The sequence below is a fragment of the Somniosus microcephalus genome, chromosome 25 (genome assembly GCF_052327205.1).
Source record: "Somniosus microcephalus isolate GS21.2 chromosome 25, FLI_Smic_1.0, whole genome shotgun sequence".
In the NCBI taxonomy this organism is placed as follows: domain Eukaryota; kingdom Metazoa; phylum Chordata; class Chondrichthyes; order Squaliformes; family Somniosidae; genus Somniosus; species Somniosus microcephalus.
This window is the reverse complement of record NC_141011.1, coordinates 58,519,139-58,807,496: the sequence shown is the minus strand read 5'-3', so window position 1 is coordinate 58,807,496 and position 288,358 is coordinate 58,519,139. Positions and strand designations below refer to the sequence as shown.

General features: G+C 46.5%; 2 protein-coding genes across 3 annotated transcripts; one reads left to right on the top strand and one right to left on the bottom strand.

Annotated features, from left to right (window-relative positions):
* Positions 1-20,882: 20,882 nt before the first annotated feature.
* Positions 20,883-25,920, top strand: ubxn10 (UBX domain protein 10). The gene has a single exon (XM_085967546.1). The coding sequence runs from the start codon at positions 20,894-20,896 to the stop codon at positions 21,707-21,709; it is 816 nt and encodes a 271-aa protein (XP_085823672.1). The 5' UTR covers positions 20,883-20,893; the 3' UTR covers positions 21,710-25,920.
* A 28,723-nt stretch (positions 25,921-54,643) lies between these two features.
* LOC147100929 (ATP-dependent RNA helicase DDX19B-like) lies at positions 54,644-177,000 on the bottom strand. Of its 2 annotated transcripts, XM_085967543.1 has the most exons (12): positions 176,846-176,992; positions 172,773-172,824; positions 162,848-162,973; positions 122,531-122,666; positions 99,733-99,825; positions 99,523-99,625; positions 95,618-95,732; positions 85,166-85,343; positions 84,469-84,706; positions 80,610-80,772; positions 61,049-61,240; positions 54,644-57,369 (listed from the first exon to the last, which is right to left on the bottom strand). In XM_085967543.1, the coding sequence occupies exons 1-12, from the start codon at positions 176,900-176,902 to the stop codon at positions 57,308-57,310; spliced, it is 1,515 nt and encodes a 504-aa protein (XP_085823669.1). In that variant the 5' UTR covers positions 176,903-176,992; the 3' UTR covers positions 54,644-57,307. The 2 variants fall into 2 exon arrangements, with proteins under 2 accessions (XP_085823669.1, XP_085823671.1); XM_085967545.1 differs by lacking the exon at positions 61,049-61,240 and having other exon boundaries at positions 176,846-177,000.
* Positions 177,001-288,358: the final 111,358 nt, after the last annotated feature.

The window sequence follows — 288,358 nt, the reverse complement described above, 5'->3', positions numbered from 1 at the left end:
GAACAGAGAAATTGTGTAACCTTAGCGGCACACTATGTTACAGCTTGCCATAAACAGAGGGACAACCATTAAATCTAAGAAAAGAGTATATACAAATTATATGAATGTATATTTATACACTTAGGGATATATCTGTTTATACACTGTATGGATAGACCTGCGTTCATGTGTTCAACCATAAATGTTTTTCGATGCTTTGGCAACATAAGATGTACCTTGTCATGCCAATAAAGCGATTTGAATTGAATTGAATTGAAAAAATTGAGAGGGAGCCCGAGAGAGAGAGAGAGAGATGGAGCCCGAGAGAGAGAGAGAGAGATGGAGCCCGAGAGAGAGAGAGAGAGGGAGCCCGAGAGAGAGAGAGGGAGCACGAGAGAGAGAGAGAGGGAGCCCGAGAGAGAGAGAGAGGGAGCCCGAGAGAGAGAGGGAGCCCGAGAGAGAGAGAGAGAGGGAGCCTGAGAGAGAGAGAGAGAGAGAGCCCGAGAGAGAGAGAGAGAGGGAGCCCGAGAGAGAGAGGGAGCCCGAGAGAGAGAGAGAGAGGGAGCCCGAGAGAGAGCGAGAGAGAGAGCCCGAGAGAGAGGGAGCCCAAGAGAGAGAGAGAGAGGGAGCCCGAGAGAGAGAGAGAGAGAGGGAGCCTGAGAGACAGAGGGGGAGCCCGAGAGAGAGAGAGAGGGAGCCCGAGAGAGAGGGAGCCCGAGAGACAGAGAGAGGGAGCCCGAGAGAGAGAGAGCGGGAGCCCGAGAGAGAGGGAGCCCGAGAGAGAGGAAGCCCGAGAGAGAGAGAGAAGGAGCCCGAGAGAGAGAGAGAGAGAGGGACCCCAAGAGAGAGAGAGAGAGGGAGCCCGAGAGAGAGAGAGAGGGAGCCCGAGAGAGAGAGGGAGCCCGAGAGAGAGAGAGGGAGCCTGAGAGAGAGAGAGGGGGAGCCCAAGAGAGAGAGAGAGAGGGAGCCCGAGAGAGAGAGGGAGCCCGAGAGAGAGCGAGAGAGGGAGCCCGAGAGAGAGAGAGAGAGGGAGCCCGAGAGAGAGAGAGAGAGAGAGAGAGGGAGCCCGAGAGAGAGGGAGCCCGAGAGAGAGAGAGAGAGAGAGCCCGAGAGAGGGAGAGAGGGAGCCCGAGAGAGGGAGCCCGAGAGAGGGAGAGAGGGAGCCCGAGAGAGGGAGCCCGAGAGAGAGGGAGCCCGAGAGAGAGAGGGAGCGAGTGAGCCCGAGAGAGAGGGAGCCTGAGAGAGAGTGCGAGAGAGCGAGCCCGAGAGAGAGAGCGAGAGAGCGAGCCCGAGAGAGCGAGCGAGAGAGCGAGCCCGAGAGAGAGAGCGAGCCCGAGAGAGAGCGAGAGAGCGAGCCTGAGAGAGAGCGAGAGAGCGAGCCCGAGAGAGAGCGAGCCCGAGAGGCAGCCCCCGAGAGGCAGCCCCCGAGAGGCAGCCCCCGAGAGGGAGAGAGGCAGCCACCGAGAGGGAGAGCGAGCGAACCCGAGAGGGCGAGCGAGCAAACCCGAGAGAGAGCGAGCGAGCGAGCCCGAGAGAGAGCGCGAGCGAGCGAGCCCGAGAGAGAGAGAGTGAGCGAGTGAGCCCGAGAGAGAGAGAGAGTGAGCGAGCGAGCCCGAGAGAGAGAGCGAGCGAGAGAGAGAGAGAGCGAGCGAGCCCGAGAGAGAGAGAGAGAGAGAGAGCGAGCGAGCCCAAGAGAGAGAGAGAGAGAGAGAGAGAGAGAGCGAGCCCGAGAGAGAGAGAGCGAGCGAGTCCGAGAGAGAGAGAGAGCGAGCGAGCCCGAGAGAGAGAGAGAGAGAGAGCGAGCGAGCCCGAGAGAGAGAGAGCGAGCGAGCCCGAGAGAGAGAGAGAGAGAGAGAGAGAGTGAGTGAGCCCGAGAGAGAGAGAGAGAGCGAGCAAGCCCAAGAGAGAGAGAGAGCAAGAGAGAGCGAGCGAGAGAGAGAGAGAGAGAGCGAGCGAGCCCGAGAGAGAGAGAGAGCGAGCCCGAGAGAGAGAGAGAGAGCGAGCGAGCCCGAGAGAGAGAGAGAGAGAGAGCGAGCGAGCCCGAGAGAGAGAGCGAGCGAACCCGAGAGAGAGAGAGCGAGCGAGCCCGAGAGAGAGAGAGAGAGAGAGTGAGCGAGCCCGAGAGAGAGAGAGAGAGAGCGAGCGAGCCCGAGAGAGAGAGAGAGCGAGAGAGAGCCCGAGAGAGAGAGAGCGAGCGAGCCCGAGAGAGAGAGAGAGAGCGAGCCCGAGAGAGAGAGAGAGCGAGCGAGCCCGAGAGAGAGAGAGAGAGAGAGAGCGAGCGAGCCCGAGAGAGAGAGAGAGAGAGCGAGCGAGCGAGCCCGAGAGAGAGAGAGCGAGTGAGCCTGAGAGAGAGAGAGAGAGCGAGTGAGCCAGCGAGCGAGCCCAAGAGAGAGAGAGAGAGAGAGCGAGCGAGCCCGAGAGAGAGAGAGAGAGAGAGAGCGAGCGAGCGAGCCCGAGAGAGAGAGAGAGAGCGAGCGAGCCTGAGAGAGAGAGAGAGAGCAAGCGAGCCCGAGAGAGAGAGAGAGAGCGAGCGAGCCCGAGAGAGAGAGAGCGAGCGAGCCCGAGAGAGAGAGAGAGCGAGCGAGCCCGAGAGAGAGAGAGCGCGAGCGAGCCCGAGAGAGAGAGCGAGCCCGAGAGAGAGAGAGAGAGCGAGCAAGCCCGAGAGAGAGAGAGAGCCCGGGGAGAGGCCGTGGCCACGAGAGAGCCCGCGGGGGGACAGTGAGGGGACTGGGACTGAAAGAGTGAGCCCGGGGCCCCGACGCTGCGGCTGCTGAGGGTTTGGAGCGGCAGTGAGGGCCGAGACTCGGCGCCGCAGCCTGAGGCCCCGACAAAATAATTCGCTCACTCCGGTGTAATTAAAACTACTTTTCATATTCTTGGTTGATGTTTATTACATCTGTTTGCAAAAGCAGGTTTTAAAATAAGAGAAGCCAGGTAAAGCACTGAATGCAAGATTGTCCAGGGAAACTATTGATGTTGAGAAGTTGAAATTTGGGTCAAGGAAATGGCAGTGTTATTTAAAGGCTAATTCACTTCTGCCTTTACTAAAGAAGGAGATGGAAAGTTGCCCACATTAGACATCAGTCTTCCAGGAGAATCGAAAGAGGAACAAGATAATAAGCAAATAGTAATGGTGTTATGTCTTCTAGCGCTCGTAGTGCTTTGTAAAGACGACTCTGGACTCGGTAGTTTGTAATTATAGCTACTGTTTTATTTGTGTTGTAATGGCTGCCTGCAGCATGGTGCGGGGTGATATATTCCAGTCCTGTGCGGCGCCTGCGCACTACTTTCCCAGCATCGTAGTGCTGCTACACTTGATTTGAGTGTTAGTACACTTGTACAATGTAGTCCCAACATAACTATGTAACAAATGGATTCTATCTATCGCCTCTTGATTCTCCTGCATTTCTGATGTCTCATTTACATATAAAGTTATAAAATGGATAGATCCTCTTAAAATAGACAAAGCACCTGGTCTGGACAAGCACCCACAAAGGGTAAAGGAGTTGGTGGCGGAAATTACTGACGAAATCTTCGTAAGTTTGAGATATTTCCGAGATTTGGAACGTCGTTAAAGCATTGAAAAGACTGTAGAGGGATAATCCTGAATGTAGACCAGCAAATTTAACACCAGTAGTAGGGAGAGTCATTGAAACGATTTGAAGCTGAATGCTTTGAAAAACATAACTTGTTAAAGAACAGTCAGTGTGGATTTAGGAACAGGTCTTTTTTCAAAAATATTACTTGATGTAGAAGCAAAAGTGTTGTGGAGCATGTGTGACTATAAGGTGTATACTCAGTTTTAATTTCTAATGACCTGTGTATGCTAGTTTTTGAATTGCTGAAAACACTGGTATACATTTGACATGCAATCATTGGAATTGGTTTTGAAATCTGAGTTCTTTGTTCCCTCCTGGTATCCCTAGCCTTCTTTTGGAATAACTCTCTGGCCTTGCGGGTTGTGTTCAATGTGTTTGTGGGGCCCGTGCTCAATGATTCGTGCTACTGAATCAGGTTTTTGCAGTGTTCAAAATTTGTTTCTGGAGGACTTTTTTTAGACCAAGTGCTTGCAAGCTGTTGGGTTTGAGTTGCAGTTAAATTACTTTTTTTATGTTATCATCTCATCTTGAATTTCTTCCCTGCAGCCAAAGTTCAGCTGCTAACTATTGCCCCGCAGTGATAACCCCAAGGTTTTATGTCAAAGGCCAGTTGCAGGACTTGACTTTTGCAGTGCATGCCAGCTCTGTGTCCAACTTTCATCCTGTAGGCCACTGCCAACTCCTGCTCTCAACCTTTACCCTGCAGCCAGCTCCTGCTACTGACCTTTCCTCTGCAGGCCAAAGTACTTTACAGTGGGGTACCAGAGAACATGAGCAGAAAGAGGGAGGGAATTAGGAAAGGTGGCCAAAAGCAAAGCCAAGGCAATGGATCTTGAAGATGGTGAGAGAGGGGGCACGGTGACAGAGTTTGGAAGCAAATGCAGGCATATGATGGCATAAGGCTGTGCCAGTGATGGGGGAGACACACAGCAGGTCAGAATTGACATTTTCAGAAAAGCAGCATAATCAGATTTTACATGCTATGGACATGTATGCAAGTCCTTTTTGTTATAGGTAGATTAGTTACATGAATAGCTTGGTTGAAGGTACCGTATGTAAAATTTCCTTGTTTTGATATGATTCCAAAATAAGAATACAAATATTGAAAACCAGTGGGTGGGAGCTGGAGTTCAATTTGAATAAGTGCAAATGAATTGGCATGGGAATGTGTATGTTAAAGAAGGGAATATGTGTTAAATGGAGCATGCTGATCTGGTAAGAATTCTGGAAAAACAGTGGATAAATCCATGAATCTGTCTGCTTGGTCCCGTTTAAGAAGGCTAATAAGATGCTGGGTTGCATTCAGGAATAAAGTACAAATGAAATGATGGTGTTTCTGTATATACATAGATACATAGAAGATAGGAGCAGGAGTAGGCCATTCGGCCCTTCGTGCCTGCTCCGCCATTCGATGAGATCATGGCTGATCCTTTAATTCAGTATCCCGTCCCCGCCTTCTCTCCGTAACCCTTAACCCCTTTTGCCCGTAGAAATATATCTAATTCCCTCTTAAATATATTTAATGAGCTGGCGTACACTGCCCTCTGTGGCAATGAGTTCCACAGGTTCACCACTCTCTGAGTGAAGAAATTCCCCCTCATCTCTGTCCTAAATGGTTTAGCCCTTATCCTTAAATTATGTCCTCTAGTTCTGTTCTCACCCGCCAAGGGAAACATTCCTTCTGCATCCAGTCTGTCTAGACCTGTCAGAATTTTATACACTTCTATGAGGTCCCCTCTCAATCTTCTAAACTCCAGTGTGTACATCCCTAAACTACATAGTCTCTCCTCATAGGTCATTCCCGCCATTCCTGGTATCAGCCTGGTGAATCGCCGCTGCACCCCCTCCATGGCAAGAACATCCTTCCTCAGATGAGGCGACCAAAACTGTACACAGTACTCGAGGTGTGGTCTCACCAGTGCCCTGTACAGCTGCAGCAAGGTATCCCTGTTCCTGTATTCTAACCCTTTTGCTATGAAGGCCAGCATACCGTTTGCCTTCTTGACCGCCTGTTGCACCTGCATGCTCGCCTTCAGTGACTGGTGTACAAGAACACCCAGGTCTCTCTGTACTTCCCCCTCTCCCAATCTATTGCCATTTAAATAATAATTTGCCCTCCCGTTCCTGCACCCAAGGTGGATAACTTCGCACTTGTCCACATTATAGTGCATCTGCCATTTATCCGCCCAATCGCCCAGTCTGTCCAAATCGCTCTGGAGCTTCCTGGTCTCTTCCTCTGAGCCCACCCCCCCTCCTAGTTTAGTGTCGTCTGCAAATTTGGAAATGCTGCATCCGACTCCCTGATCCAGGTCATTAATGTAAATTGTGAACAGCTGGGGGCCCAGGACAGATCCCTGTGGTACCCCACTTGTTACTGCCTGCCATTCAGAAAATGAGCCGTTTATTCCAACTCTCTGTTTTCTATCTGACAGCCAGTTCCCTATCCACGCCAAAACTTTCCCCTTTATCCCATGAGCCTCAATTTTCCATGCTAATCTTTTATGTGGGACCTTATCGAAGGCCTTTTGGAAGTCCAGGTACACCACATCTACTGGCTCTCCCCCATCTATTCTACCAGTTACTCCCTCAAAAAATTCCAATAGATTAGTCAAGCACGATTTACCCTTTGTAAATCCATGTTGACTCTGTCCTATCCTGTCCCCATTTGCTAAGTGCTCCGCTATTTCATCCTTAATGATGGACTCCAGCATTTTGCCCACAACTGATGTAAGGCTTACAGGTCTGTAATTACCTGCTTTTTCCCTACCCCCCTTTTTGAATAGTGGGGTAACGTTAGCTACCCTCCAATCCATCGGCACTGTTCCCGAGTCTAATGAATTCTGAAAAATCATCCTTAGTGCATCCGCTATCTCTAGGGCCACCTCCTTCAGTACCCTAGGATGCATGTTATCAGGCCCTGGGGATTTGTCCACCTTCAATCCCTTTAGCTTCCTTAACACCATATCCTTAGAGATATTGATTTGCGTCAGTTCCTCCTTTGCCAATGTCCCTATTTTTCCCGATATCCCAGGGAGGTTTTTTGTGTCTTCCTTCGTAAAGACTGACCCAAAGTATGCATTTAGTTGATCTGCCATTTCCTTATTTCCCATTATATATTCCCCCGTATCTGACTGCAATGGACCAACTTTGGTTTTCACCAGTCTTTTCCTTTTGATATATTTATAAAAGCTTTTGGAGTTAGTTTTTATATTTTCCGCCAGCTTGTTTTCGTAAGCTATTTTGCCCCTCTTGATCATGCCCTTTGCCCTCCTTTGCTCTATCTTAAACTGTTCCCAATCTTCCGCTCTGGCGCTTTTTTTGGCTATTTTATACGCCCTATCTTTGGATTTTATGCTGTCTCTAATTTCCCCTGTTATCCACGGTTGAGTCACCTTTTTAGATTTCCTTTTATGCCAGATTGGTATAAACAATTTTTGCAATTTTGTCATTCTATCTTTAAATGTTTGCCATTGTTTATCTACCTCCAGTCCTCCCAGGAACGTTGTCCAATCAGACCTACTCAGTTCCCGTCTCATGGCATCATAATTCCCCTTGTTTAAATTCAGGACCTTAGTCTCTGAGTCAATTTCTTCGCTCTCCATTTCGAGTGAGAAATCGATCATGTTATGATCGCTCTGACCCAAGGGTCCCCGTACAACAAGATTACTGATTAGTCCCTTCTCATTGCACAGTACCCAGTCCAATATAGCCTGTTCCCGAGTTGGTTCCTCGACATATTGATCCAGATAACCATCCCTTAAACACTCAAGGAATTCCTCCTCCTCATTATTTTTACTGATTAGGCTAGTCCAATCTATATGTAAGTTAAAGTCACCTATGATGACAGCTGTGCTCTTATTGCACGCTTCTCTAATTTCCCTCGTGATGCCCTCCCTAACCTCTATTTTACTATTTGGAGGCCTATATACCACTCCTATTAATGTTTTTCGCCCCTCGCTATTTCTTAGCTCCACCCATATAGATTCTGTATTAACTGAGTTAATATCCTTCTTTTCAATTGCATTTATCCCCTCTTTTACTAGCAATGCTACCCCTCCTCCCTTTCTTTTTTGTCGATCCTTCCTAAATACTGAATACCCCTGTATGTTAAGCTCCCAGCCCTGCTCACCCTGCAACCATGTTTCCGTAATCCCAATTAGATCATAATTATTAACCTCTATTTCCACAGCTAATTCATCTACCTTGTTCCTGATGCTTCTCGCATTAAGGTATAAAACCCTCAGGCTTTTTTTATGCTCACATTTTTTATGAATTAGTTTGGCCCTTTGTTTTTTGTTCCTCACCCTTTTACCATTTATTTCTGTCTGCCTTTCACTTTCCTCTATTTCACTACATAGGTTTCTAGCCCCCTGCCATACTAGTTTAAATGCTCCCGAACTGCTTTATCAAAAATTACCCCGAGAACATCAGTTCCATCTCTGCACAGGTGTAGACCGTCCCTTTTGTATAGGTCACACCTACCACAAAACTGGTTCCAATGCCTCAAAAATTTAAAACCCTCCCTCTTACACCACTGGTGCTGATACATACATATGGTGCTGATCAAGCATGATCTGGAATGCTGCTCACCTAATCATAATGAGGGTTGGGCAGGAAAGTGGAGTTGCGGTCGAAGATTAGCCATGATCTTATTGAATGGTGGAGTGGGCTCCAGGGGCTGAATGGCCTATTCCTGCTCCTAATTCTTATGTTCTTATAGTGCAGAATATTATCACCCTGGTGCAAGGGGTGAGAAATCAAGCCTATTTTGGGATTCCAGAACCTAAGTTATGATAGTGAAGGAAAGCTGGAGTTTTATTTTGAAACAAAGTGACTTAATTGAAGTTTTCAATTTGGAAAGGAATCAATATAGTTGACTCAGGCAAACTGTTGACTGTCTGCAGGATTCAAATACCAGAGGATACAAGTCTACAGATTAGAAAGGAGTAAGAGAAGTGGGCAGAACTGTTGTGTATGTACCTTTAAGAGAATAACTGGTCTCAGACTGCAGTACCGGCAGTGACCACCCCTGTATAAAAGGCGCTAGAGAGCCTCTGTTGGTTAGTTTCGTTTATGCCTTTCACCAGTAAAGATCGTTTTGTTTTCTCTCCTGCTAGTCTGTGTCTCAATCACTCACAGACTTAACACTGGCGACGAGTTAGAAACGAGCTTACCTGCAACTCAGCAACAGCTCCGACGACGTTGTTGAAGGTCGGAGCCAGAAGAAAGAAAAAAAAAAAATAGGCCATTGAAACTCAAGAAACGGGCATCGACCGTCAATCATCGAGTTCAAAACTTGCAGGAGAGACTGTCCAGAGCCAGGCTGGGTTCCTCGGTCCGTGGTTTCCCAGCTAGTCGGGCTGGTGGCAGGTAGTGCTCTGATCCTTCCTGGGCTGCAGCGGGCTGAAGCTCGATCGGGTGGCCTTTCAACGGGGCCGGGCAGCGAGTCGGGAAGCAAGGAGAGAGAGAGAGAGGGTGGAGCATACAGGGCGCGGCCGGTGTTTCAAAGCTGGGCAGCGTTCGGACCTCAGAAGAGGGAGGGAAGTGTCCCAGAGGGTCCGCTCCACGACGGGAAGATAATAAAAGAAAATGAATTAATATTTAACGTGCAGGAAACCGTGGAAAGCAGCGCTAACAAGAGCGGGGAAGAAGACAAAGCGCGGGAGGCGCCATTTTGTTAAATCAGGGAAGAAGGCAAAGCGCGGGAGACGCCATTTTAGATTTGCAAGATGCCGAAGACTGGCTGTATCACTGCTTTTGATAATACATTAGAGGACTGGACCACGTATGTGGAAAGAGTCGAGGTATATTTCGAGGCAAATGAAATAGCGGAGGGGAAAAAGGCATCAATATTGCTAAACGTAATGGGCGCTAGAACGTACGGCCTATTGCGGGATCTGATTACTCCAGCCAAACCGAAGGCGAAGAGTTTTAACGAAATTGTTGCTGTTCTACAGGAGCACTTAAACCCTGCACCGCTGTTGATAGCAGAAAGATTTAAATTCCACAGGAGAACTCAGCACAAAGATGAGAGCAATGCTGAGTATCTTACGGAACTACGCAAGCTATCAAAGCACTGCCAGTTCGGTGCAGGACTGGCAGATACCCTACGGGACAAATTTGTCTGTGGACTCCTGAGTGAAGGAACACAGAAGAAGTTACTCGCAGAAAAAGAGCTGACACTAGATAAGGCTTTCAGCGTGGCAGTATCGTATGAAGCAGCAGCCAGGGGAGCTGCAGAAATTCAACAAAAACCACAGGAATACGGCACCCATGAAATGACACGGGGATTTGCAAAATGTTATCGCTGCGGCAGAACTAACCATGACCAGAAGGACTGCTGGTCCAAAGACAAAATATGCAGACAATGCAGGAAGATTGGACACATTGCACGAGTTTGTAGGTCTGAGAAGAAGACCAGCGACAACAAAAAGGCTACTAAGGAACCGTACAAGAAAGTACAAAAGATGACGGACAGTAGTTCCGAAGACCAGATGAGTGATAGTGAATCCGAGAACAGGAGATTAAGCTGTCTCAAACTTCACAATGTAATCGCAAAAGAGGATCACCGAACCATTTGGGCCACCCTCAAGATAGCAGGGTCCCAAGTTAAAATGGAATTGGATACAGGATCAGCGCTAACCGTCATGAATCGATGAGACTATGAGCGGCTATTTTCACACATACCCTTGAGAGAGACATCCATCGTCTTGACGACGTATACGGGGCAAAAAGTATACCCCAGAGGAAAAGTAAGGGTGCCTGTCGAATACAATGGCAAGAAAATACGGAAATTGTATCTCTACATACTGCCAAATGGTGGACCACCGTTATTGGGACGGGAATGGATCAGGAAGATAAACTTAGATTGGCATTCCATTCATGCAATGACGGTGGACGGTAAAAAAGATGAAGACGTCACTCCTGGACGATTGTCAACAATCTTAGCTAACGCCAAAGAGGTATTTCAACAAGAACTGGGCACGTTTAAAGGCGTAACCGCCTCGTTAAAAATAGAAGAGAATGCAGTTCCCAAGTTTTTCAAAGCGAGACCGGTACCATATGCAATTCGTCCAGCCATCGAGGCAGAGCTGGAGAATCTGGAGAAGGCGGGCGTGTTGTCTAAGGTCGACTGGAGCGAGTGGGCGACACCCATCGTTCCTGTCATGAAGAAAACGTTAAGCAATAAGTCCGGAGAGCCAAGGAAGATTCACATCTGTGGGGATTTCAAGGTGATGGTGAACCCTGCCCTTCACACAGTACAATATCCTCTTCCAAGGATAGAAGACATCTTCGCCTAACTGTCTGGAGGGAAGCGTTTTACAAAAATTGACCTAGCACAAGCATATTTGCAGATGGAGGTTGAAGAGTCCTCTAGGAAGTATCTCACGATAAACACTCACAAAGGTCTTTACCAGTATCATCGATTGGTATTCGGAGTAGCATCGGCTCCGGCGATATGGCAAAGAGCGATGGAACAAGTCCTGCAAGGGATTCCAGGGACTCAGTGTTACTTGGACGACATCCTTGTAAAAGGTGAAGATGACAGTGAACACCTTAACAACCTAGAACAGGTGCTCACTAGACTACGGGAACATGGGCTGCGAGCCAACCGCCCCAAGTGCGAATTTTTTAAGAAACAGATATCATATTGTGGCCACGTGATTGATGAAGAGGGGTTACATAAGTCCCCTGACAAAATTGAAGCGGTTGTTAAGGCCTCAGCGCCTGAAAATGTGTCGCAACTGAGGTCATTCCTCGGGTTGGTGAATTACTATCATAAGTTTTTGCCGAATTTGTCAACAATTCTGCATCCACTGAACGCCCTGCTACGAATGGGGGTAGCATGGAAATGGAGCGATGATTGTAAACGTGCTTTTCAGAAGAGTAAGGACTTAATCACTTCGAAGGAAGTATTGGCTCACTGCAACCCAGCACTGCCAATCAGGCTGGCGTGTGATGCGTCTCCCTACGGCATTGGGGCGGTACTGTCACGTAAATTCCTTGATGGTTTGGAGAGGCCGATAGCTTTTGCGTCACGCTCATTAACTTCTGCCGAGCGTAAATATGCCCAGATTGACAGAGAGGCCCTCAGCCTAGTGTGGGGGGTGAAGAAGTTCAATCACTATCTGCACGGTCAAAAATTTACTCTACTAACCGATCATCAACCTCTTGTCTCCATTTTCAACCCTCAGAAGGGCGTACCGATAATGACAGCACAACGGCTGCAGAGATGGTCCCTTTTCCTAGGGGCACACCAATATGACATCGAGTACAGGGGAACTAAACAGCATGGAAATGCTGATGGATTGTCACGTCTACCGTTGCCGACGGTGGAAGAAGAAGACCTTGCAGTGGATCCAATGGAGTTATTCCACTCGACCATAGTCGAATGTCTCCCTGTGACGAATGCAAACATAGAAAAGGAAACACGGAATGACCCGACACTATCACGGGTCTATGATTTAACGGTGAAGGGATGGCCAGCACATGGCGAACCACTGCTGCCAGCATTTTCGCCAAGAAGAGAACAGCTGTCAGTGTGCAGAGGAACCTTGATGTGTGGATCCAGAGTAGTAATTCCACCTAAGTTGACGGATAGAGTGCTCAATGAGCTTCATGAGGGTCATCTGGGTGGGGTAAAAATGAAGAGCTTAGCCAGAGCGTTTGTGTGGTGGCCGGGAATCAATAGAGAAATCGAAGAGATGACCAAGAGCTGTGCAGGATGCCAGAAGGTCCAAAACGCCCCACCACAAGCTCCTCTGCATCCATGGGAGTGGCCCTCATCTCCATGGCAAAGGGTGCACATTGATTTTGCTGGTCCCTTCATGGACTCGATGTTTTTAATTGCGGTGGATGCACATTCAAAGTGGCCAGAGGTAATAAAAATGTCCTCAACCACCACGGAAAAAACTATCGCAGTTTTACGAACCATATTCGCCAGGAATGGGCTGCCTGAACAGATTTGCTCTGACAATGGACCACAGTTTGTGTCTGAAGAGTTCCGGAGGTTCTTAAAGAACAATGGTGTTAAGCATTACACATCTGCCCCATATCATCCAGCCACTAATGGATTGGCCGAGAGGTTTGTCCAAACATTCAAGAAGGCTATCAAGGCAATGTGTAATGAAGATATACCCCTACAACACAAGGTGGACAACTTCTTGTTTGCCTACCGGAATGCGACACATGCGGTTACCAACCAAACTCCAGCCATGATGTTCTTCAATTGAAGACTACGATGCCGCTTGGATTTGGTTCAGCCAAACGTCTGAAGAGATGTGGAGAACAGGCAGTTTCAGAATATGAATGAAAGGCCGACCAGGAGTTTTAAGGTAGGTCAACCAGTTTTGGCCCGGGACTACCGCACTGAGAAATGGCAGCCAGGAACGATTTGTACACGACAAGGACCTCTCATGTATACCGTGGACGTTGGGGAGAACATTGTAAGACGCCATGCTGACCAGATTCTAGAGTCACTGGAAAACGTCAACTCCACACCACGATCTGATACACCTGGTAATGAAATCGACGTTCCAATTGCAGCTACCGCAGAACCGGTAATATTGGAAGCAGATGAACCAAACAACGACATTGATTCTGACTCAACATTGCCAGAAGAACCTGATACTCCAAAGAGGCGTTATCCAGACAGAATCAGGAAGCCTCCTCAAAGACTGAACTTATAATTGCTTAAACTTAACCAATGTATCTAGCAACAGTAATTGTGATTGTAATTCGTTATCATTAGTTGTTAAATGAATGTTATGTACTGTTTATCTAAAAGGGGAGGAATTGTTGTGTATGTACCTTTAAGAGAATAACTGGTCTCAGACTGCAGTACCGGCAGTGACCACCCCTGTATAAAAGGCACTAGAGAGCCTCTGTTGGTTAGTTTTGTTTATGCCTTTCACCAGTAAAGATCGTTTTGTTTTCTCTCCTGCTAGTCCGTGTCTCAATCATTCACAGACTTAACAAGAACTTTCTTACACAAGAGGTAACAGACTTGCAGAATAAGTTATTAGGGAAGCCTATTAAAGCAGACAACATGAATGTGTTCAAGGGGCATGTGCTGAGGAGGATTCAAGAGCTATGACAAGAAGGTGGGGAGTTAGGGTTGAGAATCAGAAAGGGACAGATTGATTGGACTTTTCCTGGTTCGAAAAGTTCTTCAGATATTACCCTTTCATATACTGCTATTCTTTGAAATAACCTCAACAAAATCATGATCAATAATACTGCTGTGTGTTAGGGATGGTGCTGCAGCTGTAATGGTGGAGATTTGGGCTGTCATTTAGATGGCCTGACATTGAACCTGAGTTTTGTTTATATTCAAACTTGCCAACATTGTATAGGAGTCGTTTGCCATCCAGTTTGTAGCTGCACTGTAAAACAGAGCACCGTCCACTCTGAACTGGGAGTGGCAAAGGGAAGAATAAGCAGGAGATCTAGCCTGACTTACTAAAGCATATCTTTTATTGACCACTGAGAAGTGGCATGAGTGACCACCATGGATAAATCTACAACCCTTAGCCATCCCTCTGTTTATCAACTTGAGGTGGGAGGAAGGTAGCAGAAAGGTCATCAAATAGTAAATTAAATGATGCGCACTGTAATATATTACAGCATTAAGCAAGATGTCCTCTGGGAACATAAAAGAATGTTCAGTAAGCATTTCCAGGATTTAGGCCGTTTTGTTTGGCGTTTAGAACAATGGGACGAGGTGAATAAATAGCTCAGGTTTGTACCAACATGCAACTTGGATTTGTATTGTAAACAGTATGAAATTAGTAAATGTTTGTACAGAAAGCCAGTCGAGCAGAAGGCTCCAGTGTGATGAATGGAGTCACTGGAGCTGGTCATGCAGAAATAACACTTCAGTTGGTGGCTGTTTTTAATAAACCATCCTCTGATCAAACAAGCAAAGGAGGTGGGTTCATATGTTTTTTCATTGAGTAACGGTCATTGTTGAAACAATATTCCATGAGCTACACGCTTATCAGAAAACTGCAGTATTCGATTAGAAACATTTCTTGGGGTTCTCTCATTGGATACTATGGGAGGAAAAGAGAGCATTGTGTTGATTCCTTGTTTTTACGCAGTTTACTATTGTGCTGGAGGCTGGGGGTGGGGAGGAAAATGCTGGTATAATTCTTCATGTCGCTGATTTATGCAGCACAAACTACAGTTCGCCAAATACTAGTGAGGAAATGAAATATGTGGTAACGTTGAAAAAAATTTGCAGCAACATTATTGAAGTTCATTATAAAATATTCTTAAGGACTTTGGTGACATTTGAATTTTTTTTACTCGTTGATTGGATGTGGATGTTGGTGGCTAGGTCAGCATTTATTGCTCATCCCTAATTGGCCTTGAGAAGGTGGTGGTGAGCCGCCTACTTGAACCGTGCAGTCCGTGAAGTGAAGGTACTCCCACAGTGCTGTTGGGGGAGGGAGTTCCAGGATTTTGACCCAGTGATGATGAAGGAACGGTGATATATTTCCAAGTCAGGATGGTGTGTGACTTGGAGGGGAACTTGCAGGTGGTGGTGTTCCCATGCGCCTGCTGCCCTTGTCCTAGGTGGTAGAGGTCACGGATTTGGGAGGTGCTGTCGAAGAAGCTTTGGCGAGTTGCTGCAGTGCATCTTGTAGATGGTACACGCTGCAGCCACGGTGTGCCGGTGATGGAGGGCGTGAATGTTTAAGGTGGTGGATGGGGTGCTAATCAAGCGGGCTGCTTTGTCCTGGATGGTGTCGAGCTTCATGTGTTAGAGCTGCACTCATCCAGGCAACTGGAGAGTATTCCATCACACTCCTGACTTGTGCTTTGTAGATAGTAGAAAGGCTTTGGGGAGTCGGGAGGTGAGACACTTGCTACAGAATACCCAGCCTCTGACCTGCTCTTGTAGCCACAGTATTTATGTGGCTGGTCCAGTTAAGTTTTTGGTCAATGGTGACCCCCAGGGTGTTGATGGTGGGGGATTTGGTGATGGTAATCCTGTTGAATATCAAGGGGAGGTGGTTGGACTCTCTTGTTGGAGATGGTCATTGCCTGGCACTTGTGTGGAGTGAATGTTACTTGACACTTATCAGCCCAAGCCTGAGTGTTGTCCAGGTCTTGCTGCATGCTGGCATGGACTGTTTCATTATCTGAGGAGTTGCGAATGGACCTGAACACTGTGCAATCATCAGCGAACATCCCCACTTCTGACCTTCTGATGGGAGGGTCATTGATGAAGTAGCTGAAGATGGTTGGGCCTAGGACACTGCCCTGAGGAACTCCTGCAGCGATGTCCCGGGGATTGAGATGATTGCCCTCCAACAACCACTTTTCTTTGTGCTAGGTATGACTCCAGCCAGTGGAGAGTTTTTCTCCTGATTACCATTGACTTCAATTTTACTAGGGCTCCTTGATGCCACACTCGGTCAAATGCTATTTTGATGTCAAGGGCAGTCACTCTCTCCTCCCCTCTGGAATTCAGCTCTTTTGTCCATGTTTGGACCAGGGCTGTAATGAGGTCTGGAGCCAGATGGCCCTGGCGGAACCCAAACTGGTCATCAGTGAGCAGGTTATTGGTGAGTAAGTGCCACTTGATGGCACTGTCTGACACCTTTCATCACTTTGCTGCTGATTGAGAGTAGACTCAATTGGCCAGATTGGGTTTGTCCTGCTTTTTGTGGACAGGACATACCTGGGCAATTTTCCACATTGTCGGATAGATGCCAGTGTTGTAGCTGTACTGGAACAGCTTGGCTAGAGGTGTGGCTAGTTCTGGAGCACAAGTCTTCAGCACGACAGCCGGGATGTTGTTGGGCCCACAGCCTTTGCTGCATCCGGTATGCTCAGCTGTTTCTTGATATCATGTGGAGTGAATCGAATTGGCTGAAGACTGGCTTCTGTGGTGGTGGGGACCTCAGGAGGAGGCCGAGATGGATCATCCACTCGGCACTTCTGGCTGAAGATGGCTGCGAACGCTTAAGCCATGTCTTTTGCACTCATGTGCTGGGCTCCGCCATCATTGAGGGTGGGGGTGTTCATGGAGCCTCCTCCTGCTGCTAGTTTAATTTCCCACCACCCTTCATGACTGGATGTGGCAGCACTGCAGAGCTTTGATCTGATCTGTTGGTTGTGGGATCACTTGGCTCTTGTGACTGGACCTCACTGTCATTCACGTTAAAACTATAATATGGCAGATTGGGAACTAAACTTATTAGGAAATTCTCTGAAGAATATAAGGATACATTGGAGTGGTTTCAGAGAAGAGCAGCAACAATGATGATTACAGGCCTTCAGGCTCAAGGTTACGGGAAAAACTCACCGAGCTGAACTCCTTTTCATTTAGAGAAAATCATTTTTGGGATAGGGTTACACAGCCAGGTCTTCAGTGTAGAAAGGCATGGAAAATGCAAGCAAAGATTTATCATCAATGGTAAACAGCTAGTCAGGCTTGAATAATAATGGAGATATAGGGGCGGGGGGGTGTTCAGAAATTTTGTTCGACTCTTGTGTGACAAAAAATTGCAAAACGTGCACTCGGGAGATTAAATAAGTGGAGTAGAGTCCATGTTGGGGTAGATTGTACATGATCTGTGGAAGGAGTGGGATTGTCGGGCTCAATCATTTTCTTATAAGAAATTACAGAACAAGCAAAAGCATTTCTGACATCCTCGCAATGCATATTGGAGCACAGGTTAGATTACCTGCTTTGGGCAATGAAGCATCTGTAATGTTGCACCAAACTCTCGCTGATTAGTTTATGTCCTCCTTAGTGACCTGAAGCAGGATTGGGTAGCAAGAATAATCCCAAAAATGTGCCTGTTTTATCTGTCAGGATCACCTTCTGTCAAACTAGTGCCAGTATAATAGTAAACCCTTAATTAAATGCCTGCCTTTGTGTTTATTATTGTATAGCCAAAATTTTGACGTTTGTCTATTATACCCAATTTCCCCCAAAAAGTAAAAATTAATTCCTCAGTTTTGTAATTTACTTTTTTTCTTGTTTATTGACAAAGAAACTTCAGTCAGTCCAGTCTTCATCTGGACCAGAATTTTCATTTACTGCACTTCCTTATCCTTAGTGCTTGTCTTCAGTGTTTTTGCCATTATTGTCCAAGTTTCTCTTAATTTATTACAGTTGGGACTTGCACCTACATGCTGACTGCTGCCTTATCAGATCTGCATTATGTCACATGTATCCATAGTTCAGCTCACGGGCTTGACACAGGGCCAAGATTTTGTTTGTGTTGGGCTAATTTGCACTAATGCTTTATAGTGGGACATCAAGAATATTTAACAAAATCAGACTAGTCCGCACCTGCAGAGAGAAAAGAAAAGTTCATGTTTGGGTGTAATCCTTCATCAGAACGGAAACATATTAATCTCTTCTTCCCACCCCAGTGGTGGCGGTATTATTTTGAAACTTGTTTGTTTTAGAGGGATTATGAACAGATAACTAATCAGTGTGGCACATCATTGAGAAATAGCAAGGGCATTTTAATATTGTGCCTGTTAAAGTCACCTTGAGCACAGTGTAGCAGTAGTGTTGCACTGTCGATTTATATATGTTCTAAAAATCTATAGCGGGCCGAGTCAGACAGTGTCTTCACCTGTCCTTGGCTCAAAGAGTCCTGAACAGGATCCAGCCATTTCCGATGTGATTATTTTCCAGGGAATTGTGCGTTTTTTGAGGGCATGAGTATGGGAACCTAAATTATGTCACGAGCAATTGTTTCTTTCACCTGTTCTTCAGTTCTTCTGATGCCCAGTGCCAGTAAACAAAGTTAATGTGCTACTGAATGCTCCTGAAACTAAGTAAAGTGTATAACAAGATACCAAATATGTAAGTGTATGTAAAACAGTGGAAAAAATATATCCAGAACACAGTTAAACTAGTTTTTATCTGTTTCCTCAACCCTGGGTTTGATTCCAGCCTGTACTGATGAGATGACTTTGGGTGAAGAATACAGTGAAGCCCCAAATGATGACCTGAAACTGAGGCCAAATGCTAGTGGGCACAAACCTTCAGCATAAATTCCCCAAAACCTGGTTCTAATTGACATAAAAGCCATTAATGGACTGATGCTTGTTTAGGTCATATTCTGGGAGGTTGGGATTCATTGCCTTGCTCCCAGTATTTACCAAACCTACTCTCCTTATTCCAGAATTGTAGATCCACAGTAAATGACGTATATGATTCTGCTGCTAGGGTAAGGAAATCATGCCATAGCGTAAACACCAGGAGCTGGCTCATAGACACAGGTATCCCAGCATTATACTGAAACAAATAGCAGTATAAATGCGACTAAAGTGGAATCTGAGAAAAGCCTGGGAGTATGTGGCATGGAAGTTTGAATTTGGGATAAAAGCCTTGCCACATGAGCTTTACCAAATGCCACAGCTCACCTAGAAATAGTCAATGTTGATATTGGGTGCATAAAGGGAATAATAATCTAGCAGGGAATCCCTGCTTTACTGCTGGACTATCAGCTTGGCTCAGTTGGGATCACTTGACTCTGGATCAGAAGGTTGTTGGTTGTAGCCCACACTGGCTGACACTCAAATGCAATAACAACTTGCATTTATATAGCACCTTTAACGTAGTAAAACGTCCCAAGGCACTTCACAAACTTTGACACCGAGCCACACGAGATATATGGGCAGATGAAAGAGGTCGGTTTTAAGGAGCGTTTTAAAGGAGAAAAGAGAGGTAGAGAGGCGGAGAAGTTTAGGAAGGGAATTCTAGAGCTTAGGTCCTCAGCAGTTGAAGGCATAGCTGCCAGTGATGCTGCGATTAAAATCGGGGATGCACAAGAGCGCAGAGATTTCGGAGGGTTGTAGGGCTGGCGGAGGTTACAGAGATGGAGAGGGGCGAGGCCATGGAGGGATTTGAAAACAAGGCTGAGAATTTTTAAATCGAGGCGTTGCTCAACTGGGAGCCAATGTAGGTCAGTGAGCACAGGGGTGATGGGCGAACATGACTTGGTGCAAGTTAGGATATGGGCAGCCGAGTTTTGGATGAGCTTAAATTTATGGAGGGTGGAAGATGGGAGGCCGACCAGAAGTGCATTGGAATAGTCCAGTCTAGAGGTAACAAAGGCAAGGATGAGGATTTCAGCAGCAGATCAGGGGGCGGAATCGGGCGATGTTACAGAGGTGGAAGTAGGCAGTCTTAGTGATGGCATGGATATGCGGCCGGAAGCTCATCTCTGGGTCAAATATGACACCAAGATTGCAAACAGTCTGGTTCAGTTTCCATACTGAAGAAGTGCTTCATGGCTAGAGATACTGTCCTTGAAATCTGACATTAAGGACTTCATTTCAACCATTTGTCGAACATTTATGGTGCAGAATGGCTGCTGCGTTTTGCCTAAATAACAGAAGTCAGTGTATTCTAACCATAATTACATTTGCGTGAAGTGCTTTGCAATCACAGGATCATACAATAGTACAGCACAGAAGGAGGCCATTCGGCCCATCGCATCTGCGCCACTCTTTCAAAAAACAATGCAGTTAGTCCCACTCCCCTGCTCTTTTTCTCCTTCAAGTATTTATCCAATTTCATTTTGAAGGCTAATATTGAAACTGTCTCCACCGCCCTATCAGGCACGCATTCCAAATCCTAACCACTCGCTGCGTAAAAAAGTTTTTCCTCGTGTCGCCTCTGGTTCTTTTGCCAATCACCTTAAACCTGTGCCCTCTGGTTATCGACCCTTCAACCATTGGAAACAGTTTCTCTTTATTTACTCTATCTAAACCCTTCATGATTTTGAACACCTCTATCAAATCTCCTTTTGGGCTTCTCTGCTCCAAGGAGAACAACCCCAGCTTCTCTAGTCTATCCACGTAACTATATTCCCTCATCCCTGGAAGCATTCTAGTAAATCTCTGTACCCTCTCCAAGGCCTTCACGTTCTTCCTAAAGTGCGGTGCCCAGAATTGGACACAATACTCCAGCTGGGGCCGAACTAGTGTTTTATACAGGTTTAGCAATAACTTCCTTGCTTTTGTACTCTTCACCTCTGTTTATAAAGTCCAGGATCCCATATGCTTTATTAACTGCTTTGTTAATCTGCCTTGCCACCTTCAAAGATTTGTGCACAAACACCCCCAGGTCTCTCTCTTCTTTCACCCCCTTAAAATTGTACCATTTTATAGGTATTGCCTCACATTCTTCCTACCAAAATGTATCTCCTCACACTTTTCTGCCTTGAATTTCATCTGCCATGTGTCCATTTCAATGTTTCAATATGATAAAACATTAAATAGTTGCAAGTACTATAATTAATCTGTTTTTTTTATAGTTATGAAAGAACGAAATGACAGCTGCAGAACCAACTAGTCGGCCACCCTCAGGGTCCAAAAGCATTTCTTCTTTTGATCCTCCTGTACACTCCATTATAGAACCTAACACGAGCACCATGAATATGCCAAGGCCTAAATCTGCCAAAGGTCGTAGTCGCCCTAACTCTGCTTATATTCACAATCCAGAGACTTGTTCATATCCCATTCCAGTTCCATCTGCTTTCAGTGACCCAGGCAGCAGTCCTCCATCTTCACCTTCTGTGTTGGATCCACCCACCAGGATCACGCGAGTGACTAAGGAGGATGTTCCACAACTTCTCCATCAAATTCCATCTCGGCCATCTTCATCCTTAAATAGGTACAGAGTTCTACCATCCATTGGGAGGAGAGAATCCAGTGATCGTGGAATAAAGACGATAGCACAACAAACTAATGAACTTAATCTGCAAGCTGACCTTGAAGAAAAATTCAAATCACACAGGGAAAAGAAGCCGTCGCTCTATAAATCCAGCACTGTGACCTCAAAAACACAGGTGTTCCAGAGTCGAGCAGCCTTTCTACCTGATGAGCCTTCTGAATCTGAGGCAAGATTGCGACTTGCTGTGAGGTATCCATCGGGCCAGAGATTTGAGCACTGCTTTAGGCCTACAGACACACTACAAACAATCCTGTCCGTGGCGGAATGGAAGAGTAACGCCAACTATACTAATTCTGTGGTTGAAACCATGGATGTGCCGAGAAGAAGCTTTAATGACCTGTCAAAGACACTGGAGGAATGTGGAATTCAAAATAAATCAGTTCTTTGTATATTACAAGATGAGGGTGATTAGTACTTAGTGTGTTAGAGACTGTATCCCTTTTTCTATTGTGAAATGAAAAAGGATGTCAAAAATATGATCCACTCCACATTTTTTCAAAATTCTAGTTTAATTACTAAAGATTCCTGAGCATGATCCTAAATGAAGGGGCAAGCTAGATGACATAAATGACCTTTTCTTACATTTTAAAGATGTAGATGGTTAAGAGTTACACAGTGAAAGGGACAACAGTTCAAAATCAAATCAAATCAACTTTTATTGTCATTGTTAGTGCACAAGTGCAGTACAACGAAATGTAGGCTTGCGGCTCCCGAGAGTGTACAATTTGGATTAGGACGCTTAACATTTCAACATACATTTGTACATATAAGCATAAATATGACCATAATAAAGTGCATCGGCAGATGTGCAGGCTTTAGTGATTATTTGTGGAGTTCAGTAGGATGACAGCCCTGGGAAAGAAGCTGTTCCTAAATCTGGTCGTACGGGTGCGAATGCATCTGTAGCGTCTTCCAGATGGTAGGAGGGCGAACAGACTGTGGCTGGGGTGGGTAGGGTCTTTGATGATGGACCGTGCCCTCCGTAGGCAGCGTTTCTGATATATATGTTCTATGGTCGGTAGCCGGGTGCTGTAATCTGGATTGTAATCTGAATCTTTTCTGAGCACTTGTCTTTAGGTACAATGGGTGTAGAGCAATTATGCACCCATTGAGACAGTGAAGAAATTCCAATAGAAGAACAACTCATGGATAGTTTACAAGTTCCCCAAATGCTGAATAAGAATTTAATGGGGAGCTTTAGTGTAGGTCAAGTATGATGAATAACATATGTTTACTCTTCCCTTTATGTAAAATAATAAGAATTGCTAGACTCTGGAGCAGCCATACATTTGTGTATTTTAGTGGAAAGTACATGCTAGGCAAAGGACCAAGATGTGGTGGTGGGTGTACTGGTCATGCCTTTGTACTTCACACAAGAGGCTATGCTGCAAGACTTATTACAACTTTCATATTCATTACTTGCCATTCAATATTCACTACTTCACTGATAAATATTCCTTTTATGCTCCTGTTAACTATCAAGATATTTAAGATGATAGCAACCTTCTGCAGCCTTCCGGACTCAATATCGAGTTCAACAATTTCAGATCATAACCTCGGCCCCTATTACATTTTTTCTTGTAATATTTTCACTCCTTTCCCCCCCCCCCCTTTCCTTTTGTTTCTCTCTCACACCTGGCAGCTATCTCTTGCCCTGCCAGTACACTTCACACCTAATCCCAGCCTATTACCATCTCGTCTAGCTTCGAATACCTTTTATTGTCTCTTTTACTGCTTTTGTTTCTTTTACTTCTTTTGTCCGATCGCAGCCCTGCCTTCGATCTATTTTCTTTTCTTTCCAGTTTTGAAGAAGGGTTCGACCCGAAACGTCAACTCAAATTTCTCTCCACGGATGTTGCCTGACCTGCTGAGTTTTTCCAGCATTTTCTGTTGTTATTTAAGATGTCCCCTTTGATATCAGCAACCTCAATATTACCTTAGAAACTTTGATTCACAGTAGTCAATTTTCTGTCCAATGTCACTGTTGGATACTTTTAGTAATATGACTACTTATGACAGATCTGTAACCTTTTCTTATTCGATTGTTAGAAGATAAACAGTGAGACATCAAGCAATTTTCAGCTGTTAAAAGCTCATTAAATATATTGAAAGCTGCAGGAGATGTTCTTTTTAAGAGCAACTCTTTTTGCTTAATGTGAGTGGTTGTTGAATTCAGGCACAGATTCTTTACTGTAAGTGCAATTAAAGGAGCAGTTCCAAATAGTCATTGTAACTGTTCATTAGGTTGACTGCTCAAAACCAATTCATCAGAGCTCGTAGGCAAAAACTATCTACCATTTAAAAAAAAAAGGCTAGTTTGGAAATAATAAATAGAATAGTTATCAGATGCTGAGTTTTTCCAGCATTTTCTGTTGTTATTTCGGATTTCCAACATCTGCAGTATTTTGCTATCGTTTTAGTTATCAGATACAGTCTGCTACAGTGATCAGAAACAGAATTGTAGCTGTTTTTAAAGTGATTTCTTCATGTAAAAAGAGTTTCCATTTACAGTCATTTTTATAGATAGATGTGCAAATTGGGTGGAAGTCCTGTTCATTTAAATTGGGTACCTGTTATTTGAGAGAAGCTTGTTAGCTTCCTACTTAAGGCAAGTGGTTTACTCAACGTGAATAGGGTAGATTGTGCATTCGAAATCTGAATTGATCATTTCTCTGATGGAGTAAATGAGAATAAGGTTTCACAAATGGCACTGTGCCCACAGTATAATGCTGACCACACCCTGGGCTCACCTGATCATACAGTAGACAAAAAGAAAATGTGCAAATTCTGAAAATATTAAATAAGTGGAAATGCACTGTAGGTCAGTATCTTAAAGAGAAAGATGTGTTAACCTATTGTGTAGGACTTCTTGCCTACGGGTTCCACCAGAAATGTTATCCTGTCTTTCTCTTTCAAATTGCTGACTGACCTGTGCATCTTAAGCATTTTCTGTTTTTATTCCTGATCATGCAGATTCTTCAGGAACTGGTGACCATCTGGAAAAAAAATACTATTCTGAAATATTGTCACCATATGTAAATAAAATGTTTTGAAGAGTCTATGTTATTGATGTGTCCGTTCTGAAAAAAGTTGCTGTGTCTTTGTAAAAGGGATACTTTCTCTTCAGCATTTGGGTCTCATATTCACCCCCATCAAATATTCACCTAGATTTCAATTTAAACTTTACAGAAGGTCTGGTAGTGGCCTGTCTGTAGCCATTTTGAAGAAGTTACCAGTCTATTGTGGATATAGTTCAAATGTTAATCCAGTATTTTCCATTACTTTACCCATTTTGAACCACCTCAATTTCACAGCAAGGATATTAATATCAATGTTGATTTGCAAATATTTCAAACAGAAAATGAGCAAATTGAATACTTAATTTGTTAAACTTCTCGTAGCAATTTGTAGTCCATTACTGTTGAGAGTAGGTGGGAAATATGATTTTATTAACATTCTTCTTTGAATAAAGTGAACAGTTAACAGTGCATTTGGTTTAGATGCAGTAAAAATGTCAGCTTAATACACAGGTACAAGCTTTTTTTTAAGTTAAACCATTACTTTGCGCCAGTAGAGTCTACTTTTAATTTGAAGTTTATTGCTTCTGTTGATCTTGTGCTATTCTATTGGAATTTCTTAATTTGTACTATTGGCTAATTCCAAATTTTTTGAGCAAGCAAATAACTGAATTAAGAGGAGAAATTCTGTGTATCTAGCCTTTTGAAATATTTACTTTCAGCCTCAGACTATGCCTTAAATTTAAATAATGAAAAATGTTAAAGGCCTTTCCCTGCGACTTTAATGTTTTGTATAACCATATCACAGTGCACAGTCAAAGCCCAATCTGATCATATCGTTGGTGCCGGATGAAATAATGATTTAAAAATGTGTGATTTCATCAGCTGCAGCAAGAGACTGTAACAGAAAAGGCTGTTTAAACTTTGGGGTAGACCAACTTGTTTCCTCTCGCCCTGCCCCCCCTCCCCCGCCCCCCCAACCCCATCACTAAAGTGCCACCATTGATAAGTAGGAAGATTTTCATTTAATGCAACTGTCTGCCTCTGCCTCATAGTTTTAAGTTTTTTCTTTGACCTCGTCAATATGTAGATGGACAAATGAGTATTTCATAATTTTAAGCTATAATAGTGTATTGTAGCAATGGCTAGATTCCTAACTAAAGGACTGAGGTCGAGCCAGTCTATCAAACAAACGATGTTTAATACTAATCAACAGAATTTAAAATGAAAACACAGGAGAACTACATTACAGGTCTGTACTCTTTGCTGGCTCCACGAGGACTGGCTAGGGCGGCTCCCCAGCCTGACGTCATCACGTTTTCCCGCCGCTGGAGGATCACGTGATCAACGTGATGACTGTGATGAAATATGTCATTCATCAGACTCTGTAGTTAACTGTATATATTGTATTGCCTGCTCCGGTGTTTGTACCTTGTATTGTGTATAGGGCACCGCCCCCTTTGTGTGTCGGCTCCGCCCATACCTGGCCCTACTTAAGACAAGTCCAGGCTTGTCCTGCAGTAGAACAGCAGCACGCCAGGTGAAGCTAGGTGCAGCCACCGGCATCTTTTCTTTGCTAATAAAAGCCTTGTTTTATTCTGCTAAACTTCGAGTCTTGAAGTTATTGAGGCACGTCAATTTTATTAGCAAAGTTTTTAACGATGGATCAACTTTTGAAACCGGAACGCTTGGATTTGGACCCGCATGCTTCGGATGCATCGGCACGGTTTGGACACTGGTTCCAGTGCTTGGAATTCTTTATGGCCAACTCTGAAGCCGTCACAGCCTCTACAGCCACCGGAGATGTGAAACTCGGGATCCTACAGAATCGGGTAAGCCACCGGGTTTTTCCACTCATACAAGACGCCGCCAGCTACCTGGATGCCTGCAACATCCTAAAGGCCCACTATCAGCGGCCTACCAACGAAGTGTACGCCAGGCACCTGCTTGCTACCTGCACACAGCGACCCGGAGAGTCGCTAGAGGACTTTCTAGTCACCCTAAAAGTGCTTGGCAAAGACTGCAAATGCAAAGACGTGAAAGCCACGGTATACACAGACGAGCCGATTCGGGATGCCTTTATCGCAGGCCTTAGCTCTAATTATATCCGGCAGAGACTGCTAGAGAAAACGGGCCTAGATCTGACACAGGCTGTGGACACAGCGCGATCGTTGGATGTGGCTCAGAAGAACTCTGACTCCTACTCGTCAGGCCGCGCGGCCCACGCCGCCTCTGTTTCCCAGCCCGGTAGCCCAACACCATCGGGGCCCTGCTCTCCCCCCAGAAGCCCTACGACCGCCGCGATGCATCGAGGCCCCAAATGCTACTTCTGCGGGCAGCCGAAGCACACCAGGAACCTGTGCCCGGCGAAAGGCACCACCTGCTTTAAGTGCGGTAAGAAGGGGCACTTTGAGAAGGTGTGCAGAGGGAACCCCGCAGGCAAAACCGCCACCGCCGCGTGCACGCGTGGGAGCAGCCATCTTGGACGCCATCTTGTCCGACCTCGTGGGGTTCGCCATCTCACGAGCAGACAGCGTGGACGCCATCTTACCCGGCCTCGTGTGGCCCACCATCTTGTCCCGATCAGGGCCCTACAGTGGGCCAGTCCAGACCGCACCCACTATCCAAATCGATGGTGGACATTGAGGTAAACGGGTGCAAGGTTAAATGTTTAATTGACAGTGGGAGCACAGAGAGCTTCATTCACCCTGATCTGGTACAACGACTCTCTCTAATTATAGTCCCTACTCAGGGCAGAATCTCTATGGCCGACAAAACCCAGATATCGACTATTGCGGGTTACTGCCCCGTACGATTGTCCGTTAAAGACACTGTATATAATAATTTTAAACTGTTAATTATGAAAGATTTATGTGTGAGCGTGATCTTGGGCCTGGATTTTCAGTGCCACCACCAAAGCATCACGCTCAATTTCAGTGGGACCCAGCCGCCCCTCACAGTGTGCAGTCTGGCTACCCTGAAGGTAAAGTCGCCTTCGCTATTCGCGAACCTTACCCCTAACTGCCGGCCAATAGCGACCAAAAGCAGGAGGTACAGCTGGGAGGACAGGCGGTTTATCGCGACCGAGGTAGACAGGCTCCTGAAGGAGCGCATTATTGAACGCAGCAACAGCCCGTGGCGCGCCCAAGTGGTGGTGGCGAGGGGTAGCGAGAAGAAGCGGATGGTGATTGACTATAGTCAAACAGTCAACATCTATACCCAACTAGACGCCTACCCGCTACCCCGCATATCCGAGATGGTGAACCAAATCGCCCAATACCGGGTGTTCTCCACCATTGACCTCAAGTCAGCGTACCACCAGCTCCCTATCAGACCAGAGGACCGTTCGTACACCGCCTTCGAGGCAAACGGACGCCTCTACCAGTTCCTCAGAGTCCCCTTTGGGGTGACGAATGGGGTCTCGCTCTTTCAGAGGGAGATGGACCGCATGGTCGATGACCACCACTTGCAGGCAACCTTCCCCTATCTCAACAACGTCACCATCTGCGGCCACAACCAACAGGACCACGACTCAAACCTCGCGAGGTTTCTGAAAACCGCACAAAAACTCAACCTCACCTACAACGAGGACAAGTGCGTTTTCAACACCACGGCCTAGAAATTCAGTCTGGACACTTTTGGGGCGCTAAAGTCGGGCGCTCGCTAAAGTTAGCGCCCACCGGAAAGTGCAGGCCACCTCGCCGAAATTCAGTAGAGTTGGCCAAGAGTTTGGCCGAGCGCTGAAACTGACGTTGCAATGCTCTGTTCAGGCGCTAATCCGGCGATGCGGCCTGATAACGCCGAGGCCGGGCGCAGTGCAGGTGCGGTCATGTTTTGATTGACAGCAGACACCCTGACGCCGGCCTGCTCTTAAAGGGGGAAGGGTCGACTTTGACTGCTGCCACACCCTGCATACTGGAGCCCTGCAGCTAGGCCTCAACACTGCTGGTGGGCCAAAATAGCGCCAGGAGACATGGAGAGGGCCCGTGAACGAGCGCAGCGCTTCTCCGAGCATGCTCTGAGGGTGCTCATTAATGGTGTGGAGGACAAAAGACAGATCTTGTGCCCGGACAGTGGCAACAAGGCTCCCAGGAGCGAGTACAGGAAAGCCTGGAGGAGAATCGCCCGCAGGGTGTCATCCACCTGCGATGTCCCCAGGAGTGCGGACCAATGCCGCAAGAAGTTCAACGACCTCACTCGGTTGGTGAAGGTGAGTACCCTTTCCAGTGTCCTCCTCATCCTTGCATGTGAACCTCACATTATGGGCAAAGGGACCTCAAAGGCCTAATGGGCAGCCCTCCTCCCGCAGCAATGGCACTGGCATGATCATCAATAGCACTTTCTGCACTTACCACACTGGCCAAGCTATTCCACCATGGGAGGCAGTGCACACAGCAACAGGGCACCACACTGGCCAAGCTATTCTACCATGGGAGGCAGTGCACACAGCAACAGGGCACCACACTGGCCAAGCTATTCCACCATGGGAGGCAGTGCACACAGCAACAGGGCACCACACTGTACTTAGAGTCCGTCCTTTCTCTTGCAGGCCAAGCTGGCAAGGAATTTGAGGAGCCAGACTGTCACCGGTGGAGGCCGTCCCCAGTACCAGGCGCTCACTGATCTGGAGGAGAGCGTGGCTGGACTCATGCGTTCTCGGGTGACTGGCCCTGTTGCGATCGGTGATGCGGACCCTGTACTGGAACCCACTGGTAAGGACATGACCGGTTGGACCTCTCTCGTTGTCCTAGCGCTTCAGATCTAGATCCTTTCCCACTGACCGACAAATGCGCATAATGCCACCACTCAGGCCTCCCTCGCTGACGCAGTGTCCTCACTCTAAAGCTACTCTTATGCCTTCCTGCTTTCAGCTGCTGAGGAGGAGGTGGTCCCTGAAGCTCCGAGTGCCAGGCCCTTGGAGGAGGAGGACGACGAGGACCAGGAGGAAGGCGGCACATCGGGGGAACCCTCAGCCGCGCCAGGGGATGGCAATGGAGGGGGGACGTCTGGCCTGCAGGAGAGCCAGGGGGAAGTGTTGCAGGGGAGGGCAGATCCTGTGGCCAGTGGGGTTGAGGCACGCGGGAAGGGTCCGGCAGCACGCCGGCCTGCTCCCCAGAGGGGGGAGGTGTTGCAGGGGAGGGCAGATCCTGGGCGCAGTGGGGTTGAGGCACGCGGGAAGGGTCCGGCAGCACGCCGGCCTGCTCCCCAGAGGGGGGAGGCGTTGCAGGGGAGGGCAGATCCTGGGCCCAGTGGGGTTGAGGCAGGCGGGAGGGTTCAGCCAGCTCGGCCGCCTTCTCCCCAGAGGGAGAGTCCTCCCTCCAGTCCGGAGAGGGTCCTCGCCCAGGAGGTGCGCCTCCTCGAAGAGATCTCAGCGGCCTCTGAGCGGCGCCACCAGGAGTTCATGGGGGTTGTGGACCAGATGCCTCAGGCCATTCAGTCCCTGGCTCAGAGTGTGGTCGCATTCGGGGAATCACAGGCCAGGGGGGTGGAACAACTCGCGGCAGCCCATGACAGGGGTGTTCAGCATCTCGCGGCAGTGCAGGACGCGACTCGCGAGATGAGTGGTGCCGTCCAGACACTGGCACAGCTGATGCGGCCACATACCAGGGCAGTTCGGGCACTCACTTCTGCCACACTCGCTGTGGCGCAGAGGCTTCGCCACGGCACCCGCCGCCCTGCTGCAGCACAGTGGTCTGGCCTCCACCAGATAGCCTGCTGCACTGCCAGGCCGGCCGAGTGCCAGTGTCTCTGGCGAACATCGCGCGCCTGCCATCAGCCAGCTTGCCCCCCTTGGTGCAGCCGACACTGCCACTCCCCCAGCCAAGGTGCGACGAGCTGCTGCTGGCACTGATGCTGGCCAGCGACAGCTGCAGCAGTCAGCAGCCGGCCCCTCCCGGGACGTGCGTCGTCTAGGCCGACCCCCAAGGGCATCTGCCGACACGCCTCGGGGCCCTCATGAGCCTTCCCCCAGCCTTGTCCCAGCCACAGGGCCCAGGTTGAGGCAGAGCAGCAGGTCGGGCAGGGGCCGGGGAAGGCTGTCTAAGGACTCGCCCTCTCGGCACACCCACTAGAGTGTGGTGAGAGCGGTTTTTTTGCATGGGGGGGCTTGTGTTTTGGGGGGGATTATTTTGGGAAGGCCGAAGATCAAGGCCTTGTTTGTTTTTATGGGGGTGTTTGTGTTGTGGAGGGGGGCCCTTATTTTTGTAAGGCCGATGTTGAAGGCCATTTGGATGGCCAAGTTTTGTAAGTCCTCCCCAGGTTTTGGGAGCAACAGATGTTTTTGACTGTTTTTTGGGGCTCTTGTCTGTTTTTCTGTTTCATGTGGGAAGGGCCCTGAGTTTGTGAAATAAAGCGTTTTATTTATTCAGCATGTCCAGGTGTCATGTTTCAAGTGGTTGTTGCGTTAACCGGCTGAGGGCTTGCGGAGCGGCTGCCTTCAGGTGCGTACATTTCCGCAGCCCATTCCCTGACAGGGGGCCTAGAAGTGTCGAGCAATAAGCCCCCGGCGGACGGCCCTTGGACCTTGTGGCTCCCTCCTGGGCTGGTACTCCTCCTCCTCCTCCTCCTCCTCCTCCTCCTCATGGTCCTCCTGCTCGTCCTCCTGAGGTGGTGGTGCAATGTCAGGTGGCAGTGCCTGAGTCCTGCGGATAGCCAGGTTGTGCAGCATGCAGCACACGACGACGAACTGGGAGACTCTATCCGGCAAGTACTGTAGAGAGCCGCCGGAACGATCCAGGCAGCGGAACCGTTGCTTGAGGACGCCTATCGTTTGCTCTATGATGTTCCTTGTGGCTTGATGGCTTTCGTTGTATGCCTCCTCCGCTGGGGTCCTGGGCGCGCGGAGCGGGGTCATGAGCCATGTACACAAAGGGTAGCCCTTGTCCCCAATAAGCCATCCCCTTGGTGGAGGCTGTGCCTCGAACATGTCAGCCACAGTAGTCTGGCGCAGGATGAATGCATCGTGGCTGCTTCCTGGGAAGCGGGCATTGACAGCTAGGATGCGCTGCCTGTGGTCACACACCAGCTGTACATTGAGGGAATGGTAGCCCTTCCGGTTGCGGTAATCCTCGGCATTGTGGATAGGTGCCCGCATAGCCACATGCGTGCAGTCAATGGCGCCCTGCACCATGGGGAAGCCCGCGAACCTGCCAAATCCGACTGCACGCTGCTCCTGCCTCTGTCGGGTCATGGGGAAGGAGATGAATTGGTGTCTCCTCGCGAAAAGTGCATCGGTGACCTGCCGGATGCAGCGATGCGCGGCAAACTGGGAGATGTTCGCTATGTCCCCAGCAGCAGCTTGGAAGGAGCCGCTTGCATAAAAGCTCAGAGCCACCGTGACCTTCACTTCCACCGAGAGAGACGTCCTGCACATCAGCTGTGGACGCAGATCTCTGTGAAGCAGCTGGCAGATCTCTGCAACCACCTCCCTTCTGAAGCGCAGCCTCTTAACACAATGCGCGGCAGTCATGGTGAGATAGGACACCTGCTGCCGGTATTGCCTGAGTGTGTAAGGCCTACGTTGCCGACGCCTGATGGCCCCTCTGCGTCTAGGCATGGCTGGCCCTCTCTCACAGCGTCTGCGAGCCCTTCGCACATAATGCTGCAACTCAGGGTTGCACCCCCATACAGCCCCCATAATGAAGTTGAAAACAGTGAAATCACAATGAGTCAAATGTCAAAGCACTGGCCAGAAGCCAAAAATACCTCTCCTATGTTGTCCCAAATCAGTTAGCTCTGTCCCTTGGTCTCTGTCCAGAAATCCAAAGCAGTAAAGTCATTGCAGCAAAATGGCTGGGCTTTATAGGTCAGTGTAAGTGCCCTTTAATTAGCACTCCCCGAGGCCCACAGGGCCTCTGTTGCGTTCCACTTCACAGTTCTTAGCAGCGCTACGCCAACATTGGGCGGGCACCACTAAATTTCCGGTTTGGGGCGCACAAACAGCGTTGCGCGACGATATGACGTCATAAGCTGCGCGCGCACCTGAGCAGGCGCAAACACTTTGCGCCGGCGCTAAATGTCAACTGAATTTGGGCGTCGGCGCGGATCGCGCTGCGCCCGGGCGCAAAGTGCCTAGCGCTGGAAGTAGACCCCTCTTATGGCGTTAACGGCTGGCGCTATCCACTGAATTTCTAGGCCCACGTGCCTTTGCATACTAGGCAGCGTGGTGGAGAATGGGGAAATCGGACCAGACCCCGACCGATTGCGCCCCCTACGGGAGCTGCCCCTGCCCAACACTCCCAAAGCCCTGAAAAGGTGCCTGGGGTTATTCTCATATTATGCCCAATGGGTCCCTAACTACTCCGGTAAAGCCCGTCCCCTCTTGAAAGCATCCTCTTTCCCGCTCTCTGCTGAGGCCCATGCTGCCTTCAAAAGCATTAAGCAGGATATTGAGCGGGCCACGCTACAGGCAGTGGACGAGAACACTCCCTTTCAAGTGGAAAGTGATGCGTCTGACTTTGCCTTGGCGGCCACCCTCAACCAGGCAGGGCGGCCTGTAGCTTTCTTCTCGAGGACCCTCCAGGGGCCCGAGATCAGACACTCCTCCGTGGAAAAGGAGGCCCAAGCCATCGTGGAGGCAGTGCGCCACTGGCGGCACTACCTAGCCGGCAAACGCTTCACCCTACTTACCGACCAGCGGTCGGTAGCGTTTATGTTCAATAATAAACAGAGGGGGAAGATTAAAAATGATAAGATTCTTAGGTGGTGGATCGAGCTCTCCACCTTCGAGTACGACATCATATACCGGCCGGGGGCCCTTAACGAATCCCCCGATGCCCTCTCACGAGGGATGTGTGCCAACGCCACCGGGGATCGGCTACAGACCCTCCACAATGACCTCTGCCACCCAGGGGTCACACGGCTGTTCCACTTCATAAAGTCCCGCAACTTACCCTCCTCGATTGAGGAAGTTCGGTCTCTGACCAGGAACTGCCGCACTTGCGCTGAGTGCAAGCCTCGGTTCTACCGCCCTGATCGAGCCCACCTAATCAAAGCTACACGGCCCTTTGAGCGGCTTAGCTTAGATTTCAAGGGCCCTCTCCCGTCCGTCGACCGCAATGTTTACTTCCTGAACATTGTGGACGAATACTCCCGTTTCCCATTCGCCTTCCCCTGCGCAGACATGACCAGCGCCACGGTCATTAAATGCCTCAGCAGCCTGTTCTGCCTGTTCGGTATGCCAAGCTATATCCACACGGATAGGGGGGCGGCCTTCATGAGTGAAGAGCTACACCAGTACATGCTGTCCAAGGGGATTGCCACGAGCCGTACCACCAGCTACAACCCCCGGGGTAACGGTCAGGTGGAGCGAGAGAACGGGACAGTATGGAGGGCAGTCACCCTAACTCTAAGGACCAAGGGCCTCCCTATCTCCCGCTGGCAGGAAGTCCTCCCAGATGTGCTCCACTCAGTACGGTCACTATTGTGTACCACCACTAATGCCACGCCTCACGAGCTAATGTTTGTGTTTCCCCGGAAATCCACCTCAGGCGTATCCATACCATCATGGCTCTCCACCCCAGGTCCGGTACTCCTGCGGAAGCATGTGAGGGGCCACAAGACGGACCCCCTCGTGGAGCCAGTGCACCTGCTCCACGCCAACCCACAATATGCGTATGTCCGGCACGCCGACGGATGGGAGGACACTGTGTCCATAAAAGACCTCGCCCCAGCCGGTAACAACAGCAACAATGACAACGACTTCAACAACAACAACAACAACCACAACAACTATTACCCACCCACTCCACCCACTAATTTTTCATCACCCCCGGAAGAACACCAGCCAACGGTACCCCCACCACCTACTCCCCCACCACCTACTCCGTCAACAACCCCGGTGGCGCCCCCGGCAGAGACCCAGGAGACCACCCGGGACACCCAGCCGGCACCCGCGGCACCGCAACCGTTACGTCGGTCACAGAGGACTATCACACCCCCGGACAGACTAAATCTGTAGAAGGGGTGAATGTGATGAAATATGTCATTCATCAGACTCTGTAGTTAACTGTATATATTGTATTGCCTGCTCCGGTGTTTGTACCTTGTATTGTGTATAGGGCACCGCCCCCTTTGTGTGTCGGCTCCGCCCATACCTGGCCCTACTTAAGACAAGTCCAGGCTTGTCCTGCAGTAGAACAGCAGCACGCCAGGTGAAGCTAGGTGCAGCCACCGGCATCTTTTCTTTGCTAATAAAAGCCTTGTTTTATTCTGCTAAACTTCGAGTCTTGAAGTTATTGAGGCACGTCAATGGCGTCATCGCGTTTGGTCTCATTCTTAAAGGGACCACACTATGTACATGCAATGATATGAACAAAGATACAGATTCATTCTGTAGCTAATAATTTGTTAAAGATAATTATGTACATTAGATCAGAGTCCCCCTGGAGGCTCCACCACATGCGCCCCCCCAGAATTGTCTTTAACAGTAAAAGTCAATCGACTAGGAGGTCTGACAAGCCTGTCAGAGCGACTCCTGTATTCTTGGAGTGGATGTTGTTGAACAGCGGACGGGCTGGCGGATGGAAGCCTTCGGTCTGGCGTGGATGCAGCGGGAGGTCGACCATGTCATGGTGGCTGTGCAGTCTCTACTGGCCGGTCAATGTCCAGGTGTGCCGGTTTGAGACGGTCAATGGATATGTGGTCGGGTTTACCACCGATGTCTACAGAGAAACTCTTGTCGCCTGTCTCCAGTACACGAAAAGGGCCTGTGTAAGGGGCCTTGAGCAGATCCCTATGGGCATCATGACGAATGAATACAAATTCAGCATTCTTTAGCTCCGCTGGTACGTGTGAAGATGGAAGGCCGTGATGCGAACTTGGGATAGGCGCAAAAGCCCTGGCTGTTTCCCGCTGGCTGCTGAGTTGTTCGGCTGCAGACCACGGCGCAGTTGGAAGTGGCAGGAAATCTCCCGGTACGCGGAGTGGCTGGCCATACACGAGCTCCACGGCGGACGATTGCAGGTCCTCTTTGGGGGCCGTGCGGAGACCCAACATGACCCACGGAAGCTTATCCACCCATCTGGCGCCTTGGAGGCTGGCCCTCAGCGATGCCTTTAACGATCTGTGGAAACGTTCACACAAACCGTTTGCTTGCGGGTGATAGGCCATGGTGCGGTGAAGCTTGGGGCCGAGACCCTGGGCCACAGCATTCCAGAGCTCGGAAGAGAAATGTGGACCGTGGTCTGAAGAAATGTCCGCCGAAACATGCGACCCACGAGGAGAGGAATGCTTTGGCGACGTCACCGGATGTAGTAGACGCCAGAGGAACTGCTTCTGGCCATCTAGTAGTACGATCGACCATGGTGAGGATGTGTGTGAACCCCTGCGATGGTGGAAGCGGCCCGACGAGATCCACGTTGACATGGTCGAATCGACATTCTGGTACTGCGAACGTGGCCAATGGAGCCTTAATGTGACGTTGCACCTTAGACGTTTGACAGACGAGGCAGGTGTTAGCCCAGTCGCGGATATCCTTACACATTCCTCTCCAGATGAACTTAGCCGACATTAATTTTTGAGATGCCTTCACGCCAGGATGCAAAAGACCATGTATGGCGTCAAAAACTTTGCGGCGCCAGGAACGATCGGGTGGGGATCTCCCATGGAGACATTGCAGAGTAACGAGGTGCCTGCAGCATGGAATTGCACATCAGTCGGTTGGAGGCTAGAGGTGTCGATGCGATACGCCTGTGTGTCAGGGTCGGATGCCTGATCGGTAGCCATGAGGGCATAATCGATGCCCAGCTGGACCGCCCGTACGGTCATGCGAGAAAGGCAATCAGCTACCAAGTTGTCCTTGCCAGCTATGTGTTGGACATCTGTCGTGAATTCTGAAATGAAAGTTAGCTGTCGCTGCTGTCGAGCCGACCACGGTTCGGCGGTCTTGGCCAAGGCGAAGATCAGTGGTTTGTGATCTACAAACGCAGTGAAGGGACGTCCTTCTAACAAAAAACGGAAATGGCGGATAGCCAGGAACAGCGCCAGCAACTCCCGGTCGCAAGTGCTGTATTTGCGTTCGTTGCGCCGGAGTTGGCGGCTGAAAAATGCCAGTGGTTGCCACGTCCCATTGACCCACTGTTCCTGCACAGTGCCTATGGCATAGTCGGAAGCATCGGTGGTAAGGGCAATGGTGGCACCTGGCAGCGTGTGCGCCAACATAGTTGCATTTGCTAGAGCGGTTTTTGTGTTGTCGAAAGCGTTGTCCATTTCGACAGACCAGGCTATTGTATCCTTTCTGGCCTTGCCTTTGAGGGCCTCGTAGAGGGGCTGCCTGAGTCGTGCTGCCTTGGGCACAAAGTGGTGGTAGAAATTCACCATGCCCAGGAATTCTTGAAGAGCCTTGGTGGACTGCGGCCTTGAGAATGCCATAATTGCTTCGACCTTTGACTGCAGCAGAATTGCGCCCTCCGAAGTAATGCGGTGGCCCAAGAAGTCAATCTGTTGTAGGCCGAACTGACACTTGGCCGGGTTGATTATGAGGCCATGTTGGCTGAGGCACCGAAAGAGGGTGCGGAGATGGCAGACGTGTTCCTCTTTGGTAGAGCTGGCTACCAGGATGTCGTCAAGGTAGACAAATAAAAAGGGAAGATCCCGCAGGACTGAGTCCATTAGTCGTTGAAAAGCCTGTGCAGCGTTCTTGAGCCCAAATGGCATCCATAGAAACTCGAACAGTCCAAAGGGAGTGATGACAGCCGTTTTCTGGACGTCCTACGGGTGTACGGGAATTTGGTGGTAGCCACGGACGAGGTTGACCTTGGAGAAGATTGAATTTCCTGCCAAATGGGCGGAGAAATCCTGTATATGCGGGATCGGGTACCGATCAGGAGTAGTGGCATCATTAAGGCGTCGGTAGTCCCCGCATGGCCGCCATCCACCGCCGGGCTTCGGGACGATGTGGAGAGGCGAGGACCAGGGACTATTTGACCGGCGAATAATCCCCAGCCGTTCCATCGTGGCAAACTCTGCCTTCGCAGCCGCGAGCTTGCCGGCTCCCAGGCGCCGAGCTCGCGCGTAAACCGGAGAGCCAGTCGTAGTAATGTGGTGTTCGACACCATGCTTAGTGGATGAGGTGGAGAAAGTGGGCTTGGTCAGCTCCGGGAATTCACCTAATAGGCGAGTGAACTCGCCTGGCGAGGACAACGTGCAGGAGACAGTGTGCGACATTGCGGAACTGCGGAAGCAAGGGATGGAGTGGAAGGTGGCCGCGTTGACCAATCGACGATTTCTTACATCCACCAAGAAGCTGTTGGCGCATAAGAAATCCGCGCCGAGGATGGCTTGCGAAACCTTGGCTGTAATAAATTCCCACTGAAACCGTTGCCCGCCGAAGCACACCTGGACACGCCGTTTGCCAAAGGAACGGATGGCCCCACCATTAGCTGCCACGAGGGAGAGGCCGTGCATCCCAGACTGAATATCGAGTGCTGAGGCAGGAAGGATGCTACACTGCGCCCCGGTGTCGCATAAAAAGCGCCGGCCTGAGAGGGAATCTGTAATGTAGAGGAGCTTCCCGGAATTTCCAATCGCCATCGCGGCCGCGGAACGTCCCTCAGACTCGGTCCTCCTTTTCTGGAGTTGCTGCTGGTGTTGATGTCGGTTTTTTTTTAAGCGCAAAACTGCAGGGTGGGCGGCAGCCTTTGGCTTTCGCGCCGAAATGGACGTGGTAAAAACACAAGCCATGGAATGGAGGCGTCGGGGCGGCGTTCGCGGGGGAGGGGTGCCTCGTGGTGGCGCAGTTTTGCTGCGTGACCGCATAAATCGTATCTGCTTCTGCAGCAAGTGCTGCGCAATCTGTGGCTTCCGATCTGGCGAGGGCAGCCTGAACCTGCTCGGGGAGTTGACTCAGGAATAACTCCCGAAAGAGGAAACATTGTGGTTCTGAGCCAAGGAGCGTGAGCATCTGGCTCATTAACTCAGATGGCTTGGAATCGCCAAGCCCAGGCAAAGCGAGTAGCCGGCCGGCACGCTCCGCCTTCGTGAGCCCAAAGACCTGTATTAACCGCGCCTTAAGAGTATTATACTTGCTGTCAACCGGGGGGTTTTCGAGCAGGCTGATGATTCGTGAGACCGTGGAGTTGTCGAGTGCGGAGACCACGTAAAGGTAACGGGTCTGATCCGCAACTATGTTTTGGAGATCGAATTGTGCTTCTGCTTGGACGAACCAGGAGGCCGCCTGTTGTTCCCAAAACTGTGGGAGCTTCAAAGCCACGGAGTTCGCTTTCGTGTTTCGTCGCGCTTCGCTTCTTCCGTGAAAATTGTTCACGAAAATTCGGGGTCACCACTGTAGGAATGGCTAGATTCCTAACTAAAGGACTGAGGTCGAGTCAGTCTATCAAACAAACGATGTTTAATACTAATCAACAGAGTTTAAAACGAAAACACAGGAGAACTACATTACAGGTCTGTACTCTTTGCTGGCTCCACGAGGACTGGCTAGGGCGGCTCCCCAGCATGACGTCATCACGTTTTCCCGCTGCTGGAGGATCACGTGATCAACGTGATGACATCATCGCGTTTGGTCTCATTCTTAAATGGACCGCGCTATGTGCATGCAATGATATGAACAAAGATACAGATTCATTCTGTAGCTAATAATTTGTTAAAGATAATTATGTACATTAGATCAGAGTCCCCCTGGTGGCTCCACCACAGTATACTTAAAGAGTGGCTTTTCTATTTTTTCAAAGGTGAAATCTTTATGAAATTTTTAAAGTTTTTTGTGTGAAGGAAAATATTACTATGTTTCTAATCTACTCGTCATACAATGCCAATATGGTTATATTATGACATTTTCACTGGCTTTGCATTTTGTTTACATTGCTTGTGCTACTTGTAACACCGGATAGACATAGTATACAACAGAACTAGGAAAATGCAACAAATGGTTGTACTTTGAACAATTCCATTTGTTGTGTTGATTTATGTGGAGTTTTTGTTCAAACCCATGACAGGTTTTTTTTTAAAATCCTTCACTTATTGGCATAGCGGATACCTTTTCCAAATGGAATCTTGCCTTTTTACTTCACAAGTTCAAAGACCAGTACTTCATTAAACTCTGCATGTCTTCTCATGATTGAACTAAAAGTTAAACTCCACTCTTAGGAGTTTCGCTGTCACTTTTCTTTTGTGTGCAGCCATTTTTAAAAGCTGTTGTATCATCTGCAAGCAAGTAGTGATGTCACCTGATAATTTCACTCCATTCAGAATACTGGTTCTGGATTTCATTACTGTAAGCACATATAAAATACTGAGTAACTGTACAGTGAAACCAATTTACATATCGCACTGAAATATAAACAAATATACTGGAAACACTCAATTCTATTTCGCTCTCCACAGATGCTAATGTTTCAAATCGATGACCTTTCGTCAGAACTGGAGAATGTTAGAGATGTAACAGGTTTTAAGCAAGTACAGAGGCAGAGAAAGGGGGGAGGGGTGGAAAAGAACAAAAGGGAAGGTCCGTGATAGGGTGGAAGGCAGGAGAGATTAAATGACAAATGGGATGATGGTGCAAAGCAAACGGGAGTGGTAATGGGACAAGTAAAGAAACAAAAGATGGGTCTAGAGGAGGTGTAAATGGCAACAGCACAACCATTACCAGCATCTGCTGTCTGGAAAAAATGGGAGCAGTGGTTATGATCACACTGCTTTAATTTCTCGCCTTGGGTAGCCAACACATAACTAAAGCTTTTCATGCCCTCTTTAGGCGTATGTATTTCTAGTACGACACTTCACACCTAATCTCAGCCTATTACCATCTCGTCTTGCTTCGAATACCTTTTATTGTCTCTTCTACTTCTTTTGTCTCTTTCACTTCTTTTGTCCGATCGCAGCCCTGCCTTTGATCTATTTTCTTTTCTTTCCAGTTTTGAAGAAGGGTTCGACCCGAAACGTCAACTCAAATTTCTCTCCATGGATGTTGCCTGACCTGCTGAGTTTTTCCAGCATTTTCTGTTGTTATTTTGTATTTCTAGTATTAGCTTCTACAACTGCACTTGTATGGACCAGTTTTGGCTTAAGACTTTAATGGATAATTTAACGAGGTAAGCGCAAGTCAGAGTTTGGGCTATAACACAATGAGGTAAATTTTACAATTTAGTACTCCCATTGCTGAGATTTATGCCATGGGACGTTTATCGGGAATTGGGGTGGAGGTCAGCACACTATCCACAGCCCACATGCTTTTGTGTCCATATGGACGGTCACAATCCCTCGATGAGCTCAACTCCTGTTAAACAAACCTTTGCCTTGGGAGTGCTAATTAGTAAAATTTATTCCAATCTTCTGGCTCCATCTCTGACTAGCATTTGCATTTAGAGAGACTTTGCTGACACCAAAGCCTCATGAAATTACCCTTTAATTTCTTAACTGTTGCAGCATTAATTCTAGGGTCTCTGCTGCAACTCATTCCTGATTGCTTTGCATTTAATTTCATTCTGATTTATTTGTATATTTGCTTAATATAGTTTATTTAATAAACCAAAAGGGATTCACTTATCTGAGCAATTGATATGGCGATAATCAAATTTTGTTGCAATATAACAGTCACTAGGAATTAAGAGTACACTTCAACTAACTGTAGGTGCCATTTACCAATTGGTACAGATCTTTTTCCCAGTGGTGTAATGATGTTTGTGGTTTAACTAGTCACCTAAAAATAAAATAAAAGCACACATGATTTGATTTTCTCTGTCTTGCCGTTAAAATTCACTGTTCAGGGACTGTGTATTACAACATACGGTAATATTGCAATTTCATTATTAGGATCTGTTTCAATGGATGTGATTTCGCCAGCGGAGGCAGAATCGCAGCGGGAGAGGAGGGTGGCGGGTACCACTCCCAGCTCCAGCCCGCTCTCTCCAAGTGATTTTACGTAGATTGGGCTTGTCAAGCCCACCCTGCGCATTTCCCAGCAAATTAAAAGGAAGCGGGTCTGATGATGTCATTTGATGATGCATCATCAGTCGGTTTCCTTAAAGGGGCCATGTCAACATTCATTTTGACAGTTGTGCTGTCAGTGTTTTGCAGTATTGAGGTGCTGCAAACATTGACGAGCACTGCACAAAGTTGGATGGATGCACCCAGGCTCTCGCATGGCTCCCTCCATATGCTTATGGAGGGAGTCACAGCACGCAGGGAAGTTCTCTTCCCTTCCCCTGGGCAGAAGAGACCTCCCCAGGACATCAACACAGCCTGGTTGCACATTCTTATTCCTCTTCTCCTTAGGCAGTCCCTCGGAACCGAGGATGACTTGCTTCCACACTAAAAATGAGTTCTCGGATGATTGATGAGTCCAATGCAGGACCTACAGTTTCTGTCATAGGTGGGGCAGACGGTGGTTGAAGGGGCGGGTGGGTGGGGTGCTTGGGTTGACATGTGCTCCTTCCGCTGTTTGCGCTTGGCTTCTGCTTGCTCCTGCCGAAGAGATTCGAGGTGTTCGGCACCTTCCCGGATGCTTCTCCTCCACCTTGTACGGTCTTGGGCCAGGGATTCCCAGGTATCGGAGGGGCTGTTGCACTTTTTCAAGGAGGCTTTGAGGCTGTCCTTGAAGTGTTTCCTCTGCCCACCAGGGGCTCTCCTGCCATGTCGGAGCTCCAAGTAGTGCGCTTCTCTTGGGTGTCTCATATCAGGCATACAGACGATGTGGCCCGTCCATCGGAGCTGATTGAGCATGGTCATTCGATGCTGGGGATGTTGGCCTGAGCAAGAACACTGATGCTGGTGCGCCTATGCTGCCAATGGATTTGCAGGATCTTGCGGAGGCAGCATTGGTGGTACCTCTCCAGTGCTTTGAGATGCCTGCTGTACATGGTCCATGTCTCTGAAGCATACAGGAGGGTGGATATCACTGTTGCTCTGTAGACCATGAGCTTGGTGCTGGGTTTGAGGTCCTGGTCTTCAAACACTCTCTTCCTCAGGTGACCAAAGGCTGCACTGGCACACTGAAGGCAGTGTTGGACTTCGTCATCGACGTCTGCCCTTGTTGACAGTAGGCTCCCGAGGTATGGAAAGTGGTCCACATAATCCAAGGCCTCGTCATGGATTTTGATAATTGGGGAGCAGTAGTGTGTGGCGGGGGCAGGTTGTTGAGGACCTTTGTCTTACGGATGTTTAGTGTAAGGCCCATGCTCTCGTACGCTTCGGTGAAGGTGTTGACAATGGTTTGGAGTTTGGCCTCAGAGTGTGCGCAGACGCAAGCGTCGTCTGCATACTGTAATTCGATGACAGAAGATGGGACAACCTTGGATCTGGACTGGAAGTGATGGAGGTTGAACAGTTTCCCATTTGTTCTGTAGATTAGCTCCACTCCAGCGGGGAGCTTACTGAGGGCGAGATGGAGCATTGCAGCCAGGAAGATCGAGAAGAGCGTTGGTGCGATGACACAGTCTTGCTTGATCCCAGTCCGTACATGCATTGGGTCTGTGGAGGATCTGTTGGTCAGGATCACAGCTTGCATGTTGTCGTGATGCAGGCAGGGGATAGTGACAAACTTTTGAGGGCAGCCGAATTTGCAGAGGACACTCCATAATCCCTCATAATTGACGATGTTGAATGATTCGTGAGGTCAAAGAAGGCCATGTACAGTGGTTGGTGCTGTTCCCTGCATTTCTCTTGTAGTTGACACACGGGAAGATCATGTCCATTGTGCCCCTTAGTGGGCGGAATCCGCATTGTAACTCTGGGAGGAGCTCTTCAGCCACTGGGCGAAGGCGATTTAGGAGGATTCTTGCGATGACTTTCCCTGTGGCAGACAGCAGGGAGACTCCTCTATAATTATCGCAATCGGACTTGTCACCTTTCTTGAAGATGGTCACGATTACAACATCAGAGATCCCCTGGCATGCTCTCCTCCTTTCAAATAAGAGAAATGAGTTCATGTATTCACGCCAATAGTGCTTCTCCACCATGTTTTAGTGCCTCGGCGGGGATTCCATCTGCTCCTGTTGTTCTTCAATTGTCAGATGGCCTTTTCAACCTCATGCCGGGCTGGGGTTGTGCTGAGGTGGTGGCAGGTTGCGTGCTGCGGGATGGAGTTGAGGACACTCGCATCGAAGGAGATCTTCGAAGTGCTCCTTCCAGCGGGCACTGACTGCCTCTCTGTCCTTGATGAGTACCTTTCCGTTCTTGGTCCACAGTGGGGTAGGACCTTGGGTGCTTGGGCCATAGGTGGTCTTGACTGCGCTAAAGAATCCATGCACGTCGTGATTTTCGGCTAGCTGCTGGATCTCCTTCGCTTTCTCCACCCACCATCTGTTCTTTAGGTCGCAAGTTTTTTGTTGTACCTTGGCCTTCAGGGCTCTGTAGAGTTGCTTTCTTGCTCTCGAGTTCTGTTGCTGTTTCCAGATCAGGAATGCCTTGCGCTTGCGGCTTATTAGCTCCTGGATCTCCTGGTCGTTCTCATCGAACCAGTCTTGGTGTTTCCTGATCAAGTGACCAAGTGTCTCGTCACAGGTGCTGATTATGGAGGCCTTGAGTGCAGACCAGGCGCTGTGGACACTTTGTTTCTCTGAATCACTGGGGGTCGTCAGGTTGGTTGTGAGGCGCAGGCTGAATAGGGCTGTCTTAGCGGGGTCTTTGAGTGCTCCAGCGTTGATTTTCCTGCGGCATTGCTTCTGTTGCCGCCGCTGTTTTGGGGCTACATTGATGGAGATGACAGAGCGGATTAGGCGGTGGTCTGTCCAGCAGTCGTCAGCTCCTGTCATGGCGTGGGTGGTGCAGATGTCCTTGTGGTCCCTCGCTCGGATGATGACATAGTCCAGCAGATGCCAGTGCTTAGAGCGAGGGTGTTGCCATGAAGCGTTGTACTTGTCTCTCTGACAGAACAAGGTGTTGGTTATGACAAGGCCATGTTCTAAGCATTTTGTCAGGAGCAGGTTACCATTGGAGTTGACTTTCCCTACCCACTCTCTGCTGATCACACCTCCCCAGAGGTCTGTGTCCTTTCCAACACTGGCGTTGAAGTCGCCAAGGAGGATCAGCTTGTCGCCCGTTGGGACTCGGGACAGGGATTGTTCGAGGCTGGAGTAGAATTCCTCTTTGGTCTCGTCTGTGGCTTCCAGTGTTGGGGCGTACGCACTGATGACCGTAGCGCACTGGTTCTGGGCTAGGGTGAGTCGAAGAGTCATGAGGCGCTCGTTTATACCACTAGGGGAGTCTCTGAGACGTGCAACCAGTTAATTTTTTATGGTGTATCCTACCCCATGGAGGCGGCGTTATTCTTCAGGTTTGCCTTTCCAGAAGAAGGTGTAGCCACCGCCTTGCTCCTTGAGCTGGCCTTCCCCTGCCTACCGGGTCTCACTTAGGGTGGCGATGTCAATGTCAAAATGTCTGAGCTCCTGGGCAACGATAGCAGTATGGCGTTCCGGTCTGTCACTGTTGGGGTTGTCGATGAGGGCCCTGATATTCCAGGTCCCGAACTTCATTATAAAGGGTGGAAGGTGCCTGTGCGTGAATTCTTTGAATCTGGGGTGGCCGTTGCACACCAGCTACCACAGAGCAAGGTCTTGGTCCAATGGCAAGGGGATCCAAGACGATTGGAGACCAGGCTCTGCTACATTGGCCTAGCACACACACACAAACATACTGCTACTGTCCTCCTCCCTCCTTCCCACAGGTCCTCTCTGCCTGGGTTTCATAGGTTGCAGTGTGGTCCTCCCGACCCCACTGCTGGTCCACGCTGCGCCGCTCCTGGGCCTCGACCTCGCTGCTGGGCTCGTCCTCGCTCCTGTACCTCGTCCTCGCTCCTGGATATCGACCTCGCTCCTGAACCTTGACCTTGCTGCTGGGCTTGTCCTCGCTCCTGGGCCTCGTCCTCGCTCCTGGGTCCCGACCTCGCTCCTGGGCCTCGACCTCGCTCCTGGGCCTCGACCTCGCTCCTGGCCTCGACCTTGCTCCTGGGTGCCATCCTTGCTCCTGGGTCCCGTCCTCGCTCCTGGGTCCCGTCCTCGCTCCTGGGTCTCGACCTTGCTCCTGGATCCCAACCTCCTTATAATGTGTCTCCTTCCAGTGAGTGTGTCCCGCAGTCTGTCTCCTTCCAGTGTGTCCCGCAGTTTGTCTCCTTCCAGTGTGTCCCGCAGTCTGTCTCCTTCCAGTGTGTCCCACAGTCTGTCTCCTTCCAGTGTGTCCCGCGGTGTCTCCTTCTAGTGAGTGTGTTAATATAGGACTGCTCTCTGACAGAAAAACCACCGAAATACGGCTCAGAACAAGGATTTTTTCAATAGATGGGAAACTATTCAACAAATTCTTTAAGTGAGTTTAATCTCTCTCTCTACACCCTCTCATTTTAGATTGGGGGAGGGTGTTCATTTGTATGTGAAATATAAATGGGTAACAATCTATCTAGCCTCTTGTTCTGAAAAAGACCATTATTGGATTTGTCAAAGATAAGCTCCATCATATCTGCATGGAGGATTCACTCGTGCAGTAAAACAAATACAGCAAATTAGAATACAATTTCCCAAGGTCAGTTTTCTTTAAGTGCAGCATATGAGCCAGCATATCAAATAGCAATAACCCTGAAAACACTGCAATCAACGTCACTGCCTGGGAAAGACAAAATTATGTTGGAATAAGCAATTTTGTTCCCTACCTACTGCAAGGGCAAATATTCCACTTCACGGTGACTCAAATATCACAGTATAAGGATGCTGTAATAAAGTAGACTATAGGTCTATTAAACTATCCTTGACTAGAGCAAATTACTAATCTTGGAGTGCATGTTAGTTAGATTACTCCTTACGATTTTCATGTACAATTACACGAGAATATTTACCTAAACATTAGTTGTACACAGCAATTCAGAGAATAAGGTCTCTTACATGTTTTTGTTGTCTTTGTGCTGCGGTTTCTATTTGTACCTTAGACACATAGAAAAATAGGAGTAGGCCATTCGGCCCTTCGCGCCTGCTCCGCCATTCAACATGATCTTGGCTGATCCTCCATCTCAATACCATATTCCCGCTCTCTCCCCATACCCCTTGATGCCTTTTGTGTCTAGAACTCTATCCATCTCCTTCTTAAATATATTCAGTGACTGGTCAGGAAGGTAAGAGCCCATGGGATCCAGGATGCCTTGGCACATTGGATTCAAAACTGGCTTAGTGGCAGGAGGCAGAGGGTGATGGTGGAAGGTTGTTTTTGTGACTGGAAGCCTGTGTCCAGTGGGGTACCGCAGGGATCGGTGCTGGGTCCTTTGCTGTTTGTGGTCTACATTAATGATTTGGGTGTGAATGTAAAAGGTATGATCAGTAAGTTTGCAGATGACACGAAAATTGGTGGGGTGGTAAATAGCAAGGAGGGAAGCCTCAGGCTACAGGACGATATAGATGGGTTGGTCAGATGGGCGGAACAGTGACAAATGGAATTTAACCCTGAAAAGTGTGAGGTGATGCATTTTGGATGGACTAGCAAGGCAAGGGAATACACAATGAATGGTAAGACCCTAGGAAAGACAAAGGATCAGAGGGACCTTGGTGTGCATGTACATAGATCCCTGAAGGCAGCAGAACAGGTGGATAAGGTGGTTAAAAAGGCATATGGGATACTTGCCTTCATTAGCCGAGGCATAGAATATAAGAGCAGGGAGGTTATGATGGAGCTGTACAAAAGGCTGGTAAGGCCACAGCTGGAGTACTGTGTGCAGTTCTGGTCGCCACACTATAGGAAGGATATGATTGCTTTGGAGAGGGTGCAGAGGAGATTTACCAGAATGTTACCTGGGCTGGAGCGCTTCAGCTATGAAGAAAGACTGGACAGGCTGGGGTTGTTTTCCTTGGAGCAGAGAAGGCTGAGGGGGGACCTGATTGAGGTGTACAAAATTATGAGGGGCATAGATAGGGTGGATAGAAAGGAACTTTTCCCCTTAGTAGAGGGGTCAATAACAAGGGGGCATAGATTCAAGGTAAGGGGCAGGAGGTTTAGAGGGGATTTGAGGAAAAGCTTTTTCACCCAGAGGGTGATTGGAATCTGGAACTCACTGCCTGAAAGGATGGTAGAGGCAGGAACCCTCACAACATTCAAGAAGCATTTGGATGAGCACTTGAAATGCCATAGCATACAAGGCTACGGACCAAATGCTGGAAAATGGGATTAGATTAGACAGGGCTTGATGGCTGGCATGGACGCGATGGGCCGAAGGGCCTCTTTCTGTGCTGTATAACTCTATGACTCTATGACTTGGCCTCCACAGCCTTCTGTGGTATTGAACTCCACAGTAGTTGACTCAGAGACTAGGGTCCTGAATTTAAATAAACGAATCTTTGATGGTATGAGGCGCGAGTTGGGTAGAATTGATTGGGGAATGTTACTCAAAGGGTTGATAGGGGATAGGCAATGGCAAACATTCAAAGATCGCATGGATGAACTACAGAATTTCTTCATCCCTGTTTGGCATAAAAATAAAACAAAAAAGGTGACTGAACTGTGGCTAACAAGGGAAATTAGGGATAGCATAAGATCCAAGGAGAGGACATATAAATTGGCCAGAAAAAGCAGTAAACCTGAGAATTGAGAGCAGTTTAGGATTCAGCAAAGGAGGACAAAGGGATTAATTAAGAGGGGGAAAATAGAGTACGAGTAAGCTTTCAGGGAACATAAAAACAGGCTGTAAAAGCTTTTATAGATATTGTAAAGAGAAAAAGATTGGTGAAGTCAAGCATAGGTCCCTTGCAGTCAGAATCAGGGGAATTTATAATAGGGAACAAAGAAATGGCTGACCAATTAAATACATACTTTGGTTCTGTCTTCACAAAGGAGGACACAAATAACCTCCCAGAGATGTCAGGGAACATAGGGTCTAATGGGAGGGAGGAACTGGATGAAATCAGTATTTGTAGGGAAATGGTGTTAGGGAAATTGACGGGATTGAATGCCAATAAATCCCAAGGGCCTGATAATCTACATCCTAGGGTACTTAAGGAAGTGGCCCTAGAAATAGTAGATGCATTGCTGGTCATCTTCCAAAATTCTATAGACTCTGGAACAGTTCCCATGGATTGGAGGGTAGCTAATGTTACCCAACTGTTCAAAAAAGGTGGTAGAGAGAAAACGGGTAATTACAGACTGGTAAGCCTGACATCGGTAGTGGGGAAAATGCTAGAATCCATTATAAAAGATGTAATAGCAGAGCACTTGGAAAACAGTGACAGGATCGGACAAAGTCAACATGGATTTACGAAAAGGTAAATTGTGCTTGACTAATCTACTGGAATTTTTTGAGGATGTAACTGGTAGAATAGATAAGGGAGAACCAGTGGATGTAGTGTATTTGGACTTTCAGAAGGCTTTCGATAAGGTCCCGCATAAGAGATTAGCGTGTAAAGTTAAGGCACATGGGATTGGGGGCAAGGTACTGACTTGGATAGAGAACTGGTTGGCAGACAGGAAGCTAAGAGTTGGAATAAACGGGTCTTTTTCCGAGTGGCAGGCAGTGACTAGTGGGGCACCGCAGGGATCGGTCCTAGGACCCCAGCTATTCACAATATATATTAATGATCTAGACGAGGGAACTAGATGTAATATCTCCAAGTTTGCAGATGACACAAAGCTGGGTGGGCGTGTGTGCTGTGAGGAGGATGCCGAGAAACTCCAGTATGATTTGGACAGGTTGGGTGATTGGGCAGATGCATGATAATGTGGATAAATGCGAGGTTATCCACTCTGGTGGCAAAAACAGGAAGGCAGATTATTATCTGAACGGCAATAGATTGGGAGAAGGGGAAGTGCAACGAGACCTGGGTGTCCTTGTGCACCAGTTGCTGAAGGTAAGCATGCAGGTGCAGCAGGCGGTTAAGAAGGCAAATGGTATGTTGGTCTTCGTAGCGAGAGGGTTTGAGTACAGGAACAAGGATGTCTTGCTGCAGTTGTACAGGGCCTTGGTGAGACCACATCTTGAGTATTGTGTGCAGTTTTGGTCACCTTATCTGAGGAAGGATGTTCTTGCCATGGAGGGAGTGCAGCAAAGATTCACCAGACTGATACCTGGGATGGCAGGAATGATGTATGAGGAGAGATTGGGTCGATTGGGCTTATACTCGCTGGAGTTTAGAAGAATGAGAGGGGATCTCATTGAAACTTATAAAATTCTAACAGGACTGGACAGACTAGATGCAGGAAGGATGTTCCCGATGGTCGGGGAGTCCAGAACCAGGGGTCACAGTCTATCAAATCAAATCAAATTAACTTTTATTGTCATTGTTAGTGCACAAGTGCAGTACAACGAAATGTAGGCTTGCGGCTCCCGAGAGTGTACATTTGGATTAAGACATTTAAACATTCAACATACATTTGGCTTGTAGTATACTAACATAAACATTACCATAATAAAGTGCATTGGCAAATGTGCAGGCTTTAGAGTTTATTTGTGGAGTTCAGTAGGATGACAGCCCTGGGAAAGAAGCTGTTCCTAAATCTGGTCATACGGGTGCGAATGCATCTGTAGCGTCTCCCAGACAGCAGGAGGGCGAACAGACTGTGGCTGGGGTGGGTAGGGTCTTTGATGATGGACCGTGACCTCCGTAGACAGCGTTTCTGGTACATGTGCTCTATGGTCGGTAGCCGGGTGCCGGTAATGCGTTGGACAGTTTTGACTACCCGCTGCAGGGCTTTCCGGTCATAGTAGCTACAGCTGCCATACCATACTGTGATACAGTTTGTCAGGATGCTCTCTATAGTGCAGCGGTAAAAGTTAGAGAGGATTAGGGGTGACAGGTTACATCCCTTCAGCCTCCTTAGGAAATATAGGCGCTGCTGGGCCTTCTTCACCAGAGAGGAGGTGTTGAGGGACCGGGAGAGGTCTTCCGTGATGTGGACTCCGAGGAACTTAAAGCTGTCCACCCTTTCCACCACAGCCCCATTGATGTGGATGGGGGTGTGACTTCCACCTTTGGACTTCCTGAAGTCCACAATGATTTCTTTGGTTTTCTTGATGTTAAGGGCCAGGTTGTTATCGGCGCACCACTTCACGAGATGCTGGACCTCCTCCCTGTAGGCTGACTCATCGTCTAAAGATAAGGGGTAAGTCATTTAGGACAGAGAGGAGGAATTTCTTCACCCATAGAGTGGTGAACCTGTGGAATTCTCTACCACAGAAGGCAGTTGAGGCCAAGTCATTAAATATATTCAAGGAGGAGTTAGATATATTTCTTAAGGCTAAAGGGATCAAGGGATATAGGGAGAAGGCAGGGACAGTGTACTGAGTTTGGATGATCAGCCATGATCTCATTGAATGGCGGAGTAGGCTCGAGGGGCCGAATGGGCTACTCCTGTCTTCTGTTTCCCCACCCTCTGAGTGAAGAAATTTCTTCTCATCTCAGTCCTAAATGTCCTACCCTGTATCCTGAGACTCCAACCCCTTGTTCTAGACCCCCCAGCCAGTGGAAACATCCGCCCTACATCCAGTCTGTCTAGCCCTGTCATAAAATTATACGTTTCAATGAGATCCCCTCATTCTTCTAGACTCTAGTGAATACAGGCCTAGTCGACTTTATCTCTCCTCATACGACAGTCCTGCCATCCCAGGAATCAGTCTGGTGAACCTTCGCTGCACTCCCTCTATGGCAAGTATACCCTTTCTTGGGTAAGGAGACCAAAACTGCACAGTACTCCAGGTGTGGTCTCACCAAGGCCCTGTACAACTGTAGTAAGACATCCTTGCTCCTATACTCAAATCCTCTTGCAATGAAGGCCAACATACCATTAGCCTTCCTAACTGCTTGCTGTGACTGGTGTACAAGGACACCCAGGTCCCTTTGTACATCAGCATGTCCCAATCTATCAACATTTAAATAGTACTCTACCTTTGTGTTTTGCCCACTCACTCAACTTGTCTAAGTCGCCTTGACACCTCTTTGCATCCTCCTCACAACTCAGAATCCCACCTAGTTTCATGTCGTCAGCAAACTTGGAAATATTACATTTGGTTCCCTCATCCAAATCATTGTCTCTTGCTTATTCCTCTCTTCTGCACTCTCCCTAACCCTTTTTGCTTCTTTTTGTCCTGCTTGTTTTTTTGCCTCTTTTGGGTGGGAGGTGATGGGTGCTGAGGTGTGGGTGGGAGGTGATGGGTGCTGTGGTGTGGGTGGGAGGTGATGGGTGCTGAGGTGTGGGTGGGAGGTGATGGGTGCTGTGGTGTGGGTGGGAGGTGATGGGTGCTGAGGTGTGGGTGGAAGGTGATGGGTGCTGAGGTGTGGGTGGGAGGTGATGGGTGCTGTGGTGTGGGTGGGAGGTGATGGGTGCTGAGGTGTGGGTCGGAGGTGATGGGTGCTGTGGTGTGGGTGGGAGGTGATGGGTGCTGAGGTGTGGGTGGGAGGTGATGGGTGCTGTGGTGTGGGTGGGAGGTGATGGGTGCGAGGTGATGGGTGCTGAGGTGTGGGTGGGAGGTGATGGGTGCTGTGGTGTGGGTGGGAGGTGATGGGTGCTGAGGTGTGGGTGGGAGGTGATGGGTGCTGAGGTGTGGGTGGGAGGTGATGGGTGCGAGGTGATGGGTGCTGAGGTGTGGGTGGGAGGTGATGGTTGCTGAGGTGTGGGTGGGAGGTGATGGGTGCTGAGGTGTGGGTGGGAGGTGATGGGTGCTGAGGTGTGGGTGGGAGGTGATGGGTGCTGAGGTGTGGGTGGGAGGTGATGGGTGCTGAGGTGTGGGTGGGAGGTGATGGGTGCTGAGGTGTGGGTGGGAGGTGATGGGTGCTGTGTGTGGGTGGGAGGTGATGGGTGCAGAGTCTATTTCCTTGGGGGCTTTGGGTAAATGTGGTCTTCAGTGGCTTCCTTTGCATCCTCTTCCATTACTTGTGCTAAGAACATAATGTAAGAAATAGGAGTCGTCGGCCATTTGGCCCCTCGAGCCTGCTCCGCCATTCAATAAGATCATGGCTGATCTTCAACCTCAACTCCAATTTCCTGCACTAGCCCCATATCCCTTGATTCCCTTAATATTCAAAAATCTATCGATCTCTGTCTTGAATATACTCAACGACTGAGCCTTCACAGCCCTCTGGGGTAGAGAATTCCAAAGATTCACCACCCTCTGAGTGAAGAAATTTCTCCTCATCTCAGTCCTAAATGGCCAACCCCTTATTCTGAGACTGTGACCCCTGGTTCTAGACTCCCCAGCCAGGGGAAACATCCTCCCTGCATCTACCCTGTCAAGCCCTGTAAGAATTTTGTATGTTTCAATGAGATCACCTCTCATTCTTCTAAACTTGAGAGAATATAGGCCTAGTCTACTCAATCTCTCCTCATAGGACAATCCCCCCATTCTCAGAAAATCAATCTGGCAAACCTTCGTTGCGCTCCCCCTAGGGTAAGTATATCCTTCTTTAGGCAAGGAGAACAAAACTGTACATAGTACTCCAGGTGTGGTCGCACCAGGGCCCTATATAATTGCAGTAAGAAGTCTTTACTCTTACACTCAAATCCTCTTGTAATAAAGGCCAACATACCATTTGCTTTCTTAAATGCTTGCTGTACCTGCATGTTAACTTTCAGTAATTCATGTACAAGGACACCCAGGTCCCTCTGAACACCAACATTTCTCAATCTCTCACCATTTAAAAAAACTCCACTTTTCTACTTTACCTACCAACGTGGATAACTTCACATTTCTCCACATTATATTCCATTTGCCATGTTTTTGTCCACTCACTTAGCTTGTCTATTTCCTCTTGAAGCCTCTTTGCATCCTCCTTACAACTTACATTCCCACCCAGCTTTGTATCGTCAGCAAACTTGGATATATTACATTTGGTCCCCTCATCCAAATCATTGATATAGATTGTGAATAGCTGAGGCCCAAGCACTGATCCTTGCGGGACCCCACTAGTTTAAGCCTGCCAACCCGAAAATGACCTGTTTATTCCTACTCTTTTCTGTTCCTTAACCAATCCTCAATCCATGCTGGTATATTACCCCCAATCTCATGAGCCCTAGTTTTGTTTAATAATCTCGTGTGGCACCTTATCAAATGCCTTCTGAAAATCCAAATACACCACATCCAATGGCTCCCCCTTATCTATTCCACTAGTTACCTCCTTGTCAGCTACCTTTTCACCTTCCCATTACACCCATCACTACTCCCCATTGAATTATAAGCTCAACATCGTATCTTCCCCTTGCTCTGCTATTACTCGCCTCATCCCTCGATTCCCTCCCCAAGCACATAGTGAGAGGCTAGAGGCACCCTCACCTCAACCAGTTCCCTTCCTCCCATCTTATAAAACTCTTCAGAGCCTTTGTTTTCAAAATTCAAGATGTTTTTTTAACAATCAGTGAAGAAAAACATTGTTTGCCTTTTCTCTGTGCTATTGTCAGATATTGACAAATTGAATCTGTCTTACAAATGTTAGCAATTAAAGCATCTACATTTTCTAATTCAACTTGTTTTTTTAAATTAACAAATTACCATGAAGAAAGACTCTCTCGCTTAAAATGCTTTCTGAAATGTATTCACAAAAAGAAAAGCTAGAACAGGTGTGTAATTGGTAGTCATTTTTTCCTCAAATACTTCGTTTAAAAAAGAACTTAAGCTTTATTCAAATAAACTTTGTTATGAAATTCATCCTCTAAATTTTCTACAAATAGTTTTCAAAAAACAATTTAGCAGAAACTGGTAGAAGCTAAAGGAAAATGTTCTAGCATCCTGGGAAATTAGGTAACCTGCACTCAGACAGCACAATCCAAATTCAGCCAATGCCACTGTTCTGGGAAAAATATCAAGTCCAAGCTTTTGGGAGACAGAGGCCTTCAAATAAGAGCTTTAATGAATGTATTAAAAGGAAAAAAAGGCTATTCAATGGATAAATTTGAACATGCCGTTGTGAAAGATGTATTTTTTTTAATTTTTAAAATTTGTCTCAATGGCAACTGAATTTTTTCAGAAAGCATTTTGAGCAAATTGTGAGGAAAAGGTAATACAAATGTTATCTAGTGGACAGAGCCTGTAATTACACAGTGAATATAGCCAGTTTACATGGGATATTCCCATTATAAATGCGGACATTGGAATTTATAATGGGAAAAAGTTGACATGAAATTCAGTGACATACGATTTTTAATAAGATACAGATTAGAAGAGACTGCTCATATGATCATACTAAGAGAGACTTATAGAATGGGTTATGAAATGATAAACAAAACTCAGGACATGGGACTACAAAGCAAATTCAACAAATAGTTGATGCTTTTTAGAGTAAGATACAAAACAATATAAAAATATACCATTACAGCACCCAATCTTACCCCACAGGAAAAATAATGGGTTCAAGTAAATTCAAGGAGCCTTTTTGAGCAGATAATGATCCATAAATTCATGACAATTAAAAAAAATTACAAAACAGTTGAGGTACTTACTCTTTATTCCAATTAGTACACAAGAATAATATGGAATCCAATCAGCAGCGACGTTAGTCATCTCTATTGTAAGGGCTGCCTACAGATCTTTTATAATTTGTAAAATTATAGGCAATTCAATCTCAATTTATCCATGACACTCAAAGCACTCATTCATTTCTGCAGTTTAAATATTTCCAATTACAATCCAATTCACAACCAAATAAAAATGCACTGCGTACAAATGCATACACCCTATAGTACAAAATTCAATACACACTAATTGAAGCTGCAGTCATTTCAAGATAAAGCTTTTATACAAATATTTGAAGAGAGGGCATTTTGTCAAATTCTCCTAAAATTTTAGGTACAACCTCAAATTAGCTTCAATTTTTACTTGGTAAAAGTTTAATTTGTTCCTGTATTTGAACAGAATTTCACAGCCAATATGTTGCATAAGAATAAGTAGTTCATTTTTTCAGGGTTTTTTTTCTTAGTTTTTTTTCCCCAACAGATTTGTAACAGTTCCAATGTGAGGAGTGATTGTTAAACAGTTTCCACTACTGCAAAGCTGCAACAGTCACCAATTGAAGACATTACTTGTGGAATATTAGCAGCAAGTCTTAACAGCGAGCCATAAATTGCAAATAATTGTTTGCCAAACCAGGAATTCCCTTTTTAAATAGAATCACTATGCTGTTCAAGATAGTTGTTCCTTAACACTAATTTAAAAAACGTTGTGCCAGTAAAGCTGGTATATTGCAATGGCAACTACCTCAAAGTAGCCAAAGAAGATGTGCAACATCCGAAGCGCATGAAGGTTCAAGGCAGGGGGCTCCATTCATAAGCACAAGAAATGACCCAATCTCTGGTGGCCATATGGCAAGTGGAAATATAAAAATACGCACTTCCCAATTCATGTTTAAGGAACAATACATTTTTACTTTTGTGAAATGGTTTAAAAATAGTTGGTCTGTGTATAAATATTTGATAGCAATGTTAATCTTTAGTAAATGGGGTACCTTATATAACTGGGAAACAATGCAATGGCGAGTTGACGTTCACAGACTACAGAAGTTTGACGAGATTGTTGAGCCACACCTCTTTAAATTTCAGTAGTTTCTGTAGCCACCTCCCTTGTACAGTAGAATACAATGCATGGCAAATATAGTTTCACAAGTCAATTAAAACCTTACCTAAGCATAAAATGTAGAAAGCTCATATTTAGCGCTCGGCTCGTTAAGAAAAAAGCATTTCACTGACTGGATTTCACTTGTTGTATTTGGTTATGTGACAAAGAAAAATTGAAATTGAATTAATGTAAGGGCACAGGTCTGCAAAAGCTATTTCCAGCTATAAAATTCTGTGAACAATTTCTGGCTTATACTCCTAAGAATCTACACAAGCATTTTCAGCATAAAATGGATACAGACCTAAGGACTGACTATGATGCATTTTATTTGTGCAGATATGTTAATTATACAAGTTGATATTCAGAGCCCATAATACAGAATGTTCATTCAGTGCAGCTATCCCCAAAATTACCTGTGCTAGCTCTTAAGAAACTGAGCAAAGCATTTTACATGCTGATCTAATACTACTTAGTTAAACAGCATTTTTATTCTAGATTTATGTTCAAATTCCTCACTGTTCAACATTAATTATTTTAGCCCAGCAATGCTGCTCTCTTCCCCAACCCCATGGAAACCTTAGGTGAAAATCAAACCAGATTCCCAGTTCATACGAAAACTTCTCAAATTAAATGTTATTTCTAATCACCATTTCTAATGCTAATTATAGGAGCTACTGTATTAAGCAATTAGTATTCCTTTTTATTTAAGGTACTGGGTTAACTGTTAGTGATTCGTTGATTTCCTAATGCTGTAAAGTGAGTTGTTACAGGGAGGTTTTGGAAAGGCTGATGTGTCAGAGAATGGGATGTTTACTTCAGTCTGTAATAACGGCTGAGACTAACAATGGCACACAAGATACCTTTACTCAGAAGTATGGACAGCACGAATAACCAGATTAAAAATAACTTTCCTAGTCCGGGAGGAAGCTAGCATGAATAAATCACCTGTGTGAAATAAACCAAATTAAGTAAACCATTAGGTAGTCACCACAACTACCATCGCTGAAGTGACAATAAAAGCCCAATACATTCTGTAATTCATATGTCAAATAATGAAGTGTAATTAAATTTGTTTCAGACCATGTACCTTGTTTCAATTAATTTGAGTAACCATTTCACTTCACAGCAGATTTACATCTATGTTCGTAACCCACAGTACTAAAAATGCAGTGCACCTAAATTGAAAGGGCCCATTTTTACAACTCCCACCTTTTTCTGTTTGGCAATTCAAATTTTGTTTTTATTTTTTGTTTATAAGGCTAACTAAGACAAACTTTATAAAGCATGTTGAATGTTTCAAGTGTAAACATTTTCCTGGCATTTTTATTCACTCCTTGAAGGAAAAAATACAAAATGTTACAGTCCAACTGCAAAGTTTTAAATGAGGTAAATTGAATGTAATTTGATTCTGTCAGTCTATTCGCAAAATTGGCTGCAGAATAACCCAATTGGATTCCAAGTCCAAAAGTCAAATTGCAGCTGGGCAGTGCATGTTGTCACAGGGTTGAGAAGGGCTCAAACTTGTTCAGCCTGTTGTACTTCAGTTAGTGATCTTCTCAATCTCATCAAGGTCATCTGTATCAAGCTTTTCGATCTTCTTGTCTGAAAGAAAAAGATTCCACTTAAAAGTAAATTCTTGTTAAGCATCCATCTGTCAATGCTGAAATGCAGACATTAAATCACAGGCCAAAGATTGAAGCTAGAACCTTTGCAGTATGAATGGGTCCAGCATGTGAATCATCTACCCACTGGTACATCAAGGAATTTTGAGTTATTAATTTTTAAACATACACCCACAAACCAACAATAACATTTAATAACTGAATACCATTTGGCATAGGGACAAACAAATTAGAGGTATAAGAAATAAGAGCAGGAGTAGGCCAGTTGGCCCTTCAAGCCTGCTCTGCCATTCAATAAAATGATGGCTGATCTTCTACCCCTGGCTGGGGAGTCTAGAACCACGGGTCACAGTCTCAGAATAAGGGGTCAGCCATTTAGGACTGAGATGAGGAGAAATTTCTTCACTCAGAGGGTGGTGAATCTTTGGAATTCTCTACACCAGAGGGCTGTGGAGGCTCAGTCGTTGAGTATATTCAAGACAGATCGATAGATTTTTGGATATTAAGGGAATCAAGGGATATGGGGATAGTGCAGGAAAGTGGAGATTAAGTAGATCAGCCATGATCTTATTGAATGGCGGAGCAGGCTCGAAGGGCCAAATGCCCTACTCTTGCTCCTATTTCTTATGTTCTTATGTACACCTACCTACCCAGGTGTGTTTCACATCTCAAAGTTGACTTGTCGATTATCCCCTAAAGGTGGTTTTATTTTTGCGGAATGCCACTGACAGTAGGCATGTGGCTCTGCCACCTCTGGATAGGTAATGGCATTGGAGACGCACATTTTTGAATTGCTATTGGTTTCCATTTACCTTTCAATGGCAAATTTCTTTTGAAGAGCAGTGGCAACGAACAGGAGGCAAAGGCGCCTGGAGATCACGGGTCTCTGTTTAGCTCTCCTGGGCTCACAAACAGCATTTTTAATCAAATAAAGTGCCTTTATTCTCCTTATTTATCTAAACCTTGCCTGGATGCTTTGGTGTGCATGGCATTTTACACCTTGTTGTAACAGCATCAAAGGATAAACTGGCTATATTTGCGATTAGCAGCAAACTAACTGAGCACAGACATCCACCAGTAGTTAGCTACCTTGCGAACTCTTTTCAAACAAGTAGAAGTCACACCTCTTACACAGAACAAGGATTAACAGCAGGAACAGAAGTGCAGCAGGAAACATGAATTCGGCAAAGAGCCACAGCAGAGGTTTCTGAGGCCTGCAGTCAGTTTGTGGGCCACATAATGTATAGCTGCTATACAGCATGTGCCAGAACAATTAATGCTCTAAAACTTAGATAATATGCAGACAGAATGCCACTACTGACTGGCAATTTTGCAGTGTTTCCTACTGAAGCTATACATCATACACTTCTGAATCCTCACTTTTCAAGCAAACACCTGCATTTCCAAACAGGCGATTTTTATATCTTCTAAAAGCTGTAAGTGATTGCTCTCTTGTCCTGCTTGGATCATTTTTGATTTGCACATTACCTATGCAGTTCTGATTTGCTGCTTTTTATGATTATGAACTCAGGAGGTATGATGTGATGTTGTTAAGTAAGTTGAATGATGAGCTGTTTTAATGTACAATATATTATTCTGCTTCTAAGGTGGAGCTGTATCTCTTCAAAGCCACTAAGTCTAATAGTTAATCAAGAGTTTAATTGTTCTTCTGGCTGCAAAGTAGAACCTAGGATGAAATGTACGGCTTTTTTTTTAGTAATGATCTACAGACATTACAACCTAGATTTCATGGTCACTGCTATTAACCCAATTGGAAAGCCTAGACCTTTGACTCTTGTGCTAATGAGGCATTTTCTGCTGATGGGGGAGTTTCTCCGTACATCCCCAATGATTGGCTTTCTTTTTCAAACAAAAAGATTGCTGGAAGAAATTTGAATGAGCCAACTGGCTGCAAGAAATTTTACTACTAAATGTGACGTAGAGAAGTGTGATGTGATGGGACAGGAAACGCCCACACATGTAGATAATAATTGGTGTGGATCATAGAGTCATAGAGTTTTACAGCACAGAAAGAGGCCCTTCGGCCCATCGTGTCTGCGCCACCCATCCATCCCTGTCCAGTCTAATCCCATTTTCCAGCATTTGGTCCATAGCCTTGTATGCAATGGCATTTCAAGTGCTCATCCAAATGCTTCTTGAATGCTGTGAGGGTTCCTGCCTCTACCACCCTTTCAGGCAGTGAGTTCCAGATTCCAACCACCCTCTGGGTGAAAAAGTTCCTCCTCAAATCCCCTCTAAATCTCCTGCCCCTTACCCTGAATCTATGCCCCCTTGTTATTGACCCCCCTACTAAGGGGAAAAGTTCCTCTTTATCTACCCTATCTATGCCCCTCATCATTTTGTACACCTGAATCAGGTCCCCCCTCAGCCTTCTTTGCTCCAAGGAAAACAACCCCAGCCTGTTTAGTCTTTCTTCATAGCGGAGGCGCTCCATCCCAGGTAACATCCTGGTGAATCTTCTCTGCACCCTCTCCAAAGCAATCACATCCTTCCTATAGTGAGGCGACCAGAACTGCACACAGTACTCCAGCTGCTGGCCTCACCAGCGTTTTGTACAGCTCCATCATAACCTCCCTGCTCTTATATTCTATGCCTCGGCTAATGAAGGCAAGTATCCCATATGCCTTTTTAACCACCTTATCTACCTGTTCCGCTGCCTTCAGAGATCTATGTACATGTACACCAAGGTCCCTCTGACCCTCTGTACTTCCTAGGGTCTTACCACTCATTGTGTATTCCCTTGCCTTATTTGTCCGTCCAAAATGCATCACCTCGCACTTTTCAGGGTTAAATTCCATTTGCCACTTTTTCGCCCATCTGACCAACCCGTTTATATCGTCCTGTAGCCTGCGGCTTTCCTCCTCGCAATTTACCACCCCACCAATTTTCGTGTCATCTGCGAACTTACTGATCATACCTTTTACATTCTCATCCAAATCATTTATGTAGATCACAAACAACAAGGGACCCAGCACCGATCCCTGAGGTACCCCACTGGACACAGGCTTCCAGTCACAAAAGCATCCTTCGACCATCACCCTCTGCCTCCTGCCACTCAGCCAGTTTAGGATCCAACGCGCCAAGGCACCCTGGATCCCATGGGCTCTTACCTTCTTGACCAGTCTCCTATGCGGGACTTTGTCAAAAGCTTTACTGAAGTCCATGTAAACCACATCCACAGCATTTCCCTCATCCACCCCCCTAGTCACCCCCTCGAAAAATTCAATCAGATTTGTCAGACATGATTTACCCTTTAAGCAGCTAAAATGTATATACAAACAAGCCGGTCTCTTTGGAGAACAAAACGTTTTACAAAAGGTATTGGTAGATCAGAAAACCTGCCAGTTTGGAGTGGGGAGGAACAGCATTTTTATATTATAATTTAATACATATCTGAAAAGTTCTCAGTCTAATACTGCAGTATACATTCTAGGATACTACCATGGAATTTGAATTGAATAGTTAGAACAATCCAAAGTTAGTCTACATAGTTAAGTTGGAATTTGTTCGGTTTAATAAGATAATTCACCACTAATTGCAGCTTAAGCTTTGTAAAATGTGACTCATCTTCCTCACTGCTACAATCACGATGTCAAAAGACTCTTAGTAACTGAACTTAAAAAGACTAAATGACATACTAAAATGATCCTGGATTCGGTTGAGGATGTTCATGCTGTATTTGCTGTCCACCATGTTAATAGCCAAGCCACGTTTGCCAAAACGACCTGTTCGTCCAATCCTGTGAAGATATGTCTCGCAGTCTGGATTACCATCCTTATCCACTGGAAGGTCAAAGTTTATGACAACGGAGACCTGCTCAACATCAATACCTGGTTTGAAATTAAGAAAATCACAACGTTTTACCAAACAGCCAATTTCTTATCTGGAGCTTACAAAAGAATTTTATAAAATGTAAGCAGGGTTTCCGCCAATGGTGATGGCGGCGAGGGGGGGAAACCAAAACCTTAGGAATACTTTGCTAAGTATATACTCGCATAAAGGCTGTTTCATATACAGGTAGACTACCCTTTATCCGAACTTCCGAAAACCGAAACCCTCTAAAAACCAAAGGTTTTTTCGTTCAGCGTAAGTCGTGCGCACGACCTCCCGCGGACCCCCGCCGGCCCCGACCCCCGCGACTTATGCTGAGCGGCAGCGTAAGTCGTGCGCACGACCCCCCGCCGGCCCCGACCGACCCCGACCGACCCCGACCGTAAGCCGGCGGGGATCGGGGTCGGCGCCGGCGGGGTCGGGGCCGGCGGGGGGTCGTGCGCACGACTTACACTGCGCGTCAGCGTAAGTCGTGCGCACGACCTCCCGCCGAACCCCCCGCCGACCCACCTTCCGAAATCCGAAATTCTCCGAAAACCGAAACACGGCTGGTCCCGAGGTTTTCGAATAAAGGATAGTCTACCTGTATATATCAAGTTGTGAAAGTCTGTAAACAACATTTATATCCTCCCTCCATTCTCTTCCCTTTTTGAAGGTGGCAACTCAGGCTGGGGCACTGTTCTATGTGCCCACCAGTATTGTGGCTACTCTTCATGCTCGAGTCTTGACAACAGGCTATTCAACTGAGAGTGTGTGTGTGTGTGTGTGTGTGTGTGTGTGTGTGTGTGTGTGTGTGTATATAGGTGAACGAATATGGGGAACATCACATCTAAGCCCATCTTCACCAGCTTCTATACAACAAATTGCATTTTATTGGTTCATGGGATGTGGGTGTTGCTGGCAAGGCCAGCATTTCCTGCCCATCCCTAATTGTCCTCGACAAGGTGGTGGTGTTCTGCCTTCTTGAACTGCTGCAGTCAGTGTGGTGAAGATGCTCCCACAATGCTGTTAGGTAGGGAGTTCCAGGATTTTGACCCAGCGACGATGAAGGATTGGTGATATATTTCCAAGTCAGGATGGTATGTGACTTGGAGGGGAACTTGGAGGTGGTGGTGTTCCCACACGCCTGCTGCCCTTGTCCTTCTAGGTGTAAGAGGTCGCGGGTTTGGGAGGTGCTGTCGAAGAAACCTTGGCGAGTTGCTGCAGTGCATCTTGTAGATGGTGCACACTGCAGCCACGGTACGCCGGTGGTGGCGGGAGTGAATGTTTAAGGTGGTGGATGGGGTGCCAATCAAGCGGGCTTTGTCCTGGTGTCGAGCTTCTTCAGTGTTGTTGGAGCTGCACTCATTCAGGCAAGTGGAGAGTATTCCATCACACTCCTTACTTGTGCCTTGTAGATGGTGGAAAGGGAGTCAGGTGAGATACTCGCCGCAGAATACCTAACCTCTGACCTGCTCTTGTTGCCACAGTATTTATGTGGCTGGTCCAGTTAAGTTTGTGGTCAATGATGACCCCCAGAATGTTGACGGTGGTGGATTCGGCAATGGTAATGCCGTTGAATGTCAAGGGGCTGTGGTTAGACTCTCGCTTGTTAGAGACAGTCATTGCCTAGCACTTGTGTGGTGAGCATGTTACCTGCCACTTATCAGCCCAAGCCTGAACGTCGTTCAGGTCTTGTTGCATGCAGGCATGGACTACTTCATTATCTGAGGATTTGTGAATGGCAGTCATCAGCAAACATCCCCATTTCTGACCTTATGTTGGAGGGAAGGTCATTGATGAAGCAGCTGAAGATGGTTGGGCCTAGGACACTGCCCTGAGGAACTCCTGCAGCGATATCCTGGGGCTGTGATGATTGACCTCCAACCACCATAACCATCTTCCTTTGTGCTAGGTATGACTCCAGCCAGTGGAGTTTTCCCCCGGATTCCCATTGACTTCAGTTTTACTAGGGCTCCTTGATGCCACACTTGGTCAAATGCTGCCTTGATGTCAAGGGCAGTCACTCTCACCTCATCTCTGGAATTCAGCTCCTTTGTCCATGTTTGGACCAAGGCTGTAATGAGGTCGGGAGCTGAGTGGTCTTGGCGGAACCCAAACTGGGCATCAGTGAGCAGGTTGGTTATTGGTAAGTGCCGCTTGATAGTACTGTCGATGACACCTTCCATCACTTTGCTGATGATTGAGAGTAGACTGATGGGGCGGTAATTGGCCGGATTGGATTTGTCCTCCTTTTTGTGGACAGGACATACTTGGGCAGTTTTCCACATTGTCGGATAGATGTCAGTGTTGTAGCTGTACTGGAACAGCTTGGCTTGAGGTGCGGCTAGCTCTGGAGCACAAGTCTTCAGCATGACAGCCGGGATGTTGTCGGGGCCCATAGCCTTTGCTGATATGATATCATGTAGATTGAATCGAATTGGCTGAGGACTGGCTTCTGTGATGGCGGGGACCTCAGGTGGAGGCAGATATGGATCATCCACTCGGCACTTCTGGCTGAAGATGGTTGCAAACACTTCAGCCTTGTCTTTTGCACTCACGTGCTGGGCTCCACCATCATTTGGGGATGGGGATATTCATGGAGCCGCCTCCTCCCGTTAGTTGTTTAATGGCCCACCATTCACGACTGGATGTGGCAGGACTGCAGAGCTTTGATCTGATCCGTTGATTGTGGGATCGCTTAGCCCTGTCTATAGCATGCTGCTTCCGCTTTTTAGCAAGGACGTAGTCCTGTGTTGCAACTTCCCCAGGTTGGCACCTCATTTTTAGGTACACCTGGTGCTGCTCCTAGCATGCTCTTCTACACTCCTTATTGAACCAAGGTTGGTCCCCTGGCTTGATGGTAATTGTAGAGTGAGGGATATGCCGGACCATGAGGTTACAGATTGTGGTGGAATACAATTCTGCTGTTGCTGATGGCCCACAGCGCCTCATGGATGCCCAGTTTTGAGCTGCTAGATCTGTTCTGAATCTATCCCATTTAGCCTGGTGGTAGTGCCATACAACATGATGGAGGGTGTCCTCAGTGTGAAGACGGGACTTCGTCTCCACAAGGACTGTGCAGTGGTCACTGCTACCAATGCGGTTATGGACTGATGCATCTGCGGCAGGTAGATTGGTGAGGATGAGGTCAAGTAGGTTTTTCCCTCATGTTGGTTCTCTGACCACCTGTTGCAGGCCCAGACTGGCAGCTATGTCCTTCAGGATATTGCCAGCTCGGTCAGTAGTGGTGCTATTGAGCCACTCTTGGTGATGGACATTGAAGTCCAGAGTACTTGCTACTCTCAGTGCTTCTTCCAAATGGTGTTCAACATGGAGGAGTACTGATTTATCAGCTGAGGGAGGATGGTAGGTGGTAATCAGCAGGTGGTTTCCTTGCCCATGCTTGACCTGAAGTCAATGTTGAGGTCTCTCAGGGCCACTCCTTCCTGACTGTATACCACTGTGCCACCACAGTGGGTCTGTCCTGCCGGTGGGATGGTAATGGAGGAGTTTGGGACATTGGCTGAAAGGTATGATTCTGTGAGTATGACTATGTCAGGCTGTTGCTTGACTAGTCTGAGAGACTCTCAATTTTGGCACAAGTCCCCAGATGTTGGTGAGGAGGACATTGCAGGGTCAACTGGGCTGGGTGTCCCGTTGTCGTGTCCGTAGCCGGTGCCGAGGTCGATACCGTCCAATTTTATTCTTATTATTGTGTTTCGTAGCGGTTTGTTACAACTGAGTCTGGAGTCACATATAGACCAGACCAGGTAAGATTTCCTTCCCTAAAGGACATTAGTGAACCAGATAGGTTTTTACAACAATCCGATAGTTTCATGATACTAGCTTTTTGTTCCAGATTTATTTAATTAAACTGAACTTAAATTCCCCAGCTGCCGTGGTGGGACTTGAACTCACTGGATCATTTGTCCAGGCCTCCGGATTACCAGTCCAATAACATTACCACTATGCTACCGTTCCCTTCAGTTTGTGTATATTTGTGTAGCACCTTTAATGTAGAAACCATTCCAAGCTGCTTTACAAAGATTAAGGAAATGGACACTGGGCCATGGAGAGATTAGGAAGGAGTGACTAAAGGCATGGTCAAAAAATGGGCTTAGGGCAGGAGTTTCATAGAGCAGGGCTGCGGGCTTAGCCACCAATGAGTCAGAGGATACGATGCAGGAGGGGATATAGAACTGAAATAGGTTGTGGTGAGGCTATGGAAGGAGTGAAAATGAGGTTGAAGATTCTAAATTTAGTACACTGAGGTATGGTGAACCAGTGCATGTTAGTGAGGATGGGGGGTACGCAGTGCAGAGTTGGTTATGCACAGCTGAGTTTTGGGCAATTTGAAATTTATGTACCTTGGAACTTAGGTGATCAACAAAGTGGACATTTGAAAAGTGGAGCCAAGGTGACAAAGGCGTGGATAAGAATTTTAGCAGCAGAGGGTCTGAGGCAGGTAAAGATGTGATGATGGAAATAAGTGCTCTTGGTAATGCATAGTATGTGGTGTTTGAAGCTCAGCTCAGGGTTTAAGAGGATGCCAAGGATTTACATGATCTAATTGAAACATAGAAGATAGGAGCAGGAGTAGGCCATTCGGCACCTCGAGCCTGCTCCGCCATTCAACGCGATCATGGCTGATCATCCAAATTCAGTATCCGGTTCCTGCTTTCTCTCCATATCTCTTGACCCCTTTAGCCTTAAGAAATATATCCAACTCCTTCTTGAATATATTTAATGAATTGGCCTCTACTGCCTTCTTTGGTAGAGAATACCACAGGTTCACCACTCTCTGGGTGAAGAAATTCCTCCTCATCTCTGTCCTAAATGGCTTACCCCTTATCCTTAGACTGTGACCCCTGGTTCTGGACTCCCTGACCATCGGGAACATCCTTCCAGCATCTAGTCTGTCTAGTCCTGTTAGAATTTTACAAGTTTCAATGAGATCCCCTCTCATTCTTCTAAACTCCAGCGAGTACAAGCCCAATCGACCCAATCTCTCCTCATACGTCATTCCTGCCATCCCAGGTATCAGCCTGGTGAATCTTCGCTGCACTCCTTCCATGGCAAGAAGATCCTTCCTCAGATAAGGTGACCAAACTGCACACAAGATGTGGTCTCACCAAGGCCCTGTACAACTGCAGCAAGACATCCTTGTTCCTGTACTCAAACCCTCTCGCTACAAAGGCCAACATAACATTTGCCTTCTTACCCGCCTGCTGCACCTGCATGCTTACCTTCAGCGACTGGTGCACAAGGACGCCCAGGTCTCGTTGCACTTCCCCTTCTCCCAATCTATTGCCATTTAGATAATAATCTGCCTTCCTGTTTTTGCCACCAAAGTGCATAACCTCGCATTTATCCACGTTATATTGCATCTGCCATGCTTCTGCCCAATCACCCAACCTGTCCAAATCATTCTGGAGTTTTTCGGCATCCTCCTCACAGCACACACGCCCACCCAGCTTTGTGTTGTCTGCAAACTTGGAGATATTACATCTAGTTCCCTCGTCCAGATCATTAATATATATTGCGAATAGCTGGGGTCCAAGAACCGATCCCTGCGGTACCCCACTAGTCACTGCCTGCCACTCGGAAAAGAGCCGTTTATTCCAACTCTTTGCATTCTGTCTGCCAACCAGTTCTCTATCCAAGTCAATACCTTGCCCCCAATCCCATGTGCCTTAATTTTACACGCTAATCTCTTATGCGGGACCTTATCGAAAGCTTATTGAAAATCCAAATACACCACATCCACTGGTTCTCCCTGATCTATTTTACCAGTTACATCCTCAAAAAATTCCAGTAGATTAGTCAAGCACGATTTACCTTTTGTAAATCCATGTTGATTTTGTCCGATCCGGTCACTTTTTTCCAAGTGCTCTGCTATTACATCCTTTATAATGGACTCTAGCATTTTCCCCACTACCGATGTCAGGCTTGCCGGTCTGTAATTCCCCGTTTTCTCTCTACCACCCTTTTTGAACAGTGGGATAACATTAGCTACCCTCCAATCCATGGGTACTGTTCCAGAGTCTATCGAATGTTGGAAGATGACCAGCAATGCATCTACTATTTCTAGGGCAACTTCCTTAAGTACCCTAGGATGTAGATTATCAGGCCCATGGGATTTATCGGCCTTCAATCCCATCAATTTCCCTAACACCATTTCCCTACAAATACTGATTTCTTTCAATTCCTCCCTTTCATCAGACCCTATGTTCCCCGACATCTCTGGGAGGTTATTTGTGTCCTTCTTTGTGAAGACAGAACCAAAATATGTATTTAGTTGGTCTGCCATTTCTTTGTTCCCCATTATAAATTCCCCTGATTCTGACTGCAAGGGACCTACATTTGACTTCACCAATCTTTTTCTCTTCACACATCTATAAAAGCTTTTACAGTCAGTTTTTATGTTCCCTGCAAGCTTACTCTCATATTCTATTTTCCCCCTCTTAATTAATCCCTTTGTCCTCCTTTGTTGGATCCTAAACTGCTCCCAATCCTCAGGTTTACTGCTTTTTCTGGCCAATTTATATGTCCTCTCCTTGGATCTTATGCTATCCCTAATTTCCCTTGTTAGCCACGGTTGAGTCACCTTTTTTGTTTATTTTTATGCCAAACTGGGATGAACAAATTCTGTAGCTCATCCATGCGATCTCTGAATGTTTGCCATTGCCCATCCACCGTCAACCCTTTGAGTGACATTCCCCAATCAATCCTACCCAACTCGCGCCTCATACCATCGTAGTCTCCTTTATTTAAATTCAGGACCCTAGTCTCTGAGTCAACTATTTCACTCTCCATCTCAATGAAGAATTCTATCATATTATGATTGCTCCGACCCAAGGGGTCTCGCACAACAAGATTGCTAATTAATCCTTTCTCATTACAAAATACCCAGTGTAAGATGGCCTGATTTCTAGTTGGTTCCTCGACATATTGGTCCAGGAAACCATCCCGTATACACTCCAGGAATTCCTCCTCCACAGTATTGTTACTAATTTGGTTAGCCCAATCTATATGTAGATTAAAGTCACCCATGATAACTGCTGTGCCCTTATTGCAGTCTTCTCTAATTTCCCGTTTAATGCCATCCCCGACCTCCGCATTACTGTTTGGAGGTCTATATACCACTCCCACTAATGTTTTCTGCCCCTTGGTATTTCTCAATTCTACCCATACAGATGCCACATCATCAGAGCTAATATCTTTCCTTTCAATTGTGTTAATCCCCTCTTTAACCAGCAATGCAACCCCACCTCCTTTTCGCCCATCTTTCCTGAATATTGAATACCCCTGGATGTTGAGTTCCCAGCCTTGGCCACCCTGGAGCCATGTTTCCGTAATCCCAATCATATCATATTCGTTTACCTCTATTTGCGCAGCTAATTCATCCACCTTATTACGAATGCTCCTCGCATTAAGACACAAAGCCTTCAGGCTTGTTTTTTTAACACTCTTAAATCTTTTAGAATTATTATTTAATGTGGCCATGTTTGATTTAAACCCTTGATTTCTCTGCCTGTCACTTTTGTTTTTCTCCTTCCTATCTTTTGCTTTTATTCTTGTTTCCCTTTCTTCTGTCCCCCTGCTCAGGTTCCCAACCCCCTGCCATTTTAGTTTAAAGCCTCCCCCAGAGCACTAGCAAACACTCCCCCTAGGACATCGGTCCCGGCCCTGCCCAGGTGCAAACCGTCCGGTTTGAACTGGTCCCACCTCCCACAGAACCGGTTCCAATGTCCCAGGAATTTGAATCCCTCCCCCTTGCACCATTCCTCTAGCCACGTATTCATCTGAAATATCCTTCTAGTTCTACTCTGACTAGCATGTGGCACTGGTAGCAATCCTGAGATTACTACCTTTGAGGTCCTTTTTAAAAAATTTACCTCGCAACTCCCTATATTCAGCTTTTAGGACCTCATCCCGGTTTTTACCTATATCGTTGTTACCTATATGCACCACGACAACTGGCTGTTCACCCTCCCCTTCCAAAATGTTCTGCAGCCGCTCTGAGACATCCTTGACCCTTGCACCAGGGAGGCAACACACCATCCTGGAGTCTCGTTTGCGGCCACAGAAACACCTATCTATTCCCCTTACAATAGAATCCCCTATTACTATAGCTCTCCCCCCTCTTTTTCCTCCTGTCCTGTGCAGCAGAGCCACCCCTGGTGCCAGGAAGTTGTCTGCTGCTGCCTTCCCCTGGTAAGCCATCCCCCCATCAGTATCCAAAGACCAGTCCTAGTGTGAGCAAGCACTGAGTGCGAGTCATCAAAGAGTGCTCTGAGTTTGGGTAAGTGTGAGAGTTCTTTAATTGTTATTTCTCTTTAAATCATTCTTGATAAGATTACTTAAGCAGTTTAAGTAAAGGGGAAAAGTTAAATATTTGGGATTCTGTTGGTTTAAGAAGAGTAAAACAAGGTTACACTGCATTAGGAGTAAATTGGCACAGCATGCAGTAGAAACCAGTTTTCTAACCAATCAGCAGGGGTGACTCATTTGGCTGTAAACAAACAAACAGTATAAAAAGACCAGTCCTAGTGCGAGCAAGCACTGAGTGCGAGTCATCAAAGAGTGCTCTGAGTTTGGGTAAGTGTGAGTTGGGGTGTTAGGTGCTCTTTTCAAACTTTAACTCTGTGGGTTGTAGTTAATAAGGCCTTTCTGATGCAGAGTGACTGTTGGTAAACCATTTAACTGGTGTAACTAGAGTGATTGATTTAATTTAAATCCAATTAATTAAAGGGGATACTAGCATCTAAAATCGGGCAGAGGGTGTCCATAACCAACAATAAAAAATTTAATTAATTACATAGAATGGAGCAGGTGATGTGTTACTGTTGCGAGATGTGGGAGCCGGTGAACCCCATTGAGACTCAGGGTGATTACGTCTGTGACAAGTGTCTGCTGCTACAGGAACTCCAGCTCCATGTTGATGAGCTGGAGTCTGAGCTTCAGACACTGCGACACATCAGGGAGGGGGAGAAGTACCTGGACTCTGTGTATCAGGAGGTGGTCGCACCTATGAAGTTAATTAATTCAGATGTAGCCCATGGTCAGGGACAGGACGGTGTGACTACGAGTGAGGCAGGTACGGGGATCCAGGAAGTAGATCTGGAGGAGCCGCAGCCCTTGCTCTTGTCCAACAGGTTCGAGGTTCTTACTCCCTGTGGGGGCAGGAGCAGGGACTGCAGGGAGGATGAGCAACCTGGCCACAGCACCGTGGAACGGGGGGCCATTCAAGAGGGGGGAGTAAATAGAAATGTTGTAGTGGTAGGGGATAGTATTATTAGGGGGATAGATAGAGTTCTCTGCAGCCGAGAGCGAGAGTCCCGAAGGCTGTGTTGCCTACCCGGTGCCAGGGTTAAGGACATCTCTTCTGGGCTGCAAAGAAACTTGCAGTGGGAGGGGGTGCATCCAGTTGTCGTGGTCCATGTTGGTACAAACGAAGTAGATAGGACAAGGAAGCCAGTTCTGTTAAAGGAGTATGAGCAGCTAGGGATCAAATTAAAAAACAGAACCTCAAGGGTAATAATCTCTGGATTATTACCTGAGCCACGAGCGAATTTGGCTAGGACAAATAAAATTAGAGATTTAAATGCGCGGCTCAAAGACTGGTGTGGGAGAAATGGGTTTTGCTTCCTGGGACACTGGCACCAGTACTGGGGCAGGAGGGAGCTGTTCCGTTGGGACGGGCTTCACTTGGCCAGTGCTGGGACTAGAGTCCTGGCGGATCATATAACTAGGGCTGTAGAGAGGGCTTTAAACTAACTAGTGGCGGGGGAGGTTCCTAAAGAGCAAATAATAATGACAACAGAGAAGGTCATAGACTTAGGTAGCAGTGGGGAAATTAAAAACCAGAGCGTTTCAGGAAGGGGCAGAAGGTATGGAGTAAAAGGTGATATACCTATCAATTCCTCCAATAAAAGGCGAAGAGTTACGAAGGTGACTAAAGGTTTTTATTGACTAAATAACAGAGCCCACTCTCGTGGGTGATCCGATCCAAGCAGGAGGAATACCAGTCAGTCGCTCACCTTTATACCTGGCCTGGTGGGTGGAGCCAAGGCGGAGTCGGCAGTGGTCATCCCAGGTATAGCAGTGTGGCAAGAGGCGACCTCGTACCGTGATACAATAGTGGTCAGTGATACAGTTATAACGAACAGTGGTGAACAGTGCTAACTACTAACAGTGATACGATAGTGAACGTGGTTTACCACATTCACCCCTTGTTTAGAATTAAGTCCGGCAGGGTGAAGTGTACTACCAATTCTGGTAGGTCAGTCTGTCCGGAGGCTTCGTAAGCCTCTCCGATCGCCGCAGCGGTGGTGTTGCCTTATCCGGTGCTGGTGCCTTATCCGGTGTTGATGCTGGTGTTTGCGTGGTCGGCGAGGGCTCGTGGGGTTCCGGCATGCCGTCTACCTGGGCTGGGGTTGGGGGGGGTGGTGGCGGTGTTTCCGGATCGGCTGAGGGTGCGAGGTCTCGTAGGGAGACAGTGTCCTCCCGCCCGTCTGGGTACGCCACGTAGGCGTACTGGGGGTTGGCGTGCAGGAGGTTCACCCTCTCGACCAGGGGGTCCGTTTTATGGGCCCTCACGTGTTTCCGCAGCCAGACCGGCCCTGGGGCGGTCAGCCAGGTTGGTAGAGTGGTTCCCGTAGTCGACTTCCTGGGGAAAACGAACATTCGTTCATGGGGGGTGGTGTTAGTGGCCGTGCAAAGTAATGACCGGATGGAGTGCAGCGCTGTCGGGAGGACTTCTTGCCAGCGGGAGGTTGGGAGGCCCTTAGACTTTAAGGCTAAGAGGACGGCCTTCCATACCGTCGCGTTCTCTCTTTCCACCTGACCGTTACCTCTGGGGTTGTAGCTGGTGGTCCTGCTTGCTGCAATACCTCTCTCTAGGAGGAATTGCCGGAGTTCCTCGCTCATGAAGGAGGAGCCCCGGTCGCTGTGTATATAGTTCGGGAACCCGAACAAGGCGAAGAGGGCATTCAGGCACTTAATGACCGTGCTACTGGTCATGTCGGGGCAGGGGAAGGCAAAGGGGAAACGGGAGTACTCATCAACGATGTTGAGGAAGTACACATTACGGTCAGAGGACGGGAGGGGCCCCTTAAAGTCGATGCTCAGGCGCTCGAAGGGGCGGGTGGCCTTGATCAGGCTTGCTCGGTCCGGCCTATAGAAGTGCGGTTTGCACTCCGCACAGGTCTGGCAGTTCCTGGTCATGGTCCTGACCTCCTCGATGGAGTAGGTCAGGTTGCGGGCCTTAATGAAATGGTAGAGTCTGGTGACTCCGGGGTGGCAGAGCTGGTCGTGGAGGGTCTGAAGCCTATCGATATGCGCGCTGGCGCATGTCATTCGTGAAAGGGCATCAGGGGATTCGTTCAGCTTGCCTGGCCGGTACAAGATCTCATAATCGTAGGTGGAGAGCTCGATTCTCCATCTCAAAATCTTGTCATTCTTGATTTTGCCCTTCAGCTTGTTATTAAACATGAAAGCCACCGAACGCTGGTCGGTGAGGAGGGTAAATCGTTTGCCTGCCAGGTAGTGCCTCCAGCGCCGTACTGCCTCCACGATCGCCTGGGCCTCTTTCTCGACCGACGAATGTCGGATCTCGGGGCCCTGTAGGGTCCTTGAGAAGAAGGCCACTGGCCTCCCCTCCTGGTTTAGGGTGGCGGCTAAGGCGAAGTCGGATGCGTCGCTCTCCACCTGGAAGGGGATGGACTCGTCCACTGCGTGCATCGTGGCCTTGGCTATGTCTCCCTTAATGAGGGAGAAGGCCGTGCACGCCTCCTCCGTGAGGGGGAAGGAAGTGGCTTTCAGGAGGGGTCTGGCTTTGTCCGCGTAATTGGGTACCCATTGGGCATAGTAGGCGAAAAGCCCCAGGGTTCTCCTAAGTGCTTTAGGGCAGTGGGGGAGGGGTAGCTCCATGAGGGGGCGCATTCTTTCTGGGTCGGGGCCGATGATTCCGTTCTCCACTACGCAGCCGAGGATGGCAAGGCGCGTGGTGTTAAACACGCATTTCTCCTTATTGTAGGTGAGGTTCAGCCGTTGGGCCGTACGGAGGAATTTCTCCAGATTCGCGTCATGTTCCTGCCGGTCGCGGCCGCAGATAGTGACGTTATCTAGGTAGGGGAATGTAGCCTGCAGTTCGTTCTGGTCAACCATCTGGTCCATCTCCCTTTGGAAGACCGAGACCCCATTAGTGACACCGAAGGGGACCCTAAGGAAGTGGTATAGGCGCCCATTCGCCTCGAAGGCGGTATACTGGCGGTCCTCAGGGTGGATAGGGAGTTGGTGGTAGGCCGACTTCAGGTCGATGGTCGAGAATACTTTATACTGTGCAATCTGATTGACCATGTCAGATATGCGGGGGAGGGGGTATGCGTCCAGCTGGGTATATCTGTTTATGGTCTGGCTGTAGTCGATGACCAGGCGGTTTTTATCGCCGGTCTTTACGACTACGACCTGGGCACGCCAGGGGCTGCTGCTCCCCTCGATAATGCCCTCTTTCAGGAGGCGCCGCACCTCAGAGCTAATGAAGGCTCTGTCCCCGGCGCTATACCGCCTGCTCTTGGTAGCGACGGGTTTGCAGTCAGGGGTAAGGTTAGCAAACAGAGAGGGTGGCGGGACCTTGAGGGTGGAGAGGCTGCAGGTGTTACGCGGTGGGCGGTTTAACGTTTGCTGGTTGTTGACTGTGAGTGGGGGGAGGGGTCCACCGTATGCTAGGGTTACGCTTTGGAGGTGGGATTGGAAGTCCAGCCCTAGTAGGACGGCAGCGCAGAGATGGGGGAGGACGAGGAGTTTAAAGTTTTTATACTCCGTGCCCTTAACCGACAGGGTCACGACACAGTAGCCGCTGATGTCCGTGGCATGGGACCTCGATGCCATCGAGATTCGGCTGCGCGTTGGTAGGACAGAGAGGGAGTAGTGGCTCACCGTGTCTGGGTGGATGAAGCTCTCCGTGCTTCCGCTGTCGAACAGGCAGGTCGTGGCGTGGCCGTTCACTTTGATGTCCATCATTGACTTGGACAGATGGTGCGGGCGGGCTTGGTCCAGGGTGACGGAAGCTAGTGTGTAGCTGAGCGAGTCGTTGTCATCTGCGGGCGAGGCGGTCGGGCGTGGTGAGTAAAATGGCGTCTCCCACGAGGTAGGGCAAAATGACGGAGAAGATGGCTGCCCCCGTAGCTCACATGAGGCACTATTGGGGTCGGTTGCCTTAATCAAAGATGGCCGCCCCCATGACTCATGTGTGGGGATGCTGGCCTCAGTTGCCCTAAACAAAGATGGCCGCCCCCATGACTCATGTGTGGGGATGCTGGCCTCAGTTGCCCTAAACGAAGATGGCCGCCCCCATAGTTCGCATGCGGCACTGCTGGCCTCTGAGGATCCGCTCCTGCAGGCCTTGGAGAAGTGGCCTTTCTTCAGGCAGGTTCTGCATATGGAGTTCTTGGCTGGGCAGCGCGACCTCGGGTGCTTCTCCTGGCCACAAAAAAAACAGCCGGCGGCCCGATCGCGGATGCCCGATGTCGGGGCCGGTGCCGGGGGTGGCGGGGCCGGTCGGGTCCGGGATGCCGACGCAGAGGTAGGTCCCGGGGGCGGTGCTGGGAAGGGTGCTGTGGTAGGGGTCGGGCCCGAGTCCCAGGGTCGCGAGCAGTACCTGGTGAATGCTTCCTGATCTTGGTGGGCCACTTCCAGGGAGATAGCGAGGGCTTCAGCTTTTTCCATGCTGAGGTCTTTAGCTTCCAGCAGTCTTTGCCGTGAGTACTCGGACCGTAGGCCTTTCAGGAATGCGTCGCGGATATTATCTTCAGTATTTTCGGCTGCCGACACCGATTTAAAGTCACAGTTCCTGGCGAGTGCATATAGCGCCTGTGAGAATTCGGCTACTGATTCTCCTGGCTGTTGCGGCCGTGATCTTAGGAGGTGCCTAGCGTACATGTAGTTTACCGGGGTCCGGTACTTCTGTTTCAGCAGGTTGATGGCGGTCTCGTAGGTAGTCATGTCCTCGATGAGAGTGTATACTCTCGGGCTCAGTTGCGCCTGCAGGACACTTAGTTTGGATGCCTGAGGGACGCTGGATTCTCTCAGGTATGATTCGAAGCAGACCAGCCAGTGTTTAAAGTCTGCGGCTGAGTTTGCTGCTCGTGGGTTCAGGTCCAGGTACGGCGGTCTGAGGGCTCGCAGCCAAGCTGGCTGGTGTGGCTGTGCTCCTGGGAGCTGCGCTGGTGGCTCCTCCGCCGGTTGTGACTCGTTGTCGGACATCATTAAATTTAGTCAATAAAATTGATATACCTATCAATTCCTCCAATAAAAGGCGAAGAGTTACGAAGGTGACTAAAGGTTTTTATTGACTAAATAACAGAGCCCACTCTCGTGGGTGATCCGATCCAAGCAGGAGGAATACCAGTCAGTCGCTCACCTTTATACCTGGCCTGGTGGGTGGAGCCAAGGCGGAGTCGGCAGTGGTCATCCCAGGTATAGCAGTGTGGCAAGAGGCGACCTCGTACCGTGATACAATAGTGGTCAGTGATACAGTTATAACGAACAGTGGTGAACAGTGCTAACTACTAACAGTGATACGATAGTGAACGTGGTTTACCACAAAAGGTAAAGTAATAAAAAGGGCAAAAGCAGGAACTAAGTGTCACAAAACATATTTGAAAGTTCTCTATCTGAATGCACATAGCATTCGTAACAAAATAGACGAGTTAATGGCACAAATAACTACATATGGGTATGATCTTGTGACCATTACAGAAACATGGCTGCAGGGTGACAATGCCTGGGAATTAAACATACCAGGTTATTTAACGATCAGGAAGGACAAGCAGGAAGGAAGGGGAGGTGGGGTGGCTATGTTAATAAAGGAAGGAATCACTGTAATACAGAGAAATGATATTGGGTCAAAAGATCAGGATAATGAAACAGTTTGGGTGGAGGTAAGGAATAATAAGGGGAAAAAAACACTAGTGGGCGTAGTTTATAGGCCTCCGAACAGTTGCAACTCTGTTGGACGGAGTATCAATCAGGAAATAGTTGAGGCTTGTAATAAGGGAACATCTATAATTATGGGGGATTTTAACTATCATATTAATTGGACAAATCAAATTGGGCAGGGCTGCCTTGAGGATGAGTTCATTGAGTGTATTAGGGATGGGTTTCTTGAGCAGTATGTAACTGAACCGACCAGGGGGCAAGCAACCATAGATCTGGTCCTGTGTAACGAGACAGGATTAATTAAAAATGTCCCAGTAAAGGATGCCCTTGGAATGAGTGACCATAACATGGTTGAATTCCATATTCAATTAGAGGGTGAGAAGGTTGGATCTCAAACAAGCGTGCTGAGCTTGAATAAAGGAGATTATGAAGGTATGAGAGCGGAATTGAGTAGAGTGGATTGGGAAAATAAATTAAAGGGTAAGACGATACATGATCAGTGGTGTACATTTAAGGAGTTATTTTACAACTTCCAAAAAATATATATTCCACTGAGAAGAAAAGGGTGTAAAAGAAAAGACAGCCATCCGTGGCTAAGTAAAGAAATTAAGGATAGTATTCGACTAAAAACAAGGGCATATAAGGTAGCCAAATCTAGTGGGAGGATAGAGGATTGGGAAAACTTTAAAAGACAGCAAAAAATAACAAAAAGATTGATTAAGCAAGGGAAGATAGATTATGAAAGTAAATTAGCAAAAAATATAAAAACAGATAGTAAGAGTTTTTATAGTTATATAAAAAGAAAAAGGGTGGCTAAAGTAAATGTTGGTCCCTTAGAGGATGAGACCGGGAAATTAATGGTGGGAAATATGGAGATGGCAAAAACACTGAATGAATATTTTGTATCAGTCTTTACAGTCGAGGACACGAAGAATATCCCAACACTGGACAAACAGGAGGCTATGGGGGGGGGGGGGGGAGGAGCTAAACACGATCAAAATCACTAAGGAAGTGGTACTCGGTAAAATAATGGGACTCAAGGCGGATAAATCACCTGGACCTGATGGCTTACATCCTAGGGTCTGGAGGGAAGTGGCGGTGGGGATTGTGGATGCATTGGTAATAATTTTCCAAAACTCCCTGGACTCAGCAAAGGTCCCGGCAGACTGGAAAACTGCTAAGGTAACACCCTTATTTAAAAAGGGCAGTAGACAGAAGGCTGGAAACTATAGACCGGTTAGCCTAACATCTGTGGTAGGTAAAATTTTGGAGTCCATTATTAAGGAGACAGTAACAGGACATTTGGATAATCATAATTTAATAGGACAAAGTCAGCATGGTTTTATGAAGGGGAAGTCATGTTTGACAAATTTGCTGGAGTTCTTTGAGGAAGTAACATATAGGGTGGATAAAGGGGAACCAGTGGACGTAGTGTATTTAGACTTCCAAAAGGCATTTGACAAGGTGCCACACAAAAGATTGCTAAAGATAAAAAATCACAGGATTGGGGGTAATATTCTGGCATGGATAGAGGATTGGCTGTCTAACAGAAGGCAGAGAGTTGGGATAAATGGTTCATTCTCAGACTAGCAATCAGTAACTAGTGGTGTTCCGCAGGGGTCAGTGCTGGGTCCCCAACACTTTACTATCTATATTAACGATTTGGAGGAGGGGACCGAGTGTAACATATCAAAGTTTGCAGATGATACTAAGATGGGAGGGAAAGTAGTGAGTGAGGAGGACATAAAAAACCTGCAAGGGGACATAGACAGGCTAACTAGGTGGGCAGAGATTTGGCAGATGGAATACAATACTAGAAAGTGTGAGGTTATGCACTTTGGCAGGAAAAAACGTAGAGCAAGTTATTATCTTAATGGCAAGGAACTGGAAAGTACTGAAGTACAAAGGGATCTGGGGGTCCTGGTGCACGAAACTCAAAAGGTTAGTATGCAGGTGCAGCAAGTGATTAAGAAGGCCAATGGAATGTTGGCTTTCATTGCTAGGGGGATAGAATATAAAAATAGGGAAGTATTGCTTCAGTTGTACAAGGTATTGGTGAGACCGCACCTGGAATACTGCATACAGTTTTGGTGTCCATACTTAAGAAAAGACATACTTGCTCTCGAGTCAGTACAAAGAAGGTTCACTCGGTTAATCCCGGGGATGAGGGGATGGACATATGAGCAGAGGTTGAGTAGATTGGGACTCTACTCATTGGAGTTCTCTTCAGAATGAGAGGCGATCTTATTGAAACATATAAGATTGTGAAGGGGTTGGATCGGGTGGATGCGGGGAGGATGTTCCTGATGATGGGTGAAACTAGAACTAGAGGGCATAGTCTTAGAATAAGGGGCTGCTCTTTCAAAACTGAGATGAGGAGGAACTACTTCACTCAGAGGGTGGTAGGTCCATGGAATATGCTGCTCCAAAAAGCTGTAGAAGCTACATCATTACATAAATTTAAAACAGAAATAGACAGTTTCCTAGAAGTAAAGGGAATTAAGGGTTACGGGGAGCGGGCAGGAATTTGGACGAGTCTAGGTTCGGATCGGACATGGCCCTGTGGGTAGCGGAGCGGGCCCAGGGGCCGTGTAGCCTGATCCTGCTCCTATTTCGTGTGTCTAATTCTGTTAGATTCAGGAGATGGTTCTGTGATAGTAGATTGGCAGTTAGGATCAGATCAGCCATGATCTTATTGAATGGCGGAGCAGGCTCGAGGGGCCGATTGGCCTACTCCTGCTCCTATTTCTTATGTTCTTATGTTCAAAGCGGTATATCTGTTTGAGAGGGGGATGGCCACAGAGGACCCCTGCCATACCTGCCTGCGCATACTACTGCCTGTTGGTCACCCATTCCCTTTCTGCCTGTCCAACCTTTGCCTGCGGTGTGACCAACTGATTAAACGTGCTATTCACTATGTCCTCAGCCTCGCGAATGGTCCAGTATGTATCCAATCGCTGCTCCAGCGCCGCAATGCGGTCTCTGCCAATAGCTGCAGCTGGACACATTTCCTGTACACATGGTTGTCAGGGACACAGGAAGTGTCCCCGAGTTCCCACATAGTGCAGGAGGAGCATACCACGGGGCTGAGCTGTCCTGCCATGACTTACCCTTTAATGAATTGAAATTAAACAAATCAATCCCGCCAATTACACTACAGATAAATGATATATTTAAGGGCCCTGGTTTACCAACAGTCCCCGCTACACCACAGAGACCTTAGAAGCTATAAACCACAGAGTTAAAATTTAAAAAAGAGAGAAATACTCACCAACCAATCACTTACCTGCTTTCTGGTGACGTCACACTTCGATTACTTTTTACTTCTCTCCCTCTCTGAGATTGGAGATTAGTACGCTCTGAGGCCTACCTGAGTCTCTGGGGCCTTTTATAGCCTCGCTGCTCGCGTTTCCCGCCGCCGCCACTCTGAGGCCTACCTGAGTCTCTGGGGCCTTTTATAGCCTCGCTGCTCATGTTCCCCGCACGAATGGAAGCCAGCCCGTCATTGAGGCTAACTTCCAGGTGGGGAACCCGCCCTTTACGTCGCATGCATGCTGTGGAATTGAAAGGGCCAACATGAGTAGTAAAGAAGTATTAGCTGGGAAAAACAAAGCTCCTGGAGCTAGAGTCCGATGTGGGAGTACGAGACAACTGGCAGCACTGTACAACCAAAACGTCACGACCATGTTTTCTTGTACATTCTCAACTTGTTGTTTTCCCTAGAACCAAGAACCTGGGTGTATGGAAGTTGCATAATGAAGTCTGTTTTTAATTAGGGACTCGCAGGGCTAAACTTGATCACACAAAAACAGGTGGGTTGGATTCGGGTCAGATGTTAAAATCTGAACCCCGACTGCAACCCACCTACTTCCAGGTTTACTGGAGGCGGGACAAAGGCCGGGGAGCTAACCCTCTCCCAGGAGGCAGGTTGGCAATTAAAATATTTTAATGAGGCTAGCAGCCTCTGATTTAGCCTGTTTTGCAGGTTTTACAGTCGACTGCCGGGTTTCCCACGCCTCAGGAAACCTGACAACTGAAGGGAGGAGAGGACAGCGCCTTCACAGCACTGCTTGTGAGCCAGATGGAGCAGGAATGCTACCCCGGGCCCCCAAGCTCTCCCCCCCCCAGTACAATGGCCCCCAGGGTCATGGATTTGATCGGACACCCCCGTCTCCCAGGTCGGGGATTGGACTTACCTGCTCATTGGGCCTGCTCCGGAGTCCTCCCCACCCGACTGGAAGCCAAGCCGGTCGGTCAGGCTGACTTGCGGGCGGGGAACCTGTCAATGACAAAAGACGCACGCGGTGGACCTAAAACTCTACAGCATGCAGGGAAACTCGGACTTCCAGGTTTCCCGTCGAAAACTCCGTCCCCTACCTACGTAACCTGTCCCTGTTAATATCCAGACCTCAAATTCTGTTTGACCAGCATTTCATAACTTGCCTCTTGCACAAACATTAGTTGTGACAAGTACTTTCTCTTTGCCATCCCGGAAACGCTGGATCACAGCAGCTCGCTGCTCCACCATCATCTCTCCACTCAGCAGTGCTACCTGATGGCCTTCTTTAGACAATTCTGCTGCCAGCCAACCTGCAGTCTTGCGAGTCTGGAAGTAAAATAGCAGGTTAAATAGTCAATTTACATATATCAAGAAAACTTTTAAATATTATGGACAGAAAAATAATATATTGCTAATGGATGCTTGTAATTAGAATGTCTATGCACGGGTGAGGTTTACAAACCTTAGCTGTGTTTAGGAAGAGCATAAGAACGTAAGAAATAGGAGGCGTAGGCTGATCTTCTACCTCATTTTAGATTGATGGGGCACTGGCACTAGTACTGGGGTAAGAGGGAGCTGTTCCTTTGGGACGGACTTCACTTGAACCATGCTGGCACTAGTGTTCTGGCGAATCGAATAACTAGGGCTGCAGAGAGGGCTTTAAACTAAATAGTGGGGGGAGGGCTCAGGTGAGCGGGAATTTAAAAAGTCAAGGAGAAGGCAATAGAGCAGGGTAGCGATGGGGGTAATGGTAACCAGAGTGTGACAGGAAGGGACAGAACATATAAAAATAAGAGTGCATCAGAAAGTGGGGTCAAAGCACGGAAAAATAGTAAAAAGACAAAATTAAAAGCTCTTTATCTGAATGCACGCAGCATTCGTAACAAAATAGATGAGTTGACGGCACAAATAGATATAAATGGGTATGATCCGATAGCCATTACAGAGACGGTGGTTGCAAGGTGACCAAGGCTTGGAACTGAATATTCCGGGGTATTTGACATTTTGGAAGAATGGACAGAAAGGAAAAGGAGGTGGGGTAGCTCTGTTAATGAAGGAGGAGGTCAGTGCAGTGGTGAGAAATGATCTTGTCTCAGAAGAGCAAGATGTAGAATCAGTTTGGGTGGAGATAAGAAATAATAGGGAAAGAAGTCACTGGTGGGAGTAGTCTATAGGCCCCCTAACAGTAGCTACACTGTTGGACAGAGTATAAATCAAGAAATAATGGAGGCTTGTAAGAAAGGTACAGCAATAATCATGGGCGATTTTAATCTTCATATTGATTGGACAAGTCAAATTGGCCAAGGTAGCCTCGAGGAAGAGTTCATAAGAGTGTATCCGGGATGGTTTCCTAGAACAATATGTTGTGGAGCCAACCAGGGAGCAGGCTATCTTAGATCTGGTACTGTGTAATTAGACAGGATTAATAAATGATCTCATAGTAAAGGATCCTCTAGGAAAGAGTGATCACAGCATGGTTGAATTTCAAATTCAATTGGAGGGTGAGAAAGTTGGGTCTCAAACCAGTGTCCTGATCTTAAATAAAGGCAATTACAAAGGTATGAAGGCAGAGTTGGCTAAAGTGGACTGGGAAAATAGATTAAAGGGTAAGATGGTTGATAAGCAATGGCAGACATTTAAGGAGATATTTCGTAACTCTCAACAAAAATATATTCCAGTGAGAAGGAAAGGCTTTAAGAGAAGGGAGAATCATCCGTGGCTAACTAAGGAAGTAAAGGATGGTATCAAATTGAAAACAAAGACATACAATGTTGCCAAGATTAGTGGAAGGCCAGAGGATTGGGAAATTTTTAAAAACCAGCAAAGGACGACTAAAAAAAAGAGAGAAGATGGCTTATTAGAGTAAACTAGCAAGAAATATAAAAACAGATAGTAAGAGCTTCTACAGGTATTTAAAAGGGAAGAGAGTAGCTAAAGTAAACGTTGGTCCCTTAGAGGATGAGACTGGTGAATTAATAATGGGGAACAGGGAAATGGCGGAGACTTTGAACAAATATTTTGTATCAGTCTTCACGGTAGAAGACACTAAAACCATCCCAATAACACATAATCAAGGGGCTATAGGGAGGGGGAACTTAAAACTATCACTATTGAAAAAGTACTCGGTAAAATAATGGGACTAAAGGTGGACAAGTCCCCTGGACCTGATGGCCTGCATCCTAGGGTCTTAAAAGAAGTGGCTGCAGAGATAGTGGATGCATTGGTTGCCATCTACCAAAATTCCCTGGATTCTAGAAAGGTCCCAGCAGATTGGAAAACCGCAAATGTAACGCCCCTATTTAAGAAGGGAGGGAGACAGAAAGCAGGCAGCTATCGACCAGTTAGCCTAACATCTGTCATTGGGAAAATGCTGGAGTCCATTATTAAGGAAGCAGTAGCAGGACATTTAGAAAATCATAATACAGTCAAGCAGAGTCAGCATGGTTTTATGAAAGGGAAATCATGTTTGACAAATTTGCTGGAGTTCTTTGAGGATGTAACGAGCAGGGTGGACAAAGGTGAGCCAGTGGATGTGGTGTATTTGAATTTCCAGAAGGCATTTGATAAGGTGCCACATAAAGGGTTACTGCACAAGATAAGAGCTCACGGGTTGGGGTAATATATTAGCATGGATAGAGAATTGGCTAACTAACAGAAAGCAGAGAGTCGGGATAAATGGGTCATTTTCCGGCTGGCAAATGGTAACTAGTGGGGTGCCACAGGGATCAGTGCTGGGGCCTCAACTATTTACAATCTATATTAATGACTTGGATGAAGGGACCGTGTGTAATGTAGCCAAATTTGCTGATGGTACAAAGATAGGTGGGGAAGCCAGTTGTGAAGAGGACACAAAGAATCTGCAAAGGAATATAGACAGACTAAGTGAGTGGGCAAACAGTTGGCAGATGGAGTATAATGTGGGAAAGTGTGAGGTTATCCACTTTGGTAAGAAAAATAAAAAAGCAAATTATTATTTAAATGGAGAGAGATTACAAAATGCTGCAGTACAGAAGGACCTGGGGGGGTCCTTGTGCATGAAACACAAGGTATTGGTGAGACCACACGTGGAGTACTGCGTACAGTTCTGGTCTCCTTATTTAAGGAGGGATATACTTGCATTGGAGGCAGTTCAGAGAAGGTTCACGAGGTTGATTCCTGAGATGAAGGGGTTGACTTATGAAGAAAGGTTGAGCAGGTTGGGCCTATACTCACTGGAGTTTAGAAGAATGAGAGGGGATCTTATTGAAACATATAACATGCTGAGGGGGCTCGACAAGGTAGATGCAGAGAAGATGTTTCCTCTCATGGGGGAATCTAGAACTAGGGGGCATAGTTTCAGAATAAGGGGTCGCCCATTTAAAACTGAGATGAGGAGGAATTTCTTCTGAGGGTCGTAAATCTGTGGCATTCTCTGCCCCAGAGAGCTTTGGAGGCTGGTTCATTGAATATATTTAAGGTGGAGAGTGACAGATTTTTGAACAAGAAGGGAGTGATGGGTTATGGGGAGCGGGCAGGGAAATGGAGCTGAGCCCAAGATCAGATCAGCCATGATCTCATTAAATGGAGCAGGCTCGAGGGGCAAAATGGCCGACTCCTGCTCCTATTTCTTATGTTCTTATCTCCACTTTCCTGTACTATCCCCATATCCCTTGATTCCCTTAATATTCAAAAATCTATCGATCTCTGTCTTGAATATATTCAACGACTGAGCCTCCACAGCCCTCTGGGGTAGAGAATTCCAAAGATTCACCACCCTCTGAGTGAAGAAATTTCTCCTCATCTCAGTCCTAAATGGCCGACCCCTTATTCTGAGACTGTGACCCCTGGTTCTAGACTCCCCAGCCAGGGGAAACATCCTCCCTGCATCTACCCTGTCAAGCCCTGTAAGAATTTTGTAAGTTTCAGTGAGATCACCTCTCATTCTTCTAAACACTAGAAAGTGGCTTGAGGACTGCTGCCCGCACCATGTTTATGGACAGGACTGGTAAGCAGGTTTAAGGATTAGAACTGCAGACTACTCACATGACAGAAGATCATGGCCTGTGCTATGGTAATTGCTCCATAGATGTTGCACAGAGCCTGGTATTTCTCTTCCTTGTTGTTACACAGCACATAATATTGCTTAATTGTATCCAAGGTTTCTTCCTCTCGCTTCAACTTGATAATGTTAGGGTCAGGAACAACCTTCTGGGCAAATTTCCACACAGACTCTTCAAATGTTGCTGAGAACAGTAGCATCTGACAGAGTTTAGGCAACATTCTGGAAATGGGAAAGCAAGAATTACTGCTCCAGCTCATTTCATTACTTATGTATTTGCATCAACCAATTCTCAAACACCACATTCACCTTTAGGACTAGCAATGATTAAGGAAATTAAAATCGCAATAACTGTAATGCATGAAAGAAAGTGGTTTGGACAATCTTAACCCAGTTCCTATTGAACATAATTCTACAACATAAACTCATTATAATTTGTCACTAATTTACAATCTCATTCAGAAAGGCCATGAAGAAGGTTGTTATGGGAATTAAAACAGTTGCATTGGCACAGTAAGCAGGCACTCAGAAGTGGAGGTTAAAGTAGGCTACCGGGGCAGTACAGAGTGGAAGTAATTGCAAGTCCACTCTTCCCCTCTTCATCGAATGACACTTGTTTTCCTGGAAAACTGCTCAAACCACACAGATAAATGCTTTCAATCCCATAATCTGATAGCCTACCTCTGAATTCTAATGCTCTGGTCTTGGTGTCCTTGAGTTGCAATCATGACATCAGCTTCATCTAGGACGAAAACTTTAATTTTCTTAGTATCTATGAATCTCAGCTTTGTGCACCAATCCATAACTGTCCCAGGTGTGCCAATAACAATTTGTTCTGAAATCCTCTGACCCTTCTCAACTGGAAACACAAAATATATTCAATTACACGATCCAAAATATACAAATTAGTAAACTGCATTCAGTTCAGTAACTACCCATCTATATTCAGATGGGACAGCAATATACTTCTGAAGGAAAACTATAATGAAAACATACAATATAAGAGTTACCTCAGTATTGCCTACTTCCAAAGATTAAAAATAAACTTAATTGTGGTTAATGTCTCAAATTTTAAATCCATAATCACCTATCAGATTCATTCTAAGAACTACAAAAATATTTTAATGACTTCTTGAATGTGGACATCGCTGGCAAGGGTCGCATTTATTGCCCGTCCCTAATTGCCCTTGAGAAGGCGACGATGGTCTCATTCTTGTTTATAGTGGTTTGATACAACGGAGTGGCTGGCTAGGTCCTTTCAGAGGGAAGTTAAGAGTCAACCATGTTGGTGTGGAACTGGAGTCACTTGTAGGCCAGACTGGATAAGGACAGCAGGTTTATTTTCCCTAAAGGACATTAGTGAACAAGTTTTTTTTTTTTAAATGACAATCCGACAGCTTCATGGTTACTTTGACTGATAACAGCTTCTTATTCCAGATTTATTTAGTTGGTTTTAAAAAAAAAAACTGAATTTAAATTCACCAACTGGATTATTAGTCCAGCCTCTGGATTACTAGCCCAGTAACATAACCACGACACTACCATACCCACATTGTAATTAAAAGATGCATGATAATACAGAAATTTGAATGTACCAACCTGCTTGCCCCATACAAAATGCGGCCTTTAAGTAGGAAATAGTTCTACACTTTTCAGGAGTTTGAATGTGTGTGTAAAATGTACTGTTCTTGTCATGAAGTGCCACCGAGCCATACAGATCAGTAAACCAGGTTTAATCACTGGTCTATGTTGATTTAGATGATCCTAGCCATAGCATAAGTTAAGGCACAGCAATTGCCCTCAGTAGCCACAGATTAACCAGTAAAGAGATGGTAAAAATTTCCACTAAACGTTGTTGGAAATATGCACGTGTGGACTCATTGGGGTCCATGTTGAATTAACTCACCACCACGATCACAGTTGAAGCTCATACATCCCATTTCAGAGAGGTACTGTAGCACTTTTTTTTATTTGTTCATGAGATGTGGGCATGTGTGGGGCTAGGTCAGCATTTATTGCTCATCCCTAATTGCCCTCGAGAAGGTGGTGGTGAGCCGCCATCTTGAACCGCTGCAGTGTGTTGAAAATGCTCCCACAGTGCTGTTAGGTAGGGAGTTCCAGGATTTTGACCCAGCGACGATGAAGGAATGGTAATATATATCCAAGACAGGATGGTGGGCAACTTGGAGGGGAGCTTGGAGGTGATGGTGTTCCCATGCGCCTGCTGCCCTTGTCCTTCTAGGTGGTAGAGGTCGCGGGCTTGGGAGGTGCTGTCGAAAAAGGCTTGGCGAGTTGCAGCAGTGCATCTTGTAGATGGTACACACTGCAGCCACGGTGCGCTGGTGATGGAGGGAGTGAATATTTACGGTGGTGGATGGGGTGCCGATCAAGCGGGCTGCTTTGTCCTTTATTGGAATATATTGGCCTTTATTGCAAGGGTTAGGGAAGGGAAGTCTCGCTACAACTGTACAGGGCGTTGGTGAGACCACACCTGGAGTACTGCGTACAGTTTTGGTCTCCTTATTTAAGGACGGATATACTTGCATTGGAGGCAATTCAGAGAAGGTTCACTAGGTTGATTCCTGAGTTGAAGAGGTTGTCATATGAGGAAAGGTTGAGCCTATACTCATTGGAGTTTAGAAGAATGAGAGGGGATCTTATTGAAACATATAAGATTCTGAGGGGGCTTGACAGGGTAGATGCAGGGAGGATGTTTCCCATGGTGGGGAATCTAGAACTAGGGGGCATAGTTTCAGAATAAAGGGACGTCCATTTAAAAACGGAGATGAGGAGGAATATCTTCTCTCAGAGGGTCGTGAATCTTGGAATTCTCTACCCTAGAGAGCTGTGTAGGCTGAGTCATTGAATATATTCAAGGTGGCGAGGGACAGATTTTTGAAAAACAGGGGAATCAAGGGTTATGGGGAGTGGGCAGGAAAATGGAGTTGAGGCCAAGATCAGATCAGCCATGATCTTATTGAATGGCGGAGTAGGCTCGAGGGGCCGAATGGCCTACTCCTGCTCCTATTTCTTAAAGTTCTTATGGACTGCAGCGGTTCAAGAAAGTGGCTCACCACCACCTTCTCAAGGGCAATTAGGGATGGGCAATAAATGCTGGCCTTGCCAGTGATGCCCACATCCCATAAACAAATAAAAAAAAAATGTCCTGGATGGTATCGAGCTTCTTGAGTGTTGTTGGAGCTGCACTCATCCAGGCGAGGGGTGAGTATTCCATCACTCCTGATTTGTGCATTGTAGATGGTGGAAAGGCTTTGGGGAGTCTGGAGGCAAGACACTACTCACCTAGGTAACTACTTTTAGGACAGTAGAAGGAAGAAAAGTCAGAGAACAACGAGTGCGAGTGAAAGAGGATGCACACAAGAGAGAGGGGAGTAGATTATTTCCGCTCATCATTGAATAGTGCCAAAAATGAGGAGTATAATGATATCAATACAATTACTGGGCAGGTGTTTAGAAGCTAAAAGGTAAAATATGAAATGCAGATAAGACATCCGTTAACAATATATGGGAGTAAGATTCAAAACATTTTTGATGAGTTATTCCGTTAATTATTATAACTGCCTACCACAGGGAATTTAGACAACATGCTTGGGGATCCTAAATGAGGCTATCTTTTCCTGATTAAAGTCACAATTTGTAAAAATGTTACTGTCTCTTCCAACAGTAGTTCAGTGAATAAATATGAGAGGTAATCTCACGAGTCTCTGCTGCTGGTATGGAGCATCCCTCTCAGTGAGCTAGTAAGAGAACTGGGACAATGGTGCTATAGTCCTATCTCCGAGAAGCGTCACATTTAGTGAGACTCTGCGCTAGCAGGGAAGACTGGAGAAATGATCTCAAGTGTGTAATGCGGTACTGGACCGCAGAGGCCAGGAAAATCCCAGGTTCGATCCTGGTCTTTGTTAATTTAGCAATCTTGGCCAGGGAGGTGCTTGGAGTACTACAACACCCTTGCATTAGGAAAGTATTATTTCTTGGCTTATGTTTGCAATTTCTTTGCTAAAAATGCAGAAGTTTACAGTATACTAAAACTTTCCACATCTGCCTGGATATTCATGAGCTGATTCTGCAAAAGTTCATTACGTTATTATCTATGTTTGGCTGATAGATACTGAGTAGCTGACAGCATGTAATGTATAACAGAGTTTCAATTTTCTCAGCTAATAAATTGCATACTATTGCTATTTAGAATATGCTTCTGCCACACAATTCAAACAGTGTCAGCCTTGGCTCAATGATAGCACTCTCGCCTCCGAATTAGAAGATCCTAGGTTCAAGCCCCATTCCACAGACTTCAACACCTAATCTAGGCTGAGACTTCAACGCAATAAACATAGAAACATAGAAGATAGGAGCAGGAGTAGGACATTCGGCCCCTCGAGCCTGCTCCGCTATTCAATGCGATCATGGCTGATCGTCCAATTTCAGTACCCGGTCCCTGCTTTCTCCCCATACCCCTTGATCCCTTTAGCCTTAAGAAATATATCCAACTCCTTCTTGAATATATTTAATGAATTGGCCTCTACTGCCTGCTGTGGTAGAGAATTCCACAGGTTCACCACTCTCTGGGTGAAGAAATTCCTCCTCATTTCTGTCCTAAATGGCCTACCCCTTATCCTTAGACTGTGACCCCTGGTTCTGGACTCCCCGACCATCTGGAACATCCTTCCTGCATCTAGTCTGTCTAGTCCTGTTAGAATTTTATAAGTTTCAATGAGATCCCCTCTCATTCTTCTAAACTCCTGCGAGTACAAGCCCAATCGTCCCAATCTCTCCTCATACGTCATTCCTGCCATCCCAGGTATCAGCCTGGTGAATCTTCGCTGAACTCCTTCCATGGCAAGAACATCCTTCCTCAGATAAGGCAACCAAAACTGCACACAATACTCAAGGTGTGGTCTCACCAAGGCCCTGTAAAACTGCAGCAAGACATCCTTGTTCCTGTACTCAAACCCTCTCGCCACGAAGGCCAACATACCATTTGCCTTCTTAACCGCCTGCTGCACCTGCATGCTTACCTTCAGCGACTGGTGCACAAGGAAACCCAGGTCTCGTTGCACTTCCCCTTCTCCCAATCTATTGCCATTCAGATAATAATCTGCCTTCCTGTTTTTGCCACCAAAGTGGATAACCTCACATTTATGCACGTTATATTGCATCTGCCATGCTTCTGCCCAATCACCCAACCTGTCCAAATTATCCTGGAATTTCTCGGCATCCTCCTCACAGCACACACGCCCACCCAGCTTTGTGTCGCCTGCAAATTTGGAGATATTACATCTAGTTCCCTTGTCTAGATCATTAATATATATAGTGAATAGCTGGGGTCCCAGGACCGATCCCTGCGGTGCCCCACTAGTCACTGCCTGCCACTCGGAAAAAGACCCGTTTATTCCAACTCTTTGCTTTCTGTCTGCCAACCAATTCTCTATCCAAGTCAATATCTTGCCCCCAATCCCATGTGCCTTAACTTTACACGCTAATCTCTTATGCAGGACCTTATCAAAAGCCTTCTGAAATACACCACATCCACTGGTTCTCCCTGATCTATTTTACCAGTTACATCCTCAAAAAATTCCAGTAGATTAGTCAAGCACGATTTACCTTTTGTAAATCCATGTTGACTTTGTCCGATCCTGTCACTGTTTTCCAAGTGTCTGCTATTACATCTTTTATAATGGATTCTAGCATTTTCCCCACTACCGATGTCAGGCTTACCGGTCTGTAATTCCCCGTTTTCTCTCTACCACCTTTTTTGAATAGTGGGGTAACATTAGCTACCCTCCAATCCATGGGTACTGTTCCAGATTCCATCGAATGTTAGAAGATGATCAGCAATGCATCTACTATTTCTAGGGCCACTTCCTTAAGTACCCTGGGATGTAGATTATCAGGCCCTGGGGATTTATCGGCCTTCAATCCCATCAATTTCCCTAACACAATTTCCCTACAAATACTGATTTCTATCAGTTCCTCCCTTTCATCAGACCCTATGTTCCCGACATCTCTGGGAGGTTATTTGTGTCCTCCTTTGTGAAGACAGAACCAAAATATGTATTTAATTGGTCTGCCATTTTTGTTCCCCATTATAAATTCCTCTGATTCTGACTGCAAGGGACCTACGCTTGACTTCACCAATCTTTTTCTCTTCACATATCTATAAAAGCTTTTACAGTCAGTTTTTATGTTCCTTGCAAGCTTACTCTCATATTCAATTTTCCCCTTCTTAATTAATCCCTTTGCCCTCCTTGTTGAATCCTAAACTGCTCCCAATCCTCAGGTTTACTGCTTTTTCTGGCCAATTTATATGTCCTCTCCTTGGATCTTATGCTATCCCTAATTTCCCTTGTTAGCCACGGCTGAGTCACCTTTTTTGTTTTATTTTTATGCCAAACTGGGATTTACTACAGAATTTGTTCATCCATGCGGTCTTTGAATGTTTGCCATTGCCTATCCACCGTCAACCCTTTGAGTGACATTCCCCAATCAATTCTACCCAACTCGCGCCTCAGACCATCCTAGTTTCCTTTATTTAAATTCAGGACCCTAGTCTCTGAGTCAACTACTTCATTCTCCATCTTAATGAAGAATTCGATCATATTATGATTGCTCCGACCAAAGTACTGTTGGAGGTGCAATCTTCCAGACAAGACGTTAACCTGAGTGCACATCTGCCCGCTCAGGTGGACAGAAAAGATCCCATGGCACTATATGAAGAGAGGGGGAGATCTCCCAGTGTCCTGGCCAACATTTATCCCTCCATTTAATTTAGTCAGGTCTGAAATCCTCTTGGATAGCAGGCAGTAGACAGACAGATTATCTGGTCATTTATCTCAATGCTGTTTTTGGAACCTTGCTGTGTCCAAATTCACTGTTGAGATTCCCAACATTACAACAGTGACTACACTTCAAAAGTACTTCATTAACTGCGAAGCGCTTTGGGGCATCCTGATGTGAAGAAAAGCACGATATAAACGCAAGTTATCACTTTCTTTATCAACCACAGGGAGAAACACTATTTTACTCCAAGACTGTGCTTATTACTAGCTAGACACACCCCAATGTACCAACCCCAAATAAAAACAAATAAAGCGTCAAAGCCAGAGATGTGGAAATAAATAGCTGCTGCAATTAAAACTGTCTAACATAACTACACTAACACATTTCAAACATAGTACACTTATTGAATAATTGCTGCAAATAAAAAAAAAGCTGGACTGAGCAGCAGCAAACTTAAACCCATCAGGACTGCTAGTCTGTCACTGCCTACTGTCGAAGAGGATTTCAGATCTGACTAAATTTGAATGGAGGTTTAATACATGGAGGTGAATCACTCAAAAGGATCACTTTAAAATTGTTTTAAAACCTTAAATTCATAAAATATTCATTATTTAATTTCTGAAAGGTTAGTGTGCCTTCATTGCAGCCTTGCAATACTTTTCCTGAAGTCCATCAATATCAGTCTTCTCTTCCCTCCTCTTCTCTTTAGGTCTCCTTGTTCCAAAGCACCATACCCCACCAGCAATGTGGTCAGTCTCTGGGCCTCTGCATCTCTACCAATGTCACATACCGGATGCTAAAGAGATGCTTAAGCATAGCCCAAAGCGAGTCTCCATCGCTCTGACAAGAGCCCACCTTCCCCCATATGTCAAATGAGTGTGGCATCATGAGCAAGCCCACACCTCACCTCTATTTTTAGAATAGATTGAAAATATGCTGTAGCAGCATTCATCTTTTCCATATTTTACTTGTTTTCAATCAGGTTTACAGAGGAACTTAAAAGGGAATAAAACAAGCAAAAATAGTATGGTGTATCAGAGACTGCAACTATTCAGGTATTCGTAGCATTATTTAAATAATGAAAGGCTTTTATATATTTTGTATTAAAACCGCCAAAATGCATAGGGCACTCAAATTCTAAAAGGACGTCATAATTTCTTAAATAAACCATCTTTAAACCTCATTTTACAACATTTATGAAAAATATAAGATGTAAAAAGAATGCTACATTGCACATTTAATCTGCCTTGTGTGTAGACATTTTTGTGTAGTTTTGTTGCAAGCTCCTCACCACTGTACACTTTCCTCCAGCAGAGAGCAGAATGGTTTAGGCTATAGGTTTCCAACAATCTTCCCTCAATGCTTCTCTATACTCAGCTGACAGGAGCCCTAATTCAAGCCAGTCACGGTCGCTGCAGCTCCCCACTTTCACCATATGAAATGCCACGCTTCCGTGCTGGACTCTGTCTCAGCATCTTTGCCAAGCAATAATAAAATTCACCGAACTAGAGCAGGTAAATCTGAGTGAAAGCGAACCCTGGAACTCAGTCGTTGATTAGAAGGAAAGTACTCCACTTGCACGATCCAGCCACCTCAGTTCTATTTTTAGAATAGATTGAAAATGCTGAACATCATTAGAGTGCAGAAAATGTGACTTTGTTGTCAATGATACTGAGTACAAGCTGTATTACGTTTAACAAACTAAATTGACAAGATAAATATTTTGGAGAGTTCACAGTCCTGAAGCTAATAATTTGGGAGCCATAGCACTTCACTTATAGAAAAGGTGTTTAAACTTATGTGTGATAGAGCGAAGCCCAAAGAACACTTTTATGCTTGCTGTACCTATGGAATTGGGATCTTTTCTGGACGGGAGAGGCAAAATTTCATTAACTCAATTACTTTTCACAAGTTGAGTCACAGACTATCAGATTCTGTACATATAACTCACAGCACCCGACCCTTACTCTCTGCCCGAAAAACCCCTCCAAACAGCAGTAAATCTCATTACAGCACTAAGATTTTCCCTCTGTGCTTCCCCATCTTCTGCTGCCCCCTCTCAGCATGCACATTAAAATTAAATCTCCTGCTACCTGAAGAGTCCTGCTGATGTATGGGGCAAAGTGCATATGGCAATAAGATAAAAGTTTATTCAGTGAGTATCTGAGCCCTACAGGCCAGAAAGCTCTAAAGTTTGATGCTTGGTCTGTGCTGAGTTAGCGCTAAGCTGGGAGAGCAATAGAGCTGCGCCATTGGCTTTAGTGCCCTCAGATTAGGAAAGAGAAGCAGCACAGGAGTTTCCTACATAGGAGGGCATTCAGCCCATCGTGTCTGCATCAGCTTTTTACAAGAGCAATCCAAAACTAATCTCACTGACCTGCGCTCTTACACAGACCGGTTTCACACTCTCCTAAAAATATTTTATCAATTTTTCCCTTAAAAAAAGCAATGTTCTCTGTTTCAATAACACCCATAGCAGTCCAGCACCCTTAGCTTTGATTGTTTATTATCCGTTTCTATTTTCACATTAAACTTAATTATGTTGTAATTAATATTTCCCAACTGTTATCCTACTCTATATAGTTATTTGTCTCCTTTCATTTCTCAGATCTAAATCAACCAATGCTTCCCTTGTTGGACTAGAAACATACTGATCTTGGAGGTAGTTTTGGATGCATTTAAAAAAAGCATTCCCCACTTTGACTGCATACATTACTTTTATCCCAGTCTATCTTGTGATCGTTAAAATCGTTCAGTGTTATTGTTTGGTTGTTCTTGCATATCTCTGATCTGCCATCATATCCTTCCCCTATCTTTTTTCACTGATTGCTGGCCTGTAATGCACACTCGATATTGTACTGTTTCCCTTCCTATTCTTGAACTCTATCCATGTGCATTGTGAATTAATGCAGTCCCTAGAACATTCTTACATTATACCGCTCTGATGGGATCCTTTATTAAAGGATAATACCTCCGACTGGTGCCGAGGAGAGGGGGAAAAATTGGTTAGGAAAAAAAGTTTCCCTTCTCTGACTGCTGCAAGGGTCAACTGTCAGACAGACTTGGAACTGGAATCAATTTTATTTTTGGAAGCAGGAGTAAATGTTTTGACGGGTTGAAAACTGGCTTTGATAGAAAAGGTTTTGTGCCAATCAAAAGCTCATGCTTTAAAGATTGTCTTTAAGTACTTTTATACATCAAAACCAGGAAGATGGCTGCCAAACAGTATAGTGGCCAACAGCCCCCAGAGTCTGACTGCACATGGATGAGTTTCATCCACCAGTTATTGGTGCATAAATGCTTACATCCAGTATTGCTTTTAGTAGATTTAATACTGACCAGGACTAAACATATAACTAAGCATTAAACTTGAGCTCATCCAAAACTCTGCTGCCCGTGTCCTAACTTGCATCAAGTCCCGTTCTCCCATCACCCGTACTCGCTGACTTACACTGGCTCCCATTCCAGCAAAGCCTCAAATTTAAAATTCTCCATGTTCAAATCTCTCCAGGGCCTCGCTCCTCCCTATCTCGTTAACTTCCTCCAGCCCTACAACCCTCGGAAAACTCTGCGTTCCTCCAATTCTGGCGCATCCCCGATCTCCTGCACCCCACCATTGGCTGCCGTGCCTTCAGCTGCCCGGGCCCCAAGCTCTGAAACTCCTTAAACCTCTTTGCCTCTCTCTCTAAGACTTGTGTGTCCCTTTAAATAAACACAAGTTCAAGTCATTCAGGGATTAATTGTTTGGTCAAATAATAAAGTGCTTGTCAGTTTCAGCTCCAGCTCAGAAGCAGCCAAGTTTAAGTAACTGGGTTTTTTATGTTCCTTAAAAAAGATTGTTGTGCATTTATAACTGCCTCATATGCATGCACTGACATATTTGTGATATAAATATATCTATCAATCATAAGTATAGAAGTTACAAGGTTATTTCATCTATACTTACAATAAACTAATCAAGCTTTGCTCCAGCAATTTATCACCTTATCTAATCCCTTCTGATTGGATAATTGCCATATCATCAGTCCCAGCCATTATTTTCTGGAATATTTTCAGCAGAGGATAAACAAATTAAATAGCTAAATATGTAAAGGAATTATCATCAAGATGCAGCTCTTTCAGAATATTCGATAGGGAACATTTGTTTATACATCTGGTTTAACGGCAAAAGAATGATCTCTATAATTATAACTTCCAGTACTTTTTATCTTTCATTTTTACAACATCGCTGAGACTTGTTGAATGATTAGAATGTAATCAATACATTCTCTTGGCTGCATATATAATCTCATTAAAATTACAGGCATCCATCAATGTTACAATATTACTCACGTCTGTTGCCTCGCACTGCATACGCTAGCTTGATATCAGGACAGCACTTTCCCATTTGTTCAATAACCTGTCCAGTCTGCAAAGCCAGTTCATAGGTTGGAGAAAGGCATAAACACTAGAGGAAAAAGTCAATATTTCAATATAAATTTATAACCTGGTGAAACGGATGTAACATTATGATAGCAAAGTGCTCAGTTACAATCTGTATATCCCAGCACTGGGTTCAAATTGCCTACAGAGACCCAGTTCAGCAACAGAACATAAGATATAGGAGCAGGAGTTGGCCATTCGGCCCCTCGAGCCTGCCCCGCCATTCAATATAATCATGGGTGATCTGATCTGATCTTGCCCTCAACGCCACTTTCCCGCCCGCTCCCCATAACCCTCGACTCCCCTGTTGCTCAAATATCTGCCTATCACCGCATTGAATATATGCAATGACCCAGCCTCCACAGCTCTCTGTGGGGTAGAAAATTCCACAGATTCATGACCCTCAGAAAAGAAATTCCTCCTCCTCTCCATTTTAAATGGGTGACGACTTATCCTGAAACTGTGCCCCCTAGTTCTAGACTCCCCCACGAGGGGAAACATCCTCTCTGCATCTACCCTGTCAAGCCCCCTCAGAATCTTACATGTTTCAATAAGATCACCTCTCATTCTTCTAAACTCCAATGAGTATAACTGGCCCAACCTTTCCTCATAAGACAACATTTTCATCTCAGGAATCAACCTAGTGAACCTTCTCTGAACTGCCTCCAATGCAAGTATATCCCTCCTTAAATAAGGAGACCAAAACTGCACGCAGTACTCCAGGGTGTGGTCTCACCAGCGCCCTGTACAGTTGTAGCAAGGCTTTCCTACTTTTATACTCCATCCCCTTTGCAATAAGGGCCAACATTCCATTTGCCTTCCTAATTACTTGCTGTACCTGCTGCTAACTTTTTGTGTTTCATGTACGAGGACCCCCAGATCCTTCTGTACTGCAGCATTATGTAATCTCTCCATTTAAATAATAATTTGCTATTTTATTTTTCCTACCAAAGTGGATAACCTCACATTTTCCCATCTTATACTCCATCTGCCAAATTTTTGCCCACTCACTTAACCTATCTATATCCCTTTGCAGACTCTTTGTGCCCTCCTCAACTTGCTTTCCCACCTATCTTTGTACCATCAGCAAATTTGGCTACAGTATACACAGTCCCTTCATCCAAGTCATTAATGTAGATTGCAAATAGTTGAGGCCCCAGCACTGATCCTTGTGGCACCCCACTAGATACAGTTTGCCAACCTGAAAATGACCCATTTATCCCGACTCTCTGTTTTCTGTTAGTTGGCCAACCCTCTATCCATGCTAAAATATTACCCACTACCACGTGAGCTCTTATCTTGTGTAGTAACCTTTTATGCGGCACCTTATCGAATACCTTCTGGAAATCCAAATACACTACATCTACTGGTTCCCCTTTATCCAACCTGCTCGTTACATCCTCAAAGAACTCTAGTAAATTTGTCAAACACGATTTCCCTTTCATACAGCCATGTTGCTGGATTGTATTATGATTTTCTAAATGTCCTGCTATTACTTCCTTACTAATGGATTCCAGCATTTTCCTAATTGACAGATGCTAGGCTAACTGGCCTATAGTTTCCTGCTTTTTGCCTCCCTCCTTTCATAGAAACATAGAAGATAGGAGCAGCAGTAGCCCATTCGGCCCCTTGAGCCTGCTCCGCCATTCAATGCGATCATGGCTGATCATCCAAATTCAGTACCCTGTCCCTGCTTTCTCCCCATATCCCTCGATCCCTTTAGCCTTAAGAAATATATCCAACTCCTTCTTGAATATATTTAATGAATTGGCCTCTACTGCCTTCTGTGGTAGAGAATTCTACAGGTTCACCACTCTCTGGGTGAAGAAATTCCTCCTCATTTCTGTCCTAAATGGCTTACCCCTTATCCTTAGACTGTGACCCCTGGTTCTGGACTCCCCGACCATCGGGAACATCCTTCCTGCATCTAGTCTGTCCAGTCCTGTCAGAATTTTATAAGTTTCAATGAGATCCCCTCTCATTCTTCTAAACTCCAGCGAGTATAAGCCCAATCTCTCCTCATACGTCATTCCTGCCATCCCAGGTATCAGCCTGGTGAATCTTCGCTGAACTCCCTCCATGGCAAGAACATCCTTTCTCAGATAAGGTGACCAAAACTGCAAACAATACTCAAGATGTGGTCTCACCAAGGCCCTGTACAACTGCAGCAAGACATCCTTGTTCCTATACTCAAACCCTCTCGCTACGAAGGCCAACGTACCATTTGCCTTCTTAACCGTCTGCTGCACCTGCATGCTTACCTTCAGCGACTGGTGCACAAGGAAACCCAGGTCTCACTGCACTTCCCCTTCTCCCAATCTATTGCCATTCAGATAATAATCTGCCTTCCTGTTTTTGACACCAAAGTGGATAACCTCGCATTTATCCACGTTATATTGCATCTGCCATGCTTCTGCCCAATCACCCAACCTGTCCAAATCATCCTGGAGTTTCTCAGCATCCTCCTCACAGCACACACGCCCACCCAGCTTTGTGTCGTCTGCAAACTTGGAGATAGTACATCTAGTTCCCTTCTCGAGATCATTAATATATATTGTGAATAGCTGGGGTCCAAGGACCGATCCCTGCGGTACCCCACTAGTCACTGCCTGCCACTCGGGGGAAAAAAAAACATTTATTCCAACTCTTTGCTTTCTGTCTGCCAACCAGTTCTCTATCCAAGTCAATACCTTGCCCCCAATCCCATGTGCCTTAACTTTACATGCTAATCTCTTAGGCGGGACCTTATCGAAAGCCTTTTGAAAGTCCAAATACACCACATCCACTGGTTCTCCCTTATCTATTTTACCAGTTACATCCTCAAAAAATTCCAGTAGATTAGTCAAGCACGATTTACCTTTTGTAAATCCATGTTGACTTTGTCTGATCCTGTCACTGTTTTCCAAGCTATTACATCTTTTATAATGGACTCTAGCATTTTCCCCACTACCGGTCAGTCTTGAATAGGGGCGTTACATTTGCGGTTTTCCAATCCGCTGGGACCTCTCCAGAATCCAGGGAATTTTGGTAGAATACAACCAATGCATCCACTATCTCTGCAGTCACTTTGTTTGAGACCCTGGGATGCAGGCCATCAGGTCCAGGGGGCTTATCCACCTTTAGTCCCATTAGTTTGCCTGGTACTTTTTCTTTAGTGATAGTCATTGTTTTAAGTTCCTCCCTCCCTATAGCCCCTTGATTATCAATTATTATTGGGATGCTTTTCTCTCTCTCTCCTCTGAGGGGTGACTCTACTGGTACACAATAGTGGGATAGGCCAATGCTTCCTCCAAATGAAGTGTACACTACTGGCATATAAAGCTGGGTTTTCTTTTGCAGCAGGAACAATTTCTATTACCAACCTCCATTCGATCACACTTGCGGAGCCATACTTAAACTGGTAATTCTCACAAGTCACCTAGATATGCCAGTTCACATTTACATGTTACCACATCAGTTGGAATGGGGGGATACACAGTAGCTGTTTCTAGCTGTGAAACAAATCTGCCAGAGGAGCGGTAGCAGTTAGTAAAATTGCCACGAATCACTCAAGCAGCAATGTAATGTTGAAAACTGAAGATCAATACTGATATTGAGGAAAGCTATTTTAATAGGTACTAAAATTGGATAACTGGCAATGAGACAGAGTAGCTAACTGCCTTGAAACATCGTGCCCAAGGTCAATTAAAAATCTGTTCTTTCTAAACCAAACTGTTACATTTCTAATTGTTGTTATTTTAAAAACATAAATCAAAGAATTTTTACAATGTTAGTTTCCCTTGAATTGGTTATTTTGCAAAATTGTAGCACTTTACCTGTGGGTGCCTTTGGGAGAGATCCACACGACTGAGCATAGCCAAGACAAAGGCAGCTGTCTTACCAGTACCTGACTGAGATTGTGCAATCAGATTCTGTGGGCTGGAAAGACAATTCAAACACAAGATGTTATAAATATATACAGTAACATTCTCCACATGACTAACTGCACATTTGGCCAATATATATATTAAGTGTAATAAACGTACGGTTCTGCAAGCATCATGGGCAATGCTGTCTCCTGGATCTTAGAAGGTCTGTTAAATCCCATTCCATACACACCTTGCAGAAGTTCTTTTTTCCTACAAATTAGGAGGAAAAATTCCAGTTTATTTACGAAATCTTTTCGATTGCTTTCTCTTACTTAAATTTGCTGATTAATACACAGGAATACCAAGGATGACTCACTCAATTTTCCTTCCTTTATGGGAAAATTATATCACTCCCCTTTCTCCACTCCCACCCAATGACCCGGATTAGTATAATAAAGTACAGCAGGTTTGTTTGCATAACCTCACTGGTAACTTTCATACCATGTTGGCATATCAGTGTGAAGACAATTTTTCTTCAATTTATTTCTAATTTGCAGTTTTAATGAGGATGACTTCAAGCATGTAGGATCGTTTATTCCTCAAAGTAGCGCATAAGCTGACTCTCTACTGATGCAATGGTAAAAGTATCTTGAAAATCCCTTCAGCAGCATCAAATTCAAGGCACAGAACTAATAACAAAAATGTGAAGATACCAAATTCAACTTTTGGTTAAACAGCTCTCAATCATGATACATGCTGCATCAATTGCTTTCTCCTCTTGGCTTGATAAATAGCACTCCAAATTTTATAAATCTAAAGATAAAGAATTGTTTATTAGGAAAGACTAAAGAAACTGGGGCTTAGGTTCAGAGGAGATCTTATAGGTGTTTAAAATTATAGAAATTCTTTCTTTCAAAATTATGAAACACTGATAAAATAAATAGGGAAAATTTCCAATGTTGGTGAGTTAGTAACTAGAGGGCATAAATTTTAGAACATTACAATATGAAGGTCGAGACCAAGAGGTTTTTTTAAATATATAACGCAGAGGGTTGTTAGGACATGGAATGCCCTACCAAAAGCTGAGGTGGAAGCAGAACCCACAATAGCTTTTAAAAGGGAAGTGGATAAATATTTGAAAAATAAACTTTAAAGGGTATGGGGAAAGAGTAAGGGAATCGGACCAAGTGGATTTCAGAGAGCTGGCACAACCATAATGGGGAAAATGGTCTCCTGTACTGTAAAATTCTATGATTCTAGATGATTAAATTATGAAAATGCAATACAAGAGAGCAACTGTAATATTTTCCTCTACATTGGGGAGACCAAACGCAGATTGGGTGACCGCTTTGCGGAATACCTCCGTTCAGTCTGCAAGCGTGACCCCGAGCTTCCAGTCACCCGTCACTTTAATTCTCCACTCCACTCCCACAGTGACCTCTCTGTCATCAGCCTCTTACACTGTTCCAACGAAGTTCAACATAGCTCGAGGAACAGCACCTCATCTTTCTATTAGGCACTTTACAGTCTTCTGGACTCAACATCGAGTTCAACAATTTCAGATCATAACCTCTGCCCCTATTTTTTCAAATGGCAGTTGTTGATGATTCTGCCATTCCCATTTACACCTCCTCTAGACCCATCTTTTGTTTCTTTACTAGTCCCATTACCATGGCCTTTTGCTTTGTACAATCATATCTTTTGTTATTTAATCACTTCTGCCTTCCGCCCTATCACGGACCTTCCCTTTTGTTCTTTCCTTCCCTCCACTTGCTTAAAATCTGTTACATCTCTAACTTTTTTGAGTTCTGACAAATGGTCATCGACCTGAAACGTTAACTCTGTTTCTCTTTTTCCACAGATGCTGCCTGACCTGCTGAGTGTTTCCAGCATTTTCTGTTTTTATTTCAGATTTCCAGCATCCGCAGTATTTTGCTTTTGCAATATTTTTCTACTTGTGCAATAACAGAAGAAGATTAATTAACAAAATCTCATCCAACAAAGATCAATTTTTAATTTCACAAGAATGTTGGGGGGGGGGGGGGGCGGAGAACACCTTGAAATCAAGTTAATTTGTAAAACCACAAGCTCCAATACTGCTGTAAACCTTTATTTATGAGTATTAAAAATCTCTTTCCTCACAGAATGACCTTCTCACAAAGTTTTAAAAAAGCAAAATGCACAAGATCAGTAACAGAAATAATGCTGAAACACGAGACTGTATTTCTCTATGCTGGAGAACGAAGCACAAGTTTATAAATGTAGACTGAAGCATCCATCCATTCATCTGGAGTGCGACCCCAATTACTCAAACGATCATTATCCACAAACATTTTTGCAGGGGTTAGTGCCGTGCCAGAAGAGCAGGATACAGTTAGTTCTTTACTCTGAAAGACCCAGTTTGGCCCAGTTGCATCTCTACTCTCTAAAGTACCATCTAAATCTAAACAAAATGTCTTGTCAGTTAAGTACCTGTAACTGAAAACATCCAGGAAGAGCAGGCCTGTCAAACTCTATTTATCAATGCTAATGGATCACCCATGTCATTGCCCATGGGAAGTCAGATGGTACATTCTCTTATAAGGCAGGGGTGTGGCACCATGTACTGCCCAATGTATTATTCTGCTGTTAAGGTGGAACTATATCCCTTACGTCCACAACATCTAATCGTTGAGTAAGCAGAGACTCAGGTCAGTTAAGAGTTTGGTTAGAGAACTTTGCAGAATGGAAAGTGTTCATAAATTTCTGGCCCCAGGTCAGTGAGGTCTCAAAAAGGCACAAACTTCTCTGTGTTCTTGTTGTTATGGTTCTATCTCTGTCTTTTTTTTGTTCAAGCGTGTTTGTTTTTCTGCTGTTGTGCTTGGGGGCTGGCAGGCTGGGGGGGAGAACCTGTGGATGGAGGCTGATCGGGACAGGAGGAGAAGAGGGTGCAGGGGAGTAGTAGATTAGGGACGGAAGGAAAGTTCAGGGTTGAAGAAAGCGACTGGGAGGAGTGGCGTAGGAGAGAGACTTAAAAAAAAAATGAAAAGCAGCACACAACATACTGGAAGAACTTTCAGCTTCAGCGTGTGCACATGCAACAGCATGCTCTGGGGTGGGGGAAACTCTCTTAGGCAGTCCCTCGGAACCAAGGATGACTTGCTTCTACATTAAAAATGAGTTTGCAGGTGACTGATGAGTCCAATGCGGGACCTACAGTCTCTGTCACAGGTGGGGCAGACGGTGGTTGAAGGGGCGAGTGGGTGGGGTGCTTGGGTTGATGTGCGCTCTCTGCGCTTGGCTTCCACTTGCTCCCGGCGAAGAGACGAGGTGTTCGGCGCCTTCCCGGAAGCTTTGCCTCCAGTTTGTGCGGTCTTGGGCCAGAGATTCCCAGGTGTCAGTGGGGATGTTACACTTTTTCCAAGGAGGCTTTGAGGGTGTCCGTCAAGCGTTTCCTCTGCCCACCTGGGGCTCTCTTGCCGTGTCGGAGCTCCGAGTAGAGTGCTTGTTTTGGGAGTCTCGTATCGGGCATGCGAACAATGTGACCCATCCATCGGAGCTGATCGAGCGTGGTCAAAGCTTCGATGCTGGGGATGTTAGCCTGAGCAAGAACACTGACGTTGGTGCACCTATCCTGCCAATGGATTTGCAGGATCTTGCGGAGGCAGCGTTGGTGGTACCTCTCCAGTGCTTTGAGGTCCCTGCTGTACATGGTCCATGTCTCTGAGGCATACAGCAGGGCGGGTATCACTGCTGCTATGTAGACCATGAGCTTAGTGCCGGGTTTGAGGCCCTGGTCTTCAAACACTCTCTTCCTCAGGCGACCGAAGGTTGCACTGGCACACTGAAGGCGGTGTTGGACTTCGTCGTCGATGTCTGCCCTTGTTGACAGTAGGCTCCCGAGGTATGGAAAGTGGTCCACATTGTCCAAGGTCTTGTCGTGGATTTTGATAATCGGGGGGGCAGTAGTGTGTGGCGGGGGCAGGTTGGTAGAGGACCTTTGTTTTACGGATGTTTAGTGTAAGGCCCGTGCTCTTGTACGCGTCGGTGAAAGGAAAAGAATAATGGTGGCAACTGGGAGAGTGATGGTGGGAGAAGAGAACGTTAAAAAACATGACAAGTAGTGGCAGACGAATCTGGCAAGAGGAGCTGGAGAAGTGGAAGGCAGAGGGGGGTCTAATGGGGTGGGAGGGAGCAGATCTTTCATGGGGAGGCAAAGGCAGCCTAGTAAAGGAGCCTTTTTTTTTTTAAATGGGCCAAAGAGGACACCCAGCAGAGTGGTTGGGGTAACAAAGGAGTGTGAACGATGATCGAGCGGCCAGAAGTGGAAGGAAAGAAAATGCAGCTAGAAGCTCAAGAAAAGATTCTGCAATAGAAGGCAGCAACAGTGAAGTTCCAGACTTCTGACAGAAGATCAGACCATTCAAAAGAGTAAGAAGTTTCATCAAATTTCAGATCATAAAAGAAATCTTCATGTTTTTATAACTATTTTTTGAGAAATGTAGCTTGCTGAAAAAGCCAGTCCAGCTGAATACACAACAGCATCTGAAGACTTGGCGAGAAACTGTCTGTTGTACGAGTCAAGGGGGCACCAATATGCTATATTTTTAATTGCAATGTTGCTCTGTCCTATGCAGGGTCCACGGAGTTCTAAGCATATTTACAACTGGGTGATAAATGGATTTGTATCTAGCAGCAAATAGTAGGGCTGCAGTGACATTTTCGGTTTCTAAATTGCTGCCTTTGGAATTATTTCCCGTTAGCTGTATATATAATTTTTAGGTTTATTATTAAATCAGGCAGATCACAAGTTTGTTACCTCGGAGACAGCAAAGGAGGGGCAGCCATATTGTCTTCAAAATCTTTGGTGACAACAGCACAATGTGGATATGACACTTTGTTGGTGTCCTGCATCCCAGCAGTTCAGCACGTCAGGATAGGGTTGCATGGATCAAACAGAAGTCCACATCCAAGTTATTAATGAAGGGACGCATTATCCCTTGCTGGGTTTCGGTGCTCCCACCTCCTAATTAACAGGGCCTATGGTGTGCAATACATCGTTAATGATGCATTAACTTTTCTTAAAACTTTTAAAAACTTGCCCTATATCACTGGAAAAGAAACCCGTCATCAACAGCTAAGGTGCCAGTTACAAGAATCCCACAGTTCAGGTGACAATCCTTACAATAGTCAATTGACATCACCACAGCCTTTCCTTTTTTGTAACTGACTTAGTTACTCATTTATGAATCCTCAATTGCAGTTCTCCTCACAAAATACTGTTCAATCATATTCATATCACTCACTTACAATTTTATATCAATATCCTACAAGGAGCAGATAATTTCTTGCATAAAAATAAATTTAATAGACCAGTTCCAAATTTTCACGGTGCTACCATGCCTAATACACAGGGTATGCAAACAGTGAAGTGATCTGCTGAACACGATCACTCCAGATTATCCATCAGGAGCTTGAATAGCATTTAAATGAGCGTCAACATCCCTTACTGCTGTTTATTAAAAAACAGAAAATCAATACACTGCATGAACAAATTAATCTAATTAAAGTAATGAGGGAATAGGAACAGGTTTCAAAGAAGGCTGCTTTTGTGTTTGCAATTCAAAGGCTCAGCATCAAAGCTAAACTCCACAGCTGTTTCCTTTGAAACCAATATTGTACAATAAACCATATGAGTTACACAGAATAAATACTTCAATACAGGGGGCATGATTAAGAAGTTTGTAGATGATACAAAAATTGGCTGTGTGGTTGATAGTGGGGAAGAAAGCTGTAGACTGGCGGAAGATATCAATGGACTGGTCAGGTGGGCAGAAAAGTGGCAAATGGAATTCAATCCGGAGAAGTGTGAAGTAATGCAGTTGTACAGGGCCTTGGTGAGACCACATCTTGAGTATTGTGTGCAGTTTTGGTCGCCTTATCTGAGGAAGGATGTTCTTGCCATGGAAGGAGTGCAGCGAAGATTCACCAGGCTGATACCTGGGATGGCAGGAATGACATATGAGGAGAGGTTGTGTCGATTGGGATTATACTCACTGGAGTTTAGAAGATTGAGAGGGGATCTCATCGAAACCTATAAAATTCTGTCAGGCCTGGACAGACTAGATGCAGGAAGGATGTTTATGATGGCCGGGGAGTCCAGAACCAGGGGTCATAGTTTAAGGATAAGGGGTACGCCATTTAGGACTGAAATGAGGAGGAATTTCTTCACCCAGAGAGTGGTGAACCTGTGGAATTCTCTGCCACAGAGGGCGGTGGAGGCCAGTTCATTAAATATATTCAAGAAGGAGTTGGATATATTTCTTAAGGCTAAAGGGATCAAGGGATATGGGGAGAAGGCAGGGACAGGGTACTGAATTTGGATGATCAGCCATGATCTAATTGAATGGCGGAGCAGGCTCGAAGGGCCTACTCCTGCTCCTATCTTCTATGTTTCTATGAATTTCTTCACCCAGAGAGTGGTGAACCTGTGGAATTCTCTACCACAGAAGGCAGTAGAGGCCAATCCATTAAATATATTCAAGAAGGAGTTCATATTTCTTAAGGCTAAAGGGATCAAGGGATATGGAGAAGAGGCAGGGACAGGGTACAGAATTTGGATGATCAGCCATGATCTCACTGAATGGCGGAGCAGGCTCGAGGGGCCGAATGGCCTACTCCTGCTCCTATCTTCTATGTTTCTATGGGGAGGGTTAACACAATAAATGGTAGGACAGTGAGAAGTGTAGAAGAAGAGGGACATTGGAGTGCATGTCCACAGATCCCTGAGGTAGCAGGACAGGTAGATAAGGCGGTTAAGAAGGCATACAGGATACTTTCTTCCATTAGCCGAGGCATAGAATATAAAAGCAGGGAGGTTATACTAGAACTGTATAAAACACTAGTAAGGCCACAGCTAGAGTATTGCATAACAGTTCTGGTCACCACATTACAGGAAGGATGTGATCACATTCGAGAGGGTACAGAGGAGATTTACAAGGATGTTACAAGGACTGGAGAATTTTAGCTATGAGAAAAGATTGGATAGGCTGGGGTTGTTTTCTTTGGAACAGCAGCAGTTGAGGGGAGATTTAATTGAGGTGTATAAAATATGAGGGCCTCAGATAGAGTGAATAGGAAGAATCTATTTCCCTTAGCAGAGAGGTCAAAAATTAGGGGGCATAGATTTAAAATATTGGTAGAAGGATTAGAGGGGAGTTGGAGAACTTTTTTCACCCAGAGGGTGGAGGAGGTCTGGAACTCACTGCCTGAAAGGGTGGTAGAGGCAGAAACCCTCACTGCATTTAAAATGTACTTGGATATGCACCTGAAATGCTGTAACCTACAAGGCTACGGAACAAGAGCTGGAAAGTGGGATTAGGCTGGATAGCACTTTTTCAGCCGGCACAGGCACGATGGGCCGAATGGCCTCCTCCTGTGCCGTAAATTTTTATGGTTCTATGTAATTTGCTCTTTGTGGGACCTTGCTGTATGCAAGGTGGCTATTGTTTGTCTACATACAGTAATAGTAACTGCACTTCAAAAAGTTAATTGGACATGAAATGCTAATATGGTGTTATATTAATGCAAGTAATTTTTTCTTTTTTGTTACTTGTGAACAAATCACTATAGATTGAAATGCCATGCACTGTATAGTTTTGTTTTAACCCTTTGTAGATTTCTAAATCAAAACATGCAGCATTTCTCCTTGAAGTACCGATCTACTAGCTGTAGCAGAAGAGTACATAGGCATATCCACAATAAATTCTTTGATAGCCACTTTATTTCTGCCTCTGTCTCCTCTTCATTCTCCCCTGAAGGCAATGACTCTTGGTATGTATAATTGGTAATAGGAACCTTACAATACTTTGCCCAAATGGCCAATCTTCATGAGTGAGTACAAAGAGTGAGCACCAAAGCTTGTTTAACTGTTGGAGAGAGATGGGCATCACAACATGACTGATAACAACATGGGCTTTCCAGCTGGACATGGATCAGCAGTGGCAACCCCGAATCACTTCGTGCCTCCAAGCCCACAGGAACTGAGGCCAACTGTCAATCACCTTAGTTTCTACAAATTCAAGTTTCAAACAAATTTTTAATTTATTTTTCAAAGCCATTATAATAATGAATTCAAATACCAGCACAACATGCATATGCCATGCACAATACTTCACTCCACCACTGATCAGCAGTCCAGAAATTTCCTAATGTATTTATTTTTATTGAAAATTCACCAGTCTGACAACTTCAGTTTTTCATTTTGTCCCAATTTTCAGGTGTAGTCTTTAAACACATAACCCAGGTAGTTTAGTAACAACTTGCATTTATATAGCATCTTTAACATAGTAAAACGTCCCAAGACGCTTCACAGGAGTGTTATAAAACAAACTTTGCTTATTAAATGTTGCTATCACAAAAGTATTACACAAAAGCCTAAGGTAGGAAGGTCAATATGAATTCTACTGTGCCATAAGAGTTCTGCTCAGCCACGACACAAGGAACACCTGAGGTATAAGAGAGGTCGGGGGAGTGGAACTAGCTGAAATGCTCTTGCGGAGAGCCGGCACGGGCTCGACGGGCCGAATGGCTTCCTTTTGTGCTATAACCATTCTATGATTCTATAATGGGTCTACTGCGTAAGAATTAATCACTGCAGAACGGGTTTGGCCTTAAGGTGAAATAGTCGACTGCTGTAATCACAGCAGGGCATTTTACTAGCTAAATATATTTGTAACCATTAAAATATGAAAGAGCACTTGATGCTTTCAAAATATGTACGCATTCAAAACTAATTTATTCATACAACATTGGTGACATATATATTAAAAAAAAGTCCTGTATCTGTTCTTCGACAGCACCTCCAAAACCTGTGACCTCTACCAAGGGCAGCAGGCGCATGGGAACACCACCACCTCCAAGTTACGCACCATCCTGACTTGGAAATATATCGCCGTTCCTTCTTCGTCGCTGGGTCAAAATCCTGGAATTCCCTCCCTAACAGCACTATGGGAGTACCTTCACCACACGGGCTGCAGCGGTTCAAGGTGGCTCACCACCACCATCTCAAGGGCAATTATGGATGAGCAATAAATGCTGACCTTGCCAGCGATGCCCACATCCCATGAATGAATAAAAAAAATCTAATGTGTATCCATCAATCTCTGGACATCACGCTTCATTACAAATATAAAAGCAATCCTTTTTAAAAAAAAAAAACCATTTCAGCCTGGGTTCTTCCGACCTATGAGGCAGGAATGTACAATTGTATGGACCACTAATCAAGAATTTATAAGTAGCTACAATTACCTGGATTCCCAAAAGGAGTACTTAAGCAGTGGCCTTAATGGGACAGATGTAAGAGGTCACACAACACCAGGTTATAGTCCAATAGCTTTATTTGAAATCACAAGCTTTCGGAGCGCTGCTCCTTCATCAGGTGAAGTGGAGAGATGCATATAGGCACAGCTTATATAGTCAGAGAATAATGCCAGATGATTACAGGTAATCTTTCTAACTGCCATTTATCACACCTCAGCAGAGAGATAATCACAGCAATCAAAGGTGTGAATGGTGTCCAAACAGTTTAGTCAGGAAAACATTACATAAAAGAACAATGAGGTGGGGTCACAAGGGGTCAAATGTTGCAGATGCTGGGGTCTGTATGAAAAACAAAAAAGACGAAAAAACATTTTTTTTTGCTGGAAATCACAGCAGGTCCGGCCGCATCTGTGTAGAGAGAACAAGCCAATGACGACTCGAGTCTGGATGACCTTACGTCAGGTGGGGTTACATGTAGCGTGACATGAACCCAAGATCCCGGTTGAGGCCGTCCTCATGAGTGCGGAACTTGGCTATCAGTTTCTGCTCTACGATTTTGCGTTGTCGTGTGTCTCGAAGGCCGCCTTGGAGAATGCTTACCCGAAGATCGGAGGCTGAATGTCCTTGACTGCTGAAGTGTTCCCCGACTGGGAGGGAACACTCCTGCCTGGCGATTGTTGCGCGGTGTCCGTTCATCCGTTGTCGCAGTGTCTGCATGGTCTCGCCGATGTACCATGCTCCGGGGCATCCTTTCCTGCAACGTAGGAGGTAGACAACGTTGGCCGAGTCACATGAGTATGTACCATGTACCTGGTGTCCTCACGTGTGATGATGGTAGCTGTGTTGATGATCTGGCATGTCTTGCAGAGGTTGCCGTGGCAGGGTTGTGTTATGTCGTGGTCGCTGTTCTCCTGAAAGCTGGGTAATTTGCTGCGAACGATGGTCTGTTTGAGGTTAGGCGGCTGTTTGAAGGCGAGTAGTGGACGCGTGGGGATGGCCTTAGCGAGGTGTTCGTCGTCATCGATGACATGTTGAAGGCTGCGAAGAACATGGCGTAGTTTCTCCGCTCCGGGGAAGTACTGGACGACGAAGGGTACTCTGTTGGTTGTGTCCCGTGTTTGTCTTCTGAGGAGGTCGATGCGATTTTTTGCTGTGGCCCATCGGAACTGTCGATTGGGACAGGCCACACTAGCAGCTATACATCACAGCTGTGTACCAGACCCCAGAGCAATGACAAGAGATTCTCTAGTTCTCTCAATAGCAAACTTATTTTTCACATGCATATATAAATACTATGAGAATACTAAAGTCAGTCAATCACTAATCTAATGTATTACACCATTGGGATTGTGATATTTACAAATAACTAATATATATGCAGGAACAACCATAATGATGAATTAGTGGCAACAGTGGTACTTTTGCAGAGTTTTAAAAATCTAAATCTATTCCATCTCAGGGAACAAAGACATTTAATGAGCTACTCTTAATAACAATAAACTTTAACCTATCCAGTTCAAAGCATTAAGATTTTACTGATTATGCTGGGACTTGGCCTGATCATAATCTGACACTCTAAGCAATTTTTGTTTTAGAGGCTCGAACTGCAGTTAGAACATCTGCCAGGACACATTGATATTCCATTTAAACCATTAAATATCAATATCAACTGCTATGAGAAACGGTGCACAGCTACGCCACAAGAGGTAAATAGTGGGGGGAGGGTTCAGGTAAAAGGGGAATTTAGAAAGTCAAAGAGAAAGGAGAAGGTTAGTGCAGGCTAGCGATTGGGGTAATGATAGCCAGAGTGTGACAGGAGGAGACAGCGCGTACGAACATAAGCGTGCACCAGCAAATAGTTTCAGAGTAGGTAAAAATGGTATAAAGAAAAAATTTAAAGCTCTTTATCTGAATGCATGCAGCATTCGTAACAAGATAGATGAGTTGACGGCACAAATAGAAATAAATGGGTATGATCTGATTGCCATTACAGAGACGTGGTTGCAAGGTGACCAAGGCTGGGAACTGAATATTCAGGGGTATTTGACATTTCAGAAGGATAGGCAGAAAGGAAAAGGAGGTGGGGTAGCTCTGTTAATAAAGGATGAGATCAGTGCAGTGGTGAGAAATGATACTGGCTCAGAAGATCAGGATGTAGAATCAGTTTGGGTGGAGAGAAGAATTAGTAATGGAAAGAAGTCACTGGTGGAAGTAGTCTATAGGCCCCCTAACAGTAGCTACAATGTAGGACAGAGTGTAAATCAAGAAATAATAGGGGCTTGCAAGAAAGGTACTGCGATAATCATGGGTGATTTTAATCTTCATATAGATTGGACAAATCAAATTGGCAAGGGTAGCCTTGAGGACGAGTTCATAGAATGTATTCGGGATGGTTTCTTAGAACAATACATTGTGGAACCAACCAGGGAGAAGGCTATTTTAGATCTGGCAATGTGTAATGAGACAGGATTAATGAATGATCTCATAGTAAAGGATCCGCTAGGGAAGAGTGATCATAGCATGATAGAATTTCAAATTCAGTTTGAGGGTGAGAAACCTGGGTCTGAAACTAGTGTCCTAAACTTAAATAAAGGCAATTACAAAGGTATGAAGGCAGAGTTGGCTAAAGTAGACTGGGAAATTAGATTAAAGGGTAAGACGGTAGATAAACAGGGGCAGACATTTAAGGAGATATTTCATAACTCTCAGCAATATTTTATTCCAGTGAGAAAGACTCTACAAGAAGGATGAACCATCCGTGGCTAACTAAGGAAGTTAATGATGGTATCAAATTGAAAGAAAAGGCATACAATGCTGCGAAGATTAGTGGTAGGCCAGAGGATTGGGAAATTTTTAGAAACCAGCAAAGGATGACTAAAAAAATAAAGAGGGAGAAGATAGATTATGAAAATAAACTAGCAAAAAATATAAAAACAGACAGTAAGAGCTTCTACAGGTATATAAAAGGGAAGAGAGTAGCTAAAGTAAACATTGGTCCCTTAGATGATGAGACTGGGAAATTAATAATGGGGAACAGGGAAATGGCAGAGACTTTGAACAAATATTTTGTATCGGTCTTCACGGTAGAAGACACTAAAAGCATCCCAATAATAATTGATAATCATGGGGCTATAGGGAGGGAGGAACATAAAATAATGACTATCACTAGAGAAAAAGTACTAGGCAAACTAATGAGAGTAAAGGCTGACAAGTCCCCTGGACCTGATGGCCTACATCCTAGGGTCTTAAAATAAGTGGCTGCAAAGATAGTGGATGCATTGGTTGTAATCTACCAAAATTCCCTAGATTCTGGAAAGGTCCCAGTGGATTGGAAAACCGCAAATGTAGCGCCCCTATTCAAGAAAAGAGGGAGACAAAAAACTATGGGCCAGTTAGCCTAACATCTGTCATTGGGAAAATGCTGGAATCCATTGTTAAAGAAGTAATAGCAGGACATTTAGAAAATCATAATACAATTAAGCAGAGTCAACATGGTTTTATCATGTTTGACAAATTTACTAGAGTTCTTTGAGGATGTAATGAGCAGGGTGGATAAAGGTGAACTAGATGTGCTGTATTTGGATTTCCAGAAGGCATTCGATAAGGTGCCACATAAAAGGTTACTGCACATAAAAGGTTACTGCACAAGACAAGAGCTCACGGGGTTTTGGGTAATATATTAGCATGGACAGAGGATTGGCTTACTAACAGAAAACTGTTAGATCTGTGTGTTAATGGAGACACGGAATGCAGGAGTTGATTTACCAAGTGTTTATTGAACAAAGTCTGGAGGTGAACTAACTACACAAGATGCTATACAGGCTTATATACCCGAGTGGTAAGAACAATAATCTACACATTTGCTGAAGTTAATCAATTACAAATTTAGTCTCTCTGGAGGCTTCCTGACTCGGTCCGGATAACGCCTCGGTGGTGTAGTAGGTTTCGGTGGTGTAGTAGGTTCTTTTGGCAAGGTCGATTCGGCTTCAATGCCAGTGTCAGGTTCATCTGGTTCCAGTATCACCGGATCGGAGGTAGATACTATGGGTATCTCTGCTTCATCACTAGGCATATAGAGTTGTGGTGTAGGTTGTCCCTTTTCGGATGACTCTATGATCTGGTCAGCATGGCGCCTTATTATGCTTTCTCCAATGTCCACGGTATACATCAGCGGTCCCAGTCGTGTGCAAATAGTTCCAGGCTGCCATTTCTCGGTATGGTAGTCCCGGGCCAAAACTGTTTGACCTATCTGGAAGGTTCTAGTTGGCCTTTCATTCATGCTTTGAAATTGCCAGTTCTCTACGTCCCTTCTGACGTTTGGCTTGACCAAATCCAGCCGGCATCTTAGTCTTCTATTGAAAAACATCATGGCGGGGGTTTGGTTTGTAACCACATGTGTTGCATTCCTGTATGCAAACAAGAAGTTATCTACCTTATGTTGTAGATTTATGTCTTCATTACCCATGGCCTTTATGGCCTTCTTGAAGTTCTGGACAAACCTTTCAGCTAATCCATTGGTGGCGGGATGGTATGGGGCGGACGCGTAGTGCTTAACCCCATTGTTTTTTGTTGTTTTTTTTTAATGAACTTCCTGAATTCTTCGGATACAAATTGCAGTCCATTATCAGTGCAGATCTGTTCAGGCAGCCCATTCCTGGCGAATATGGTCCTTAATACTGTGATGGTTTTTTCCGTGGTGGTGGAGGACATCTTTATTACCTCCGGCCACTTGGAGTGTGCATCCACCGCGATTAAGAACATTGAGTCCATAAATGGACCAGCAAAGTCGATATGTACCCTTTGCCATGGAGATGAGGGCCACTCCCATGGATGTAGAGGGGCTTGTGGTGGGGCGTTTTGGACCTTCTGGCATCCTAGACAGCTCTTGGTCATTTCTTCGATGTCTCCATCGATACCTGGCCACCACACAAACGCTCTGGCTAGGTTCTTCATTTTCACTCCACCCAGATGCCCCTTGTGAAGCTCCTTTAGCACCTTATCCTGGAGTTTGGGTGGAATCACCACTCTGGATCCACACATCAAGGTTCCTCGGCACACTGACAGCTGTTCTCTTCTTTGCGAGAATGCTGGCAACAGTGGTTCGCCATGTGCTGGCCATCCCTTCACCGTTAAATCGTAGACTCGAGAGAGAGAGAGAGAGAGAGAGAGAGAGAGAGAGTCGGGTCATTTCTCATTTCCTTTTCAATGGTAGAATTTGTCACCGGTAGGCATTCCACTATGGTCGAGTGGAATATCTCCATTGGGTCCACTGTAGGCGCCTCTTCTACCGTTGGCAACGGTAGGCGCGATAAGCCGTCAGCATTCCCATGCTGTTTTGTTCCTTTGTATTCTATGTCATATTGGTGTGCCCCTAGGAAAAGGGACCACCTCTGTAGCCTTTGCGCTGTCATAATGGGAACGCCCTTTTTAGGGTTGAATATGGAGACGAGGGGTTGATGGTCAGTCAACAAGGTAAATTTTTGTCCGTGTAGGTAATGGTTGAATTTCTTCACCCCCCACACCAGGCCGAGTGCCTCCCCGTCGATCTGGGCATAGTTACGCTCAGCTGAGTTCAATGAGCATGACGCAAAAGCTATCGGCCGCTCCGAGCCATCAGGGAATCTATGCGATAATACCGCTCCCACGCCGTAAGGGGATGCATCGCACGCCAGTCTGATTGGCAGTGATGGGTTGTAATGAGCCAACACTTCCCTGGACGTGATCAAGCCTTTGCATTTATGGAAGGCACGTTTACAGTCTTTGCTCCATTTCCAAATTACTCCCGTTTGTAGCAGTGCGTTAAGAGGGTACAGAACCGTTGACAAGTTCGGTAAAAATTTATGATAGTAATTTATTAATCCCAGGAACGACCTTAATTGTGAGACATTTTCAAGCGCGGGGGCTTTTTACGACCGCTTCAATTTTTTCAGGTGACTTACGCAACCCTTCTTCGTTAATGACATGGCCACAATATATTTGTTTCTGGAAAAATTCGCACTTGGGGCGATTTGCTCGTAGGCCCCGTTCTCTCAGCCTCGTGAGCACCTGCTCCAAGTTGGCAAGGTGCTCGTTGTCGTTTTCTCCTGTTACAAGGATGTCGTCTAGGTAGCATTGAGTCCCCGGAATCCCTTGCAGGACTTGCTCCATAGCTCTTTGCCAGATAGCCGGAGCTGATGCCACTCCGAAAACCAGCCCATTGTACTGGTACAGGCCTTTGTGTGTGTTTATCGTGAGATACTTTTTAGAGGCCTCCTCAACCTCCATCTGTAGATATGTCTGTGCTAAGTCAATTTTGGTGAAACGTTTCCCTCTGGACAGTGAGGCGAAAATATCTTCTATCCTCAGGAAAGGATACTGTACCGTGTGAAGAACCAGGTTTACAGTCACCTTGAAGTCCCCACAGATGCGAATTTTTCTCTGTTCTTCAGATTTATCATTATTCAACGTTTTCTTCATTACCGGAACGATGGGTGTTGCCCACTCGCTCCAATCTACCTTGGATAACACGCCTGCTTTTTCCAAATTCTCCAGCTCTGCCTCGACGGCTGGACGAATTGCATATGGCACCTGCCTTGCCTTAAAAAACTTGGGAATTGCCGCATCTTCCACTTTTATTGAGGCGGTGGCGCCTTTCAGGGTTCCGAGTTCCTGTTGAAACACTTCTTTGGCGTTAGCCAAGATTTCTTTTAATCGTCCAGGTATGACGTCATCATCATTTTTTTTCTTACTGGTCACCGTCAGTGCCTGAATGGAGTGCCAGTCTAAACGTATCTTTCTGATCCATTCACGTCCCAACAACGGTGGACCACCATCTTGCAGAACGTATAAATACAACTTCTGTATTTCCTTGCCGTTGTATACAACAGGAACCCTTATTTTCCCTCTGGGGTATACTTTCTGCCCCGTATATGTCTTCAAGATAATGGATGTGTCTTTCAAAGGTATATGCGGAAATAGCCGCTCGTAATCCCGTCGACTTATGACAGTCAGAGCTGATCCTGTATCTAGCTCCATTTTGACTGGGGACCCCGCTATCGTGAGGGTAACCCAAATGGTCTGGTAATCTTCTTTGGCAATTACATTATGTAATTTGAGACAGCTTAGTCTCTTGTTTCCGGAGTCGCTATCGCTCTTCTGGTCTTCGGAGCTACTGTCCGTCATCATTTGTACCTTTCTGTACTTTTCCTTATTGACCTTTTTACTGTTAGCGGATTTTTTTCTAGATCTGCATACACGTGCAATGTGTCCCATCTTTCCGCATTGCCTGCATGCTTTGTGTCCTTGAACCAGCAGTCCTTCTGGTCATGGGTGGATCTGCCGCAGCGATAACATCTCTCGAAACCCCGTGTCATTTCATGGGTGCCGAAGTCCTGTGGCTTTTGCTGTATCTCTGCAGCTCCTCTTGCTGCTGCTTCGTATGATACAGCCACACCGAAAGCCTTGTCCAATGTCAAATCTCTCTCAGAAAGTAGTCTTTTCTGTGTTCCTTCGCTTAGGAGACCACAGACGAATTTGTCTCCTAGAGAATCTGCCAGTCCTGCCCCGAATTGGCAGTGCTTTGACAGCTTTCGTAATTCGGGGAGGTAATCAGCGTTACTTTCATTCTTGTGCTGATTCCTCCTGAAGAATTTGAATCGTTCCGCTATCAGCAGCGGTGTTGGGTTTAAGTGCTCCTGTAGGGTATCAACAATCTCCTTAAAATTCTTGTCCATCGGTTTGGCTGGAGTGATCAAGTTTCGTAACAGCCCGTATGTCCTTGCGCCCATCAGATTTAGAAGTACCGATGCCTTTTTATCATCCGCTACTTCATTCGCCTTGCAATATACCTCCACTCTTTCCACATATGTGGCCCAATCCTCTATATCACTATCGAAAGCAGCAATATTGCCAGTCTTCGGCATCCTGAAAATCAAAAATGGCGCCTCCCACGCTTTTCCTTCTTCCTCGCCGAGTCAAGATGGCGCCTCCCGCGCTTTCCCGCCGCTGCTGCCAACGCTGTTCTCCGCGGTTCCCGTTGCGACCTGCAGCTTTTCGCGGTATTTCTATTTTTTTAAAAATATCTTTTAAATAGTTTCTCCGTTACTTGGAGAACCGTTCCCGTTGTGGAGCGGACCCTCTGGGACTTTCCCCTCCCTCTGCTCGGTCCAAACGCTGACCTGCTTTGCAGCACCGGCCGCCTCCTGAGTGTTCCACCTTCTGTCTCTCTTTGCTTCTGCTTTCCGACTCGCTGCCCGGCCCCGCTGCAGTCACCCCGATCGAGCCCCAGCCCGCCGCAGCCCAGGAAGGATCAGTGCACTACCTGCCACCAGCCCGTTTAGCTGGTGAATCCAGTTTTTTTTTGTTTTTTTTCTTGCTTCGACCTTCGTCTGAGGAATCGATCTCCTTGAGGTGCTGCCGAATTGCAGGTAAGTTCGTTTCCAACTCGTCGCCACTGTTAGATCCATGTGTTAATGGAGACACGGAATGCAGGAGTTGATTTACCAAGTGTTTATTGAACAAAGTCTGGAGGTGAACTAACTACACAAGATGCTATACAGGCTTATATACCCGAGTGGTCACTACTGGTACTACAGTACACAGGGGCTTCAAAAACATAGTTCTGCTTAAAGGTACATACACTACAAAAACAAACAGTCGGAATAAATGGGTCATTTTCCGGTTGGCAAACTGTAACTAGTGGGGTGCCACAGGGATCAGTGCTGGGGCCTCAACTATTTACAATCTATATTAATGACTTGGATGAAGGGACCGTGTGCACTGTAGCCAAATTTGCTGATGATACAAAGATAGGTGGGGAAGCAAGTTGCGAGGAGGACACAAAGGCCAGGATCTTACCTTAAGAGGCGCGTTGGGGGCGGGACTGCTGCCTTTCAGGTTCTAGTCCCACCCCCAGCGACATCCAACGCACAGATGCTATTTTGCATCAATTGGCCTCATTAAGCCCTCATTAATTGGCTTGCTGGCCAATTAAGAGAAAGCCGGTGTCAGGTGACGTCAGTTGATGATGCGTCATCTGCTGGTTTTCTTAAAGGAGCCACCACCATTTCTTTTTGACAGATGACTTTTTCAGTGTTTGACAGCACTGAGGTGCTGCAAACACGGCCAACACTGTACAAAGGTGAGCCCTTGCACCCAGGTTCTCCAGTGACTCTCCTTAGGATAAAGCAGATGGTAGCTGCAGGTGAGGTTACAGAAGCAATCTGACTGGTGAGAGAGGTTCTCCCAATGAGGTGGGGTTACACAAACACTTCAAAGCTTGTCACATACAGAAAATTCTAAACACTTTAAAAATTACTTTCCCAACCTTTTCTTACCTCTGAAACTTGTAAGAAAAAACTTTTTTACACAGCGTCGCCTTTGGTTCTTTTGTCAATCACCTTAAATCTGTGTCCTCTGATTCTCGATCCTACTGCCAATGGGAACAGTTTCTCTCTATCTACTCTGTCCAGACCCCTCATGATTTTGAACACCTCTATCAAATCTCCTCTCAACCTTCTCTGCTCCAAGGAGAACAACCCCAGCTTCTCCAGTCTATCAATGTAACTGAAGTCGCTCATTCCTGGAATCATTCTCGTAAATCTTTTCTGCACCCTCTCCGAGGCCTTCACATCCTTCCTAAAGTGTGGTGCCCAGAATTGGACACAGTACTTCAGTTGGTGCCGAACCAGTGTTTTATACAGGTTCATCATAATTTACACTCTAATATACCTCTATTCATGAAGCCCAGGATCCTGTAAGCCTTTTTAACTGCTTTCGCAACCTGCACTTTCAACAAGTATCTCCACTACCTCCTCCATTACTATTTCTATGGTAGCATCCTCTTCCTTGGTGAAGACAGATGCAAAGTACTCATTTTGTACTTCAGCCATACCCTCTGCCTCCATGCATAGGTCTCTTTTTGGTCCCTAATCAGCCCCACCCCTCCTCTTACTACTTATATGCCTATAGAAGACTTTTGGATTACCTTTTATGTTGGCTGCCATTCTATTCTCATACCCTCTCAATGCCCCTCTTATTTTCTTTTTCACTTCTCCTCTGACCTTTCTATATTTAGGGTTATCTCAGATGTATTTACAACCTGACCTCTGTCATACGCGCTCTTTTTCTGCTTCATATTCTCTATCTCTTTCATCATCCAGGGAGCCCTGACTTTAGTTGCCCTGCCTTTCCCTAGTGGGAATGCACCTCAACTGTACCTGAACTATTTCCTCTTTAAAGGCAGCCCATTGTTCCAACCTTTGATTCTGGTTTACCCAGGGCAGATCTGTTCTCATCCCACTGAAATTGGCCTTCACCCAGTTAAACATTTTGGGGGAAAAATTCGGTCTCGCCCCCTTTGGGGCGCTACCATTCAATATTTCGCACTACGTGCAAAAGTGCCACGTGCGTCGGCACATAGCACCACGGTATTACAGGCCTCCCTCCCTGATTAAAGGGGAGAGGCCTAGCGCAGCGCGCATCAGGGCCCTGCTGGACCACCAGGGAGCGGGGTGCCGGGAAAAGAGCCCGTGGCACTCAAGAAGAGTGCCGGGCTGACCAATTGCGGCCAGCACTCCACATGAGAAGGCGAAAGGGGGTAGGTGCTGGCAGGTGGCCCCAAAAAAATGGCCGTCCGGCACCTGCCTTTAATTAGCGCTGCTGCAAAAACGCCACCCTGACCCTGTCGGACATATCGTCCAGGGCGCTAACGGGAGGCGCAAAGCAGCCCAATTTTTCTCTAGCTATGGAAAAGGACAAGGAGCAATCTAATCTAAACCTTATGATACCATGATCACTGTTCGCTAAATGTTTACCTACTGACACTTGCTCCACTTGACCTACCTCAGTCCCCAGAACCAGATTCAGCAATGCCTCCTCCCTCATCGGGCTGGAAACATATGATCAAGAAAGTTCTCCTGAACACACTTCAGAAATTCTACCCCTTCTCTGCCCTTACCACTATTACAATCCCAGTCTATATTAGGATAGTTGAAGTCCCCCATTATTATTACTCGATAGTTTTTGTACTTCTCTGTAATTTCTTTGCAAATTTGCTCCTCCATATCTTTCCCACTATTTGGTGGTCTATAGAATACACCTAGTAGTGTAAAGCCTTAAATGTAAACAGGGACAGCACTAGATGTGAAAATTTACCAAACTCAAATATTCTCCACCATGACAGCATCATTCAACTTTGTATGCCTGCTACTAAACTTAAGTGAAGCAATATTCAGGGAGGGAGAGCAGAGAATATACTTACAACTGTGAAGTACTTTGTGACAAAATAGGGATTAATGTCTTGACTTTGTTTTCAAAAAATAGGTAGGGCTCTTGCACCAAGTTTTACATAAGTACATAAGAACATAAGAAATAGGAGCAGGAGTAGGCCAATCGGCCCTTCGAGCCTGCTCCACCATTTAATAAGATCATGGCTGATCTGATCCTAACCGCCAATCTACTATCACAGAACCATCTCCTGAATCTAACAGAATTAGACACATGAAATAGGAGCAGGATCAGGCTACACGGCCCCTGGGCCCGCTCCGCTACCCACAGGGCCATGTCCGATCCGAACCTAGACTCCTGTCCAAATTCCTGCCCGCTCCCCGTAACCCTTAATTCCCTTTACTTATAGGAAACTTGTCTATTTCTGTTTTAAATTTATGTAATGATGTAGCTTCTACAGCTTTTTGGGGCAGCATATTCCATGGACCTACCACCCTCTGAGTGAAGTAGTTCCTCCTCATCTCAGTTTTGAAAGAGCAGCCCCTTATTCTAAGACTATGCCCCCTAGTTCCAGTTTCACCCATCATCGGGAACATCCTCCCCGCATCCACCCGATCCAACCCCTTCACAATCTTATATGTTTCAATAAGATCGGCTCTCATTCTGAAGAGAACTCCAATGAGTAGAGTCCCAATCTACTCAACCTCTCCTCATATGTCCATCCCCTCATCCCCGGGATTAACCGAGTGAACCTTCTTTGTACTGACTCGAGAGCAAGTATGTCTTTTCTTAAGTATGGACACCAAAACTGTATGCAATATTCCAGGTGCGGTCTCACCAATACCTTGTACAACTGAAGCAATACCTCCATATTTTTATATTCTATCCCCCTAGCAATGAAGAAAGAAGATACGAGACATTCAATCTGCAGGAACCAAGCAAAGATGTTGATATGCAAATGAGTTAAGATAAAGGTGCTTTTTTGTTTGAGGAATAAGTTGCGTTGGGTCTTGAGAGATGGGTGGTGACCTGCTCATTACATTCCCATATCGGCGCCCTCACAAATCGTGCCTTTCATTATGAGTGGCTGACTACAATGCCTTCAATGGCATTAAACTGTGTAAGATGTGGGAATTCTTCAGCTTAGTGTAAATGCAATAAACTGTGTGGCTCTTTGGAGATCATGTCTTCCATATGTAATCTTATCCCAAAGGACTAGGGAGAAAAACTTTGATTTTCATCCAAAGGTGCTGCTGCTTGCCAAGAGGAAAATAGGGTCTATTAACTGCCCAATGGGTTAGCTCATTTAGTACTGCACAATAGCATCGTGTTGATTTTAAAATATCCAACTGTACTTCTACCCATCTCCTCAGCCACAAATGAAACTGAATTTAACTCATTGTATGAAATGTAGATATTTACCAGATGAGTGGTGAATGAAGTATTTCAGCAACAATGGCCGGAATTTTCTTCGGGGAGGCGGGTTGGGGGATCTGAGGCGGTTGGGAACCCGGGAGGCCTGGTTTCCCACAGGCCCTGCCGACTTTACTGGCAGGGCCTAATCTGAATGTGAGGCCTCAGTTTCCTGCCCGCAGCCGGGCTGCGGGTGGGTGGGCCTCAGTTGCAAGGGGTCAGTCCGGGGGAGGGATCACGGGAGGGGGTCGGCAATTGGCGGGGGGGGGGGGGGGGGGGCGGTGAGAGAGGAGAGGATTGGCGGGGGGGATTTGCAGGGCCAGAGGTTCGGGATCGACCACCGGAGGATCATGACCGGCCTCATCATCATCGTTTTGGGGGGGGGGGGGGGGGGGGGGGGGGGTGGGTGGGCAGGGGAGAGGAAGAGGCCTGAGGTGATCGGAGGCCACGTGAGGGCGTCTCCGATCGCGGGGGCGGCTGTATCAGGTATGGACCCTAGATCCAGGAGGTAGGTATAAAGCCACTTACCTCCTGGGTGCAGCAGTCCCCGCCTCGGTTTAACTGCTGGGTTTCACGAATTTGTGTGAAACCCGTCCCCGGGGCGTTAACTTTAAAACGGACAGAAAAAAAGCGGCTTCCAGCCTCATTACAATATTTAAATTGAGGTAATGCCCTGGGAGCGGGTTGGTTGCCCGCCCCCCATCCTGCCTCCGGCAAAACTGTAAGTGGGCGGGTTGGAGGCGGGATCAGGTCGGGATTCCTATTTTTAACAAATTAACTGCCCCCACGCTCCAAACCCACCCGTTTTTTATGGGGAAAATTCTGGCCAATGTTTTTCATGGGCAGTAATGAAATCTGAATTGGGAACATTCTACACTTTCATAAAGAGTTAGACATTGAAGGGTTGTACCTCAATCAGGAAATCTACACAGTAAGAATGAATGGGAGTTTTTGGTACATTGGAGCTATAGGCTTGATCAAATATTCTAGAGTCGACTGTACTGACAGAATAGAAACTTAAACAAGAAAACCACAAAGAGGAATAAAAAAAACTTACAAATGCAGCTCTTCAAAGGACTTCACAGAGTAGAGGGGGGAATTGGGATCTCTCTGGAGAACTTCAACTTGATGGGTAGATTGAACCAGGTTACTGCGAATCAGCTTATTCAACAGGGACTGGGCAGCCTTATCCTCTACAGAAAGAAAAGCACAGCAGTCAGCACACAGCAAACAGAGTACAGTTACCACAATATTTAATACAGGAAAAGAAATGGAAAGTTTAAACCCAATTTTATGATTATGGGAATACTAGCTGCATGCAGTAAGCTTCCCTAAAGTTGCAGTAATGGCAACATACAAGAACCTGCCATAAACTTAACTCTCAATTCAATGTTATTTGTCACATAGGCAGCAGACACGTGTACTACACAATGAAATGTTGATTTTTACGAGCCCTCCCAACATTGGAATAAATATGGCATAGCAATAATAATACTACTGTAATAGAAATACAGTAATAAATAAAACAACAGTAATAAATAATAATAAATTATTCGTTCATGAGTCTTATGGCCTGGGGGTAGAAGCGGTTTCGAAACCTGCTGGTACGAGACCGTATACTTCGGTATCTCTTACCGGACGGGAGCAGGGCGAAGAGGTTGCGGCTGGGGTGGCTCGCGTCTTATCTATCTTATCTATCCCAGTGATGGCTCGAATGTACACCTATCATAACATGTGTATTAAACATAAAAGTATTGATGAAAAAGTAGCAGCACTTTGCCTCAACAGCTCAATTCAACCATTACAACAGCATAATAGGAATTATTTTGTACAAAGGGATTAACTTAGCATGGAATGTTACAAACAAGTCTCAGCAAGCTAGAAAATGCCTTTGGAGGGGTCTGAAACTAAAATTCCCCCAAATTGCCCAACCCACGACAAATGTCCCCTGGGATTAAAAAGCTAGGGAAATCTGCCGTCCTTACCTGGTCTAGCCTATATGTGACTCCAGACCCACAGCAATGTGGTTAACTCTTAACTGCCCTCTACGGTTCAAGGCGGCGGCTTACGATCAAGGGCAATTAGGGATGGGCAATAAATGCTGACCTTGCCAGCGACGCCCACATCGCATGAACAAATAATTTTTAAAAATAGGGAGAAAAACACAGAATATGCATCACTTAATTTTTTAGCAAAAATGTTTCTGCTGGAGACTGGACATTTTCCACTCTGAGCACTGACCCAGAGTCAGTAGCAAGCACGGTCAGGTACAGATCAAAAATCCATCGACTCTATCCAAACAATGCCCAACCTCAAGAGCAGCCCTACTCCGCCAGTGTGATAATTTTATATTTCTTACACCTAAAAGTTTTCAAAGTAGGGTTAGGGTAGTTAGGGCCAATGTAGTACCAAATAAGGCCCAATTTTCAGTATGTCCATGCTCACTTATTTCACACTCGACCTTTACAGGCAACCCTCCATTCAGTCCAATGGATTTGAACCCAGGTCCCAGAGGTCAAAGGCCAGTATCTAAGCCATTATACCACCAAGTCCCCTGTAATTGATTTTCATCAAGACTGCTGATCTGTGGTATTGCTTACAGAAAAGTGAAGTGTTCGGAGTACTTAATGATATTAAGAGCCATTAGTTTCTGGCATGAACGAGGATATACTCAGAAAGCATGTCATTATTATAAAGCATGGTTACAGCTATGTGGCAATCACAGGCAGGTCAACAGGATCTTTATTTTTCTATTACATGTTGTCTTAGTGTCTGTCCCTCTCTTTCATATTTGCATTACTGCTTCTTTAGATATGATGGTTCTGTGTCCCATGATCTTGCACAAAGAGGTGAAGTACGATATATTTTTATGTTCTGCTGTTCCACAGAATGAGACGTGTGCTCCTGAAGATGAAATTGTACATTTCTGCAGGCCGAAAAGAGGATATTCTCAGAAAGCATGGCCTTGTGAAGGAGAATGTTAATTCCCTGTAATAAAGATGTGGAGTGTGACTGCTATACAGAAAAGATTAAATATGAAATCATACTAATACAGATAAGACAGATTTATACAGAGCAAATAGAACTATTGAAGTTATGAAGTTTAATGCCGCTGACGTTATCAATGCATGCACTTCAGGACGGTGCCAGTGTGTCTGTGTATGTTTCAGTAGGAGTGGTTCTGTCTTTTTATTTTTGTATGGGGGTGATATTCAATTCTGAGAGGGGCGCAAGACGGGCAGTAGCGAATCGAATACAGTTATACACCCCACATGATTTTTGTAGTGTCCATGTGTAGATAAAGACACTGAAGACAGGAGTTGGTTCATAGGTATTTACTAAGCAAGTCTGGGGGGGGGGGGGGGGGGGGTTCTAAAGGTTATACACAATACACAGGCTTATATAGCCCAAGTGGCAATTACCGGCATTACGCACACCTGGGGCTCTTAAAGGCACATACACCACAATTCCTCCCCTTCTAGCTAACTAGTACATCATATTTTAAGTAATTATTAATTACATGTTATATGCAAAATAATATACATTGCTGTATTAATTCATTATAAGTTAGTCTCTCAGGAGGCTTCCTGACTCGGTCCGGATAACGCCTCGGGGGTGTAGTAGTTTCTGGTGGTGTAGTAGGTTCTTCTGGCAAGGCTGATTCGGCTTGAAGGCCAGTGTCGGGTTCATCGGGTTCCAGTATCACCGGATCGGAGGTAGATATGGGTATCTCTACTTCATCGTTAGATGTATAGCGTGGTGGTGTAGGTTGTCCCTTTTCGGATGACTTGATGATTTGGTCAGCATGGCGCCTTATTATGCTTTCTCCGATGTCCACGGTATACATCAGTGGTCCTAGTCGTGTGCAGATAGTTCCAGGCTGCCATTTCTCGGTACGGTAGTCCCGGGCCAAACCGGTTGGCCTATCTGGAAGGCCCTAGTTGGCCTTTCATTCATGCCCTGAAACTGCCGGTTCTCCACGTCCCTTCGGATGTTGGGCTTGACCAAATCCAGCCGGCATCTTAGGTTTCTATTGTAGAACATCATGGCGGGAGTTTGGTTTGTAACCATATGTGTTGCATTCCTATATGCAAATAAGAAGTTATCCACCTTGTGCTGAAGTTTTATGTCTTCATTACCCATGGCCTTTATGGCCTTCTTAAAGGTCTGGACAAACCTTTCAGCCAATCCATTGGTGGCGGGATGGTATGGGGCGGACGTGTAGTGCTTTACCCCATTGTTTTTTAAGAACTTTCTGAATTCTTCGGACACAAATTGCGGTCCATTATCAGAACATATCTGTTCCGGCAGCCCATTCCTGGCAAATATGGTCCTTAATACTGTGATGGTTTTTTCCGTGGTGGTGGAGGACATCTTTATTACCTCCGGCCACTTGGCGTGTGCATCAACTGCGATTAAGAACATTGAGTCCATAAATGGACTAGCAAAGTCGATGTGCACCCTTTGCCAGGGAGATGAGGGCCACTCCCATGGATGTAGAGGGGCCGGTGGCGGAGCATTTTGGACCTTCTGGCATCCTAGGCAGCTCTTGGTCATGTCTTCGATGTCTCCATCGATACCTGGCCACCATACAAATGCCCTAGCTAGGTTCTTCATTTTCACTCCACCCAGATGCCCCTCGTGAAGCTCCTTTAGCACTTTATCCTGGAGTTTGGGTGGAATCACCACTCTGGATCCACACATCAAGGTTCCTCGGCACACTGACAGCTGTTCTCTTCTTTGCGAGAATGCTGGCAACAGTGGTTCGCCATGTGCTGGCCATCCCTTCATTGTTAAATCGTAGACCCGAGAGAGAGTAGGGTCATTTCTGGTCTCCCTTTCAATGGCAGAATTTGTCACCGGTAGACATTCCACTATGGTAGAGTGGAATATCTCTACTGGGTCTACTGTAGGTGCCTCTTCTATCGTTGGCAACGGCAGGCGCGATAAACCGTCAGCATTCCCATGCTGTTTTGACCCTTTGTATTCAATGTTGTATTGGTGTGCCCCTAGAAAAAGGGACCACCTCTGTAGTCTTTGTGCCGTCATAATGGGGACACCTTTCTTAGGGCTGAATTTGGAGATGAGGGGTTGATGGTCAGTCAGCAAGGTAAATTTTTGTCCGTGTAGGTAATGGTTGAATTTCTTCACTCCCCATACCAGGCTGAGTGCTTCCCTGTCTATCTGGGAATAGTTACGCTCAGCTGAGTTCAATGAGCGTGACGCAAAAGCTATCGGCCGTTCCGAGCCATCAGGGAATCTATGGGACAATACCGCTCCTATGCCGTAAGGGGATGCATCGCACGCTAGTCTGATTGGTAGTGATGGGTTGTAATGAGCCAAAACTTTCTCGGATGTGATTAAGTTTTTACATTTATGGAAGGCACGTTTACAGTCTTCGTTCCATTTCCAAATCACTCCTGTGTGTAGAAGATCATTAAGAGGGTGTAGAATAGTTGATAAGTTCGGTAAAAATTTATGATAGTAATTTATTAATCCCAGGAATGACCTCAATTGTGAAACATTTTCAGGTGCTGGGGCTTTTATAACTGCTTCAATTTTTTCAGGTGACTTATGCAACCCTTCCTTATTAATTATGTGGCCACAATATGATATCTGATTTTGGAAAAATTCGCACTTGGGGCGATTTGCTCGTAGGCCCCGTTCTTTCAGCCTAGTGAGCACCTGCTCCAAATTGGCAAGGTGCTCGTTGTCGTTTTCTCCTGTTACAAGGATGTCGTCTAGGTAACACTGAGTCCCCGGAATCCCTTGCAGGACTTGCTCCATAGCTCTTTGCCAGATAGCCGGAGCTGATGCTACTCCAAAAACCAGTCGATTGTACTGGTATAGGCCTTTGTGTGTGTTTATTGTGAGATACTTTTTAGAGGTCTCCTCAACCTCCATCTGTAGATATGCCTGTGCCAAGTCAATTTTTGTGAAACGTTTTCCTCCGGATAGTGAGGCGAAAATATCTTCTATCCTCGGAAGAGGATACTGTACCGTGTGAAGGACCGGGTTTACAGTCACCTTAAAGTCCCCACAGATGTGAATTTTTCTCTGTTCCTCAGAGTTATTTTTCAATGCTTTTTTCATGACTGGAACGATGGGTGTTGCCCATTCGCTCCAATCTATTTTGGATAATACGCCTGCCTTTTCCAAATTCTCCAGCTCTGCCTCGACTGCCGGACGTATTGCGTATGGCACCGGTCTTGCCTTAAAAATTTTTGGAATTGCTGCATCTTCCACTTTTATTGAGGTGGTGATGCCTTTCAAGGTTCCTAGTTTCTCTTGAAACACTTCTTTGGTGTTGGCCAAGATGTCTTTTAATCGTTCAGGTATGATGTCATCCTTGTTTTTTTCCTTACTGGTCACCGTCAGTGCCTGAATGGAGTGCCAGTCTAAACGTATCTTCCTTATCCATTCACGTCCCAACAACGGTGGACCACCATCTTGTAGAATGTATAAATACAACTTTTGTATTTCTTTGCCGTTGTATACCACAGGCACCTTTATTTTTCCTTTGGGGTATACTTTCTGCCCCGTATATGTTTTTAAGATAATGGATGTGTCTTTTAGAGGTATATGCGAAAATAGCCTCTCGTAATCTCGTCGATTTATTACGGTTAGAGCTGATCCTGTATCTAGCTCCATTTTAACTGGGGACCCTGCTATTATGAGGGTAACCCAAATGGTCTGGTAATCTTCATTGGCAATTACATTATGTAATTTGAGAGAGCTTAGTCTCTTGTTCCCGGAGTCGCTATCGCTCTTCTGGTCTTTGGAGCTACTGTCCGTCATCATTTGTACCTTTCTGTGCTTTTCCTTATTGATTCTTTTCCCGTTAGTGGATTTTTTATTTTCAGATCGGCATACACGTGGAATGTGTCCCATCTTTCCGCATCGCCTGCATGCTTTTTCTTTGAACCAGCAATCCCTCTGGTCATGGTTGGATCTGCCGCAGCGATAACATCTCTCGAAACCCCGTGTCATTTCATGGGTGCCGAAATCCTGTGGCCTTTGCTGTATCTTTGCCGCTCCTATTGCACTGAAAGCCTTGTCCAGTGTTAAATCTTATCCAGAAGATACCTTTTTTTGTGTTTCTACACTTAGGGGATCGCAGATGAATTTGTCTTGCAGAGAATCTGCCAGTCCTGCCTCGAATTGGCAGTGTAGGGTATCAACAATCTCCTCAAAATTCTTGTCCATCGGTTCGGCTGGAGTGATTAAGTTGCGTAACAGCTTGTATGTTTCTGCGCCCATTAGATCCAGAAGCACTGAAGCTTTTTTTTCATCTTCTATTCCATTTGCGGTGCAAAACACCTCCACTCTTTCTACATATGTGGTCCAATCCTCTATCTTGTTATCAAAATCATCAATATTGCCAAAGTTAGGCTCTGTTTCGTTATCAACAGCATCAATATTGCCAGACTTAGGCATTTCAAAAAAGATATGGCGCTTCCTGCGCTTTTTTTTTCTCTCTGTAGCAACGATATGGCGCTTCCTGCGCTTTCCCGCCGCTACCGATAACAACGCTGTTTTACTGTGGTTTCCGTTTATTCACTGTTGGAGACTCGTTCCCGACGGAGGTCTAAACGCTGACCTGCTTGCCGCGCCGGCCGTCTCCCGAGTGCACCCTCCCAGTCCGTTATTGCTTGCCTCCGATTTCGCTGCCTGTCTCGGCTGTAGAGCCCGCCGCTGGAGCCCCAGCCTGACGCCCAGGAAGGATTAGCGCAGTACCTGCCACCAGCTTGGCCAGCTGGTGAAACCACAGTTTCTATTACTTCCTTGAGTCTTCTGGACGCTGAAGGAATCGATGTCCTTGAGGTGCTGCCGAATTGCAGGTAAGTCCGTTTCCACTTCGTCGCCACTGTAGTGTCCGTGTGTAGATAAAGACACTGAAGACAGGAGTTGGTTCATAGGTATTTACTAAGCAAGTCTGGGGGGGGGGGGGGGGGTTCTAAAGGATATACACAATACACAGGCTTATATAGCCCAAGTGGCAATTACCGGCATTACGCACACCTGGGGCTCTTAAAGGCACATACACCACAATTTTCCTTTCTACTGAAGTCAATCGAGGGGGTGTCTAACAGACAGCTGATCACTACCGACCATTTTGCGACCCTGCCAAAATTGAACTCCACCCTCTATGTCCGCATTTTTCTAAAGGCCTCTCTCAATGTTTTTCTATAAGCGTTCTTCATTCTCAGAAAGTTGGTCTTATGAATGTTGGCTTGCTGTGAAAAAACATTGTTAGAGACAACACTGGTATGAGACATACTTTTATGAATTAAATGGAACTGCTGAATGACTGCCAAGTTGAGCAACTTTGTTGTTAACTGCACCTATTTTCAGGGCAATAATAAAAGGGGATAAGGTCTATTTTGCGGTTTCTTTATGTGTGTAGATATCCGTGGTTTTCTAAATGTCTCTCTCTCCTCAGTTATCAAAGAGAACATTCTTGGAAGGTGGCTCTTGTGTGAAAATGAAGGGATTCATGAGGAAAGACCAGACTTTTAGCAGTCAGCAATGTGCAGTGTGAAATCATACAAGTCAAAGCAGGCAAGAGCTTCTTTTCAGCTGAGAGGTGTGCTTATTCTGCTTGTCTTAAGCGGATCTGGAAGATTATGAAAGATTATGAAAGTAAGCTTGCAGGGAACATTAAAAACTGACTGTAAAAGCTTTTATAGATATGTGAAGAGAAAAAGATTGGTGAAGTCAAGCGTGGGTCCCTTGCAGTCAGAATCAGGGGAATTTATAATGGGGAACAAAGAAATGGAAGAACAATTAAATACATATTTTGGTTCTGTCTTCACAAAGGAGGACACAAATAACCTCCCAGAGATGTTGGGGAACATAGGGACTAATGAGAGGGAGGAACTGAAAGAAATCAGTATTTGTAGGGAAATGGTGTTGGGGAAGTTGATGGGATTGAAAGCCGATAAATCCCCAGGGCCTGATAATCTACATCCTAGGGTACTTAAGGAAGTGGCCCTGGAGATAGTAGATGCATTGCTGGTCATCTTCCAGAACTCTATAGACTCTGGAACAGTACCCATGGATTGGAGGGTAGCTAATGTTACCCCACTATTCAAAAAAGGTGGTAGAGAAAAAGCGGGGAATTATAGACCGGCAAGCTTGACATCGGTAGTGGGGAAAATGCTAGGGTCCATTATAAAAGATGTAATAGCAGAGCACTTGGAAAGCAGTGACAGGATCGGACAAAGTCAACATGGATTTACAAAAGGTAAATCGTGCTTGACTAATCTACTGGAATTTTTTGAGGATGTAACTGGTAAAATAGATAAGGGAGAACCAGTGGATGTGGTGTATTTGGGCTTTCAGAAGGCTTTCGATAAGGTCCCGCATAAGAGATTAGCTTGTAAAATTAAGTCACATGGGATTGGGGGCAAGGTATTGACTTGGATAGAGAACTGGTTGGCAGATAGAAAGCAAAGAGTTGGAATAAACGGGTCGTTTTCCGAGTGGTAGGCAGTGACTAGTGGGGTACCGCAAGGAACGATCCTAGGACCCCAGCTGTTCACAATATATATTAATGATCTGGACGAGGGAATTGGATTTAGTATCTCCAAATTTGCAGACAACACAAAGCTGGGTGGGCGTGTATGCTGTGAGGAGGATGTCGTGAAACTCCAGTACGATTTGGACAGGTTGGGTGATTGGGCAGAAACATGGCAAATGCAGTATAATGTGGATAAATGTAAGGTTATCCACTTTGGTGGCAAAAACAGGAAGGCAGATTATTTGAATGGCAATAGATTGGGAGAAGGGGAAGTGCAAAGAGACCCGGGTGTTCTTGTGCATCAGTCGCTGAAGGTAAGCATACAGGTGCATAGTCATAGAGTTATACAGCACAGAAAGAGGCCCTTCGGCCCATCGCGTCCGTGCTGGCCATCAAGCCCTGTCTAATCTAATCCCATTTTCCAGCATTTGGTCCGTAGCCTTGTATGCTATGGCATTTTAAGTGCAGCAGGCGGTTAAGGCAGCAAATGGTATGTTGGCCTTCGTAGCGAGAGGGTTTGAGTACAGGAACAAGGATGTCTTGCAGCAGTTGTACAGGGCCTTGGTGAGACCGCACCTTGAGTAGTGTGTGCAGTTTTGGTCGCCTTATCTGAGGAAGGATGTTCTTGCCATGGAAGGAGTGCAGCGAAGATTCACCAGGCTCATACCTGGGATGGCAGGAATGACGTATGAGGAGAGATTGGGTCGATTGGGCTTGTACTCACTGGAGTTTAGAAGATTGAGAGGGGATCTCATCGAAAGCTATAAAATGTTGTCAGGCCTGGACAGACTAGATGCAGGAAGGATGTTCCCGATGGCCGGGAGTCCAAAACTAGGGGTCATAGTCTAAGGATAAGGGGTAAGCCATTTAGGACTGAGATGAGGAGGAATTTCTTCACCCAGAGAGTGGTGAACCTGTGGAATTCTCTGCCACAGAAGGCAGTGGAGGCCAATTCATTAAATATATTCAAGAAGGAGTTGGATATATTTCTTAAGGCTAAAGGGATCAAGGGATATGGGGAGAACGCAGGGACAGGGTACTGAATTTGGATGATCAACCATGATCTCATTGAATGGCGGAGCAGGTTCGAGGGGCCGAATGGCCTACTCCTGCTCCTATCTTCTATGTTTCTATTATGGCCCAGATTTTGGTGTGAGCGTCAAAGGAACAGCTTTCACCGTTCACCTCACGTACAGTAGCCTAGAGACTTTTTGTGGGTTTGTTAGCAGAGATTTCTAGTTTCTAGGCATCTGACCCAATATAGTACCCTCTACAGGGGATCTGTGGCGTTTGTGAACAGGACAAGCAGCAGGGAGGCTCTTCAACCAAATCACACTGAAGAATCCTCACTGAGACACACCGACTGCAAAGCAGGAAGTAAAAAACTTAGAAGTGTAAATTATTGTACACAAAGCTAGATAAAGATAGAGAGATACACAGGATTAAGGGAGAGACATTAAAGAGAAAAAAACAGAAAAACTAAAACTTAAAAAAAAATCTGCAACATTAATTTTCTCCTGAGGGAATGAGATTCCACACTTGTAAAAAAAATACTTTTTCAGGGCCAGAGAGGTTGTTTAGCAGTAATGATAACTTATTATGCCGTTTAAAAACTCAGGTGCTCCCGATTGCACAAGCCCTAACTTTTCCATCTGTCTTTATTGTGAAACTAGTGGGTAATTTGCCTAAATTCACACCATTACAGTGATTTCTGTGCAGATTCCATCGGCGAAGACTGCAACAGCGCAGCCTGTGGAAGAGCAGGGCATCACTGCCAGCAACTTCCGGATTTCCACATTTAACTGCCAATGTGCAGACACCGGATGTTGTCAGTTTACCCAGTAATAGCAGTGAGTGCTGACAGACTCGCCGTTATTAGTACAGCAAAATCCAGGCCTATGTGTCAAAGAGAATAACTTTGGACGTAATGTGTGTTTGACTGTTTGCAATTGTGTCAGTTTAAATTTGAAGGTTTGCAATACAAAGGGGGGGGGGGGGGGTGGAGTTAATCCTCAGTTGTACAGAGCCTTGGTCAAACCCCACCTGGAATACTGAGTTTAGTTTTGGACACCGCACCTCAAAAAATATATTGCCCTTAGAGGGCGGTACAGCGCAGGTTCACCACAATGATACCAGGACTTTAAAGGGTTAAATTATGAGGAAAGGTTGCATAAACCTAAGTTGTATTCACCAGAGTTTAGAAGATTTAGGGGTGGTCTAATCGAGGTGTTTAAAATGATAAAAGATTTAATAGAGTAGATACAGTGAAGCGGGTAGATAAAGTTAAGATACAGATCATCCATGATCTAATTGAATGGTGGAACAGGCTCGAGGGGCTGAATGGCCGACTCCTGTTCCTACGAAGCTATTTCCTCCGGTGGGGGAAATCCAGAACATGGGGGCACAATTTTAAAATTAGAGCTAGACCATTCAGGAGTGAAATCAGAAGGCACTTTTTCCACAAAGGGTAGTGGAAATGCGGAATTCTCCCCCCCCAAAAGGTTGTGGATGCTATTCAATTGAAATTTACAAGACTGAGATTGACATATTTTTAATTAGGTAAGGGTACCAAGGGATTATGAATCAACGGAGGGTAAATGAGTTGAGGTACAGGTCAGCCATTATCTAATTGAATGGTGGAACGGGCTCAAGGGACTGAATGGCCTAACCCTGTTGCTATGAACTTCATTTAATAAAGAGAGAAATAAAATGCAACAGTTGTATGCTGATGGCGCCATTGAGGAAAGTTTTTGCAGAAGATACAAACGTATCATTACGGAACATTTTCCAATATACTAAATTGTTTATCAGAAGACAGAGCAGGTGCTGGAGAAGTGGACAATAGGTTTGCTGCAATGACTGATGTCGAAAGCAATGCCTCCTGTCATCGTAAATTTGTACTAGAAGAATTCTCTACAGGTACAATGATGGTAATTTGGGATCTTGTTTCTGCCATCTCCTATATATGTCATGTTATCTTTTCCAGTGCTATGTGCCCATGTTTTTATGGGCTTATATCTTATTCTTTGGATGGGTTTATTTCTTTATCTGTGCTCAAAGTGTGTTTTTGACATAGGAGTTGGTGACTGTGATGCAAATAGTAAAGAACTTCACTGCAGACAACACTTTGTTTAGACTCCCTCCTTCATGCCGTAGCATTGCCCATCAAACATCTGTGACAACATTTATTTCTGTGTATATCATTAAAGTCGATGCGGTTTTGAAGCTTGGAATTGTGCAAATTCGATAGTTAGGGGAGCAGACAGGCGTTTCTGTGGCTGCAGATGTGACTCCAGGATGTTAGGTTGCCTCCCTGGTGCCGGGGTCAAGGATACCACCGAGCGGCTGTAGGGCATTCTGAAGGGAGAAGGTGAACCAGCCAGAGGTCGTGGTGCATATCTGTACCAATGACATAGGTAGAAAGAGGGATGAGGTCCTGCAGGCAGAGCTTAGAGAGCAAGGAAAGTGATTAAAAAGCAGGACCTCAAAAGGTAATAATCTCCGAATTACTTCCGGTGCCACATGCTAGTGAGTAGAGAAATAGGATAGAGCAGATGAATGAATGGGTGGAGAGATGGTGCAGGTGGGAGGGCTTTCGATTCTTGAAGCATTGGGACAGTTTCTGGGGGAGGTGGGACCTGTACAAGCCGGACAGGTTGCACCTCAACAGAGCCGGGACCAATATCCTTGCCGGGGGGGGGGGTGCTAAACTAGCTTGGCAGGGGAATGGGAACCTGAGAATAGATTCAGAAGGGAGAGAAGCAAAGCTGAAATTAGAAAGCAGAAAATTAGGAAGTGAATTTGGAAGACAGACGAAGCAAGGGCTAGAAAATAGACAAGAGAGTTTGGCAGTGCTAAAATGGTATATACTTCAATACAAGGAGTACAGGGAATAAGGCAGATGAGCTGAGAGCACAGATAGACACTTGGCAGTATGATATTATAGCTATTACTGAGACATGGCAACTCAACATTCCTGGTTACAGGGTTTTCAGACAGGATAGAGGGGGTAAAAAAGGAGGGGTGGGTTGCAGTATTGATTAAAGAAACAATTACAGCTGTGAAGAGGGATGATATGTTAGAAAGATCAGCAAATGAGGCCATATGGGTTGAATTGAAGAGCAAAAAAGGAGCGATCACACTGCTGGGTGTGTACTATAGATCCCCAAACAGTCAGAGGGAGATAGAAGAGCAAATATGTAGGCAAATTTCTGAGAAGTGCAAAAACTATAGGGCAGTAATATAAACTGGGATAAAATTAGTGTGAAAGGTATAGAAGGTGTGGAATTCCTAAAATGCATTCAGGAGAACTTTTTTAGCTAGTATGTAACAAGCCCAACAAGGGAGGGGGCGGTTCTGGACTTAGTTTTAGGGAATGAAGTTGGGCAGGTGGAAGGGGCATCAGTGGGAGAGCATTTTGGTGCTAGTGATCACAAATCAGTTAGATTTAGGGTATGTAATGAAATCGGTTCGTCTTGATCCTGTATTCGTTTTGCACTCATGTATATTACCCTCCCCCACTGTGTATAGTTTCACTTCCTCTTTCCCGACTAACCTGGGAAGTTCCAGGTCTTGGCTCCGCCCCTGACTTCTCTTACATAAAGATCCCAGGATCTGTATGACTCATTCCTGTGAACCAGTCGGCGTGTTGAGATGTTAGCTCTGATCTTAGTGATTAAAAGCCAACTTGTTTAAGTCTATAACTTCTAGTTTTGTGGTTATTGAAGGCCCATCAATTTTAATCACAAAAGAATACTAGGATGGATCGACTCCTAAAACCAGAGCGTCTGGACTTGGATCCACATTCTGCTGAAGCATCAAATCAATTTGGACACTGGCTCAAATGCTTCGAACTCTTCGCGGGGGCCTCATCCGCTAGCGAGGTAGATAAACTGAGTCTACTGACTACTCGCGTAAGTCATCGGATTTATTCGTTCATCCGGGACGCCACCTCTTACATGGAGGCCATCACTATCCTGAAGGCCCAATACCAGAGGCCGGTAAACGAAGTGTACGCCAGACATCTGCTGGCTACACGCAGGCAGCGACCAGAGGAATCAATGGACGATTTCTTACAGGGCCTAAAGGACCTGGTCCGGGACTGTAATTGCAAGGCCGTGACGGCCAACGCTTACTCTGACGCATTGGTCCGCGATTCCTTCATCACGGGCCTCAAATCGAATTATATCCGGCAGAGACTGCTGGAGAAGGAGGTCCTGGACTTAAAAAAGGCAGTGGCCACTGCGTGATCGCTGGACGTGGCCCAGAAAAACTCTGACTCTTATTCTTCCGGCCCTCACTGCCTCGTGCGCGCCGAGGGGGCCGCCATCTTGGAATCAGCCATCTTCCCCATCCAGGTCTCAGACCAGCTCTACACCGCCGGAGTCCCCACACAGAAGTTCACCCAGGAGTCCTACTACAGCGGCAATGTCTCGAGGCCCGAAATGCTACTTCTGCGGCCAGGCCAAGCACCCCAGACAACGATGCCCAGCGAAGGACGCTACATGCTTCAAATGTAAGAAAAAGGGGCATTTTAGCAAAGTCTGCAGGGGGAATCCGATTTCCAACTCCGTCACCGCCTCGTGCGTGCCGTGCGGGCCGCCATCTTGGGATCCGCCATCTTTTCCCGACTCAACAGCCGCCCAGGGCCCAACAGTGGCTTCGATCACGGTGGATCAATCCAGGCCACACCCGTTGACAAAATCCATGATGGACATACAGGTAAACGGGAATTTAACGAAATGCTTAATTGACTGTGGGAGTACCGAGAGTTTTATCCACCCGAGCCTGGTACGGCGGCACTCATTAATGGCAACCCCTACACGGAGCAGAATTGCTATGGCTGCTAAGCCCCACACTTCGGACATTTTGGGCTACTGTGTGGTAACACTGACTGTAAAAGGCACGGACTACAAGGATTTTAAACTCCTCATGATGGCAGAACTCTGCGTTAATGTCATCTTGGGCCTGGACTTCCAGTGCCACCACGAAAGTGTCACGCTAGCATATGGCGGGTCCCAGCCGCCACTCACAGTCTGTGGCCTATCAACCTTAAAAATCAGCCCGCCCTCTTTATTCGCTAATCTCGCTCCGAACTGTAGGCCCATAGCGACCAAAAGTAGACGGTACAGTCTGGAAGACAGACACTTTATCAAGGCGGAAGTGGACAGACTCCTGCGGGAAGGCATTATTGAATGCAGTACCAGCCCGTGGTGTGCCCAAGTAGTCATAGTTAAAAATAGTGAAAAGAAACGGATGGTAATTGACTACAGCCAGACTGTTAATATTTATACCCAGCTGGACGCCTACCCTTTACCCCGCATATCAGAAATGGTCAACCAGATTGCGCAATACCGGGTCTTCTCGACTATCGACCTCAAATCCGCGTATCACCAGCTCCCCATTAGAACGGAGGACCGCCCATACACCGCCTTCGAGGCGAACGGGCGCCTCTACCATTTTCTCAGAGTGCCCTTCGGAGTAACAAATGGGGTTACGGTCTTCCAACGCGAGATGGACCGCATGGTTGACGAGAATAAACTACAAGCTACCTACCCCTATCTGGACAATGTCACTATCTGCGGGCACAACCAGCAAGGCCACGATGTAAATCTTGCAAGATTTTTAAAAACTGCCCTAAAGCTGAATCTAACCTACAACGAAGACAAATGTGTCTTCAACACAACCCGTCTCTGTATGCTCGGCTGTGTGGTGGAAGATGGGGTAATTGGACCGGACCCTGACCGATTACGCCCCCTAAAGGAACTGCCCCTGCCACACAATCCCAAAGCTTTAAAAAGGTGCCTGGGATTTTTTTCATATTATGCCCAATGGGTGCCCAATTACTCTGATAAGGCCCGACCCCTCATTAAATCGACGTCCTTCCCACTATCAGCTGAAGCTCGGGAGGCTTTCACCAGTATTAAACAGGACATTGAAAGGGCTGCAGTGTGTGCAGTGGACGAATGCATTCTCTTTCAAGTCGAAAGCGATGCGTCAGACTTTGCCTTAGCTGCGACCCTCAATCAGGCTGGGAGACCTGTGGCCTTCTCCCGAACCCTTCAGGGACCTGAAATCAGGCACTCTTCTGTCGAGAAGGAGGCACAGGCTATAGTGAAGGCAGTGCGGCACTGGAGACACTACCTAGCTGGCAAACGTTTCACCCTGCTCACCGACCAGCGGTCGTTGGCTTTCATGTTTAATAACAAAGGGGGAAAATCAAGAATGACAAAATACTCAGGTGGAGGATCGAACTATCCACGTTCGACTATATTAGCCGGGAGCCCTTAATGAACCCCCAGACGCCCTATCGCGGGGAATGTGTGCCAGCATTCATACGGACAAATTACAGGGTCTCCACAACGACCTCTGTCACCCAGGGGTCACCCGACTATACCATTTTATAAAGTCCCGCAATCTGCCCCACTCCATCGAGGTGGTCAGGGCAATGACCAGAGCCTGCCGCATCTGTGCGGAATGCAAGCCTCGTTTCTACAGGCCTGACCGTGCACACCTTATCAAAGCCACACGGCCATTCGAGCACCCAAGTCTGGACTTCAAGGGACCCCTTCCCTCTGCCGACCATAACGTATACTTCCTCAATATCATTGATGAATATTCCCGCTTCCCCTTCGCCATTCCCTGCCCAGACATGACCAGTGCCACGGTCATCAAGTGTCTCTGTAATCTATTCTGCATGTTTGGCATGCCGAACTACATACACAGCGATAGGGGGACGTCATTCATGAGAGACGAGCTCGGCCAGTTCTTGCTCTCGAAGGGGATAGCCACTAGCAGAACCACTAGCTACAACCCCCGGGGTAATGGGCAAGTGGAAAGGGAGAATGCTACTGTTTGGAAGGCTGTCACGTTAGCCTTAAAGTCAAAAGGCCTTCCGACCTCCCGCTGGCAGGAAGTCCTCCCAGACGTGCTCCACTCCATAAGGTCTCTTATGTACTGCCACTAACGCTACCCCTCACGAAAAGATGTTCCGTTTTCCCCTGGAAATCCACCTCGGGCATATCTCTATCCGCGTGGCTGACGTCTCCGGGGACAGTACTATTGCGGAAGCACGTGAGAGGCCATAAAACGGACCCCCTTGTGGAAAAGGTACAGCTCCTCCATGCAAACCCTCAGTACGCCTATATCGAATACTCTGATGGGCGAGAGGACACTGTTTCCATAAAAGACCTCGTTCCCTTGGGGAGCGGAGAGAACGATGGGAGACTACCCGATGAAGACCTACACTACAAAGAGACAGGACGCCCAGAGGTATCAATACCCAACTTTAACCTGGAGGACACTGCAGATAACCTGGAAGACACTGCGGAGGCCCGGACAGCGGAGGAACCAGAATCCACTCCCCTAGAGGCACCCCAACCGGCTTTGCGCCGATCACGGAGAACTGCAAAACCTCCTGACAGACTCACTTATACCAACTTTTAAGAAACATCACCCCGATGGACTAAATCTATAAAGGGGTGAATGTAATGAAATCTGTTTGTCTTGATCCTGTATTCGTTTTGCACTCATGTATATTACCCTCCCCCACTGTGTATAGTTTCACTTCCTCTTTCCCGACTAACCTGGGAGGTTCTAGGTCTTGGCTCTTGGCTCCGCCCCTGACTTCTCTTACGTAAAGATCCCAGGATCTGTATGACTCATTCCTGTGAACCAGTCAGCGTGTTGAGATGTTAGCTCTGATCTTAGTGATTAAAAGCCAACTTGTTTAAGTCTATAACTTCTAGTTTTGTGGTTATTGAAGGCCCATCAGGGTAGTTATGAAGAAGAACAAAGCTAGACCAGGAATAAAAGTTCTCAATTGGGGAAAAGCCAATTTTGCTAAGCTGAGATGGGATTTAGCCAAAGTGGACTGGAAACAGCTACTTGAAGGTAAATCAGTGTCAGAGCAGTGGGAGGCATTCAAGGAGGAGATCCGGAGGGTTCAGAGCAAGTATGTTCCCTTAAAGAAAAAGGGTGGGACTAACAAATCTAGAGCCCCCTGGATGTCAAGGGACATACGGGATAGGATAAAGAAAAAAGGGAGCCTTATGACAGATACAGAGGGCTTTTAGAAACAATAATCAAGGAAAAAATTAACAGGCACTTGGAGGGGTTTAAGCTAATTAAGGAGAGCCAACACAGATTTGTAAAAGGCAGATCATGTTTGACTAATCTAATTGAATTTTTTGATGAAGTAACAGGGAGAATTGATGAAGGGAATGCAATGGATGTTGTCTACATGGATTTTCGGAAGGCATTTGACAAAGTAACACATAGAAGGCTGGTTAACAAAATTGAGGCTCATGGAATAGGCGAGACTCTGGCAGCTTGGATAAGGAATTGGCTTAAGGACAGAAAACAGTGAGTTGTGGTAAATGGCTGTTTTTCAGACTAGAGGATGGTAGACAGTGGTATTCCTCAAGGGTCACTGCTTTTTTTGATATATATAAGTGACCTGGATTTTGGAATACAGTAGAATTTCTAAATTTGCCAATGACACCATACTTGGAGGTGTGAAAAACAGTGATGATGATACCAATCGACTGCAACAGGACATAGAAAGGCTAGCAGAATGGGCAGACAAGTGGCAGATGGTATTTAATACAGAGAAGTGTGAGGTGATGCATTTTGGCAGAAGGAACAGGGGGAGGCTGGGAGTTAATGTGCATAGGTCCCTGCAGGTGGCAGGACATATTGAAAGAGTGGTTAGCAAAGCATATGGGATCTTGGGCTTCATAAATAGGAGGTATTGAGTACAAAAGTAGAGAAGTTATGCTGAACCTTCTATAAAGCGCTGGTTAGGCCACAACTGGAGTATTGCGTCCAGTTTTGGTCACCACACTTTACGAAGGATGTGAAAGTACTTGAGGGTGCATAGGAGATTTACCAGAACGGTTCCGGGGATGGGGGATCTTAGCTACAAGGACAGGTTGGAGAAGCTGGATTTGTTTTCATTAGAGCAAAGGAGGTTGAAGGGTGATCTGATAGAGGTGTACAAGATTATGACGGGTTTGGATAGGCTAGATGGGGAAAGGCTGTTCCCACTAGCTGATGGTACAAGGACTAGGGGACACAGATTTAAGATTTTGGGCAAGAGATACAGGGGGGATGTGAGGAAAAACTTTTTTACGCAGCGAGTGGTGAGGACCTGGAACTCGCTGCCAACGGAAGTGGTGGAAGCGGACACACTCCATGTTTTCAAGGGGAGACTGGATAGGCATTTGAGGGAAATAAACTTGCAGGGCTACGGGGATAGAGCGGGGGAATGGGACTGATTGAATTACTCTACAGAGAGCTGGCACGGACTCGATGGGCTGAATGGCGTCCTTCTCTGCCGTTATGACTATGACTCAATACTGCAGAAACTCTAGAGGAGTATAGAAAGTGCAGGGGTGCAATTAAAAAGGAAATTAGGAAAGCAAGGAGAGAGCATGAAAAAATTTTGGCTAGTAAAATCAAGGAAAACCCAAAGATGTTTTATAAATACATTGGCCCAGTAATTCAGGTCCCAACGCGCAAGTACGCACGGGGTACTGACGCGTGGACACGATGGAAGTGCGGGTTTCTTGCATGCACAGCGCATGCGCGGGAAATCGGCACTTCCGGTCCCCTGAAAGCAGGGGTTAAGAGGTGAAATGCGTGCGACGTATGAGGCAGCGCGTGCGCGTTGAACTTCCTTTTTTTTTTGGACAGGTTTGCCCGTGCGTGAAGGCCTCCACTTTTTACACATTAAAAAAGCAGACGTAAGGACTTCATTTTAAAAGGTAAGTGATCAATTAATTAAAATTAGAACATTTCTTCCACAGGTTTATTATTTAATACTTTACAGTAAGGTAAGTGTATTTTTAGCTGATTTTTTAGAAAATTATTTTTTTCAAATATTTAAATTGTTTAAAATGGTTATTTAATGTTATTTATAGTTGATTTAAATAGTGTGATGTTTTAAAAAAATTTTAAGGTTATGTACTGTTTTGGGTGCCCGGAGTTTTCATGAGTTTGACAGGTCTTATGTCAAACTCATGAATGGACTTTTCCCTCCTCCGATTGGTTGCCCAGTGCTCACGTGATCCCAGCCGACGCATCGCACTAAGTACGCCGCTGGATCACGCAAGCACAGCGCGCCGGGAGCTGGACCGGGCCACAGACAGGAAATCCACGCAGGCCCAGGCCTCAACTGTCGGCGCGCAATGTAAGTGTAGGTCGGGGGCTTGCACCCGCGGGAAGTCCCGGACACAAATTTCTGGGCCATTAAGAGCAAGAGGATAACTAAAGAAAGAGTAGGGCCTATTAGAGACCATAAAGGTAATAAGTGTGTGGAGGCGGAAGACGTGGGTAAGGTTCCTTCATGAATACTTTGCGTCTGTTTTCACAAAAGAGGGGCGATGCAGACATTGCAATCAGGGAGGAGGAGTGTGAAACATTAGATGAAATAAACAGAGAGAGAGAGAGGAAGTATTAAAGGGCTTAGCAGCTTTGAAAATGGATAAATCCCCAGGCCCGGATGAAATCTATCCCAGGCTGTTAAGAGAAGCAAAAGGGGAAATAGCAGAGGCTCTGACCATCATTTTCCAATCCTCTCTGGCTACAGGTGTGGTGCCAGAGGACTGCTAACATTGTACCTTTGTTTAAAAAGGGAGAAAGGGATAGACCGAGTCATTACAGGCCAGTCAGCCTAACCTCGGTGGTGGGAAAATTATTGGAAAAAGTTGAGGGACAGGATAAATCTTCATTTAGAAAGACATGGATTAATCAAGGACAGTCAGCATGGATTTGTTATGGGAAGTTTGTGTCTGACTAACTTGATTGAATTTTTTGAGGTGGTAACAAGGAGGGTCGATGAGGGTAGTGTGTTTGATATAGTGTATATGAATTTTAGCAAGGCTTTTGATAAGGTCCCACATGGCAGACTGGTCACGGAAGTGAAAGCCCATGGGATTCTAGGGCAAAATGGCAAGTTGGATCCAAAATTGGCTCTGAGGCAGGAAGCAAAGGGTAATGGTTGATGGGTGTTTTTGTGACTGGAAGGCTGTTTCCAGTGGGGTTCTGCAAGGCTCAGTACTAGGTCCCTTGCTTTTTGTGGTATATATCAATGATTTAGAACTGAATGTAGGGGGTATGATTAAGAAGTTTGCAGATGATACTAAAATCGGCTGTGTGGTTGATAATGAAGAAGAAAGCTGTAGACTGCAGGAAGGTATCAATGAACTGGTCAGGTGGGCAAAACAGTGGCAAATGGAATTAAATCAGGAGAAGTGTGCAGTTAATGCATTTGGGGAGGGCTAACAAGGCAAGGGAATACACATTAAATGGTAGGACACTGAGAAGTGTAGAGGGACAAAGGGACCTTGGAGTGCAGGTCCACAGATCCCTGAAGGTAGCAGGCCAAGTAGATAAGGTGGTTAAGGCGGCATATGGAATACTTGCCTTTATTAGCCGAGGCATAGAATATAAGAGCAGGGGGGGTTATGCTTGAACTGTATAAAACACTAGCTAGGCCACAGCTAGAGTACTGCGTGCAGTTCTGGTCACCTCATTACAGGAAGGATGTGATCGCACTAGAGAGGGTATGAGGATGTTGCCTGGACTGGGGAATTTTAGCTATGAGGAAAGATTCGATAGGCTGGGTTTGTTTTCTTTGGACCAGAGGAGGCTGAGGGGAGACTTCATTGAGGTGTATAAAATTATGAGGGGCCTAGATAGAGTGGATAGGAAGGATCTATTTCCCTTAGCAGAGGGGTGAACAACCAGGGGGCATAGATTTAAAGTAATTGGTAGGAGGTTTAGAGGGGATTTGAGGGGACATTTCTTCACCTAGAGGGTGGTGGGGGTCTGGAACTCACTGCCTGAAAGGGTGTTAGAGGCATAAACCCTCACCACATTTAAAAAGTACTTAGATGTGCACTGGAAGTGCCGTAACCTACAGGGCTATGGACCAAGAGCTGGGAAGTGGGATTAGGCTGGATAGCTCTTCATTGGCCGGCGCGGACACGATGGGCTGAAATGGCCTCCTTCCGTGCTGTAAATTTCTATGATTCTATGAAATTAAAAAGGAAGAGTTACTTGACTGTTGAAGACACAAGGTGGGATACTGGAAGGCAACAACGTGCTTAGGAAATCTGTTGGATACATAGTTAATTGAGTTCGATCATGACAGAATTAGCACTTTTATAGCCCGTGCTTCTCCATGAAACTGTTGCATGATCTTTTGTGTCAACCTCATCATTCTGTGGAATTAGCATTCCCTTTCCAACATGTTTTCTCATCCAGTTTTCTGTAAATGGATTAAATTAATTCAACCTTTAAGGTGGTGTTGCACATATTACTGTAAATAGCATAATTTCCAAGTTCAGGAACAATATCTACTTTCCCTCCACTCACTCATAAGAAGCTAAGTTTACAATGGGCTACTGCATAAACCCCATTAAGCTGCAGTACCTACATGTCAATATTAAGATTTATGAAGCAGACATGCTTGTAATGTATGTACCTTTAAGGGGGAGAACTACTTTTTACAGCTCATGTATACTGTAGTACCGGCAGTGGCCACACCTGTATATAACGTCAAGTAGTAATTTGTACAGTTCAGTTGCAGTCTGAGCCACGTTGAGTAAACACCGTTTGTACCGTTCTCCGCAGTCTGTGTCTGATTATACACGGACATAACATTGGCGACGAGGCAGATTCGAACCTACCTGCAACTCTGCATCACCTCCCAGGGATTCGCTCCTGGAGAACAGTGGAAGAAGGTCGAGTCCAGAAGCACGGGCGTCGACCACGGGCAACCGCCCAGTCATCCAGCGGAGATTTGAGCGTCACTGGGGAGGCTGTCGAGAGCCAGGCTTGGCTTTCCAGTCACGGTGGTCCAGCGAAATGGGCTGGCAACAGGTACTGCGCAGACCCTTCCCGGACAGCGGCGGGCTAGAGCCCGACCCGAGCGGCACAGAAAAAGGCTGAGCAGCGTGACGGGGGAGAGAGAGGGCAGAGCGCACAGGGCGCAGCCGGTGTTCAGGACCGAGCGGCGTCAACGGGGGAGAGAGACGAGAGAGAGCAGAGCGCAGCCGGTGTTCAAGGGCCGAGCAGCGTCAACGGGAGAGGTGCGCAGAAAAACGCGAGGCGCTGCCATTGCCACGAGGACCGCAGAGAGCAGCGTTGGCAGCAGCAGCGCGCGAAACCCACAGGGCGTCGCCATTTGCCACGAGGACCGCCGAGAGCGGCGTTGGCAGCAGACGCCATTTTAAGCCGCAGCGGGGGAGAAAAGCACGGGAGACGCCATTTTAAGCCAGTCTAACCACACACAAAAATGCCGGAGTGGCAGTATCACAGCGTTCGACAATGAAGTCGAAGATTGGACGACATATGTCAAACGCATAGATATATACTGCAAGGCAAATGAAGTGCCAGATGACAAGAAAGCGCTGGTATTGTTGAATTCAATGGGTGCAAAGACGTATGGCGTACTACGAAACCTAGTAAACCCAGAGAAGCCAGCAGAAAAGGATTTTGAAAACATAGTGTCAATCCTACAGGACCACTTAAACCGCACACCGCTGCTGATAGCAGAAAGATTTAAGTTTCACAAAAGGAACCAGCATAAAGATAAAAATAATGCTGAGTATTTAACGGAACTGCGCAAGCTATCAAAACACTGCCAGTTTGGAACGGGACTAGCAGATACTTTAAGGGACAAGTTTGTGTGTGGGCTTCAAAGTGAAGGAACCCAGAAACGGCTTTTATCTGGAAAGGACCTTGCGCTGGAAAAGGCTTTCAGCATTGCGGTATTATATGAAGCAGCAGCACGGGGCGCTGCAGAGATACAACAGAGACCGCAAGAATATGGCACAAACGAAATGTCATATGGAACAGAGAAGTGCTATCGCTGCGGCAGAACAACACACGACCACAATGATTGCTGGTTCAAAGACAAAGTGTGCAGACAGTGTGGAAAAGTAGGACACATAGCAAGAGTCTGCAGGTCGGGAAAGAAAACCAGCAATAAGAAACCGACCAAAGGAAAGTACAAGAAGGTACATAAGATAACGCAGAATAGTTCAGACGAACAAGAGTGATAACGACTCCGAAAGCAGGGAACTGAGTTGTCTGAAACTACATAATGTGATCACAACAGAGGATCACCGAACTATTTGGGTCACTCTCAAGATAGCAGGAGTCCAGGTAAAGATGGAATTGGACACAGGATCAGCGCTAAACCGACAGGACTACGAGCGGCTATTCTCACACATACCCTTGAGAGACACAAAAATTATTTTGAAGACGTACACGGGGCAAAAAGTCTACCCCAAAGGAAAAATAAGGGTGACCATTATATATAACGGTAAGGAAACACTAAAACTAGACCTGTATGTATTGCAAGATGGAGGACCACCATTACTGGGACTGGATCTGGAAAATACAACTGGATTGGCATTCCATACAGGCACTGACTGTGGCTGCCAAAAAGGATGACGACGTCACACCTGGGCGACTGTCAAAGATCCTAACTGACGCGAAAGAAGTGTTCCAGCAAGGACTCGGAACACTAAAAGGCATGACGGCGACGATTAAAATTGAAGAAAACGCAAGTCCAAAATTTTTTAAGGCCAGACCGGTACCTTATTCGATCCGCCCAGCCGTCGAAGCAGAGCTGGAGAGTCTGGAACGTTCAGGTGTACTGTCCAAGGTAGACTGGAGCGAGTGGGCTACACCCATCGTCCCTGTGATGAAAAAGTCGTTGAGCAGCACGCCTGTGGAACCAAGGAAGGTTCGCATCTGTGGGGACTTTAAGGTAACAGTGAACCCGGTCCTTCACACCGTACAATATCCACTTCCGCGGATTGAAGATATTTTCGCCTCGCTATCTGGAGGGAAACGCTTCACTAAGATTGATCTGGCCCAGGCGTATCTGCAAATGGAGGTAGAAGAAGCATCAAAAAAATACCTCACAATCAACACCCATAAAGGTCTCTACCAATACAACCGGCTGGTATTCGGGGTAGCATCAGCTCCGGCTATTTGGCAGAGGGCAATGGAACAAGTCCTGCAAGGGATCCCAGGGACCCAGTGTTATTTGGACGACATCCTGGTCACGGGCGAAAATGACAGTGATCACCTTGCCAACCTGGAGCAGGTGCTCACTAGATTGCAGGAATATGGGCTCCGAGCTAACCGCCCCAAATGCGAGTTTTTTTAGAAAACAGATCTCGTATTGTGGCCACGTTATCGATAAAGAGGGGTTACATAAGTCCCCAGAGAAGATTGAGGCAGTAGTCAAGGCTCCAGCACCAGAAAATGTGTCACAACTGAGGTCGGTCCTCAGGCTGGTAAACTACTACCATAAGTTCTTGCCAAATTTGTCTATAATACTACACCCACTGAACACCCTACTGCAAACTGGAGTGCCATGGAAGTGGAGTGACGAATGTAGACGAGCTTTCCAGAAGAGCAAAACACTAATCACATCGAAAGAGGTATTGGCCCATTACAACCCAGCATTACCAATTCGGTTGGCATGTGATGCGTCACCCTACGGCATTGGAGCGGTGCTGTCGCACAAATTCTCGGAGGGCTCAGAGAGGCCAATAGCCTTTGCGTCACGATCACTAACCTCAACCGAGCGTAACTACGCCCAGATTGACAGGGAGGCCCTCAGCCGAGTGTGGGGAGTGAAAAAGTTCAATCACTATCTACACGGGCAGAAATTCACCTTGCTGACTGATCACCAGCCTCTTGTCTCCATTTTTAATCCAAAGAAGGGCGTTCCGGTGATGACTGCGCAACGACTACAAAGATGGTCACTTTTTCTAGGGGTGCACCACTATGAGATTGAATAGAAGGGCACTAAACAGCATGGAAATGCTGATGGGCTATCACGCCTGCCACTGCCTACTGCGGAGGAAGCACCAGCAGTGGATCCCGTCGAAATATTCCATTCGACTATAGTTGAATACCTACCGGTAACTAACACTTGTATCGAAAAGGAAACCCAAAATGACCCGACACTGTCTCGGGTATATGATTTGACGGTGAAGGGATGGCCAGCACATGGCGACTCACTGTTGCCAGCATTCTCGACAAGGAGAGAACAGCCGTCAGTGTGCCGGGGGACCTTGATGTGTGGATCCCGAGTGGTAATTCCACCCAAGTTAAGGGATAGAGTGCTCAATGAGCTTCATGGGGGTCATCTGGGAGGGGTAAAAATGAAAAGCCTAGCCAGGGCTTATGTGTGGTGGCCGGGAATCGATAAACAAATCGAGGACCTGACCAAGAGCTGCTCAGGATGTCAAAGTCCAAAATGCACCACCACAGGCCCCTCTACACCCATGGGAGTGGCCCTCATCTCCATGGCAACGGGTGCATATTGATTTTGCTGGTCCATTCATGGACTCAATGTTTTTAATAGCCGTGGATGCGCACTCGAAATGGCCTGAGGTCATCAAAATGTCCTCCACCACCACGGAGAAAACTATTGCAGTCCTACGGACCATTTTTGCCAGGAATGGCTTGCCCGAACAGATTTGCTCCGACAACGGACCACAGTTTGTGTCCGAAGAGTTCCGGAGGTTCTTGAAAAAGAATGGGGGTAAGGCATCACACATCCGCCCCGTATCATCCAGCCACAAATGGATTGGCCGAGAGGTTCGTACAAACCTTTAAGAAGGCAATAAAGGCTATGTACAATGACAACATTCCGCTGCAGCAGAAGGTGGACAATTTCCTGTTCGCCTACCGGAATGCTACACATGCAGTCACCAACCAGGCCCCAGCCATGATGTTCTTTAACCGAAGGTTAAGATCTCGCCTGGATTTGCTCAGACCAAACGTACAAAGAGATGTTGAGAGTAAGCAATTCCAGCACATCCATGAGAAGCCAACAAGGAGCTTCAATGTAGGGCAACCAGTCTTGGCCCGCGACTACCGAACAGAAAAATGGCAGCCAGGAACAATATGCACACGACAGGGCCCACTAATGTACACAGTGGACGTTGGGGAGAGCATCGTGAGATGCCATGCTGACCAGATCCTAGAGTCACAGGAACAAGTCAACCCCATGCCTCGCCCATACGTACTTGGTGATGAACCCGACGTACAGGTATCATCTACCCCAGAAACAGTAGCATCGGAAGCTCATGAACCAACCGACAACAGGGGGCCAGAATCGCCCCCGCACCAAGAGCAAGACACTCGGGAAAGGCGCTATCCAGAAAGGATCAGGAAGCCTCCCCAAAGACTGAATTTATAAATAGACTATTTTCAGCTAATGTTGCATGTTAAGTGTTAATTGTAATTAGTTTGATACTTAATTGTTAAATGAGTGTTATGGTACTGTTAATCTAAAAAGGGGAGGAATTGTAATGTATGTACCTTTATAAGGGGGGGGGGGGGGGGGGGGGAGAACTACTTTTTGCAGCTCATGTATACTGTAGTACCGGCAGTGGCCACACCTGTATATAACGTTGAGTAGTAATCTGTACAGTTCAGTTGCAGTCTGAGCCACGTTGAGTAAACACCGTTTGTACCGTTCTCCGCAGTCTGTGTCTGATTATACACGGACGTAACAATGCTACCACAGGCAAGCCTGTTTTATAATGGGTGACTCGATGTCACTACAGATATCCCTTCATAGGTAGGTCCTTGCTTTCATTGATCACAATCTTCCTACCAAACTAAAAATGTTCCAGATTGGACAATATTTCCTTTATATTACATCATGGAAGGAGCAATCAGCATCTTGAAAGAAAGTTTGGGACCTATTGATGCTTCAAATCAAGGAAGGCATCTTTTGGGACACCAGTGTTGCTGTGTCTGGGGCTTGTGGGAGATTGGAAATGCAAATCTCATCAGAATAGAAAGGAATTTTAAAACACAAATCTTCACTATGTTCATGTTATATTAGGAAAGCTACTAAGATGATAGCAGGGGGTGAAAGGATACAATTAGGATGAGAGACTTGAAAATTGAGGACTTGAAAAAATTCACTGGAGCAAGAAAGATGAAGGGGAATGTAACAAAAATGTTACAAATTTTGAAAAGGTTTGAGAAGGTCACCATTCTTTCCTTATATGAATTGCAGCTCCTTTAGAGAGGAAAATACATTGCTCATCATCTTCAGATGTAAATACCAAGCTATCTCTTCACGCTACTAGCATGGAGGAGGTCTCCAAAGCATAAGATATGCAATGATATTCTAATACAGTACCACTCCCTTACTGAAGGATGTATATATAAAACCACCAGTGATATCACCATGTCCTCTTGGCCACTGAATCCATTGCTTAGAACTCTTCCACACATCATAAAGTTGTGGAAATCATCACTGTGCATGTGACATTTGTTTGATTATGGTAATGTACAACATTTTCATGTCAAGGTAATAATTCAGCAGTGATTTCTTCCTACCTGGGATTAAAGTTACTCAGATAATGCTCACTTAATCGTGATATAGTTGATATAAGACCCACAGAAAAAGAGAATGGTTTGAGGATTTGACTAACAAATCTGTGTTTGTGTCATCTTCAATGAAAGTATCCTATAGACCATGTTAGATATTGGTACAAATATCTTTCTTGGATCCAGTTAAGTGTGCAAATTCACAACTTTAGTGTATGCATCTACAACCTATGAGTAGAATAGAGTGCCTGTCAAGTAAAGATTTGGTTTGGTAGGTGCTCCTGGAGTGGTGTATATAGATTGCATTGCAGTCACAGTATTGTGTTTGGAGGGAACTTCTGCATGTACTATTCTACAGATTAATTTTGTATATTTCAAATTCATGGCTCAATTTATCACACGAGACCTCTCAAAGCACAGGAGAATGGACCTCCAACACTTGCTAGTCGATCTTTCTGACAAACCACCAAGCAGACACCGCTACTGACAGACAGGCTATTTGTGGTGCGGAGAAAGAAATGAACGATTGATGGAAGAAATGAAGTGGTCACTGTTGAGCTGTAAACTAAAATGCAACATCCTTTATATAGATTTTTTAAATTATATGTTCAATTTTCCACACTTTCTAATGATGCTTCACATGATGACTAAACTTGGGCTTTGACGCCCAGTATGCAGGACCACGGAAGATCAACTAACACATGTATAATTGAAAAAATAGATTTTGTGCATTTTCAGTTACTGAAAATTTGCCCTCTGGACCCGGAGGATAAAATACTTGTAATGCTTTCTGATAAAAGATAAAATATTTGTATAAACTTCCACAAAAAAAAAAATTTTTTTAAGTATTTGAGATCTGTCAACTTCTCTTTTTAAATACTCAGGAGGATGGTATCGTTATAAAATCTATGTTTTAAGAGAAAAGATGGAAATCTTTGAGTAAAACTCCTCAGGAGGCAACAATAAATCTCCATTAACAAAAGCCAGAAAAGCATGCATTAAATATAAAACTTTACTTAAAATACCTCCATTGTAAAAAAAAAACTCAGCTAGAGAAAGCTGAAGACAAATAGTCTGAAGGATGAAATTCTTTTAAAAGTCTTTTGGGAAATGTACAGATTGTGGAAAGCCCATCGAGACATGTGAATCAATAAATCTCTATTAAATGTCACAAAATAAGAATAGATGCCCTTAAAAAGTTAAACCTAGATGCGTTAAAATTACAATGACTCCTGATGTTGCAATAATTTAATGATTTGTCGACATGACATAAACATAAAATATATGCAGTCTAACCAGTCCAGATGGCAAATGCATTCCCACAAAAATCACAAATACTGTGGCTAGATAAGTCCTAAATACAGAGTGATGTACCAGCTCTGATTTTTAAAAATAAATGAAAAGTAAATAATAAAAAATGGGTTCAGCCTCTTAAATTTGTTGAGGGAGGGATCTGATCTCCCACCACTCTTAACTTCATATTTTAAAGTGGCTCAATTTCAAAAAGGCATCTATTTAAGAAGATGCCTTTAAATAGGCAGAAAAAAGCTCAATTTTTAAAATGTATATACACTATGGAACCTAAAAATGAATTTGACTTAAATAGTAACCTTCGAAAATGGCTCCACAAATCAAAAAAGCCATATGTAAAATAATTCAGTCTGGAGCAAAAAATGCCATTATAATTGGAGTTAGAAAGTCAGTCAGTCTGAAGTGAACAACTTTAAAAAGATGAAAAGGTACAATTAAAACAAAAGAAAAATGGAGGAGCCTCAGCCCTTGACTTTGACCAACAGGTATGAGATACTTGCTACCTGTGTGGATGAGAACAAGGACTGCAGGGTGGCTGAGCAAGCTGACCATGGCACCATGGTGCAAGAGGCCATTCAAGTGGGGAGGGAGTGAAAAGGAATGTGGTTGTGGTAGGCGACAGCATAGTCAGAGGGATAGATACTGTTCTCTGCAGCCGCGACCGGGAGTTCCAAAGGTTGTGTTGCCTGCCTGGTGTCAGGGTAAAGGATGTCTCCTCGTGGCTGGCGAAGAACTTGGAGTGGGAGGGGGAGGATCCAGTTGTCTTGGCCCATGTAGGAAACAATGACATAGGTAGAACTAGGAATGAGGTTCTACTGAGGGAGTTTGAGAAGCTAGAGTCGAAATTAAAACACAGAACCTCACAGGTTTGTTACCTGAGCCACGCGCAAATTGGCATAGGGACAAACAGATTAGTAGGTTAAATGTGTGGCTCAAAAAGTGGTGTGGGAGGCAGGGGTTTCAATTCATGGGGCACTGGCACCAGTACTGGGGAAAGAGAGCGCTGTTCCACGGGGACAGGCTCCACTTAAACCGGGCTGGGACTAGTTGTGGTAAACCACTGTTACCGTTCACTATTGTTACACTGTTGTTATCACTGTTTACACTGTTGTTATCGCTACACAAGGTTACCTCTTGCCACGCACACTGTTATACCTGGGCTTACCTCAGCTGACTCCGCCCATGGCTCCGCCTGCTTGCCCAGGTATAAAGGTGACCGCTTGGCTAGTATTCTCCCTTGTTGGAACCGATCGCCCACGAGGGTGGGCTCTGTTATTTAGCCAATAAAAACCTATAGTTACAATCTTAACTCGTCGCTTTTCATGGAATGAATTGATAGGTATATCACTAGTGTCCTGGTGAATCGAATAACTAGAGCGGTAGAGAGGGCTTTAATCTAATGAGGGGGGGGGGGGGGGGGGGAGGATCCAGGAAAGGTTAAATCCAAAAGCAGTAAGAGAAATGTCAGTGCTGTATAGCAGAGTAGTGATCTGGGTAAAGATAAGCAGAGTGGGTCAGGAAGGAACTGAAAGATTAATAAAGACAAGAGGGCATTAGAGACTAAAGTGACATCCGGGAAAAATAGAAAAAAGTTAAAGCTAAAGGTACTATATCTGAATGCACGAAGCATTCGCAACAAAATAGATGAATTAATAGCACAGATAGAAATAAATGGGTTTGATTTAATAGTCATTACAGAGATGTGGTTGCAGAGTGACCAAGTTTGGGAACTAAATATTCCAGGATATTTGACTTTTAGAAGAGACAGGCAGAATGGAAAAGGAGGAGGGGTAGCCCTGATAATAAAGGAGGGAATAAAGACAGTAGAGAGAAAGGATCTTGGCTCGGAAAAAAAAAATGTAGAATCAGTTTGGGTGGAGAAAAGAAACAAGGGGCAGAAAACTCTAGTGGGAGTAGTCCATAGGCCCCCTAACAGTGGTTACGGTATCGGGCAGAGAATAAATCAGGAAATTAGAGATGCATGTAACAAGGGTAATACAGTAATCATGAGGGACTTTAACTTTCATACAGACTGGGCAAACCAAATTTGCAGAAATAGTGCAGAGGAAGAGTTGATGGAATGCATTCAAGATAGTTTTCTAGATCAGTAGGTCAAGGAACCTACAGGGGAATTGGCTATTTTCGATCTAATACTGTGCAATGAGACAGGGTTAATTAATAACCTTGTAGTAAAGGAGCCTCTGGGGAGCAGTGATCATAATATGATCAAATTTTATGTTGAGTTTGAGAGTGATTTAGTTAAGTTCGAAGCCAAGGTCCTAAGCCGGAACAAAGCAAACTACTTAGGTACGAGAGGCGAATTGGCTAAGGTAGGTTGGGAAGCTAGATTAAAAGATATGACAGTAAAAAAAGCAATGGCAAACATTTAAAGATATAATTCGTAATTCACAACAAATATACATTCCCTTAAGGAATAAAAACACCATGGGGAAAAATGGTCCAATCGTGGCTAACAAGAGAAATTAAAGATAGCATTAGATTAAAGGAAGAGGCTTATAATGTTGCCAAAAAAAATAGTAGTAAGCCTGAGAATTGGGAGGGTTTTAGAATTCAGCAAAGGACGACCAAGAAATTGATAAAGAAAGGGAAAATAGAAGAGTAAACTAGCGAGAGACATAAAAAGAGTGTAAAAGCTTCCACAGGTATGTAAAAAGGAGGTGGTTAGTGAAAGTAAACGTGGGTCCCTTACAGGCTGAGACAAAAGAAATAATGGGGAATAAGGAAGTTGCAGAGAAATTAAATACGTTGGCTGCGATTTTCTCGATTGATGCGGCTTGGGAGCGGGTCAGGTGGCTTCTGGGTTCCAGTCCCGCCAACTACATCCGGCCCAGAGATGTGATTTTATGTCAATTGGCCTTGTTAAGCCCGCCCTGAGGGCTTGCCGGCTAATTAAGAAGGAGCCGGCCAGATGACATCATTTGATGACGCATCACCTGCCGGTTTTCTAAAAGGGATCACGCACAATTTTTCTTTGACAGCTCATTTCTCAGCGTTTGACAGCATTGAGGTGCTGCAAACACTGACAATCACTGTTCACAGGTGAGCTCTTGCACCCAGGCTCTCCAGTGACTCCCTCCTTAGGCTAGAACAGATGGCAGCTGCAGGTGAGGTTACAGAAGCAATCGGTCACTGGTGAGAAAGGTTCTCCCAATGAGGTGGGACTACACATACAATTGAAAACTTGTTACCTACAGAAAAGTCTAAATGCATTAAAAATGAATTTCCCAACATTTTCTTACCTCAAACTCACCATTGGATCCTTCACACCATTTCTGCAGCTGTCATCAATGCAGAAACATTACAGTAGACTCACATGCCACACTTACCTGGCGTGGTGTCTGGACACCGGGAAACCCGAAGTAGGGAAGTGTCAAAATTGTAAAAGAGCCTGTTAACTGCCTGTTAACAACCTTTAACAGGCAGTTAAGTGGCTATAAACCTCTTCCCGCCGCTAGGTGTCGGGTCCATGCACAAATCGGGGACCTGACACTTGGGAAGATTGATTGGAGGCGGGTTGACAGCGGGTTTCCTGCCCGCTGTCAATTTTTGCGATTTTGCAGGATGTCCGCCTCCAAACCCACCCCGAGCGCTGGCAAAATTCTGGCCTGTGTCTGTTTTCACGGAAAACGCAGCAAAAAACTTCCCGGAAATAGTGGAGAACCAAGGGTCTAGCAAGAATGAGGAACTGAAAGAAATTAGTATTAGTAATAAAAGTAGCACTGGAGAAATTAATGAGAAGGAAAGCCAATAAATCCCTTGGACCCGATGGCCTACATCCTAGGGTTTTAAAAGAGGTGGCTATAGAGATAATGGATGCATTGGTTGTCATCTTATAAAATTCAACAGATTCTAGAACGGTTACTGGAAGGTAGCAAATGTAACCCCACTATTTAAGAAAGGAGGGAGAGAGAAAATACAGACCAGTTGGCCTGACATCAATAGTAGGGAAAATGCTAGAATCTATTATTAAGGACATGGTAACAGGGCACTTAGAAAATAATAATAGGATTGGGCAGAGTCGACATGGATTTATGAAAGGGAAATCATGTTTGACGAATCTGTTAAGATTTTTTTTAGGTTGTAACTAGCAAAATAGATAAAGGGGAAATCAGTGAATGTGGTGCATTTGGATTTTCAGAAGGCATTCGATAAGGTGCCACACAAGAGGTTATTAAACAAAATTAGGGCTCATGGGATTAGGGGGTGCGGGGGTAATATACTAGCATGGATTGAGGATCAGTTAACGGACAGAAAACAGAGATTAATAATAAACGGGTCATTTTCAGGTTGGGAGGCTTTAACTAGTGGGGTACCACAAGGATCAGTGCTTGGGCCTCAGCTATTCACAATCCATATCAATGATTTGGATAAGGGGACCAAATGTAATGTATCCAAGTTTGCTGATGATACAAAGCTAGGTGGGAATGTAAGTTGTGAGGAGGATGCTGGGACAGATAGGCTAAGTGAGTGGGCAAGAACATGGCAAATGGAATATAATGTGGAGAAATGTGAAGTTATCCATGTTGGTAGGAAAAACAGAAAAGCAAAGTATTTTTTAAATGGTGAGAGATTGGGAAATGTTGGTGTTCAGAGGGACCTGGGTGTCCTTGTACACGAATCACTGGAAGTTAACATGCAGGTACAGCAAGCAACTAGGAAAGCAAATGGTATTACGGCAGCAAAATACTGTGGATGCTGGAAATCCGAAATAATAACAGAAAACGCTGGAAAAACTCAGCAGGCCAGGCAACATCCGTGGAAAGAAATGGAGTCAACGTTTCAGGTCGAAGACCCTTCGTCAGAACTAGAAAAAAAAGCAGGAAGAGGGATAGATTTTAAAGCAAGTGGGGGCTTAATCTCTCCTGCTTTCTATCCTATCGGACCTTCCCTTTTGTTCTTTCATTCCCCGGCCCCCCCCACTTGCTTTAAAATCTATCCCTCTTCCTGCTTTTCCCCCCCAATTCTGACGAAAGGTCATCGACCTGAAACGTTAACTCCGTTTCTCTCTCCACGGATGCTGCCCTGGCCTGCTGAGCTTTTCCAGCATTTTCTGTTGTTATAAAGCAAATGGTATGTTGGCCTTTATTACAAGAGGATTTGAGTATAAGAGTAAAGACGTCTTACTGCAATATAGGGCCCTGGTGAACATAAGACGTAGGAGCAGGAATAGGTCATTCGGCCCCTCGAGCCTGCTCTGCCATTCAATAAGATCATGGCTGATCTGATCTTGGCCTCAACTCCACTTCCCTGCCCGCTCCCCATAATCCTCGACTCCCTTACCTTTCAAAAATTTGTCTATCTCCACCTTAAATATATTCAATGACTCCGCCTCCACAGCTCTCTGGGGAAGAGAATTCCAAAGATTCACCACCCTCAGAAAAGAAATTCCTCCTCATTTCCGATTAAAAAGGATGTCCCTTTATTTTGAAACGATGCCCCCTAGTTCTAGATTCCTCCACCCCACCCCCCCCGCCTCCCCTCCTGGAAACATCCTCTCTGCATCTACCCTGTCAAACCCCTTCAGAATCTTGTATGTTTCAATAAGATCCCCTCTCATTCTTCTAAACTCCAATGAGTACAGGCCCAACCTTTCGTCATAAGACAACCCATTCATCTCTAGAATCTGTATGGGTAGAACTGAGAAATACCAAGGGCCAGAAAACGTTAGTGGGAGTGGTATATAGACCTCCAAACAGTAATGCGGAGGTTGGGGATGGCATTAAAAGGGAAATTAGAGAAGCGTGCAATAAGGGCACAGCAGTTATCATGGGTGACTTTAATCTACATATAAATTGGGCTAACCAAATTAGTAGCAATACTGTGGAGGAGGAATTCCTGGCGTGTATACGGAATGGTTTCCTGGACCAATAAGTCAAGGAACCAACTAGAGATCAGGCCATCTTAGACTGGGTATTATGTAATGAGAAAGGATTAATTAGCAATCTTGTTGTGCGAGGCCCCTTGGGTCGGAGCGATCATAATATGATCGAATTCTTCATTAAGATGGAGAGAGTGAAATAGCTGACTCAGAGACTAGGGTCCTGAAGTTAAATAAAGGAAAATACGATGGTATGAGGTGCGAGTTGGGTAGGATTGATTGGGGAATGTCACTCAAAGGGTTGACAGTGGATAGGCAATGGCAAACATTCAAAGATCGCATGGATGAACTACAGAATTTGTTCATCCCAGTTTGGCATAAAAATAAAACGAAAAAGGTGACTCAACCGTGGCTAACAAGGGAAATTAGGGATAGCATAAGATCTAAGGAGAGGACATATAAATTGGCCAGAAAAAGCAGTAAACCTGAGGATCGGGAACAGTTTAGGATTCAACAAAGGAGGACAAAGGGATTAATTAAGAGGGGGAAAATAGAGTATGAGACTAAGCTTTCAGGGAACATAAAAACTGACTAAAAGCTTTTATAGATATGTGAAGAGAAAAAGATTGGTGAAGTCAAGCGTAGGTCCCTTGCAGTCAGAATCAGGGGGATTTATAATGAGGAACAAAGAAATGGCAGAACAATTAAATACATACTTCGGTTCTGTCTTCACAAAGAAGGACACAAATAACCTCCCAGAGATGTCGGGGAACATATGGTCTGATGAAAGGGAGGAACTGAAAGAAATCAGTATTTGTAGGGAAATGGTGTTAGGGAAATTGACGGGATTGAAGGCCGATAAATCCCCAGGGCCTGATAATCTACATCCTAGGGTACTTAAGGATGTGGCCCTAGAAATAGTAGATGCATTGCAGGTCATCTTCCAACATTCGATAGACTCTGGAACAGTACCCATGGATTGGAGGGTAGCTAATGTTACCCCACTATTCAAATAAGGTGGTAGAGAGAAAATGGGGAATTACAGACCGGTAAGCCTGACATCAATAGTGGGGAAAATGCTAGAGTCCATTATAAAAGATGGAATAGCTGAGCACTTGGAAAACAGTGGCAGGATCGGGCAAAGTCAACATGGATTTACAAAAGGTAAATCGTGCTTGACTAATCTACTGGAATTTTTTGAGGATGTAACTGATAAAATAGATAAGGGAGAACCAGTGGATGTGGTGTATTTGGACTTTCAAAAGGCTTTCGATAAGGTCCCGCATAAGAGATTAGCGTGTAAAGTTAAGGCACATGGGATTGGGGGCAAGTGTATAGAGAACTGGTTGGCAGATAGAAAGCAAAGAGTTGGAATAAACGGGTCCCCCCCCCCAAGGCGGTGACTAGTGGGGTACTGCAGGGATCGGTCCTTGGACCCCAGCTATTCACAATGGCCCAGAAATTCGAGTCGGGGGCTTGCCGCGCGTGTAAGCCCCCGATCTGCACTTACCCGACGCGCCGGCCGTTGAGCTTCAGAGACGCCTGGAATTGCTGTTTTAAAATGTTGACTCCCGGGCAGCGTCTGACGTCACGCCGCCCAGGAGTGCAGCCAGCGCGAAGCCTGTAGCGCGCTGTGCAACTGAGACACGCCCCTTGAGGTCTCAGTTTAACAGGACACGCCCCCAATGTTTCTGCCAAGCTGCTAAGCATTTTTACATGCAAAGCAGCAGTTTAAATAGGTTTTTGGAAGTTTTTTGAAGCTTTTGGTAACTTTTATAAACTTTTAAAAACGTTTACATTATTTTGAAGAATCTGAAGTAGTTTTAAACAGAATTAAAGCAATTTAAAGACTTTTAAAAGCCCTAAAAGAATTTTTTAAATTCCATTTATTTATTTAGCAATGTCGTCGTCATACGTGTCTTCACACTGTTCCCTTTGAGGAACTGTATGAAGTGGTGGAAGGATTTATGGCCGTGATTAACGCTCATTCCGTGACCGTAACCATCTTTGAACCAGCCATTAGGGCGGTTAGTCCTATGGCGGGAGGGTTTTACGGGCTCCCACAAGCTATACAAGGAGGGGGGGCCACCCACACCCACGGACGCAAATATCCCACTGGATGTCAACCCAGAATTTAGAGCCGGAGCTCCGACTCCACTTGCCGGGACTGTCTGGAGCGGAGTTCGAAACCCTACCCTGATCTGGCCCAGCGGCGGGGATCCTACCGCTATGCCAAAGGCCCAATCCGATTAGCAACGTGAAATGGCTGGAATGAGCACAATTCACGGCATTAAAAGAACTCACAATTGAAATGATGACCTCAGCAATCTCCTCAAGGAGGTGGAGGCGCAGCGCCTGCTCATCATTGGTAATGAGAAGTCAAAGGCGCCGCAAAAAGGGCAGATGATAGCTTGGTCTTTCAAGTGGCAGCATAGGGCTCCAGTCACGGGGAGGGAAAAGGCGCAGGAAACGTATGGGTGTCACCTTTTGTGCGGAGTGGGCCTTTTGCGTAGCAGTAAGCATCCCTGCCGCTGGGCCAGAAGGAGTAGGGTTTCGAACCCCGCTCCAGACAGTCCCGGCAAGTGGAGTCGGAGCTCCAACTATAAATTCTGGGTGGACATCCAGCGGGATACTTGCGTCCGTGGGTGTGGGTGCCCCCCCCCTCAGATGGGTTGTGGGAGCCCGTAAAACCCTCACGCCATAGGACTAACCACCCTAATGGCTGGTTCAAAGATGGTTACGGTCACAGAATGAGCGTTAATCACGGCCATAAATCCTTCCACCACTTCATACAGTTCCCGAAAGGGAACAGTGTGAGGATACGTACGACGATGACCTCTTGCGCAATGCACCTCCTTGGACCCTCAGTCGCAGATGCGAGGGGGAAATCGTGCAATTGTTAAATTTTTCATTTTATTGACATGTAAAATGTTGGCCCAGTAATTCCCTTCCAAATGCGCGAGTACGGTCGGGGTACTTATGCATCTGGCCGGAGGAAATGCCGGTTTTCAGCATGCACAGCGCATGCGGGGAAAACCGGCATTTCCTGTCCTCTGAACGAAGGGGTTCAGAGGCAGAACGCGTGCGCAGTAAAATTCGCCGCTTTCATTCATGCTTTCAGTGAGGTCAAGTCCTTACAACTTACACATGAAAAAAGCATGGGTACAGTTGCTCCAGAGGAAGATATTTCTTATTGTGGAGCTTCTGAAAGTATGTATGTCTGTATTTATTCCTTTGCGTGTTATGTATATATTCCTTTACTTATGTGTATGAATGTATTATTTAATTATGACTTTCAGAGAAAGTAACTTATTGGAAAATCATAATTAAAAACATACATTCATACACATAAGTAAAGGAATATAAAACATACATACATATACGTAAAGGAATATATGCGGACATACATACATAATTACTTATTACTGATGAAAAGTTTCTTTCTTAAAAGTGCTGGAAATGTTACATTACTCATTTTAGAACACTCATTTTCACATTCAATTCACACAGCCACAATTGCTCCTTCTACCTACCGTTCTGAAAACCCGTTTAAAAAAAAAAATTTTAAACTTTAACTTACTTAAAATAACTTCCCTCCCTTTCCCAAACAAAAATATTGCCTTTCAGAAGCTCCACGATAAAATATATCTTCCTCTGCAGCCTTGGAACAACTTTACACATGCTTTTTTCAAGTGTAACTTGTAAGGACTTACCCTCACTGAATCCATGAATGAAATCGACGAAGTTCACTGCGCAAGCGCTGCCTGTGCAGTCGCACGCGCTGTGCCTATGAACCCCTTCGTTCCGAGGGCTGGAAATGCCGGCGTTCCCCGCATGCGCTGTGCATGCTGAAAGCCGGCATTTCCAACGGCCAGATGCGTGAGTACCCAGACCGTACTCACGCATTTGGTCACGAATTTCTGGCCCAATATATATTAATGATGATCTGGACGAGGGAACTAGATGTAATATCTCCAAGTTTGCAGATGACACAAAGCTGGGTGGGCGTGTGTGCTGTGAGGAGGATGCCGAGAAACTCCAGTATGATTTGGACAGGTTGGGTGATTGGGCAGAAGCATGGCAGATGCAATGTAACGTGGATAAATGCGAGCTTATCCACTTTGGTGTCAAAAACAGGAAGGCAGATTATCTGACCGGCAATAGATTGGGAGAAGGGGAAGTGCAACGAGACCTGGGTGTTCTTGTGCACCAGTCGCTGAAGGTAAGCATGCAGGTGCAGCAGGCGGTTAAGGTGGCAAATGGTATGTTGGCCTTCGTAGCGAGAGGATTTGAGTACAGGAACAAGGATGTCTTGCTGCAGTTGTACAGGGCCTTGGTGAGGCCACACCTTGAGTATTGTGTGCAGTTTTGGTCACCTCATCTGAGGAAGGATGTTCTTGCCATGGAAGGAGTGCAGCGAAGATTCACCAGGTTGATACCTGGGATGGCAGGAATGACGTATGAGGAGAGATTGGGTCGACTGGGCTTATACTCGCTGGAGTTTAGAAAAATGAGAGGGGATCTCATTGAAACTTATAAAATTCTAACAGGACTAGGCAGACTAGATGCAGGAAGGATGTTCCCGATGGTCGGGGAGTCCAGAACCAGGGGTCACAGTCTAAGGATAAGGGGTAAGCCATTTAGGACAGAGATGAGGAGGAATTTCTTCACCCAGAGAGTGGTGAATCTGTGGAATTCTCTACCACAGAAGGCAGTAGAGGCCAATTCATTAAATATATTCAAGAAGGAGTTAGATATATTTCTTAAGGCTAAAGGGATCAAGGGATATGGAGAGAAGGCAGGAACAGGGTACTGAATTTGGATGATCAGCCATGATCTCATTGAATGGCGCAGCAGGCTCCAGGGGCCGAATGGCCTACTCCCATCATCTGTTTCTATGTAAAAGGACAGAGAACCAGCAGAAAAGATAGGCATTATAGACAGCGTATCCCGTAACTTACTGTCAGCAACTCCATGAGCAATTTGAAAGTTCTCTTTTCATATAAATATATTAAAGTCAAAAATGGCAAGAAAATTCACCCCATTTCCTCCACAAAAGGAGAAAACTGAAGGGGGAAAAAAAAGCCACAATTTGTTGCGTGTGCACTACATTTACAGGAACCAGCAGTCCTGGCAAAAAGGCGTGGTATGTGGCCCAGTTACTAGTCATAACACAAAACCTGCCATGAGTACCGGAAGAGTTTCAAAGTGTGTGACGGTCATGAGGAGAGGCTAGTATTGCTCAACTAACTCCAAGCTTACAACAAAAAGCACCTTTGCATAGGATTTTGCCTTAAAATGCAAGTTAAAGTTACCTTTATCATCATCGTCTTGCTTGATGTCTGCATTATCACCACTTTTGTCAGGTTTAGCAGTTTTATCGGGTTTATCCGGTTTATTGGTTTTATCCACTTTGTCCGATTGATCCTGTTTTACAGTTGCTGAAATGGAATTCGTAAGTAAAATGAGGGCAAAAGCTTTCAAGCTAACTAAAATAACAGATATATTGTACATGCTTTGTTCCATGATGATTCAGACAATTTTGTACTAAACTGGAAGTAGAAGCCTAATTCTTCAGAAATAAACAATCTGACCCATTGTAAACAATACGTGTGACATTTAAGAACGTAAGAAATAGGAGCAGGAGTAGACCATACGGCCCATCGAGCCTGCTCCGCCATTCAATAAGACCATGGCTGATCCTCTATCTCAATACCATATTCCCGCTCTCTCCCCATACCCCTTGATGCCTTTTGTGTCTAGAAATCGGTATCTCCTTCTTAAATATATTCAGTGACTGGGCCTCCACAGCCTTCTGTGGTAGAGGATTCCACAGGTTCACCACCCTCAGTGAAGAAATTTCTCCTCATCTCAGTCCTAAATGTCCTACCCCGTATCCTGAGACTGTGACCCCCTTGTTCTAGACAACCCAGCCAGGGGAAACATCCTCCCTGCATCCAGTCTGTCTAACCATGTCAGAATTTTATACGTTTCAATGAGATCCCCTCTCATTCTTTTAAACTCTAGTGAATACAGGCCTATTCGACCCAATCTCACCTCATACGACAGTCTTGTCATCCCAGGAATCAGTCTGGTAAACCTTCGTTGCACTCCCTCTATGGCAAGTATATCCTTTCTTGGGTAAGGAGACCAAAACTGCACACAGTACTCCAGGTGTGGTCTCACCAAGGCCCTGTACAACTGTAGCAAGACATCCTTGCTCCTGTACTCAAATCCTCTTGCAATGAAGGCCAACATTCCATTTGCCTTCCTAACTGCTTGCTGCACCTGCATGTTTGCTTTCAGTGACTGGTGTACAAGGACACCCAGATCAATTAGTACATCAGTATTTCCCAATCTATCACCATTTAAATAATACTCTACCTTTCTGTTTTTCCTACCGAAGTATTTATCCACATTATACTGTATCTGCCATGTATTTGTCCACTCACTCAACTTGTCTAAATCGCCTTGAAGCCTCTTTGTATCCTCCTCACAACTCACAATCCCACCTAGTTTCACGTCACCAGCAAACTTGGAATTATTATATTTGGTTCTCTCATCCAAATCATCATTGATATATATTGTGAAACAGCTGGGGCCCAAGCACTGATCCCTGCGGTACCCCACTAATCACCGCCTGCCACCTCGAAAAAGACCCATTTATTCCTACTCTGTTTCCTGTCTATTAACCAATTTTCAATCCATGCCAGTATATTACCTCCAATCCCATGTGCTTTAATTTTGCACACTAACCTCTTATGTGGGACTTTATCAAAGGCCTTCTGAAATCCAAATACACCACATCCACTGGTTCTCCCTTATCTATTCTACCAGTTACATCCTCAAAAAAACTCCAGTAGGTTTGTCAAACACAATTTCCCTTTCATAAATCCATGTTGACTTTGTCTAATCCCATTGATATTTTCTAAGTGTCCTGTTATCACATCCTTTAGAATAGACTCGCATTTTCCCCTCTGATGTTAGGCTAACCGGTCTGTAGTTCCCCGTTTTCTCTCTCCCTCCTTCCTTAAACAGTGGGGTTACATTTGCCACCCTCCAATCTGCAGGAGCTGTTCCATAATCTATAGAATTTTGGAAGATGACAACCAATGCATCCACTATTTCCATGACTACCTCTTAGTACTCGGAGATGCAGATTATCAGGCCCTGGGGATTTATCAGCTTTCAGTCCCATTAATTTCTCCAGCACTATTTTTGTAGTAATACTAATTTCCTTCAATTCCTCCTTCTCACTAGACCCTTGGTTCCCTAGCATTTCTGGGAAGTTATGTGATCTCTTCCGTGAAGACAGAACCAAAGTATTTGTTTAATTGCTCTGCCATTTCCTTGTTCCCCATTATAAATTCTCCCGTTTATGATTGCAAGGGACCTACATTTGTCTTCACTAATCTTTTTCTTTTTACATACTTGTAGAAGCTTTTACAATCTGCTTTTATGTTCCTTGCAAGTTTACTCTCAATCTATTTTTCCCCTCTTAAATCAATCTCTTGGTCCTTTTTTGCTGAACTCTAAACTGCTCCCAATCCTCAGGCTTGCTACTTTTTCTGGCAATTTTATATGACTTCTCTTTGGATCTAATACGATCCTTAATTTCTTTTGTTAGCCATGTTTGGGCCGCTTTTCCTTTTGTGTTTTTGCACCAGAAAGGAATGTATAACTGTTGTAATTCATGCATTCGTTCCTTAAAATGTTAGCCATTGCCTATCCATCATGCCTTTTAATGAAGCTCCCCAATCTATGATAGCCAACTCACTCCTCATACCATCGTAGTTTCCTTTGTTTAGATTTAGAACCTGAGTTTCAGATTGGACTTCTTCACTTTCCAATTTAATGAAGAATTCTATCATGTTATGGTCACTCTTCCCTAATGGACCCCGCACAAGATTATTAATTAACCACTTCTCATTGCACAATACACAATCTAGGATAGCCTGTTCCCTAGTTGGCTCCTCAACGTACTGGTCTAAAAAAACATCTTGTACACACTCCAGGAATTCATCCTCCACAGTATTATTGCTAATTTGGTTTAGCCAGTCTATACAGGAAACTCTTGATTTACCGGCACCCAAACAACCAGAAATCTCGGTTAACCGGCAAAATTCAGGAGTAGGTTCAGTTAAGTTTTTCTTCATATTAGTGGCTGTTCCTGGATCTGTGGCTGTGTAATCGGGGGTTTCTGCACTTGTTGCTAAGCAACAGGGATGCTTGGTCTGTGGCCGGGGTTCCTGCAGCTGTTGCTAAGCAACAGGGAAGCCTGGATTTGTTGCTGTGTACGGAGCTCTCGTACCTTTTAACTATAATGCTCTGTAATCTGGACTTTTTGATAAACCGGCACTACGCTGGTCCCGGATTAAAAAAAGAGTTTCCTGTATGTAGATTATTAAAGTCACCCATGATTACTGTAGTACCCTTGTTACATGCATCTCCAATTTGCTGTTTGATGCCATCCCCTACATTACCACTACTGTTTGGAGGCCTATAGACAACTCCCACCAATGTTTTCTGCCCCTTGGTGCTTCTTAGCTCCACCCAGACTGATTCTACATCTTGATTTTCTAAGCCAATATCCTTTCTCACTATTGCTCTGGTTTCATCCTTTATTAACAAGGCCCACCTCCTTTATCTTTCCGCCTGTCCTTCCTAAATATCGATTATCCTTGGATATTCAGCTCCCAGCCTTGGTCACCCTGCAGCACTATCTCCGTAATCACAATTATATCATATCCATTTACATCTATTTGTGCTGTTAATTCGTCTACCTTATTACGAATGCTTCGTGCAGATAGTGCCTTTAGATTTGTCTTTAACATTTTTAGACATCTTAACATTTTTTTGTGCTATGGCCCTATTTGTCTTACCCGGATCCTATTTGTTAGTGCATAGAGTTTGTACGCTCTGTCCCTTCCTGACACAATCTGGTTATCCTTACCCCAATCACTTTCCTGCACTGCTTCCTTGTCTTTTCTCTTTAGCATTCTAGATTTCTCTCCACGGGGACCCTCCCCCCACTTATTTAGTTTAAAGCCCCATCAACCTCCCTAGTTATTTGATTCGCTAGAACTCTGGTCCCAGCATGGTTCAGGTGTAGTCCGTCCCAACAGAACAGCTCTCTCTTTCCCCAGTACTGGTGCCAGTGCCCCACGAATCGAAATCCACTTCTCCCACACCAATCTTTGAGCCACGCATTCATCTCCCTGATCCTATTGGCCCTATGCCAATTTGCTCGTGGCTCCAGTAATAATCCAGAGATTATGACCTTTGTGGCTCTGCTTTTTAAATTTAGTCCCTAGCTGCTCAAACTCTCAGCAGAACCTCTTTCTTTCTCCTACCTATGTGGACCATGACAACTGGATCCTCCCCCTCCAAATTCTTCTCCATCCCAGAGGAGATGTCCTTTACCCTGGCACCAGGTAGGCAACACAGCCTTCAGGACTCATGCTCCTGGCTGCAGAGAACAGTGTCTATCCCCCTAACTGTACTGTCACTTACTACACCCACCTTCCTTTTCACTCCCCCCCCACTTGAACAGCTTCCTGTACCACAGTTTGCTCATCCTCCCCGCAGTCCCCACACTGGTCCACAAGGGTTGCAAGAACCTTGAATCTATTGGACAAATATCTGTCTATCTCCACCTTGAATATATTCAATGACTCTGCCTCCACAGCTCTCTGGGGCAGAGAATTCCAATGATTCATGATCCTCAGAAGAAATTCCTCCTCATCTCCATTTTAAATGGGCAACCCCTTATTCTGAAACTATGTCCCCTAGTTCTAGATTCCCCAAGGAGGGGAAGCATCCTCCCTGCATCTACCCTGTCAAGCCACCTCAGAATCTTCTATGTTTCAATAAGATCACCTCTTATTCTTCTAAACTCCAATGAGTATAAGCCCAACCTGCTCAACCTTTCTTCATAAGACAACCCCTTCATCTCAGCAATCAACCTTCTCTGAACTGCCTCCAATGCAAGTAGATCCCTCCTTAAATGATGGAGACCAAAACTGCACGCAGTACTCCAGATGTGGGCTCACCAACGCCCTGTACCATTGTAACAAGACTTCCCTACTTTTATACTCTATACCCCTTGCAAAAGGGGCCAACATTCCATTCGCCTTCCTAATTACTTGCTGTACCTGCATGTTATCTTTGTCTTTCATATACAAGGACCCCCAGATCCCCCTGTACTGCAGTATTTTGTAATCTCTCTCCATTCAAAAATAATTTGCTTTTTTATTCTTCCCACCAAAGTGGATAACCTCAGATTTCCCACATTATACTCCATCTTCCAAATGTTTGTCCACTCACTTAACCTATCTATATCCCTTTGCAGACTCTTTGTACAACTTGCTTTCCCACCTATCTTTGTATCATCAGCAAATTTGGCTACAGTACACTCGGTCCCTTCATCCAAGTCATTAATATAGATTGTAAATAGTTGCGGCCCCAGCACTGATCCCTGTGGCATGCCGCTAGTTAGTTTGCCAACCGGAAAATGACCCATTTATCCCGACTCTGTTTTCTGTTAGTTAGCCAATCGTCTATCCTTGCTAATATATTACCCCCAACCCTGTGAGCTCTTATTTTGTGCAGTAACCTTTTATGTGGCACCTTATCAAATGCCTTTTCGAAATCCAAGTACACATCTACTGGTTCCCCTTTATCCACCCTGCTCATTACATCCTCAAAGAACTCTAGTAAATTTGTCAAACATTATTTCCCTTTCATAAAACCCTGCTTGATTGTATCATGATTTTCTAAATATCCTGCTATTACTTAATAGTGGATTCCAGCATTTTCCCAATGACAGATGTTAGGCTAACTGGCCTATAGTTTCCTGCTTTCTGTCTCCCTCCTTTCTTGAATAGGGGCATTGCATTTGAGGTTTTCCAACCCGCTGGGACCTCTCCAGCATCCAGGGAATTTTGGTAGATTACAACCAATGCATCCACTATCTCTGCAGCCACTTCTCTTAAGACCCTAGGATGTAGGCCATCAGTTCTAAGGGACTTGTCAGCCTTCAGTCCCATTAGTTTGCCTAGTACTTTTTCTCCAGTGAGTCATTGTTTTAAGTTCCTCCCTCGCTGTAGCCCCTTGATTATCAATTATTATTGGGATGCTTTTAGCGTCTTCTACCTTGAAGGCCGATACAAAATATTTGTTCAAAGTCTCTGCCATTTCCCTGTTTCCCATTATTAATTCCCCAGTCTCATCCGCTAAGGGACCAACGTTTACTTTAGCTACTCTCTTCCTTGTTATGTACCTGTAGAAGCTCTTACTGTCTGTTATTATATTTTTTGCAAGTTTACTCTCAATCTATCTTCTCCCTCTATTATTTTTTTAGTCATCCTTTGCTGGTTTCTAAAAATTTCCCAATCCTCTGGCCTACCACTAATCTTCGCAACATTGTATGCCTTTTCTTTCAATTTAATACCATCCTTAACTTCCTTAGTTAGCCACGGATGGTTCAACCTTCTCGTACAGTCTTTCTCACTGGAATAATCCTTTGCTGAGAGTTATGAAATATATCCTTAAATGTCTGCCCCTGCTTATCTACCGTCTTACCCTTTAATCTATTTTCCCAGTCCACTTTAGCCAACTCTGTATTCATACCTTTGTAATTGCCTTTATTTTAGTTTAGGACACTAGCTTCAGACCCAAGTTTGTCACCCTCAAACTGAATTTGAAATTCTATCATGCTATGATCACTCTTCCCTAGAGGATCCTTTTCTATGAGATTATTAATTAATCCTGTCTCATTACACATTATCATTGCTAGGGGGATGGAGCATAAAAGTAGGGAAGTCTTGCTACAACTGCACAGGGCATTGGCGAGACCACACCTGGAGTACTGCGTACAGTTTTGGTCACCTTATTTAAGGAGGGATATACTTGCATTGGAGGGTGCTCAGCGATGGTTCACTAAGTTGATTGCTGAGATGAAGGGGATGAATGCTGCTTGGATTCAGATAAAGAGCCTTTCATTTTGTCTTTTTACCATTTTTCCCTACTCTGAATATTTGTTGGTGCAATCTTATGTTTGTACGCTCTGTCTCTTCCTGTCACTCTGGTTATCATTACCCTTATCGCTACGCTGCACTATTGCCTTGTCCTTTCTCTTTGACTTTCTAAATTTCCCTTCACCTGAATCCTCCCCCCACCCCCCCCACTATTTAGTTTAAAGCCCGATCTACCGCCCTTGTTATTCGATTCGCCAGGACACTGGTCCCAGCATGATTCAAGTGAAGGTCGTCCCAACAGCTCCCGCTTTCCCCAGTACTGGTGCTAGTGCCCCATGAATCAAAACCCATTTCTCCCACACCAATATCTGAGCCATGCATTCAACTCTTATTGACCCGATGCCAATTTGCTCGTGGCTCAGGTAGTAATCCAGAGATTATTACCTTTGTGGTTCTGCTTTTTAATTTGGCCCCTAACTGCTCATACTCCCTCAGCAGAACCTCTTTCTTAGTCCCACCTATGTCATTAGTACCTACGTAGACCACGACAACTGGATCTTTCCCTCCCACGCCAAGTTCCTCGCCAGCCCAAGGAGATGTCCTTAACTCTGGCACCGGGCAGGCAATGCAGCCTTCAGGAATTACCCTGTCAGCTGCAGAGAATAGTATATTTCCCCCTAACTATACTGTCCCCTACCACTACTACATTTCTTTTTACTCCCCCAACTTGAATGCCCCCCTGAACCACGGTGCTGTGGTCAGTTTGTTCATCCTCACTGCAGTTCCTGCTCTCATCCACACAGGTTGCAAGAACTTTGTATCTGTTGGACAAGTGCAAGGACTGAGGCTCCTCCAATGCTACCTTCTGGATCCCCATACCCGCCTCACTCGCAGTCACACCCCCGTCCCTGACCACAGACTAAATTTGAAGCATTTATCCTAAGGGGTGTGACTGTCTCCTGGATCAGTGTCCAGGTAACTCCCCCTCCCTGATGCATCGCAGTGTCCGATGCTCGGACTTCAGCTCATCAACTCTGAGCCAAAGTTCCTCGAGCTGCAGATTTGACAGATATTGTTAGTGTAGCTTGCAGCTGTAATCTGGTAAAACTACTGTATGAAAATTATATTTTTCGCATTGTTTAAAATTTAGTTGGCAGAGAACATTTTTTTTTTTTTTTTTAAAGTGAGCTTTGATGGAGAAATTTGTAATTCATTAGCAGTTCCTTCTTGTATATCCAATGCTCTTCTAGCTGGCTACCCCGCATCAGCCCTCCACATGCTTCAACCTATCCACGGCCCACATGCAGCAAGTCCCACATTCCGTATCCTCCGTCCTCTGCAAGCTCTACTGGCTCCCCATTTCAAAATTCTCAACCTTGTTTTCAAATCTCTCACCCTCCCTCAGTGCTCTCCTTCTGCCTACCATTTCTGCGTGCAAGTCTGCCCCTCTGACACTGAATTTTCCACCCAATTCCCTTCACATCACCATATCTCTCCCTGCTTTCACAAACCTTAAAACTCTCCTCACTCTCCTCTTTGATGGTGCCTCTGGTTCCCTAACTGAACCTCTCCATTCCCCATACTGTATCCCCTTCCTCCTTATAAAGCATTCAGATGATTTTCTACATGTGTGGAGTTCCGTATCAATGCTAGTTTGTTTGAACAAAGCCTTTTATCTCAATGTTTGCCGGGAGCAAAACAGACTGGGATAAGTTATCAGAGGTCAGCAAACTCCCATTCCTTATTGCATCCACTAACAATCCTATTCAGCAAGTGATAGTCAAGTCTTTGTACAACTTCTTCATACAACAGGTCAACTTCCAGAAGAGCTTCCAACAGACAGAAGGGGTGTGATAATCTTCACCGCTGATACAGCATTTGTAATTTTTGCACTGATGCTGAAGTTCTCATGCATTTGGTATAAACATTAAAAGACTAGTATAAATATTAGCAACTTTTACAGTGCTATATTAAATCAATGATCCACCATTGGAGGGCCTGGGAACCATTTGCAACCCACCATTCTTGAAGCTATTTTAATTAGAAAACTTGATTGTGATAAATCTAGGTGCAGCACTCTGAAATATCTTTTTATTTATTAGTTTTATTTCCACTCAAACAGTTGAAATCAAATCAATGATGCAACCAGAATCAAAGGTTTAGATTTATTGCAACCAAATTTTTTGATTAGCTGTAACATTGTTGATTAAAACGTATGACGTGGGCTGCACTTGCATTACATTTTTTGTAGTGTTTGTGCAAAGCTTGAACATCAAGTGTTCATAGACAGGCTGGTGGAATGGGTGGACACATGGCAGATGAAATTCAACGCAGAAAGTGTGAGGTTGATACATTTTGGTAGGATGAATGAGGAGACACAATATAAGCTAAGTAATACAATTTTAAAGGGGATGCAAGAACAGAGATCGGGGGGTATTTGTGCACAAATCTTTGAAGTTGGCAGGGCAGGTTAACAAAGCAGTTAATAAAGGATATGGGATCCTGGGCTTTATAAACAGAGGCATCGAGTACAAAAGCCAGGAAGTTATGCTAAACCTGCATAAAACACTCGTTCGGCCTCAGCTGGAGTATTGCGTCCAATTCTGGGCACCACACTTTAGGAAGGATGTGAAGGTTTTGCAAAGGGTGCGGAAGAGATCTACTAGACTGGTTCCTGGGATGAGAGATTACAGTTACGTGGATAGACAGGAGGAGCTGGGGTTGTTCTCCTTAGAGCAGAGAAGGCTAAGAGGAGATCTGATAGCAGTGTTTAAAATCATGAGGGGTCTAGATAGAGTAAATAAAGAGAAATGGTTTCCAAGTGTCGACAACCAGCGGGCACAGATTTAAGGTGATTGACAAAAGAACCAGAGGTGACATGAGGAAGAACTTTTTTTGATGAAACAAGATTTGGAAAGCACTGCCCGATAGGAGGGTGGGTACAGATTCAATAGTAGCCTTCAAAAAGGAATTGGATAAATATTTGAAGGAGAAAAAATTGTAGGGCAATGGGGAAAGAGCGGGGGAGTAAGACTAACTGGATTGCTCTTCGAAAGAGCTGGTGCAGACTTGATGGGCTGAATGGCCTCATTCTGTGCTGTACTATTCTATGATTCTAGAATATCAATGGACTTGGGATTCAGGTGACGACAATATGTGGCTCAACAAGCTTATATTAATGAAACATTAATAATCGCTTGCTAGATTTGACTGACCATTTGTGCGCTTACAATACCTTAATGTATTTATGAAAAACTCATACCTGCTTTAGGTTCAGCATTTGGACTATCTTCTTTCAGTTTTAGGTTGCCCAGCTGCAATAAAAAAAAGCAGGTGTCACTTTTCTTTGAAGAGCATTTTAATAATTTCCTCCTAATAGCCACAGGAGTAGACTGGTTAGAAAATAGAAAATAAGAAAGAACATTCAAGAGATGTAAATTCAGCTAATAGATGGGGATGTGGGGAGGGGAGTAAAGAGAAAAGTAGAGTACCACGATCAGTGTCTGGGCTCCTGTCGTTTCCAATCTATAAACGCCCACATACTGGAATTTCATCTGCAAACCCTCCACCTCCCTCTTTAACACCCTCCTTCAAACCCAGTTTTTTCTCCTCCTTTAGCTTGGCATCAATTTTCTTTGCTGATTATGCCTCTGAAACATCTTGGGATGTTTGAGGCACAGTTAGGACAAGGTAATGTAACAGATTAAAGGGAGGAAAAAGGAACTTTAAAAAAAAACCTTTGAGGAAGACAACTGGGGCAAGAAAAGGAGATCTTTATAGGGTAGCACTTTTTTTATTTACAAACGGTGGTGGAGTAATCAGACCAGCCATGATCTTATTGAAGGGCCGAGTGGCCTACTCCTGCTCCTAATTTGTATGTAAATTATTATTCACAGACATAAATACATGCATTTCTCCATCTTTAAAACTTTACATGACAAAATACAGGCAGGCACAAAATGCTCTACTTTAAAATATCCTTCCTTTGGATGCAATGTTATAATATACATGAAATAGCATACATAGAAAGAACTTGCATGTATAAAGAGCTTTTCATGACCTCAGGACATTCTAAAGTGCTTCACAGCCAATGAAGTACTTCGGAAGTGTAATCACTGTTGTAATTTGGGGAAATGTGGTCAATGTTGGCTGTAATTTTTTCTGGCCGCAGCCCATTCAAATCTTTGCGCATGCGCGATTATTCCCATTGAAAAGCCAGTGAGCGGCCCGTGCGGGACCTCCAGACCGCTGCGTGAGCTCAACGGGAACACGGAATGTGGTGACCAATATATGCACAGCAAGACCCCCCACATACAGCAGTGAAATAAATGATGGACATCCTGTTCTAGTGGCATTGTTTGAGAGATAAATGGTGGCCAGGACACTGTGATAACCCCCTTGGTCTTCTTCACAAATGCTGTGGAATCTTTTACTTACACCCGAGGGGGCAGACGGGCTCGATTGAATGTCTCAACATGAAGACAACACCGCCGACAGTGCAGCTCAGTACTGCATGTCTGCCTAGATTACAAGCTTGAACCCTTCTGAATCAGAGGTGAGGCTGCTATCACCAAGCCTAGGCAGGCACCTTACATGCCAAGAACTAATGAACACCACATCAGGAACTGGATTTGCTGCTTTGTGTTAGATGTTAAGCAGCAACAAAGGTAAATGGCTGCAGTCAGCACCACTTGCTGTGGAGCTGCCATTTCACTCTGGCAATAAGTGGGCTCCTCCCCTCTCACCCAGCAACGGTTGCGAGCAGAATGGGAAGGTCCTGTATGCAACGGTGGTATATTATAAATGCATTTTACTGTGTGCTATTGGCAGGACTTGACTACTTTACTGATTTCCCCTCCTCCAGTATACCTCTTCATAGAAACTAGGAGCAGGAGTATGCCATTCCACCCATCCAGCCTGCTCCGCCATTCAATGTGATCATGGCCGATCATCCAAATTCAGTACCCGGTCGCTACTTTCTCCCCATACCCCTTGATCCCTTTAGCCTTAAGAAATATATCCAACTCCTTCTTGAATATATTTAACTAGCTGGGGGGAGCCCGGCTTTGCCAGGGCTGTTTTGGGCCAGGCGGTTTAAATCGAGTGCCAGGCTTTGGGGCCTCTCTGTGTCCCTCTGTGAATCTGGTGATATCCAACTCCTTCTTGAATATATTTAATGAATTGGCCTCTACTGCCTTCTGTGGTAGAGAATTCCACAGGTTCACCACTCTCTGGGTGAAGAAATTCCTCCTCATTTCTGTCCTAAATGGCTTACCCCTTATCCTTAGACTGTGACCCCTGGTTCTGGACTCCCCGACCATCGGGAACATCCTTCCTGCATCTAGTCTGTCCAGTCCTGGCAGAATTTTATAAGTTTCAATGAGATCCCCTCTCATTCTTCTAAACTCCAGCGAGTATAAGCCTAATCAACCCAATCTCTCCTCATACGTCATTCCTGCCATTCCAGGTATCAGCCTGGTGAATCTTCGCTGAACTCCTTCCATGGCAAGAACATCTTTCCTCAGATAAGGCGACCAAAACTGCACACAATACTCAAGGTGCGGTCTCACCAAGGCCCTGTACAACTGCAGCAAGACATCCTTGTTCCTGTACTCAAACCCTCTCGCTACGAAGGCCAACATACCATTTGCCATCTTAACCGCCTGCTGCACCTGCATGCTTACCTTCAACGACTGGTGCACAAGGAAACCCAGGTCTCGTTGCACTTCCCCTTCTCCCAATCTATTGCCATTCAGATAATAATCTGCCTTCCTGTTCTTGACACCAAAGTGGATAACCTCGCATTTATCCACATTATATTGCATCTGCCATGCTTCTGCCCAATCACCCAACCTGTCCACATCATCCTGGAGCTTCTCGGCATCCTCCTCACAGCACACACGCCCACCCAGCTTTGTGTCATCTGCAAACTTGGAGATATTACATCTAGTTCCCTTGTCTAGATCATTAATATATATTGTGAATAGCTGGGGTCCAAGGACCGATCCCTGCAGTACCCCACTAGTCACTGCCTGCCACTCGGAAAAAGACCCATTTATTCCAACTCTTTGCTTTCTGTCTGCCAACCAGTTCTCTATCCAAGTCAATACCTTACCCCCAATCCCATGTGCCTTAACTTTACACGCTAATCTCTTATGCGGGACCTTATTGAAAGCCTTTTGAAAGTCCAAATACGCCACACCCACTGGTTCTCCCTTATCTATTTTACCAGTTACATCCTCAAAAAATTCCAGTAAATTAGTCAAGCACGATTTACCTTTTGTAAATCCATGTTGACTTTGTCCGATCCGGTCACTGTTTTCCAAGTGCTCAGCTATTACATCTTTTATAATGGACTCTAGCATTTTCCCCACTACTGATATCAGGCTTACCGGTCTGTAATTCCCTGTTTTCTCTCTACCACCTTTTTTGAATAGTGGGGTAACAGCTACCCTCCAATCCATGGGTACTGTTCCAGATTCCATCGAATGCAAGTCTTTCTTTCTTTGACAATGTAACTAACTTGATGCAAGAACATAGAGACCAACAGGACCAGGGAGCATTCAGGGTTTGCAAGTGTGAATCAGATACTGACTCAACAGCATGAACAAAATCTAGGAATTTATTGGTGGAAGTGTGAAAACACTGACTTTAATCATCTGTACCCAATATCGAAAATTCAAATCCCACTATTGCAGTTAAATTGAATTCTGCCTAACAAAAACTCTTGAAATAAAAAAATCTGTTATCAACAAAAGTAACCTTTGAAGTTGCTGGATTGTCTAAAGATCCAACTGATTCTCTGATGTCCATGGGGAGGGAAACCTGCCAGCCTTACCCAATCCGGCCTACATGTGCCTCCAGTCCCACACCAACGTGGTGACTCTGCGCTCAGAACCGCTACAAAGAGCAACAGGCAGTTCAAGGAGGCCGCCGCCACTTTCTCACGGTAACTGAGGGTGGGCGTTCAACACCGGCACTCAGATTCCCAGAAAGGATCTTTAGAATCCATCAGATCAGAGTTAATTAACAGCAGCAAAACGCAACAAAGTCCAGAACCCCCAAATATCAGCAGCTCTGCAACAAGAAGCTGGTCCGAGTCAGAGAGAAAACCTCGTCCAGCGCCGCGCCGGGAACCAGCTTCAATATTCACGGGATTGCCGGTTCCTCCCGCGCTTTAAATAACAGGGATTCTCCTCCGCCAGAACTCGGCTTCGGGGCCGTGAATGTCCGGCCTGGGGCTAAAACTGGAGCCAGCGCTTAGGCCAGATCCTAGGGGCCGATGCCCTGAGCTCGAGTTTGTGCTGATGCCGGGCCGGGCCGCGCCGCACTCACCGACTCGGCCGCCGACTCCTGCAGGTCCACCGCCAGCGCCCATGACTCGGCCGCCATCTTCCCACCCGAACAGCGAGTGCGCAGGCGCGGCGGGCGGCCGCCCTCAATCAACGCCGGGCTGCGGCCGCTGCCCCGAGCTTTGGTTCCGACTCATCGCTGCTCAATCCGCAAAGTTCCGGCCTTCAGCGCGACTGCGAGGGGGTCGTCCGGCCGGATTGCCTCCCTCACTTCCGTGGCCATGTTCGCGCCCGGGTGGCCCTGGAGCTGGAGCACGCGGTGTCCGCCGGCACGCTCGATCACTTTCGTGACCGGTGGGCGCCGCGGGGACTGGAGTGCATAATTGGGCTGGAGAACCAAATTTTAATTTGATTATTAAGGTTTATTTGGAGTTTTATTGGTTTATTTACAGTTTTATAGTTTATTTACAGTTTTTATTTGTCTAAATTTATGGGTTCACAAAAAGAGGATCAGCGCGACTGCGCCAGACCTACTTCAACAAATCGGCTTTTTATAAGATCCGTTTAATTTTGCTGCATTTTAAAGTCAAGATGAATGTGTGTCAGTCCAAAAGAAGAAGCAAGGAAGAATTTAGAAGCATTCTTTTCATTAAGAGTTAATCAGTACTGCCAACCCACCCCCACAAAAATCAGCAAACAAACAACAACAACAACTTGTTGAACAGAAGTATTTTAAGACAAAAATTTGACACCGATCCACATAAGGAGAAATTAGGGCAGGTGACCAAAAACTTGGTCAAAGAGGTAGGTTTTCAGGAGGAAAGAGAGGATTAGGCAGGGAATTCCAGAGCTTTGGGCTTCGGTGACAGAAGGCACAGCGGTGGAGCGATTATACAAACATAGAAGATAGGAGCAGCAGTAGGCCATTCGGCCCCTTGAGCCTGCTCCGCCATTCAATGAGATCATGGCTGATCATCCAAATTCAGTACCCTGTCTCTGCCTTCTCCCCATATCCCTTGATCCCTTTAGCCTTAAGAAATATATCTAACTCCTTCTTGAATATATTTAATGAATTGGCCTCAACTGCCTTCTGTGGTAGAGAATTCCACAGGTTCACCACTCTCTGGGTGAAGAAATTCCTCCCCATTTCTGTCCTAAATGGCTTATCCCTTATCCTTAGACTGTGACCCCTGGTTCTGGACTCCCCCGCCATCAGGAACATCCTGCATCTAGTCTGTCTAGTCCTGTTAGAATTTTATACTGCAGATGCATGGCAGATGCAGTATAATGTGGATAAATGCGAGGTTATCCACTTTGGTGGCAAAAACAGGAAGGCAGATTTATTATCTGAACGACAATAGATTGGGAGAAGGGGAAGTGCAACAAGACTTGGGTGTCCTTGTGCACCAGTCGCTGAAGGTAAGCTTGCAGGTGCAGCAGGCGGTTAAGAAGGCAAATGGTATGTTGGCCTTCGTAGTGAGAGGATTCGAGTACAGGAACAAGGGTGTCTTACTGCAGTTGTACAGGGCCTTGGTGAGACCACACATTGAGTATTCTGTGCAGTTTTGGTCGTCTTATCTGAGGAAGAATGTTCTTGTCATGGAGGGAGTGCAGCGAAGATTCACCAGACTGATACCTGGGATGGCAGGAATGACGTATGAGGAGAGATTGGGTCGATTGAACTTATATTCGCTGGAGTTTAGAAGAATGAAAGGGGACCTCATTGAAACTTATAAAATTCTGACAGGACTGGACAGACTAGATGCAGGAAGGATGTTCCTGATGGCAGGGGAGTCCAGAACCAGGGGTCACAGTCTAAGGATAAGGGGTAAGCCATTTAGGACAGAGATGAGGATGAATTTCTTCACCCAGAGAGTGGTGAACCTGTGGAATTCTCTACCACAGAAGGCAGTTGAGGTCAGTTCGTTAAATATATTCAAAAAGGAGTTAGATATATTTCGTAAGGCTAAAAAGATCAAGGGATATGGGGAGAAAGCAGGGACAGGGTACTGAATATGGATGATCAGCCATGATCTCATTAAATGGCGGAGCAGGCTCGAGGGGCCGAATGGCCTACTCCTGCTCCTATCTTCTATGTTTCTATGCCCCTTTAACCACCATCTGCCCCACCTGTGACAGAGACTAGGTCCCACACTGGACCCATCAGTCACCTGAGAACACATTTTTAATGTGGAAGCAAGTCATTCTCGGTCCAGAGGGACTGCCTAAGAAGAAGGAGAAGGCAACAGGCAGATAAGAGGATTATCCCCATTTTACCCACGCAAGTGCGGGCTTCCCGAAGGCTCCGAACCCCGCCAGGGTCACCGAGGCGAGTCGTGGGTCTGCGGGGTGCAAAAGTGCGCTGTGAAGGTAAGTGATGGGTGTAAGTATGGAGAGGTGAGTATGTGAGGTAAGTGGAAAGTGTTAGTAAAAGTTTACTTACCTTTGTTTCTTCCTGCAGGCTTCAAGAGTTGGGGATGCGGAGAGTCTCGCACCTCCATGGCAGAGATGACAGATGGCCGCTGCATTCTCCAATGCAACAACCATCTAATTTCTGCTAAATAAAGAGGTTTGTTGAATCTTGAATTCAAGAACTCATCAAACTACAGAGAATGTCAGTGTTTGACAGCTTCACAGAGCTGTCAAACGATGACAATTCATCTATCAAAATTTTTTGACAGATGAAACGTCATACGTTGACGTTCTATGTAACCGGCTTTCTCTTAATTGGCCTGCTAAGCCCGCTGGGCAGGCTTAACAAGGTCAATCAAGGGAGAATAGCGTGGGTTGGCCAGAAGTTGATGGAGGCGGGACTGAAACCCAACAAGTGGGAGTCCCGCCTCCAAAGGCTCCCAATTAGCAAAATCCAGCCCATTATGTTTTATTCTCAGGATATGTGCCTGTAGCTGTGTGGATTAGTAGGCCACCTCAGAGATCATATAGTGTGGGACTGGAGTTACATATAGGACAGACTAACTAGGGGTAGCAAGTTTCCTTCCCTGGCCAGCCTCCCACCCTCCATAAACTTGAACTCATGCAAAACTTTGCTGCCTGTGTCCTAACTCGCACCAAGTCCCATTCACCCATCATATGCTCGCTGACCTGCGTGGGCTTCTGGTCTCGCCTCAATTTTTAAATTCTCATCCTTGTTTTCAAATCCCTCCATGGCCTCGCCCCTCCCTATCTCTGCAACCTTCTCCAACCCCACAACCCTCCGAGATATCTGTACTCCCTCATCCCTGATTTTCATTGCTCTACTGTGGGCGGCCGTGCCTTCAGCTGCCAAGGCCTTAAGCTCTGGAATTCCCTCCCTAAATTTCTCTACTTTGCTACCGCTCTCCTCCATTAAGACGCTTTTTAAAATCTACCTCTTCCTGTCCTACTATCTCCTTATGTGGTTTGGTATCAAATTTTGTTTGATAACGCTCCTGTGAAGCGCCTTGGGATGTTTTACTACGTTAAAGACGCTGTATAAATGCAGGTTGTTGTTGAAAGATATTAGTGAACCAGTTAGGTTTTTAGAAGAACATAAGAACTAGGAGCAGGAGCAGGTCACATGGCCCGCGAGCCCCCTGAATGGTGATTTAGACCGATCTAGAAACTTCCTGTTTTGCACACAACAACCCTCCAGCCTGGAAAGTTTAAAGATCTGAGGCTTAATCTTCTCAGTTTTCAAGATTCAGGAGAAGGGAAGAATGGGAGTGATGACTGGGGGGGGCGGAGGCGGGGTGGTGGTGGGAGAAAGGGATGGTAGTGAGGATGCTGAGAGAGGAGGTAAGTGAGGATAAGGGGAGGGAAGGATGGGAGTGAGGATAAGGGGAGGGAAGGATGGGAGTGAGGATAAGGGGAGGGAAGGATGGGAGTGAGGATAAGGGGAGGGAAGGATGGGAGTGAGGTTAAGGGGAGGGAAGGATGGGAGTGAGGATGAGGGGAGGGAAGGATGGGAGTGAGCATAAGGAGAGGGGAGGATGAGGGGAGGGAACGATGGGAGTGAGGATGGGGTCTTTGTCTGGTATGGGTTATTGGTATTGGTTTTTCATGTGAAGTGTTGATTAATACTGCGAGAGAGAACAGCTTGGAGCTGTTGTCTCTGTGCCAGGAATTAAGGTTATAAAAACATAAAATCTATTACAGGGAATGATACGGACAAGACACATGATGGTGCGAAGGTTGTGGGGAGACCTCACGTTACAGCTGCTGAGTTTGGTCGAAGGGCGATTACCACACTGCCGAGTCTTCCCCAACTTCCTTACAATTCCTTCCTTGGCGGAGCAGGCGTGAAGGGCAGTGTGGCCGACTCCTGCTCCTATTTCTTGCAATGGTTTCACTTTTTAAACTCAGCTAAACGACCATTACACCACACCTCCTCCATGACATTCACTCTTGGTTTTACACTAACTTACACCAACTCAGTACTGCAGAGGGTGGGTCTGACAACAAAATCTCTCCTTACTTGCACAGAAAAAGGTAAAGATATAGTCATCAAACAGATAGCTATATCTATCAGTGTCAGTTGTGGCTCAGTGGGTAGCACTCGCACTTCTGATGGCAGAAGGTTCAAGTCCCATTCCAGAGACTTGAGCACAAAATCTAGGCTGACACTCCAGTGCAGTACTGAGGGAGCGCCGCACTGTCAGGTGCTGTCTTTCAGATGAGACGTTAAACCGAGGCCCTGTCTGCTCTCTGAGGTGGACGGAAAAGATGCCATGGCACTAATTTGAAGAAGAGCATGGGAGTTATCCCCAGTGTCCTGGTCAATAATTATCCCTCAATCAACATCGCTTAAAAAAAAAATATCTGGTCTGTATCACATTGGGCCATATTTGCAATCCATACGAGGTGTGTACGCGCCCGTAGGGGCCGCGCAAGTGCCGGGTTTAGACGTGGGAAGCGCACGTGCTGAAACTCGGCACTTGCGATCTGTCACGTTGACAGATCCTCCGCATGCCCAAGAAAAGTGCCTCTGCGGGTGGAGAGTTGCACTATTTGCAAAACTTCCGCCCGCTGAAAGCCTGTCAAATTCTTACACCTGGTAAAAGCGTAAGGCCTGCTTTTACCAGCATAAGAGTTTTAAAAAATAGAAAAATAAAATTTCATCACTCATTTATAAATTAAAAATATTCTTCAAAAAGGTAAGTTTATTTTTAGCCCTGTAAAAACATTACATTTTTGTTTAAAATATTTAATTAAATGGCATTTTAATTAATTTTAAATATGTAATAGTTTAAAAAAAATTACTTCATGTGTTGGTGTATTTTTTAAGTGACCCCTGTTCATACTTTTGACAGTTCTGTATGTACGGACCTGTCAAAAGTATGAATGGGGATTCTCTTCTTTTATTGGTTGGGCCGGCCCAGGTGATCCCAGGAGCACCTAAGAACCGCATGCGCCCCTGGGATACGTGGGGCTCCGCCCGCGTGGACCCGGAGAAGCCCAGGAGCGCAAGCCGCCATTCGTCCCGGGCCACCAGGTACTTTCGTAGAAAGTTTGTAGGTCGGAGGCATCCAATTGCAAATGTTAGCCCATTGTTGTTTGTGGGAGCTTGTGTGGCAAATTGGCTGCCGCGTTTCCTACATTGCAGCAGTGACTGCACTTCAAAAGTACTTCATTGGCTGTAAAGCACTTTGGGACGTCCTGAGGTTATGAAAGGCGCTATATAAATGCAAGTCTTTCTTCCTTTTATTTGAAGATTAGACCTACACAAGCTTATCTTGTATGGTGACAATCGGAAGAGTCGTGGAGAGCTGAGCTGATTTGTTCCATTCCACAGATGCCGCCTGTTTCAACAGATTCTGCAAAGATTGTCTTTTAATCACAAATTGGAATCTTGAATATAAAATGGATTATTTAATAAAAACCTTTCTTGTTAGTGTTCCTAACACAGGGGATGGTCGAGATGTTTGTGTCTATTGGGGTTTGGCTTTTTTGTGGATACAGGAGGTCTCGATTCTTCTGCATGCATGGTGCCACATTTTTGTGTACATGAATTTGAATTTTCCTGTAAGAGGCTGTTTGAATTTTCTGTGTACCTGGGCGCACATTCTACGAATGTTGTTTGGTTATTTGTGTTGCAGGGGAGAGGAGTGGGGGGAAGGGGCATTGCAGCCAAGTGTGAACCAGTGCTCATCTGATGTCAGCACATGTGCAGATCCAGGGGAAGTCATTAGATAGATGATAGAAGCCAGAATCCTGCCCAAAGTTGTGCCAGTAACACCTATGATGTAATGTATATACCTTTAAGTGGGGAACTATCTTTTACAGCTCATGTATACTGCAGTACCGGCAGTGACCACACCTGTATATAGCCCTGAGTAGTAATCTGTACAGATCAGTTCCACTGTGAGCCACGTTGAGTAAACACCTGTTGTAACGTTCTCCGCAGTCTGTGTCTCGTTATACCCAGACACAACATTGGCGACGAGGCAAGTTCGAACCTACCTGCAACTCTGCATCACCTCCCGGGGATTCGTTCCTGGAGATCAGTGGATTGGAGGTCAAGGCCAGAGACTCGGGCGTCGACCACGGGCAACCGCCCAGTCATCCAGCAGAGACTCGAGAATTGGATGGGAGGCTGTCGAGAGCCAGGCTTGGTTTTCCAGTCGAGGTGGTCCAGCGAAACGTGCTGGCAACAGGTAGTGCGCAGACCCTTCCCAGACAGCGGCGGGCTAGAGCCCGACCGAGTGGCACAGCAAAGGGCCGAGCAGCGTCGACGGGGGAGAGAGAGAGAGGGCAGAGCGCACAGGGCGCAGCCGGTGTTATGGGGCTGAGCAGCGTCTGAGAGAGGGAGAGAGAGACGCGCAGAAACCCGCGAGGCGCCGCCATTGCCACAAGGACCGCCGAGAGCGGCGTTGGCAGCAGCGCAGGAGAATGCGCGAAACCTACAGGGCACCGCCATTGCCACGAGAACCGCCGGGAGCGGCGTTGGCAGCAGCGGGGGAGGAAGGAAAGCATGGGAGACGCCATTTTAAGCCATTGGGAGATGCCATTTTAAACCACACCCAAAATGCCGAAGAGTGGCAGTATCACCGCATTTGACAATGAAGTCGAAGATTGGACTACATATGTCGAACGAATAGAGGTGTACTGCAAGGCAAATGAGGTGTCAGATGACAAGAAAGCGTCGGTATTGTTAAATTTAATGGGTGCAAAGACGTATGGTTTATTATGAAATCTAGTAACCCCAACAAAGCCAATGGAAAAGAGTTTTGAAGACATAGTAACGATACTTAAGGAACATTTAAACCCCACACCGCTGCTGATAGCAGAAAGATTCAAGTTTCACAAACGGAACCAGCATAAGGATGAAAGCAATGCTGATTATTTAACAGAACTGCACAAACTATCGAAACACTGCCAGTTTGGAGCGGGATTGGCAGATACTTTAAGGGACAAGTTTGTGTGTGGGCTTCAAAGTGAAGGAACCCAGAAACGGCTTTTATCTGAAAAGGACCTTATGCTGGAAAAGGCTTTCAGCATTGCGGTATCATATGAAGCAGCAGCACAGGGCACTGCAGAGATACAACAGAGACCGCAAGAATATGGCACAAACGAAATGTCATATGGAACAGAGAACTGTTATCGCTGCGGCAGAACAACACACGACCAGAATGATTGCTGGTTCAAAGACAAAGTATGCAGACAGTGTGGAAAAGTAGGACACATAGCACGAGTCTGCAGGTCAGGAAAGAAAACCAGCAATAAGAAACCTACCAAAGAAAAGTACAAGAAGGTACATAAGATGACGGAGAATAGTTCAGACGAACAAAAGAGTGATAACGACTCCGAAAGCAGTGAACTGAGTTGTCTCAAACTACATAATGTGATCACAACGGAGGATCACCGAACCATTTGGGTCACTCAAGATAGCAGGAGTCCAGGTAAAGATGGAATTGGACACAGGATCAACCCTAACAGTCATAAACCAACGGGACTACGAGCAGCTATTCTCACACATACCCTTGAGAGACACAAAAATTATTTTGAAGACGTACACGGGGCAAAAAGTCTACCCCAAAGGAAAAATAAGGGTGAACGTTATATATAACGGTAAGGAAACACCAAAACTAGACCTGTATGTATTACAAGATGGAGGACCACCATTACTGGGACGTGAATGGATCCGGAAAATACAACTGGATTGGCATTCCATACAGGCACTGACTGTGGCTGAAAAAAGGATGACGACGTCACACCTGGGCGACTGTCAAAGACCCTAACTGACGCGAAAGAAGTGTTCCAGCAAGGACTCGGAACACTAAAAGACATAACAGCGACGATTAAAATTGAAGAAAACTCAAGACCAAAATATTTTAAGGCCAGACCGGCACCTTATGCGAACCGCCCAGCCGTCGAAGCAGAGCTGGAGAGTCTGGAACGTTCAGGTGTACTGTCCAAGGTAGACTGGAGCGAGTGGGCTACACCCATCGTCCCTGTGATGAAAAAGTCGTTGAGCAGCACGCCTGGGGAACCAAGGAAGGTTCGCATCTGTGGGGACTTTAAGGTAACAGTGAACCCGGTCCTTCACACCGTACAATATCCACTTCCGCGGATTGAAGATATTTTCGCCTCGCTATCTGGAGGGAAACGCTTCACTAAGATTGATCTGGCCCAGGCGTATCTGCAAATGGAGGTAGAAGAAGCATCAAAAAAAATACCTCACACTCAACACCCATAAAGGTCTCTACCAATACAACCGGCTGGTACTCGGGGTAGCATCAGCTCCGGCTATTTGGCAGAGGGCAATGGAACAAGTCCTGCAAGGGATCCCAGGGACCCAGTGTTATTTGGACGACATCCTGGTCACGGGCGAAAATGACAGTGATCACCTTGCCAACCTGGAGCAGGTGCTCACTAGATTGCAGGAATATGGGCTCCGAGCTAACCGCCCCAAATGCGAGTTTTTTAGAAAACAGATCTCGTATTGTGGCCACGTTATCGAGGCAGTAGTCAAGGCTCCAGCACCGGAAAATGTGTCACAACTGAGGTCGTTCCTCGGGCTGGTAAACTACTACCATAAGTTCTTGCAAAATTTGTCTACAATACTACACCGACTGAACACCCTACTGCAAACTGGGGTGCCATGGAAGTGGAGTGACGAATGTAGACGAGCTTTCCAGAAGAGCAAAACACTAATCACATCGAAAGAGGTATTGGCCCATTACAACCCAGCATTACCAATTCGGTTGGCATGTGATGCGTCATCCTACGGCATTGGAGCCGTGCTGTCGCACAAATTCTCGGAAGGCTCAGAGAGGCCAATAGCCTTTGCGTCACGATCACTAACCTCAGCCGAGCGTAACTATGCCCAGATTGACAGGGAGGCCCCCAGCCTAGTGTGGGGAGTGATCAAGTTCAATCACTATCTGCACGGGCAGAAATTCACCTTGCTGACGGATCACCAGCCTCTTGTCTCCATTTTTAATCCGTAGAAGGGCGTTCCGGTGATGACTGCGCAACGACTACAAAGATGGTCACTTTTTCTAGGGGCGCACCACTATGAGATTGAATATAAGGGCACGAAACAGCATGGGAATGCTGATGGGCTATCACACCTGCCACTGCCTACTGCGGAGGAAGCACCAGCAGTGGATCCTGTCGAAATATTCCATTCGACTATAGTTGAATACCTACCGGTAACTAACGCTTGTATCGAAAAGGAAACCCGAAATGACCCGACACTGTCTCGGGTATATGATTTGACGGTGAAGGGATGGCCAGCACATGGCGACTCACTGTTGCCAGCGTTCTCGACAAGGAGAGAACAGCTGTCAGTGTGCCGGGGGACCTTGATGTGTGGATCCCGAGTGGTAATTCCACCCAAGTTAAGGGATAGAGTGCTCAATGAGCTTCATGAGGGTCATCTGGGAGGGGTAAAAATGAAAAGCCTAGCCAGGGCTTATGTGTGGTGGCCGGGAATCGATAAACAAATCGAGGACCTGACCAAGAGTTGCTCAGGATGCCAGAAAGTCCAAAATGCACCACCACAGGCCCCTCTACACCCATGGGAGTGGCCCTCATCTCCATGGCAATGGGTGCATATTGATTTTGCTGGTCCATTCATGGACTCAATGTTTTTAATAGCCATGGATGCGTACTCGAAATGGCCTGAGGTCATCAAAATGTCCTCGACCACCACGGAGAAAACTATTGCAGTCCTACGGACCATTTTTGCCAGGAATGGCTTGCCAGAACAGATTTGCTCCGACAACGGACCACAGTTTGTGTCCGAAGAGTTCCGGAGGTTCCTGAAAAAGAATGGGGTAAGGCATTACACATGGATTGGCTGAGAGGTTCGTACAAACCTTTAAGAAGGCAATAAAGGCTATGTACAATGACAACATTCCGCTGCAGCACAAGGTGGACAATTTCCTGTTCGCCTACCGGAATGTGACACATGCAGTCACCAACCAGGCCCCAGCCATGATGTTCTTTAGCCGAAGGTTAATATCTCGCCTGGATTTGCTCAGACCAAACGTACGAAGAGATGTTGAGAGTAAGCAATTCCAGCACATCCATGAGAAGCCAACAAGGAGCTTCAATGTAGGGCATTTGGGGCGGTTAGCTCGGAGCCCATATTCCTGCAATCTAGTGAGCACCTGCTCCAGGTTGGCAAGGTGATCACTGTCATTTTCGCCCGTGACCAGGATGTCGTCCAAATAACACTGGGTCCTTGGGATCCCTTGCAGGACTTGTTCCATTGCCCTCTGCCAAATAGCCGGAGCTGATGCTACCCCGAATACCAGCCGGTTGTATTGGTAGAGACCTTTATGGGTGTTGATTGTGAGGTATTGTTTTGATGCTTCTTCTATCTCCATTTGCAGATACGCCTGGGCCAGATCAATCTTGGTGAAGCGTTTCCCTCCAGATAGCGAGGCGAAAATATCTTCAATCCGCGGAAGTGGATATTGTACGGTGTGAAGGACCGGGTTCACTGTTACCTTAAAGTCCCCACAGATGCGAACCTTCCTTGGTTCCCCAGGCATGCTGCTCAACGACTTTTTCATCACAGGGACGATGGGTGTAGCCCACTCGCTCCAGTCTACCTTGGACAGTACACCTGAATGTTCCAGACTCTCCAGCTCTGCTTCGATGGCTGGGCGGTTCGCATAAGGTACCGGTCTGGCCTTAAAAAATTTTGGGCTTGCGTTTTCTTCAATTTTAATCGTCGCTGTCATGCCTTTTAGTGTTCCGAGTCCTTGCTGGAACACTTCTTTCGCGTCAGTTAGGATCTTTGACAGTCGCCCAGGTGTGACGTCGTCTTCCTTTTTGTCAGCCACAGTCAGTGCCTGTATGGAATGCCAATCCAGTTGTATTTTCCGGATCCATTCACGTCCCAGTAATGGTGGTCCTCCATCTTGCAATACATACAGGTCTAGTTTTGGTGTTTCCTTACCGTTATATATAATGGTCACCCTTATTTTTACTTTGGGGTAGACTTTTTGCCCCGTGTATGTCTTCAAAATAATTTTTGTGTCTCTCAAGGGTATGTGTGAGAATAACCGCTCGTAGTCCCGTCGGTTTATGACTGCTAGGGCTGATCCTGTGTCCAATTCCATCTTTACCTGGACTCCTGCTATCTTGAAAGTGACCCAAATGGTTCGATGATCCTCCGTTGTGATCACATTATGTAGTTTCAGACAACTCAGTTCCCTGCTTTCGGAGTTGTTATCTCTCTTTTGTTCATCTGAACTATTCCCCGTTATCTTATGTACCTTCTTGTACTTTCCTTTGGTCGGTTTCTTATTGCTGGTTTTCTTTCCCGACCTGCAGACTCATGCTATGTGCCCTACTTTTCCACACTGTCTGCACACTTTGTCTTTGAACCAGCAATCATTCTGGTCATGTGTTGTTCTGCCGCAGCGATAGCACTTCTCTGTTCCATATGACATTTCGTTTGTGCCATATTCTTGCGGTCTCTGTTGTATCTCTGCAGCGCCCCGTGCTGCTGCTTCATATGATACCGCAATGCTGAAAGCCTTTTCCAGCGTAAGGTCCTTTTCAGATAAAAGCCGTTTTTCGGTTCCTTCACTTTGAAGCCCACACACAAACTTGTCCCTTAAGGTATCTGCCAGTCCCTGTAGCGGTTTGTGTAGATCACCACTAAATAAGAGAGTTTGACTTCGACGAACTATTAACAAGTTGTTTATTTACAGGAACAGGCTAATTACATCAGATAAGATAGCAGGTAAGATGGCTGACTGTAGGAGCACCGTGGTGTAGGTCTTGTCCCAGCGGAGACTCCACGAGGACTGAGTTCGCAGTCCTGTGGGGAGCGTGATGACGTCATCACGCTCTGCTGTGTATTCCCGCGCATTGGGCGTCACGTGATCGCATCGTCGCGTTTGCCCGCGCTTGGGGCGTCACGTGACCGCGTTGTTGCGTCAGCACATCTCCCGGTACGGAGGCTGGCCGTTGAGGCCGAGGTCGCGAGGCGGGGCTGTGCCTGTGCTTGCCGCGGGGGCGGAAGATCGCGTCGCTCCCATCAACTGGCCGACGCGGCCGAAGTCGCGGTAGGCCGGGCTGTGCCGGCGGCCATCTTGGAAGACGGAGTCGGGCCGGCGCGCGTGCGTCACGTGATGCGTGACGTCAGCGCGTTAGGTCGCCTCTTAAAGGGGCAACGGCCGAACAGGTAAGTTAAAGGGGCAACGGCCCCAACAGGTAAGTTATACATACATAAGTAAGTTAAAGGGAATTATGTGTCTCAATGTAAGGGACAACCAGTGGTACCGCCACATCCCGCTCCAAACTGGCAGTGTTTCGATAGTTTGTGCAGTTCTGTTAAATAATCAGCATTGCTTTCATCCTTATGCTGGTTCCGTTTGTGAAACTTGAATCATAGGTACATAGAAACATAGAAGATAGGAGCAGGAGTAGGCCATTCGGCCCTTCGAGCCTGCTCCGCCATTCAACGAGATCATGGCTGATCATCCAAACCCTAGCACCCGGTCCCTACACCGACAGCCATCCCACCCAAGCCCTATCCCCGTAACCCCGTAACTCCATGTATTTAATCCCCCCTAACACTAAGGGTCAATTTTTTTTTCATGGCCAATCAACCTAACCCGCACATCTTTGGACTGTGGGAGGAAACCGGAGCACCCGGAGGAAACCCATGCAAACACGGGGAGAATGTGCAAACTCCACACAGACAGTCACACGAGGCCGGATTTGAACCCGGGTCCCTGGCGCTGTGAGGTGTGGGGTTTAAATGTTCCTTTAGTATCGTTACTATGTCTTCAAAACTCTTTTCCATTGGCTTCGTTGGCTTTACTAGATTTCGTAATAAACCATACATCTTTGCACCCATTAAATTTAACAATACCGATGCTTTCTTGTCATCTGAAACCACATTTGCCTTGCAGTACACCTCTATTCGTTCGACATATGTAGTCCAATCTTCGACTTCATTGTCAAATGCGGTGATACTGCCACTGTTGTGTATGTACCTTTAAGAGAATAACAGGTCTCAGACTGCAGTACCGGCAGTGACCACCCCTGTATAAAAGGCGCTAGTGAGCCTCTGTAGTTTCAGTTTCCCGATTGACTTCAATCAGTAAAGATTTGTTTTGTTCAACTCCTGCTGTCCGTGTCTCAATCATTCACGGACATAATACTGGTGACGAGCAGATACGAACTTACCTACAGTCTGCACCACCTCCTGGGATCCATTCCTGCAGCGAAGTGAGCAGAGGTCGAGGCCAGAAGGAAGAAAGAAGCAGTAGAAATGGGCGTCGACCATGGGCATCCGGCCCTGTGTTAGCGGAGTTGAAGATTGCTGGAGAAGCTGTCGAAAGCGGGGCCTGGTTCCTGTCGACGGTGCTTCAGCTAATCGGGCTGGTGGCAGGTAGTACACTGATCCTTCCTGGGCTGCGGCATTCGTGAACTCGAGCGGGTGGCTTGCAACGGGGCCGAGCAGCGTTGTCAGGAAGAGGAGAGAGAGAGGGTGGAGCACACAGGGCGCGGCCGGTGCTACGAAGCCGGGCTGCGTATAGACCCAAGAAGAGGGAGGCAAGAATCCCACAGGGTTGTTCCACGACGGGAAAATAATAAAAAAAGAAATATTAAACGCGCAAGAAAACGCGAGGAGCTGCAGGTTGCAACGGGAACCGCGGAAAGCAGCGCTAGCAACAGCGGGGAAGAAGGCAAAGAGCGGGAGGCGCCATCTTAATCAGCGGGGAAGAAGGCAAAGCGTGGGAGGTGCCATTTTGTTAAATCGGGGAAGAAGGCAAAGCGCGGGAGGCGCCATTTTAGATTTTCAAGATGCCTAAGACTGGCTGTATCACTGCCTTTGATAATACAATAGAGGACTGGACCACGTATGTGGAAAGAGTCGAGGTATATTGCGAGGCAAACGAAATAGCCGATGAGAAAAAGGCATCGGTATTGCTAAACTTAATGGCGCTGGAACGTACGGCCTATTGCGGGACCTGATTACTCCAGCCAAACCGAAGGCAAAGAGTTTTAACTAAATTGTTGCTGTCCTACAGGAACACCTAAACCCTGCACCGCTGCTGATAGCAGAAAGATTTAAATTCCACAGGAGAACTCAGCATAAAGATGAGAGCAATGCTGAGTACCTTACGGAACTACGCAAGCTATCAAAGCACTGCCAGTTCGGAGCAGGACTGGCAGATACCCTACGGGACAAATTTGTCTGTGGACTCCTGAGTGAAGGAACACAGAAGAAGTTACTCTCAGAGAAAGAGCTGACGCTAGATAAGGCTTTCAGCATGGCAGTAGCGTACGAAGCAGCAGCCAGGGGAGCTGCGGAAATACAACAAAAGCCACAGGAATACGGCACCCACGCAATGACACGGGGATTTGCAAAATGTTATCGCTGCGGCAGAACTAACCATGACCAGAAGGACTGCTGGTCCAAGGACAAAATATGCAGGCAATGCGGAAAGATGGGACACATTGCAGGAGTTTGCAGGTCTGGGAAGAAGACCAGCGACAACAAAAAGGCTACTAAGGAACCGTACAAGAAAGTACAAAAGATGGCGGACAGTACTTCCGAAGACCAGATGAGCGATAGTGAATCCGGGAACAAGAGACTAAGCTGTCTCAAACATCACAATGTAATCGCAAAAGAGGATCACCAAACCATTTGGGTCACCCTCACGATAGCAGGGTCCCAAGTTAAAATGGAATTGGATACAGGATCAGCGCTAACCGTCATGAATCAACGAGACTATGAGCGGCTATTCTCACACATACCCTTGAGGGAGACATCCATCGTCTTGACGACGTATACGGGGCAAAAAGTATACCCCAGAGGAAAAATAAGGGTGCCTGTCGAATACAACGGCAAGAAAATACGGAAATTGTATCTCTACATATTGCCAAATGGTGGACCACCGTTATTGGGATGTGAATGGATCAGGAAGATAAACTTAGATTGGCACTCCATTCATGCAATGACGGTGGACGGTAAAAAAGATGAAGACGTCACTCCTGGACGATTGTCAACAATCTTAGCTAACGCCAAAGAGGTATTTCAACAAGAACTGGGCATGCTTAAAGGCGTAACCACCTCGATAAAAATAGAAGAGAATGCAATTCCCAAGTTTTTCAAAGCAAGACTGGTACCATATGCAATTCGCCCAGCCGTCGAGGCAGAGCTGGAGAATCTGGAGAAGGCAGGCATGTTGTCTAAGGTCGACTGGAGCGAGTGGGCGACACCCATCGTTCCTGTCATGAAGAAAACGTTAAGCAATAAGTCCGGGGAGCCAAGGAAGATTCGCATCTGTGGGGATTTCAAGGTGACGGTGAACCCAGTCCTTCACACAGTACAATATCCTCTTCCAAGGATAGAAGACATCTTCGCCTCACTGTCTGGAGGGAAGCGTTTTTCAAAAATTGACCTAGCACAAGGATATTTGCAGATGGAGGTTGAAGAATCCTCTAGGAAGTATCTCACGATAAACACTCACAAAGGTCTTTACCAGTATCATCGATTGGTATTCAGAGTAGCATCGGCTCCGGCGATATGGCAAAGAGCGATGGAACAAGTCCTGCAAGGGATTCCGGGGACTCAGTGTTACTTGGACGACATCCTTGTGACAGGTGAAGATGACAGTGAACACCTTAACAACCTAGAACAGGTGCTCACTAGACTACGGGAACATGGGCTACGAGCCAACCGCCCCAAGTGCGAGTTTTTTAAGAAACAGATATCGTATTGTGGCCACGTGATTGATGAAGAGGGGTTACATAAGTCCCCTGACAAAATTGAAGTGGTTGTTAAGGCCCCAGCGCCTGAAAATGTGTCGCAACTGAGGTAATTCCTCGGATTGGTGAATTACTACCATAAGTTTTTGCCGAATTTGTCGACAATTCTGCACCCACTGAACGCCCTGCTGCGAACGGGAGTAGCATGGAAATGGAGCAATGACTGTAAGCGGGCCTTTCAGAAGAGTAAGGACTTAATCATTTCAAGAGAAGTATTGGCTCACTACAACCCAGCACTGCCGATCAGACTGGCGTGTGATGCGTCTCCCTACGCCATTGGGGCGGTACTGTCACATGAATTCTTGATGGTTTAGAGAGGCCGATAGCTTTTGCGTCACGCTCGTTAACTTCTGCCGAGCGTAACTACGCCAAGATTGACAGAAAGGCCCTCAGCCTGGTGTGGGGGGTGAAGAAGTTCAATCACTACCTGCACGGTCAAAAATTTACTCTACTAACCGATCATCAACCTCTTGTCTCCATTTTCAACCCTCAGAAGGGCGTACTGATAATGACAGCGCAACGGCTGCAGAGGTGGTCCCTTTTCCTAGGGGCACACCAATATGACATCGAGTACAAAGGAACTAAACAGCATGGGAATGCTGATGGATTGTCACGCCTACCGTTGCCGACGGTGGAAGATGAAGACCTTACAGTGGATCCAATGGAGTTATTCCACTCGACCATAGTCGAATGTCTCCCTGTGACGAATGCAAACATAGAAAAGGAAACACGGAATGACCCGACACTATCACGGGTCTATGATTTAACGGTGAAGGGATGGCCAGCACATGGCGAACCACTGCTGCCAGCATTCTTGCCGAGAAGAGAACAGCTGTCAGTGTGCAGAGGAACCTTGATGTGTGGATCCAGAGTAGTAATTCCACCTAAGTTGACGGATAGAGTGCTCAGCGAGCTTCATGAGGGTCATCTGGGTGGAGTAAAAATGAAGAACTTAGCCAAAGCGTTTGTGTGGTGGCCGGGAATCGATAGAGAAATCGAAGAGATGACCAAGAGCTGTGCAGGATGCCAGAAGGTCCAAAACGCCCCACCACAAGCTCCTCTACATCCATGGGAGTGGCCCTCATCTCCATGGCAAAGGGTGCACATTGATTTTGCTGGTCCCTTCATGGACTCGATGTTTTTAATTGCGGTGGATGCACATTCAAAGTGGCCAGAGGTAATAAAAATGTCCTCAACCACCACAGAAAAAACGATCACAGTTTTACGAACCATATTCGCCATGAATGGGCTGCCTGAACAGATTTGCTCTGACAATGGACCACAGTTTGTGTCTGAAGAGTTCGGAGGTTCTTAAAGAACAATGGTGTTAAGCATTACACATCTGCCCCATATCATCCAGCCACTAATGGATTGGCCGAGAGGTTTGTTCAAACATTCAAGGCGGCTATCAAGGCAATGTGTAATGAAGATTTACCCCTACAACACAAGGTGGACAACTTCTTGTTTGCCTACTGGAATGCGACACATGCGGTTACCAACCAAACTCCAGCCATGATGTTCTTCAATCGAAGACTACGATGCCGCTTGGATTTGGTTAAGCCAAACGTCCGAAGAGATGTGGAGAACAGGCAGTTTCAGAATATGAATGAAAGGCCGACCAGGAGTTTTAAGATAGGTCAACCAGTTTTGGCCCGGGACTACTGCATTGAGAAATGGCAGCCAGGAACGATTTGTACACGGCAAGGACCTCTCATGTATACCGTGGACGTTGGAGCGAGCATTGTAAGACGCCATGCTGACCAGATTCTGGAGTCACTGGTTAACGTCAACTCCACACCACGATCTGATACACCTGGCAATGAAATCGACGTACCAATTGCAGCTACCGCAGAATCGGTGATATTGGAAGCAGATGAACCAAACAACGACATTGATCCCGACTCAACCTTGCCAGAAGAACCTGATACCCCAAAGAGGCGTTATCCGGACAGAATCAGGAAGCCTCCTCAAAGACTGAACTTATAATTGCTTAAACTTAACCAATGTATCTAGCAACCGTAATTGTGATTGTAATTAGTTATCATTTCGTTGTTAAATGAATGTTATGTACCGTTTGTCTAAAAGGGGAGGAATTGTTGTGTATGTACCTTTAAGAGAATAACTGGTCTCAGACTGCAGTACCGGCAGTGACCACCCCTGTATAAAAGGCGCTAGTGAGCCTCTGTAGTTTCAGTTTCCCGATTGACTTCAATCAGTAAAGACTTGTTTTGTTCAACTCCTGCTGTCCGTGTCTCAATCATTCACGGACATAATAGCCACTCTTCGGCATTTTGGGTGTGGTTTAAAATGGCGTCTCCCAATGGCTTAAAATGGCATCTCCCGTGCTTTCCTTCCTCCCCCGCTGCTGCCGACGCCGCTCCCGGCGGTTCTCGTGGCAATGGCGGTGCCCTGTAGGTTTCGCGCGCTTCTCCTGCACTGCTGCCAACGCCGCTCTCGGCGGTCCTCGTGGCAATGGCGGCGCCTCGCGGGTTTCTGCGCGTCTCTCTCTCCCTCTCTCCGACGCTGCTCGGTCCCTGAACACCGGCTGCGCCCTGTGCGCTCTGCCCTCTCTCTCTCTCCCCCGTCGATGCTGCTCGGCCCTTTGCTGTGCCGCTCGGTCGGGCTCTAGCCCGCCGCTGTCCGGGAAGGGTCTGCGCACTACCTGTTGCCAGCCCGTTTCGCTGGACCACCTCAACTGGAAAGCCAAGCCTGGCTCTCGACAGCCTCCCCCGTAATTCTCGAGTCTCTGCTGGATGACTGGGCGGTTGCCCGTGGTCGACGCCCGAGTCTCTGGCCTTGACCTCCAATCCACTGATCTCCAGGAACGAATCCCCGGGAGGTGATGCAGAGTTGCAGGTAGGTTCGAACCTGCCTCGTCGCCAATGTTGCATCCGTGTATAGTAAAACACAGACTGCGGAGAACGGTACAACAGGTGTTTACTCAACGTGGCTCACACTGCAACTGATCTGTACAGATTACTACTCAGTGTTATATACAGGTGTGGTCACTGCCGGTACTGCAGTATACATTAGCTGTAAAACATAGTTCCCCCCTTAAAGGTATATACATTACAGGGCCCACTAATGTACACAGTTGACGTTGGGGAGAGCATCGTGAGACGCCATGCTGACCAGATCCTAGAGTCACAGGAACAAGTCAACCCCATGCCTCGCCCATACATACCTGGTGATGAACCCGACGTACAGGTCGCATCTACCCCAGAAACAGTAGCATTGGAAGCTGATGAACCAACCAACGACAGGGGGCAAGAATCGCCTCCGCACCAAGAGCAAGACACTCGGGAAAGGCGCTATCCAGAAAGGATCAGGAAGCCTCCCCAAAGACTGAATATATAAATAGACTATTTTCAGCTAATGTTGCATGTTAAAAGTGTTAATTGTAATTAGTTTGATATTTAATTGTTAAATGAGTGTTATGGTACTGTTAATCTAAAAGGGGAGGAATTGTAATGTATATACAGTACCTTTAAGTGGGGAACTATCTTTTACAGCTCATGTATACTGCAGTACCGGCAGGGACCACACCTGTATATAGCCCTGAGTAGTAATCTGTACAGATCAGTTCCAGTGTGAGCCACGTTGAGTAAACACCTGTTGTACCGTTCTCCGCAGTCTGCATCTCATTATACCCGGACACAACATTTGACATCCAAGTTTTCTAATGCTGCATAAGATTGTAGTTCCTGTAGTTATTTCTAAGGTGTCTTACATTAGCATAGAAGCATTTCAAGGGTCTATCAGTTCGCTGACTCTGGGAACCATTCCTCTTGGATGCCTAACCTTTGACCTTATACTATCTGGGTAGTATATTAGTGCTACCTACCCCACTGAAACTACTGGCTGGATTATCTATTCTAACCCTTGGCTCAACTAGTTTAAATTCTCCCCGCAGCTAACTCAAAATTCTCAGGTAACATCTATGAACCCAGAAAATTAAGATAGAGGCCATCACTCCTAAAACGTTCACCATTGAAAAATTCCCCTCTCTAATCCAGGAGCACTGAGGTCATTTACAACACCTCAACCTCTGCCCCAACTGAGATTAATGAACTCAGCACACGATTGGGCCAGTTTAGTTTTAATCTGTGCATTACCTAGATATGTCAACTCAGACAAATTCTCAGTTGTAAACGGTGTACTTGAGGCAAAAAACATAAATGTGGTTGAAAGTGTCTGGAGCATGAGCAGGCCAGACAAAATTAATGTAGCCTTACTCTTTCATCAATTATTCCATTTATTTCTCTTCTTTCTCTTTCTGTGCAGCGTCTTTCTGTTGTATTATATTAAGTTGTGCTTTCAATTCCAAATGCTATGTTTAATCCATATTTAATGAACCTTTAATTACTTTACGAAAGCGGTGAAGTAGCTTTAACATTTTTAAATTGAATTTGAACTACAATACACGGCATAGCTCTTTTTTAATACTTTAAAAGAACAACCCATTCTCTCAGGCAACAAATCAATCATAGTCTACTTCAGCACGTATCATACATGGAGCAGAGAAGATTGAGAGGAGATTTGATAGAGGTGCTCAAAATCATGAGGGGTCTGGACAAAGTAGATAGAGGGAAACTGTTCCCATTGGCAGAAGGGTCGAGAACCAGAGGACACAGATTTAAGGTGATTGGCAAAAGAACCAAAGGTGACGTAAGAATTTTTTTTCTTATGCAACGAGTGGTTAAGATCTGGAATGCACTGCCTGAAAGGATAGTGGAGGCAGAGTCAATCATGGCTTTCAAAAGAGAATTGGATAAGTATCTGAAGGAAAGAAATCTACAGGGCTACGGGAAAAGGGCAGGGGAGTGGGACTAGCTGAAGTGCTCTTGCAGAGAGCCGACACAGGCTCGACGGGCCGAATGGCCTTCTTCTGTGCTGTAACCATTCTATGATTCTATTCTAGGGGTGCCAAAACTGGGAGGGACAGGGGAACTCATTCTTTTGCTCATCTGTATGTTTTTACAGTGCCTCTTGTTGTGATAACTGTACGCAACAGCCGTGACAAATTAATTGAAAGTAAAAGGAAAATGAAGATAAATAATTGTCTTTGAGAAGCGCTTTCCCTAATGTGTCATTTTATAATAAACTGCCAACCAGGATCTCTGGTGCCCTAAAATCTCATGCATGAGTTGCATTTTCACTCAGCTTTTTATAGCATGCAAACCTGGACGTGTGATTGTTAAATTGTTTGCCAGCTGGCTGTTCACCATTATTAAAGGTATATATCTGGCTTTTTACTTAGGTTTGATTTTTATACTGAATTTTACAGTACTTTGCTGGTAACAAGATAATGGAACATTTTCTAGCCTTGCTTGTGGTGAGAGATATTTAGACTGAATTCTAATATTTTAGGCCTTAGGTACAATGCTTTGGGATTCTCAGCAGTATTTGTGAAACACTGAATGTTCATCGCTTCAATGTGTTTTGGCATGTCGTAATCATTCACTCCCAGAGATACAGCATTTTAAAAGAACTAGCTTCCCGATGGCTTAGTAATTAAATGCACTGCATGATGTGGCACTTAGCCATATGAGGTCCTTTTAAATTAGACAGATGCTGGGGAAAGTAAATGCACAGCTCTGCCGTTATCTGCCCTGGGAAGTATAAATGACCTGATTTTCATTGTTCCAGCAGCTATAGAGCTCCCCAGATCTACTTCTGACCCACTAAATGCACAGAGTCAATTTGGTGTCAGCAGTGGCTCAGTGGTAGCAACAACAACAACTTGCATTTATATAATGCCTTTAACATAGTAAAATGTCACAAGGTGCTTCACAGGAGTGTTATCAAACAAAATTTGACACCAAGCCACATAAAGATATTTTAGGACAGGTGACCTAAAGCTTGATCAAAGAGGTAGGTTTTAAGGAGCCTCTTAAAGGAGGTAGCACTCTCACCTCTGAATCAGAAGGTTGTGGGTTAAGCTCCAACTCCAGAGACTTGAGTACAAAATCTAGGCTGACACTCCAGTGCGGTACTGAGGGGGTGCTGCACTGTCGGAGGTGCCGTCTTTTGGATGAGACGTTAAACTGAGACCCCGTCTGCTCTCTCAGGTGGGTGTAAAAGATCCCATGCCACTATTTCTTAGAACAGCAGGGGAGTTCTCCCCGGTGTCCTGGCCAATATTTATCCCTCAACCAACATCACTAAAACAGATTATCTGGTCATTATCACATTGCTGTTTGTGGGAGCTTGCTGTGCACAAATTGGCTACTGTGTTTCCTACATTATAACAGTGACTATACTTCAAAAGTACTTCATTGGCTGTACAGTGCTTTGGGACGTCCTGAGTTTCTTTGTTTCATTTCTTTTCTTTCATATGTTGTTAGTTCACTTTATACCAGCGTCTTTAGTGGAGTCAGTGAATGGTGCAATCTGTGATCTGGGCAGAAGCATCACATGTGTGGTCATTCATAATAAAACCTATCCCACGACTTCCAAACTTCTGTCTATTGTACAAAATAATTGCATATTTAAGCTTTCTCTGTTTCTTTAGTAATATTCCAGAAGTAATCTCTCACTGTGTTTCAGTATGCTGCCATTCACGACACCCCAGCAGCTCTCATTGCTGTCTGCTTGATACGAAGAAGCCTCCAAAGTTGTTGCAAATCTGAATCCATTATCATCTCACTGGTAGTCAGTGAATTAATAGTAAAGTGCAGAAATGTTAATCATGAGTTTGGCTAATGGAATCATCTGTTAATAGACCCAATTGCTTCATGACCCATGATTCACAAGAATATTGCTCCTTGCATTATACATCACAGTGTGTGCAGATCACCCAAAGGGCAGACTTGAGGCAGAACTAATTTTTTAATATATAAAGAATTGTTTAATCCAGATCCAGTGGTATTTTCAGACCATTAACTACATACATAATCTGTTATAGTTTAAATGGAAATCAGCAGTGTACTTTTCTACACTGACAACTTTGAGCTTTAAGAAAGAACCTGCATTTATATAACGCCTTTCATGTCCTCAAGACATCCTAAAGCACTTTATAGCCAATGAGTTACTTTTGAAGTGGAGTTACTGTTGTTATGTAGACAATCAGTTTGTACATAGCAAGGTCCCACAAACAGCTAATGAGACAAATAACAAGTTAATGTGTTTTGGTGATATTGGTTGAGGGATGAATGTTGGTCAGGACATTGGGAGAACTTCATGCTCTTCTTTGAATAGTGCCATGGGATCTTCTACATTCTCATAAATACCTATTTAACATTTCATCTGAAACATGACCCTTCCAACAATCCAGCATTCCCTCAGGACTTCACTAGATCATGTGCACAAGTTCTGGAACCCACACTTTCTGACTCAGAGTTAAGAGTGCTACCAACTGGGACAAACTGACACCTTAAGGCAGTTATATAATTTTTAAAATATTGTAAAAGTGTTTTAGAAAATATATTTAATTTGGGGTCAGAACGTAACAGCCACCTTCAAATTGCAGTTACCAGTTTGATAGACATACCTGCTTTAAAGTACTGTAGGTAGCACAGGATTCCACTGCTGGCTCCACATAGCTGGCCTAAAACAAAAGTAGCTTCAAACTACCTCATTGAAGTATTATTGCACCTAATGCCCAACCTCGATGGACATGGGCGGGGGGCGCGAAATTGGGTGCCTTTTAATTGTGCCTCCCGTTAGCCCCAGGGAACGCAAATGGCTTTGTGATCGGGCGCGGCGCTGACATCGACTCCTGCCATATTCGGCGGGAGTTTTGCAGTGACGTTACAGCATTGCGCCCCGATCTCCTTCACCGTCACTGTGTCAAAATCCTGGAATCCCCTTCCTAACAGCACTATGGGAGTACCTTCACCACACAGACTGCAGCGGTTCAAGAAGGCAGCTCATCACCACCTTCTCAAGGGCAATTAGGGATGGGCTGAAGGGATAATTACAGTCCTAGCCCTTTTGGGCTATCCCAGATCAGGCGTATTCCCCAGATGTTCACCTTCAGCTTAAGCCAGAGATAGCCGAATTCCATAAGACGCTTAAATGGGTCTAAAGGTTCAGACTATCTCTCCCTAAAGGAATGGAACGACTGAAGATGTTACCGTCCTCCAGATAGTACTTTTAATAAGTTGAACTAGACTGTAACCTTCCGGATATTATGAGGGTCCGGAATACCCCCCAGAATTCTGCAGCTCCTTACAAAAGAGTGTACAGAAATGTGGGTCCACGAGTCTATACAGAATTACTCTTTGAGACAATTCTAGAAATATATAGTTTTATTTAAGAACCGACATTCAGTTAACATCTGTTGAATCAGTCGCAACATTACCAATTCAAAATACAATTAGCTTACATTTCTTATTTTTCAGAGATCCTTATTCTCAAATCTTTACTTCGTTACATTTCTTATTTCTTACTTATTTCTAAATCCAGAACATCCACCAAAATCAATCTGACTTCCCAAGACTCAGAGTTAAAGACTTACAGAGATGCCTCTGGGAAGTTGAGAAATGCTTTGCCCGTTCAGCATGTTCTGACTTTCTGTTAAAAATGTCTTATTTTTATACCCTTTTGGCAGTGGTTTCTTCTTTGATGTTCTCTGCTGATGTCAGCTCTTATTGATACCTCTTTTGAATGCTTTCTATTTTACTGTCAATTCAACTATTGCATGCATAATTATTTCTCTACCTTTAAGTGTTCCAAACACCATCGTAAAAACAATGACAGCTATGGTTTCTGTTTGATGCCATTCTTATCGAAGATTCTTCATGCAATTCTTAATATTGGCTTTACTGGTTTTTTGCAGACATTGTGACTCCCCTTATTCTCCAAGTTCAATACAAACACAATGCAATTGCTTGGTGTATCTATTGAAGTCATATCTTCAAAGTATCCTTGTTGGTATCATATTTACAATATGTAAATCAAAACCACTTTAACTGTGTGTTTACTTGTTTTCTAGCTATCTCAATTGGTTGCATATTTAATCTTATGGTTCCTATTTTTCAAGTTTAACATAAAACAATTTGACCAGCAGGTTTCTTTACTTGATGTCATGTTTCAAAGGCACATACCTCTTTTAATGCTTGTATTTCTGTTTTACGTGTTAGCTTCTCACACTTTAAACTGGGCATTCTCATTGTGTTTGTTGCAAACCATAGACCTTTCGGAAGCACCAATGGTTTGCTTCAATCTTTCATTGTTTTAGAATATTTAACTAATTCCCATTTCAAAGCTTGTTTACAACTTTGTTATCAACTGATTTTTTCTCAGAAACCTGTATCCTGTTCACAGCTTTGTTTGCTGAGACTTGTGTCTTTGAGGTTTTACATTTTTAAACCCAGTATATTCTGTATTAATAATATCAGAATTCTGTTCATAGTATCGTGTATTTCTCTGAATCATGGCTATTCCTTCACAGGGCAATAAATGCTGGTCTTGCCAGCGACGCCCACATCCCATAAACGAATAAAAAAAAGGAAACTGGAAAGGACAAAGGTTGAAAAATGATTTGCAATAACTTGTATTTATATAGTGTCTTTAATATAGCAAAACATCTCAAGGTGCTTCACAGGAGCGATTATCAAACAAAATTTGACATCGAGCCACATAAGGAGATATTAGGACAGGTGAACAAAAGCTTGGTCAAAGAGGTAGGTTTTAAGGAGCGTCTTAAAGGAGGAAAGAGAGGTGGGATTTAAGGAGCATATTAAACAACAACAACAACAACAACAACATGTATTTATATGGCACCTTTAACATAGCAAAATGTCCCAAGGCGTTTCACAGGAGTATTTTATGACCAAAAATTTGACACCGATCCACATAAGGATAAATTAGGGCAGGTGCAAAGAGGTAGGTTTTAAGGAGCGTCTTAAAGGAGGAAAGAGAGGTGGAGAGTTGGACAGGTTTAGGGAGGGAATTCCAGAGCTTAGGGCCCAGGCAACAGAAGGCACGGCCACCAAAGGTTGAGCGATTATAATCAGGGATGGTCAAGAGGACAGAATTAGAGGAGTGCAGATATCTCAGGGGGTTGTGGGGCTGAAGGAGATTACAGAGATAGGAAGGGGCGAGGCCATGGAGGATTTTGAAATTGAGGTGCTGCTTAACCGGGAGTCAGAATAGTATTGCTGGAGCTGCACTCATCCAGGCAAATGGAGAATATTCCATCACACTCCTTACTTGTGCCTTGTAGATGGTGGAAAGGTTTTGGGGAGTCAGGAGGTGAGACACTCACCGCAGAATATCCAGCCTCTGACCTGCTCTTGTTGCCACAGTATTTAAAGGAGGAAAGAGAGGTGGAGAGGTTTAGGGAAGGAATTACAGAGCTTAGGGCCCAGGCAGCTGAAGGCATGGCAGCCAATGGTGGAGTGATGGAAATTCGGGATGTGCGCAAGGCCAGAATTGGAGGAGCGCAGTTCAACAGCCTTGTATTTGCTCCTTTTGTCCTGGCTGGGATTAGACTTTTGTGGATTGTGTCGCTCAGCTCCACAGTGGGCAATGCATTGACCAACTGAGTCCTTGGGGCTGCTCTGGTTGAAAAATACACAAAAGCAAAAGTTGCTAAAAGAATAATCAGGCGAAAGAGAAAATTGGAAAAGCAGATCGCAATGGTAACAGGGGAAACAAAGATAATTCTTTGGTCGTATTGATAAACAATCATTCAGGCTAAACACGATGGTGCACAAACTCAGGGCAGGATTTTCATTGGGCCGTGGAGGCGGGATTGGAGGCGTGTGGGGGGATAAAATCCTGAAATCGGGGGGCACGAACCCATCCCGCCCCCAACCCGCCTCCATGCCAGTTTCAAAGGAGGCGGGTACCCGACCCGCACTGGGACCCGCCTCCCCGAGGCGGGAAGGGGATTAGTGCCAATTAACTGCCTTTTAACAGGTAGTTAACAGGCAGTTTTTAGCCTAATCCCTATTTTCATTCTTGAAGTGTGGGATTCCCGACGGCTCCAAACCACGCCAAGTTAGCGAGGTGGGCCATCGGGCTGAAGGGCTTGGAGGGGTTGAGATGTCCGGTGTTCAGGTGAGCGATGGGTGCATGAGTGCAGAGGTAAGTGTGTTTGGTGTGTTTATAGTGTTTAAAGAAGTTTTACTTACCTTTACAGCCTTCCTTCCTTCAGGCCTCAGGAGTCCCTCATCTTACCGGCACAGAAAGCAGAATGGCCGCGATCTGTCAAAAATTGCAGCATTTAGCTTTCTGTTCTGGAGAAATCTCTAAATCATCCTGAGAGGAAGGAATTAACTTGGAGTGCAGATTGTCAGTGTTTGACAGCTTCAAACAGCTGTGAAGAGCTGATATTTCATCTGTCAAAAGGTCTTGACAGTACAACTTGATGGAGGCGGGACTACAACCCCGAAAGTTGTAGTCCCGCCTCCTACCTGCCTCCTCAATGAAAATCCAGCCCTCAGTGTCCTGCTTGGTCTTGAGCTGAGCTTCAAATTCCATCCACTCCTGTTTCATGCCCAATATCTCTGAGACATGTGATGCGCTATCAATTACTCATAAAAGACTGAGAGTTAGAAGAGTAACTAAAGGCTTTTATTAACAACAGAATGGAGGTCTGCCTCGAGTGGTCGACCGGTCCAGGATACCAAGGGCTGGGGAGCAGTCACCTTTATACTAGGACCTGTGGGAGGAGTCAGCCGAGGCATGTCCAGGCATGTACACAGTGGAATACAAACAGGACAAACAGGAATACAAACAGTGGTTTACCACAACATGGAGAACTGTTTGGCCTCATCTTGCCTCCAAAAGTGTGTGTCTGAACAGGGAGGTTTTCAGGCTAATTAGGATCATGGAGGGAGGCTCCACCAGAATGAGTTTTTTGTCACTGTCCCAGCACGAAGTATGGGGTTGTGGTGATAGTTTAAACTAGTAAGCTCAGTGTGAGGGTGGTGGGATGGAAAGATTTAACCTACAGCATATGGCGGAGAGTTTAATAAGTATAATGGAGGAAAGATTAATGAAAGTAGTAGAAACCGTGGGGTAAAAATGCTTTTTGTAAATTTCTCATTGTAAGTATTATAAATTAGCAGCAAGGAAATGTATGGATTTACTGATCCAATCCAAGTCAAATTGGCTGAATATTTCACCTTCAAAGGAATAGTCCACTGATTGAAGATGCTGTAAGTTGTGATGGGGTATCATCAGTAATGGAATATTTACAAGAATTCAAAGGCCATTCATTGGGCACACTAAGCCCACGCCTTCCATAGGCTACGTAATCATAGACTCTTTCGCACCTACAGGAAGACTATATAAATACTCCCAAAGTAATCAAGTAAAACACCAGGATATTCATCCGTTCTCATATCAACTCTGTCTTCAATCTGCAGCTCTCCCTCCCTCACTCCCAGCAGAGGACCATCGTGTCCCATGAAGCATTTGTTTGCCTCGGCTGGCGTCTATCCCATTGCCCTTAATCTGATTTCCAACCAGATATATATTCGGCTCCCTGAAGGTGTTAACCAACTCAACTTCAATTTCTTTTGTCGGTAGTCTGTTCCACATACCTTATAATCTAGTCTCATTTTACCGTTACTGATTTCAAATCAATTGCACATGATGGTAAGCAGCCACTTAAAGTGAAAAAGCCTGCTTGTGAGCTATACCTACTATGCCTAGTTCGTGTCATCCCTCAGTCTTCTTTCCGCCAATGAAAACAAATTTGCGTTCTGAACTGTCTTCTTAGAACATGGATCCCTGAATCCTAGAATAATTTTTATCACTATTCTCTTGAATGCATCAATGCCCTTTTGAAACTAGGGTGCCCCAAAATGGCTATTTGCACACTGCTTGAGGCAGGACAGAACCTTTCACGGGCTGTACAAAATTGAGAAAGTTCAATCAAGGATGAAATTGATTGAATAGTAATAATGGATATGTGGAAACGGTTGGAGGATCACAAATAGCAGACCTGTGGTTTCATTCTTCTGTTGACCTGCCTATCCTCCATTCCCTAGTTCAATGGCCATCTATTATTAATGCAAGGGAAAGGACATCCAGAGGGAGCCCTTTTTGTTCAAAATACTTTTCCATTGTCAAGTTATATATTTACAAAATTCTGACCTTTTTTTAGAAATCATTCTTAACATAATGGAGGCCTGTTCTGTTGGGTCCCCTTACTTCCAGACATCAGTCAAGAGCAAGAGACACATGCATCCTAAAGAGGCTGATCTGCGCAATGCGAGCCGAGGCAAGGAGTTGATCTGGAGCCAGCCATAAGGAAAACGTGTTACAGGCTGAAAGTGCAGTGCACCTATACATTTTCATTAGCCGCATTCTCCAAATACTAACATTGCCCAACAGATTCATTTTGCAATGTGGATTGGATTACATTTTTGTGTGTTTCATAGAATCATAGAAATATATAGCATGGAAGGAGGCCATTCGGCCCATCGTGTCCGCGCCGGCCAACAAAGAGCTATCTAGCCTAATCCCACTTCCCAGCTCTTGGTCCGTAGCCCTGCAGGTTAGAGCATCCCAAGTGCACATCTAAGTACTTTTTAACGTGGTTAGGGTTCCTGCCTCTACCACCCTTTCAGGCAGCGAGTTCCAGACCCCCACCACCCTCTGGGTGAAGAAATTTCCTCTCAAATCCCCTCTAAACCTCCTACCAATTACTTTAAATCTATGCCCCCTGGTTGTTGACCCCTCTGCTAAGGGAAATAGATCCTTCCTTTCCACTTTATCTAGGCCCCACAGAATTTTATACACCTCAATAAGGTCTCCCCTCAGCCTCCTTTGTTCCAAAGAAAACAACCCAGCCTATCCAATCTTTCCTCATAGCTAAAATTCTCCAGTCCAGGCACCATCCTCATAAATCTCCTCTGTACCCTCTCCAGTGCAATCACATCTTTCCTGTAATGTGGTGACCAGAACTGCACGCAGTATTCTAGCTGTGGTAAATCTCCTCTGTACCCTCTCGAGTGCAATCACATCCTTCCTGTAATGAGGTGACCAGAACTGTATGCAGTATTCTAGCTGTGGTAAATCTCCTCTGTACCCTCTCTAGTGCAATCACATCCTTCCTGTAATGAGGTGACCAGAACTGTACACAGTACTCTAGCTGTGGTAAATCTCCTCTGTACCCTCTCTAGTGCAATCACATCCTTCCTGTAATGTGGTGACCAGAACTGCACACAGTACTCTAGCTGTGGTAAATCTCCTCTGTACCCTCTCTAGTGCAATCACATCCTTCCTGTAATGAGGTGACCAGAACTGTACGCAGTATTCTAGCTGTGGTAAATCTCCTCTGTACCCTCTCTAGTGCAATCACATCCTTCCTGTAATGAGGTGACCAGAACTGTACACAGTACTCTAGCTGTGGTAAATCTCCTCTGTACCCTCTCTAGTGCAATCACATCCTTCCTGTAATGTGGTGACCAGAACTGCACACAGTACTCTAGCTGTGGTAAATCTCCTCTGTACCCTCTCTAGTGCAATCACATCCTTCCTGTAATGTGGTGACCAGAACTGCACGCAGTACTCTAGCTGTGGCCTAGCTAGTGTTTTATACAGTTCCAGCATAACCTCCCTGCTCTTGTATTCTATGCCTCGGCTAATAAAGGCAAGTACTCCGTATGCCTTCTTAATCACCTTATCTACTTGGCCTGCTACCTTCAGGGATCTGTGGACCTGCACTCCAAGGTCCCTTTGTTCCTCTACACTTCCAGTGTCCTACCATTTAATGTGTATTCCCTTGCCTTGTTAGCCCTCCCCTTGTTAGCCCTCCCCAAATGCATTACCTTACACTTCTCCGGATTGAATTCCATTCGCCACTGTTCTGCCCACCTGACCAGTTCATTAATATCTTCCTGCAAACTACAGCTTTCTTCTTCATTATCAACCACACTGCCGATTTTAGTATCATCTGCAACGTCTTAATCATACCCCCTACATTCAATTCTAAATCATTGATATATACCACAAAAAGCAAGGGACCTAGTACTGAGCCCTGCGGAACCCCACTGGAAACAGCCTTCCAGTCACAAAAACACCCATCAACCATTACCCTTTGCTTCCTGCCTCAGAGCCAATTTTGGATCCAACTTGCCATTTTGCCCTGGATCCCATGGGCTTTCACTTCCGTGACCAGTCTGCCAGGTGGGACCTTATCAAAAGCCTTGCTAAAATCCATATACATTACATCAAACACACTACCCTCATCGACCCTCCTTGTTACCTCCTCAAAAAATTCAATCAAGTTAGTCAGACACGACCTTCCCTTAACAAATCCATGCTGACTGTCCTTGATTAATCCATGTCTTTCTAAATGAGGATTTATCCTGTCCCTCAGAACTTTTTCCAATAATTTTCCCACCACCGAGGTTAGGCTGACTGGCCTGTAATTGCTCAGTCTATCCCTTTCTCCCTTTTTAAACAAAGGTACAACATTAACAGTCCCCCCAGTCCTCCGGCACCACACCTGTAGCCAGAGAGGATTGGAAAATAATGGTCAGAGCTTCTGCTATTTCCTCTTTTGCTTCTATTAACAGGCTGGGATACATTTCATCCGGGCCTGGGGATTTATCCACTTTCAAAGCTGCTAAGCCCCTTAATACTTCCTCTCTCGCTATGTTTATTTCATCTAATATTTCACACTCCTCCCTGATTGCAATGTCTGCATCGCCCCTCTCTTTTGTGAAAACAGACGCAAAGTATTCATGAAGAACCTTACCCAAGTCTTCCGCCTCCACACACTTATTACCTTTATGGCCTCTAATAGGCCCTACTCTTTCTTTAGTTATCCTCTTGCTCTTAATATATTTATAAAACATCTTTGGGTTTTCCTTGATTTTACTCGCCAAAATTTTGAAAAATGTTCCCCTGCTCAATACCGCTGACCTATATTGACTCCTGGTCTGGCAACATCTCAATTTTAAAATTCTCATCCTTGTTTTTAAATCCCTCCATGGCCTCGCCTCATCCTATCTCTGTAACCTCCTCCAGCTCTACAACCCTCCAAGATATTTGCGCTCCTCCAATTCTGGCCTTTTGAGCATTCCCGATTTTAGTCGCTCCACCATTGACGTCCATGCCTTCAGCTGCGAAGGCCCTAAGCTCTGGAATTCCCCCCATAACCTCTCCACCTCTCTTTCCTCCTTTAAGATGCTTCTTAAAAGCTACATCTTTGACCAAGTCATCTGCCCTAATATCTCCTCATGTGGCTCATTGTCAAACTTTGTTTGATAAAGTTCCTGTGTAGCTCCTTGGGACGTTTTACTATGTTAAAGGCATTATATAAATAAAAGTTGTTGCTCATCAAGGAGGAAAAATTCTGGAGAAAAGAACAAATTGCTCTTTGTCTTCTTCTTCTTAGGCAGTCCCTCGGAACCAAGGATGACTTGTTTCCACATTAAAAATGAGTTTGCAGGTGATTGACGAGTCCAATGGGGGACCTACAGTCTCTGTCACAGGTAGGGCAGATGGTGGTTGAAGGGGCGGGTGGGTGGGGTGCTTGGGTTGATGTGCGCTCTCTGCGCTTGGCTTCCGCTTGCTCCCGGCGAAGAGACTCGAGGTGTTCGCCGCCTTCCCGGAAGCTTCTCCTCCACTTTGTGTGGTCTTGGGCCAGGGATTCCCAGGTGTCGATGGGGATGTTACACTTTTTCAAGGAGGCTTTGAGGGTGTCCTTGAAGCGTTTCCTCTGCCCACCTGGGGCTCTCTTGCCGTGCCGGAGCTCCGGGTATGTAATGTATGTACCTTTAAGGGAGAGAACTACTTTTACAGCTCCTGTATACTGTAGTACCGGCAGTGACCACACCTGTATATAAACCCTGAGTAGTGATCTGTAGAGTTAGTTCTAGAGTAACCCTCATTCAGTAAACACCTGTTGAATCGTTCCCTGCAGTCTTGTTGTCTAATTATTGAAGGACACAACATCAAGATACACGGGCATAACATTGGCGACGAGCAGATTCGAACCTACCTGCAACTCTGCATCACCTCCCAGGGATTAGCTCCTGGAGAACAGTGGAAGGAGGTCGAGTCCAGAAGCACGGGCGTCGACCACGGGCAACCGCCCAGTCATCCAGCGGAGATTTGAGCATCGCAGGGGAGGCTGTCGAGAGCCAGGCTTGGCTTTCCAGTCACGGTGGTCCAGCAAAACGGGCTGGCAACAGGTACTGCGCAGACCCTTCCCGGACAGCGGCGGCTAGAGCCGACCGGGCGGCACAGGAAAAGGCCGAGCAGCGTCGACGGGGGAGAGAGAGAGGGCAGAGCGCACAGGGCGCAGCTGGTGTTCAGGACTGAGCGGTGTCAACAGGGGAGAGAGACGAGAGAGAGCAGAGCGCAGCCGGTGTTCAAGGGCCGAGCAGCGTCAATGGGGGAGAGAGGCACGCAGGAAAACGCGCAGAGCGCAGCCGGTGTTCAAGGGCCGAGCAGCGTCAACGGGGGAGAGAGGCGCGCAGGAAAGCGCGAGGTGCTGCCATTGCCATAAGGACCACAGAGAGCGGCATTGGCAGCAGCGCAGGAGCAGTGCACGAAACCCACAGGGCGTCGCCATTTGCCACGAGGACCGCCGAGAGCGGCGTTGGCAGCAGCGCGGGAGACGCCATTTTAAGCCGCAGCGGGGAAGAAAGGAAAGCGCGGGAGACGCCATTTTAAGCCAGTCTAACCACACCCAAAAATGCCGAAGAGTGGCAGTATCACAGCGTTCGACAATGAAGTCGAAGATTGGACGACATATGTCGAACGCATAGAAGTATACTGCAAGGCGAATGAAGTGCCAGATGACAAGAAAGCGCTGGTATTGTTGAATTCAATGGGTGCAAAAACGTATGGCTTACTACGAAACCTAGTAACCCCAGAGAAGCCAGTCGAAAAGGATTTTGAAAACATAGTGTCAATCCTACAGGACCACTTAAATCCCACACCGCTGCTGATAGCAGAAAGATTTAAATTCCACAAAAGGAACCAGCATAAAGATGAAAGTAATGCTGAGTATTTAACGGAACTGCGCAAGCTATCGAAACACTGCCAGTTTGGAACGGGACTAGCAGATACTTTAAGGGACAAGTTTGTGTGTGGGCTTCAAAGTGAAGGAACCCAGAAACGGCTTCTATCAGAAAAGGATATTACGCTGGACAAGGCTTTCAGCATTGCAGTATCACACGAAGCAGCAGCACGGGCGCTGCAGAGATATAACGGAGACCGCAAGAATATGGCACAAATGAAATGTCATACGGAACAGTGAAGTGCTATCGCTGCGGCAGAACAACACACGACCATAATGATTGCTGGTTCAAGGACAAAGTGTGCAGACAGTGTGGAAAAGTAGGACACATAGCAAGAGTCTGCAGGTCGGGAAAGAAAACCAGCAGCAAGAAATCTCCACAGGAGAAGTACAAGAAGGTACATAAGGTGACGGAGAGTAGTTCAGACGAACAGAAGAATGATACAGACTCCGGAAGCAAGGAGCTGGGTTGTCTGAAACTACATAATGTGATCAAAACGGAGGATCACCAAACTATCTGGGTCACGCTCAAGATAGCAGGAGTCCAAGTGAAAATGGAATTGGACACAGGATCAGCCCTAACAGTCATAAACCGAAGGGACTACAAGCGGCTATTCTCACATATACCCTTGAGAGATACAAAGATTGTCTTGAAGACGTACACGGGGCAAAAAGTCTACCCCAAAGGAAAAATAAGGGTGAACGTTATATATAACGGCAAGGAAACACCAAAAATGGACCTATATGTATTGCCAGATGGAGGACCACCACTACTAGGACGTGAATGGATCCGGAAGATACAGCTAGATTGGCATTCCATACAAGCACTGACTGTAGATGCCAAAAAGGATGACGACGTCACACCTGGACGACTGTCAAAAATGCTAACTGATGCACAAGAAGTGTTCCAGCAGGGACTCGGAACACTAAAAGGCATAACAGCGACGATCAAAATAGAGGAAAATGCAAGCCCAAAGTTTTTTAAGGCCAGACTGGTACCTTATGCGATCCGCCCAGCCGTCGAAGCAGAGCTGGAAGGTTTGGAACGTTCAGGAGTACTGTCCAAAGTGGACTGGAGCGAGTGGGCTACACCCATCGTTCCTGTAATGAAGAGGTCGTTGAGTAATACGCCTGGGGAACCAAAGAAGGTTTGCATCTGTGGGGACTTTAAGGCGACAGTGAACCCAGTCCTTCACACTGTACAATATCCGCTTCCGCGGATTGAAGATATTTTCGCCTCGCTATCTGGAGGGAAACGCTTCACTAAGATTGATCTGGCCCAGGCGTACCTGCAAATGGAGGGAGAAGAAGCATGGGGCAGCACGGTGGCATAGTGGTTAGCAATGTTGCCTCACAGCGCCAGGGACCCGGGTTCAAATCCGGCCTCGGGTGACTGTCTGTGTGGAGTTTGTACATTCTCCCCGTGTTTGCATGGGTTTCCTCCAGGTGCTCTGATTTCCTCCTACAGTCCAAAGATGTGCGGATTAAGTTGACTGGCCATGATAAAAAAAAAAAATTTTAAATAAAGAAATTGGCCCTTAGTGTTAGGGGGGATTAAATACGTGGGGTTACGGGGATAGGGCTTGGGTGGGATGGCTGTCGGTGCAGGGACCGGGTGCTAGGGTTTGGATGATCGGCCATGATCTCGTTGAATGGCGGAGCAGGCTCGAAAGGCCGAATGGCCTACTCCTGCTCCTATCTTCTATGTTTCTATGTTTCTAAGCCTCGAAACAGTACTTCACGATCAACACTCATAAAGGTCTCTACCAATACAACCGGCTGGTGTTCGGGGTAGCATCAGCTCCGGCTATTTGGCAAAGGGCAATGGAACAAGTCCTGCAAGGGATTCCAGGGATCCAGTGTTATTCGGACGACATCCTGGTCACGGGCGAAAATGACAATGATCACCTCGCCAACCTGGAGCAGGTGCTCACTAGATTGAAGGAATATGGGCTCCGAGCTAATCGTCCCAAATGCGCGTTTTTCCAGAAGCAGATCTCGTATTGTGGCCACGTTATTGATAAAGAGGGGTTACATAAGTCCCCTGAAAAGATTGAGGCAGCAGTCAAGCCTCCAGCACCGGAAAATGTGTCACAACTGAGGTCGTTCCTTGGGCTGGTGAACTACTACCACAAGTTCTTGCCAAATTTGTCTACAGTACTACACCCACTGAACACCCTACTGCAAACGGGGGTACCATGGAAGTGGAGTGACGAATGTAAACGAGCTTTCCAGAAGAGCAAAGCATTGATCACATCAAAAGAGGTGTTGGCTCATTTCAACCCAGCACTATCAATTTGGTTGGCGTGTGATGCATCATCCTATGGCATTGGAGCAGTGCTGTCGCACAAATTCCCGGACGGCTCGGAGAGGCCAGTAGCCTTTGCGTCTCGGTCACTAACCTCAGCTGAGCGTAACTACGCCCAGATTGACAGGGAGGCCCTCAGCCTAGTGTGGGGAGTGAAAACGTTCAATCACTATCTGCACGGGCAGAAGTTCACCTTGCTGACTGACCACCAACCACTTGTCTCCATCTTTAATCCAAAGAAGTGTGTTCCGGTGATGACTGCGCAACGGCTACAAAGATGGTCCCTTTTTCTAGGGGCGCACCAATATGAAATCGAGTATAAGGGCACGAAACAGCATGGAAACGCTGATGGGCTATCACGCCTGCCACTGCCTACTGCGGAGGAAGCACCAGCAGTGGATCCTGTCGAAATATTTCATTTGACTATAATTGAATGCTTGCCAGTAACTAACGCTGGTATAGAGAAGGAGACCCAAAATGACCCGACACTGTCTCGGGTATATGATTTGACAGTGAAGGGATGGCCAGCACATGGCGACTCACTGTTGCCAGCATTCTCATCCAGAAGAGAACAGCTGTCAGTGTGCCGGGGGACCTTGATGTGTGGATCCCGAGTGGTAATTCCACCCAAGTTAAGGGAGAGAGTGCTCAATGAGCTTCACGAAGGTCATCTGGGAGGGGTGAAAATGAAAAGCCTTGCTAGGGCTTATGTGTGGTGGCCGGGGATCGATCAGCAAATCGAGGACCTGACAAAGAGCTGCTCAGGATGCCAGAAGGTCCAAAATGCACCACCACAGGCCCCTCTACACCCATGGGAGTGACCCTCATCTCCATGGCAATGGGTGCATATTGATTTTGCTGGTCCATTCATGGACTCAATGTTTTTAATAGCCGTGGATGCGCACTCGAAATGGCCTGAGGTGATCAAAATGTCCTCCACCACCACGGAGAAAAGTATTGCAGTCCTACGGACCATTTTTGCCAGGAACGGCTTGCCAGAGCAGATTTGCTCTGATAACGGACCACAGTTTTTGTCCGAAGAGTTTCGAAGATTTATGAAAAGGAATGGGGTAAGGCATTACACATCCACCCCGTATCATCCAGCCACAAATGGATTGGCTGAGAGGTTCGTACAAACCTTTAAAAAAGCAGTAAAGGCCATGTGCGATGACGACATTCCACTGCAGCATAAGGTGGACAATTTCCTGTTAGCCTACAGAAATGCGACACATGCAGTCACCAACCAGGCCCCGGCCATGATGTTCTTTAACCGAAGGTTGAGATCTCGTCTGGATTTGCTCAGACCAAATGTACGAAGAGATGTTGAGAGTAAGCAATTCCAGCACATCAATGAGAAGCTGACAAGGAGCTTCAATGTAGGGCAACCAGTCTTGGCCCGCGACTACCGAACAGAGAAATGGCAACCAGGAACGATATGCACACGGCAGGGGCCACTAATGTACACGGTGGATGTTGGGGAGAACATTGTGAGACGCCATGCTGACCAGATCCTAGAGTCACAGGAACGACTCAACCCCGTGTCTTGGCCATACGTACCTGGTGAGGAACCCGCCGTACAGGTCGCATCTACCTCAGAAACAATAGCATTGGAAGCTGATGAATCAACTGACGACCGGGTGCTAGAATCGCCTCCGCACCAAGAGCGAGACACTCGGGAAAGGCGTTATCCAGAAAGAATCAGGAAGCCTCCCCAAAGACTGAATTTATAAATAGACTATTTTCAGCTAATGTTGCATGTTAAAAGTGTTAATTGTAATTAGTTTGATATTTAATTGTTAAATGAGTGTTATGGTACTGTTAATCTAAAAGGGGAGGAATTGTAACGTATGTACCTTTAAGGGAGAGAACTACTTTTACAGCTCCTGTATACTGTAGTACCGGCAGTGACCACACCTGTATATAAACCCTGAGTAGTGATCTGTACATTTAGTTCTAGAGTAACCCTCATTCAGTAAACACCTGTTGAATCGTTCCCTGCAGTCTTGTTGTCTAATTATTGAAGGACACAACATCAAGATACACGGACATAACAGGGTAGAGCGCTTGTTTTGGGAGTCTCGTATCGGGCATGCGGACAATGTGACCCATCCATCGGAGCTGATTGAGCGTGGTCAAAGCTTCGATGCTGGGGATGTTGGCCTGAGCAAGAACACTGACGTTGGTGCGCCTATCCTGCCAATGGATTTGCAGGATCTTGCGGAGGCAACGTTGGTGGTACCTCTCCAGTGCTTTGAGGTGCCTGCTGTACATGGTCCATGTCTCTGAGGCATACAGCAGGGCGGGTATCACTGCTGCTCTGTAGACCATGAGCTTAGTGCCGGGTTTGAGGTCCTGGTCTTCAAACACTCTCTTCCTCAGGCAACCGAAGGCTGCATTGGCACACTGAAGGCGGTGTTGGACTTCGTCGTCAACGTCTGCCCTTGTTGACAGTAGGCTCCCGAGGTATGGAAAGTGGTCTACATTGTCCAAGGCCTTGTCATAGATTTTGATAATCAGGGAGCAGTACTGTGTGGCGGGGGCAGGTTGGTAGAGGACCTTTGTCTTACGGATGTTTAGTGTAAGGCCTATGCTCTCGTACGCTTCAGTGAAGGTGTTGACGATGGTTTGGAGTTCGATCTCCGAGTGAGCGCAGACGCAAGCGTCGTCTGCATAATGTAATTCGATGACAGAGGATGGGACCACCTTGGCTCTGGACTGGAGGTGACGGAGGTTGAACAGTTTCCCGTTTGTTCTGTAAATTAGCTCCACTCCAGTGGGGAGCTTACTGAGGGTGAGATGGAGCATTGCAGCAAGGAAGATTGAGAAGAGCGTTGGTGCAATGACACAGCCTTGTTTGACCCCAGTTTGTACGTGAATTGGGTCTGTGGTGGAACCGTTGGTCAGGATCACGGCTTGCATGTCATCGTGAAGCGGGCAGAGGATGGTGACAAACTTTTGAGGGCAGCCGAATTTGAGGAGGGCACTCCATAATCCCTCACGGTTGACAGTGTCGAAGGCCTTTGTGAGATCAAAGAAGGCCATGTACAGCGGTTGGTGCTGTTCCCTGCATTTCACTTGTAATTGTTGTTTGTACTCGTCCAGTGTCAGAGCGATCTGTGAAGTAGTGAGCAGTCCCTACTGCACCCTTGTGGCCATTTTATTCCCCACACCACAGACTCTCGGTAATGGGCACGTGCAATCTAAGAACAATCTTCATGGATTGTGTTTTTTTTAATCAGGCATTAAAATATATCTTTTCCTATAATTTAGACAGTTACTTTGTTGCAGACCCCATTCTGTGCCAGTAAGGTTGAATGATCTATTCTGCAACCTTGCCTCACAACTATAGGAATGAGTAAGTCAGATTGCTCATTTGGTGCTAAACTGGGGATGTACCTGTCACTGGGACTCATTGAGGCTGTCCAAGGCAATTTCACTGAAACCCTTTCATATCCATTAGATACAGGAACTGTGTATCAGACTCTACGGGCTGTACTTGACCCAGGTTGCAGACACTGAAAACAACCTTTCTAAATCACTGTGTCTTCCCCTCTGTAATGTATGAAATCTGAGAATCTGCAATATGTCTGGGAAATGGAACACTGAAAGGGTAAGAATTTGTACTTTAGTATTAGGCAGAGTGGGAATATTGAATATTCTGTTAATAGCCTGTTGCTTTTTTTTGCCATTTCCATACATTGCAATAAACTTGACAAATCTCTTGTCTTTTATAATGATGATAAATGATGTGGCTTATTCTTACCTGCGTGATGAAAATTACTGCTTTAATGTTACTGAGCAGCAGAATCAAATTAATTTTACAGTGGAAGGCAGACTTTGCAGCATCCTTTGAGGAAGACACACAGCTACGCATCGATTGCCATGGTTACATGCTGACAAACAGACGGATCTAGCTAATGATGCCCCTATAATGCAGTTACCAAAGTCTGCCACATCGGATATTTCCATCTAATGCTTCCACATTCAAGCCTTGCAAGTATTCTTTAAAATGACTAATGATCGCTGGTAATTGGTGATGTAAAGGCAGCAATAGGCAGCCTAAGATGACAGAAACCTGCCATTAGAATGACACACGTTGCTGGCAGAGATTTGTTTTCCAGTGAAGGATCACAAAGGGCACGAAGCCCTTGATGAGCTGTTGCTGTGGGGTGCTGATGAGGTTCAGCCACCATCGCGGAGCCACAGGTATTCACAAGATTTACTCACCTCTTTTGGGATTCTGGCCAAGGTGGGCAACTGAAACTGATAACCATTTCCTAACAGAATAAAAGGTAAGCATATTGTTTCCTCTAACTTCCTCTCCTGAATAATATATCTTGGCTGGGGCTTACTTTTATATTCAGAGATCGTAGCAATGTAGTTGGGAATGACACTTTTTAATGTATTTAAAAAGACTTTTCCATTTTATGAATTGACACTGGCCTTTCAAATTACATCACGCTTCTTTTTAAAATGCATTTACCTAGAAATCCAGATACTACAAAACTGATCATACCAAGGATACAATGTCATTAAAGTATTACACTGAATTCATTAAAAAGTTTAGCTTAAAAGGAAAAATAATCCTGCAAAATATGATATAAAATAAAATATTTCTCCTGTTAATGTCAATGCAAAATGTTGTTTTAAGTCATTACTTAGGGAATAAATTTACGATTTGTTCGGTATATTTAAAATCTGAAATGTAACTGATTGCTACATAATGTATTCAAGAAATCCTAAATTATCTTCACAAACAATACTATGAAAAGAATCAGTTTAAACAAGGGCGAAAGGTTATTTTCACAGCAGCACGGCTATCTGAATGCTTCTTACGTTGTCTGGTAGGAGCAATTATTTCAAGTAAAGTGCAAGATTCCAGTTCAGGGTTATGTGTTCAGATGGGGGATATCTCCCTTTAAATCAACGGATGGCAGATTAATTTAGCAGTGAAGTGAATAAAAATTTACTGTTACTTTCTTTATTATTAGACTTATGATTCGCAATTTACTTGTGCTTAATTGCCGACTCCCTTTGGAGGGAGAGTTTCTCCTTTTGGTGACCAGTTTTAAACACTTCCTTTTGGAAAACACAAATACATTGTAAAAGTATCTGTGATGCATTTTGCCTCCTTAGTTTTGCTCAGCCTGTGTTTGTGCTGTGTAATGAGACTGGCAGCTATAGTTCTAGAGCGAAGTCATGTATATACAGAAGAGCTAAGTCATGTATATACAGATTGTCTACTTGTTTGGTTCAAAAGTTAATCTTTTTCTTCCCAGTCAGTTAATCAGATGGAATTGAATCAGACGGATGATACCGTGTATTTTATACTGCGTCGAATGGTTGCCTGGTAACCACGCACTCTGCATAATCCTTGACCAGGGTTTTATTTTTGAAATGCAAAGTGCATTGAGCATTAATTTCCTGTATTGTTATAGCTGCATTGCTTTGCTTTTTAACACGATCGATTACAGGCAAGGCACCTTTGAATGCACAGCAGTACAATGCATTAGACCAGGAACAATACACTGTCAGACAAGTCTGAACTGAAATTGTCTCCGTCCAGTAGTATAGTCTGCTCAGTGGTGTGGAACTGCCTTTGTGAGTAAATGCACTGCTTGGACTGGTATTGAGCCGCACAGAGCCCGAAGCTCCCAGGTTTGATCCTCAGTTTGTGCTGGATCAGCTGACCTGAGCCAGGGTGGCGGTAAAAGGCACTCTATAGCTTGCCACACTGACAAAGGGTAGGGACTGGAGAAATCAGCCAGGGTTCCTACTCTTGCTCTCTCAGTCATCAAGTGAGAGCAGGATTGGGCAGGGTTGAGATGCCTTCAGTGGTTGAATTGTTCAGGTTCACTGCATGAAGAATGAGCACTTCAGTGAGGTGCTGGAGGGCCATTCAGTTCTGTGGAGCTGGACTTCAGTAAATGTCACTTTTTTGGAGGGGGAATGGAAAGAAAATTGAAGGGAGAAGTAAATGTCAATCAAGAATACATTGAACATTTTGACCATTGTGGCTGAATCTAAAAGGGGAAAAAGATTTGGTTCCACCCTTTTCTTTTCTCTCTTCCTTGTTCTTTCACCTTTCTTTCAAATTCGTTATTCTTCCTAATAAGCACTTTTTTCCCTTTTTTAAAAATGTGCGCCTACTTTCTTTTCCCTTTCATTTCTTGCTCTTGTTTTCTTAATCAGTTGACAGTCTGTTCCTTTATCTTGTAATCCTGTTTATTTCTCAAGTATCTTTAGGTGCTGTTTCTTAACTTTATTGCCTTTTTATGTCCCATTTATCACTATTGACAATAACATTTTCTACCCTCTTCCCCATCTCTGTTTCCATCCTGCTCCCTTGTCGACCCCACCATCTGTCCACTTTGCATTGATCTGCCAGCCACCCCTTGCAATCAAGCCCTTTCCCTCTACAGCCTCATCCTGGATGAGCTCATTGACATGTTGAGTTGACCAAAACCTGGCTCACTGATGATGAATCATTTCCCCTCACTAAGGCCGCCCTCCTGGCTACAGATTCCACCATGTATTGCACTCAAACTGACATGGTGGCAGTGTAGCCCTCATCTTCAGTTTCCATCTCAGCATATCACCTTACTCATCTGGCATCTTCTCCTCATTTGAGCACCACACCCTCCATCACCTTTCACGTGTCTCTTTCACAGTCCTTATTGTCTGCCACCCCGGTGACTTTGTTATAAGTTTAAGGTCTTGCCTTAGATATTCTGTTAGGTGCAGAGATGCTAGTCATTCCCATAAATGGTCTGAGTGTCTTACACTTAGGGACGCACCGCACTGCCCAATATCTAACATAACCGAATGGTATAACAGAAATATCCCCTTGTGATCTGAACTAGATAATCATGTCTTTCACATGCATGTTTCTTCAATCTCCTAGAAGGGAGACTGAGAAAACACGTGTTAAGACGAAGCCAGATATGGATTGTTAAGCTCCTTTAATTAAGTTATAGAGGAACAGCTGTGATCAGATTCACTTATTTCAGTGCAACTTGTCTTTGCATAATAATAAACACACTACACTTCCGATATCAGGTAAACAAAATGGGGGTGAAATTCATCGTGGATGCTACAAGAGGAGGCTGCCTACACATTTTGTTTAGTGCCCCTTGAGTAATATAGATATCATTTGCCTGCAGACTTAAGCCTGCAACTTGGGGTTTTTTCCCCCTTAAACTTCACTTGTCTCTTAATCCAGCACAATTGCTAATGCTTTAAGATGCCTTTGGAACTAATCCACATTTTTCACAACATTTGTCACCTTATTTTGATGCTTCCCTTTAATTGTTCCTGTCCCTTTCAATTTCACTTGCACACAATTTTTTTGGTCCCAACACCAGTGTTTCCTGCACCAATCTAGATCTATATTTTGGAGCAGTGCTAATCGATTCTGGAATTGGGTGCAAATAGCACAATTCCATTTGAATCTGTCTAAAACCCACTCCGAATTATCCAGGTCTGAAGTGCAGGAATATTGGAAACCTAGGCTTTAGTTTCTGAAGCAGCCTTCTCTTTTCATCCGCATCATTATCTAACGCACAAAACTTATTTTATCACCTCTTAAGCATCTATCTTTAGACTTTAAATGAATCTGGGTGGACTTACTTTTTAAATAAAAGTTAATTCATGGATTTTATCTTTTTAAAAGAGTAATGGTGTTGTGTAATTTAAAGCCCTGTAACTACCCAGTGTGATTATATGGTACATATTACACTGTATGAAAGCAGTAGCCCTTAGTTTTGATTCACCTGTTACCTGTTTCGTGACTTTCTTTAATGATTTTACAACTTTTCTTCTTTATTGAGCTTAGCAAAATATTTAACATTATCAGGAGCAAATAACAAATTAACAATTAAAAGTTAATTGAACAGAGCTCAGAACTAAGCTGCCTGTAATTCTATTTCTGTCTCTATTGTGTTGACTCGCTTGCATATTAAATAATTACCATAAAATTTGCCTGAATGTAGCAATTACAAAATAAAAGTCGAGAATCTGTTTTGACATTCCTTATCAATTGTATTATATTAAAATGCAATGGCCGTTCTGCTAATCTGACGGTATGTAAGTTAGACTTTCCTTTTTGATATGTAGTCAGACATTGCCAAGTGGGTGTGGCTGAAGTTTCCTGCTCAAAGAACAGAAACGAAGGCAGAGACGGCGAACTCTCTACTTACAGAATTTCACACAGAAAGGACAATTTTGTGGTAAAGAGTGAAACAGAGAGAGCAAATTGAATCAATGGGGTCTGTCTTAATGTAGACCCTATCAAATCAGTGAGTTAATTTTATACCATGCACCATGGTTCTTTTCTGGACCTTTTGTATAAATAAGGGTGGTGACCAATGTTCCCTTTAACTTTTTTTTTGTGCGTGGTCCCTTTAAATTTGCAGCGTGGCCATGCATGCATGGTATCTTCCAGCAACAGCTTGAGTGGCTGCACACCTTAGGGGGAGAACATTGGCGGTGACTCCCCCCCTGCCCCACTCCCCCCTCCACTCCCCCCTCCACTCCCCACCCTCCACCCTCGTCACTGAAGTCCTTTCGCCTAGTTGCACACTCCACCATGTACACCACCTAAACAGCATTGGTGGCGGCATGGCTTTATGAGTGCCCACAGCGTCTGGTCTGCACTCAAGGCCTCCATAATCAGCACATGTGAAGAGACACACGGTCACTCAACCAGGAAACACCAAGACTGGTTCGACGAGAATGACCAGGAGATCCAGGAGCTAATAATCCGCAAGCGCAAGGCATTTCTGATCTGGAAACAGCAACAGAACTCGCGAGCAAGAAAGCAGCTCTACAGAAGCCTGAAGGTCGAGGCCCAACAAAAAACTCGCGACCTAAAGAACAGATGGTGGGTGGAGAAAGCGCAGGAGATCCAGCAGCTAGCCGACAACCACGACATGCGTGGCTTCTTTAGCGCAGTCAAGACCATCTACGGCCCAAGCACCCAAGGCCCTTCCCCACTGCGGGCCAAGAACAGAGAGGTACTCATCAAGGACAGGGAAGCAGTCAGTGCCCGCTGGAAGGAGCACTTTGAAGATCTCCTTAACCACGACTCTGTCTTCGACACGAGTGTCCTCAACTCCATCCCACAGCATGCTACCCGCCACCATCTCAGCACAAGCCCAGCCCGGCATGAGGTTGAAAAGGCCATCCGACAACTGAAGAACAACAAGGCCTCAGGAGCAGATGGAATCCCCGCCGAGGCACTAAAGCATGGTGGAGAAGCACTACTGGCGCAAATTCATGAACTCATTTCTCTTATCTGGAAGGAGGAGAGCATGCCAGGGGATCTCAGAGACGCCGTAATTGTGACCATCTTCAAGAAAGGTGACAAGTCCGATTGCGGTAATTACAGAGGAGTTTCCCTGCTATCTGCCACAGGGAAAGTCATCGCAAGAATCCTCCTCAATCGCCTTCTCCAAGTGGCCGAAGAGCTCCTCCCAGAGTCGCAATGCAATTCCGCCCACTAAGGGGCACAATGGACATGATCTTCACCGCACGTCAATTACAAGAGAAATGCAGGGAACAGCACCAACCGCTGTACAAGGCCTTCTTTGATCTCACAAAGGCCTTTGACACTGTCAACCATGAGGGATTATGGAGTGTCCTCCTCAAATTTGGCTGCCCTCAAAAGTTTGTCACTATCCTCCGTCTGCTTCATGACGACATGCAAGCCATGATCCTGACCAACGGTTCCACCACAGACCCAATTCATGTACAAACCGGGGTCAAGCAAGGCTGTGTCATCGCACCAACGCTCTTCTCAATCTTCCTTGCTGCAATGCTCCATCTCACCCTCAGTAAGCTCCCCACTGGAGTGGAGCTAATTTACAGAACAAACGAGAAACTGTTCAACCTCCGTCGCCTCCAGTCCAGATCCAAGGTCGTCCCATCGTCTGTCGTCGAATTACAGATGATGCTTGCGTCTGACCTCACTCGGAGGTCGAACTCCAAACCATCGTAAACACCTTCACCGAAGCATACGTGAGCATGGGCCTTACACTAAACATCCGTAAGACAAACGTCCTCTACCAACCTGCCCCCGCAACACAGTGCTGCCCCCCGATTATCAAAATCCACGACAAGGCCTTGGACAACGTGGACCACTTTCCATACCTCAGGAGCCTACTGTCAACAAGGGCAGACATCGACGACAAAGTCCAACACCGCCTTCAGTGTGCCAGTGCAGCCTTCGGTCGCCTGAGGAAGAGAGTGTTTGAAGACCAGGACCTCAAACCTGGCACTAAGCTCATGGTCTACAGGGCAGCAGTGATACCTGCCCTGCTGTATGCCTCAGAGACATGGACCATGTACAGCAGGCACCTCAAAGCACTGGAGAGGTACCACCAACGCTGCCTCCGCAAGATCCTGTAAATCCATTGGCAGGATAGGCGCACCAACGTCAGTGTTCTTGCTCAGGCCGACATCCCCAACATCGAAGCTCTGACCATGCTCAATCAGCTCCGATGGACGGGTCACATTGTCCGCATGCCCGATACGAGACTCCCAAAACAAGCGCTCTACTCGGAGCTCCGGCACGGCAAGAGAGCCCCAGGTGGGCAGAGGAAATGCTTCAAGGACACCCTCAAAGCCTCCTTGAAAATGTGCAACATCCCCACCGACACCTGGGAATCCCTGGCCCAAGACTGCACAAAGTGGAGGAGAAGCATCCGGGAAGGCGCTGAACACCTCGAGTCTCTTTGCCGGGAGCAAGCGGAAGCCAAGCGTGGCAGCGCAAAGAGCGCACGTCAACCCAAGCACCCCACCACCCGCCCCTTCAACCACCGTCTGCCCCACCTGTGACAGAGACTGTAGGTCCCGCATTGGACTCATCAGTCACCTGCGAGTTCATTTTTAATGTGGAAGCAAGTCATCCTCGGTTCCGAGGGACTGCCTAAGAGAAAGATTGGTGGCGGCATGGCTTTATTCATCAAGTTCTACCTCAGGCGCTCCTCTACTCCTCAGGTATCTAGCATGGGTCTGCATTGCGGACATTATTATTTACTATATACATAAATTATCTGAACTTAGAAACTGAAGGAACAATATTGAAACCTGCTAATAACATCATCCTAGCAGTATGGGAAATAATGATGAGGCTTGTAAAGACTGCCGGAGGACATTGATAGGCAAGCAGGATGGGCATATTGGTGGCAGATGCAGTTCAATTTACAAGATTGTGAAATATTACACTTTGGAATTAAGAAGGAAAGGATGCATACCTTAAATGGTGATAATTTATTTGCTGCTGAGGACCCTTGGTGTACAGATACACTGGATGAACCTTTATAAAACACTGGTTCGGCCTCAACTGGAGTATTGCGTCCAATTCTGGGCGCCACACTTTACGAAGGATGTGAAGGCCTTAGAGAGGGTATAGAAAAGATTTACGAGAATGGTTCCAGGGATGAGGGACTTCAGTTACGTGGATAGACTGGAGAGGCTAAGGTTGTTCTCCTTGGAGCAGAGAAGGTTGAGGGAAGATTTGATAGAGAGGTTCAAAATCATGAGGGGTCTGGACAGAGTAGATAGAGAGAAACTGTTCCCATTGGTGGAAGGGTCGAGAACCAGAGGACACACATTTAAGGTGATTGGCAAAAGAACCAAAAGCGACATGAGGAAAAACTTTTTTATGCAGTGAGTGCTTAGGATCTGGAATGCACCGCCTGAAAGGGTGGTGGAGGCAGATTCAATCATGGCTTTCAAAAGGGAATTGGGTAAGTACCCGAAGGAAAGAAATTGCAGGTCTACAGGGAAAGGGCGGGGGAGTGGGACTAGCTGAAGTGCTCTTGCAGAGAGCTGGCACGGGCTCGATGGGCTGAATGGCCTCCTTCTGTGTTCTAACCATTCTATGATTCTATATTAATGGTGGCAGCGCAAGGAGCTAATGCTACAGAAAAGTCAAACAGAATACTTTGTCTTGGATTAGAGACATAGAATAAAAAGCAAGGAGGTAATATTGAACTTGGACAAGACCTTAGGTAGGCCACAGCTGGAGTGTGATGTATAGTTTCGGGCAGCCTATTGCAGGAAGGTTATAAAAACAAAATACTGCGGATGCTGGATGTGGTAAACCACTGTTTGTATTCCACTGTGTACATGCCTGTACATGTCTCGGCTGACTCCTCCCACGAGTTCAGGTATAAAGGTGACTGCCCCACAGTCCCTCTGTATTCTGGACCGGTCGACCACTCGAGGCACACCTTCATTCTCTTGTTAATAAAAGCCTGTTAGTTACTTGCTTAATCTCAGTCTTTTGAGTTATTGATAGCGCATCAATTTTATTAACAAGATTTTTATAATGGAGAAGATCCTCACACCAGCATGCCTAGACTTAGACCATCGGGAGTCGGACGCATCCACCAAGTTTACTCACTGGCTGATGTGCTTTGAAAAATTCCTGATCGCCTCCGCTGCAACGGTCAAATCGGATGAGGACAAACTGGATGTCCTGACCTCCAAAGTGAACCACCGAGTGTACTCGGTCATCCAGGACGCGACCTCGTATGCGGATGCTATCAAGCTCCTCAAGGACCAGTACACGCACCCAGTGAATGAAGTGTACGCCAGGCACCTTCTGGGGAGTCGTAAACAACAACCTGGGGAATCGACCGAGGAATACCTTCAGGCACTGTCTGTGCTTGGCCGGGCCTGTGGTTGTAAGGATGTAAAGGCCGCCGTGTACACAGAGGAACTTATCCGGGACGCTTTTGTAGCGGGCCACAGGTCCAATTACACCCGACAGCGATTGTTGGAGCAGAGTGACCTCGACCTCAACAAGACCTCTGAACTCGCACTATCATTGGACGCAGCCTACCGGGGCATGGATGCCTACTCCTCTGCACCGTGGATGCCGCGGGGAACGACAGCCTGGGACACGGTAGGACCGTCTCATCGCGCCGTGCCACCCCAGCCACATCCCAGCAACGGCCCAACTACCGCAGCAGTGTCCCAAGGCCAGACAGCAGTGCCCCAAGGCCAGAAATGCTACTTCTGTGGCCAGGCCAAACACCCCAGAGCGCGCTGCCCGGCGAAAAATGAGATCTGCTCGGGCTGCGGGAAGAAGGGACAGTACGCCAGTGTCTGCAGGGCCAAAGCCACCCCGAACCCCAGCAGCGCCGCGTGTGGGCCGTGCGGGCCGCCATCTTGGGCCTCCCCAGCCATGTGCGAACCACCGGAACAGCAGCCATTTTGGACGCCTCCAGCCACATGGGGATCATGGACGCCGCCATCTTGGACGACAGCCGGGACGCAACAGGCCCCCAACACCGCCTCATCTGATACCCGCAGCGACACACCGACCCCTACGCTGGCCTCCATTACGCTGGACCAAGCGAGACCGCACCAGCTGGCCCGGTCCACAATGGACATTAAGGTAAATGGTCACGAAACAATCTGCCTTTTTGACTCTGGGAGCACGGAGAGCTTCATCCACCCTGACATGGTGCGGTGTTGCTCTCTCCCAGTCCTGCCTGCGCACCAGCGGATTTCTATGGCCTCCGAGTCCCAGTCGGCGGACATTGGCGGCTACTGCGTGGTGACACTTGTAGTAGACGGGACTGTGTACGATAATTTTAAACTTCTGGTCCTGCCCCACCTCTGCGCTGCCGTTCTACTGGGGTTAGATTTTCAGTGCCACCTTAAAAGTGTTACGATGGCGTACGGTGGACCCCTCCCCCCACTCACAGTCCACAGCCAGCAGCTTCCAAATTGCCCGCCGTGCACCAGGTGCAACCTCTCCACACTCAGAGTCACCCCCCCCCCACTGTTTGCTAACCTCACCCCCGACTGTAAGCCCATCGCCACAAAGAGCAGGCGATACAGTGCCGGGGACAGGGTTTTCATTAAAACCGAAGTGGAGCGGCTCCTGAAGGAAGGGATTATTGAGGGCAGCACCAGCCCCTGGCGAGCCCAGGTTGTGGTCGTTAAGACCGGCGAGAAGCAGCGCCTGGTCATCGACTACAGCCAGACAATAAATCGTTACACCCTGCTGGACGCTTACCCACTCCCCCGCATAGCTGATATGGTCAACCAGATCGCGCAGTACCGCGTCTTCTCGACCATTGACCTGAAATCAGCGTACCACCAGCTCCCTATCCATCCTGAGGACTGCCAGTATACTGCCTTTGAGGCAAACGGCCGCCTCTATCACTTCCTTAGGGTTCCCTTTGGCGTCACCAACGGGGTCTCCGTCTTCCAAAGGGAGATGGACCGGATGGTCGATCAAAATGCGTTGCAGGCCACTTTCCCATATCTGGACAATGTGACCATCTGCGGCCATGACTTGCAGGACCATGACGCAAACCTCGAAAAATTCCTCTGCACCGCCAAACTCCTCAACCTGACGTATAACAAGGAGAAGTGCATATTCCACACAACCCGCCTCGCCATCCTTGGCTGTGTTGTGGAACACGGAGTCATCGGCCCCGACCCCGACCGGATGCGTCCCCTTATGGAACTCCCACTGCCCCACTGCCTCAAGGCCCTGAAGAGGTGCCTAGGGTTTTTCTCTTATTATGCCCAGTGGTCCCCTACTATGCGGACAAGGCCCGTCCGCTGATCAAGTCCACCTCTTTTCCCGTGACGGCAGAGGCCCGCTTAGCCTTCCACCGTATCAAGGAAGACATTGCCAAAGCCACCATGCACGCAGTGGACGAATCCATCCCCTTCCAGGTGGAAAGCGATGCATCCGACTTTGCCCTGGCCGCTACCCTCAATCAGGCGGGGAGACCCGTGGCCTTCTTTTCACGAACCCTCCAGGGCCCGGAGACCAGACACTCCGCTGTTGAGAAGGAGGCCTAGGCTATTGTGGAGGCTGTGCGTCATTGGAGGCACTACCTGGCCGGAAAACGATTTACCCTGCTCACTGACCAGCGTTCAGTTACTTTTATGTTTAACAACAAGCAGAGGGGCAAAATCAAAAACGACAAGATCTTGAGGCGGAGAATCGAACTTTCCACCTACAATTACGAGATCTTGTACCGGCCCGGGAAGCTCAATGAACCCCCGGATGCTCTATCGCGTGGCACCTGCGCCAGCGCGCAGATCGATAGGCTGCGGGCCCTCCACAGTGACCTCTGCCACCCGGGGGTCACCAGGTTCTTCCACTTCATCAAGGCCCGCAACCTGCCTTACTCCATTGAGGAGGTCAGGACCATGACCAGGAACTGCCAAGTCTGCGCTGAGTGCAAACCGCACTTTTATAGACCAGACAGGGCTCACCTGATAAAAGCCACTCGCCCCTTCGAGCGCCTGAGCGTTGATTTTAAAGGGCCTCTCCCCTCCTCCGACCGCAATGTGTTCTTCCTCAACATTATTGATGACTACTCCAGTTTCCCGTTCGCCATCCCCTGCCCGGACATGACCAGTGCCACGGTCATTAAATGTCTGAACGACCTCTTCACCCTGTTCGGTTTCCCCAGCTATATCCATAGCGACTGGGGCTCATCGTTTATGAGCGACGAACTCCGTTAGTACCTGCTCGCTAGGGGTATTGCCACAAGCAGGACCACCAGTTACAACCCCCGGGGGAACGGACAGGTGGAAAGAGAGAATGCGACAATTTGGAAGGCCACCCTACTAGCCTTAAAGTCTAGGGGCCTTCCGACCTCCCACTGGCAGGATGTGCTCCCCGATGCGCTCCACTCTATTCGGTCACTGCTCTGCACTGCCACTAACGCCACCCCTCATGAGAAAATGTTTGTCTTCCCAAGGAAGTCCACATCGGGGACATCGCTACCGCCATGGCTGACGTCCCCAGGGCCGGTCCTACTGAGAAGACACGTGAGGACCCATAAAACGGACCCCCTGGTCGAGAGGGTCGACCTCCTCCATGCCAACCCCCAGTATGCTTACATTGCGTACCCGGACGGGCGGGAGGACACAGTCTCCATACGAGACCTCACACCCTCGGGGGCCGCAGTAACCCACTACCCACTACCACCACCCCCCCACAATCCGATACCCAGCCCCAGCAGACGGCAGGCCTGGGCCCCGCGACCCGCTCGACACCTACGAGGACTACACACCAGTGCCCCAGCCTACGCGGGACTCAACGCCGGAAGCTTCACTACCCCTGCCGTCGCCACGTCGATCACAGCGGCAGACAAGACCTCCGGAGAGACTCCAATACACTAACTTTTAATACACCTCACCCCGCCGGACTCAATTTTAAACAAGGGTGAATGTGGTAAACCACTGTTTGTATTCCACTGTGTACATGCCTGTACATGTCTCGGCTGACTCCCCCCACGAGTCCAGGTATAAAGGTGACTGCTCCACAGTCCCTCTGTATTCTGGACCGGTTGACCACTCGAGGCACACCTTCATTCTCTTGTTAATAAAAGCCTGTTAGTTACTCGCTTCATCTCAGTCTTTTGAGTTATTGATAGCTCATCACTGGAAATCTGAAATAATAAATCTGGAAACACTCAGCATGTCAGGCAGCATCTGTGGAGAGAGAAACAGAGTTAACATTTCAGGTCAGCGACCTTTCATCAGTACTGGAAAATGTTAGAGATTAACAGCTTTTAAGCAAGTACTGAGCCAGGGAAAAGGCGGGGGGATGGGAGGAAAGAACAAAGGGAAGGTCTGTGATAGGGTGGAGGGCAGGAGAGATTAAACGACAATTGAGATGATGGTGCGAGGCAAAGATGCAATGTAGATTCACTTGGATATTACCAGGGATGAAGGATTGCACTTATAAAAATGGCTTCAGAAGTTAGGGCTTCTTGTTGTGTATGTACCTTTAAGAGAGAACTGTTTTACAGCTCCTGTATACGGTAGTACCGGCAGTGACCACACCTGTATATAAAGCCGGAGCAGGCTTCTGTACTTCAGTCTTGAGACTACCCTACTCCAGTAAATATCTGTTGATTGTTAAGTTACGGCATCCGTGTAGTTCTTGGGGAAACATCCTATTTAAAGAATCACGGATCTAACAGTGGCGACGAGTGTCGATTCGAATCTACCTGCAACTCTGCATTTCCCTTCGAGGATTCGCTCCGGGAGGGCGGTGGAAGAAAGTCGAGGCCAGAAACACGGGCGTCGACCACGAGCAACCGCCCAGTCACCCGGCAGAGAGTGAACATCGCAGGGGAGGCTGTGGAGAGCCGGGCTTGGTTCCCCAGCCGCGACGATCAGCAACAGACTGACGACAGGTACAGCGCAGACCCTTCCTGGACAGTGGCGGCTGGAGCCGCCCTACGGCAGAGAAAAAGCCGAGCAGCGTCGACGGGGTAAGATAGAGGGTGAAGCGCACAGGGCGCAGCCGGGGGTTGAAAACCGAGCGGCGTCGAGGAAAAACAAAACGGAGAGAGGGTAAAGCAGCAGCCGGGTTCAGGACCGAGTGGCGGAAATGGGAAAGGCGCACAGAAAAAAAAAATGCGCAGAGCACAGCCAGGGCTCAAGGGCTGAACAGTGTCCGCGGGGAGGAGAAGGGAGAGCACGGGAGACGCCATTGAGCCGCGGAGAAGAAGGAAGAGCGCGGGAGACACCATTTTTAGAAGCCGCAGCGGAGAAGAAGGGCGAGCGCGGGAAGAAAGGAAAGCGTGGGAGACGCCATTTTGTGCCAGCGGAGAAGAAGGGAAAGCGCGGGAGACGCCATTTTTGACAGTTAAATCACACCCAGGGATGCCGAAGAGTGGCAGTATCTCTACGTTCGACAATGAAGTCGAAGATTGGGCGACATATGTGGAACACATTGAGGTGTACTGCAGGGCGAATGAAGTGCCAGATGCTAGGAAAGCACTGGTTTTGTCAAATTCCATGGGTGCAAAAACTTATGGGTTACTGTGAAACCTAATAACCCCAGAGAAGCCTGTGAATAAGAATTTCGAAAGCATATTAGAAATCCTACAGGACCACTGAAACCCCACACCGCTGCTGATAGCAGAACGATTTAAGTTCCATAAAAGGAACCAACACAAAGACGAAAGCAATGCCAAGTACTTAACAGAACTGTGCAAGCTATCGAAACACTGCCAGTTTGGAGTGGGACTAGCAGATACGTTAAGGGACAAGTTTGTGTGTGGGCTTCAAAGTGAAGGAACCCAGAAACGGCTTCTAACAGAAAAGGATCTTACGCTGGACAAGGCTTTCAGTATGGCAGTATCACACGAAGCAGCCGCAAGGGGCGCTGCAGAGATACAACGGAGACCGCAAGAATATGGCACCAATGAAATGTCCTATGGAACAGGGAAGTGTTATCGCTGCGGCAGAACAACACACGACCAGAAGGATTGTTGGTTCAAGGACCAAGTGTGCAGACAGTGTGGAAAAGCAGGACACATAGCAAGAGTCTGCAGGTCTGGGAAGAAAACCAACAGCAAGAAATCTCCACAGGAGAAGTACAAAAAGGTACACAAGGTGATGGACAGTAGTTCAGACGAACAGAAAATTGACACAGACTCCGGAAGCAAGGAGCTGGGTTGTCTGAAACTACAAAAGGTAACCAAAATGGAGGATCACCAGACTATCTGGGTTACACTCAAGATAGATGGAGTCCAAGTGAAAATGGAATTGGACACAGCCCTAACAGTCATAAACCAAAGGGACTACAAGCGGCTATTTTCACATATACCCTTGAAAGCTACAGAGATTGTCTTGAAGACGTACACAGGGCAAAAAGTCTACCCCAAAGGAAAAATAAGGGTGAAAGTGATATACAAAGGCCAGGAAATACCTAAAATGGACTTATATGTATTGCCAGATGGAGGAAAACCACTGCTAGGATGTGAATGGATCCAGAAGATACAATTAGATTGGCATTCCATACAGGCACTGAAGGTTGAGGCCAAAAAGGATGACGACGTCACACCTGGACGACTGTCAAAAATGCTAACTGACGCAAAAGAAGTGTTCCAGGAGGGACTCGGAACACTAAAAGGCATAACAGCAATGATTAAAATAGAGGAAAATGCAAGCCCAAAGTTTCTTAAGGCCAGACCAGTGCCTTATGCGATCAGACCAGCCGTCGAAGCAGAGCTGGAAGGGTTGGAACGTTCAGGAGTACTGTCCAAATTAGACTGGAGCGAGTGGGCTACACCCATCGTTCCTGTAATGAAGAGGTCGTTGAGTAATATGCCTGGGGAACCAAAGAAGGTCCGCATCTGTGGGGATTTTAAGGTGACAGTGAACCCAGTCCTTCACATTGTACAATATCCGCTTCCACGAATTGAGGATATTTTCGCCTCACTATCTGGAGGTAAACGCTTCACCAAAATTGATCTAGCCCAGGCGTACTTGCAAATGGAGGTAGAAGAAGCCTCGAAACAATACCTCACGATCAACACTCATAAAAGTCTCTATCAATACAACCGGCTGGTGTTCAGGGTAGCATCGGCTCCGGCTATTTGGCAAAGGGTGATGGATCAAGTCCTGCAAGGGATTCCAGGGACCCAGTGTTATTTGGACGACATCCTGGTCACGGGCGAAAATGACAGTGATCACCTCGCCAACTTGGAGAAGGTGCTCACCAGATTAAAGGAATATGGGCTACGAGCTAATCGCCACAAGTGCGAGTTTTTCCAGAAGCAGATCTCGTATTGTGGCCACGTCATCGATGAAGAGGGGTTACATAAGTCCCCTGAAAAGATTGAGGCAGTAGTCAAGGCTCCAGCACTGGAAAATGTGTTACAACTGAGGTCGCTCCTCGGGCTGGTAAACTACTACCATAAGTTCTTACCAAATTTGTCCATGGTATTACACCCACTGAACACCCTACTGCAAACAGGGGTGCCATGGAAGTGGAATGACAAACGTAGACGAGCTTTCCAGAAGTGTAAAGAATTGATCACATCAAAAGAGGTGTTGGCCCATTTCAACCCAGCACTACCAATTCGTTTGGCATGTGATGCATCACCCTATGGTATTGGAGCGGTGCTGTCGCACAAATTCCCAGACGGGTTGGAGAGGCCAGTAGCATTTGCATCTCGGTCACTAACCTCAGCCGAGCGCAACTATGCCCAGATTGACAGGGAGGCCCTCAGCCTAGTATGGGGAGTAAAAAAATTCAACCACTATCTGCATGGGCAGAAGTTCACCTTGCTGACTGACCACCAACCACTTGTCTCCATCTTTAATCCTGAGAAGGGCGTTCCAGTGATGACTGCACAACGGTTACAAAGATGGTCCCTGTTTCTAGGGGCGAATCAATATGAAATAGAATATAAAGGCACGAAACAGCATGGAAACGCTGATGGGCTATCATGCCTGCCACTGCCTACTGTGGAGAAAGCACCAGCAGTGGACCCTATCGAGATATTTTATTCGTCAATAATTGAACGATTGCCAGTAACGAACGCGGATATAGAGAAGGAGACCCGCAATGATCCGACACTGTCTCGGGTATATGATTTGACGGTGAGGGGATGGCCAACTCATGGCGACTCACTGTTGCCAGCATTCTCATCCAGAAGAGAACAGCTGCCAGTATGCCAGGGGACAGTGATGTGTGGATCCCGAGTGGTGATTCCACCCAAGTTAAGGGAGAGAGTGCTAAATGAGCTTCATGAAGGTCATCTGGGAGGGGTGAAAATGAAAAGCCTTGCTAGGGCTTATGTGTGGTGGCCGGGGATCGATCAACAAATCGAGAACCTAACCAAGAGCTGCTCAGGATGCCAGAAGGTCCAAAATGCACCACCACATGCCCCTCTACACCCATGGGAGTGGCCCTCCTCTCCATGGCAACGGGTGCATATTGATTTTGCTGGTCCATTCATGGACTCAATGTTCTTAATAGCAGTGGATACTCACTCGAAATGGTCTGAGGTGATAAAAATGTCCTCAACCACTACAGAGAAAACGATTGCAGTCCTACGGACCATATTTGCCAGGAACGGCTTGTCAGAGCAGATTTGCTCTGATAATGGACCACAGTTTGTGTCCGAAGAGTTTCGAAAATTTATGAGAAGGAATGGGGTAAGGCATTACACATCCGCCCCGTATCATCCAGCCACAAATGGATTGGCTGAAAGGTTCGTACAAACCTTTAAAAAGGCGATAAAGGCCATGTGCGACGATGAAATTCCACTACAGCATAAGGTGGACAATTTCCTATTAGCCTACAGAAATGCGACACATGCAGTTACCAACCAGACCCCGGCCATGATAAGAACATAAGAAATAGGAGCAGGAGTAGGCCAATCGGCCCCTCGAGCCTGCTCCACCATTCAATAAGATCATGGCTGATCTGATCCTAACCTCAAATCTTCTATCACTCTGCATCCACCCGAACCCATGTGATCTCCCGGGAGAGGCGAAAAACCAGATAAAGATCCAATGGCCAATTTGGGAGAAAAAAATCTGGGAAATTCCTCTCCGACCCATCTAGGCGATCGAAATTCTTCCAGGAGATCACTCTGTCCCTATATTTTCTACAGTACTTACCTTCTGTAAAGGCGATCTCCACCCCAGCCAGGAACAGGAATAAAACCATCTCCTGAAATCTAACAGAATTAGAACACAGTAGGAGCAGAACAAGGCTACACGGCCCCTGGGCCCGCTCCACTACCCACAGGGCCATGACCATTCCGAACCCAGACTCATGTCCAATTTCCTGCCCGCTCCCCATAACCCTTTATTCCCTTTACTTCTAGGAAACTATCTATTTCTGTTTTAAATTTATTTAATGATGTAGCTTCCACAGCTTTCTGGGGCAGCAAATTCCACAAACCTACCACCCTCTGAGTGAAGAAGTTTCTCCTCATCTCAGTTTTGAATGAGCAGCCCCTTATTTTAAGATTATGCCCCCTAGTTCTAGTTTCACCCATCATTGGGAACATCCTCACTGCATCCACCCGATCAAGCCCCTTCACAATCTTATATGTTTCAATAAGATCGCCTCTCATTCTTCTGAACTCCAATGAGTAGAGTCCCAATCTACTCAACCTCTCCTCATATGACCGCCCCCTCATCCCCGGGATTAACCGAGTGAACCTTCTTTGTACTGACTCGAGAGCAAGTATGTCTTTTCTTAAGTATGGACACCAAAACTGCATGCAGTATTCCAGGTGCGGCCTCACCAATACCTTGTACAACTGCAGCAATACCTCCCTGTTTTTATATTCCAACCCCCTAGCAATAAAAGCCAACATTCCATTGGCCTTCTTAATCACTTGCTGCACCTGCATACTAACTTTTTGAGTTTCGTGCACCAGGACCCCCAGATCCCTTTGTACTACAGTACTTTCCAGTTTCTTGCCATTAAGATAATAACTTGTTCTATGATTTTTCCTGCCAAAGTGCATAACCTCACACTTTCCAGTATTGTATTCCATCTGCCAAATCTCTGCCCACTTACTTAGCCTGTCTATGTCCCTTTGCAGGTTTTTTATGTCCTCCTCACTCACTACTTTCCGTCCCATCTTTGTATCATCTGCAAACTTTGATATGTTACACTCGGTCCCCTCCTCCAAATCGTTAATATAGATTGTAAAGAGTTGGGGACCCAGCACTGACCCCTGCGGAACACCACGAGTTACTGGTTGCCAATCTGAGAATGAACCATTTATCCCAACTCTCTGCTTTCTGTTAGAGAGCCAATCCTCCACCCACGCCAGAATATTACCCCCAATCCCGTGATTTTTTATCTTGAGCAATAATCTTTTGTGTGGCACCTTGTCAAATGCCTTTTGGAAGTCTAAATACACTACGTCCACTGGTTCCCCTTTATCCACCCTGTATGTTACTTCCTCAAAAAACTCAAGCAAATTTGTTAAACATGACTTCCCCTTCATGAAACCATGCTGAGTTTGCCCTATTAAATTATGTTTATCCAAATGTCCCGTTACTGTCTCCTTAATAATGGACTCTAACATTTTACCAACCACAGATGTTAGGCTAACAGGTCTATAGTTTCCAGCCTTCTGCCTACTACCCTTTTTAAATAAGGGTGTTACATTAGCAGTTTTCCAATCTGCCGGGACCTTTGCTGAGTCCAGTGAGTTTTGGAAAATTATTACCAATGCATCCACAATCCCTACCGCTACTTCCCTCAAGACCCTGGGATGCAAGCCATCAGGTCCAGGGGATTTATCCGCCTTGAGTCCCATTATTTTACCAAGTACCACTTCCTTAGTGATTTTAATCGTATTTAGTTCCTCCCCCCCTAGAGCCCCCTGTTTGTCCAGTGTTGGGATATTCTTAGTGTCCTCTACTGTAAAGACTGATACAAAATAATTGTTCAGTGTTTTTGCCATCTCCATGTTTCCCACCATTAATTTCCCGGTCTCATCCTCTAAGGGACCAACATTTACTTTCGCCACCCTTTTTCTTTTTATATAACTATAGAAACTTTTACTGTCTGTTTTTATATTTTTTGCTAATTTACTTTCATAATCTATCTTCCTTTCTTAATCAATCTTTTTGTTATTTTTTGCTGTCTTTTAAAGACTTCCGAATCTTCCATCCTCCCACTAGATTTGGCTACCTTATATGCCCTTGTTTTTAGTCGGATACTATCCTTAATTACTTTACTTAGCCACGGATGGCTATCTTTTCTTTTACACCCTTTTTTCCTCAGTGGAATATATTTTTTTTGGAAGTTGTAAAATAACTCCTTAAATGTACACCACTGGTCATGTACCGTCTTACCCTTTAATCTATTTTCCCAGTCCACTCTAATTAATTCCGCTCTCATACCTTCATAGTCTCCTTTATTCAAGCTCAGCACGCTTGTTTGAGATCCAACCTTCTCACCCTCTAATTGAATATGGAACTCAACCATGCTATGGTCACTCATTCCAAGGGGATCCTTTACTAGGACATTTTTAATTAATCCTGTCTCATTACACAGGACCAAATCTAAGGCTGCTTGCCCCCTGGTCGGTTCAGTTACATACTGCTCAAGAAACCCATCCCTAATACACTCAATGAACTCTTCCTCAAGGCTGCTCTGCCCAATTTGATTTGTCCAGTTAATATGATAATTAAAATCCCCTATAATTATAGCTGTTCCCTTATTACAAGCCTCAACTATTTCCTGATTAATACTCCGTCCAACAGAGTTGCAACTGTTCGGAGGCCTATAGACTACACCCACTAGTGTTTTTTTCCCCTTATTATTCCTTACCTCCACCCAAACTGTTTCACTATCCTGCTCCTTTGACCCAATATCATTTCTCTGTATTATAGTGATTCCTTCCTTTATTAACATAGCCACCCCACCTCCTCTCCCTTCCTGCCTGTCCTTCCTGATTGTTAAATAACCTGGTATGTTTAATTCCCAGTCATGGTCACCCTGCAGCCATGTTTCTGCAATGGCCACAAGATCATACCCATATGTCATTATTTGTGCCGTTAACTCATTCATTTTGTTGCGAATGCTACGTGCATTCAGATAAAGAACTTTCAAATATGTTTTGTAACACTTAGTTCCTGTTTTTTCCCTTTTTAGTACTTTACTTTTTACTCCATACCTTCTGTCCCTTCCTGACACATTCTGTTTTTTAATTCCCCCACTGCTACCTAAGTCTATGACCTTCTCTGTTGTCATTTCTATGATTTGCTCTCTAGAAACCTCCCCCCCACTAATTAGTTTAAAGCCCTCTCTACAGCCCTAGTTATATGATTCGCCAGGACTCTAGTCCCAGCACTGGCCAAGTGGAGTCCGTCCCAACAGAACAGCTCCCTCCTGTCCCAGTACTGGTGCCAGTGTCCCAAGAAGCAAAACCCATTTCTCCCACACCAGTCTTTGAGCCACGCATTTAACTCTTTAATTTTATTTATCCTAGCCAAATTCGCTCGTGGCTCAGGTAATAACCCAGAGATTATTACCCTTGAGGTTCTGTTTTTTAATTTGACCCCTAGCTGCTCATACTCCTTTAACAGAACCGTCTTCCTTGTCCTATCTACGTCGTTTGTACCAACATGGACCACGACAACTGGATCCTCCCCCTCCCACTGCAAGTTTCTTTCCAGCCCAGAAGAGATGTCCTTAACCCTGGCACCAGGCAGGCAACACAGCCTTCGGGACTCCCGCTCTTGACTGCAGAGAACCCTATCTATCCCCCTAATGATACTATCCCCTACCACTACAACATTTCTTTTTACTCCCTCCACTTGAATGGCCCCCTGTACCACGGTGCTGTGGCCAGGTTGCTCATCCTCCCTGCAGTCCCCGCTCCCGCCCTCACAGGGAGTAAGAACCTCGATCCTGCTGGACAAGAACAAGGGCTGCGTCTCCTTCAACACTACATCCTGGATCCCTGTACCTTCCTCACTCATAGTCACACCGTCCTGTCCCTGACCACGGACTACATCTGCAGTAATTAACTTCATAGGTGTGACCATCTCCTGAAACATCGAGTCCAGGAACTTCTCCCCCTCCCTGATGTGTCGCAGTGTCCGAAGCTCGGTCTCAAGCTCCATAACATGGAACTTGAGTTCCTCTAGCAGCAAACACTTGTCGCAGATGTAATCACCGTTAGCCTCAATGGGGTTCAACGGCTCCCACATCTCGCAACAGTAACACATCACCTGCTCCATTCTATATAATTAATTTAATTTCTTATTATTAGTTATGAAGACCCTGCCCGGATATATATGATATATATGATGTTCTTTAACCGAAGGTTGAGATCTCATCTGGATTTGCTCAGACCCAATGTGCGAAGAAATGTTGAGGATAAACAATTCCAGCACATCAATGAGAAGCCAACAAGGAGCTTCAATGTAGGACAACCAGTCTTGGCCCGTGACTACCGAACAGAGAAATGGCAACCCGGAACGATATGCACAAGGCAGGGGCCATTAATGTACACAGTGGATGTCGGGGAGAACATTGTGAGATGCCACGTCGATCAGATCTTAGCATCACAGGAACGAGTCAACCCCATGTCTCACGTACCTGGGGATGAACCCGACATACCGGTAGCATCTACCTCAGAAACAGTAGCAGTGGAAACTGATGAACTAACCGACGAAAGGGGGCCAGAATCGCCTCCGCACCAAGAACAAGAACCTCAGGGAAGGCGCTATCCAGAAAGGATCAGGAAGCCGCCCCAAAGACTGAATTTATAAATGGACTATTTTCAGTTAATGTTGCATGTTAGAAATGTTAATTGTTAAATGAATGTTATGGTTGTTGAGGCTGCCGCGGAACACGAATGGAGGCCAAACCGATCTGAGGAATACATGGCTTTTATTACATTCTCTTGAGAGATGGCTGCCCCAGCTCCACTCTCTGCTAAACCCGAAACCAGAATGAGGGCGACACCCGCGCTTTTGAGTACACACTGAGGGCAACGCCCGCTCCTTTGTCATGCCTTAAAGGCAGCATGCTTCTTAAAGGCAAGGTGCCCGATTTATTGTCCACGGACGGAAAAGTGGATTGCGCCCGTTTAGGTGGCGATCCGCCACACAGCTCCCCCCAGAATCCGCTTAGGAGGTGTGGACGAGATGGTGCGGCGGTCTGATGGGCCGGCCGGAGCGGCTCTTGTAGGACGCCGGTGGACATGGAACGGCCGGGCGTGGAGCAGCCGGGTGTACTGGCTTGAGGGCAGGTCGGCCGCGTGGCGGTGGACGAGCTACTGGGACCTGCTCACCGGGCTCAGAGTGTGCTGGCTTGAGTCGGTCAACTGACACTTTTTCAGTCCTGTCGCCCACTTGTAGGTCGAAAAATTTGTCCCCAGCCTGTAGCACTTTGTAGGGCCCGTTGTACGGGGGTTGAAGGGGTCCGCGGTGGGCATCGTGCCGGACGAAAACAAACCGTGCCTGGTGCAGGCTTAGCGGGACGTGTGAGGTGGATTCGCCGTGCCAGGCAATGGGCACCGGGGCAAACTGTAGCGCCGGTGAGGCGAAGTCGTGGCGTTGCTGGTCGGCTGACCAGGGTGTCGTGGCGGTGGGCAGGAACTCGCCGGGTATGCGCAGCGGCTGGCCGTACACGAGCTCTGCTGCCGATGCGTGGAGGTCTTCTTTAACCGCGGAGCGCAGGCCGAGGAGGACCCACGGGAGTCGATCGGTCCAGGCGCCGTCCTGGAGGCTGGCTCGAAGAGATGCCTTCAAGGATCTGTGGAACCGCTCACACAGTCCGTTGGCTTGGGGGTGGTACGCTGTGGTGCGGTGAATGGTCACCCCGAGATTGCGTGCGATGGCGGTCCAGAGTTCAGAGGTAAATTGCGGACCTCTGTCCGACGTCATGTTGGAGGGGACGCCGAACCGTGCGACCCAGGTGCTGACGAAGGCTCTGGCGATGTCGGCGGTGGTGGTAGAGGTCAGTGGAATTGCCTCGGGCCAGCGCGTGGTGCGGTCGACGATCGTCAGCAAGTGCGTGTGGCCTTGCGACGGCGGCAGGGGCCCGACGATGTCCACGTGGATGTGGTCGAATCTACGTGAAGGGACGGTGAACTCCTCGAGGGGTGCTTTCGTGTGTTGCTGCACCTTGGCCCGTTGGCAGGCTAGGCAGGAGTTGGCCCAAGTACGCACATCCTTGCGAAGGCCGCGCCAGCCAAAGCGGTTGGCTACCAATTTGATGGATGCGCGGGCGCCGGGGTGGGAGAGGTTGTGGAGAATCTCGAATACCCAGCGGCGCCAGGACGCTGGGACAACGGGCCGAGGTTGAGATAGGGATATGTCGCACTTGACCGTGACTGCGGTCGGGCCGCAGGTGACGTCGGCCAGGCGTAGCCCTGGTAGGTTGGTAGGTGCGGAGAGCAGATCAGGGTCCGTGAGCTGGTCTGCTGCGACTTGAGCGTAGTCGACTGCCAGGTGTGCGGCGTGGATGGCGGGGCGGGAGAGGCAGTCGGCTACCACGTTGTCTCGGCCGGAGACGTGTTGGATGTCCGTGGTGAACTCGGACACTGCCGCGAGCTGGCGCTGCTGCCTGGCGGACCAGGGGTCAGTTGTCTTTGCCATTGCGAATGTCAGGGGTTTGTGGTCGACAAACGCAGTGAAGGGGTGGCCCTCCAGCAAAAACCGAAAATGGTGGACCGCCAGGTACAGCGCGAGGAGCTCTAGGTCGAAGGTGCTGTACTTGACCTCTGGGGGGCGTAGTTGGCGGCTGAAGAAGGCAAGTGGTTGCCAGGCGCCGTCGACCCACTGCTCGTACACGGCGCTGACCGCGTGGTCGGAGGCGTCCGTGGTGAGCGCTACTCTGGCATTGGGCCGTGGGTGCGCGAGCAGGGTGGCGTCGGCGAGCGCGGTCTTGGTGGAGTTGAAGGCGGCTGATATGTCTGCCGTCCATTCGACCGCTATCTTGCCGCTCCTGTCCCGGAGGGCTTCATACAGGGGCTTCATGAGGGACGCCGCTTTGGGGATGAAGCGGTTGTAGAAATTCACCATCCCGAGGAACTCCTGGAGTCCTTTGATGGTGGTGGGGCGGGGAAATTGCTGGACGGCCTGCACCTTGGTGGGCAGGGGAATGGACCCAGCATGGGTGATGTGGTGGCCGAGGAAGTCGATCTTGTCCAGGCCGAACTGGCACTTGGCTGGGCTGAGGATGAGCCCGTGGTCGCTGAGGCGCCCGAACAGGATGCGAAGGTGTTCGAGGTGTTCCTGCTTGGAGGAACTGGCTACCAGGATGTCGTCCAGGTAGACGAACAGGAACTTCAGGTCCCGAAGGACCGAGTCCATGAGCCGTTGGAATGCCTGGGCCGCATTTTTGAGGCCGAAGGGCATCCGCAGGAACTCGAAAAGCCCGAAGGGGGTGATTACGGCCGTCTTGGGGACGTCCGCGGGGTGGACGGGGACTTGGTGGTAGCCGCGCACCAGGTCGACTTTGGAAAAGACTGAGCGGCCGGCCAGTCTAGCCGAGAAGTCCTGAATGTGCGGCACGGGGTACCGATCAGGGGTGGTGGCATCGTTGAGGCGGTGGTAATCCCCGCAGGGGCGCCAACCCCCGCCTGGTTTGGGGGCGATGTGGAGTGGGGAGGCCCAGGGCCTCTTGGAGCGGCGGATGATGCCGAGCTGTTCCATAGTGGCAAACTCGGTCCGCGCGATCTTCAGTTTGGCCGGGTCCAGCCTGCGGGTGTGGGCGTACACTGGGGGGCCTGTGGTGGGGATGAAGTGTTCCACCCCGTGTTTGGCGACCTCCGCGGAGAAGTTCGGGTTGGTGAGGGCCGGGAATTCGGCCAGGAGTGCCGAGTAGTCATCCGTGGCCCGGGCGTGGCACTGTGACGCCATGCCGGCGGGTTGACGGGGGGCCATGGCGCCCAGGATGGGGGACATGGTGTTCATGTCCATGAGGCGGTGTCGAGGGATGTCTACCAGTAGGCCGTGGGCGCACAGGAAGTCTGCACCGATGAGAGGGGAGAGTACCTTGGCAGTGATGAACTCCCATCGGTAGCGGCGACCAGCGAGGTCGAGGGTGGCTGTGCGGGTGCCGTACGTCCGGATGTCCGAGCCGTTAGCGGCAGCCAGCATCTGTCCTCGTTCGCCCTTTTGGATGTCGAGGGCGGAGGCCGGGATGATGCTGTGCTGAGCTCCAGTGTCGCACAGGAACCGGCGGCCGGTTTTGTCATCCGTGACATACAGCAGGGAGCCCGCGTGGCCCACGGCCATCACGGGGGCTGGTACGGGGGCGGACTTGAAGGAGCAGGGAGGTGTGCACCGTTGTGCCCTGGCGCCGAACCGTGCGTGGTAGTAACAGTAGCCCGGGTTTGTGGGGCGCGAAGGCCCCGTGGGCCCCGTGGCTGGGCATTGTGGCCGCGTGGTGGCCGGTGAGGGGCGCGCCCAGGCTGTGGCTGCCAGGTCCGGAGCGACGTCGCGGCTGGAGTGAGCGGACAGCAGCTTGTCGGCCTCATTGGCCAGGGCTTCTAGGTCCGTGAGGCCGGGCGCCATGATCGCTGGGCGGATGCTGGGAGGTAGCTGGCGGATGAACAGCGTGCGGAAGAGGGACCCGGGTGGGCTCTCGTCGGTGAGTGAGAGCATGTGGGAGAGGAGGTCTGACGGTGAGGCGTCACCGAGGCCTGGAAGGTCGAGGAGGCGGCAGTTTCGCTGGTATGTCGAGGTCGTAAATTTTTTAAGGAGCGCGGCCTTAAGATGTGCATACTTGCCCTCCTCTGGTGAGTTCTGCAGCGCTATCCAGACCTTCGTGACTGTGGAGCTACCGAGTGATGCGACGAGGTAGTCATACTTCGTCCCATCGGTGGTGATGTGTCGCAGCTGGAATCGTGACTCAGCTTGGAGGAACCAGGCTTCGGGCTGGTTTTCCCAAAACTCCGGCAGTTTCACGGAAACTGCGTTCGTGTCCGCCATTGCAGTGCTCGGAATACGTTCTGAGCGTCGGGGTCACCAATGTTGAGGCTGCCGCGGAACACGAATGGAGGCCAAACCGATCTGAGGAACACATGGCTTTTATTACATTCTCTTGAGAGATGGCTGCCCCAGCTCCTCTCTCTGCTAAACCCGAAACCAGAATGAGGGTGACACCCGCGCTTTTGAGTACACACTGAGGGCGACGCCCGCTCCTTTGTCATGCCTTAAAGGCAGCATGCTTCTTAAAGGCAAGGCGCCCGATTTATTGTGCACGGACGGAAAAGTGGATTGCGCCCGTTTAGGTGGCGATCCGCCACATGGTACTGTTAATCTAAAAGGGGTGGAATTGTTGTGTATGTACCTTTAAGAGAGAACTGTTTTACAGCTCCTGTATACTGTAGTACTGGCAGTGACCACACCTGTATATAAAGCCGGAGCAGGCTTCTGTACTTCAGTCTTGAGACTACCCTACTCCAGTAAATACCTGTTGATTGTTAAGTTACGGCAGCCGTGTCGTTCTTGGGGAAACATCCTATTTAAAGAATCACGGATCTAACACTTCTCTCACTGGAACCTTCCTTGAACCCACCGCATGCCCATTTAACCATCCCTGAAAGAGGGGGTCAGCTGCTGTACCACGCATTCACTTACCCACAGAATCAGTTTTGTGCCTCCACACAGGATTAACCCCCAAAGCATCGGCCAAAGCTCACAAATATCTGAAATTAACCTTGAAGCTTGGTCTCTTTATTTAAGGAAGGATATACTTGCATTGGAGGCAGTTCAGAGACGAGTCACTAGGTTAATTCCAGAGATGAGGGGTTTGACTTATGAGGAAAGGTTGAGCAGGCTGGGCCTATACTCATTGGAGTTTGAAAGAATGAGAGGTTATCTTATTGAAACATATAAGATACTGAGGGGGCTCGACAAGGTAGATGCAGAGAGGATGTTTCCCCTCGTGGGGAAATCTAGAACTCGAGGGCATAGTTTCAGAATAAAGGGTCGTCCTTTTAGAACTGAAATAAAGAGGAATTTCTTCTCTCAGAGGGTCGTAAGTCTGTGGACTTCTCTGCCCCAGAGAGCTGTGGAGGCTGGGTCATTAAATACATTTAATGTGGAGATAGACAGATTTTTGCAAGATAAGGGAGTGAAGGGTTATGGGGAACAGGCAGGGAAGTGGCTTTGAGCCCAAGATCAGCCAAGATCTTATTAAATGGCAGCGCAGGCTCGAGGGGCCAAGTGGCCTATTCCTGCTCCTATTTCTTATGTTCTTATGAAGTTGAAATAAATACTTGTCCCCATATGAAGGCTCTTTAAGTGCCCGCACCTTTGAGTGCACTGATCCCTTCAATTTGGACAAGGTGGCCAGAAATTCCTCTTTCCACATTGGGCTGGATCCCTATTCAAGGGCAAACAATAACAACATGCATTTCTACAGCACTTTTAACGTAATAAAACGTCCCAAAGTGCTTCACAGGAGCGTTATGAAACAAAATTTGGCACTGAGCCCATAAGGAGATATTAGAACAGGTGACCAAAAGCTTGGTCAATGAGATCGGTTTTAAGGAGCAACAGTAGCAGGTATGCAGACATATTCCAATGGCCTGGAGTGCAGATTTCAAGGCAGCCTTCTGCATTGGGGCTGTTTATGTTGGCAATTCAGCACAAAAACCTGCACCAAGAGCTGAATTTCAGCCCCTACACTTAATTTATTACCATCCTGAATTAAGATCAAAGTTGCTTGACACTAATAAAGGACTGAACTGTATTACAGCAGGTGTCCTGCTGAGATAGTCTGTTGGTGGAGCTCTGCATGGAGTGCCAGAATGTGGCACCAGTGTTGCCGATTTTAGCAAGGCCATGTGGGAGAGCTGTGAAGTTGAAGTGAGACATTTTCTCAGTGAAGGAAGAACAGACAGCAGATGAGTCACTCTCTATCTCTGTAATCTCTTCCAGCCCTACAACCCTCTGAGATATCTGCGCTCCTCCAATTCCGGCCTCTTGAGCATCCCCGATTTTAATTCCTCCACCATTGGTGGTCGTGCCATCAGCTGCCTGGACCCTAAGCTCTGGAATTCCCTCCCTAAACCTCTCTACCTCTCTCCTCCTTTAAGACGTTCCTTAATGCCCACCTCTTTGACCAAGCTTTTGGTCACCTGTCCTAATATGTGGCTCGGTGTCAAATTTTGTTTGATAATCGCTCTTGTGAAGGGCTTTGGGATGTTTTACTATGTTAAAGGCACTATATAAATACAAGTTGTTGTTGTTGTCTAGTCCATCTTCCAGCTGGGGTGTGAAACAGAGGGGAGAAAGGAAACTGGACAACAGATTTTAAAATTTCTGTAACATTTTTGCTTTCAGTTTCCTGAGCATTTCCAATATTAATAACATTAAAACCATTTTGGGTGTTTTTTACAAACCATTCCAGGTATACTCAGACATGCTTCACTTCATTTATTAATATTCCGGATTCAGGGTGGGACATAGGTGGAGCTGAGGGTGCTCTCTCTCATTTGGTCTCTCCATATCACTCTAATATGGGGTAGATTTTCCTGGGTGTGCACACTGGATTGCCCAGGAGCAGTGACTGCAGGAAAATCAGGCAGCAAGGCACACATACCTGTCAGGGAGCCTGACTCAGTTTCCATTAGGTGGGCTCCTCCTAGCTCGCTCAGGAAAATCCACCTTTATCATAAGAACATAAGAAATAGGAGCAGGAGTCGGCCAATCGGCCCCTCGAGCCTGCTCCGCCATTCAATAAGATCATGGCTGATCTGATCCTAACCGCCAATCCACTATCACAGAACCATCTCCTGAATCTAACAGAATTAGACACACGAAATAGGAGCAGGATCAGGCTACACGGCCCCTGGGCCCGCTTCGCTACCCACAGGGCCATGACCGATCCGAACCTAGACTCATGTCCAAATTCCTGCCCGCTCCCCGTAACCCTTAATTCCCTTTACTTATAGGAAACTGTCTATTTCTGTTTTAAATTTATGTAATGATGTAGCTTCTACAGCTTTTTGGGGCAGCATATTCCATGGACCTACCACCCTCTGAGTGAAGTAGTTCCTCCTCATCTCAGTTTTGAAAGAGCAGCCCCTTATTCTAAGACTATGCCCCCTAGTTCTAGTTTCACCCATCATCGGGAACATCCTCCCCGCATCCACCCGATCCAACCCCTTCACAATCTTATATGTTTCAATAAGATCGCCTCTCATTCTTCTGATCTCCAATGAGTAGAGTCCCAATCTACTCAACCTCTCCTCATATGTCCATCCCCTCATCCCCGGGATTAACCGAGTGAACCTTCTTTGTACTGACTCGAGAGCAAGTATGTCCTTTCTTAAGTATGGACACCAAAACTGTACGCAGTATTCCAGGTGCGGTCTCACCAATACCTTGTATATCACTCTTCACCTCCTCCCACCAACTAGTGGGAAGGACATGGAGGAGCGAATTTGCAGGGAAATTACAGAGAGTTGCAGGAACTATAGAGCAGTGATAATGGGAGACTTCAACTATCCTAATATAGACTGGGCTAGTAATAGTGTAAAGGGCTGAGAGGGAGAAGAATTTCTGAAGTGTGTTCATGAGAACTTTCTTGATCAGTACATAAGAAATAGGAGCAGGAGTAGGTCATTAGGCCCTTTGAGCTTGCTCTGCCATTCAATAAGATCATGGCTGATCTTCTACCTCATCTCCACTTTCCTGCACTATCCCCAAATCCCTTGATTACTTTAATATTCAAAAATCTATCGATCTTTGTCTTGAATATATTCAACGACTGAGCCTTCACAGGCCTCTGGGGTAGAGAATTCCAAAGATTCATCACCATCTGAGTGAAGAAATTTCTCCTCATCTCAGTCCTAAATGTCCGACCTCTTATTCTGAGACTGTGACCCCTGGTTCTAGACTCCCCAGCCAGGGGAAACATCCTCCTTGCATTTACCCTCACAACTTACATTCCCACCAAGCTTTGTATCATCAGCAAATTTGTATATATTACATTTGGTCCCCTCATCCAAATCATTGATGTAGATTGTGAATAGCTGAGGCCCAAATACTGATCCTTGTGGTACCCCACTAGTTACAGCCTGCCAATTCGAAAATGACCCGTTTATTCCTACTCTCTGTTTACTTTCCGTTAACCAATCCTCAATCATGCTAGTATATTACCCCCAATCCCATGAGCCATAATTTTGTTTAATAGCCTCTTTTGTGGCACCTTATCGAATCCATTCTGAAAATCCAAATACACCACATCCACTGGTCCCCCCTTTTCTATTCTATATGTTTCGGCCCAATGAGGAAGGAGGCATTGTTGGATCTGGTTCTGGGAAATGAGGTGGGTCGAGTGGAGCAAGTGTCATTAGGGGAACATTTAGGGAACAGTGATCATAGTATCATAAGGTTTAGATTAGCTATGGAAAAGGACAGGGAGCAATCTAGAGTAAAAATGCTTAATTAGAGGAAGACAAACTTGAACGGGTTGAGAATGGATCTGGCCCGGGTAAATTGGAATCAAAGATTGGCAGGCAAAACTGTAATCGAACAGTGGGCTACCTTTAAAGAGGAGATGGTTCGGGTACAGTTCAGGTACATTCCCACTCGGGGAAAAAGTAGGGCAACCAAAGTCAGAGCTCCCTGGATAACGAAAGAGATAGAGAATAAGATGAAGCAGAAAAAGAGGCTGAATATAGGAAGTTCAGAGGGGAAGTGAAAAAGAAAATAAGAGGGGCAAAGATAGAGTATGAGACTAGATTGGCAGCTAACATAAAAGGAAATTCAAAAGTCTTCTATTGGCATATCTATATATATAAAAGGATCGTTCTGTCTGTCTGTCTATCTGTCTGTCTGTCTGTCCTCCGGTGTGCGTCTGTCCGGCTATGCGCTCGAAAGTTATAGAGCGTACCTACGCATGCGTTACCGCCAAAAAAAGCTTACGGTTCCGGGACGGTCGTAAGCGTATTTACTTTTTGGTCGGACGAAAATTGTTCGCGCCCTATGCAAAAAACCTTCAAAATTAAACTCATTATCTGCTACTTAGCATTGATTGACTGACGTCAAGGTTCGACCAATCCTGTGCCGTCACGATTGACCAATCCTACAGTTCAGTCGCCTGACGGTTGGCCAATCGCTGCGTCTGTGGGCGGGACTAATCGTTTTCATCTCAGGGATGTGGCAGCCATTGCCTCAAGCTAAAAACCCCATTTACTTCCAGCTTAAAATCTGCTCATCCAGCTTCGAAAAAGTTAGTATCTCATATGTTATTTTTAAAAGATTTACCAAAAACGTTTTATAAGTACTTTCACTTTCATCTTTCAAGGAATTAAAAGGTAGAAATGTTGCCCGGCAGCAGATTGAGAGAGGGACACAGAGACAGGGCCCAAAAGCCTGGGACTCGATTTAAAATGTTGCCCGGCAGCAGATTCACAGAGGGACACAGAGAGGCCCCAAAGCCTGTGACTCGATTTAAACCGCCCGGCCCAAAACAGCCCTGGCAAAGCCGGGCTCCCCCAGCTAGTAAATAATAAACAGGTAGTAAGAGGAGGGGTGGAGCCAAAAGGGAGACCTACGCATGGAGGCAGAGGGCATGGCTGAGGTACTAAATGAGTACTTTGCATCTGTCTTCACCAAGGAAGAAGATGCTGCTAAAGTCGTAGTGAAAGAGGTGGTGGTGGAGATACTGGTTGAGGTAAAAATTGACAAAGAGGAGGTAGTAGAAAGGCTGTCTAAACTTAAAGTTGATAAGTCACCAGGACCGGATGGGATGCATCCTAGGATGCTGAGGGAGGTTAAGGAGGAAATCGCGGAGGTACTCGCCATAATCTTCCAAACCTTCTTGGATACGGGGGTGGTGCCAGAGGACTGGAGAATTGCAAATGTTACGTCCTTGTTCAAAAAAGGGTGTAAGGATATACCCAGCAACTTCAGGCCAGTCAGTTTAACCTTGGTAGTGGGGAAGCTTTTGGAAATGATAATCAGGGACAAACTTTACAGTCACTTGGACAAGTGTAGATTAATTAAGGAAAGCCAGCATGGATTTGTTAAAGGCAAATCATGTTTAACTAACTTGATCGAGTTATTTGATGAGGGAACAGAGAGGGTTGATGAGGGTAATGTGGTTGACGTGTACATAGACTTCCAAAAGGCGTTTGATAAAGTGCCAGCAAAGTTGAAGCCCATGGAATAAAAGGGACAGTGGCAGCATGGTACGGAATTGGCTAAGTGACAGGACACAAAGAGTAGTGGTGAACGGTTGTTTTTCAGACTGGAGGAAAGTACACAGTGGTGTTCCCCAGGGGCCAGTACCAGGACCACTGCTTTACTGGATATATATTAATGACTTGGGCTTGGGTATGCAGGGCACAATTTCAAAATTTGCAGATGACACAAAACTTGGAAGTATAGTAAACAGTGAGGAGGAGAGTGATAGACTTCAAAAAGACATAGACAGGCTGATGAAATGGGCGGACACGAGGCAGATGATATTTAACGCAGAAAAGTGCAAAGTGATACATTTTGGTAGGAAGAATGAGGAGAGGCAATATAAACTAAAGGGTACAATCCTTAAGGAAGTGCATGAACAGAGAGATCTGTGGGTATATGTGCACAAATCGTTGAAGGTGGCAGGGCAGGTTGGGACAGCGATTAAAAAAGCATACGGGTTACTGGGCTTCATAAATAGAGGCATAGAGTACAAAAGCAAGGAAGTTATGATGAACCTTTATAAAACACTGGTTCAGCCTCAACTGGAGTATTGTGTCCAAATCTGGGCTCCGCACTTTAGGAGGGATGTGAAGGCCTTAGAGAGGGTGCAGAAATGATTTACAAGAATGATTCCAGAGATGAGGGACTTCAGTTACGTGGATAGACTAGAGAGGCTAGGGTTGTTCTCCTCAGAGCAGAGAAGGTTGAGAAGAGATTTGATAGAGGTGTTCAAAATCATGAGGGGTCTGGACAGAGTAGATAGAGGGAAACTGTTCCCATTGGCGGAAGGGTCGAGAACCAGAGGGCACAGATTTAAGGTGATTGGCAAAAGAACCAAAGGCGACATGAGGAAAATCTTTTTTACGCAGCGAGTGGTTAAGATCTGGAATGCGCTGCCTGAAAGGGTGGTGGAGGCAGAATCAATCGTGGCTTTCAAAAGGAAGTTGGTTAAGCACCTGAAGGAAAAAGAAATTTGCAGGGCTACGGGAAAAGGGCGGGGGAGTGGGACTAGCTGAAGTGCTCTTGCACAGAGCCGGCACGGGCTGGACAGGCCAAATGGCCTCCTTCTGTGCTGAAACCATTTTATGATTTTATGATTCTTTCTATTATTCCATCCTTGTATTTCTTTTATTTCTCTTCCTTCTTTGTATGTGTCTCTCTCTTCCTTCTCCTTGTGCATCTTTTATTCTGCCCTTTCTCTCTGCTACTCGCTCTGGTGTGTCTCAGTTACTCTGCATTCTCCCACTTACTCTGCCCTCTTTTCTCTATTGCTCATTATCAAATCAAATCAAATCAAATCAAATCAACTTTTATTGTCATTGTTAGTGCACAAGTGCAGTACAACGAAATGTAGGCTTGCGGCTCCCGAGAGTGTACATTTAGATTAAGACATTTAAACATTCAACATACATTTGGCTTGTAATACATTAACATAAACATAACCATAATAAAGTCCATTGGCAGATGTGCAGGCTTTAGAGTTTATTTGTGGAGTTCAGTAGGATGACAGCCCTGGGAAAGAAGCTGTTCCTAAATCTGGTCGTATGGGTGCGAATGCATCTGTAGCATCTCCCAGATGGCAGGAGGGCGAACAGACTGTGGCTGGGGTGGGTAGGGTCTTTGATGATGGACCGTGACCTCCGTAAACAGCGTTTCTGGTATATGTGCTCTATGGTCGGTAGCCGGGTGCCGGTAATGCGTTGGGCAGTTTTGACTACCTGCTGCAGGGCTTTCCGGTCATAGTAGCTACAGCTGCCATACCATACTGTGATACAGTTTGTCAGGATGCTCTCTATTGTGCAGCGGTAAAAGTTAGAGAGGATCAGGGGTGACAGGTTACATCCCTTCAGCCTCCTTAGGAAATATAGGCGCTGCTGGGCCTTCTTCACCAGAGAGGAGGTATTGAGGGACCAGGCGAGGTCTTCCGTGATGTGGACTCCGAGGAACTTAAAGCTGTCCACCCTTTCCACCACAACCCCATTGATGTGGATGGGGGTGTGACTTCCGCCTTTAGACTTCCTGAAGTCCACAATGATTTCTTTGGTTTTCTTGATGTTAAGGGCCAGGTTGTTATCGGCGCACCACTTCACGAGATGCTGGACCTCCTCCCTGTAGGCTGACTCATCGTTGTTGGTGATCTGGCCTACTACCGTGGTATCATCCGCAAACTTGATGATGGTGTTGGAACCATGAACAGCCACACAGTCGTGGGTGAAGAGGGAGTAGAGGAGGGGGCTCAGCACACATCCTTGTGGGGCCCCCGTGTTTAGGGTCGGGGGGGGGAGGTGTGGTTACCTAATTTGACAGACTGGGGTCTGTTTGTTAGGAAGTCCAGGGTCCAGTTGCAGAGGGAAGTGTTCAGGCCAACAGTTTGGAGTTTGGTGGCCAGCTTGTTGGGGACGATAGTGTTGAATGCTGAGCTGTAGTCTATAAACAGCATTCTGATGTAGGTCTCTTTACCATCTAAGTGATTCAGTGCCGAGTGTAGAGCAGTTGTGATTGCATCCTCCGTTGATCTGTTTGCACGATAGGCAAAGTGGTGTTGGTCAAGAGAGGCGGGAACAGTGGCTTTGATGTGAGCCAGGACCAGTCTCTCGAAACACTTCATTATGATGGGTGTGAGTGCGACAGGTCGATAGTCGTTCAGGCACGTCACAGCCGTTTGTTTTGGCTGTAACTTGCTCTCTGTTTCTCTGCTCCTTTCATTCTGTTACTCTCTCGTCTGAAACACTACTCCTTTCTGCGTGTGTCTCTCTGTTGCTTTCTCCCTGTGTCTCTACAACATTGCCACTTTCATTCTGTCATTGTGTCACTTTTTCTGTTATTTGTTCCCTGTGTCTCAAATACCCTTTCCCTTTCCTTCTATTTCTTTCTCCTTGTGGAGGGATTTACTGTATCATTAACCAGGAATTTCCTCTGAGCTGTTCCCGCTCCATTGCCGTAACTTCACTACAAGTACAATTGAACCCCGTTGACACATGTGAAAGGGGTTTCTGCCGCAGGTCCGCCTCATTTTCCCGTTGGAGCACTCACAGAGTGCCCCAGCATAGGGGTGTCTCTGCCCAGTTAAACATGATGCCTGTTCCCAGAGCCCTGCCAACATCAGTGGGATTCCGGGGGCAAGCTGAAGACTTGGGCAAGTATTTTCTTTTCATCTTAATGGCATGTTTGGATCTTGGAGAGGTGCTGAAGCCACAGGTGATTGAAGGGCGGGCCGCCAGGTTACTGCCCAGGAGGTGAAGAGAAAAATCTACCCCCATATGTTCAAATGCATTATTTTTTGAAAATTAAATTATAAATCTGCTGTGAAATCCAAATTACTGAGGACAGGCATGAGTTCTCCTCAGCCACTACCACCACTTGATCTTGCTAAGCTTAGCATCACTCTATGCACCTCTCTCTACCTCACTATCTAAATGGTTGTACTTGAGCTGGTATTTATGAGGGTAGAAGTGAGTGACACTGGAAGCTCTGCAACACTGGTCAGGTCTGGGATATTAGCTCATGGTTACATTGGATATACAGCACAGAAACAGGCCATTCATCCCAACCAGTCTGTGCTGGTGTTTATGCTCCACCCGAGCCTCCTCCCGTCTTTCCTCATCTAACTCTATCTGCATAACGCTCTGTTCCCCTCTCCCTCAGATACTTATCTAGCTTCCCCTTAAATGCATCGATACTATTCGCTTCAACCACACCCTGTGGTAGCGAGTTACACATTCACACCACTCAACCTTTTTTCAAGAGAAAAGAGACCCAGATATTAACAATCCCATGGCAGTATTTGAAGAGCAGCAGTGTCCCGGCCAACATTCCTTCCTGAATCAACACCAAAAACAGGTTCAGTGGTTATTCATCCAATTGCAGTTTGTGGGATCTCACTGTATGCAAATTGGTTGCCATGGTTACCTACAGAACAACAGTCACTCCATTCTGAATAATTCTTTGTATGTGAAGTACTTTTGAGACATTTTGAGAGACACAATAGGACTGATTTTAACTCTTGGTGCCTGGGGTAAATGGGAAGATAGCAGCCCAAAAATGGTGTCAGGCCACTTACTGCCCTGTTTATCCTGCCGCTTGTGATTCTGCCATCTTGCTAGGATCCTCATATGGGCAGCCAGAGCACCTGCCTGTTTCAGGCGAGAGACTTCTCGTAATATGCAAATTGGGATTCTATGACATACATAGGCTCCTGATTACAATTTTGAGGTACAAATGGGTGGAGCATTTATCGTGCATGTTCCGCCCATTTTTAATTGGGCGGTAAGCAGCCTAACCAGTGGTCTTGGTGAGGCCAGGAGGAGCAGGAGTGGCATCTTCCTGGTCCGTATCGGTCAGTTCCACACTGACCAGTGCACTTACTAACTCAACCATTGGACAAGCTCTATTATTGTATTTATCTGTGGATTCCAGTAATGTTGAAATTCCATCTCGTTGTCCTCTTTATTATCCATTCATCAATGTTACTCACCCTGAACTCACATCTTTCTCCAGTTTCTCTCTGATCTCCCCTCATGACCTCTGCACACTCATCTTGTCCATGAGGCCCACTTCCTGCTCCCTTGACCCTATTCCCACCAAACTGCTGACCACCCAATTTCCTTTTCTGGCTCCCATGTTAGCTGACATTGTTAACGGTGCTCTCTCCTCAGGTACTGTCCCCCTCTCCCTCAAATCTGCCGTCATCAACCCTCTCCTCAAAAAAAACAACCCTTGACCGCTCCGTCCTTGCAAACTACTGGTCCATCTCCAACCTCCCTTTCCTCGCCAAAGTCCTTGAATGTGTTGTCACCTCCCAAATCCGTGCCCATCTCTCCCGCAACTCCATGTTTGAATCCCTCCAATCAGGTTTCCACCCCTGCAACAATACCGAAACAGCTCTCATCAAAGTCACAAATGACATCCTTTGTGACTGTGACAAAGGTAAACTATCCCTCCTTGTCCTTAGAATCATAGAATGGTTACAGCACGGAAGAAGGCCATTCAGACCGTCAAGCCTGTGCTGGCCCTCTGCATGAGCACCTCAGCTAGTCGCACACCGCATCCTTTCACCGTAGCCCTGCAATTTTTTTTCCTTCAGATACTTATCCAACTCTCTTTTGAAAGATAAGATTGAATCTGCCTCCACCACCCTTTCAGGAAGTGCATTCCAGATCCTAACTACTCGATACATAAAAAAGATTTTTCTTACGTCACCTTTGATTCTTTTGCCAATCACCTTGAATCTGTGTCCTCTGGTTCTCAACCCTCCTGCCAATGGGAACAGTTTCTCTCTATCTACTGTGCCTAGACCGCTCATGATTTTGAACACCTCTATCAAATCTCCTCTCAATCTTCTCTGCTCCAAGGAGAACAACCCCAGTTTCTCCATTCTATCCACGTAACTGAAGTCCCTCATTCCTGGAATCATTCTTGTAAATCTTTTCTGCACCCTCTCTAAGGCCTTCACATCCTTCCTAAAGTGTGGTGCCCAGAATTGGACACAGTAATCCAGTTGGGGCCAAACCATTGTTTTATACAGGTTCATCCTAATTTCCACACTTTTGTACTTTATTTATGAAGCCCAGGATCCCGTAAGCCTTTTTAACCGTTTTCTCAACTTGCCCTGCCACCTTCAATGATTTGTACACACATACCCCTGGAGGTCTCTCTGTTCGTGCATCCCCTTTAAGATTATACCATTTAGTTTATATGTCCTCTCCCCATTCTTTCTACCAAAATGTATCACTTCACACTTTTCTGCGTTAAATTTCATCTGCCACATGTCTGCCCATTTCACCAGCCTGTCTATGTCTTTTTGAAGTCTATCACTATCCTCCTCACTGTTCACTATTGTGGTGATTATTCTTGTTTTATAAGAAGCATTGTAATTGGTTGCCTGTTTTCCTGCCTTGAGATATATGCTGTAAACTTATTGGTTAGTTGATTCCATGTGACCTGTGGTGACCATCTTAAATTCAGTTCTCTACAGTTTGGTTGAGACTGGGTGCTTAACATGTACTGCTGGTTTTTTAAGGTTAATAAAGCCTAGCTTTTGAAAGGCAAGCTACTCTTTATTTCAATTTATTAACCTTTTGCTATAATGGAACGATATCTTCGACCGGAACGATTTAATGCTGACCCTAATTCTGCAGGAGTGGATGATCAATGGAAACATTGGTATCGTACATTTAAAAACTTTTTGGGCGTGTTGGATCAGCAATCTCTGAATAAGTTGGATATACTAATCAACTACATTGCTCCGGATGTGTATAAGTATATTTTGGGCTGTGAAACTTATGAATTGGCTATTGCTACGTTGGAAATTTTTTTTGTTAAACCCAAAAATGAGGTATTTGCACGTCACCTTTTATCTGCCCGTAGGCAGCAGGCGGGAGAATCCTTGGATGCTTATTTACAAGCACTCCAGCGCCTTGGTGCTAACTGTAATTATTAGGCTGTGTCTGCAGAAGAACATAAGGAAGAGTCGGTACGGGATGCATTATTAATGGATTACTGTCTAGATCAATTCGTCAGCGGATATTAGAAAATAAGACCTTGGATCTTAAGAGTGCTTTTGAGCAAGCCTCTACATTGGATTTGGCTCAGAGAAGTTCGGATTCTTATGCTCTTTTTGATCGGCCTGCGACCGTGGTTTCGGCAGTTCCGGATGAAAGGGAGTCACGTGGATTTAATAGGAGTGGTTTACCAGATTCCGAAACAGTTTCTACTTCGGCAGCTGTTGCCTCTAGGATTCAGAAGTGTTATTTTTGCGGGAACGCCCGGCACCCCCGTCTGAAGTGCCCTGCCCGGGAGGCTGTGTGTAGTAAATGCGGCAAGGGAGGTCATTATGCATGTGTTTGCAAATCGGTTGCCTCCTCTGCGACCATTCAGCCTTTAGATAGGGCGTTTATTGCATCAGTTTCTGCCGCCTTTTCCCATGGCCTAAACAAAGCTATAGTTATGGCCCAAGTTAATGGGTTAGAAGTGAAGGCCCTTATAGATACGGGCAGTACTGAGAGCTTTATAAGTCTTCAGTTTGTGAGGGAGAAGCATTTGAAAATTTCGCCTGCTTCCTATCAGGTGTGTATGGCTCAGACGACTCTCACCTCACAAGTAGCTGGTTGTTGCCTTGTGAAATTAATTCTCCTAGGTAATACGTATACTGATATACACCTATCCGTTCTGCCTAATCTCTGTGCGGACATTTTGATTGGTCATGATGTGCTTCAATTACATGAGTCCCTCAGTCTTTCTTTCGGAGGAACTAAGCCACCTTTGTCTATTTGTGGATTAACTTCTTTATTCATTTCTCCATTATCACTTTTTTCCAATTTGATGCCGGACTGTAAGCCAATTGCTACCAAGTCAAGAAGGTATAGCAGTCAGGATAAAGAATTTATTAATTCTGAAGTTCAACGTCTTTTATCGGAAGGAATCATTGAACCTAGTTTTTCGCCCTGGCGGGCACAGGTAGTTGTCACCACTAATGAGAGACATAAGAAGCGAATGGTGATAGACTACTCTCAAACTATTAACAGGTATACTCAATTAGATGCGTACCCCCTGCCTAAAATTGATGAGCTTATCAATAAAGTATCTCAATATAAGGTTTTTAGCACTATTGACCTAAAGAGTGCTTATCATCAGATTCCTATCACTAAGAGGGACAAACCATATACGGCCTTTGAAGCTGGCGGAAAGCTGTACCAGTTTTGCCGAATACCATTCTGTGTTACTAACGGTGTCGCCTGTTTTCAACGGGCAATGGATGCTTTTATAAGTGATAACTCTCTCTCTGACACCTTCTCATATTTAGATGACATCACGGTGTGTGGCAAATCAAGGGTGGAGCACGATTTTAATCTAGAAAGATTCCTTCAAGTTGCGGAAAAAGTTGGCTTAACTTTCAATAAAGAGAAGTGTATCTTTTCGACCACCGAGGTAAATTTACTGGGGTATATTATCTCGGGAAACAAGATTAAACCAGATCCAGAATGGCTGCGACCACTGATTGAGTTACCTTGCCCTACTAATTCTAAGGCCTTGCAACGAGTTGTTGGACTGTTTTCTTATTATTCTAATTGGATTGCAAACTTCTCGCAGAAGATCCGGCCCCTTATTCGGGTTACGACATATCCTCTATCATGGGAGGCCAGGATGTGTTTTGATAATCTTAAAAAGGATATCCTTGGAGCAGTTGTGCATTCTATTGATGAGCAGGTTCCCTTTGTGATTGAGACGGACGCTTCCGATTTTGCAATTGGGGCTACCCTGAACCAAAATGGAAGACCTGTGGCCTTTTTCTCACGTACTCTGAGCAATAGTGAGCAGAGACATTCATCAATAGAGAAAGAGGTGTACGCAATAGTAGAAGCACTGCGTAAATGGAGACATTATTTATCTGGGCGACATTTTACGTTAGTAACTGACCAAAAATCTGTGTCCTTCATGTTTGATGTCAAACATTTCAGAAAGATTAAGAATGATAAAATAATGAGGTGGAGGATCGAGTTGGCATGCTATCATTTTGATATAGTCTATCGTCCGGGGAAGGATAATGTTGCCGCTGATGCGCTGTCGAGGGCTTATTGTTCTGTGCTTCATGGAGATACGCTTATTAATCTTCATAATGCTTTGTGCCATCCTGGTGTTACGAGGATGATACACTTCGTACGCAGTAAGAATTTGCCCTTTTCAGTTGAAGACGTTGTGGTAAACCACTGTTATACCTGTCTGTATGTGTATGTGTATTCCACTAGGTACAGGTCTGGACATGCCTCGGCTGACTCCTCCCACTATTCCAGGTATACAAGTGACTACCTCCCAGTCCCTTAGTATTCTGGACGGGTCGACCACTCGAGACAAGACCTTCATTCTTTAGTTAATAAAAGCCTGGTTGTTACTCGCTTAACCTCAGTCTTTTGAGTAATTGATGGCGCATCAATTTTATTAACTAAATTTTTTATAATGGAGAAGATCCTCACACCAGCATGCCTGGACCTGGACAGTCGGGAAGCGGACGCTTCCACCAAGTTTGCTCACTGGCTCACGTGCTTCGAGACATTCCTGACTGCCTCCACTGCGGTCGTAACGGATGCGGACAAACTGTCTGTCCTGATCTCCAAGGTGAACCACCGAGTGTACTCAGTCATCCGGGACGCGACCTCGTACACAGCCGCCCTCCAGCTCCTCAAGACCCAGTACACGCGCCCTGTGAACGAAGTATACGCCAGGCACCTTCTGGGGAGTCGCAAGCAACAACCTGGGGAATCGACTGAGGAATACCTCCAAGCACTGTCCGTGCTTGGCCGGGCCTGTGGGTGTAAGGCGGTAACGCCCACTAAGTACACGGAGGAACTGATCCGGGATGCCTTCGTAGCGGGCCACAGGTCCAACTACACCCGACAGCGACTGCTGGAGCAGAGTGACCTCACCCTCGACAAAGCCTCCGAAATCGCACTAACGTTGGACGCAGCCTACCGGGGCATGGAAGCCTACTCCTCCGCACCGTGGATGCCGCGGGGAACGACAACCTGGGACACGGTAGGACAGCCCCATAGCACCGTGCCACCCCAGCCACAGCCCAACAACGGCCCAACTACCGCAGCAGTGTCCCAAAGCCAGACAGCAGTATCCCAAGGCCAGAAATGCTACTTCTGTGGCCAGGCCAAACACCCCAGAGCGCGCTGCCCGGCGAAGAATGCGACCTACTCGGGCTGCGGGAAAAAGGGACACTACGCCAGCATCTGCAAGGCCAAAGCCACCCCGAACGCCAGCAGCGCCGCGTGTGGGCCGTGCGAGCCGCCATCTTGGGCCCCCAACAGCGCCGCGTGTGGGCCGTGCGGGCTGCCACCTTGGGCCTCCCCAGCCATGTGCGAACCACCGCAGCAGCAGCCATCTTGGACGACTCCAGCCACATGGGAATCATGGACGCCGCCATCTTGGACACCAGCCGGGACGCAGCAGACCGCCAACCCCCCCCAATCTGATACCCGCAGCGACACACCGACCCCTACGCTGGCCTCTGTTACGCTGGACCAAACGAGACCGCACCAACTAGTTCGGTCCAAAATGGACGTTAAGGTAAACGGCCATGCAATAAACTGCCTTTTTGACTCCGGGAGCACAGAGAGCTTCATCCACCCCGACACGGTGCGGCGTTGCTCTCTCCCAGTCCTGCCTGCACACCAGCGGATTTCTATGGCCTCCGAGTCCCAGTCAGTGGACATTGGCGGCTACTGCGTGGTGACACTAGTAGTAGACGGGACTGTGTTCAATAATTTTAAACTCCTGGTCCTGCCCGACCTCTGCGCTGCCGTCCTACTGGGGTTGGATTTCCAGTGCCACCTCAAAAGCGTTACGCTGGCGTACGGTGGCCCCCTCCCCCCACTCACAGTCCACAGCCAGCAGCCTCCAAATTGCCCGCTGCGCACCAGATGCAACCTCTCTACACTCAGAGTCCCACCCCCCCCACTGTTTGCTAACCTCACCCCCGACTGTAAGCCCATCGCCACAAAGAGCAGGCGATACAGTGCCGAGGACAGGGTTTTCATTAAAACCGAAGTGGAGCGGCTCCTGAAGGAGGGGATTATTGAGGGCAGCTCCAGCCCCTGGCGAGCCCAGGTTGTGGTCGTTAAGACCGGCGAGAAACAACGCCTGGTCATCGACTACAGCCAAACAATAAACCGATACACCCTGCTGGACGCCTACCCACTCCCCCGCATAGCTGACATGGTCAACCAGATCGCGCAGTACCGCGTCTTTTCGACCATTGACCTGAAATCAGCGTACCACCAGCTCCCCATCTGCCCTGAAGACCGCCAGTATACTGCTTTTGAGGCAAACGGCCGCCTCTATCACTTCCTTAGGGTTCCCTTCGGCGTTACCAACGGGGTCTCCGTCTTCCAAAGGGAGATGGACCGGATGGTCGATCAAAACGCGCTGCAGGCCACTTTCCCTTACCTAGACAATGTGACCATCTGCGGCCATGACATGCAGGACCATGACACAAACCTCGAGAAATTCCTCCGCACCGCCCAACTCCTGAACCTGACATATAACAAGGAGAAGTGCATATTCCGCACAGACCGCCTCGCCATCCTTGGCTGTGTTGTGGAGCACGGGGTCATCGGTCCCGACCCGGACCGGATGCGTCCCCTTATGGAACTCCCACTGCCCCACTGCCTAAAAGCTCTGAAGAGGTGCCTAGGTTTTTTTTCCTACTACGCTCAGTGGGTCCCCTACTATGCAGACAAAGCCCGTCCGCTGATCAAAACCACCTCTTTTCCCCTGATGGCAGAGGCCCGCTTGGCCTTCCACCGTATCAAGGAGGACATTGCCAAAGCCACCATGCACGCAGTGGACGAATCCATCCCCTTCCAGGTGGAAAGCGATGCGTCCGACTTCGCTCTGGCCGCCACCCTTAATCAGGCGGGGAGACCTGTGGCATTCTTCTCATGAACCCTCCAGGGCCCGGAGACCAGACACTCCGCGGTCGAGAAGGAGGCCCAGGCTATCGTGGAGGCTGTGCGTCATTGGAGGCACTACCTGGCCGGAAAACGATTTACCCTGCTCACTGACCAGCGTTCAGTTGCTTTTATGTTCAACAACAAGCAGAGGGGCAAAATCAAAAATGACAAGATCTTGAGGTGGAGAATCGAACTTTCCACCTACAATTACGAGATCTTGTACCGGCCTGGGAAGCTCAATGAACCCCCAGATGCCCTATCGCGTGGCACCTGCGCCAGTGCGCAGATCGATAGGCTGAGGGCCCTCCACAATGACCTCTGCCACCCGGGGGTCACCAGGTTCTTCCACTTCATCAAGGCCTGCAACCTGCCTTACTCCATCGAGGAGGTCAGGACCATGACCAAGAACTGCCAAGTCTGCGCTGAGTGCAAACCGCACTTTTATAGACCAGACAGAGCCCACCTGATAAAAGCCACTCGCCCTTTCGAACGCCTGAGCGTCGATTTTAAAGGGCCTCTCCCCTCCTCCGACCGCAATGTGTACTTCCTCAACATCATTGATGAGTACTCCCATTTCCCGTTCGCTATCCCCTGCCCGGACATGACCAGTGCCACGGTCATTAAATCTCTGAACAGCCTCTTCACCCTGTTCAGTTTCCCCAGCTATATTCATAGCGACCGGGGCTCATCGTTTATGAGCGACGAACTCCGCCAATACCTGCTCGCTAGGGGTGTAGCCACAAGCAGGACCACCAGTTACAACCCCCGGGGGAACGGACAGGTGGAAAGAGAGAATGCAACAGTTTGGAAGGCCGCCCTACTAGCCTTAAAGTCTAGGGGCCTTCCGACCTCCCGCTGGCAGGAGGTGCTCCCCGATGCGCTCCACTCGATTCGGTCACTGCTCTGCACTGCCACCAATGCCACCCCTCACGAGAAAATGTTTGTCTTCCCAAGGAAGTCCACATCAGGGACATCGTTACCGCCATGGCTGACGTCCCCAGGGCCGGTACTACTGAGAAGACACGTGAGGGCCAATAAAATGGACCCCCTGGTCGAGAGGGTCGACCTCCTCCATGCCAACCCCCAGTATGCTTACATTGCGTACCCGGACGGGCGTGAGGACACAGTCTCCATACGAGACCTCGCACCCTCGGGGACCGCTGTAACCCACTACGACACAGTCTCCATATGAGACCTCGCACCCTCGGGGACCGCTGTAACCCACTACCCATTACCACCCCCCCCCCACGACCCGATATCCAACCCCAGCAGCCGGCTCGCCTTGGACCGTCACCCACGAGGACTACACTCCAGGGCCCCAGCCTACACAGGACGCGACACGGGATGCGACGCCGGAAGCTCCACCACCCCTGCCGTCGCCATGTCGATCACAGCGGCAGACAAGACCTACGGAGAGACTCCAATACACGAACTTTTAAATACACTTCACCCCGCCGGACTCATTTTTAAACAAGGGGTGAATGTGGTAAACCACTGTTATACCTGTCTGTATGTGTATGTGTATTCCACTAGGTACAGGTCTGGACATGCCTCGGCTGACTCCTCCCACTATTCCAGGTATATAAGTGACTACCTCCCAGTCCCTTAGTATTCTGGACGGGTCAACCACTCGAGACAAGACCTTCATTCTTTAGTTAATAAAAGCCTGGTTGTTACTCGCTTAACCTCAGTCTTTTGAGTAATTGATGGCGCATCAGACGTCAAGCGGATGACTTCGTCATGCTCTGTCTGCGCCCGGTGTAAACTGAATTTCTTTAAGCCTCAACGAGCTCATCTTATAAAGGCTACTTCTCCCTTTGAATGCCTAAGCGTTGGTTTTAAGGGGCCTCTTCCTTCAACGACTCAGAATCGATATATATTTACTGTTGTGGATGAGTTTTCAAGGTTCCCTTTTGCTTTTCCTTGTGCAGATGTATCAGCTGCTACAGTTATTAAATGTCTGACTCAACTTTTTGCCATCTTTGGGATGCCTGCGTATATCCATTCGGATCAGGGAAGTTCTTTTATGTCTTCCCAGTTGAAGGAATACCTCCAGAGTCGGGGAATTTCTACTAGCAGAACTACCCCGTATAATCCCCAGGGTAATGGACAGTGCGAACGATACAATGGGGTGATCTGGAAGGCAGTTATGTTGGCTTTGACATCCCGGAACCTTAAGAATACACAGTGGGAAATGGTACTGCCTGATGCCCTGCATTCCATTAGATCATTGCTTTCAATGGCTACTAATGTGACCCCCCATGAAAGGCGCTTCAACTATCCGCGGAGATCCTCTACGGGATATTCGGTACCTTCATGGCTTACTATGCAGGGACCTGTGCTGCTCCGACGCCATGTTAGACTGTCAAAGTATGATCCTTTAGTGGAGGAGGTGGAGCTATTGGAGGCAAATTCCCAATATGCTCATATTCGATTCCAAGATGGGAAAGAAAGTACGGTTTCAGTTAAAGACTTAGCTCCTTGTGGTGGCCAGCCCTCTCCTGAGGACATTAACAATAGCCATAATTCAGATAATGTTGATGTCGTCACAGATACTACGAACATTTCCAATCCTATTGCAGACACTTACAATTCTCTCAGTCTGCCCCCGATGGATGTTCATGACCCTCCCAGTCTACCTTCTAATGGGACTTCCAATCCGGAAACCGTTGATAATCGGGATATTGATAGCCTCCCTGCAGAAGATATTTCTGTGTCTCCTGGTGTGGGAGGGCAAGGAACTCCACCAAGGCTAAGGAGGTCGACACGAACAAGATATCCGGTCGACCGATTAAAAATGGACTTTTAAAATAATTAATAATTTAATAGTAAAATTTTAAAATTGTTGAAGGCATTATACATGTATTGCTCTAGTCATAAATAACTAATTGTAAACTGTAAAGGTTACCTAGGTTGAAGTATATTTTAAAAGGAGGGGTGAATGTGGTGATTATTCTTGTTTTATAAGAAGCATTGTAATTGGTTGCCTGTTTTCCTGCCTTGAGATATATGCTGTAAACTTATTGGTTAGTTGATTCCATGTGACCTGTGGTGGCCATCTTAAATTCAGTTCTCTACAGTTTGGTTGAGACTGGGTGCTTAACATGTACTGCTGGTTTTTTAAGGTTAATAAAGCCTAGCTTTTGAAAGGCAAGCTACTCTTTATTTCAACTATACTTCCAAGTTTTGTGTCATCTGCAAATTTTGAAATTGTGCCCTCTACACCCACGTCCAAGTCATTAATATATATCAAGAAAAGCAGTGGTCCTAGAACCAACCCCTAGGAACACCACTGTATACCTTTCTCCAGTCTGAAAAACAACCATTCATCGCTACTCTCTGTTTCCTGTTACTTAGCCAATTTCATACCCATGCTGCCACTGTCTCTTTTATTCCATGGGCTTCAACTTTGCTGGCAAGCCTATTATGTGGCACTTTATCGAATGCCTTTTGGAAATCCATGTACACTACGTCAACCGCATTGCCCTCATCAACCCTCCTGTTACCTCATCAAAAAACTCGATCAAGTTAATTAAACTCGATTTGCCTTTTAACAAATCCGTGCTGGCTTTCCTTAATTAATCCACACCCATCCAAGTGACTGTTAATTTTGTCCCTAATTACTGTTTCTTAAAGCTTCCCCACTACCAAGGATAAACTGACTGGCCTGTAGTTGTTGGATTTATCTCTACACCCTTTTTTGAACAATGGTGTAACATTTGCAATTCTCCAGTCCTCTGGCACCACCCCCGTATCTATGGAGGATTGGAATATTATGGCCAGTACCTCCGCGATTTCCTCCCTCAATTCCCTCAGCATCCTAGGATGCATCCCATCCGCTCCTGGTGATTTATCTACCTTAAGTACAGCCAGCCTTTCTAATACCTCTTCCTTATCAACTTTTATCCTATCAAGTATCTCCACTACCTCCTCTTTCACTATGTCTATGGCAGCATCCTCTTCCTTGGTGAAGACAGATGCAAAGTACTCGTTTAGTATCTCAGCCATGCCCTCTGCCTCCATGCGCAGGTCTCCTTTTTGGTCCCTAAATGGCCCCCACCCCTCCTCTTATTGCCCTTTTACTATTTATATGTCTATAGAAGACTTTTGGATTACCTTTTATGTTGGCTGCCATTCTATTCTCATACCCTCTCTTTGCCCCTCTTATTTTCTTTTTCACTTCTCCTCTGACCTTTCTATATATAGCCTGATTCTCAGATGTATTTGCAACCTGACATCTGTCATATGAGCTCTTTTTCTGCTTCATCTTACTCTCCATCTCTTTCGTCATCCAGGGGGCTCTGACTTTAGTTGCCCTGCCTTTCCCCCTAGTGGGAATGTACCTCAACTGTACCTGAACTATTTTTAAAGGCAGCCCATTGTTCCATTACAGTTTTGCATGCCAATCTTTGATTCCAGTTTACCCGGGCTAGATCCATTCTCATCCCACTGAAATTGGCTTTCCCCCCAATTTTACTCTAGATTGCTCCCTGTCCTTTTCCATAGCTAATCTAAACCTTATGATACTATGATCACTGTTTCCTTAAATGGTCCCCTACTGACACTTGCTCCACTTGACCTACCTCATTCCCCAGAACCAGATCCAGCAATGCCTCCTCCCTTGTTGGGCCGGAAACATACTGATCAAGAAAGTTCTCCTCAACACACTTCAGAAATTCTTCCCCTTCTTTGCCCTTTACACTATTACGATCCCAATCTATATTAGGATAGTTGAAGACCCCCATTATTACTACTTCATAGTTCTTGCACTTCTCTGTAATTTCTCTGCAGATCTGCTTCTCCATATATTTCCCACTATTTGGCGGTCTATAGAGCATACCAAGTAGTGTAATGGCACCTCTATTATTTCTTAACTCTAACCATATAGATTCTGTCCTTGACCCCTCCAGGACATCCTCCCTCTCCAGCACTGTAACATTCTCTTTAACCAATACTGCCACACCACCTCCTATCTTTCATTCCCTATCTTTCCTGAACATCTTATAACCAGGAATATTTAATGCACAATCCTGCCCTTTTTTGAGCCAGGTCTCAGTTATTGCCACAAAAACATATTCCCATGTGGCTATCTGTGCCTGCAGCTCACTTAACTTGTTTACTATGCTTTGTGCGTTCACATACATACACTGTAAACCCATCTTAGACCATCTTGTATTCTCTCTTAGTTTGACCCCACCTAATACCTTACCATTTCTTACTTTAACAGGATAACAGGACACTTAGAAAATATCAACAGGATTAGACAAAGTCAACATGGATTTATGAAAGGGAAATCATGTTTGACAAACCTACTGGAGTTTTTTGAGGATGTAACTGTTAGAATAGATAAGGGAGAACCAGTGGATGTGGTGTATTTGCATTTTCAGAAGGCCTTTGATAAATTCCCACATAAGAGGTTAGTGTGCAAAATTAAAGCAATTGGGATTGGAGGTAATATACTGGCATGGATTGAAAATTGGTTAACAGACAGGAAACAGAGAGTAGGAATAAATGGGTCTTTTTCGGGGTGGCAGGCGGTGACTAGTGGGGTACCGCAGGGATCAGTGCTTGGGCCCCAGCTATTCACAATATATATCAATGATTTGGATGAGGGAACCAAATGTAATATTTCCAAGTTTGCTGATGACACGAAACTAGGTGGGATTGTGAGTTGTGAGGAGGATGCAAAGAGGCTTCAAGGCGATTTAGGCATGTTGAGTGAGTGGGCAAATACATGGCAGATGCAGTATAACGTGGATAAATGTGAAGTTATCCACTTCGGTAGGAAAAAAAGAAAGGCAGCGTATTATTTAAATGGTGATAGATTGGGAAATGTTGATGTACAAAGGGACCTGGGTGTCCTTGTACACCAGTCACTGAAAGCAAACATGCAGGTGCAGCAAGCAGTTAGGAAGGCAAATGGTATGTTGGCTTTCATTGCAAGAGGATTTGAGTACAGGAGCAAGGATGTCTTACTACAACTGTACACGGCCTTGGTGAGACCACACCTAGAGTACTGTGTGCAGCTTTAGTCTCCTTACCGAAGAAAGGATATATTTGCCATAGAGGGAGTGCAACGAAGGTTCACCAGATTGATTCCTGGGATGGCAGGACTGTCGTATGAGGAGAGATTGGGTCGACTAGGCCTGTAATCACTAGAGTTTAGAAGAATGAGAGGGTATCTCATTGAAACGTATAAAATTCTGACAGGGCTAGACAGGCTGGATGCAGGGAGGATGTTTCCCCTGGCTGGGGGGTTTAGAATGAGGGGTCACAGTCTCAGGATACGGGGTAGGACGTTTAGAACTGAGATGAGGAGAAAGTTCTTCACTCAGAGGGTGGTGAACCTGTGGAATTCTCTACCACAGAAGGCTGTGGAGGCCAAGTCACTGAATATATTTAAGAAGGAGATAGATAGATTTCTAGACACAAAAGGCATCAAGGGGTATGGGGAGAGAGCGGGAATATGGTATTGAGATAGAGGATCAGCCATGGTCATATTGAATGGCGGAGCAGGCTCGAAGGGCCGAATGGCCGACTCCTGCTCCTATTTTTCTATGTTTCTATGTTTCTACTTTAGTGCTCTCTGCCTCTCCCAATCCTTTGAGCACTTTATTTCCCCTTTCTAATGTTACATCCTGGTGCCCATCCCCCTGCCAAATTAGTTCAAACCCTCCCCCAACAGCTCTAGCAAACCTCCCCGCGGGGACATTGGTTCCGGCCCTGTTGAGGTGCAACCCGTCCGGCCTGTACAGATCCCACCTCCCCCAGAACTGGTCCCAATGCCCCAGGAATCTGAAACCCTCCCTCCTGCACCATCTCTCCAGCCACGCATTCATCTGCTCTATCCTTCTATTTCTATACTCACTCACTCGTGGCACCAGGAGTAATCTGGAGATTACTACCTTTGAGGTCCTGCTTTTTAATCTCTTTCCTAGCTCCCTAAAATCTACCTGCAGGACCTCATCCCTCTTTCTACCTATGTCGTTGGTACCGATATCGACCACGACCTCTGGCTGTTCAACCTCCCCCCTCAGAATATTCTGCAGCCACCTGGTGACATCCTTAACCCTGGCCCAGGGAGGCAACATACCATCCTGGAGTCACGTCTGCGGCCACAGAAACGCCTGTCTGCTCCCCTAACTATCGAATCCCCCACCACTATTGCTCTCCCACTCTTCTTTCTCCTTCCCTGTACAGCTGAGCCACCCGTGGTGTGACGGACTTGGCTCTGGCTGCACTCCCCAGAGGAACCATCACTCTCACCAGTACTCAGAACCGAATACTGGTTGGAGAGCGTGATGCACTCCAGGGACTCCTGCACTACCTGCCTGGTCCTCCTCTTCTGTCTGGTGGTCACCCATTCCCTCTCTGCCTGCACACTCCTTAGCTGTGGGGTGACCACCTCCTGAAGCGTGTTATCCACGTCGCTCTGAGCTTCGCAGATGCACCGCAGTGACGCCCGCTGCTGCTCAAGCTCCGAAACCCGGAGATCGAGCTCCTCCAGCTGACGACACCTCCTGCACGCTTGGTTGTCCAGGACACGGGAAATGTCCTGGATTTCCCACATGGCACAGGATGAGCATTCTGTGGGACTGAGCTGCCCTGCCATGCCTCTATTTAATAGACTATTAACTAACTTACAGAAATAAACTTAAGACTCTGGGCACGAAATTCAGTTACGCCCTGTTTGGGGGCGGTAACCGAGTTAAGGCCAGACATTTAACGCCCGGCGCGGAAGTACCGCCCTGCACAGGAAGTGGAGCGCAATCTCGGGCGGTGACCGAGGCGATGTCGGGGTGTGATTGGCAGCGATTGGCGGAGGCTTCACTGAGGCTCCGTGGAGCGCTGCCACGTTTCACCGCCTATGCCCTTCAGTTAAAGGGGTGGGCTGTTGCGCACTCTGCAGGGCCTCCGATGGCCCACACTAGGCCAGCAGGGCTGCATGGTGTTGCAGCCGCAGCCCGACACCGAGACGCGGTGCCGGGCTGCACGATGGTGGCCAGGAGCAGGCCACGGCCCACCACGGACGGCCGACCTGGAGGTCGGCCAAAAAGAGAAAATGGCGGCGCGGGTCGCGGCCGCACCTCCCCTTTAAATACCGCCCTGCGAGCGGAGGTCGGCCCAGTTCACGACCCGCGAGACTGGTGCTGATATTGCCTGTGGCGCAGCCAGATTTCTGCCGTGGGGCAGTAAGGGGTTGCGGCCAGGCACTAAGGGGTGGCGGCGTATGGCGCTATGGGCGGGGGCGCATGCTATTGGGTAGTGCCTCAGCAACGCCCCGCTGAATTTCCCGGGAGGCGATTTTTTCGCCCCCCCCCCCGAGACGATAAGCCCTTTGTGCCCCATTAGCGCCCCCCGGAGGTGCTAATTGCAGGTGCAAAAGAGCCGAATTTCTAGCCCTAAAAGCCTTAAAAGTCGGGACTACCATTATCACTGGCTGTTTCTCTCGCTCTCTTAGTTAAAGTCTTTATTCACACGATTATCTATAGTTATATTAATTAGTTTATCTAGTTATGTTAGAGAGAATGAAACACTAATACTCGCCCACCAATCACCTACCTGCAGCCCTGTGACATCACTTCTTGCTTTTGCTGTTCTTTCGGAATTCGGCAGCCCCACGCTCTTTACCCTGAGCTGCCGTCTCTGCTGCTGATTCCTGTCAGTCCACTGTCCTCAGGCCCCACGCTCTTTACCCTGCGCTGCCTCCTCTGCTGCTGATTCCTGTCAGTCCGCTGTCCTCAGGCCCCACGCTCTTTACCCTGAGCTGCCTCCTCTGCTGCCGATTCCTGTCAGTCCGCTGTCCTCGGGCCCCGCGCTCTTTACCCTGCGCTGCCTCCTCTGTTGCCGATTCCCATCAGTCCGCTGTCCTCGGGCCCCGCGCTCTTTACCCTGCGCTGCCTCCTCTGTTGCCGATTCCCATCAGTCCGCTGTCCTCGGGCCCCGCGCTCTTTACCCTGAGCTGCCTCCTCTGCTGCTGATTCCCATCAGTCCGCTGTCCTCAGGCCCCGCGCTCTTTACCCTGCGCTGCCTCCTCTGTTGCTGATTCCTTTCAGTCTGCTGTCCTCAGGCCCCGCGCTCTTTACCCTGAGCTGCCTCCTCTGCTGCCGATTCCTTTCAGTCCACTGTCCTCGGGCCCCGTGCTCTTTACCCTGAGCTGCCTCCTCTGCTGCCGATTCCTTTCAGTCCGCTGTCCTCAGGCCCCGTGCTCTTTACCCTGAGCTGCCTCCTCTGTTGCTGATTCCCATCAGTCCGCTGTCCTCGGGCCCCGCGCTCTTTACCCTGAGCTGCCTCCTCTGTTGCTGATTCCTTTCAGTCTGCTGTCCTCGGGCCAAGCTCTCTTTACCCTGCGCTGCCTCCTCTGTTGCTGATTCCTTTCAGTCTGCTGTCCTCGGGCCCCGCGCTCTTTACCCTGCGCTGCCTCCTCTGTTGCTGATTCCTTTCAGTCCACTGTCCCCGGGCCCCGCGCTCTTTACCCTGCGCTGCCTCCTCTGTTGCTGATTCCTTTCAGTCCGCTGTCCCCGGGCCCCGTGCTCTTTACCCTGAGCTGCCTCCTCTGCTGCTGATTCCTTTCAGTCTGCTGTCCTCGGGCCAAGCTCTCTTTACCCTGAGCTGCCTCCTCTGCTGCCGATTCCTTTCAGTCCACTGTCCTCGGGCCAAGCTCTCTTTATCCTGAGCTGCCGCCTCTGCTGCCGATTCCTTTCCTCCTTAACTTGTCTGCAGCCTTTGACATGATTGGCCACTCCATCCTTCTCCAACACCTCTCCACCGTCGTGGGACTGCACTCACCTGGTTTCATTCTTATCTATCTAACTGTCGCCAGAGAATCACCTGCAACGACTTCTCTTCCCGCTCCTGCATCGTTACCTCTGGTGACCCCCAAGGATCTATCCTTTGCCCCCTCCTATTTCTCATCTATATGCTGCCCCCTGATGACATCATCTGAAAACACAGCATCAGTTTCCACATGTACGCTGACGACACCCAGCTCTACCTCATTACCTCTTCTCTCGGCCCCCTCCACGGTCTCTAAATTGTCAGACTGCTTGTCCGACATCCAGTTTTGGATGAGCAGAAATGTTCTCCAATTAAATATTGGGAAGACTGAAGCCATTGTTTTCAGTCCCCGCCACAAACTCCGTTCCCGAGCCACTGACTCCATCCCTCTCCCTAACATCTGTCTGAGGTTGAACCACACTGTTCGCAACCTTGGTGTCATATTTGACCCTGAAATGAGCTTCCGACCACATTTCCATGGCATAACTAAGACCGCCTACTCCCACCTCCATAACATTGCCCGTTTCCGCCATTGCCTCAGCACATCCGCTGCTGAAACGCTGGAGAGCGATTGACACGATGGGCGTAGCAAGGCCACGTTGATGGCAAGGTCAGATCATTTTATATGATTTGAAAATAAATTAAATACTAATATTCCTAGTTTCATAATTTTTTGCGTTGGCCATCTGGATGCCTTGGATTTTTGGATCCTATTAGCCCCAATTTCCTTTCAATATGCAATATTTTTTCCAGTATCAAGCTAAAGAAGGGGAATTCATTAATGTTACCAAGACACAGACGAAACCCACTGTTATCTTGGGGAGGAAGGATTACGTCACAAGCATTCCAGTTTGCTACAGAAGATCTAGCTGAGCAATGGAATTCCGCGCAGTGTTGTACAAATGCTCTACACAGACAGGGCTGTTCCAAAGACATAGTGGACAGAAATTGCATCAGTTGTGCTAAGAATTGTTAGCTGAGCCGAAGGACCAATTCTGATAGATCACCTGGAGAAAAATAAGAATTTACAATTCATGTGTATTCCTTTAGCATAGAATGCGAATGGACCTGCCAAGCTTTTTATCAAGTGTAATAAGTCCAATGAGGGATTCCATAGTACCATTTTATCCTATTGTAGGTGGCCACTGTATAAACCATTGCCCACAACAAATCATGCTTCTCATCCAATTCCCCTCAATCCAATCCACATGTTTTTGACTCAATCTGTATTTTCTTTATTCATAGAATTACATAGGATATACAGCACAGAAACAGGCCATTCGACCCAACCAGTCCATGCCAGCGTTTCTGTTCCACTCGAGCCACCTCCCGCTGTTGTGTATGTACCTTTAAGGGAATAACTGGTCTCAGACTGCAGTACCGGCAGTGACCACCCCTGTATACAAGGCCCTAGCAGGCTTCTGTAGTTTCAGTTTCCAGGTTGTCTCCATTCAGTAAAGACTTGTTATAATCAACTCCTGCAGTCCGTGTCTCAATTATACACAGACATAATACTGGCGACGAGTAAGAAACGAACTTACCTGCAACTCGGCAGCACCTCAGACGACGTTATTGAAGGTCAAAGCCAGAAGAAAGAAAAAAAAAATAATCCAAAGAAACTCGAGAAACGGGCGTCGACCGTGGGCAACCGCCCTCCAAATCATCGAATTGAAAAGTGCAGGAGAGACTGTCGAGAGCCAGGCTTGGTTCTCCAGTCTGTGGTTTCCCAGCTAATCGGGCTGGTGGCAGGTAGTGCACTGATCCTTCCTGGGCTGCGGCGGGCTAGAGCTCGATCGGGTGGCTCTGCAACGGGGCCGGGCAGCGAGTCGGGAAGCAAAGAGAGAGAGAGAGGGTGGAGCACACAGGGCGCGGCCGGTGCTTCGCAGCCGGGCAGCGTTCGGACCTAAGAGGGAGGGAAGTGTCCCAGAGGGTCCGCTCCATGACAGGAACGGTTCTTCAATTAACGGAGCAAATATTGAAGCGCGATAGAAAAATAAAAATACCGTGGAGAGCGGCGTTGGCAGCAGCGATCGGGGAGGCGCGAAGACCATAGGGTGTCACCATTACAGGATAGTAAAATAAATATAATTGCCAGCAACAGCGTTGGCAGCAGCGGCAGCGGCGGGAAAGCGCGGGAGGTGCCATCTTAACTCGGCGGGAAAGAAGGAAAAGCGCGGGAGGCGCCATTTTGATCCATCGGGGACGAAGGCAAAGCGCGGGAGGCGCCATCTTAGATTTTCAAGATGCCAAAGACTGGCGATATCACTGCCTTCGATAATGCAATAGAAGACTGGACCACGTATGTGGAAAGAGTCGAGGTATATTGCGAGGCAAACGAAATAGCCGATGAGAAAAAGGCATCGGTATTGTTAAATTTAGTGGGCGCAAGAACGTACGGCCTATTGCGGGACCTGATTACTCCAGCCAAACCGAAGGCGAAGAGTTTTAACGAAATTGTTGCTATCCTACAGGAACACCTAAATCCTACACCGCTGCTGATAGCAGAAAGATTTAAATTCCACAGGAGAAATCAGCATAAAAATGAGAGCAATGCAGGTTACCTTACGGAACTACGCAAGCTATCAAAGCACTGCCAGTTCGTAGCAGGACTGGCAGATACCTTACGGGACAAATTTGTCTGTGGACTCCTGAGTGAAGGAACCCAGAAGAGGTTACTCTCAGAGAAAGAGCTGACGCTAGATAAGGCTTTCAGCATGGCAGTATCGTACGAAGCAGCAGCATGGGGAGCTGCGGAAATACAACAAAAGCCATAGGAATACGGCACCCACGAAATGACACGGGGATTTGCAAAATGTTATCGCTGCGGCAGAACAAACCATGACCGGGAGGACTGCTGGTCCAAGGACAAAATATGCAGGCAATGCGGAAAGATGGGACACATTGCACGAGTTTGCAGGTCTGGGAAGAAGACCAACGACAACAAAAAGGCTACTAAGGAACCGTACAGGAAAGTACAAAAGATGACGGACAGTAGTTCCGAAGACCAGATGAGCGATAGTGAATCCGGGAACAAGAGACTAAGCTGTCTCAAACTTCACAACGTAATCGCAAAAGAGGATCACCGAATCATTTGGGTCACCCTCACGATAGCAGGGTCCCAAGTCAAAATGGAATTGGATACAGGATCAGCTCTAACCGTCATGAATCGACGAGACTACGAGCGGCTATTCTCACACATACACTTGAGAGAGACATCCATTGTCTTGAGAACGTATACGGGGCAAAAAGTATACCCCAGAGGAAAAATAAGGGTGCCTGTCGAATACAACGGCAAGAAAATACGGAAATTGTATCTACATTCTGCAAGATGGTGGACCACCGTTATTGGGACGTGAATGGATCAGAAAGATAAGTTTAGAGTCATAGAGTCATAGAGTCATAGAGTTTTACAGCACAGAAAGAGGCCCTTCGGCCCATCGTGTCTGCGCCGCCCATCCATCCCTGTCCAGTCTAATCCCATTTTCCAGCATTTGGTCCATAGCCTTGTATGCAATGGCATTTCAAGTGCTCATCCAAATGCTTCTTGAATGTTGTGAGGGTTCCTGCCTCTACCACCCTTTCAGGCATTGAGTTCCACATTCCAACCACCCTCTGGGTGAAAAAGTTCCTCCTCAAATCCCCTCTAAATCTCCTGCCCCTTACCCTGAATCTATGCCCCCTTGTTATTGACCCCCCTACTAAGGGGAAAAGTTCCTCTTTGTCTACCCTATCTATGCCCCTCATCATTTTGTACACTTCAATCAGGTCCCCCCTCAGCCTTCTTTGCTCCAAGGAAAACAACCCCAGCCTGTCCAGCCTCTCTTCATAGCTGAGGCGCTCCATCCCAGGTAACATCCTGGTGAATCTTCTCTGCACCCTCTCCAAAGCAATCACATCCTTCCTATAGTGAGGCGACCAGAACTGCACACAGTACTCCAGCTGTGGCCTCACCAGCATTTTGTACAGCTCCATCATAACCTCCCTGCTCTTATATTCTATGCCTCGGCTAATGAAGGCAAGTATCCCATATGCCTTTTTAACCACCTTATCTACCTGTTCCGCTGCCTTCAGGGATCTATGTACATGTACACCAAGGTCCCTCTGACCCTCTGTACTTCCTAGGGTCCTACCACTCATTGTGTATTCCCTTGCCTTATTTGTCCGTCCAAAATGCATCACCTCGCACTTTTCAGGGTTAAATTCCATTTGCCACTTTTCCGCCCATCTGACCAACCCGTTTATATCGTCCTGTAGCCTGAGGCTTTCCTCCTCACAATTTACCACCCCACCAATTTTCGTGTCATCTGCGAACTTACTGATCATACCTTTTACATTCTCATCCAAATCATTTATGTAGATCACAAACAACAAGGGACCCAGCACCGATCCCTGAGGTACCCCACTGGACACAGGCTTCCAGTCACAAAAGCAACCTTCGACCATCACCCTCTGCCTCCTGCCACTCAGCCAGTTTATGATCCAACGCGCCGAGGCACCCTGGATCCCATGGGCTCTTACCTTCTTGACCAGTCTCCTATGCGGGACTTTGTCAAAAGCTTTACTGAAGTCCATGTAAACCACATCCACAGCATTTCCCTCATCCACCCCCCTAGTCACCCCCTCGAAAAATTCAATCAGATTTGTCAGACATGATTTACCCTTGACAAAGCCATGCTGACTATCCCCGATTAATCCTTGCCTCTCCAAGTGGAGACTAATTTTGTCCCTCAGAATTTTTTCCAATAATTTCCCTACCACAGATGTTAGGCTCACTGGCCTGTAATTCCCTGGTTTATCCCTGCTACCCTTCTTGAATAATGGTACTACGTTAGCTGTTCTCCAGTCCTCTGGTACATCCCCTGTGGCCAGAGAGGTTCTGAAAATTTGTGTCAGAGCCCCTGCAATCTCCTCCTTTGCCTCCCACAGCAGCCTGGGATACATCTCGTCTGGGCCTGGGGATTTATCCACTTTTTGGCCTGCTAAAACCGCTAGCACCTCCTCCCTCTCGATGCTAATATGTTCAAGTATGTCACAGTCCCCTTGCCCGATTTCTATGTCTGCATCGTCTTTCTCCATAGTGAACACAGATGCAAAAAATTCATTTAAAACCCCGCCTACATCATCTGGCTCTACACACAGATTGCCCCTTTGGTCCCTAATGGGCCCTACCCTTTCCCTGGTTATCCTCTTGCCCTTAATATACTTATAAAACATCTTAGGATTTTCCTTTATTTTGCTCGCCAGTGTTATTTCATGGCCCCTCCTCGCCCTCCTAATTTCTTTTTTAAGTATGCCCCTGCATTTTTTATACTCCTCTAGGGCTTCTTCTGTCTTTAGCCTTTTGTAACTGCCAAAAGCCCCCCTTTTATTTCTAATGCATTTTTGTATATCCCTTGTCATCCAAGGTTCCCTTTGCTTGTTGGTCCCACCCTTGACCTTTACAGGAACATGTTGGCGTTGCACTCTCTCTATTTCCCTTCTGAAAGTCTCCCACTGTTTTGATGCGGATTTTCCTATAAGTAGCTGCTCCCAGTCCAATTTGGCCAGATCCTGCCTTATCATATTAAAATCGGCCTTCCCCCAATTTAGAACCCTTATTTCCGGGCCGTCTTTGTCTTTTTCCATGACCACCTTAAATCTCACCGAATTGTGGTCACTGTCGCCAAAATGCTCTCCTACCGACACTTCCACCACTTGCCCGGCTACATTCCCCAGAATTAGGTCCAGTACCGCCCCCTCTCTTGTAGGACTTTCTACATGTTGGCTCAAAAAGCTCTCCTGGATGCACTTTAAGAATTCTGCACCCTCTAAGCCTTTCACACTCTGACTATCCCAATTTATATTGGGGAAGTTGAAATCCCCCACTATTATTACCCTATTATTTTCGCACTTTTCTGAGATTTGCCTACATATCTGTTCCTCTATCTCCCCCTGACTGTTTGGGGGCCTATAGTACACTCCCAGCAAAGTGCTTGCCCCCTTTTTGTTTTTAAGTTCTACCCATATGGCCTCATTAGAGGAACCCACTAATATATCATCCCTCCTTACAGCAGTAATTGACTCCTTAATTAATATTGCAACACCCCCTCCCCTTTTACACCCCCCTCTGTCTCGCCTGAAGATTCTATACCCCGGAATATTGAGCTGCCAGTCCTGACCCTCCCTCAACCATGTCTCCGTGATAGCAACAATATCGTACTCCCATGTGTTCAACAACAACTTCAGTTCATCCACCTTATTTGCAAGACTCCTTGCATTAAAATAAATGCCTTCCAGCCCTGCCATATTCTCTTTTGCCTTCACATATTTGCTTTGCCTTCCCAGCTGACTTGTTTTTCCCTCTGTATTTGGCTGTAAATCACCCCCTACTATAGCTCCACTCTGTACCCCATCCCCCTGCCAAGTTAGTTTAAACCCCCCCCAGCAGACTGGCACTCCATTCAGGCACTGACGGTGGCTGGTAAAAAGGATGACGACGTCACTCCTGGACGATTGTCAACAATCTTAGCTGACACCAAGGAGGTATTTCAACAAGAACTGGGCACTCTTAAAGGCGTAACCACCTCGACAAAAATAGAGGAGAATGCAATTCCCAAGTTTTTCAAAGCAAGACCGGTACCATATGCAATTCGCCCAGCCATCGAGGCAGAGCTGGAGAACCTGGAGAATGCAGGCGTGTTATCTAAGGTAGACTGGAGCGAGTGGGCGACACCCATCGTTCCTGTCATGAAGAAAATGTTAAACAATAAGTCTGAGGAGCCAAGGAAGGTTCGCATCTGTGGGGACTTCAAGGTGACGGTGAACCCAGTCCTTCACACAGTACAATATCCTCTTCCAAGAATAGAAGATATCTTCGCCTCACTATCTGGAGGGAAGCGTTTTACAAAAATTGACCTAGCACAAGCATATTTGCAGATGGAGGTTGAAGAATCCTCTAGGAAGTACCTCACGATAAACACTCACAAAGGTCTTTACCAGTATAATCGACAGGTATTCGGAGTAGCATCAGCTCCGGCGATATGGCAAAGAGCGATGGAACAAGTCCTGCAAGGGATTCCGGGGACTCAGTGTTACTTGGACGACATCCTAGTGACAGGTGAAGATGAGAGTGAACACCTTGCCAACCTAGAGAAGGTGCTCACTAGACTACGTGAACATGGGCTACGAGCCAATCGCCCTAAGTGCGAGTTTTTTATGAAACAGATATCGTATTGTGGCCACGTGATTGATGAAGAGGGGTTGCATAAGTCCCCTGACAAAATTGAAGCGGTAGTTAAGGCTCCAGTGCCTGAAAATGTGTCGCAACTGAGGTCATTCCTCGGATTGGTGAATTACTACCATAAGTTTTTGCCGAATTTGTCCACAATTCTGCATCCACTGAATGCCCTACTGCGAACGGGAGTAGCATGGAAATGGAGCGATGAATGTAAGCGGGCCTTTCAGAAGAGTAAGGACCTAATCACTTCAAGAGAAGTATTGGCTCACTACAACCCATCACTACCGATAAGACTGGCGTGTGATGCGTCTCCCTACGGTATTGGGGCGGTACTGTCACATAAATTCCTTGATGGTTCAGAGAGGCCGATAGCTTTTGCGTTACGCTCGTTAACTTCAGCCGAGCGTAACTATGCCCAGATTGACAGAGAGGCCCTCAGCCTGGTGTGGGGGGTGAAGAAGTTCAATCACTACCTGCACGGTCAGAAATTTACTCTACTAACTGATCATCAACCTCTCGTCTCCATTTTCAACCCTCAGAAGGGCGTACCGATAATGACAGCACAACGGCTGCAGAGATGGTCCCTTTTCCTAGGGGCACACCAATATGACATCGAGTACAAAGGAACTAAACAGCATGGGAATGCTGATGGATTGTCGCGCCTACCGTTGCCGACGGTGGAAGAAGAACTGGCAGTGGATCCAGTGGAGTTATTCCACTCGACTATAGTCGAATGTCTCCCTGTGACGAATGCAAACATAGAAAAGGAAACACGAAATGATCCGACACTCTCCTGGGCCTATGATTTAATGGTGAAGGGATGGCCAGCACATGGCGAACCACTGCTGCCAGCATTCTCGCCGAGAAGAGAACAGCTGTCAGTGTGCAGAGGAACCTTGATGTGTGGATCCAGAGTAGTAATTCCACCCAAATTGAAGGATAGAGTGCTCAATGAGCTTCATGAGGGTCATCTGGGAGGGGTAAAAATGAAGAACTTAGCCAGAGCGTTTGTGTGGTGGCCAGGAATCGATAGAGAAATCGAAGAGATGACCAAGAGCTGTACAGGATGCCAGAAGGTCCAAAACGCCCCACCACAAGCCCCTCTACATCCATGGGAGTGGCCCTCATCTCCATGGCAAAGGGTGCACATTGATTTTGCTGGTCCCTTTATGGACTCGATGTTTTTAATTGCGGTGGATGCACATTCAAAGTGGCCAGAGGTAATAAAAATGTCCTCAACCACCACAGAAAAAACTATCACAGTCTTATGAACCATATTCGCCAGGAATGGGCTGCCTGAACAGATTTGCTCTGACAATGGACCACAGTTTGTGTCTGAAGAGTTCCGGAGGTTCTTAAAGAACAATGGTGTTAAGCATTACACATCCGCCCCATATCATCCAACCACTGATGGATTGGCCGAGAGGTTTGTTCAAACATTCAAGAAGGCTATCAAGGCAATGTGTAATGAAGATATACCCCTACAACACAAGGTGGATGACTTCTTGTTTGCCTACCGGAATGCGACACATGCGGTTACCAACCAAACTCCAGCCATGATGTTCTTCAATCGAAGACTACGATGCCGCTTGGATTTGGTTAAGCCGAACGTCAGAAGAGATGTGGAGAACAGGCAGTTTCAGAATATGAATGAAAGGCCGACCAGGAGTTTTAAGATAGGTCAACCAGTTTTGGCCCGGGACTACCGCACAGAGAAATGGCAGCCAGGAACGATCTGTACGCGGCAAGGACCTCTAATGTATACCGTGGATGTTGGAGAGAGCATTGTAAGACGCCATGCTGACCAGATTCTTGAGTCACTGGAAAGCGTCAACTCCACACCACGATCTGATACACCTGGCGATGAAACCGAAGTACCAATTGCATCTACCGCAGAATCGGTGATATTGGAAGCAGACGAACCAAACAACGACATTGATCCCGACTCAACCTTGCCAGAAGATCCTGATATCCCAAAGAGGCGTTATCCAGACAGAATCAGGAAGCCTCCTCAAAGACTGAACTTATAATTGCTTAACTTCAACCAATGTATCTAGCAACCGTAATTGTAATTAGTTATTATTTAGTTGTTAAATGAATGTTATGTACTGTTTATCTAAAAGGGGAGGAATTGTTGTGTATGTACCTTTAAGGGAATAACTGGTCTCAGACTGCAGTACCGACAGTGACCACCCCTGTCTAAAAGGCCCTAGCAGGCTTCTGTAGTTTCAGTTTCCAGGTTGTCTCCATTCAGTAAAGACTTGTTATAATCAACTCCTGCAGTCCGTGTCTCAATCATACACGGACATAATACCCGCCTTTCCTCATCTAACTCCATCAGCATAACCCTCTATTCCCTTCTCCCTCATGTGCTTATCTAGCCTCCCCTTAAATGCATCGATACTATTCGCCTCAACCACTCCCTGTGGTAGCGAGTTCCACATTCTCACCACTCCCTGGGGAAAGAAGTTTCTTCTGAATTCCCGATTGGATTTCTTGGTGACTATCTTATATTGATGGCCTTTAGTTTTGCTCTTCCCCACAAGTGGAAACATTCACTCTGTATCCACTCTATCAAAACCTTTCATAATTTTAAAAACCTCTATTAGGTCACCCCTCAACCTTCCCTTTTCAAGAGAAAAGAGACCCAGTCTGTTCATCCTTTCCTGATATGTATACCCTCGCATTTCTGGTATCATCCTTGTAAATCTTTTTTGCACCCTCTCCAGTGCCTCTATATTCTTCTTATAATATGGTGACCAGAACTGTACGCAATACTCTAAGTGTGGTCTAACGAAGGTTCGATACAGGTTTAGCATAACCTCCCTACTTTTCAATTCTATCCCTCTAGAAATAAATCCTAGTGCTTGGTTTGCTTTTTTTAATGGCCTTGCTAACCTGTGTCGCTACTTTTAGTAATAAAAACAGGAAATGCTGGAAATACTCAGCAGGTCAGGCAGCATTTTGTGGAGAGAGAAAGAGAGTTAATGTTTCAGATCAACGACCTTTTGTCAGAACGATGACCTTTCTGATGAAAGGCCATCAACCGGAAACGTTAACTCTGTTTCTCTCTCCACAGATGCTGCCTGACCTGCTGAGTATTTCCAGCATTTTCTGTTTCTATTGCAGCTTTCCAGCCCCCAATGACAAAATCCAGCCCATAGAGTACAAAAGCAAGGAAGTTATGATGAACCTTTATAAAACACTGGTTCGGCCTCAACTGAAGTATTGTATCCAATTCTGGGCACCACACTTTAGGAAGGATGTGAAGGCCTTAGAGAGGGTGCAGAAAAGATTCACGAGAATGATTCGAGGGATGAGGGACCTCAGTGGATAGACTAGAGAAGCTGGGGTTGTTCTCCTTAGAGCAGAGAAGGTTGAGAGGAGATTTGATAGAGGTATTCAAAATCATGAGGGGTCTGGACAGAGTAGATAGAGAGAAACTGTTCCCAATGGTGGAAGGGTCGAGAACCAGAGGACACAGATTCAAGGTGATTGGCAAAAGAACCAAAGGCGACATGAGGAAAAACTTTTTTACACAGCGAGTGGTTAGGATCTGGAATGCGCTGCCTGAAAGGATGGTGGAGGCAGAATCAATCGTGGCTTTCAAAAGGGAGTTGGATAATGTTGTATGAACGCATTAAAGCATAGAATCAGGCAGACAGGCTCAAAACTACGATGTTCTCTTTATTGTGTAAAATGGTCGACTGCCGTTTTCCCGGGTAATTCCCATAATGCAATGCACATTACATTACCGTATTGACTGGTGTCAAACTCGTAATCAATACACGACATCCCCCTTTTCCTTGGAAACAAACTTGCAGTTTACAAACAGTTGCTTACAATAACACTGCATAACTTATTTGGTTTATAAACTTTTTACAAACTTGTGTCTTACCACACAACTAAATAATTCCCAAGTTTAAACATTTAACATCACCCATGCAGTTCTCGCACAGTTTATGTTGTGACATAATCAGACAGTCTTTGGGGTTTTCTTTTAACCCTTTGAGGTCTGGCTGTATTGGGTATGTCAGACATGTTGGTGTCAATGGGTATTGCCTGTGTGGCATGTGTGTCAGGGTCTACTATACTGTCCTCAGTCCCTTGTGTTTCCTCCTGCTCATGGAGTGTCTCCTTTGGTCCATTGGTTCTGTATTTCTTCACAAACGTAGTGTTTCTCGAGTAGCGTGCTCTGTCTGGAGATTCTACTACTACTTGACTCCCTGTTTTACTCAAAACTTTGTGGGATGTGGCATTAAAAGGAGTGGTGAACTTGTCCACTTTGTCCTACCATACTAGCACCATGTCGCCAACTTCCACCTCTGAGTATTGTGTTCTCCGCTGTTCATCTGCGTACAGTTTGGACTTGCCTTTTTGTTCTGCGTCCCGGTCACGTACTTCCATGTCTGCGCACGACTCTGTGATGTCTGGCAGCTTTCCTCTCATTTTCCGTTTAAAGAGCAGCTCTGCCGGGCTCTTTCCTGTCGTGGCATGGTCAATGCTCCTGTACACAGTCAAATATTTTCTAAGTTCACGTTTCCAATCTAGTCCTTCTGACTGAGCAATTCTGATTCTCTTCATCAGCGATGCATTCTGGCGCTCGACTTCTCCGTTAGCCTGAGCCCATTTTGCTGTAGTTTTCAGGTGTTTGATCCCGTTGTTTTCACAGTATTCTTTGAATAATTCAGATCTGAATTGGGGACCATTATCAGATTTGCAGGTGATTGGCAAACCATGATGGCTGAAGATTGACTCTAAACTATCAATAACCTTCTCTGTTGTTGTGGAGGTCATGATGTCATATTCATTGTAGCGACTATAATAATCAACTACCACAAGAATGGAGTGGTTGGATGGCAAGGGTCCCAGTAAGTCTATAGCTACATCCTGCCAGGGGCCCTCCGGTAATGGTGTTGGTCTCAACGGTTCAGGTGGGTCGGGTCTGGCTACTATCTGACAGCCGTGGCACGCTTTACAGTGTTTTTCAGCTGCCTTGTCCATGCCAGGCCACCAAACTTTGGTTCTGAGATGTTGCTTTGTTCCAACTATTCCCAAGTGTCCTTCATGTGCTAACACCAGGGCTCGTGCGTGTAACACTGTGGGTAGCACGATGCATGTTCCCCGAAGAACTAGGTACCCCACTACGCACAGCTCACTTGCAATTGCTGCATAAGCTTTACAGTTCTCAAAATGTCCATTTGTGATTGCCTTCCGTACCTCAATCAGCTCTGGGTCGGTAGCAGAGGCTTCCTCCACCTCTCTAGTAGTGAGTGCTTTTGGTGTCGCACTCACAACTACAAATCTCACGTATTCATCTGAGCCATGAGAATGTCTCTCCTGTTTTGCTGTCTCCCCCAGCAATCGTGACAGTGGGTCTGCAATGTTTTGCTTGCCTGGAATGTGTATCACCTTAAAATCGTACAGCTGTAATCTAAGTACCCATCTCTCTATACGGGCACAGGGTTTAGAGTGTGGGCTGTATATCACTTGTAACGGCTTATGGTCAGTTACCAAGTTAAATTTTTGGCCATACACATATGGATGCAGCCTCTCACAAGCCCATACAAGAGCTAAGGCCTCTCTCTCTGTTTGAGAGTATTTCCTCTCACAGTCTGTTAAACTACGACTTACATAGCATATTGGCACCTCTTGTCCCTGTTGGTCCTGAACTAGTACTGCACCTAAACCTACAGGACTGGCATCTGTTATCACCCTGGTTGGTGCGTCCTTATCAAAATATGCTAAAGTGCCGGCTCTGGCCAACTCTTCCTTGAGTGCACTGAATGACTGCCTCTGTTGTGATCCAAATTTAAGTGGTGTGTCTTTTCTCGTCAGGCGTCGCAGTGGCTCTGATAGCGTTGCAAACTGCGGGATGAATCTGCTACTGTACCCAACGAGTCCCAAGAAACTCCTCACTTCTGTAGCATTCTTTGGTTCCCGAGCTTCTGCCATCGCTTGCACTCTCTCTGCTGTTGGTCCGATGCCCTTTTCAGACAACAGGATTCCCATGAAAATCAATTGGTCCATGTTGAATTGGCACTTCTCTGAGTTTAGTGTCAGTCCGCTTTCCATTAGTCTGGTCATGACAGCGTGCAGGCGTCTGTCGTGCGTTTCCTGGTTGTGTGCATGCACGATAATGTCGTCTGAGATGTTTTCAACACCCTCTATTCCTGCTAAGGCATTAGCTATCTCGTGCTGATATTGCTCACTAGCTGAAGATACACCGAATATCAGCCTCTTGTACCTGTATACTCCGTTATGTACTGCAAACGTTGTGATTTCTCGTGACTCAGGGGTCAGTTCTAGCTGGTGATAACCCCATTTCAGGTCTAGCTTACTAAACACCGTCGAGCCGTTCATACCTTGGAGTATCTCATCAATGGTGGGGATTGGATATCGTTCCCTCACTATTGCCTGGTTTGCTTGTCTCATGTCTAGGCATAACCTTACATCCTTATCCGCTTTTGGTACAATAACCACAGGATTTACCCATGGGGTGGGACCAGTTACAGGTTCGATAATGTCCATGTCCCTCAATTGTTTTATTTTGGTCTCTACTGCCCCCCTTAAGTTGAACGGTATACGCCTGAGTGGCTGGGCCACAGCCTTCACTTGTGGGTCGATATACAAACTGATCTGTTTTGTGTTCAGCCTTCCTACTCCCTGGAACACCTTTGGATACCGCTGTTCTAGTAGCTGTCTTACATCTACCACAGCTGAGACATCTGCGCCTACTTTTAAAACTCCCAGTTTCATGGCTGTCTCCCTTCCAAGCAACGGCTCTCCATGGCCTTTAACCACAATGAACTCCGCCTGCTCAGTTCTCTTACCTATTGTAACCCCACATGTGAATACACCTTTAACTGACAGTGGTCGGCTAGAAGCATAAGAGAATAACTTTCTCTCTGTCTTAGGGACATGTGACTGACACTTAATGTGTTCTGACTTTAATCCTTCCCATGTATTCTCATCTACCACATTACTAGTTGCACCCGAATCAATTAACATTCTCAGGTTTACTCCCCCCACACAAAAGGTAAGTCTCTCTGTCACGTTATTTCCAGTAACAGCAAATGCAAAGTCATTTTATTCCTCTACATTGTTCACACTGTGTTTCTTTGTACCCTTTGTGCGGCATACTTTGGAGAAATGATCCTTTCCCTTGCAGTTATGACACGTCTGTCTGCGTGCTGGGCATTTCGGATCTCTGCCCATGTGGTCTGTGTGTCCACATCTGTAACATTTCCTTTCGTTCCTATCGCCATTTCCCTTTGGTTTCTCTGTCGAGCTTTTCGCATGATACCCTCTTTTCTGTGTAACACGATGAACAGTATCTGTCTCCGCCTTCTCTGTACATGACATGGCTGACATCTGCTCCTCGACGTTTTCACATTGTGAGGCCAATTGTAAAGTGCGGGCGAGCGTTAGACCTTGCCCTTCCTCTAGCAATTTCCTCCGCACATAGGCTGACGTGTACCTACTCAGGATAGCGTCTCTTATTTGATTATCCGCATTCCCCCCAAAAGCACAGCCTTTAGCAGCCTGCCGCAAGCGAGTAGCAAATTGTTGCACAGTCTCACCTGTCTTCTGGGACAACTTATGAAAAGTCTGTCTAACAAATGCTGCGTTGACCTGGGGCACGAAGTAGTGATTCAAAGCACTAACCACCGCCGTGTAGTCTGCTGGCTCTCCTGTGTCCGGTAGAGTCGAAAAGATATCCTGGACATCTGGTCCTGCTAGGTGTAGAAGTAGAGCTCTTCTCCTCTGCTTTGTGGCAGCTGTAGAGGTATCGTCGATAATGAGTCCTTTGCCGTCGGCATAAAGCTCAAAAGACGTTAACCACCTCGTCCATCTTGGACCCAACATGGCAGGCTCGGTGAAGCAAGCAAAATTTTGAATGCCAGTCTTCTCCATCCTAGCTAACTAAAACTTGGGCAACTACCTATTTAAAATGACTCCTTTCGTTATCCTCGTCGCCAATGTTGTATGAACGCATTAAAGCATAAAATCAGGCAGACAGGCTCATAACTACGATGTTCTCTTTATTGTGTAAAATGGCCGACTGCCGTTTTCCCGGGTAATTCCCATAATGCAATGCACATTACATTACCGTATTGACTGGTGTCAAACTCGCAATCAATACACGACAGATAAGTACCTGAAGGAAATGAAATTTGCAGGGCTACGGGGAAAGGGCAGGGGAGTGGGACTAGCTGAAGTGTTCTTGCATGGAGCCGGCACGGGCTCGACGGGCCGAATGGCCTCCTTCTGTGCTGTAACCGTTCTATGATTCTATGATGATTCTAAGTATTGTAGACTACCCGCGTAAATTAGTCTTAGCTCTCTACAGCCTTGACAATGTATTAATTAGCTCTAAGTAAGCTTTCGATAGTGTGCCCAGGGTAATGAACAGAAAACCTTTACTCAGATTTCTTTGAGCTATTAGTTCTATCCCACGCCTCCACAGCATTCTCATCTTCAGAAGCAACACAAAAAACAAATCTTGTTACAGGTTTCAACTGCAAATTAATTTATTGAACACTAAATGAATAAAGAAAATAAATAAGTTATATATTGATAGATAGAGACTATATTAGCTTTTCAAAATAGGAAAAATAATAAATGGCTTGCAATTTCCCTGCTAACCATCATTTTATAATTAATATTTTTTATACTATGGTTCTTTTCCTATTATAACCGGAACCAATTTCAGGATCCCACTGAGCTGACAGTTCTCTCTGCAGTTCCAGACTGATGACACTCTCTGATTTGATCAACTAGGGCTAATTAAACACTCTGCAAAACAATTGCCAGGACACCTTGATTTTAAAATTCTCATCCTTGTTTTCTAATCCTTCCATGGCCTCGCCCCTCCATATCTCTGTAACCTGCTCCAGTCCCACAACCCTCCGAGATCTCTGCGCTCCTCCAATTCTGGACTCTTGAGCATCGCCGATTTCCATCACTCCACCATTGGTGGTCGTGCCTTCAGCTGCCAGGGCCCTAAGCTCTGGAATTCCCTTCCTAAACCTTTCCGCCTCTCTCCCTCTTTTTCCACCTTTAAGACGTTCCTTAAAATCTACCTCTTTGCCAAGCATTTGTCTAAATGTCTCGTTATGTGGCTCGGTGTCAGATTTTGTTTGATAACGCTCCTGTGAAGTGCCTTGGGATGTTTTACTATGTTAAAGGCACTGTGTAAATGCAAGTTGTTGTTGTTGTTCTTGGATTTGAGCAACTGTCAGCTAAATTCAAGAGCAGCTGCCATTCATGCACATAACTGAACAAATCACATGGTATATTTTTGTTTAAACTGTGTAGATTTGCCCTCCAACAGGCTTTCTGCTCAAAGGCCAAACCGAACTGTGCTCCCAACATTTGTACCAATTTAGGCTGGGGACACGATTCTGATGCAATCAGTTTCCAATTCTTTTGCTGGGAATTTCCTCGAGGCTTCTCCTGATTGGCTGCAGTAGACGTTTATGCATCTGTGTGGGGTTTCGCTAAAGTTACGCCCGTCGATCAGGAGAACCCCTGAGGAAATTCTCGGTGTTTTGCGATTGAATTAAAGGCACCAATACCAAGCTAAAACTAGAGGAAAAGGCTTCATTTTTCACAGCCATTCACGCAAGTGGCAGAAATAAAAGTGCTTCTCCATCTTAGCCAACTGTAGTAGATTCTCCAATCTCAGATTCCCACTGCAGTCTTTAGCTTCTGCAATCTTTAATACAAGTTTGGCTTAATCATGTTTGTAAATGTGAACCACTTACAGAGTCATAGAGTCATAGGCCTAGAAATTGAGTTTTGGCGCAGCCAGGGCTTTAGCGCCGGAAGTTAGTGCCGGAGCTAAGTCGCGCTGGTCGGGCCCAAAATTCACCAATTCTGCGCCCAAACGGCTGCCGGCGCTGCTGAGAGCTGTTTGCGCCTGAAAACTGGCGCTACGCGCTGAATATCGGCGCTATTCCGGCGCTGCGGCGCCCGCTGCGGTGCGGCAGGTTCGGGAAGTGCAGGCCTCCTCCTTCCCTTAAGGAGGAGCTGCCTGCACCCGGCCGCGGCCCGCGAAAATCTTTTTAAAAATGAGCCCGGCACCTCGGACAAGTGCCGGGCTTGCTTCTGTTCCGGGGGGTGGGGGGGGAAGTCCGGGGAGGGAGCTGCGGCCAGGCGGCCGGCGGGAAAGCGGCTGGCCGCCG

Bases quoted from the DNA above. Each gene is read 5' to 3' on its own strand.
- LOC147100929 (XM_085967543.1), bottom strand. From the start codon at position 176,902: ATGGCGGCCGAGTCATGGGCGCTGGCGGTGGACCTGCAGGAGTCGGCG. The intron at 122,667-162,847 runs GTAACTTTAACT...TTCTTTCTGTAG, and splicing joins GCAAGACGATGATGATAAAG to AGGATAAGGCTGCCCAGTCC. The intron at 80,773-84,468 runs GTGAGTAGTCTG...TTTTACTTCCAG, and splicing joins AGGCCATGATCTTCTGTCAT to ACTCGCAAGACTGCAGGTTG.
- ubxn10 (XM_085967546.1), top strand. From the start codon at position 20,894: ATGACAGCTGCAGAACCAACTAGTCGGCCACCCTCAGGGTCCAAAAGC.